This window comes from Acipenser ruthenus, chromosome 14 (assembly GCF_902713425.1).
Source record: "Acipenser ruthenus chromosome 14, fAciRut3.2 maternal haplotype, whole genome shotgun sequence".
Classification (NCBI taxonomy): Eukaryota; Metazoa; Chordata; class Actinopteri; order Acipenseriformes; family Acipenseridae; genus Acipenser; species Acipenser ruthenus.
This window is the reverse complement of record NC_081202.1, coordinates 9,561,963-9,829,113: the sequence shown is the minus strand read 5'-3', so window position 1 is coordinate 9,829,113 and position 267,151 is coordinate 9,561,963. Positions and strand designations below refer to the sequence as shown.

Here is a 267,151-nt window from a genome sequence, read left to right as displayed (position 1 = left end):
TGGATTGGGTGTGTTTTTCAATGTGTTTTATATAAAAAGGTATAAACGTGCATGTTAAAAGCTACTATGTATGTGTGTTAACAGATTCCCTGATACATTGGAATTGAACCCCTGGTGCGACAGACTATCTCTACTGATGAATAACTGTGATGCGTTCAGTGTATGCAGTAAGCATTCCTGTTGGGGATCGTGAGGTACCTGGTTTGAGTTTGACTATCACCTAAATTAATATCATCTAATTTGTGGAATAATATGTATCATCTGTAGTCCTTTTCCATTAACACTCTATCTAAATCCCAAGGAAATGCTGTTCTGGGTTTCCAGGATCTCAACTGAAGTTACAGTTAGTGCTTAATCAGTGGGCAGCATGAAATCCTTTTCTGCTGTTTTTCTGCCCTCATGAACCTCAACTGAGCAAAGCAGTAGCAAGACATGCCATTAACTTTGATCTTCTCTTATCAGTGTCTACAGGGATGTTCATTTTGTGTGGGTTCAGAGTCAAACACTGTAAAGGATCAAATTGATTATAAATATATAACAGAACTGAAATCAAGGGTTGTTTGCTTTACCAATATTACTGTGTGGAATGGAAAAAGCCTAATGTTTGATGCAATTTAAATTCATCATAGTTTTTTTTTTTTTCAGTCAAACAGATTCACAGTTTCCTAGGTCAACTGACAACAGTTTGCCAGTCTCTGAAATTAGATTTATGACAAAGTTTCAGATACGCATCATAACTGAAGGTATTGATATACTGCAAGGCAGAAGTATCTTCTTTAACACGTCATCCTCCAGGAGAATTTACGAGCTAGTCTTTAACACTGTTTCAACAGCTTTTAAATCACATTGGATTGCTGATGTTTTATACTCTCCAGTGCCTTCAATTAAAGTCAACCAATAATCTTATACTGCTTAGAAATTCAAAAAATCGGATCAGTTCTGAATGTGTTCAGGTTTTTATTGTCTTTCTTCAATGTTTTAGGAAAATAGGCCAGATCAATTCTTTGGGGAAATACAAACATTTTAGACCCTGATCAATCCAGGATACTAACCTTGAAATGTATGTTTCTGTTTTGAAGAGATTCTACACAGATGTATACAGTACCTGTGATATGATCTGTAATAAGATCATTCAGAGCATCTGTCCATTTATAAAATGCGTTTAATGGCAGCCAGTCAACTGTTCAATTTTCTTTTTTTTTATTAGATTTGTAATATAATAACACTTAGGAAACAAAAATCACTTGCACTTAGATAAATTATGCTAAGCCTATTTTCTAAGCCTTTCCATTGCCAGTCCCTTTACACAAAGCATAATTATTATAATACAACGATGAGGCTTATTTCTAAGTGGATTGTTGGGTAACAAATTAAAATGAAAAAAAATATATAACAGTGCTTGCATTCAGAGTATTTTTAATCTAAACAAATGATATATACCACAAGCACATTGTACCATTATATTAACTGCCACCTTGTACTGTTCAATATTTTATCTACAGTATGACAGTCTGTCATTTTTCCATCTTGTTGCAGTGGAACACAGGTAAAGACTGTGTTAAAATGATTTTACTGCACAAGATTTAGGGTCTATGAAAACAGTAAAGGCTTTTATACTAATACTTTTAAAATGTTGATCTTTCCCCAAAGAAATGATCTGGCCCATTAAGAAAAATCAAGATTTGTCCTAAAACATTGAATAGAAACCTGGACACATTCAGAACTGATCCGATTTTTTAAATTTCTAAGCAGTATAAGATTATTGGTTGACTTTAATTGAAGGCTCTGGGGAGTATAAAACAACAGCAATCCAATGTGATTTAAAAGCTGTTGAAACAGTATTAAAGACTAGCTCGTAAATTCTCCTGGAGGACGATGTGTTAAAGAATATACTTCTGTCTTGCAGTATATTCAAACCTTCAGTTATGATGCGTATTACAGCAGAAATCAGCTTCTAAGAAAAAAGCCCAAACTCACTTGAACGCAGTCATTCAACAGTCCAAAGCACCTTTGACCATTGTTCCATAGTCCCATTTCTGTGTTCTTGTGCATATTTTAGCCTTTTAGTCTTGTTCCCCTTTTTTAACAGAGGTATTCTTATTGCAACACATCCTTTAAAGTCCTGATTTCAAGAGTGACCTTCTGCCAGTTCTGTTGTCAATTCAACACTTGTCTTCTTTCTATTCCTTAAGGATATTATCTTCAAGTATTGCTCATCCTTGTTAGGCAGCTTTTTGGGTCTTCCAGTCCTGGGTTTGTCAATTATAGATGATGTTTCTCTGTACTTGTTGATTATGCTTCGGATACCACACCTTGAAAATCGAGTGATGAAAGCTATTTCACTCAATGTTTTTCCTTCTTTATGCAAGTCAAGGTTGTTCTAATAGTAGAAAACACTAGTATAGGCTTTGAGTAAATTGTTGATGCTCATAATGCATCAGAGTAGAAAATGCAACATGTCTAAGACTTTTGCACAGCAGTGTGTGTGTGTGTGTGTGTGTATATATATATATAATAAAGATAGATAAAAAGGTACAAAACAATATATATGTGTGCACATCCATAAATCCAAATCCTAACCTTAGAGAAATCTGAGTCAGGCCTAATAGATGGACATGCAGACTTGTACAAAGTGCAAGACTCTTTGATCTTTGAAAAATAAAACTGACGCTTTCTTACATCTTATCACGTACATATTAACAAGAGAAACTGCATGAGTCTGAATATTGATAGAAGCTTATTTCAAAGAACTTAGTTTGAAAAAGGCTGTTTACACAATGTATTGCCTTAAGCGATCATTCCTGGCAGCTTCAGTTAATCAAGAGATTAGCTTTTTCTCAATTACAGTAGGAGCAAAGGTTTTGATGCAGCCTGTACATTCCTCCCTCTGGAAAATATATGCCAGCTGCCCAGGTCTGACTCCAGTGGTGCTGGTTTGCTGAGTAACCAACAATGAGAAATTCCAGGGGATAAATAAGAGTGACCCTTAACAAGGACATTTTACCCTGCCAACTAGGTAGATATCTAGAGACCAGAAGTAAAGCAAGCAGGCTGTGCCAGTGATCAAAAGTCACAAGTTGTGCACGACAGGAGTAAATCATTTTATGTCCAGAGAACTGATAGCCCTCACTGGCTTAAAACCAAAACACCAGTTATGTTATCAAACTAGAGCTAGTAAAAAAAAAAAACCTGACCATCGGAAACTGATTCTCACAAATTAGATACAAAATAAAGAAAAAACTTGATAACAAGAACCAAAGAGCCCTATTTATTGACAAACGCCTATTTTGCTTTTTTATATGACATTTAGTTTATTTGTATTCAACAGCAAATAATAATTGCATGTTAATTATTTGACCGGCAGTTTAACAGTAAATCCAGCAAACTGTTCTTAAACTAATGTTGGAACCACAGCCTATGATGGATGTGAGTGCTCATAGGATACCATCAACAGTCCGTACCTTAATGATAAGCAGGAATGCATCATACTGTGGAAAGTGCTTAATACATGTCCAGGATTGTAATTATCCTGAGCCAATATTCTCAAAAACAAAGCAGCATTTATGTCCTAGCAAGACCGATGGTATCCCACTCTTATCTATACAGGTACTGCATTGGTTAAGAGCTTAAGAATGTGTCTGCAAAGCTTTGTTCATGATAATGCAGCTTCTCCCATCCTTTTCCACACTGATAAACATCATATGAGAATTAGTCGCATAGTTATTCTTATCTGGGAGTACACATAAATAAGAACTGCAGATAAGGTTCCAGAAATGTTTCCATAGTAATGTTTCTGATGAGGTCTAAAACAGCTCTGTGATAACATCACCAGCCCCAGCGGCAATACAACATGTTTGCACCATGGGTTTCTTTTCTCTCAAGGTTTGGCCCGAGCAAAGCAACTAAAAACAAGTTTATTTCAGCATACCGGTCTACCTGGTGTACCAGCTCGTATAATAAAACCAAGCTATTGCCACAATGGAAATGTAATGGCAGTGTACTACTGGTACTGTTATGGTACCAATGAGCTGCAATGGTTACCTGGTACAGTATGTATAGGCCCATAACATTTTGGTGCTGCTAGTGCCCCTTAGTAGGCCTACGGAACCCCAGTATTGTCAATGAAGATACTTGGTACTGTAAATGTAGTTTAACCCGAGACAAGACTATAAGTGGTCTTTTTTTCAAAATCAAAGTCCCCTGTTCCCCATAGATATGCAAGAGTGTTCTGAATACTGTGTCCTACTTTGTTTTCATTTATTTCAACATTATGATGTTTCAGAACACTGACTAATATACAATTGTATTGTATTTCCCAAAGAGAAAGACCTTTTCATTCTATTGCTATTATTCAGTAGACAGCATCCAGTGTGCTCTTTATAATATAGTTTTCTTATGCAACACTCTGCAGATATCTTTTTTTTTTTAGTCAAGATCAGCCCACAATAATGTTTCTCTACAAATATTTGTTATTGTGCCGATGCTGCGTGCTCTATTATAAAAGAACAGTGGGACCTAGCACTATGAAAAAGAGTAAATAACAGTTAAACCTCTAAATATGCAGATTACATCACAATTTGACCAAATAAGGTAAAAACTCTACTGGTTTCTGGAACCTTCCAGTACTGATAAATGGATAAATTACCAAGTGAATTATAACCTAACAATACAGAATAATAACAATGCAATGTGCGTACAGCATTATATTTCCAAAATGTTCTGGTATCAATGAATCACAATAGTAGAAAAATAAATAAATACATCAATAAAAATGTGCATTGCTTCATAAGTAAGAACCTCAAAAGGAAACAGAATACAGTAAATGTGAACGAGGTAAAGCACGCCTGTGCTGAAAGAATTGCAAGACCTGCTTCATAAAAAGTTACTAACATACACAAACTCATGCTTCACACTTAATCACATACAAACATACTGTTATTAAATGAATATGTGTTTACGTTTTAAATGCCTTCAGAAATAATTATACATTTAAAAGCTTTTCTTCAAACCAGGATGCACAGATTATCAAACGTCAAGAACAACTGAACAACTACAGAGAGTTCTGAGCTGTATCAAAGCAGAGATTAGCAAATTGATGTAATGTGACGCAGTATAAATATCTCCTGAAAGACACAAAGGCTGGGGAGTCCTTTTACCACCTACACTACACTGGCAAGATAGTTTGTAAACATAAAGAAAACAGATATTTATATAATCAAACTTTACCTGGGGGAATCACAGAATTTATTCTGTGAAGCAATATGTCAAAATAAATGGTTGTTTTTATTAGCTTGAAATGGAGGTCAGATAACAGCAAAAATGGCAATCCTCATACATTAGGTCAGATGTCAAGTTGAAGGTCACAGAGCTTACAACAAATATGGCCATACAATTGTAAATTATTAAGACAAGTGCCACTTTTTTTTTTCTGAGCTAAATCTAGTTTACAAGAGTTTACAACAAACAATTGCTGCAAAATGATAAATAACAATCTTTTGTTTCTCTACAGAACCTGTATTGAAAGTATATCATTCATATGGCCTGACTTTAAAAAAAATGTGATGGTGGAAAGATGAATTCTATCTAGAAAACCACTAGAAATAAACTTGACAGACTGAAAGGATAGTGCTGAAAAAGTCACATGACTTCAATTTGGCAGCTTTTTGTGATCAACTGAGAAGTACTGTCACGGTCACAGACACGTTTAGCTTGCAGTGTTATAGAATCCTGTAATAAGTCAGTTCTTCAAATCTTCAGATATAAGACAAGGCCTAGGTCAACATTTGTTCACAGCAACAAGAGGGAGACTTGCTGTCGACAAGCCGGCAACCTTTTGTCCAGTTTAGGACACTGTGCTATTTTGATGGTGATACAACGGTAACAAACTCAATACTAGCCAATCATATTTGATAGCAGTGTCACATGGTAAAAAAAACGCATATGCTTCTAACTGTAACTAAATAAATAAATAAATAAATACTGGAACATCAAAAAGCCAATGTGACAAATATTGTAGCCAATTGCATACTAATTTTCCAGAATTAAATCAAGATACTGGCTACGTGTTAAGACACTGCAAATTAGCTGAGACTATGGAATTAACATACAATTCCTTCATACCCTATTTGCTGTAAACTACTCAAGCTTGTTAACATCTGATTAATGCATATGAAGAATGGGACATGAAGGCCAAAGATAAAATATTAAATATGAAGATTAATTAAAAAACATTTCAGTAGCTAAATTATGAAATTTCCATGCATAATTTCAAAATGTATATGGGTTAACCAAGCTAAGACTTGATTATCTGCATAAAATTGAATCCATTAAACAGTGCAAATGTCACCCTGGCATATAACAGTACAATACAAATCCCTTTCTTAGATTATTTCTTTCAACTATAAATGTGCTTCTGAAATATATTTGAAAAATGTTCAGAATTATTATAGGTAAGGTTATTCAATTCAAGGTAACACTTTACATTAAGTACATCTTATTACAGTGTATTTACAAAGTAGTAACTTAGTAAATACATGTGTGCTTACACAAAATTACCATGTTATTACAGCATAGTTACAATGTGTAACTATGTATGTGTGTATATGTTGATGTGTAAACATTTTTTAATGATATGTAAGTACACACTCAGAAAAGGGTTAGGGTTATATCGTGCAAAAGGATTTACACATTAAGTACATTTTACATATGCATAATAACATTCTAATTGAATATTAGGGCTAGTTGGACAACAATGAACTACATTATTTTAGTTGAAAACTTAAAATGTTTGTACAGCATGGGGCTTTATTAGTTGATTAAATGTTGTGTTGACATCTTCATCAAAGCAGTAATTGACTGAAAAGGAAAATGCCTCACAACATACATATCTAATCATTGGCAGCAATAGGAAATTCAAGATCAGACCAGGCAAACCTCAGACACCTACAGAGACTGAGCAACACATACTTTCATATGTACCTTTATTATAAAAGGCTGATAACATCAGACGACAAGTCTTAATAACTGCTGTAATGCTGTATCAAAGGCAGTGTGTATGCAGTTTGTCACTTTTCATTTTTTCAGTGAGGTTGAGAAATCATAAAAAAAGCCAACAAAATTATAATGTCAACAAAAAATGCAAAATACAGGGTTGTCCTGCACCCTGGGTAGGTCAACCTGACTGGGATATAATTAGTTTGAACCTAGTCCAGTATTCTCTAATCACAAAGGCAGATTAATGGAAATAAATTGCTCCAATGCCATGTCTACATTCTGCACTTTTCAAGGCATTTTGAATTATATCAGTCTTGTTTGTTGTTGGCAAGACTTTTTAAAACAACATGACATTTATGTGGGCTGATAACATTAACAAAAAAAAATACCCAAAGGATCAGCAACAGCTTTGACAACACAGACAACTCTTTTTTTAATTCCCTGCTTATTTCTTCAATCTGTTATATATTATCTGAGGTAGTAAACACACTGTTTTGAATATTGTACTGTTGATCCTCTTCAATATTTCATACACAAAAATAAATAAATAAAAAATGTGGACATTAATTAGATTCTGCTTCACAATGGTGCCCGGGACAGCTTGGTTAATATTTCATCTTTTCATATAAAAAATAAAAAAAACATTTGAGAAATCAGATAAGCAGTCCCTCCAAGCAGAGAGCATTAAAGCTGACAGAACAAATATCTCACAGAGACCTCATCATACACAGATAACATGCAGCATTCATTCAATGGCCATTTACATTCTAAACACTTAAATGCGAAATTGGGCTTGAGTGACAACTTTATTCACCAAGTCATACGCCTCTGATATGATACACCTTGCATGCACAGTAGAGCAGCTCCTTATTAACACTGGTGATGAGACACTGCTACTTATGGACTATTCTCATTTAGGATATCATTCAATAAGGCATGAAGTGTACATTAGCAGTGTGAATGCAAAATGTCCTTTCTGTGTTAACAAAGTGGTCATATTTCTGGTGCTTTTAAAAACTTAAAATAAGCTAATTTAATTGATTTTGCACAAAAGCCTTGTGTCGATGTCATTGATATTTATATTTTTTGTGTGGTGGGGGAGTAATATATATATATATATATATATATATATATATATATATATATATATATATATATATTAGGTAGCTTAAGGTTGGGAAATCGTTCTACCCTTTTAATATTTACACTGAAGAAGGCTCCAGCCGAAACGTTTATCTACATAGGTTTTTAATTAACAGTAGTAAACTGTTAAATTAAAAATCAAATTGTAGGTGTGTTTTGGGGTTCAATTTAATTTCTACATTAAAGCACATTACATTCCGTTTGTTATCTCTGGGCTCCAATAGGTCTGGATTCCAAATAGTGGTGCTGCATACTAACTACAACAAAATACAATTGACAAAATACACCACATCATTAAGCTGCTGTCAATTTCAATATTAGTAGTAGAAAGGGCTTTTGTTATAACTTCATTTGGCCACAAAAAAAATAGATTTTAGCTTTTTTGAATATTTAATAAACAGCAATAGTATTATGGTATACTACCAATGATTAATGCACTAGTCACATAAATATGATGCGTGACCACTTTTTATGGAAAAATAACCTTAATTTACAGGTAGGCCATGATTTACATACTGTTATGCATTATTTTTTTATAATACTAATGCAAAACAAGTGGCATCTAAGGGATAACATTTACATCAAATTATATGTTTGATAATCACACTACATATGCTTTTGCACCTTGCAGTATATCCTGCCCGCGTCTAAAGAATCACTACATTAACGTCTGCCTCCCCAGGGATACTTCTGACAACACACAGACACATACTGTAAATATTCGTATCTTCAATAAGGTTGTTCCATTACCCTGCTATATACAGTACTTTAGGTGGTTGTTAACAGAAGGGCACATGCAGCTGAAGACCAGACTTGCCTGTTGCCTTTCTTTCAAAAGGATGTGCTTCTGCCATCTTCTGTAGGGGTTTGGTTCAACCAGTCATACGACCAGAATGGCCAATGCAGTGCAAGCACAACACTGAAGACAATGGACTGCCTTGGCCAGATAACTATGAACCCAGACAACTATGACCCAGGAGACCATGGCAATCTTCAGGAATTTGAGGATATTGAACAACTGGCTAAAACCTAGTCATGTACAGTAGTCATTTAATAGAATCTAACAAACCTACACACAGTAAAAATACATCTTCAAACTTGAGTACTTAACAGTATTTCTTCTCTTTTAAACTATCTGCTTTACATTTCTCCATCCCCTAACTTTCTAAGTGCGACAGTCCTAAGAGAGAGCAATGCATTGGCAGTTATTTATTTTCTCATTAAATATTGCATTTTTCAGCTTGACCTTCAGACTTTCTCAATAGATCAAAGAGTTTTCTTTTCATTTAATCTGCAGAACAGGACGTACCTGTTCTAAGACTTCTGCCTAAAATCTGTGTTATACAACCTTATAAAAACAGAAAGTGGGGTTAGTATGTGCACAGAAGCTTTGATTGAATGAGTGCCTCACCCTCAAGCAACAACACATTCTAAACATAGCACATCTGGCACACATTATGTATACAGGGTTGGGGAAACCATTACAAACACCTGACATAATAAGGCACTGATTCCATGTTATGAGCCTGCAAGGTATTTAAATCATTCTGGAGGGATCAAGACCATTCCTAAATGATTATCACCTCTAATTCTGGGAGGTTGGGGGAGGAAGTCTGCAGGGAAGACAGACATTTGTACTTTCCCTTATAAAAGTGTACTTATTTCAGATCAGCTGTTTGTAATCGGGCAAATAGTGTTGGCCATTTCCACTGATTTCAATGACGAAGGCGTTGTTTAAACCGTGCACAGCATATATTTCGGGCAAACTCAGCTGTTTGGATCTCATTATGTGCCGTTCACATAGATTTAAATAATAAATGCACATCTTATACTGTAGTAATTGCTCTTACTAATCCACCAATTAGGTGTTTTCACCTCATTACCTTGCCATTTACATAGATTTCAATAGAAAAGGCAGCACCTTACTGTGGTAAAAGCTTGACAGATCAATCAATCAGCTGTTTGCACCTCATTAATGAGCAAATACCTCTTTACTGTACCTTGGCTATTTAATCCCTGTACGCAGTGTCAGTTACAGTAAAACAGCACTGACTGCAACAGCAAGCATGGCTGAAAAGAGAAAAGCGATGCGCATCAGTACAAAAATTCAGTGTAAATAAAATGGATCTGTTTGATGCTGTGTGCTTCCTAAAGCATGCTTGGAACTCTGTCAGTCAGCAAACAATCCAACGTTGCTTCAAAAAGCTGGGTTTTCTGTAGTTAAGGAGGAGAGTGCTGACAAAAATACAACTGAAACTGAAACTCTTGCAACACCAGAGGGATGTCAGAGGAAGAATTCTCAGCTGTGTCACCTTAGCGACCAGGATGCTCTGCCTGAAACAGACACCGATTACGTAAGTGTGCGTGCTGCGCTTGTAACACTGTGGTGTGCTATGGAGCAGCATCCGGATAGAGAGCCGAATTGGGATTTTTTTTAAAAAACACTGAAAGTTTGCCGTCTATACTTGCAAAAGACGATCGTCCAGATACGTATCACAGAGTTCTTCGCTGGAAACAATCTGCAGTAATGTAGCCTACCTGTACTGTACATTTCTGCACTAGCATTACTTTTTTGCACTTACGTTTTTTTTATTACATTCATAGGTTTTAATACATCTTTTTTTATTAGTGTAATGAGTGTCTTAATAAAGATATAACCTCATACACGCTTGTTTGTTTTGATTACTGTACTGGTGATTGGGGGACATTGTGAATGTCAGGTTATTGTGTGGGTGTTTATACCGTCCATCGCTTACTGCGGGTGAATCACGTTAACACAAACACGCCTGTTCTAAGCGGTGACAACTGTATATACAGTGCTCCCCCTTTATAAGGAGGCCTTTTATACTGCGGAACAGGTTATAAGGCGGTACGGTCTTGGCTCCCATTTGCCCTATAATGCCATTACACTAACATTAGTATTGTCATTATAAGGCGGAACACAAACAGCACAGTCTCTTAACAAAGGCTTCTGATTATGGCATCAGGTGCAAGGTGAAGCAGTGTGTTCAACCATCCAAGAGGTGGCGATATCCCACAACACACACCCTGGAGTGCCAAATTGCAATTATGCAATGGCGATGAGGTCAAATAGAAGGACGATCCTTGCCGTTGTATATTTGTTAATATTGGTGGTCTCTATTTCTTCCAGGTGTGAAATGTCTTAAAGCAAAGATAAGTTGTTGCAGATAGTCAAGAAGGCGTGGCCGTCCGGTTTAACGTCGGCATACTGATATTACCTGTGATGTCTGACTTCTGGGAGACCATATATTGGTACCCTAATGTAAGCCCCAACCATGAAGAAATAGGAGGTAGGGAAGGTCCAGCTATTGTTAAGAATTACTCTTACAGTAATAACCCCTGGTGAAATGTCATATTAGGGGTATGATGAGGTTATTTCTTACTGATAAAATGAACTGAGAACCTTTCCAGTAAGTGAGAGCTGAAAGAATGGCATGAGTTTACAGGAATATTGAAAATGACTTTGAATACTTTCATATATGTTACCCTCCAAGGACATCCAGACGTAGGCCTACACATACTAAAGTGAATATATAGATATATAATATGGTGGCAAGAGAAAGAATGAGAGCAAACAAAATGTCATTTGGTCATAAATCTCTTCTAGATCTTTTTGCGACAGCCAACTACAGATTGATTTATACGAATAATCACTTGTGTTATAGCCATATTTTATTTTAGATTGCTTTTCAAAACACAATATCTTGTGTATATATATGTATATATGTATGTGTGTGTATATATATATATATATATATATATATATATATATATATATATATATATATATATATATATATATATATATATATTCCATTCAACTTGCTAATAAATAATATATTGGAAGATTATTTTGGAGGAATCCCTTTTCAGATATGCCATGCTTTAATTATACTATTTCTATGCCTTTATTTCTATTATTTTTGCAAGGTTATTTATACATTTAAGAAGAAAAACATCCATTAAAATCCAAAATAAACACAGACTTTAATGGCAAGACACATTCATTGATATTATTGTACAACTGTATTATCAATTTGACTGCTGTATTCTTCGTGAAGAATCAGTATGTTCAAAACATATAAATATGTAGATACTTATATTTTAAACAACGTCTTTAAAACCATGATAAAAATCCACATAGATAAATGTTACCAGACATTGGAAATGGCATACTTGAAATAAGAAAGCCCAGCAAACTAGTAAAAGGCTAGTTAATGTTTGACAAGGCTTAATATTGAATATCAATATAAAAAAAGGTTAGCTGCTGTGCAGGCTTCATAAGATTCAATACTTAATGTAGTACAAATGTGTTCTCATGCAAGCCAAAAACTGCTCCCATCTGCAGAGTTTGCCTGTAAAAAAGTTTTTCCTCATGCTAGAGTGTGCATAAGCGTTCTTTATTTTGTTAAGCACTTATTTCCCTTTCCTCACCAGCAGCTGCATCTGACTTTTTCAAGGCAAGAATAGAAGCTTTGTTTTTTCCCTCTGTGAATGATGGGCAAAATGTATTGCCAACCATCTTCTACCCTGACTCCCTCCGGTAGATTAATCTGTGCTCTGCAAAGAAGAAAGCATGTGCATCTGGGTCTCGCTTCTGTAGTGGGTGAACACATCAGTCTTTTCAACAGTTACAACAATGGGAACACATATAACACAGAACAGTCAGTAACGCATTGAGTGTCACATTCACAGCTGGGCTGAAAATATGATGCTGGAAGATAGATACCCAGTAATGCTTATTTATTAAAAATCTTTTGGGATTTTTTTTTTTTTTTTTTTTTTTTACAAGAACCAAGTACAAGCAACATATATATATATATATATATATATATATATATATATATATATATATATATATATATATATATATATTTAAATGAATACATATACATCTATATCTACTTAAATGTTTTTCTTTCTTTTGCATAAACAGGTCTTATTGACCTGTAAGGCTTAAGTTAGCAATGTATTTTAACAATTTGGTCTTTATCTGGAAGACAAAATAATGACTATAAAAATCTATCCAGACTAACTCCCTGTACACTGCTCTGGTAAATACAGCCTGCTCAATACCTTCCTTCAATGTTAGGGTTATTGTGCTATTGACTTAACCATTTCACTTGCCACAATTCACTGTAGCCCTGTCAGTCACCAGTCATTTCTGACCACATGTAGACCAATCAGTAGCTCTCTCCTGGGAAGTTTGCCATTTCTTAAAGACATGTAGTCCTTGCTTTCCCAGGCAGTCTCTACCACAGATGCTCCGACTAGTCAGGCACCCGTTACTATTCTCCTTTCAAACTCAGATCATTTTGTTCATCTCATTTCACACACAAATAAAAATAAATAACTCTATACCTTACAATAGTAGTAAACTATTGTCTATCAAGCAGTCTGAAGATTTTTTATATATAATATCCAAGACTCAACTCAGTTTTCTACAGAACTTGAAACATAAAAAAAATTGCAAAAGCATTAAATAAATAAGTCATCAAAGGCTACCTCGTATTTTTTATTTGTCTTATTTATTGTGGTATTTTTTCATTTTAAATCATATTTTGGCAAATAATGTCTCAAAAGCACCATATTGTCCCTTTGACCTGTTTTGACAACAGTGAAATTTCTCAGTGTATCATGGGGTGTGGGGAAATATTTGCATCAAGACCTGAATGCTAGCAACGATGGCAGGGCCTCCTAAACATGTCACATTTCAACCAGCTGTCACAGAAAATTGCTGAAACTGAGACACAATTGTATAACAGCTCCTGTGCTGGTGATATGACATTTTAACCTAACCTGCAATCCCCCCCCAAGGAACAAAGAAACAGATACTATAAAGCTGTTGGCAATGACATGGCTTCAAGATTTGAAACATGAATATGAGTTTGAAAGGTTTAGATATGTTAATAATATGTCAGAGAAGAAAAGTGCAGTGTGTCAAATACTTTATAGCTTTACAGAAATTAGTTTTGAGGTCTCCTTATTGGATTTGTTGGAGTTTACTGGAGTGGAGATTTATATATTACTGTCGAAAAAAGCAAGGACCCAAAAAGAAGAAAAAAAAACTTATTTTACTGTAAATAGGAGAGTGAACCCACTTTTCAAACTGCAGACATGAGGAAAACTGGTGTTATTACCAGTCTACGAAGCCTGGCACATTGGCAAATTAAAACATTTGACATCGAGCCACAGTTTACATTTGGTTCCTTCAATGCCACTGTCTTAAAAAAAAAAGTTCAAAAAATAATTTGATATTCCCTTTCTATTTGTGCTGACAGAGAGACACAAAGCATCTTCAGATTAAGGTCAATCAGAATATTGCAATTTGTGTTTGTTTACAAGATCCATTGACTGTATGCAAGTATGCAAAATATCTTTTTTTAAACCTTTCCAGCTGTCCTTTATTTTTTAGACATGAAATATTCTTTCCCTAACAGCTGCTTATCTGACTTCCATTCCTTTCTTTTTATTAATGTCTTCTTGTGTCTTGTTTGACGTTTACTCAGGGAGTCTTTTATCTTCTTGATTATTAAACTCAAAAGGCTACGTCTCTCCTTTACCCACTTTAATTTATTTCTTGTTTACTACACTTCCCTTTGCAGTTCTAGAAACCCACATTCCCAGAGGAATTAGCTCATAACCCAGTTGTCATAGGTATTACATTTGCATATAGTACTTGAATATTTTGCAGCCAGTTGTAGTTTCATTGATTTTTCTTATGGATCAAACCTATCATTGCTCTGCCATATATAACAACTTTTTTTTTTTAAGGCAAGAAGGCATCAAGCTTCTGATGTTACCATCTCTGTTCGCCAACATCTTTCTCAATTCTTCTGTGGGTTAGTTTCTCGATTTCTAATAAATTTGATTGAATATGCCTCTTTTCCTCTCGCTGAACTAATATTTCCCTCTGTTATTATAGTTTCTTATTAAATTACTATGCAATGCTTTTTTTTTTGGTAGACCTTAAATGTGGTTACAACCTGCCGTAATCTTCAATGAAAATCACTTGGGAGTTGTGATGTTTAAAGTCCATATATGCAAGAATATCCTTCTTACCGCAAACACCCACTAGACACTTTCAATTTAAATAAACTTCTCATCTGTCTTGCAATAAGTGCCTGTAGGAGCTTGTGGACTCCAATCTGCTTGAGTTTTGCGAATGTCCAGTACGCAAATTTCTGGGCTAAAATTGGTTAATTTGCCCTTGTTGGAACAGCAGTGTCTGTGTCTTCAGGGATATGTCTCTGGTGTGTTCCTTTTCTTGTTACTGCAGTCTGGCTAGCATGACTGCAGTAACAAAAAGTCTCACCAGAAATGTACTCAGCCATGGCATACACCTTCACTGGTGTCTCCATCCAGACAGGCATTTTTGTACTTCATATTGAGAATGTTTAAGCACACAGTGATATATAGTTTATACTTTTCATCTTGCTGTTTTGCTTGTTTCTTGTTTTGTTTGTATTTTAGCAACCTCATAAAATATTTATCACAAACAACAAAAAACATGTTGTCTTCAAACAGAATGCTGATTGACTTTTGAATGTAAATGAAGCACTGACAGTGAGCTTCAAAATAATTAATTTCTACAAACCTAAAAGGTAAACAACACACACCAGTAAGTTCCTTATTATAAAAGTTGACAAAATACATAGATTCAACATGAAACATTAATGCATTTTTATTAATATAATCTGTTTATGTATTTATATATTTTTATCAAGCCTTGTGATATGTCACATAGCATAAATATGCTAATTTTGGATTCGCTGTCCTCTGTCCAAAGCATTATCATCTGTAATTTGTGAAATAATAATGAAAATGTATAGCAGTATGATCTCTTTACAAAAGAACATAAGAAACAACAAAAAGAATAGTTAAGAACTATTAAATGTCAGTAATGGCTCAGGACAGCAACAGTATTGGATTCACTCGACTTGCATATCTTTGATCAATTGTACAATTTATTACAAAAAGTTAAACACTAGTTTACAACTTTACAAAAATACAAATAGATTGTACATGCAGAAAATGTAGGTATTGACTGCAGTACCATGATGTAATGTCACTGTTTCAAAACAATACAATGGAAATGAACAGTCAAGTTGTCGTCGGGCAGCGACAGTAACACAGGTTGAACTTCAACTCCTTTACCTCCCTAGGGAGTTTCTTCCCCTGGCGTGTTCTGCATCTACACCGCATTTCAAATGCAGTGTTGTTTGTTCTTCTGAGTGCCAGACCTTGTACTGTAGCTGCAAGATCTAATTATTAAAACAGCTCAGAGTGGCACTTCTTAATTGGATTCTTCTTCAAAAACAGCTAACAAGAAGTGTGTACCAAAAAAAAATAAGAATAATTCTGTATTTATATGGATGAACTGATATTGAACTCAGATAAAAATAAATAAATAACATACAAAACACATTTGAAACCTAATTTAAGTATTCAAATGAAAAAGGGAAGAAATAAATGAGTTCAGGAAAGCTAAATAAGGAAAGTGGACATGTTCATTTATTTTATTTTCAGTAATTATGAGTTCGACTATTGCTCCGATAATCCCCTTTGTTGGAAGTTAATGATACAATCTTCCATTATTGAAAAGCTCAATAAACAAACTGCAAAAAGTCACATTGTGGGGCCACAAATTTCATAACAGTCAATATCACCCCTCCATCCCCAACTATGTCCTTTACAAACACAGTACTTTATAGATACTTAATAGATTATGTTCAAGGAATGAGAACCATCTTTTGCCCACGTTTTGTGTGTACTATGAAGAAAAGAAAACGTGTGTTACCTCACCACATGACCCAGTTCAAAATGGCAGACAGGCCTTGATGGAATGGTATGACAAGCACATCCGACAAGTGGATTGCATAACCATTTTGATCTTGCTGGTTATCTGAATTCCACCCGGCATCACCGCCAGAATCAACAACTCCTTCTATGGGATAATACAGCTGTATAATACTGTTGTAGCCCAGTAACCTAGATAATGACATGCAACATCCTCTCTACTATAAACAGGAAACGTCTTTGAGATTCCCACACCAATACAAGTGGGAAATGTGAGCGAACATTATTCAGCCCCTTTATTAACACACCCTTCAGCTCCTGGGTGCATGTTTGTAGTTTTTAGTTGTTCTTGTTTTTTTTTTAGGTGTGTTCACAATAAGGCTCCAACTAATTTCTTTACCCTTTCCTGTCCTTATGTGTGTTTGCTCTTGAGGCACACTTTCACAGTGGAACCCCTTTGATAACACTACGAATGTGCAGCATCATCTTTGTGACAATCATTAGGTTGACGTACAGATTATTTGTTGCATGTAATGCATTTTTTAACGATAGATCCAATACTTATTACAAGCTGTCCTTTATTAAAAAGGAATTACAGGGAAAGTTAAAAACTGTAGTAAGAACATTTACAAATGTTCTATATAAACCTGAAAGGATTCAAGGAAAAATAATTAAGGTTACATATTATGCAGTTTTCTAAAATGTGTAAAAGTGTTTATTTCACTTGCATAACGGTCTGATCAACACATTCCAATATTATATTCACCAAAAACATGTTCCAGTCTCAAAACCGAGTTTATTTCATTTTGATAAGACCATGGGGTTACTTCAAATCCTTATACAGAACAGTAACATTCCTGTACATATTTTTCAAATAGTAGAAAACATGTGTTCAGGATTATATTTGTATGCTTTTCCTAGCTTTCTCATGATTTCACTGGTTCTGTTAACAAAACGATAGCTAATAATTTTAATTTGTAGTATGCTTCATTCACATTTCTTCCAATTAAAGATACATTGCAGGTACAGTAACACTTGCATACCCTGTCCCAATACAATATATTTCTTCATATCAGTGATTTAATCTTGACATTTTCTTCTAATCATTGACCATGTAAATTAGTACTGTTCCTTATGGTAGCAGAATGGTAGCTGTCAATATTTTTATGAAGTGTAAAACACCTTGCCTATACTGTGTATGAACTTCTGTGTTGTATTTAAATATATGTTCATGGGAAAGTTAAACTAGCCACTGTTCACATCAGAAGCTTCTGAAGGTGCTTGTATAGAAGGGTACTGCTTTACAGGATAATCAGCAGACACAGGCCTAGGAGTCCTTTGACAGGCTTAAGATAAACCAAAATAAAGCTAATTGGTAAGAATTGACTAATTAGGAGATTAACGGTCTGCACATTGACCATATGGCTGATCAAAAAGAGTGATTAACAGGGAAATATATCAAGCTTCTCTGACAGTCTTGGGTGAGTCATTCACATTGGCACTTTTAAATCAGCAAAGATCAAAAGCTGGATAGTGTCATATGTTATTTTAAAGAGCTGATCATGAAATGTCAATGCAGTACTGCATTTGTACAATGTTTTATGTGAATATTTCTTACAGTTCTATTGAAGAATGTCCTGAATTGCACTATATTTACCTTTCTACAAAGCCAATCACCACATCAGATGTGCTCAGCAGCCAAACCCCAAGCTGCTGTGTAAGCAGTAAGTTTAGAGAAATGTCCTGAGACATCCCAAACTAACTGTTGATTGTATGTGAGACTATAACAGCAAGTTAAAAAATTTGGTCTCAACAGTCTCTGGTTAAATAAAGGATTAATTCATCATGCTTTCACTGTGATTTTACTAGGCTTTACTACACTTCCTTATACTTTGACCATGATATACCAGTTAATTTTTACAGGGGTTATTTTGTATTTTGTTCTGTTTCCACTGTAATATTTATTAATATGGTGCACCGACACTATCTAATCTTCCTGAATATGTGGCTGTGCGTTTGCAGGATAATTACTGTTCCTATATGTCGAAAAGTAATACCACTTAACAAAAACTGAAGGCAGGTCATGGGGTTTTAACATTATTTGAAAGTCAGCAGGTGTTTGACATGGCAATTCGTTATCAAGCCACTCATACACAGGGCAATGATTAAACTGCACTTTAATAAGGTCTTAGCTATTTAGGTGATATAGAAAGGAAGGGCCATTCATTATTTTGGAAAACTAGATAGGCCTACATGATGTAATTGCTGGGGGGAGGAGTGCACATAGTTTACTGTGAACTGTATATCTCACATACATACAGTACACAAGCATGTGCAGACCTTAGATAACATTATGTTGCCACATTATTGTAATAAAAATGATAAAAATCTGAAACTGCACACAGGCATGCATACTGCAAAGGAAATGTAATGTTCACTAAATGCACTGAAATAAGTTGTTGCAAGAATGGCTGCATATTTCACGGCAAAAATATTGTGAACGACTAATATTCCCTGAATTATGTAAAGCCCCCCACCCCCCACTATTATTTTGTTTGTCCTTAATTGGCAAATAGTAAGGTTTGTCATTCAGTGGCAATGTGTGCTTATTTTCTGTACAGCAACAAGTAGAACTAGAAAAAGCAAGCAGGGTGTAAGTTTATTATACATCGAATTTAAGTTTCAGAACTTTCCTTGTTTCAGTTTTTTCTATCAATTTGATTCTGGTTGTAATTTTTTTTTTTTAAATAAACTTGAAAAATGTAATTCCCAGGAAATGTATTCAAAAGATAAAACTAATAATAATAATAATAATAATAATAATAATAATAATAATAAAAGTTTGTAGTTCTAAATATACAGAATAATGAACTGGAATGTATTCCAGTTTGTCCCTTTTATAAACTGAGGAATAATACTCTATTTGCATTTTTCATTGAGCTTATTAAATCCCTAATCATGGAATAATCTTCCCCTATGCCAATTAATCATCCCATACTTCTGGCTACCCAATCCATTAAACAGATACTGCCTTGCTAGTCATAATAACACGTACTGCTGCTGAGCCCTAGGGCCCTGGGGCATCAGAACAGAAACTGCAGACATTATTTCCCACACAATCTTCAATCTTTTCCATCTTTCTGGTATTATCTGTCTTTCTCTGATTTGTAATTTGTACAACATATAAAAATGACAACATATAAAAGTGAATCATCACCATTAATCTGAGCAGTTTCTGTTTGCTTGAACCCCAAAACAGAACATTTAGATTGCATCCAAGGTAAAATGTATACATGTAATCTAAATGCAAATATTACATTGTACTTCAGCCTCATCATAAAACGGTCCTGTGGGGCCACAAATTTACCATATTAAAACACAGTACATGTTTAGAGGGGAACTATGAACGGGATAATGAGGTCCTTAAGTTCAATTTGGCCTCTGTGTCACCCACTGTGTAAATATGCACTGAAAATGTTTTCACTGTTAAAAACATCTTAATGTTAAAATTAGGTTAAAGATAATTTTAAGGATCAGCCCTATGATTACATTTTAATGTTGGCTATCCTTAGTGTGTTTATAAAGTAAAAACAAACAAAAACATGCAGCCTTAGAATTATTGTTAATTGGTACTTTTTAAACTGCTATTGCCATAATTAAAATTGAATCCTGGAGATAGAGCTAAATAAATAATTCCAGTAAATCCAACCTCTGTAATATATGCAGTGTATAACCATCACAGCACATGTCTCACATTGTACTATGTTATAGACAGACACATTATAGCAAATGTGTATTAGACCTCGAACTCCCAGAACACACTGCAACATCCCTCCACGCAAAGTAATAGCAATACATATTAAGTAAGATTTACCTGAATCATTTCATGACAGAATATCTACAGTGCAGAGAAAACGTTTGTGAACCCCAATTATGGAAATTCCATAGTTTTACCATGATAGCCTTCTTGAATCAAAACCAGTCTTTTCTTAAATATCCAATAAGGTTTATATTAACCAATTCCATGTCTTTTGAAACAAAACGATGTATGAATTAGACAAACAATGAGTAATTAAGATTCAGGGTATGTGAAAAAGTAAGTGAACCCCTGGTTTTATCAGCTCAATTAAGGGGATAATTAGAATCAGGTGTTTAAATAATTAGGTAGATCTTCAGGGGTGAGTTTGGGAGGCCCCACCCTATATAAAGATCAGAAACTTTGTGAGTGGTCTTCACCATACAGGTGCGTGGAAACACGTCATGTTTGGCGAAAACCAAACACTGCGTTTGAACAGACCTCATCCTAACCGTCAAGCATGGTGGTGGGAGTGTGATGGTTTGGGGCTGCTTTGCTGCCTCAGGACCTGGACGGCTTGCCATCATTGACACAACCATGAATTCTGCATTGTATCAGAAGATTCTAGAGGAGAATGTCAGGCCATCCGTCCATGAGCTGAAGCTGAACCGAAAGTGGGTCATGCAGCAAGACAATGATCCTAAACATACAAGCAGATCTACAAAAGGATGGCTGCAGAAGAAGAAATTCCACATTTTAGAATGGCCTCAAATGTCACCGAGTTGAAGCAGTTCTGTAAGGAGGAATGGGCCAAAATGCCTTAAAACCGATGTGAGAGACTGACCAACAGTTACAGGAAACGCTTAGTTGAAGTCATTGCTGCCCAAGGGGGTGCCACCAGTTACTGAATCTAAAGGTTCACATACTTTTTCTCACATGGATATTGAATGTTGAATCATTTGTGGATGAATAAATGTTGAAAAAGTATCATGTTTTTGTGTCATTTGTTGAATCAGGTTATCTTTATCTATTATTCGGACTTAGATTAAGATCTAATAACATTTTAGGTTTGAAATATGTGAAATATGTGAAAATCCTAAGGGGTTCACAAATTTAAGAAAATGGTGGCACTCCTGTACGGTATTAGTAATGAATGCGCAGCAGTGCTCTCTCTAAAACAACCACAGTGTGGAAATGTTGCAACCATTTATTTACTTCCATCAGAAATGTACATTGTATTGCAGAGCTATTTATTATATTATTTCCAAAGTACTGTAATGGAAATGCTTATTAAGGCGGTTAACTGGTACTGTGATACCTTTATTGGTTCCAAATGGAGATTTCCTTGTTAGATTTAACCTTTGATTATGATTTTTGATCTCCCGTTATCAGCAACCAAAATGACAGTGTGATGAGACTATATGCTGAGTACCTGTCTGAGGATATTTGGTTTCCTCGTCAACAATTCTTACAAAACAAACTGGGTAGACATATCCTGCATCCTGCACTAAATACCTAATTTGTTCCCCTTGAATGCATCCTATAAGACAAGAAATGAGGGAAAACATCTTTTCATAAGCATATTCATATTTTATATCCCGCAGGAATGTGGTACAAAGTATGAGTTATCATGCACATTGGTTGATACTGAAAGGAGTATTAATTAGTGTTGTGTTAATAGCCTGAAGTCCTATCGCTGCACAAGCACTCTGACGATAGACTCTCGCTTATAATTTTCTTTTTAAAAAAAATGACTGACTGAAATTGAATCTCTAAAAATTAAACTATGGATACTAATTAATGCAATGAGCCTTCACAGAGGGATGTACAGTAAAACATTTGAATTTATATTTCACAGTATTTTACAGTATTTTATTGACACCTGGAAATAACTTTGCATTTATGAAATATTACATTTAGCACATTACTGTCATAGTATCAGACTGAGCAAACTGTACAGTAATGGAAATAGAGCAGATGACTGGAAATGTGACAGACAAATGACTTTCTCCAAAAATAAGCAAGAAAAAAAGTACCATTGCAGGTTATGTGTGTTTTAATGCACACACTCTTCAGTTTGGTGTTGAAGCCAACTTCCACGTGTGTTGAAATATTTGAAAATGGGGTGTAACCTATGTACAAGCACAGCTAATATATTGACTCCACTTATATTATTACAGTGGCTAGATGATATCAAATCAAATGAATAGCCACATTTAAACTAAGATATGGTTTACTTCATAACTTTCATAATATATCTCTTCCAACCCAACCCCAGCTCAAACAGTGTATTCAATTTAGCAACTCCAAATACAGGCCTCTGTGGATAGATAGTAACTAGTGCCAGAATACAGAAACACCTACTCTTCATCATAATACCCTATTTTGACTGTCAAGTACAAGTAAATATTGATCCACAATTAAAGGGGGGGGGGGGACCAACTTAAGGATATAGCTGAAAAAAGAATTCACTACAGGTTCCAGGGGTGAAACAGTCTTGCATTATTAGCAGGATGGTTTTCATTGTCAGAGAAGAAAATGGTATTCAGCATGTTATTCTATGGTTTAAAAAGGACAACCATGTTTTTATTTTTGTTTTGTTTAATAAATTTGGAATCGCCAATTGTATTTTACCCCATTTTCTCCCCAATTTGAAATGCCCAATTTGTAAGCCTGGCTCACCGCTGCAACCATTGTGCTGACTCAGGAGAGATGAAGACAAACACACAGGTCCTCTGAAAACTGTGCCGTCAACTGTCTACTTCTTTTCACTCTGCAGCCCCGCCATGCAGCCACCTCAGAGCTACAGCGTCGGAGGACCACGCAGCTCTGGCCTGCTTGCATTCAGGCCTGCAGGTGCCAGGCCAATCTACAGGGGTTGCTGGTACGCGCCGAGTCGAAGACACCCTGGCCAACCTAAGCCCTCACCCCTCCAGGCGGCACTCGGCCAATTGTGCGCCGCCCCCTGGGAACTCCTGTCCACGGCCGGCAGTGGAATAGCCTGGACTCAAACGGGCTACATCCAGGCTATAGGGCACATCCTGCACTCCACACAGAGCACCTTTACAGGATGCGCCACTTGGGTGCCCTACAACCATGTTTTATTGCCTCACTTTTAAACCTTGTCTCACACTTTCAAGTTGTCTGCTCATTAAATCACGCTGTTATATTGGTAAATAGGCATTTAGGAAATGAATGATCTGCACAACAAGCAATGTCACAGTGTAGGAGGAATTCTATTGTCTGAGAATACAGAAGATAGGCAGTAGCCCATACAGTAAATAGCTTTTTTGCCTGCCTAACAAACAAACAAACAAACAAACAATCTCACTGTGCGAGATGGAGATTGTACGAAGTTCAAATAGAAGACATAAGGGAAATTTGGATTGAATTTAGATTTATATAGTTATGAGTGCCTTCAGACAACTTTATGTTTCTTACTATGACCTGTGATAAAACATTGGTTTGGTTTTATATCAACTCTTTGAGCTGTTTTGACATCCAATGTTTTTTTTTGTAAAACCGAAATTAAAGTTTAAAACCAAAAAAACTGACTGAATTTGGGCAGCCAAGGGAATGAGACACACCATTATTACACACATGTCATTTTTTAACTGTAACAAGTAAGCACAATACAGTGTTATTGCATCACTCATACCAATGTATTATACAATTCATAATATATACTCAAAATAAAAACAGATGGTAAAAGTTTCGTAAATGAGTTTAATCACAAGTTAAAAATTATGCTAAATGTTCTCAAAAGAACAAAGATTAAAAGAAGTTGGCTGTATAAATTATTCTTACTTTTTTCACTTTGAGGCAACTTCTAAAAAATAGTAACTCTTTGTGGTAGAAACCTTGAGGGCTAATTATCAGTGATCCTAATTAGTCCAAAGCAGATGCATTAATTAATTCAGCTTCTAGTGAGACACATGCATCAAAATACTTGGTCAGCATGACCCAAATTACTTTACAGAAATACAAAGCTTGATGTATGATTGCGCCAGACTTCTGAAATTACACAGCATCAGTATGAAACCTTAAATTCCTATTGCACCACAAGAGCCAGACTACAACATCTCCAAGTGTGGAGCAAGTCAGGTGATCAAATATGGGGATGGTAGAAATATCAAAGAAAGCCTTACTTCAGCCAGGCTACACAAGACACAATATACTTAAATGCTTCTTTCATTTTTGTAAATAACAAACAAAGTCATGATTTACTGGGTCCTTTCTCAAAGTAGGAGTAGAACCTATGCCTCTGTATGTTCTTATTAAATTTTCCAAGCAATGTATCTTTCAGAAGCCACAGTGCAGATGCTATGATGATATTGTCTGTGTATGGTCATGGCTGCAGATACTGCAAGCTGAAGGGAATATATCTATTAGACCTGGTGGGGCTCAGAATCTCTGAATAAAAGCTGAATAAAAGATGCATGGTTGAAATGTTTTTAAACAGAAAGCCTGTGTGTCGCGCTATTTATTATTATGGTTTATAAGTTGCAGCATTCTGTATAAGAAAATAAAGAGTTTGTTATTTGACAGATCTATTTGCTTTAGATGCGCAGGTTTTCATAAATGATTTGTAACCCAAAGAAATACACACGAAACAAATCAGGCCTGTCTTTTCAATTGTATAGATGCCCACGGCAGTGATTTGACTTTGTGATATTAACTTTATCAGCAGAGAAAGACACACTTTATCAACTGAGAAAGACACTTTTTCAACAGAAATCTATAAATCACTTTTTTATATATCATACCAGCATTCTCCACATGACATTCACAATGAGCTGAGACAGCTTTCAAATGCAACAAGCTTCTAAAGATCTTACATAGCTTTGTAAGACAACCAAACTGAGCTGCTGTTAACTAATATGCATATGAGGGCATTTTCTCAGCCTCCTTATCACGGTCTAAAACCTTAGGAGCCACTTATAAAGTGGACAGGCCTCAGTCATGCTCCCCACAGGAAATGCAGTCTAGCTAAGAACATTCAAAATGTAATTGTGTCCCTATTCCAACCTTTTAAGTTTGTTTTGCTACTGAAGATCTACAGTGCATTTCTTTTCACAGTATAACTCAAAATGCGCAACAACCATGGAAGATTTTATACTGGAGTCTTATTCATTTTGTGCATTTTATATATTTTTTTTCAGTCTGATTTTGTTATCATTCTATCAACATTCCACTAAAAAACTACAAATATAACCATTTGAGCGAATGTCCAGAGCAAAAGAGTTTCTTGGCTCTAAAGTTTTAACGCAAATACGATTCAACTGGTAAGTGGCAACAGTGTAAAATAAATGGATGCTCGAAAACTTACTGTCTGACCATGGACAATATGGTATGTTCCTGTAGCCTCGGTGCCACACAGCTTAAACATTAGAAGTTTATGCACACTGAGAATAAAATTCCATAAAAATAAATAAATAAATAAAAATTCAGTGCTTATATTATATAGCTGTTCAATGTGGTATACTATATATTGTCCTGAATTAAGGTTAATGCAGTTTAGGGAGTGTCCTCCAACAATGTGTATGAATAGCCCAGACAACGGCACAGAATGCACAGAGATGGAAATGAAAATGCAGGCAGGGACTCAGCAGTGAAGGTCAAAAGGAGATGGTTATTTTTTTCCTGCACTAGGAAGAACATCACATGGCAGCGTACAGCAATCGACAAGGGATTCCTGCTTCTGCGCCAAACAAATGATGCTCATCCATGGCCTCTCATTCTCCCTGTTGGTCTAGTGGACCTCCCCCAATCTCAGTGAAATCTTTAGCCCTTAGCCCAGTTACAGAAACAAGGCAAAGCTAAGAACTATCCTCTCGCCAAGAGGAACCCATTATAAACCATGTCTCATCTGCATGTATAACTAATGAGCTGTTACTGAGCTTTAACCTGCTCACCTGCAGATTTTCTGTCATCAACCAATGGAAGCGTGACAGCCACCATTGACTTCAGTGGGCAATTCATATACAGCCATGTCTCCAGGGGGCTTGTCCTTACAGCTGTGGCCCCACTTTCCTGCTTACCTAACAGCTCTCAGCTCCCCAGGGAAGTAATTTCCCTTGATTTCTGGGTACCACTACATCTGGAACTGCTGGCATTATTACAATGTACTCCCTGCCAGTGTTTATGGTAATGTCACTTTGAAACGAGACACAGAGAGACTACCGGTATTTGAAAACAGGTTAAATAACAGTATTGCAACAACAGAAATATAAGATAGACAGAAAGGGAGGTAGGGAGTTGTTTTTTTTAACTCTAGGTTATACTTTAAAATGTCCCTTTTAAGCTTGTGGATTGCCTCAAGATATATCTAGGCACCATGGGATGGGTCTGGCAAAGAAAAGCCTGCAGAAATATATTTTTAAATCTTTCCTATTTATCAGTTAGAATGTCTAGTAACACATAATAATTCCCCATGGATTGAACTGTTAAGCAAAACATCATGATACATTTGGTGATTTAGAAACCTACCATGCTTGGGTAAGTTCAATTCTATTTTTTCTTCTTTTAATTGAACAGTTCAGTCAAGTATAGGTAATGTGAACCCTCATAGAAATAAGAAATACAAATTCAATCTTTTGCTCGAACCACACATATAATAGCTCCATAAAAGAACAGCCGCATAGAAGACCAATTCATCTACATATGTCAAAAGCAGTCCGTGGGCATTGATTACAACTGCTTTAGCACTGCAGTCTGCATTCTGTAGAGTCAAATAATTCCTTGAAGCACTTTGGCAAAATCATAAATTGTAACAGCGGAGCAGAAGTTCTTTTGAATCAAAGTTAAACCAATTCAGCTTAAGGGCTTGGAACATTATTGAAACCAGAAGCTTGAACGTTGGCCAGTGAAGTGGCACCACAGACAGTATACAACTCATCTCCAGACAAAACTGAGATCCTGGCTAGATTTGTCCATGATATCTGGGAAAGGAATAGGTAGTGTAACTAAAAATAAAGACTTGTGAAGCAGATCTAAGGAAAAAAAGAAAGGGGTTGATGTTAAAGGATGTGAAAAAATGCACAGAAGCCTTAGGTGTTTGAAAGGAAAGCTTTATGCCAGTCTAAAGACTCAAGGACAAATGAATTGACTAGAGGCAGCTGGTTTTGAAGGACAGCCTTTACTGTCTCAAATGAGCAGTAAGGGGCAACATATTGGGCATTAAAAAAAAAAAAAAAAGAATTGTCATGAGGAATGAATGAATTAAACCTTTCACATTTGGTCATTTCAGAGTGGCACACACAAGATTTGAAGTTTTCTGCTGTAGCTACCAGTCAAAAATATTCATATTATTTATGTTGAACATTAAAACGACATACATTTGTTTTCCTATTACTGTATCCCAGTTATACATAGCTATTAAAGTGTTCATTTTGACAGCTTAAACCTGTTGTATAATTAATCATGGCATCAACTATTTAGTCAATTAGACAATCCTACAGAGCTTGATTAGGTAATGAAACGGACTACTAAATAGATGCAATCACTTCCTTACTGAATACCAATCAATTCATGTTAACACATATTTCCACCATTGACTGTGTCATACAAACATGATTGGATAACAATACGCTGCCTTGACTGTTAAATAAATGAAAAATACATCTATTAAAATACTGACTTAATTTTGTAGTCTACCAACCAAGAGCCATGAATTGAAATATGTGTGACTCCAAAATGTATCATCCTGGGACTTTTTTTTTTTTTTAGTTGGCCACCAGCAGGCTTTAGACTGAAGAACTGGAATGCTATTTGCTTTTTCCCAGATGCAATCATTTCTGGCTATGTTACAAATGATGCCATCTCCTTAAATACTGGCCTCTGGTGAGGACAGCCATCTCGTTATTGAAGATAAGCTTGACACACCAATGTTTTCCAAGAAGTTGCCTATAGTCCAAACAGGAATCCAATAGAACGTGCCTGGGAGCACCTTAATTGTTGTTTAGGAATGAAAAGAGAAACAATATCAATTGAGGTAGAGAAACAATATTGAGGTAGAGAAACAATATTGAACACAGTATCTGGCTCCCATCCTTTTCTTGCATTTATAGATTTAACCATTGACCTCTACTAGCGTGACCCCAAAAATATAATTATATTTGTACTGCACAGGACACAACAAGCAGTAATTTAAATAGGGTTATTTAGACTACAATGTCCCTACAAAATGTAAAACTGCAACTAGCTTTTCTCTTAGGCAATATATATATATATATATATATATATATATATATATATATATATATATATATATATATATATATATATTGTAATCCAACAACAGACGACCATGTCTTTTACCAGCTGAGCAACTCAGGGCCCTTCATGGCCCTTCAAAACCAGTAGTCAAAAGCAGTTTGGTTAAGAATCAGGCAATTTTAAATGATGTGAAGAAAGGCACACATGCAGTAATGTACTACAGGCACATTAGCTGTTCTACCCAGCTTTCAATGATTTGCCACCATCTTAGACATTTTCCAAAAATGCCATAAATACCACCGAAAATGTCAGAGGTCAATGAGTAAAAAAAAAATAAAAAAAAACTCCCTTTCATAACAGAAAGAAAGAAAATGAATGGTAACATAATTCAATAGCTTTTGACCTTGTAGCTTAGACAGATAGGCCTTTTCTTGCTGTGGTGCCTTTTTGTATAAATAAATGTGTCAATATGGATGTTTAAGGTATTCTGTTGGCAGGTGCTCTTTGAAGCCTATGTATTAGGTTTCAAATGTGATACATGCTGGTACTAAATTGAATACCATTCCTTTTGAATGCTATTAAAAGAATATGAATGATGTGCGCTTACAATTTTAATTCTTCAAAAGCAGTTTCGCCCATCTAAAAACATTTAATGCAGAATCTCACCATCCCAATAAAAACAGTCTGTGTTGTAATAGCTGACTAAATGACAATGGGCCACTCGTGCCCTTATCAAATGTATCTTCTTTTTTTTTCAGTGGCAATTACAAATTATCATAACAGTCTCCACCTCTTATTAAAAGGATAATAAATCAAAGTCACTAATTTGGGGATTCACTGTTATTTTACTGATTTGATAACAACATTAATAGAATTAGCTGCTTATCTTTCTCACCAGGAGAATCTTGTAAACAAAAAAAGGCAAAAAAAAAGCTGTGTTATGCAGCCAATAACAGCCGGATTGTTATATGTGCCTGTATATCAGTTATTGTAATTTCTGTTGGCTTACTGAGAGGCTGATAAAAGCAGCATCTGAAAACAATGCAAAGAACCGCTATCAATTATAGTCTCATTGTTTCAGTTTCATGCATAATTAAAGCTGGATAAAGAAGACAGCTTTCACTAACACGGAGGAGCACAAAGGATCTAGCATTCAGACTCGCTAAACAGAAATATTAAATAATCACAAGTAAAACCCTTGTCAGCACTATAGCCTGTCCTTTCATTGCTCACCGAACAATAATCATAAATGGTGGAGAAAGGGTATTGATAGAAAATGTGATACACAATTTCCCCTTAAATATTCAATCTTTTTAAAAGTAGCTTTATCAAAGAAACAGAAACGAGAGTATGAGGACGTAACAGTATTTAAAGTGGATGAAAATGTGAGGCAAAGCTGAAACTACTATACGACTACACTGCATATGTGTAGCTATTATATGACAAATGTTTTGGTAGTTTCTTGTTTTAGGGTAATGGATTTTATTTCTAAAAAGTAAGCAAAGTGCTGCTTCTGCCCCATATCTGACATCAACCAAATCATGCACTTATGGGACGGACATCTAAAAAACAGCTACAATAGAAACTTTTAGTCAACAGGAACTTCAACAACAAGTACTGGTGGTCTTGTTTATCCATTCAAATATCACCAGTGTTATGAACAGCAGCCCTCACTCCCGCAAAGAAATAATATTAAATATGAATATTTTTCTATAATATTAGACATGAATATTTTTTTATCTCATTCTAATGTCTGCATCTACTTACTCATACCCTTTAATAATATATATATCAATGGTACTATTCTCGTGATGCTAAAAATGCGTTTTCACTCAAATGGTAATTAAATTACAGATTAAATTGATGAAAACCTTAAAAATCAGTGGCAAATTATTGCATACTGTAGCTTCACTAAAATGTATTGATATCACTAGGAGAATTTAATTAAACCTAATTTTCGAAAGGAATTATGTAAATAACTTCACTGTAATATTGTATTCCTCTACCCATTTTTCACAGTACCCCTACAGTTCCAACTATAAAATTAACTAAATTAGCTTTTTATATCAAATTTTCAGTGAGGTTTTTAAACTTGGTCTCACCATAAAGCCCTAAATGATCTCTCCTTTTTTATTACCGTTCTTTATTTCACTGCTGGAAATCTCTTAAATACTTTCTCACAGATACAGCACATGAGGTTAGTAGTCCATTGGGGGGGAAAGGGGAGATATATCTAAATAAACACAAGTATGCTTAAGCCATTCTGACCTTCATTACAACCTTTTGAGTAAGTCACTTCAAAGTACATGTTCTTATATATTTATTTACAGTCCCCATACATTTTTTATGATATTTACAATAATTCTGAGGGGGTTTTATTGCAAAATACTCAGATTTATAATGTAAAAAAGATGTACCTACTCTTTAAGATAACGCTATATCCTGAGTTTACTTTATTTAATTATGTTTTTCATTCTCTACTTGTTTTGCACTTTTTCTATTCCATTTACTCTATTTGTTTAGTAATTAAAGAAATATTCGATTGAATTACAGCATTCAACGATTGGTTGATAATCACTTTGCTAGCTAATGGGGTGGGAGGATAAAGGTAGTGGCAGTTACTGGCTAAAGAGCTGGCAGCATTTAAAACTGCCAACTACACGACAGGATTCAAAAGTCACAGCTGTTTTTTCAAAATGAACAGGTCACCTGAAGGATAACATGGAACAGCTGAAGGACAACATGGCATTAAAATGATACAACACAATAAATCAATACGATACAAAGAATTCTTTGTTTGGGTCAATGTAAATGGTGTTATTGCAGGATGCCAGAAATGACTTTTCAATACTGAAGTTCCCAATGCTTGAAATGTAAAATGTGCTCCACACAGACTACTTCCAAAGTGCTTAAACGTGCACTGTATTCACCCCTGCGTCATTACGATAACACAAAGCGTGATTTTCTTTGATGTTTTGAGAGAACTTTCACATCTAGAACAGTATCTACTTGTGTTCTGCAGTACGGAAGCAAGCACTGCTATTTCATGGCTCGGCACAAATTACATTTTCAATTTCTTTAACACCTTTGAACATGTAATGAAACATCAGGATCCTATCTTCACACAGTAAAGGCAGTCTTTTAAATAATACATTTCATTATGACACCAGCTATGAAAACATTCCCCACAGAGAAGACACAAGATAGGGGGGCATGTATTTGATTTTGCGTTTGAATTAAGTCTTTAAATTAGTGAGAAAAAATGTCTGAAACGTTAGGTTACCTCAGGCATTTTTGACAACATTTTTTTTTTTTTTTTTTAATGAATATCTTAATGTGGGTAGATATGTTAGGCTTTCAGCATTTTGTTATTGGGGTCGAATTCAATTTAGGTCACAAGTGAAATTAATTAATGGTCTTGCCTCATAAACCATTACACAGTTTGGGTTTGGGTCTTGGTTCTTGTGATGGCCCTCTTTAAAGGGTAGGCCAAGGATTGGACGTCGTGCATGAACTGCCACTTCTGAGTGGATGGTCCTACCATGGAAGGCTTGTGCATTGTGGGGCTAAGCGAGTATGTTGGGAGGCTTGCATTTTCACTGCTTGTACTATCCCACTCTGTGGATACATTAGGATGATTTCATTCTCATGTGTTGTCTATCTAACTCTTTTAATGAGCTCCAAAAACCATCCCAATTAAAATAAAGTTCAGACCTTACGTACACTAGGCTTCATACAATTTCAATATAAAGATCATATGCAGAGTACAATTAAACTTGTCTCTTTTTCACTCTGTATGAAAAAGTTTTTGTATCTATGCTCTGTTACAAATCTACAGAAAATCTGAATATTGCAAATATTATCACAATTTAAAAATGCTAGTAAAAGACCAATAGCCAGGTGTACTGTCAGCAACAACAAGTGTACAATATTGTAATTCACTTTTTTGTTATCCCTTGGGGACAAAACCCTAACTGAGATACCAAGAGAAATGTTTGTTGTATTAGTTCACAAACTGGAAACAAGTAAACAGACATGGCCAACATTCAATTCAGTGACATTTTGATACAACGAGACAACATATTGATCGATACTGAAAGAGAAGACTGTAAGAACACCTACTGTCCTGCTCTTATGGGATTTTTTGTATTCATATCCATATCCTTTTCGCAGGTATGTTTACTACATGACTGGATAAAAAGTGTATTCATAGACAATGCATTCATTTTGAAAGACACATCAAAAGCCAGACTTATTTTTTTCTTTTCAAAGGTGTGCATTAAAGAGCAGAGTATATCCTACCTACAAAGCCTGCCAAAAGTGTGGATCCAGTGTCATCAAAGATCAAAGTTCAGTGTATCTGAAGACATAGCTTCAGAAGAGCAGAGGTGTCCTTAATCTCACCCAGCTGTCAGCCCATCCACATGCAGAGTTTTTATTATCACTGTGAATGACAAAAACGGGAGAGATTTATACATTCTTTTTCCCCCAAAAATGTTCTGCTCCTAGTAGGGAATCATTTTGAACTGCTACTGCGTGGCAGTATGTCAATTGTGGGTGGTGTGCTTGATTAAAGAAAAAATGGCTTATATTTAATGTCACACTTTACCCCTACTTTGCATCAATTTTTATTTAGAAATACTAAAGGAAAATTAATGACAAACATTTTGGCTACATTTTGAAACATTGAAAAATACTTCTAATCGAAACACGTGTCATTGAATTAAAGTTTCTTTTAGTATTTCTAAATTGAATGACATCTTTAAACAACTTCATTTCGCAGAATGTTGTTTAGCAGTATGTGGTGTGATAAATATGAAATGTGGCAATAGACAGGTTAATTTCTGCAAAGCCTATGGAAGTTTCAATAAAGGTGAAGCAACATTATTTTGTCTGTACCAGTAGACAAAACTCCATTGAGTTGGAACTCGAAAACGTGGAGTGTCTACATACGTTATTTTATTTATTTTGTTTTTTGGGTTGACAGAGGTTCTGAACCCTGAACTCCTGAGTACCCTAGATAAAACAATTTGAACTCGTTTTTCAACACACCCAGCTTTATCTATGCATTGACAGTGCTTTACCACTTTATTCTCTGCTTCAGATTGCTTGTCTCTGCTTTACTACACTTGGCCCTCCATCTGCAATGAGGGGACTCTGATGATCTCCTTTTTATGAAACAAATACATTCATACAAGAACTTTGTGTCCCTAAGTTCTACACTGTTTATGATACACATCGTGATTTGAGTTCTTTTGAATTTGGGAAAAAATATATATGAAAGGTCAAAAACAAAACAAGGAACAAGCACTGAAGAGCCTTCAGTGAATGGAACCTTCACAAATAGGCTTCGGAATCCCAAATAGTCCCCTTTAAACCATTGATAATACATGGATTGTGGAGTGTTCCTTTAAGCAATCTGAATTTGAATCGAATCTTGATAATACATGGATTGTGGAGTGTTCCTTTAAGCAATCTGAATTGAATCGAATCTTGATAATACATGGATTGTGGAGTGTTCCTTTAAGCAATCTGAATTGAATCGAATCTTGATAATACATGGATTGTGGAGTGTTCCTTTAAGCAATCTGAATTGAATCAAATCTTATCCTCTTGTTTGTTGCACGTAATTCCAGAAAATCTATACTGTGCAATAAAATAGATTCAGATTTGTATCAACACATTGGAGAGTGAATTGTTTGCAAATACTGCTATAATTTATTTTAAGGGATTGCCTGCATGAGGCTAATACAAGTTAAATTACTGAATCCATTGTGCCTGTGGCTTTTAGATGTGGGAAGCTCTCGGAATATTCAGAGATATTAAACTGATCCAACAGGAAATCCGGTAATGGCCCTTTATATTTGGTTGTACCCTTTCAGATCTGTAATGTGTATATATGTGTAGTGTGAAAACCCTTTCTGTTTGGTAACACAGTAAAACTTGTATTTACAGCCACCTGTGATCACGAGTTTCCAGACAGAAAAAGAAGAGAGAGACATCTTAAACAAGGAGACACCGACCATAAAGGAGTGCTTTTTTTAAATCAGTTTTCTTAAATCTTATTAACACTACTAATAGTGCAGTATCTCTGGTCTCCTCTACTCTGAAGATTTATAATTGTTGGTTTAGGCAGTCAGAAATTGTGCATTCCTTTTGGTGACCAGATAATTCAGGTTTCATTTTACACGTTTCTGTGTTTGCTGTAGCTCTTTGAATTTCAGTCAAGCAATTTCTAAGGTAGCTAATATTAATAAAATATCCATGTCACAAAATGCAATAAATAAGCAGCATAAAATGTCTGTTTGCTCCTTTTCATCTCTTCCATTGTTTGTGCCTTTTGTAAATGTGAATTCTACAGATAGACAAATTGAGGTTCCAAAAATGTCTAGAAGTAATAATAATAATGAAAAGACATAGAGTACAATATATTTTTAAATAGTTTTATTGTGTAGTATTTAATCTTATTTGATTATCTTTTCTGTGCGGTAAAAAAAAAAAAAAGGTTTGTGTATTTTACTGATTGTGGTCTATTTCTGTGACTTACACAGTGGTGGATAGAAGCCTCAACACATTATTATGTAGTGCTTGTGTGTTTCCTGAGGTTTCTCTCAACATGAGGGAAAAACACCTACAGGATTAATATAGAGTTTAAGCATGGTGGTCTTTCGATCCGGTGCTGTTCAGATTATAACATTAGTCCCCAGTTTCTTATACATTTTAAGTAAATCACTAGATAGAACATTAAACATAGTTTTCCTTTTAAGGGTAAGTTAGCTGCACATGTAATTTTATTTTTATTGGTTCACCTTTTCTTTACCTTATGTTATTTACACAGATGAGTCGTTCGCCTGCTACAGTACTTTCCAATTTCAAGAAAGACAGAGTGAAGTTTCCACTCTGCTTCCACCAAAATAACTAGCAAAATAGTGGGGCCAGCATAACTAAAAGGTCACTCCAACATACAGAATCAAGAATTACTCAAAAAGAGCTGCCAACTATGATTCTTCTGACTCAGAGAATACCAGGTGGATTCTGATACAAAGAAAAATAATTATGGACAAAGCTTTGAATGTAACATCATAACAACAAATAAAAAAAATTAAATAAAAATAAATTTATATATATATATATATATATATATATATATATATATATATATATATATATATATATATATATATATATATATATAAATGAAGCTACAGGCATTTATTCTTTTGATAAGGCATTTGAATTGGATGCACAAATTATTAATCTACTGAAAGATTATCCCTGTCCACACCTCACAGCCAGATAACATGCAAATAAGGGACGCCAGGCTTTGAAATGAAAACCATTGACCAACATGAGTGACAGAACATAACTAATTGAAAAGGAAATTAAGAAGCATAGTGGAAATCCTCCTTTTCACATAAAAAATGATTTTTTTCATCCTGTCCCTTCTGGTATTCACAAATTACCATCATACTAAGGAGATAAATAGGAGGTCTGCGAAAGCCTCTAGTTAATGTTCAGTTAAAATGAGGTCTGCTCCAGAGAGAAGGGTCATTTGAGATATATGGCTCTGGCAATATCATTTCCATAAAGGATAAAGCTTGGATAAAGGATCTCAGCAAGGATAAGAGTTCATAAATATGACTTTTTTCAGCAAGACCAAATAATTAAATTTCAACTTCAAGTGTGACGCTAAATTATCAAGTGCTCTCAGATGCTGTAGCAGGGGGTTTCAAATGAAATGCCTCACTGCTTTAAAAAAGGATTTTTGCTTAATTTCATAATTACAGCAATTAGTGTACCTTCCCTCTTTAATTAACATTTAGTAAAACAGTATGTTTGACACATTTCCTGCGAACAACCTGAATCTGCAAAACATTTTTACATTTAAAAATAAGAGCAATATGTTCAAATCTTGCATGTCTAACATTATAGAAGATATTGCTATAAACATCAGGTTTCTTTGTGGCTTCCCACATTCTTGGAGCAAATGTACTAAACCAACGGCAGGCAAAAATAAATCCTATGTACCTAAATGCATTAGTTACTAATTAGTTACATTTACTGGAACACTGCTCTTTTGTGATTTGCCAACCCCCTACCAAAGACATTTCATTCTGAAGCAGCAAGCATTGACAAAACAGGCCAGAAAGGAATAGTGCTATATATGCAACAATAACTGTACTGACAACAAAAAAGTGAATATTGGTAGCTCTAAGTAACGCAATTATTCAGACACTTCCAATGAACTTTACTCTCTTTTTCTCTGGGGACTGTTCTTAGCTGTACAAATCTTTGTCCATTATTAGGCTTTACATTGACAATTCTGTACAGTCCAGTGAAGTCAATACACTTGTAAATCTAATCTAAAACAATATGATTCACTTGCTCAACGCTGGTTATCTTAAAAGAGTAAATAGGGCTGTCTATGAGATCAATGACAAATGGGACAGATCTGCCCTCTGACCTCATGGTCACCATGAGAACAGGGTAAAGCAGGAAGTCAAAAGTAGAAGGAACTATCATACTTCAGCTTTGTTATGTATGCCACATTGAGTGAAAAAAAAGGATTAAAAAAAGATTACAAAATAAACTCTAAAAAAGTGATTGTGGTGGAGAAGCGTATCAGTGTTGCATAGGATTCGTATACTTGGAGTTTCAGCAGAAAATGTTGATGGAATAGTCTGCAAGCATGGCAATTCATTGATCTAAACACAAATATAATAGGACATTAATCCGGTAGAAATTCAATATTAGGAAAATGTAGATAAAACATTAATTTAACACAACTGGAAAAAAAATGTAAAGTTACTATGCAGTGCCTTTTAAACATAGTGTTCAGGGTCCTTCCAGTAACAGCCATTATCATTATCAGCGGTCAACATGACACTGTTTTAGCAGTCTACTGCACATATTGTAATGACTCTACAGGACATACTTGTATTATCCTTTATTTCTTGTTAGACAGTATGTCCTTAGAACTTTAAAAGCTTCTTTTTTTTCCTCGGAAAAAAGACAAAGTGTTGATATTTTTGCCTGGAGGGTGTCAGTTGAAAAAGGATGTTTATGTGGGGGAGCCTCTTTTTACTTTAATAGTCTTGAGGGAGGAGATGTTATGCTGTAAACACATTAGATTTAGTCAGACGAACAGTGTCTGCAGTGATAATGAGAAACAATGAACCCAAGCAGTGCATGTTCTGTTTCCATTATTCTGTAAATCAGGCAAGGAAAACTTTACATATGTTTCTGGATAGATCCCTGTTTTGTGCCTACTCAGCCAAATCAGTCCCAGCGGTCTTCATACTTGGGTTTGCTATGCGAAGCAAGAACTATGAAGCGTATGTAGGATGATAGGGTTTTATCTGCAATGCAAAAGCAAACGTTGAAGAATTAATTATAGTGTGTACCAAAACCCACAAAACGTGTGACCCATGGGAGTCCTTATGGAATCCCCAGTGAAGGTCTGCAAGTTTGCACAGCCATGATTCGAACTTGCATACCCCTGACTGGATGACTCAACCCGTACACCACGTGGCTGTTTCTTTACCGGGTGAGCCACTCCTTGGATATTTCATATGGAAAGTCCCATAGGTGATTACATCTAAGGGCATTTATTGAATTGAGTTTTGAGAGCAAGTTGGATTTGTATGTAATGCTGCATATGTCTAGAAGTTCAAACATGCATGCTCAAACAGAGGTATCCAAGCCTTAAATATACAAAATTGTTCACACAGTATATTTTACTTTTGTTATCCTATATAACAAAACAAGTACCAGTAAACCTTAAGATGACAAAGAGGACTAAAGCACCATCTAGTGACTGCATTTGACATACAAAAAACAACACTGCTTTAAAAAGTCTTTCTACGCCTGCAGAGAAGACCAGTGTTTTGACAGTTTATGTTATAAGCACCTTTCATCAGGTTAAGAGTGTTGATTTTTCTGTTTCACCTAGAATCTTGTGCAATGCACACATGATCATCTGAATGTATTTAGATGGTGAATGTAATCCTGTTTTTTTGTGTGTTTGTTTGTTTGTTTGTTTTTACCACAGCAATTGTTTTAAATATAAAACTGAATATCTGATAAATTAACGCAATTCTAGATAACATATTGTTGTTAACCAAGACAAATGTGCCTAAATGGAGACACTGTATACATTATTAATTAATTTTGGTAAATTGTGAATTACAAAGAACTTTTGTGTAAATGTACTATATCACTAATTAATGTCTTATGCAGAAGTAATTTTTGTAAGCATATAAATGGACATTAGATCGGACAGGCTCTACTCATATACACTGTCAGACACACATGTACTTTGGTGTATACAGTATAGTAAACAGTAGGTAGCTTCAAATGACCACATATATTATCACAGATACTTTCCCCATTGCAGAATGTTTGTAATGATTCTGCGGGGCTCATACTCCTAGTACTCAAATACTGTGTTTTATTATTGAGATGTCTGTGTTAAAGGGCTTTGCTATCAGTTCAGGAGCTGCTTGCCAGTTCTAATTGCCTGCCATAGACATATGTAATGTAGGCTAGATCAGCCAAAGTCTTAATAATAGTAAGCGCCAGCGCCACCTAGTGCCGAGCAATGCCAGCTCAACAAAAGTAAACTTCATCCCACTGGATCCCACTTTTATGAAGATTTTGACCTAATCTATGTTATATACAGTATGTCTATGCAGGCAACTAGAAATGAGGAGCAGCTCTTGAAGGTAAATGCACCTTAACACAGACTTAAAAAAAAAAGTCAGAGTATTTGAGTAATTGAAAGAATCACTGTAAACATCAGAAAAAAGGTAAATGTGCAGTTAAAAAAAGTAAACACTCAGTTTTTAATGATATCCTTCTGTAGACTAAAAGGTTTGTTTTGATAACAGTCATTTTGGTACATAAGGTACAATAGTTTTTTCCAGTCATTCCTAATTTACTTGCATTACATTGTGGACTCAAACAGCTGCCATGAATCCTGACTCACACTATTTCTAATCTATTGTAATCAATGCTTCACAAGGCTCTACAGTTGTTGATGTTATTGCTGTGAAGGTGAATACATCTGTTGACTATACAAACTAGCAAGAATCAACTCATGCACAAAAAAAACTTCAACAACAGAATAATGCCATTTATGACTGCGTCTTCTCCAAGTGCGAGAGAGCTTCAAAAAGTTAAAGATTTCAAATAAAATAAAGAGAAGCTGGCAACACTCAACAAGAAGACCTTCTGGCCTTCTCTGTGCAGGGAAAGCAATACATTATTATGTATTTGTTCATAGCTTCTATACATTTGACAAGAAACATCAGGCCTTATTCAGAAACCGTTTTTTAAAGTATATTTGGAAAGTGTTTTGAAACACCTGGATTAAGAGATTATTTTAGAAACAGCGAAGAAAGGGTTTTGTGAATACCTAACATTATTTATCTAATCAAAATAGACTTCAAAAAAGTAAAATCACTACTGTTTGGAATGCCACGTGAATCTTGCAAGCGGGGTTCGAATCCATGTTGCGCCATGCTGATGATCTGGTCTCTAGACCCACATGGAGAGCGGCATTGGCCTTTTCTCTCCCCCTGGGGTTTTATCAGACTTCAGCGACCACTACTGGTCAGGTGGAGAGGTACACCAGGCTTGTGTTATTACTGTGAATATTTACTATGGTACATTTTATAATGGCAACATCCTGATAGATGAATATAATATGCCATGCTTTAATGAATATAAGCCTTTACCACTTCCTATCATTGTAAAATGTAATTTTGCTCTTTGAACATGCAATAAAAACACTGCTAACCGCAGCGCCAGTGTGAAGGAGTTAAGAATCTATTCACATTGTGAACTCGGTTTTGTTTAATCTGTTCTCTTCAGCACAGATGAAAATAGCTGCTAAATTATCCCCAATCTATACTATTCTATGTGAATGGTTGTTTACCAATCTTTATCTCCACATATTACTGAAATTTGTATGGATCAAGCTGAAAGCAAACTATGTTAGATAGACTAGTTCTGGAATAAAGCTACCTGCTGAGGCCTACAGGAAATAAGCTCATGACTGATATTTCTGTAGATAATACAGCAGTGTTTTGTGTTCATCTGCAGTCAAATAAGTTGTATTGCACTGCATCACGTTTTAGAGAGGGAGCAAGAGAGAATGAATAACAGATGGCATAGCTAAAGAGCTGATTCCTATCAGAACCTTGAGATGGAGAAATGCAGTTAAATACCTATTTTGTTATTATTTTATAATATATACAGCTTACCATTTAAACTTTTGATTCTGTGTATTTCATAAACATTGTTACGTATTAAAGAACAACCGGACTGCAGTCTTACTGTTTAAATCAGCCATTCTCTTATTAATCAATAACAGAACAGGAAATCAGGCATGGCTGAGATGACACTAATTAACGCCACACTACTGCTTACTGATGAAATGATTCACAGACACTTGATTCAAATCCTGTATTACCTCGTAACATGATGCAGCAATGCCATTACAGGTATCCCTTAAGTCAAGAGTGCAATAAAGGTATGTCTATATATAATACAGCCACCTGATTCGTTTTGTAAAACATAGTTTGGCTTGTATCAGATAGAAGTGATGTTAAGATTTACAACGTTCAAGTATTAGAGTATAAAACAAAGCATAAAAAACGAATTAAAGAGAACAAGAAAAAACAAACCTTCACAGCTGTACAATCTGTAAAAAAAAAAAAAAAAAAAAAAAAAAACCTGTAAAAATGTCCCCAGTGGAGCTCAACCTAATACTGGCCAATTTGATATAGTGTGTTTACAAGAAAAATGATGAGGAATAAGAACTTGATTTCTTGAAGGTGTGGTAGGCAGGAAAGACATATGCTGCACTTTGATGGAATCTTGCATTTTCCATGGAAATGGGGCAGAATTTTTCAATACACAGGACACACAGTAATAAACATGTACCTGTAGCTAAACTGTTTCATTATTGTACAAATATTGTATAAGTTGCTGTGATACAAGCTGTTTTCCATCCAACTCAATTTCCACCAACACACACAAGCAAAATATATACTGTGCATCAAAAGAAACTTATCACTTACATTTGGATAAAATTCACTAGATGTGATTGAAAAATGACAAACTCTCTTGACAGACGTGGCATATTGTTTTTTTTCTGTCATTTTCTTCATTGCTTTTATTCAAGCTTGCAATTCAGCTGAAATCACTCCATATCCAGAGTCTAATCAACTGTCTCACTAATTAGGTGATTAAGTGTATATGCTTCAGTCATAGTCACTCAAGCGTATCATGGACAAGGATGAATGATTGAGTGATTAAAAAGAAACCAAAAACATTTTGTCAATGTCATTTATATACCTTATTTTTTTTCGAAAATAAATGTTATAATAGTGATTAGTTTCTTTTGATGCTCTGTATATTTCTATGTACTTTATATGGAAATTCTTACAATTTGAAATTAAAGTGAAAAAAAATATGTATAAAAATTACTTTTGTATAAATTATTTTCTTTAGATTTTTATCAGAATTTATTGTTAAGTATAAAATCTATTTGTATAAAAAAAAATGATTTGCTTTAAAAAGTCTGTAGAAATTCCTACTGCTAAATGTTTGTATTCTGCATAAATGTTTTAGAATTGGACATTTACCACAAAGAAGTTGCACTCTAAACCCAAATACAATTTAATATTACATATAAAAATATATCAATAGTGGTATGGCAGGTATGGTCAAGTTTGCAAAATAAAGAAGCACACATGGGCAAGCAAAGTAAATCCATAGGAAAAAAATACAGTAAATGTTGTCATGGTTTAGTGTGCAAGTTGCTTGTAGATGTAAAGGCCACTGCACTGAAAAACACAAAAAGGAAGCAGTAACCAACCCTTCTGGTTTTTAAGAATATGTTTTGTTTTTTAAAAAGGTGTTTCCTGTAAAATCAGCATTATTTTAGGGCAGGGGTCTCCAACCCTGGACCTGGAGAGCTACAGGGTCTTCTGGTTTTTGTTTCAACCGAGCTCTCAGTTACTTAATTGCAACAATCATTGGCTTAATTAGTCAAGAGTAACAGGTGCTCCAGATCTTTAGCCACTGATAGAAAGACACCTAGAAAACATGCAGGAGTGGGGCTCTCCAGGACCAGGGTTAGAGATCCCTACTTTAGGGGGATGCATGGGAAATAAACAAATTTGGCTGTCAATAAGGTACTTCCTTTCTGATAAAGGTGAGTATACATCAGCTAAACGATGGAAGAATTGAGTCATTTTATTGGACAACTGAACATGTGTAGGACATCTAATTAATGCATTTGTCCCTTTTATTAGGATAGTAATCTAAGTGCAGCTATGGTAGTAACTTTGACACTGAATTTCCAGGCAGTATGTTTTCCTAATAATCTGTAAAAACTTTGCAAAATGGCATCTAAACTGAACTAAAACAATCGACTAACCATTAAATTGAGTTCACTGTTGTCACCAATCTGTCTGTCAGAGGAGATTGTTTAGACATCACATGACTGCCAAAAACTAAATTTATAAACCCAGTAACTTACCTTTTTCTTTGTTTGGTGTATAGTTCCCTTCAATCTCTCCTTTTAGAACACCTGTCCAGCTGGCTGTACCTAGACTCCTGTTGTGTGAAGCCTCCAAATGAACTAATTGGTTAATTAATTTAACCTCCAGTCAATCTAGAATGCTGCAATTTTTTCTCAGCAGCTGTTTGGTTTATAGATTCTCCATTGTAACAATACAGTGGGATTTTGAGATCCACATATTGTTTATTTTTATAGGCATAGCATTTTTTTAGCCCTCTAAAGCATGGGTTTTAATTGCACCCTGGCTATATGCTTATTTAACATTCATTGGAAGTACAGGTTTTAATTGCACCCTGGCTATATGCTTATTTAATATTCATTAGAAGTATATGTTACACCTGTTGTTCATTACAAGTATTTTTTTTCTGTCACCTCACCAGTTGAATAATTAAGGATCAGGCTGTTGGGCTGTAAAAAGCAATATTACATTTTTTAAGAGCATTTATACTCCCATGAGTGGCAAATGTGTCTATTTATACTAAAGTATGTAGTTCCAATTTTAAGAGAAATTTAAAATCTGAATATCGTGATTCCTGTGCATCGCCCAACACTGTGTGGTTAGTTATTCTACACTTTGACAGTGTTTAGTCATGATTTACAGTGCCACCTGCTGGCAATTTGTTGTAATTGTGGTAAGACTCTTAAAGGAAAAGTCTAATTCAAATGTGGTTTTCCTATTCCATTTATACATATTTTCCATTGAAACTGCAACTCCAGGTACCAAACTGACACATGCTTTATATATTGTATTTTGTTTTAGGAACAGTGTATGTCCCACTATTGTTATTAAACTTTTTCATTATAGTAACTATTCTTACAACACCTGTTGGCATTCACTTTTATTATCATAATCTCTGCAGTTTCTGTATAGTGTGTGTATTTGCACTGCATTATTAATAATGTAAACCATAGATTTAGTGATAAGGGAGTAGTGTGGTATACAGTACAACATTTCATTTTGCGATAGATATAAAGAAATATGATCAAATGAACATCAGGCTGATAAAACGGGGTTTAGAGTATTTATTTTCATTTAAATTTAGATTTGTATCATTTTATAGCCTTTGTTTTTAATTAAATTCCCCACACTACAGCAGTGATTTTGTAATAGGCCGATATGGTCAGACCTACAGGATTTCCCTGTGGTATAATTTGCCACTAACATTTACAGTCCTAATTATCACTATACACTTTACCCAGGTGCCCAAGCTCCCACTATTGAAATAAAATTGTACTTGTGAGATTTAGTCCTAATTCAATACTGCACAAGCTGGAAACTTTATCTCCTCTTCATAATTACCATAATAACTGTTATTTGCTTATTACAAGCTGTAGATGTCATCCCTAGCAACACACAGTATGTCCACTGTCATTTACCAGTCTATGGACACAGAAAGCATCACCCTGCAGCCTTTAACCCGCAACAACTGAGTGTGCCATGTTTTCCAAAACCTTCCAAAAAAACCCTTTGTTGTTACGATGCTCAGATGGTCTTTTAGTATCCGATTATATCGCCATGGATATCACTACTGGCCCAGACCAACAGCCCGTTGTTCAGCTTGTCGGGCACAGCCATCGTTCTCTAATCTCACACTGGTGAGAATACACAAGACCTTACTGACAAAAGGATGCATACCAAACACAGATATCCCTGTTAAGCAAGATTTTTTTTTATTTTGTAAACCCAAGCAGAAAATGTTTCCTCAATCCCACCAGCATTGCACCTACATCTTTTTAGACAGCATTTGATGCAATTTGTTTTAAAGGCAAACCTGAATGAAGCCCTGCTGGCATCCTCAGCCACTGTACCGTATATATCAGTGAGCAACACATTATATATCTCTGCTACTGCCCCAATCTTACACAATGTGGTAGTTACTTACAGTACAGTACAGATGAACCCTATTTATCCAAATTGTTCTGGATTGACCTGCAATAAAAATGTATAAACCAGCATATTGGTGGAAAATGTTGTGGGACACAATTAAGAGGGCAGTTAGACTAGGGGGATACAATTTGGCCATGACCTGCATGCAAAAAACACCCTTTTGGATACTTCACCTTAAAACAGTGGCCCCAGAGCAAGGTAGCAGTGAAAAATATTGCCTGATCTGCCACCACTTCGTTCTTTGCTTATCGGTTCATTAAAATGAATACTTATGAGAAAAGTGAAATGGATTAAAAAAAGTTTTTTTTTTTAGTAGATTCATAAGGCACTTCAGCACATCTGTTTTTTTGATTTTTGTTATTGAAAGTAGCAATAAAAAAGCACTAAATATTTTAATTGTAAACACTTCCCACCACTGTATAGAACATATTAAATTACTTCAAGAAAACAGAATGCTTCCAACATATACAATTTATTATAAAAATAACATATAATTGAATACATCTTCAAATGTAAAAGACTGTAAACTTTAAAAATGACATACTTCTGAGACACTTCAATAAATCAAACATTGTAACAGGCTTTCAAAGTGTAAACTGCTCTTTACTCCAGTTAATATTGTGTTAGAATCTTACAAATAGAAAATGATTTTATTAATTATTTTTTAAACTACCTAGGACACCACATATCCTGGTGACAAAATAAACCTACATACTGTACAGGTACAACTGTGCAAAATGTCATTTGGCATTACAGTAGCTGTTATTCACATGGATTGAAATGTAAGCAGTAACATTAAAGAAACTTGGACATTGTTAAATACATATGAAAACTTTCATAACTATCGGTTAGTATGAGAGGAGCATAAACAAGGCCGCCATTTAAAATTACACATTTTCTGCAGAGTTAATTAAAACACACAAAATGACCTTGATTAGCACTAATCCTGGATTACAAAACCTAAAAAGTAACACAAGGTAGTCCAAGATTAGTGCCAGTCAGGTTCTGTGGAATCAGATGAATGTAAGGTTAACATTAGCAGATCCAAAATGTATTCAAAGTGTATGTTTAAGAAGAAAACTAAAAAATTGGCTGGTTTTACGGACTCTGATTAGCTTACCTAAAGTAATGCTAGGTAGTCCAAGACTTAATCTTGCTAATTGGGGTCTGTGAAACCAGCCCTAAATCTCAAGTATATACAGAATTCCTGTTCTAAAGTACATTTTACTGAGAAACCCAGTAGCCCATTCTGAAGTATATAGTTGTTAAAGGTTCTCATTTAAGGATTCAACCCAAAAATGGCGAGCTATTAACCTGACATATCCCTTCATGTAGCCATTATTAAATTTCTGCACATACCCTTGTGGGTATGTGCAGACTAGAGTCACAGACATGGCATCTTTCAACAGCAACAAAGCGAGACGCCACAGTTCAGTAATACTGCTCCATTCATATATATATATATACACATTCAGGAGAGAAAGGCTTTGGCTGATGGTAGAAACATGGTGAGTTAGGAGGCATTTTAGAGTTGTATTTAATGAGAGATAGTATGGGTAGTTCAGACTCCATCGTCCACGAACTGTTCAGTAATTGCTTCGTTCATTCAGGCAATGTCCAAATTATAAATAGGAGTTTAAAACAAGTTAATAAAAAATAAAAACAGATTTACTAAATAAAAATTCAGTGTTTTTCTCTTTGTATGCCATCCTTGTTTTTTTCCTTAAAAAATGTTTGGGACTATTTTCTTAGAACGCCTTTACTCAGCGGAAAGGTAGCTGACAAATTAGTACAAGTTTTAAAGAAAACAGTAAAAATAGTTTTTCTATCAGCGATAGTGACCTCTCGTGTGATAAATTAACCTTGACTTTCGTTAGCGCCTTCGGCTAGGGACGCATAATTCCCGTCGCAGTCAATTATCACACGGTACAGCCCTCATCGGCAGGCACTATCGCTTAAATATATGTATGACCCAAAAATTAGAATTCCAAATTTCACACTTCTGGGCAACAATCTATCCAAAAACATGTTCTATTTTTATACTACATTTAGTGCAACTTGATTATTTAAAACATATATTCGTATTCAGTAAACAAAATTCTATGAAAATTTGAACATTTTAAAAGTAATCTTTTTCAGGCATAAACAACAATAAGCAGAGCATAACTGATCTCATACAAGACACTTCGAGGTGTTTATTGGTTTTATTCAGAACACAGATGTGCATCAGTCTTCATTTCTGAGATTAGTAAAAACCAATAACTGTAAGTAGAATACAAAACTCCTTTAATTTTGAGATAAGAATCCTTTGAGTAGCTGCCACAAGGTCACTACACATTTTCTGAAACTGGAACTGTAAAGATAAATGTTCTGAATGTTCACAAGAAACTAAACAAAAGTTAATTAGACAAACACTCGGATACAATGGCACTGCATCTTGCCGACTAAGAAGTAATAAGAGTGTTTTAAAAAGTAAAACGGAAAATGTTGAAAAATTAGTGATAGATTATACTGTATATATAAATGTCTCCTTGGGTTTATCGCATGACAATTTTACTGGCTGTTAAATAAAAATAATAATTAATACTTATTGGCTTACCAGATAACGTGTTTGAACAGTATGCATTTGGACAGTGCCTATTTGGAAAATCCAAATGTTTGGCTTTCTATTCATAGATTAGTTTTTTAAATAAATGTATTTTAATGTATTACCAGACAGTTTAACTGTAACGATTTTGTTTAAAAATCTTCAGCCGTGTTTAACACATTACTGTGAACAGTCTTCTTCTAAATTATTTACTGTTAACACATGATTGTCAAAAAAGGTTCCCAGTCACAGATACATTTAAAACACATGAAACATTAAGACGCAGATTGTCAACTGTTTCAACCTAACACCCTTGACTGTTACAAAATGAAACCTCAATTAAGTAACAGTTGGGTTCACACACAGCAAAGTGAGATTAGTGCTTTTACAAACTGATACATTGCCTTCACAGCTTGGAAGTAACAATACAAAAAATGAGACGGGAAGAATAAATTCTACCTTAAGTCTGAACATACAGGACTTGGATTAGAACCGATTGATAATCCTCTTCCAGAGATTCCACAGAGGAGCCCCTCCATGATGACAAAACGCAGTTTGGAGTTCCTGAAGTTCAAAGTGAATGTTTGTATCAACATATCTGAAAACACAATTACCTTCCTCTTGAGACTTTGTCTTGAATCATTGCTATACTCTTTTGTAATTGCTTTGTAAATAAGTGTTGTACTTTTCCACAGTAAGTATGTGTTGTCTTTTGCAGATCTTGCTCAAGTGGGTATAGGAGAGAATGGACTGGGTCATCTCCAAATGTGTACTGTAAAACAAAAACACAAAAATTAAAAATGGTAAAATGGTCTGGGAAAAGGCCAAATTGAATTAAACTCAAAGTTTCCCATTTGTAAAGGGATCTCAGAAAAATGCAGTGCTTTCCATAAAAGGCTGTAGTTTTGATCAACTTTGTAACTCCTACAGAATTACTTTACTGAGACAAGTTGTTATGCAATACAAAACATTTCTCGGTTATCAACAAGGGCATAAACTCTTTCCTGAATAACCAGTTTTAGTTTTGTGATTTTAAAACACTTTAAAACCATTTAGACTCCTAAATGTAGTTTTTATCAACAACATTTACTATACCCCAAACTGGTCCTTTCCAGTAGTATCATGAATAAAGCATCAATGTAATTTCTCTTTCCAATAATGAAACTACTTTTACAATGCTCACAGGAAAGAAGGAGAAATTACATTTTTATGGGAGCTCATTTGCCTCGGATTGGTCTAGCATTAGGTCACCAAAAGAACATTAATTTATGACTATATACACATCAACCAGCAATAATAGCTGCCTTCTATTGATTTTATGTGGATAATTGTGCATATTCCAGATAAGCATCCTGGATCCTAAAAGCACCGTCGGCACTACATCTTTACAACTCTTCAGTGTGTTCAGTGATATAATGCTGGAGCACTTTATTAGCAATGAAAATCTAGTTTGGAGATTAGCTGTTGTCATCTAGGAATGAAAAGAAAAGCTGTCTCTGCTCATTTCAAACCATCCTGTCCCACAGGACTTACTCTCTCCAGAGGATTCAACTTTGTCACAATCTTTCCAGTAAGGAGAAACTATGAATATACATTTACAGACTAAGAATGGTGCTGTTGAATGATAACACTGACTGTATTGTTTCCTAAAAACTGGTAGGTACTGTACTCCTAGCATGACTTAAGTCAGATATCCTAACAGACCTAAATACCAAATAAGTGGAAATAACTATTAAACACCCATATAAAAGACAGCGATATGCAGTTTATGATCACCCCACTGGGGATCCCTACAGTATGTATGTTGGTCACACTGTAGATAGAACAGCTTATTCAGGTAAAAGGTTACAATATTTTTTAGCCCATACAAGAAGGTGCCTCTTAGTATGTCCTTGCATACACATGTATATCACTTGCAATAAAATTTATCAGAATCAGAATCTGTATCAGAATCTGGGGATATATGGAGGAACTTGACCCCATGTTCATATGCAAGAACATACATCTGTAGTTTACAAATAACTCAAAACAAGTGCATCACCAGCAAATTGAACTAATGATAGGCTAACTGATAGCAAATTATGTTACTGGTGGTGTAGTATCTAGAATGAGGAAATAAAATAATAAAAAAACAATAAAGAAAAGATTAAATGACATTGGCTCGGTTTACATGCAAAAATAAAAATGTCTCACCTTTGTCACTCTTTTAGGGAGAAATTTTCCTTAAATTCAAATAACCTAACAAGTTGAATTACGTTTATGAGATTTTACTTCAACACTATACACCATAGCCCAAGCCTAGAGCTGAGGTTGGTAGCCTGCAGCAGTAATATAGGAGTCCACTGGCACAAATACCCAGCTACACTAATTTAATACATTGTGGGGTACAAACATGAGTTTATTTTCTTCTTGGTAGGTACAAATCATAGATGCTACTTAGAGACAGTGACAAGAATTGCATCTTATCTTATTGCTAAAGGACATAAAAGTCTGAGCTTAAAGCAATCCGCTATATGATTACACACATGAAAACAACAAAAGTGTAAAGGACAAAAAGAAATCTCTTCCTCTGCTTTGCAAAGGGCTCTGTTACTTGTTTATTTATTCATTTATTTTGCCAAGGGTTTCTTTTTTACTTTGTAGTAGCTTCAGCTGTTCTTTATAACCTTGCGTATAAAACTACTAAACTATAAAGCACTATCATTTTAGGAGTCACCTGAAAATGAAAATAATTGTATAACGTTGAACAAATGCTGTCACATGAAAAAAAAACTCAATGAAGAGGTGTCTAAACCCCTCGTACTGTATGATTATTTTTTTATTTGATCAAAGAAGCTTGCCAGGGCTACTTTCAGCAGATCTCAGTTGTTAATAAACAATTGCTTGATACAGCCTATATATCGTAGAAAGTTGCGCAAGGTTATGTCACAAACGGGATCTTTGCTTTTGAACTTCTTGTTCTGCAAAAAACCCGTAGTTTTTAGTCAATTTGAGCTGTTTTTTAGTGTGAGAAGGCAATTTACCCACCCTTTTTAGCCAGACCATGTTCTGACCATGCACTGGCCACAGCATGAGCAATGTGCATGATATGCGCGTGCTACGTCACATTCTCAAGACAATGGAGAAAGAAGTTGGAGTTTCTAAACTGCATGTAAACCAAGCCATTGTTGATAAGGGGCTATTCAATGGCAGGTCACAGCGGGAAAGCTGGACAGCAAATGATGCATGACAGTTGCACAGGTGCCTGATGGTGTATCTGTGCAAATTTGGGCAAGTGATTGGGTGAAAATTGATGGCATCCTTAACATCTGCCAAGTTAAAAGAAATATTGATCTCTGTGTACTGAAGCCTCTGCAACACTGACATGCTTCACACCCCATGTAGGGAAATGTAGAGGATATACATCTGGTTTCATAGACACAGATTAACACAAATTTCAAGATATGTGCTAAATACGGGTCTGTGGAACCAGCCAATAAAGCATTCCCTTCGTATGACCAATTTGTCTCAAGAAAGGGTTCCATCCTCAGAAGAGAACTTTATATATTAAAAAAAAAAAATGTGGCACTTTTACAAAGACATGCAGCACATCTTAAAATCAGTAATACACACATTTGGTAAAGTTACTTTAATATACATCACTGGTATAATGTGGTGGAGTTACTGTGAAGATGGTCTGTTATGCATCAGTGTTGCACTTGTTTGCCAGTTTTCCCACTCCCACAAAAAATTATTAAACAAATAACTCCTTACTTGTTGTATTGCTTGGTAGATCGCTTTAAAAGCAGGCTGCTTATGATCATGATAAACTCCCCGGTTTCCATGAAGAATGAAGATGCCGCCTTCTTCAGCAGATTTGCAGTTACTGCCATAAATACAGTGATCAGGGCGATAATTCCAATGGCAGGGGAATACAAAAAGGCTTTCTGGATGGATAGGGAAAACATATTTCTTTCATATTAGTGCAAGCTTCCAAATACAGACAGGTAAGATTCACAGCAGGTCATCATCAGTGGCAGCATCTACATATAAATATACTGCCTAATAAATTCAGGCGATTCAGTCTAATTTATTGTGTTTATTTTCATTTTTGGAACATGGTTTAAATGCCTTGCAAAGTAGATGCCGTCACAAATTACACTTAACCTCATGTTACAGCTTTCATACAGAATTTTTTTTTTGGGGGGGGGGGAGGGGTGCTTTCTTCATGACTATTTTACAAAGCTTCATCTTTAACATTCCTGCATTCTGATTTAACAGCTAGATCAGTTATGGTCTCATACAATCGGTAGCTAAATCAGATGAAAAGGTTCAGCAGGGTTCAAAAAGATTTGAGATTTAGTATAGCTATTAATCAAGCATTCTTAAATATAGATGAAATTGATAAAAGGAGTGCGTGTGTGTGTTTGAAGAGAGTCATCTCTGAATGCTTATCATGTTTAAATATTGCTACCTCTCAGTGGTTTGTATCAGATGGATATTTAAGCATGTATTTAATCATACCCTAAAACTATTAGCTTACAATTTGCTTACACTGTCTGAAGCATCGTGGAACATGTTTTTGTTCTTTTTCGGTTATAGCAGAAAGTTTTTTCTTTTAAGGCAACATAGTCATCTTCAACAAAGGATTGCATTGTTAAGTCAACCAAGAAAGTACCATATGAAATTATTATTTGCCCCAAATTATACAAGCATGGTCCATGTTATATTATATGATCATTTTTTTCTTTTGAGAAATAAGTTTTTCCCTCAAATGCAGTTTAATAAATTGTTCATCAAGCTTACCTGGGTTGTAATGAAAGATGATATTTAATAAGTCTTGATCTCCCCAGGTTATGTTCAGTTTATATTTTTTAAGTGAGGACATGAGCAACTCCTCCCACTGTAGCTGTGCTGTAGTCATATCATTCTGTTAAAAAAAAAAAGAAAAAAGAAAAAAGGGAGATGACAACGCAATGTCAGGGATGAGAATTAAGGCTAATATTTTGGTGGCTCACAGGTTACCAACATTAAGGGAGATGCACAATGTGTACTCCAATTAGATGGTCACACACCAATAGCTTTTAGCCTAACCTTTTAGTTTTCTGATATGAAACACTTGAAGCATAACATGCACTTATCTAAAAATCGTGATGACAAAATAAGAGCTCTAATAAATATCAAATTATTTCTACACCATTAGCACATCACTCTATGCAGCTGCATGACATAACTCTGCCACCTGCTGTTTGCTTACAGTGATTAACTAGAAATCTACTTGAATTCCTCAACAAACAGTGTACGATGTTATGCAATAGATAAGTCTAAATATTAATACCTCCAATTGTAGTCCCTCTAAATTATGCCTTTTTATGCTTTTTTTTTTTAAACATTGACTTTATTATTCAAAGCATATATATATATATATATATATATATATATATATATATATATATATATATACATACACACACACATTTTGTTGGCACCTGAGCATACTCCACGACGCTTTCAAATTAGATTTTACATGTAGAATCTACACAAACTACTCCACATTGATAAAGTTAAAAAATGCATATAGAATATAAGTAAATACGATTTACAGAGAAAAACAGATTAATCTCAGTTGCATAAGTATTCAACCCCTTTGCTACTGCAGCCCTAAATCAGCTCAGGTGCAAATGATTTGTTTGAAAGGCCACAAAATTAGTGAAATGGTTTCAGCCTGTGTGTACTCAAAGTGGTTTAACTTGTAGATAATTTCACGCGGTATATAAAGACTTTCAAGATGCAACTCACATAGTGATCCAACAAAGCAATCGTGAAGACCAAGGAGCTTTTGCAACAAGTCAGGGACAAAGTGGTAGAGAGACAGAGCAGGAGAAGGGTACAAGAAAATTTCAAAGGTGCTGATTATCCCTCTCAGAACAGTGAAGTCAAGCAGCTGGGCAAACAGGAAACTGGTATGGCATGTCACTCTGAAGCCAAGAATGACCTTGAGAGATCTGCAAAGTTCTGTGTCTAAGATGGGAGTCAGCGTTCACACAACAACAAGCCGGTCGCTACACAAAGCTGGCCTGTATGGACGGGTGGCAAGAAAGAAGCCATTACTCAAAAAGCCTCATCTTGAAGCACGTATGGAGTTTACGAAAAAGCATGTAGATGATACTGCAGACATGTGGCGTTACGTCTGGCGCAAGCCCAACACTGCACATCACCCAGTCAACACCATCCCAACTGTCAAGCATGGTGGTGGCAGCATCATGTTATGGGGATGCTTCTCTTCAGCAGGGACTGGGAAGCTTGTCAGGATAGAGGGGAGAATGGATGGTGCAAAGTACAGGCGAATCCTTGAGGAAAACCTGCGAGTCAGCCAAGACTCTGAAACTGGGGAGGAAATTCACATTTCAACAGGACAATGACCCGAAGCACAAAGCCACAGTGGCCACAGTGGTTGAACAAGAAGAGAATTAATGTTCTTGAGTGGCCCAGTCAAAGTCCTGACTTGAATCAAATAGAAAATTTATGGCAAGACTTGAAAATTAAAGTCCATCAACAATCCCCAACAAAAACTTATCAGAACCGGAGCAATTTCCCTGTGAAGAATGGGCAACAATTTCACCATCCTACTGTGCAAAGCTAGTAGAGACCTATCCAAAAAGACTCATAGCAGTAATTGCAATTTGACTCACAAACATTGGACCCGGACAACCGCATTATAATGGGGTAGCATTATATTAAGCAGCTGCTTAATAACTATGCCCTCTTCTGAGTATGAATATTTAAAGAGCAAGTAGCTTCAAAACTGAGCAATACACAGCTGTGTCTTTATAGAAGCAAGCCCAATATTTTCACTTTTGCACTACTAAAAAAAAAAATAATAATTTGGCTGATCTGGCCCAGAACACATGTGTCAATGAAGTCACAAGTTACATACTTAACAGTAGAAGCATACATCAAATCAATGGGGGGAAAAAAAACAAAAACAAATGGCTACCTTAAAATACTTTTTTCGAATCCGAGTCATATTCATCAGCATGACTCCAGAGTTGATTCCAGTCTTGCCATAAAAAGGATGCCTGGCAAAGCGATTATACCATCCAATGCTAGGCTCTTCGTGCTCTGGTGCCACTGCAGCGATCTGAGTCGAATTAAATTCTCTAAAAAAAGACCACATCTCATCCACTGGCTGCAGAAACAAAATGTCTGTATCTACATACAGCAAAGAATCCACATCCTTAAGAATGATCTGAAAAACATCAACAAAAGTGTTAAGCAGGATCGTATCAGGTAAGACATGATATAAACAATGAACTGAATACATTATTTGGTAGCTGTACTTTCCATGTCATTTGTTGTGAGACTATTACAGACAGTAGCTCACTTGATCTGTAATAATTACTTCTATTTACAGCCAGAAATAACATTTCCCCATGCCTCCTCTCCAGAAAAACAGTTTAAACCTTTAGAGGGGAGGGGAGGGGAGGGGAGGGGAAGGGGTGGTTATTAAACTGCAGAGATGATCAGAAGATAAGAGTTGTACTTACAGGAAGAAAGAGCCTCTGGGATGCACAAGGTTTGAACAGTTTCTTCCATTCTGCAGCATTCTCGCTGGGGAATGTTATGGAGTACACAGTGTAGCTGAACTTTAAACGATAAGACTCTGACCAAGAATCCAGCTGCATAAACAAAGAAAATAATGGCGTATTGATTTTTACTGATTTGTATCAGCACCTGTTTTTATAACTTAAAACAAATACAGCAAATTTATAACCAAAATGTTTCTTCAAGCTCTACAGAGGCTATGTAACAAACAGTGTGGGATCCAGAGAGAGTATTGTTTTTGACAGAAGTGGATTTATGCAAAATAATCACTCTTCTACAGTTTATAAAATTGTTAGCAAATATTATAAGCAAACCACTTCAATGGCTGAAAAGTTCCAGAACACCATCATGTTATTTAAAAACTGAACTGTATGGCAGAATAAAATCGCTGTTACTTACCATGTCTTTAAATTTGACGTGTAGATTATCTTCAGCAAAGATGTGAAACTGAATGGGCTTGATATTAAATAAAACTACAGATTTCAACATTGTAACAGTCTCTTCAAGCCTCTCGCCACAGGCCACTACAGCAAGGTGCATCGTTTCCACAGGAGTGTTTGAGGGATCTGAGGCATCTGGTTTTCTCATAATGTATCTGTGTAAAAAGAAAAAAAAAAAAAAAGTTTAAGCATTTCTAAAAACTATGAAAGTCAAGTGTACTGAAGTCACTTGCCCGGATGAGAAACTCAAGATAAGTTTTGTTGTGTGAACAACCTAATAATGCAGGTTTTAGAATCCTGCATACATTGAGAACAGACTTAACTACAAATTATTTCCCATTTACCAGAAGGATCAAGATGCAGTGAACACCAAGCACTGGTCACAAAGTGTATGTATACAGAAAAGTTTTAAAACACCTCATAAACTTGTCACTTTCCATCTTCCCATTAAAAGTGAACTGCTAGATATTTTTATTGCATTGTCCAACCCATAAAAAGGCACAGTTTGCTCAAGTAGTAATAGTGTTCGTCATTCTTGCTTTCTATATTCTACTCAATAGTACAAGATTAGTATTGGGATGTGTATGCCTTTGCCTTTTTTTTTTTATTATTTCCTACTCTGAAGTGCTAAGATTTTGATTTTGTACCACAGTTACCATCTGTGGCTTTATTTATAAATGAAGAAGCTAGCATAAAGCTTCCTGACAGCATGGGTTATACTGTGTGCCTGAAAACAACTCTCCCACAAGTCCTCTCCCACAAAGCAGTCATCTGTTTTAACACCGAGGGCCAACTTCTGTTCACACAAGCTGTTCTTTATTGCCAAAAAAAATATGAAATGTACATCCAGTTTAAAATGGCATCATGGTGTTCATACATCCCTCAGATTAATATTAACAAAGTTACAATTATGTGGGAATTTAGTCAAATGATCTAAAGACTGGCAGATCTAAATAGCACCACTGTTCAAAAAGGGCCCTTTGTGTACCAAAGTCAGATGGCAAAGCAGCTGTTTGGATCAATTGAAAAGACTAAACCTTTTTTTTTTTAAATTCAATTGAGACATTTTATATAACAGTTAATCTAATAAAGTCTCAACACTTCTAATAAATCAATCAACAAAAAAATGAAATCTTAGAAAATGGTTTCAAAAGCTAAAAAAATATAAAAATAGGTATATTAGTATTGTGTATTAGGTTAATAATCTGCTGTTTTGAGCAGTCTGTAACCTTCCTAGACTAGAGGTCTGCAGTGTTGAAAGAGTTATATGTAGTTCTTATGAGTCATCATAGAATCTATCAGGAATAAACATTTCTAGACAAACTTTTATAACTAAATATGTATACATTTCTGACTTAACGCACAGCAGCTATAGCAGACAAATTACAGAAAATGAACTGTATAGCAATTGTCTGAATAATTCTTAATCAGAGCACACACATTTCAGATTATGCTTAAAAACATTCACCGTTATGCAAACACAAGTATTTTATCAAGGACCAGCAATCTATGGCATATAAAGGTCTTATATTTTCTGTAAAAAAACCTAAACTTTGGTATGCACTGTGCATATTCTTGAAATACTCACTTTTTATTTTATGCACGTTTAGGATTATTATTATTATTATTATTATTATTATTTTCTTAGCAGACGCCCTTATCCAGGGCGATTTACAGTCGTAAACAAAAATACATTTCAAGATCAAACGACTAAGCACTAAGGACAAACCGATCCATCCATACACATGTACAACAATTGGGCGCTATTGCAAGTCGGATTCTGAAATTGGTTACTGGGAGACAATTTTTTCTTCCTTCTACTTAACAATCTAAGCTGGAATGAAGATAATGTTGTCTGATTTATTTTCCAGGTTTATCAATTGAACTCCATACATGGTGGATTAAATGATCTCTACAGAGCTTTTTTTTTGTTTATTTCTTTTTCTTCAAATGATGCGCTCTCTTTTTAGCATCTTTTCAAAATTGTTTTTTTTACTGCTTAAAATATTCTTAAACCAGGGTTATTAATGGTTGGCAATATGGTTTCTTTCAGCTTTATACAATTTGTTCAGTAAGTAAAAATAACATAAATCCACAAATTCATTAATAAATTGATAGGACTGGATAATGTATAAAGAACATACTGATTGGTTATATGGATTTAACCAATTATAAGTATATTAAGACCCCAAAGAATTTATGCATTTTGATGACCAATTTAGCATTTGATTCAGGACAGTAAAAGGGCTACTGGGGTAGGTTATTTTCAACAGGCCAAGCTGTCTAATTTCCCCTTTTAGGACACTGAGTAGCAACTACCACTGGCCCAATTTTATTAGAAAAGTGGTGATTAACCACGGTAACCAAAGATTCCCATATCTGATTAAATACAAATTGGTGGTCCTGCAAGTTTTACCTTTTAGAGAATTAAATACTTGGGAGTTTACAGTGTTTTAAATTAATGTTTATTTGATTTACTTATTAACTGCATCCATGCAAATTAACAGAAGTTAATTTCAATTTATTTGATTACTGTATACTATTACAGTCCTGTAAAGTCAAGCCTACCTAAAAGCAGCTTCCCAAAAGCAGTTCTTTCCACAAACACCAGAGGGCAGTCTCCAATAGGGATTCCAGAAAGACACTGAAAATCTCTTACACCTGACAGGACTAGATCAAACATGCTATGTATAAAATAGCACTTATCTGAATATAAATAACCAGTCAGAAGGTGAAAAAAAGAATGGGCCTTGTTTATAGAAGGTGGCATATTTCAGCAGCAGTCATGCTTACCTTCAGGGGTTGGAAAAAAGTTTGAAACACTACTATCCATAGTACAGTACACACTTTTGTATGGACAATCTTGAAAGCACATACTCTTCCAACATGCATGAATGAATTAGCGACAGTATCTCTGCAGATCAATTTAAAAACCTCACCATGTGGAATTAGTGCCATCCTGATTGCCCTACACACCAGTGACAGTGTTGTAGCAGGTTTTTCTTTGTTTTTTTTGGCCCAAACTCTGCATTTTATTGTCTGTCTTATGACTTTCTAATTTCATCCATTCTTCTTCCAACTATAGTTGAAAACTTGCTTTGCACATTCGATTTCATATACTCTTGAACACTTGAACAGTAAATCAAATAACAATTAGAAGTTTAAAAATGGTTCAGTTTCTGAATTTACTTTATTTAATTTTTGTTCTTTCAAAAGGTCTGCCAAACAAAACAAAAAAAAACACAATTTCTGTTTTTTCAACCTATTAATAAAAAATAAAACTATATTATTATTGTTTATTTGGCTGACACCTTTATATTGAAATTATTGTTTGAAAAAAAACTAGTGCCCTATTCAAAAAGGCCAAATAATACTTTATTAAATGTTATGTGATCGACATGTTAAGAAGCCAAAATCTAATGATACTTAAGTGTTTTATTAATTAAAAATAACTTTGAAAAAAACTTTTTTTTTTTATATAAAAGGACTACAAGAACTAAAAAGAAATGTCACGGATATACAGGAATCAATACAAAGAGTTACAGTATTTAAACAACTTAATAATTTGTCATTTTATGGCTGCATTAAATGTAATAAATAAAAATGTGTTCTACAGTTAAATATATAGTTGGATGTTATTCTTCTGGTTCCATGTTATTACACAGAGAAATATTAAGATTGCATCGGAAGATATTTTGATTATTGTTCGTAAATATACTAGCAGTCCTATTTCTTTGTCATGCAAGTCAACAAAACAAAACAAAAAACTGGCTCCCCAAGATCACCCTGAATTTCAAGCTTTGGTATTGTCAGCAGGCCAAGGGCTGAAAGACGGGTAAATGAAATGAAAGAGCCGAAACCAAGAGCAACAAGAAACTCAAAAAGAAGATGACGACGTGCTGATCCATCGGGTTTCAGGTTTGATGGCTGGCACTGCACTTACAGAAATTGGAAAAGTGAGTTGGGAGTATTTTTTTTAGCTAAAAAAATAAATAAAAATCTCAAACTACACCAAAAAAACAGAATTACATTCATATGACATATTTTTAAAAAGCCAGGCCATTGATCATATCTCTAATTAACACGGCTCAGCACATCAGTATGGCTTCTGTATGCTGTTCATACTGTATAGGAAGTTGTATGACTGTAGTTGTAGCATATCATTTCAATAGAATTCCCTAAAAATCTACAGAAAACAGTGCAATACTGATGAAGTCCTACACATTTACACTCCTCAGTAGTTATTTCCTATGTTATACTGTTTCAATAAACAAACAAGATGTGTTCTAAAATGCATGGTCTGATGTCACTCTCCTGGTTTCTTCTTACCTACACCTAGAATTGCACACAGATTACACGGTTGATTACAGTAACTGTAACAGTCACATTGCTTTTTCTCAACAAATCAAAACAAAGACAAAACTGAATTTCAAGCTTTGATACTGTCAGCAAGACAAGGACCAGATAACAAAAGCAAATAAGAGGAAAAAAACAAATAGCAATAAAAAGATTTTTAAAACGTGGAGCTATAACAATCCTTTTCTGGATTCAAAGAAGTAGAGATGGGAGTACAGTATTTTTTTAATCAGCTTGGCTCTCTAAATTTTAATTTAATATAAGGTTTGTGACAATGACAGTACTTTAAAAAGGGCCAGCACAGTACTGTAGTCTATGTTGGCAGCCTCTGATAGAAGGTGTTGTGTTTGGTTATGTACTGTCTATTCACCAAATCTACACCATGCTGGTACAATTCCAAAACGTTTCCCTGGTGAAAACCATCTGCTTTAGTCATATATATTCTTGTTTGTAAATATGAGTAACTATTTATTGTGAACACATTTAATTTCTACAGCAGTTGTTAGATTGAGCTCCAATGATGGCATTTTTGAAGATAAGCACATCCCCAGACTAGGGATGGAAATTTTTAACAATTAAAACGTATAAACTCTAAAGAAGTGGTTAAACGTTGAATAATATGCTGGACGTACAACTGGGCACGTGACAAATTTCACCAAATGCATATTTTTTTTATGTATTCATTTTAGTAATATATCATTATATACAGTAGTCCATCGCGTATCCGACATCTGAGGTGCCAGAGTAAGGGCAGATATAAAAAGGAAGGGGTTTGGCAATTAACTCCAAGTAGTTTTTCTAATTGGTGCAACAGAAAGATTGAAACTGAGGCAGGTTTTACTCTCGGTCGATCTGGCGCTTCATTGGTGCGCTCTGTGTTCACGCTGTAGTAGGCTTGGTATGGTATCCAGTCCACGAAGTAATAAAGTTAAATGACAAGCATTTTTTCTGACTTGAAATGAAAACACTCAGAAATTACTGTGAATGTAGTTACTGATGGCAGTAAAGACCAAACATCCATAATAATCAGAACGTTCTAGATGGCGACTTATTTAGGCGACATCCCTTTGAATATATATAACACGATTGTAAAGTGTTTTTTTTTCAATATTAATTCAGAGAACGCAGAAGTGTAAATAAATTATGCATAGGCTTTAGTTTACCAGTACACTTTTACATAAATGTCCTTGATATCTATGTAATTTGTCAACAGAAGGGGGTACTTAAAAAAAAAAAAAAAAAAAAAAGATTTTCCTGTTTGTGGCACTGATCCCTGAACAGTAGAGTTAATAAGACAATATATTGGGATCTGTGCATACTAATTCTGTAACATATGTAAGCTGTGTTTGTTTTTCTATTCTTATTATTGGTTTTGTTCTTTGAATATAATAACATTTAAAAAAAAAATGAGCTTATTCACAGGGCCAGCACAGGTACATCTCAATAGTGCAGTGCAAATACAAAGAGAGACATTTACTAAGATACAAATAATAGTACTAATGCTTTAAAAAGACCAAATTCCCATTGGGCTTATTTATTAATTTTCTTTTATATTATATTGATTTTTTTAGAATTACATGCAGGACAGCCGCTATAAGGGCGTTACCTTTATTAAAAATGTGCACGGATGAATCCACCGGTCAATCAACTAATGCCTATAAATTAACCGATCAAAAATTTAAATCGCGCGACAGCCCTAATGTCAATATATACTTTGGTGTGTACATGTTTTTCTTTTTCTTTTTTACAAAGTCTTTCCAATGTCAAAACCTTATTTGCTTATTTAGGGTTTCTTTGCTTAGAAAATACTAACCAGGACTGTCAGTATACATCAGAATGTAATATAAAGAGTGTGTGTGTATGGTTTAAACGCTGTCAATTTTGTTTCAGTTCAAACTTAAAAACCTGAAAATATTACATTTTTGTGTTTTTACTATACTGAAACTGCCTTTCATGCTGAACTTGCATAAGAGCAGTCAACTATTTGTTAATCTGTGGTATACAGTAACAACTGAGCTATACATTTCTTGACAAACTAGATTATGCACACAGGACTCAAAGGCAACAGACAAGACAACAACGAGAAATTGACAAAGCACTTCATCTCGAGGCCCATGTTACCCTCATTAACAAAAGAAAAGGAATGTCTATATTCTGAAATGGTTTTGTCATGACAAAGGCTGTAAATTACTCACAGTCTTGCTGTGTTGACGACAGAAACACAGTTCTATATCTTGTGCTGATTTCTGTTAAGTTTGATTTTGGGGGGGCATTTGAGAAGATGTTAGCCTATATTTATGCACATCAGGACATACAGTACTGTATTCCCCTTCTGATTAAATTGACCACACTAATGTGCTTTTTGCCAGCCTAAGCCAACATGTGTTGGGGTTATTGCAATTGATTTGCTGTAGCCGCCACTGTTTGAACAATTAAAATGTGAGCAAAGCTGCTTAACTAAGATGTACAATTCGAATTAAAAGACTTGCAGTATCTTTTACAGATGTTAGTTTTCACAAATGGTTATTTTTAATGTTGATACCAGCAACAGCAGTACTTACCAGCAGCTGTTTAGCTCAACTGAATAAACACCTTTAATTTCATTTACATACTGAAAATATTCAGAATATGTAACTGATATGAAAAAGCCATTTACTGTCTGACCTGGGATCAATCACAATTGTAACTGTGCAATTATTAATTAATTGCAATTGTAGTTGAACCTTGGCACAACTGCGTAATTGTAATTATACCATATAGCTGATCAATTATGCATGTATTTGTCACTTATTTTTTCAGAATTTGATAAAGACTTGATCCACTGCATATTAGGATCATTCTGCTGAATGACACTTCCAATTACAGCAGCATTGTTAGCTGCTGTAATGTTCTGGTAATGCTGGGTGTCAGAAGATGTTCAACCGACTTCCACCAAGCTGCTCAATATGCTAACGGTCAGCAAATGTTTTAAAAATGCAGGAAAACACATACAAAAGCAGAACAATTACCTACAATCAGAAAGGATCAGCACAACAATTATATGCTGTAAAGCCTAATCAGGCAACACCTGGATGGTTGTTATAGGAGTATTTGGAAAACTGCTGCAGGCATCCTGCAGCCAGACAAGCAGTAAGTAGCAGGATTCCGAAAAATATAGCGTTCTACTCCCCATGTGTTGCTACAACTGCGTACGTGTATTTTTTTCATTGTTAACATCATGACAACTTTTTACACTTGTAACTTTAGAGTCCGTTTCAAAGCTCTTTCAAATTGCCCGCTCTAGTGCACTGTGGTTTGAGATCTGTCCTGCCTAAATCACTGCAGGAAGAGTGATTAAAAGAATAATAATAATAATAATAATAATAATAATAAATAATAATAATAATAATAAAACATAAGTGCTCTGGCTTTTTTGTTGCGTACCACATCGTTATTGCGGTGTTACCTGTTTGACAATGTGGGCAATAATCCTTACACCATCAGTGCACTAGAGTGGACAGTAGAGCTTTGAAACAGACTAATAAAGTCTTAAGTGTAAAAAGTTGTCAGGATGTTAACAATGAAAAATACATTTTTACACGTTATTTAAACAGTTGTAGCAACGCGTGGGGCCGGGTAACGCTATATTTTGCACCCGGCTACTTCCTTAACGCTATCCTTACTTCAACCTTTATAAGTGGAGTACATTTATTTTGCCATGCAGTTACACACTTATTTTGAACGTCCTCCTCTGCGGTCCAGAATCGAACCGCCGAACCTCGACTCTAAAGGCAGCCACGCTAGTTTCGCAAACAACTTCCTTTTTGGTTGGGATATTGTATTTACCAAATTCTATAGAATTGACTGTAATATCCCTGTGTTGTACTAATGTCCAGCTGTATCTCTACAAGTTAACTACACGCAGAAAGTAGTTACATTTTCTAAAATGCTTATCTGGCGAGATGCACATCTACATTTGATTTTTTTGTACTGTTCAAAAATGGAATATTATTAATAAACTTCATTTGCCTGTTCTACTTTTACGATTAGGTTTGTTTGTTTGTTTTTCTGATTTTTGAAGCAGCCTTTACATGGAGACCTAGTGGTTGGTACTGATTACAAAGTCGTTTTAAGTAGTCGTAGCAATAACGTGTAATCGTAGTAGTCGTGGCTGTAGTCGTTGTCATAATAGTAATCATACCAATTTCCGTTTGACGTTGAATTGAAGATGACTTGAGTCACCGCTTATCTGGTAATGTAATGAAAAGTGGTATCATCTGCTGCACGCAATCAAAGTTTTGGCAACATGACTAAGTTGCTGCTAGAATGATTCACAACAGCATTATGAATAAATAAAACCTCCAGTTTCATTTAACTAAGTGATACAGACCTACACAAATAGCTATTGCGGTTGACAGTACATTTATGATGTTACTTATAGAAATGGACTACAGTGATCACGTTTACATATGGGTGCATATAAAGTTCGTACTTACCTGTTGTACCAGTGCTGATCCTCCAGGCCTGTTTTTCCCGCCCCTTTCCCGGCTCCGTGTCCGCTCTCCCCCGGCAGAAAAGCGGTTCTCTGCTGTGGTTTCCTCCCCATCCATCCGTCATGCGGCTCCAGAGACGCAGCGAGCTGGCTAAACACATACAGTATTGAACATAAACCAAACAAAATACAGCCGAGGAGCACGCGGAGGTACCGCCGCATTGTTAGTAAGATATTTTAAACCTGAATTTCCTACATTAGTAAAAAGTCAGAACCCCAAAAAGGGCCGTCTAAAGGTGTTATAGGCACAGCAACGTCCACCACATTGGCACCTCCTCCGCTGTCAAAGCAAACAAGCTGCATTGACTTCTGGGAGGAAGAAACCAGAGCGGTGACATTCACAAACACACACCAGCCTTTCGAGCTGGCGGTTTACGTAGTAACCGGATAGCAAGGTTATTGGTATGGATTCATACATGTACGGTACTGTTTGGTTTCAAACTTAACAGAGTTCCCCAGACACCAAAATGTATAACTTTACACTTTTTTTTTTTTTTTTTTTTTAAACTAACAGTATGCATTTACTGTAGTTTTTGGGGTTATGTTCATAACAAACCATTTCTCTTATATAGAAAATATTTTACTTTAAGTTTACAATGTTAACACTAGAACTACATTTCTTGTCATTTTAAATGGAGTGGAATATCAGCTAATTAGTTCAGTGGTGTATATTAAAATTGTGGGATTTTCTTTGCATAGGCTACTATTTTCATTGTGTTATGCTGCTTACCCAAAATCTTTTCTGTGCACACACTATACATATTGATGCTGTCTATATTATAGTTGATAAATTACATCTTCCTCTCCAGCCCTGTGTATGAAAAGCATTTACTACACTATTGATTAAAACATTGTGATGTCATAATCAACATTCCTCCTGAACTATTGATTATAGTCTATAATCTTTATGTTTCTTTTTCATATGTTGTATACAAATACTGATAAATCTTTAGCACACCCATAGGAATGCCTTTTGCACATGGCACCCTCAATCTAGTGAAGATCAAAATATTGAAACAAATCAGCTGGGAACAACTCTATCAAGAACACTTTTGCCATCTCAACAAAGTTTATCAGACAATGATTAAAAACACGACTCCAGTATCTCTGCTGAGTGTAGTTAGAAAGAGGAGAAAACAGTGGAGTGGACAGGAAATACATTTCACTTTATTTTGGGGGGCAATATCTGAGCTGTCTTAACCTTTTAAGGTATTTTGTACTATGCTTTAGTTGATTACTGTGCACAGCCCTGGGAGGAAAGAACAGGTTGGATTATATCAATTATACATTTTCTACAGTACTAGTTGTCTTCAGTTGCTCCCTCGGAATGAAGTGGACAGGACTGTAAAACCATTATTTGGTGTGTGGACCAGCCCAGACACAGCATCCCCAGTTAAAATATGTGAATTGAAGATCTTAAGCAACCGACTGAATATACAGCTTAGTGCATCACATTCAATGCCTTACCAATGTGCTTATAGAAAGCTTAGTTATTTCTGCTTAAAGAACTTTGAACACCTTGACATGTCATAATATCTAATGAGGTATCAGTGATCAAGTATCTTGCAAAGCATTAGTGTGTCCTGGCAATGTCCTCTGTAATCTGAGACTGCCTTTTACACATATCTATTCAGCCAACTTATTTGTCATTGTAAAGCAATGACATAGGAATTAAACAAACAAAACAAAAATAGTGTACTGTTAGGATAGCTTTGTTATGTCCTTAATATTAAGACAGGACAAGGGTCTATAAGATGGGACACAAATAACGTGTTTAGTACAGGACTTGTTTCACCTGTAATGGAATTACCATAGGGTGTATTTGCAGAAATTAACTTGTCTAATGGCACATTTTTATTTTCATGCATCTTAAATCCTTTTGCAGTTCATCTAATTTTAAGGTAATTTGTTACTACTTTGCATTTAGTGTGGTTACCATCTTTAATTCAGTATTCAGTATGTGGTTCATCCTTAGGAGATGTGATTAATATTAAAAGATAACATTTTTCAAAAGCAATGGGCCCTGATTATAGTATTGTTTAGTTGCGATTCCAGTGCCACGTACCATGTTCTGGACACACACACCATTTTCCAACTCTCAGCCTCTCTTTCTAATTAATTACAGGTCTATGCCTTGAGGTGGAAAGGATCACTGTTCATTACAAGCTCACAAACACCATGCTCGGCAAGAACGCATCTGTGCACACCACCTGAGAACTGCGACATTTGGCAGAGGAAATGCAGCTTAGGTTTTGAATGTGTCCACAGAGGAAAAAGGTGCTGTTTTTTTTCTGAGTTCTGTTAGTGTTGTGTAGGGATATTGCTGTACGATTGAGTCATTTACAGAAAAATGTCTCCAATGTGAAACAAAGATACATGCAATTTGATTTAATGATTTAATTTGTAGCCTACTATAGAGCATGTCTTAGGATTCCATATTTACCCTTGACACCGCTTTAAAAATTGTGCCATTGAATTTTGAGGCAGAAAACAGACGTGCTTGTACAACATCAGTGCAGTAAAACACCGGAACTTATTGCACATTTTCAGAATATTTAGTTTTTCTCTATTGGGATTTCTTGTTAAATCATTATTTAAAATCAGGCTTACATAAATCCCTTTTCAACCAGAAATCACAGCTGCATACCCCTAGTGGTCATTTCTAAAACTCACCTCACTTTTTCGCGGTTTGCGGTGCAGGTCACAAAATGTAATTTTCAGGTCGGAATTGGAATTGCCAAAAATGTGTTCTGTCCTTTCCCAAATAACGCATTAGAAGGTAAATGTACTGCTATTTCCTGCACTAAAGCAGGAGGGGATGGTAGGAATCAGCTGACTAAGCAGTGTTCTTCTTTTGTATTGCTGCTTGTTTGATACGTCAAGATCCTTTTATCACGTCTGATTGGTGATATTAAAAATGTCCGTGGATGAGCTGAAACAAAAGCGCAGGGTTTATATCATGTAGTGGATAATAGTTTGAAAGGTAAATCATAAGTGTGGAATTCTTTGGAATCATAGCAAATTAAAATAATGAACATGTGACTGGACTCATTGCTTGCAAAAGCACAGGTATAGCTTCCTTTCAACTGGTGGCACGAAAGGAATGTATTTTACAGTAAAGTAAGTAGAGACAATTAATATGTTACTATGTTAAAATATATCCAGACCACCAAAAAAAGCTACCGCTGTACAGCCTATTGTATAAACTCAATCTGTGCAGAATGGTAGAGATATCTGTGTGTGTGAATGTGTGAGCATGAGAGAGCCAGTCGACGCAGGCAGTAGGTAAAGGACAAACACTTGCGGGTTCAGGTCGGGTTGCAGGTCTTATTAAAGTGGGTCAGGTAAGAAGGCGGTGCTGCAGCGGGTTGCGGGTTCGGGTCGGGTCCTGTCATAGCGGTTTGTAAAAATCAGACCCGTGCGCAGGATTCTGGCTTGAAGTCTTTTCAGAAGGTTGAAAAAGGACACAGTAAAACTTGGTAAATAATTATCTAAGCAGTAACAGAAGTAGAGAATTATACAAAAAGCGATAATAAATTACGCTTTCCAAAAATGGAGACAGTATAAAGTATATCTTTAATTCCTACTCTTTAACGATGTAAACGTCTCATCTTATATTTTTGAAAATATAATAGGACACATGATTCTCTGGGTTCCAAATTGATAAAGTAGTGTAATAATCCCATATTGGAGCATAACAAAACAAAAATGTAGACACTGTAATGACTTGTATATAGGATGCATTTTACTAAGGTCTGTAATTTTTTTATTTTATTTCGTGATCATGTCTATATTATAAACCACTGTAATGACAAACTAGCATCTAGAATATAAAATGAATGGGAAGCAGATCCAGATAGATCATTTCTAAACAATGGATTTATCAGTTCATTCTTTTACTTACAAACTTTTGTTCTGACAGTAAAACCATGTTATTATTACGCAAGATGTTCATATACATATAAACAGCACTGTTTGGTAAAACCAGCAAATTAACTGAGTGAGGTGTTCTGTTAAAATAACATGTGCTGCAAAACATTGGCAAAAACGTATACAAATATTTTTTTTCTTAATTAAAGAACATTTTCCCCCATTCAGCCACACCAAGTACCAGCAGGTGCATTTAACCATTGAGAAAAGGCTCTGTTGTTACAACAGTTAATCAGGTCTATCAACGTCACTGTATACTTACAGCAAGCTGCTTCACATTTTTCTCTTGTAATGCATATTAGGCAGTCTGACTTGTTTTCTTCAAACTTGTACCTATTTCATGCCATAACAGTCCAGGTTGGAAACTGATAGAAAGCAAGAGACTGAAAGTTTATATTGACATTATAACACTGAAATTGATGTAAAATACTACATTTACATGACACTGACAGTTGTACCTTTGGGTACATAGGACAGACTTTTTTTTTTAGTTTGAATGTATGTATAGCAAGGGTGGAATAGATTATTTATTAACTTTTCAAGTGCACTCAAAATTGGCAGTTTATTTGAGAATTGTAAAAGTCATCGGTGTGTGAAACATTCCGGAAGACTTCTTCAATGTGCACCAACATTGCCTGCATGTCATGAATGTGTGGTGTATTCTGGGCTGAAATTTTGACTTGTGGTATATCTTGGCTTAAGATATTTGCCCGTTCCAAACTGACTAAAGAAACGGGGTGGTATGAGGTTTAGTGAGACTCTCCATTGACTAATGATCCTTCTCCCCGAGGTGAAGATGACCTTGACATTCCTCTTTCCGTGTTGTCAGAACTGGAGCCACTTTGACTGTGCTGATCAGCAGATGTCGCACTGGAAGTAGGTGTGGACTTTGTTTTCTCCTTAAAGTCTGTGATAATAACAGTCAGGTCTCCTACTGTGACTTCCAAATGTTGTGCACTGCTTCTATCCACATTTTTTAATCTTGGCCTAAATCAGCAAAAAGGCAACAGGCAGATTTGTTAGACACAGCAAACACCAACAGAAATTACAACGTCAGCTTTTCAACTGTGTTGCTGCGAGCAGAAAAGTGAGAGTTTAGGGCCAGATACAGTATATAGGGAAGTTACGTGTACCAGGCCACTTCCCAACCTACTTCAAATGAGGTTGTGGGTAATCAAATGAAGCCTGTTACTGGCTATAAGAGGGAACATTTACTTAAAAACAAAAGCTATCACAATTTGCTGTCGGAAACTGACCTAAACCAGAAACACATTTTATTAAGACCCAAACAGTTTTTAGTGTCATCAGTGTTTAATTTTTTTTTCTAATGTTATTACAGTTAGAATTACCTTGTTTTCTTGTGACTGTTCTTTTTGACTGTAGATTCCTTTTCATTTTTTTCCTTTTCTGTTTTGTCTTTTTTCTCTTTCTTTGGTTGTGTGGGAGAAGCAAACTGCTGGGTTACTTGCTGTGCAACCAACTGGGAAACTGGACGAGGTTTCCTGAAAAAAACAAAACAAAAAAAAAAAACCTGTTGGTTAAAACCGGGAGATCTACAACAGACTCCTGACACACTATTGATATCAACAAAAGAATGCGGATATCAGTAATACTATCCTTGATATCACTGGTTGTGTAGCATTTAATTTAAACAGCTGGCCACAGGATATCTTCTTTTTGCCTTCCTGAATAAAAAAGTTTGAAATTAATCACTTCCATATGATTTGTTAAACACCAGCCAATATCTGGCACCAGTAACAGTGGTACACGAATGATTCATATGCTTCAGGATGACACATGTATGATAGATCAAGACTGGACAAATCTATGAATATACAAATGTTATTTTGTTTCCATTTTGTCTGGAAGAAGCACTATGAAAGACACGACTCACCAGAAAAATCAAGTATTTAGAACATAACCATGTGATTCAGTTTCTATAATTGAGCACAATGTTCACATTTATACATTATTATTCTGATGTTTAAAAAAAAACAAAAAAAAAAACACACAACATAGTTGCAAAATACTTGGCAAACCGCTATATCATACCATTTTTGCAGATGAGATGTTTTCCGATTGGTGCAAGGATTAGTGTCCAATTACAGAATGTTTTTCTCTGCAGTGGAGACTCCAGAACGGAGCAGCCACTTATTTGAAGCCTGGCAGGTTTTTTTGTACGTTATTAATGTAATGTGGACTTCATTAATCTGGGAGCTCATTCAAGAACGTTTGTTTAAAAGAAATAAACTTGCAACAGTTACTTTTTTTTATATAAATATTCATTCTTTATACAAATGAAACAGAAATCATTAGGATATATTACTTGCTATTATTTTTACTTCAGCGATTCAAAATGACACAATTTATTTCTTAAGTTTAACTAAACCTCTTATCTTTCCTGATCATACAAATGTTATTACCAAACCTTGTACGTCACAGTTAGGGACCCCAAAAACTGGAGGTTCCCACATTGCCAAGTAATGGTCAACTTACACACATGGTCTTTATATGTACACACAATTTATATATAGAGTGTGTACATATAAATATATATATATAAAATATATATATAAAAAAAGGACTAGGACTAGCAGGACTAGGATGGTAAGAAACCCAACTATAAATTGACTTGCAAGGTTTGGTCAGAACAACATAATGTTTCTTCAATGATTTGCCTAATCATTAAAGAAAGTTTATTGAAATAACATTTTGAAATAGCGAAATTGAAAAAAACACAGCCGATACACTCCTGCTGCGACGTTCTATTGGCATTTAAGTTTTTTTTTAGCCATGGTCCCACCTTTCCAGCAATGTTGTTCATGTTACTCCAATGACAGGGCCTAAATTTGCGTTTCCCAATGTAAACAAACCCACCTACCCCCCTCGTAGTGATGGGACGCCTCGCCTTCTTGAATCTTCAATTTTCTCTATACGGAGTGCTGGCCGCCTAGAATGATTTGTTATGGGAGAAAGTTTTTTTGTGATTGAATACAAAGAAAACAATTCAGGCACCCCCCCACCCCCCCACAAAAAAAATACTAAATACTAAAAAATATATAAAAAAAGAAATTGTGCATTAATGCTAGACAGTTCCTAAAACTACAGTGCCTAACAAAAGTGTATGAAGATTATTATATATATATAAAAAAGTGTGTTAAAATATTTAACCATACATCAAATCAGAAAAAACTAAAGCAAAGACTGACATATGGCTAATTTGAGATCAGAGAGGAGGATTGTAGCAAGTGCACAAAAAGAATTATATTAAAAAAGAGGTTTCTTGAACTGCCCAAATCACCCAACAATAATGCTCCCCACGTACAGGGATGGGACAAAACAATTCTACAGCCATTTTTACATCAGGTAGGAATAAAATAAAAAGGACACCTCAAAATTCCATGTGGGTACAAACATACTTAAATTCTGGTTTTGCATTCTAAGATGACTTACCCTAATGATTATGTTGGTGTGCATCAAAATGTAATTTATACAAACCCATTAGTGTATACTGCACTACTAAAAAATCCATCTGTTTTTTTTCTGCCATGGTATGAACATACAGTATTTATACCCCCTCAGGATGGACTCTTAATCAAATCATTCCCTTAATGCACACAGTCCCATTTCGCATTAAACAGGTGAGCCCTACAGGCCTCCTACAGAGCTACCACCAAAACTCTCTTCTATGCCATTTCAAAATTACAGACTAAAAACACATGCAGAAAAAAAAAAAAAAAGGTTCAAGGAGTTACTCGCATATTAGAATGTAGAGTATTACTGTGACACTGCCCTGAATACATTACCTCTGTATGTTCTGGAAAACCTCAGATCTTTCTAATGAATGATTGGCATGTTAATGGTTAAAGGGATTGCACTAAATGTCTTACTAGATTGTTGTTTCTGCTTTGATAATTAAAAACACCAACTCATTTTCCGTCACTTGAACCTCTTAAATATATATCAGGCGTTCTCAAATATATTTCTGACGTCACAATCAAAAATAACATTGCTTATGTAGTAAAGTGTACTAGCACGTATTGTATAAACAAACATATAAGCTAATAGAGTGTTTGAGGTTTTTCAAGATCATTTAACTTATCCCTCACATTTGAAGTAGAAAAATTAGACATTTAGAAAGGCTGATATTAAAACGGTCAGTGTTCTACAATGCAGATTATTTTTTTCAGCGTCAAATATTTTCCTGCTGTTGAGAAACTATGCATTCTATATTAAGGTCAGTAAGACACCAAGGTCCAACAGATATGCCTCAAGTGTTCAACAGTATAACCATCAACCAGTGCAAATGGTTTGCCATGTTAAATACAATGTTCATGGACATATGAAGATTATTTAAAGCCACTAATCTTTATTAATAATAAACAGCATAAATGTCCTTTGGTTACTGTACTGCGCCAAACCGCTGTTCAGAATTTATTTTCTGTTTTCTTATTTATGTATTATATATTAATTTTGCTTTAAAACTTTGCATTATGTAACAGCCAACATGTGCATTAATAAAAGACAAGTGGTTCAGAGTTTGGAGACCAACTCTTAATATGGTGTTGCATACAGTACATCAATAAAAGAGAGAAGCCAATTTAGATACGACAAATTGGATAGAAAAGGGTGTCTTAAGCTAAATCAGTTTACAGATCAGCCTAGATTAATCAGGTTACTGTTAATGTGTTTATTTTATTTTATTTTATTTTATTTTTACATTTTGTCACTTAAATTAGATGCAAAATCACAAATTCAACACTGACATAGAAATAACCTACAGTACATATAACTCATGATGCCACAGCTGGCAATTTGATTGTAAATGAAGTACAAATAGTGTAGAAAAGCCTAGAATTTAATGTAAAAACCACAGCATAATTTTCACCACCATCTAACGTTTGTTCTTGCTAAACAAAAGCTTCTCCAACCCCCTGCCAAGGCTTAATATCAGAACACCTGTGCATGATATTCCTGTGTATTTCTGTTGTCATCTCATCTTCATACATTTCTCAACCTCTCGGTGTAGCATTTAATGCACCCCGAAGAGAAAAGGCTTGCTTTTACATGAAACGGAGCACTGTGTTATGTAGCATCATTCATGAAGTTAATTCACTTTAAAGCCATGTTGACAGTAAAATTACATTGGTTCTTCACTCGTTCGTTTGTGTTAGTCAGATAGGGAAATAACAGAATACTGTATTTTTAAAATACAACATGACTATTTAATATATCGCTTCCTTTCTAATTTAGTCATGTTATATTTTGCAGCCAATTCATATTAAAATACATATCAATTTCTTGTAATATATATTTTTTTATGTCTTGTACAAAAAGAAACAAGTACAGTATTTTTTCAGTGTAAACTTTAAGAATAATCTCATGACAGTGTCTGCAGCCCCAGTACCCCATTTTCTGCTCCATCCTTCTGGTTAATGCTAAAGTGTCAGAAACACAGGTCACTGCTTAGAGGAAGTATTTATATAAGCATTTTTGTCAAATGAGTGGCAACTGAATATACTTTTAAATAACATTATTATTAAGTTTCTTAGCACTACTAAATTTGACATTACAAAATGCATTTTAAATGGCAAAATATCCACATGACCAGTATTAGTTTACAGATATTTCAGTTTTTTATTTTTCTTAAAAATATTTCCCAACATAAAACCAATGTCACCTTACAATAATTGATTTTGAGTTTCAGTGTTTTAAAATAAAATATCAAACAGAACGAAATTTCAATGTACCATTTGTAATTCAGTAATATGAGAGAATTGGTCAGGGGTCTGAATACTTTTGCAAGGCACTGTATGTACCAAAAGTAAATAAGATCGTGTCGTCAATATTGGCTATAGGAATATTAGCAGGCCACTGGTCATCCAATCCCAGTCGTTCCAAGAACTGCAACGCAAAATCAAAATGTCTGATGAAATCCATCTCCTCCAATGCTTGAACATGATGCAATTTGTATGGAAAAATCTGCAGAGTTGAACGAAGAGCCTTACGAACAGTTGAACTGGGCAAATCCAGGTGGCGGGCGACAGCATGTGCGCTTGTGCTCGGTTGTTCTGCTATGGCATGGCTGATCTTTGTCAACACTTGTCTCTGACATATTTTTATATATCAGATGGCCAGATCAAATCTCTAACCAGAGCTGTGGCGAAGAACGCAACAAAAGCCCATCTTTGACAAATGGAGATGGATTGGACACACCCTACGGAAAGACCAGCCCAACATCACTCGCCATGCCCTCAACTGAAACCCTCAAGATAAACGAAAGAGAGGAAGACCAGCCATAACATGGCGAAGAACACTGGAAACCGAGCTCAAGTCCATCGGCATGTCCTGGGGGGAGACAAAGCATACAGCTCAAGACAGAGAAAAATGGAGAAATGCAGTAAACACCCTATGTTCCAACAAGAAGGAAGAGGACTAAGTAAGTAAGTATGGCTGGTCTCAGACAACTTCGGTTGGTATCTGTGGTCTACCACTAAGAGGCTTATCACAAGTGCAACCTGTTTCCTCAATTTTTTTGATGAACTTGTGAACAGCAGCTTTTAAGCACGGCCCATTGTGAATGTTATGCACTCTATGGTATTCCCTGAAAGCTGGCTCAGCATTGCTTCATTTGCTGTAAAAAAAAAAAACCTTGACCAGTTCATCTCTCTGCACGCTTAGCAACTTCATGTTGCTTGACTGAGCTACCTTGCGAGTGACAGGACTATTTATACCCACAGTACTGTAGTATGGAAATACATGGTCAGTAACCACAGTGACGCCCCCCTCGTGACAAATAACTGTGGCATTTGCATCCCCATGGTTCCCTTAACAACCGTATGCAATTTCAGTGTCTGCTCCAGGACTTATAGACTGAGTGTCAATGTGATCCCCTCTCAATTTTAGGGGAACATTTTCTTCAGTGAGGGGGTCAATATGTTTAATTCAGAACCAACCACCATTTCTTATTTTTGTTTGTTTTGAATATGCCAACAGAGTTTACTGACCTTTTGTTTCTGAAGAACAAAAAATAAAACTGTAAAGCTATAGATACAACCAAGGTGTCTCTACAATACTCACTGTCACTTTTGGGGAAAATATTGATTAATGTGTCACAGTGATGCTGGTGTATCACTGAGTAGAGGATATTCATTATACTGAATCACATTAGAGCAGGAGTTTTCAATCTTTTTAAACTGCATACCCCGTTCCAAAAAATGTAGTCCACCGCATACCCCCATCTGAGAGTCATACTAAAATGAAAACAAAAAAAATGGTCTGTACAATAACATGATAGAACAAAATGCACACGCCTTGGAGTGTGTGATGGATACAATTACAAAAGTAACAGTACTATAACGGAAATATTTATATTATATATATATATATATATATATATATATATATATATATATATATATATATATATATATATATATATTGGATAAAAACAGTCCCTCAAAACAGGTTTCTAGTTGTTGGATACATCAACATAATCAACAAAGCCTCTGTGCTAGCCTCAATCACTCAGAAATGACATAGGACTATTCCGTGATAGCAAATGGCAATCATGTATTTTTATTGATAATAAAATTATAGAAAAGACGGCAAAGAAAAGGTCACCATCCATGCATATCTACAGCTGACCTCATTACGAAAACATATTATTGGCATTTTTAAATTCTTGGTGACTAAAACGTACAGTACTGATGCTAATTAAAAAAGAATAAAACACTTACCCAGTGTTTGCTCCAGGACTTACAGACTGAGGGTCAATGTGGCCCCCTCTCAATTTTAGGGGAACATTTTCTTCAGTGAGGGGGTCAATATGTTTTGATAATTCAGAACCAACCACCATTTCTTATTTTTGTTTGCTTTAAATATGCTAACAGAGTTTACTGAAAAAAAGGTCTGTACAATAACATGATAGAACAAAACGTACAAGCCTTGGAGTGTGATCGTCTTGATTGCCCTTTGCTAGTAATGTACTAGTATTGAGCCAACAATCCATATTTTTTCACTGGATTAAAAGCTAAAAAAGACGTGACGGCATGTCAAACTTGACCACATGACAATACTGCGGTTTCTGACTGGCCATACATTCTGTATTTTGAAATGAACCAATAAACCTTAAGTTACAATAAACTTTAATCGGGTCATTGAAAAAAATGAATATCGATTTGCAGGCATGAACGCACACAGGAAATAAAATGAGTTAAAGACTCAGCTTTTAGTCTTTTTTTGTATCCCAAAGACAGGCTGCAGTAACCGCCCAACTGTTTATATGACATTTAAACAACAGGGCTTATTTAAAACGTGCATATTTAATATGTAAATGAGTCGTGTGTGCACTTAACGCTCTGTCACAGCACATCAGTCTGGTGTTAGCGATTAAACGTTGATTACATGACAAAAGTTTGCAATAGAAGTGGTACTAAATAAAATGTGTTGTCCGCCATTTTAGAATTTCTCGCGTACCCCCAGGGATACATGTACCCCAGTTTGAAAAGCGCTAGAAGAAGCCACATTACCAACAGATACAGTTTAATAGTAGTAGTATTTAAATGCCGTTGTCCTGACTGGTAAATTCTTCCAGTTTCCCCTTTATTTTGACAATTTCCATATAACAAATGGCATTTTTATCTTGACATTTTTCATTCTTAACCCCCAAGTAAATATTTTGGACAGTTTTCAAAACAATTGTTGCTTTATTTTTACAACACACGTTGGTGTTGTTGATAATATGATAAACGCGTATATCTGCTTCAGCTTAAACGATGGCCTGTGTTACACAGAACACTAAAAATAAAATGTCAAATATACACACTATGTATTTCATTGGTTTTGTGGATTTGCTATGTTTTTAACTTATTTTAATACTGCACATAATGATATGGTTTAGAAAATGCTACTTACCAAAACCATGCTGCACGTGAACTGTATTACATAATAATTTCCTTTATTCCGATGCCAGTGGTGTTTTCTCAATGCAAGATGTATTGTAGGCATATATACAGTGCTGTATAAAACCACATACACTGTATATATATAATTTTATCATGCTCGTTATAGGCCTAATGGCAAAATGGCCAAGAGACAATTGGTGCTGAACACATACGGAATTATTTTGGCCCTGAATTAGCATTTTTGGTCATAGAAAAGACACATTTCACATATTTTATAACGTTACCGTAGACTACTTTTTTTTTTTTTTTTTTTTTTTTTTTTTTAGTTAGTTAGTTAATGATGCGTTTTCGTTTCACAAATCTTCAGCACACAGTATTTTTAAGCACAACTATAATAGCCTATATTTCAACAGTCACTGCTGAAGCTGATTACTTATTCTTCCAAAAGTAATGGTCGGTGTAACAGGGATACAAGGTTATATTTGCGCTGGGCCATGTTAACAAGCCTGATGATGTCATCCAGGCTTTACTGTGAAACTGACTGTAACCAGGGAGGGTGTGAGCGCATTCTACTGGACTGGAGAATAATGGCACAGGAGTTTAATTATGAAAACGCAAGTGTAAACAAACAAGTAAAAAAGATTAGCCTGTCGTCAGACATGTCATGGTAATACAAAATGCATTAATTTACTGCGTATTGGTATTGCGTCTGGTCTGGGAAGGGGGACACACGGGCGCATTAAGAGAATTTCAGCTGGACATTTTTTATTTCAGCGGGGCATTGGCACGGTTTAGCGTGAACACTGCAATTTCACCTTTCTATGCCCCAACATTTGTGAGATAATAATAATAATAATAATAATAATAATAATAATAATTTTACAAAGCGCCTTTCATGACAAGTCATCACAAAGCGCTGTACATAAGAAAAAGTATTAAAACACTAAATCTAAAAATTAAAGCCAGTTTTTAAGGCAAGATTTCAAAACACTCAAGGATTCAGAGTCCCTAATTTCTTTGGGAAGGGCATTCCACAACCTAGGGCCGTAGGAACAGAAGGCCCGATCACTCACAGTTTGTAATCTGGTCGTGGGGACACATAAGAGTCCAACATCAGTGGGTAATATGATCACCAGATGAAGACCTAGTCAAAACCCTGGCTGCTGAGTTTTGAACATACTGCAATTTGTTTAGTGTGTTCTTGGTAACCCCAGCAAGCAGGGCATTACAGTAGTCAAGTCTGGACGAGACAATGGCATGGACCAGTTTCTCTGCAGCAGGCAGAGAGAACAGGGCGTAGCCGGGCGATATTCCTAAAATGAAAAAAAGAACATCTTGGCGATATTCCATACAGAAGGCTCAAAAGTTAAGCTATGGTCAAAAATGACCCCAACATTTTTCATTTTAGAGCACCATCGATAGCCATGTCACTGTTAGATTTACACAGTTGGTGTGGAGAACCTGGTAACATGACCTCAGTCTTATCACAGTTCAATTGCAAAAAATATGTTTGTTGAATCCAAAGTTTAATATCAGTTACACAATTAATAAGCATGGAAACAGCCACTTCAATGTCAGGTTTAGTTTGCAAGTAAATCTGAGTGTCATCAGCATAGAGATGGAAATTCACACCATGATGTCTAAGAATTTTACCAAGTAGGAACATTTTATTTATATATATATTATATATATTATATATATATATATATATATATATATATATTATACACACACATACAGTGCCCTCCATAAGTATTGGGACAATGAAATCAAAATTGCTATTTTTGCTGTACATTCAAGCAATATGAAAATACGAGCAAAAGAATAATATGAGGCAAAGGTACAGAATGTCAGCTTTTATTTCTGGTGGTTTCAAGACACACATGTTTTACCAACTAAGAATAATAGCACTTTTAGAGTTCCATCCCCCCCCCATTTTATGTGAGCACAAGTATTGGGACAATTAAACTTAAAGCAAATATAAGTATAAAAGCTTGTATTTAGTCGCAAATCCCTTGCATGCAATAACAGCAGTGAGTCTGTGACCCATTGACATCAAACTCTTGGTATCGTCCTTTGAGATGCTTTGCCAAGCCTTTACTGCAGCCATTTTCAGCTGTTGCTTGTTTTGGGGAGTTTCTGACTTCAGTCTCCTCTTCAGCAAGTGAAATGCATGTTGCGTTAGCAGTGTGTTTTGGGTCATTGTCTTGTTGCATTGTGAAGCGCTGCCCAATGAGTCTGGCGGCATTTTCTTGTACATTGGTAGCCAAGATGCTTCTGTACACTTCTGAAGTCATTCTGCTGCTGCGATCATTTGTTACATCAATAAAGATGAGTGCGCCCGTTCCAGAGGCAGCCATGCATGCCCATGCCATGACACTACCTCCACCATGCTTCACAGATGAGGTGGTATGCTTTTGATCATCTACAGTTCCTTTTTTTCTCCACACTTTTGCCTTCCCATCACTTTGATAAAGGTTAATCTTCGTCTCATCTGTCCATAAAACTCTGTTCCAAAACTCTACTGGCTCATCTCCATACTTTTTAGCAAATTCTAACCTGGCCTTTCTGTTTTTGGTGCTGATCAGAGGTTTGCATCTTGCAGTGTAGCCTTTGTAATTCTGCTGCCGAAGTCTTCTGCGAACAGTAGATTGTGACACTTTCACCCCAGCATTCTGGATGATGTTGGTGATTTCACTGACACTTATTTTAGGGTTGTTTTTCACAGCTCATTTTTCTGTCATCAACTGCTGTTGTTTTCCTTGGCCGACCTGGTCGTTGCCGATTGCTGAAGACACCAGTGGTTTCTTTCTTTTTCAGGGCATTCCAAACTGTTGATTTGGCTATGCCCAGCTTTTGTGCTATGGTTCTTTTCCCTAGTCTTCATGTTGGATTATGCCTACTGACACCAAACGCAGACTCCAAAGGCAAAAGCAAAGGATAGAACTGAGACTACACATTCACAGATCTTTCATGTGTGAACAATCAATGCAACAGAAAACACCTGATCAATTAGAAACACCTGTGAGCCAAATGTCACAATACACATAAAATGGGGGGATGGGACTCTGAAAGTGCTGTTATTCTTAGTTGGTAAAACATTTATGTGTTGAAACAGCCAGAAATAAAAGGTGACATTCTGTACTTTTGCCTCATATTCATCTTTTAATCGTATTTTCATATTGCTTGAGTGTACAGCAAAAATAGCAATTTTGACTGTCCCAATACTTATGAAGGGCACTGTATATACACATATGTACACACCCACACACACACACCCACACTAAATAGAAGAGGCCCCAATATGGAGCCCTGGGGAACCCCTGAGGAAACTCTCCCAGTAACAGACCTAAACCCACCCAGAGAGACAAAATGCTTTGTTTCAGAGAAATAAGAGCTAAACCAAATATGGACAGTGCCAAATAGGCTCTCTAACTGAGCAAGTAGAATGTTATGGTTTACGGTACCATTATTCAATTGTTGTACCACAGAACGTTCCAAAATTTTAGACAAAAAAGGCAAATTTGACATAGGCCTATAATTACCCAAATTATCAGCGACTTGGTTTGTTTTTTCGGCACTGGTATGACTGCAGCGATTTTAAATGCTGAAGGCACAACTCCAGAGTTCAAAGACTCATTGATGATATTAGTCACCAACAGGCCAAAAAGTAGGAACGAACTAGAAAAGTAGGAATGGGGTCTAACAAGCAAGTAATGGGTTGAATTTTTGGAATCAATTCAGTCAGGCTTAGGGAGGTAATCTGGGCAAAACAAATAAAGTGAATACCAATAAACTCAGGCAGGGTAAAACGAAATAATAATTTATTTCTTAGCAGACGCCCTTATCCAGGGCGACTTACAAGATATCACATTATTTTTTACATACAATTGCCCATTTATACAGTTGGGTTTTTACTGGAGCAATCTAGGTAAAGTACCTTGCTCAAGGGTACAGCAGCAGTGTCCCCACCGGGGATTGAACCCATGACCCTCCGGTCAAGAGTCCAGAGCCCTAACCACTACTCCACACTGCTGCCCATAGTAATTGGTGTGTCAAACTGGAAGTGTAAGTGTAATGTTTTCAATCTTGTCGACGAATTATTACATAGACTTTGAGAAGCTGATAATGTAGACAAGCGGTTTGGCTCTAACAAGCGACTTACAGTGGAAAACAAAAGCCTTGGGTTACCATGGGCATTCCCAATAAGTCTAGAAAAATAAGTGGAGCTGGCTGAGGCAATAGCATCCCTATATTCATACAGGTGTTGTTTCCAGACCTGAAAGCACACAGTTAACCCGGAGTCCCTCCACTTACGCTCAAGCCCATGGCAAGTTGCTGTCATAGAGCACAGGTGGTCCGTATACTACTATAAAGTAGTAGTAATTCCACCCCCCCCAAACTAATTCTTCTCCCAGAAAAACAGGAGAAATGCTTCTTTTTTTCTTATTAACAATATAATCTGCTGTGCTTTTCATGCAAGGTTTACCTTTAATTGAAATAGTCCATATTAAATTAGGTGTTATTTACTGAAACCCCCAATTCTGGATTCCGATTGGGTAATGGAGCAGTCCCTACAGACTTCTTTAATTATAAAACTCAAAAATTAAAAATCATGGTCAATAAAATAATAAAGTAACAAGAGTATATATATTTTTTTTAATTCAGGTTGTGGTTGTCAGTAGTTTGGATAGCATATATAATACATCCTCCATCCATGTATTAAGAAGAGCAGATGTAGATTTACTTTAACTTTTTTTATATATAAAATAGACAATATTAATCACACTAATGCTATGACTTCAAGTACTTTATTGCAAACTAAAGCATGACATATGTACAGTAGTTTGGCCAGTGTGGTGTTGAACTGTGGTTTAGACGTATGACTCATCCACTGCTCAGTGAAATAAATTAAATGGTCTTGGAAAATCAGGGGAAGTTTCTACTTATTCCCCAATGAAATATGAAATGAAATACAAGCATATTACAGTAATTAGAAATGTCTGAATCCTACAGGGATCCGACATTTTTTCTAAAAGCACCAACCTATTGTCTAGGGATTTCCATCAACCATAATGTGAGATCCAAATATGCAGGGGGTCATGGACCAGAAAATTTGCTTTTAAGAAAACGTAATATACAATTTGCAGCTAAAATGATTATTGTATTATAACTGTACCGTGGACAACACTGTTTGTCTATTTTTAATCACAAAATATAGCCAATGCTTTTAACATTGCTCTGTATAATTGGCAAATATATAACTCTGAATATGGAAAATTGCTTGTATCCTAAATCTTTTAATGAATATATGTGTGTGTGTGTGTGTCTGTTGGCTAATGTATTAATGAAATGTATAGATCTGATCATAAAAGTAAAAAAATGGAAGTGCAACTTTTTTTTTTACCTGACTTAATACACCAGCATTAGACAACAGTCCAGTTAACCCAAATATAACTATTACTTAAAGTAATATAAATAGTATATGTAGAAATACCCATGACCAGGACTAACTGGTCTGCTAATGACTGTGGGAATCACAGACTACAGCTGTGTACCAAACATGAATACCATGGAGTCTACTTAATTTACCCAAACAGTGGCAGATCAAAGTCATTTATTAAATTCAAGTCAATTATTAAAATAGGACCTTTCAAGGCAGAAAGACAGTAAAGAGACTTGCAGGGACAGTTGGATGTTTAAAAATTGTAGTACTTAAATCCACCATAGTTTAGATGCACAGACTAGACCCCAATATCTCAAAACCTGCCATCTCATTGGCCCTCCATGTTTCAGGGCTGAATGTTTTCTCTTTTACAGTGTATTGTGCACTTCTGTAAAGAGGTTCCAGCTTGCTTTCCTGGATAAATAACTTAAGGTTGTCTCTAGTTCCCATTTAGGAAAGGCCCCTAGTGGCTAATCTGAATTGAAGTACTTGATGGTTGTTAACTCATGGGCATCATGTTAAATAAATAAAGAAACAACCAAATCAGTAAGTGGATTCTTAAGTGAACTAGGAATTAAAAGATAAATAAAAAAGGGACATGATGGAAAGAATACTTGTGTATTACCTCTTCTAAAACAATACATTTTTCAATTAAATCTTTTTTCACCAAGGACAAAAAAAAAGTACCCCTGAAACCAAGCAGTTCTTTTGACCCAGCGGATAAAGAACACACACATTTTTTAAGCAGGCCTGGGAACTACATTTTAAACATGGAGCAAATATTCTTCTAAATCTCAAAAACTGCTGAAAAGATCATTGTTAAAATTGGCAAGTCATTAGCTGGCTTTACTGTTACTTGTGGTGCTGGAATTAAAATGTAGTCCCAGTCAGAGTGGTGTTTGGGTAGAATGCTAGACTAAAAGCCAATAGAAGACGTGCTAATCCACACACACGTTTCTTTCGGGCGATACCTTTTAATAGGATGAATATGTACAGTTGAATATGTACATAAAATACACTAGTTTTGGAGATCACACAGGTCTCTTCTTCAAGCTGTAAGGGCTAGAAATAAGATATTGCATCACAGTTGGGCTACAGCATTGCCTGGGCTTCATTTTCTAAATGAAATTAAAAATCCTTTGATATTTACCACACTGATTAAGCCAGTGCATACAAATGAACCAGGAGCACATACTGCCAAACAGCTGTCTCTTTCAGCTACAGTATCTCTACTAGGCAGATCTGCTAAAGTGGTGTGGTGTAAGGACGGAGATAACAGAATCTGTACATAAATACTTCATCTTTAAAATCATGCCAACCCCAGATCTATAATAAGAGAAATCTGTCAGATGTTGGTTCTGTAGAAGGGATTTAAAGCTTAGTTTGATCCAAGATTCTTACTCTACTATTGGGGGCTAGGAGTCCTAGTTTTCAATTATTCAGGCAACACACAAAGTCTAGCTTACATTTTTAGTTAAAATATTCAAACTTAACTTACATTGCATTTTAATAAAACACTCTACTTTTTAAAATGTTTTTCATAATATATACCCTACTTATCCAGCAAACAGCTGATTAAGATCATAAGAACATAACAAAGGTTACAAACGAGAGGAGGCCATTCGGCCCATCTTGCTTGTTTGGTTGTTAGTAGCTTATTAATCCCAGAATCTCATCAAGCAGCTTCAACGTTACTGGGGAGTTGGTTCCAGACTCCCACAATTCTCTGTGTAAAAGTGCCTCCTATTTTCTGTTATGAATGCCCCCTTTATCTAATCTCCATTTGTGACCCCTGATCCTTGTTTCTTTTTTCAGGTCGAAAAAGTCTCCTGGGTTGACATTGTCAATACTTTTTAGAATTCTGAATGCTTGAATCAGATTGCCGTCAAGACTGCTTTGTTCAAGACTGAATAGATTCAATTATTTTAGCCTGTCAGCACATGACATGCCTTTTAAACTAGGAATAAAATCGGGTTGCTCTTCTTTGCACTCTTTCTAGAGCAGCAATATCCTTTTTGTAGCGAGGTGACCAGAACTGAACACAGTATTAGATGAGGTATTACTAATGCATTGTAAAGTTTTAGCATTACTTCCCTTGATTTAAATTCAACACTTTTCACTATATATCCACACATTTTGTTGGCCTTTTTTATAGCTTCCCCACATTGCCTAGATGAATCTATTTCTAATCCATCACATTTAATTTAAAAACGTGACATGACGTTCTGTAGATGGCGTAGGTTGATTATATGGTATTATTATTATAATTATTATTTATTTCTTAGCAGACACTCTTATCCAATTGTTACAAGATATCACATTATTTTTACATACAATTACCCATTTATACAGTTGGGTTTTTACTGAAGCAATCTAGGTAAAGTACCTTGCTCAAGGGTACAGCAGCAGTGTCCCCCACCTGGGATTGAACCCACGACCCTCCGATCAAGAGTCCAGAGCCCTAACCACTACTAGTATTAAAGCAAGTTGATTCTATGGTAGTATAACACACACACACACACACACACACACACACACACACACACACACACACACACACACACACAAAATGTGCAAAATGTCTAAGACTTTTGCACAGCAGTGTAGGTCATTTTCCATTTTGGATCTTATTATAGTTTCCATATAATTGAAGTCAGGCTTATTGGTCTGTAGTTACCTGGTTCGGTTTTGTCTCCCTTTTTGTCGATCAGTATTACGTTGCAATTCTCCAGTCTGTCGGTACAACCCCTGTCTCAAGAGACTGTTGCATGATCTTAGTTAGCGGTTTGTAAATAACTTCATTCATTTCTTTGAGTAGTATTGGGAGGATCTCATCAGGCCCAGAGGATTTGTTTATTTTAAGAGCTCCTAGTCCCTTTAACACTTCTGCCTCTGTTATGCTAAACTTATTTAAAACTGGAAGGGAACAGGTCAACATGTGGGGCATGTTGCCCATATCCTCCTTTGTAAAAACTTGTGAAAAGTAATAATTTAATATATTTGCTATTTTTTTTCTCTTCATCTATGATGTTATATCTCTTAGACATTTTACTTCCTCGTTGAATGTTCTTTTGCTGTTATAATATTGGGGAAAAAAACTTTTGGGAATTGGTTTTAGCCCCCTTGGCAATGTTCATTTCTATCTCTCTCTTGGCTTTTCTAACTTCCTTTTTGACTTGAGCTTACAGTTTCAAGTACTCTTTCTGTGCACTTTGTTCTTGGTCCCTTTTAAATGCTCTGTAAAGTGCCTTTTTTCTCTGAATATTGTTTTAATTGATCTATTAAACCATTTTGGCCATTTTGTTTTAGATTTTGATTTGTCTACTTTTGGGATGTATTTGTTTTGCGCCTCTAGTACTACATTTTTACTAATCTACTTCCGTTAGTCTCTGTTTCATTCCTTCATAGTTTGCCATCATCCTTTAACACCTCGTCAGCAGCAAAAATTGAGCTCACAGGGAAGGCAAATGAGGGAGAAAATGCACCCACACACAAACGTAGTTAACTTGTAAATTCAAGTTTTTTCTTTTTTTTGACCAAACACCATTTTGGACTTCTGAAGTGATTTTTAAATGAACATTTAGTTAATAAACACTTTATATCCTGCATATTTTGTGTCGCTTGCTCCTTACTGTATATAAAAAAAAAACCACTACAAAAAAAATATATTTTCTACATTTCAAACAAATAAACAATAAATAAATATAAATAATGAAGAATCAAACGTCTCAATATGAAGGTGCATTACCTGGGCTCAGTACAAAATACAGACACTGTGAACTAAAAGTTGATTTGGAGCGAATAAAACCAACATGTTTAAAAACTATACGTCTATGTCCACCCCCACCCCTTTTACCAGACCAATAGTCGTGACTCATCCCCCTATATAGTTATTTATTTGTTTGTTTATTTAGCAGACACCTTTATCCAAGGCGACTTACAGAGACTAGGGTGTGTGAACCATGCTTCAGAGTCACTTACAATTACGTCTCACCCAAAAGACGGAGCACAAGGAGGTTAAGTGACTTGCTCAGGGTCACACAAACGAGTCAGTGGCTGAGGTGGGATTTGAACCGGGGACCTCCTGGTTACAAGCCCTTTTTCTTTAACCACTGGACCACACAGCCTCCTATGTCTTTTGAAATGGAAAAAAATCTGTTTGTCACTATCCCCCTACTTTAAATGTGCAAAAAAACTAAAACAGCCCTCCTATCTAATCAGGATTGTCACCATACTTTTAATCACCACACACTTTGAAGAAGGATTTCTCCAGTTTCCCAAGTCGGACATGGATGTTCTTGGTTTAATCACATGTCAGCAGTGCTCCAGATAAGCTGTGTACTGGGTGTTTTACACATTGAAAAAATGTTAAATTACGCATGACATTTAAATTTAATGCATAAAGAATACGCAAAGCAATTTTGCTTCACAGCTTGAGTTTGCATGTTATCAAGCTTCTTGAACTTCATTGGTTCCAGGCATCTCAATGGTCAATTGTTAATATATAGCAAGCGGTAGCTAGAGAATGGGTCATACAAATACCAGGACAGCTAATTGTAGGCAGTCTGGGAATTTCCAGAAACACATGACCAATAAGTCTGGGGTTTCAATAAAAAAATAAAAATAATAATAATAATAATAATAATAATAATAATAATAATAATGTATGGTTGAATGCACTCTCTTGTTTGTGTCTGGTGAATAAGCGACTGGATTCTTGATCTTCACAATTTCTTGGAGATGTTTTAGTCCCCCTCAACCTAACCTACCAGTTTACTTATCTGTCAATTGAATTTTTGGAAGGTAAATATAATATTTTGTGTTTGGAGGAGACACTCAGGATGCTTTATGTTGCTATAGCAAGACTATCAATTAAGGAATACAATAGTATTGTTTATTAATTTGCATTAGTGCAATATCGGTACAGTTTTAAAAAGAAAATTGACTTTTTTTTTTTACATTTTTAGGGAGTGTGTCTGTCAACTTGGAAAGGGAGAGCACAAGAGTCTGAGAAAGGAAACAAAACTGTAACAGCCTAGTACTAGTGGGAGGAGACTCTGAATGCAGTTGCTAACTACACCAAGAGTAGCAACTTCTCCAACTGTAATATGATTAAGGCAGGACTAAATAAGACCACTTTTTTGTACCAAGTTAGCATTAAAGTATGTACTCTATTTATTGGATGTACTTGTGACTTCAAGGAAATGTTGCATTGTAAATCACCAACAAATTGTGTACGCACAGTGTTTAAATTGGAGAGTAAATTACGCAACGACCCAAAGCCTTATCTGGAGCGCTGCATGCAAAGACATCACACGATCTTCTAAAAGTCACGAGAACCATTTTAAACTCGCTGGGGTGCATTTGCTGCTGATAAAGGGTTTAAGGGTTTAAATCAGGCTCCTTACAAATACACGGGCACAGCATCAAATTTGTCTACAAGAAATATTACAAAAATCTTTATGTATAAAAGTTCTTGTTTTATATTCTATAAATGTAGTAAGCTTTACACTTGTTTCTTCCTTTAGATCACAAGGGCAAATAATATTTCTAAATATAGATGCAACAGTTATAATAGCTGGCCTCAATGCCCCTATTGAATGACCTGTGGCTGCCAAGGCCTTCTGTTAATCAAAATGGTGCTTAAGACTGATGGTGAAGGAGCAGCTATAATTTACTCTTGTCTTCTCCTTTCCCTGGAGGTCATACACTCACTAAATAAAGTTGTTCCCCTGCTCTGTGTGATAAAGATCAGGAAACCTGATTAATAACTTAGCTGAATTCACAGTCCATCTTCAGTAACTGAATTAAGACTCATGACCTTTTGAGGCTTAAGATCAATACACCAGTAGACTTGCACACCACTTTTGAAACCAACCCTGTTAAGTGGGCTAGTGGTTTGCTCCTACACCTCTGTGCACGTCTTGTCATACAGTGAAAGCAGTACACTTCAGCTGCCGTGCAGATCCTTGTTTATATCAAACCTGTTCCTCTTTCTGAACCGCTGAGCTGCATGAACGATAACAAGGTTCACTTAACAGATAGCTTACAAAGGTGGTAACTACAAATGCACATTCTCCAAGGTCAAGCGCAGCAATTTATGTATCAAGTTAGAGTATGTGGTTTCAATGGAAACTCCAATGCCCCATAAATGTCTCACAATCACATATATCAACCCTTTCTTTTCTAGCACATACAACAGAGCTTGAATGCTCAGCTATGATGAGAACCCTTTGAGATCAACATCTCATTTCCAAGGGGGCGGGGGTTAGTCCCTGAAGACAGCAGCACACAATCTCACTTTACTAGAAAGTATATGTGCATATTCCAGCGAACGTAACTTCATGTTTTAGAAAAGATAAAATAAAAAAAATACTAATTTCAACAATATGTTATTGCTCCTGAGACTATCGGCACTATAGCCACAATTGTATGTTTTGGTATTGCTAAGCTTTCTTGATTACTGTTGTTTTTATAATAAATGTATATTAATCATGACAAGCATTATAAGATATGGATACTGGATTATAATGCACTGTATTAACACCCTTTGGCTTTCAAAATATATGGGTTATCAACGTAATCTGTTTAAAACAACATTTCAAATACATTTAGCTGCGCTAAAATAAATAGTATTTCAAAAAGACCAAACTGGTTAAATGTTTATCTAAACCTCCTTTTCTCCCTCCCAATACTGGAGGCCAAATCGAATTGATTTGGTCATCGCTTGTCCAAATCCTAAAATCAACAGGAAATTCTACAAATGCATATTTATTTTAGAGATTTATCAAGCATAACAATTTACTCGCCCCTATGGTCTCACCCTTGTGGCATTTTTGGCAGGATGTTGTGGGGAAGCCCTGGGTTTCAGCATCTAGTGATATCCCCCCTTGTACTGGTATCACTAATTTCAAAACCAAAAATCGTAACATCAAGAAACAAAACAATATAAACACACAATGAAAAACTGCAGCTTATTTTTTCGCTGGGCGACTGCAATTCATCATGTATGAAATTGGTTTTGACATAACTAACCATTTTTGATTGATTGCTTTTAGAACTTACACTTAAACGGTTAGCAACATAAGACCTATTTTAGCCCCCTCATAAATGAGATATTTTTCCTCGACGGTATCAAGCGCCAGATAAAAACACAAGCACTAAACAACGCACGTAAAATTTCCTAGTATCGTTATAGAAAAGCCCTCAGTTGGAGTTCATCAATATTTAATTATAGTGCAAACATTATCTTTGCAATGATCAATTGCTGTCATAATGCTTCCAAGCCCTTTCGCGTTTGAGATAATCGGGTGTAAAGCATCAGCTTTAGTGCACGCCGTCTATGTTGCTAAAATACATAAGAAAGAAAGCATTGATGTTTCCACTTACCGTGTTGATGTGCCCTTCCTGACATCACACATCATGCACTTAAAAGCCTCTGCGCTGTTCCTGAATGTACAAACGCTACAGTCCCAGTATCCTTCGTCGGAGGAAGGCTTGGGCTGCCTTTTCGGCCTTCAAACAAAACAGCAAACACAGAACACGGTTTACTGTTGCGGTTATACACTTATATACACAGCTCTCAACAACTGTTTATAAACAAAAACCGCGGACCCCGTTTTGACATGAAACCTACTAGGTGTACGATGTCTATGCATTGACACTGTAATGAAACAGCCCGTCCGCCATGGTTGCTACACTGTAGCGGCTACCTCATTCACACACACTGCACTCAAACTGCTTAAATTATTCACAGTGAATGCATTTTGAGAACATTCCTCAGTCTGCGCATTCGTGGCGTGCTTTACCTTGTCGGACTCTTCTTGTCTCCCATGTTCCTGAAATCTACTAGTTTGTACTGAGATATGAACAGAAAAATAGGCAACAAAAATGACGAGCGCCCGGATCACACAGCTTCCAGCTGTCGTGGAAACTCCAGTCGAGTAGGTCACGTGGTGTCGGTCTGGCCAATCAAGTCGGCAGGCAGTTTCCTGAACGAGAAACATTAAGGTGAAGGCGGCAGGTTTGCATTATGATAGAGGAGGCAGACGCATGTTTTTGTTCTTGTTTTATTTATTAACTACTCTTATACGAAACACCATTGCTCAACACTGTTACCAGGCGACATGCGCCATATTTGAGAAGAGCTGCCCTTACTGTAAATTATTATCAACAGATATTAAGCCTTTTTTTTTTTGTCACTTGGACATACCTGTGCAGTACCTAGAAAACTATTTAGCTATGGACAAGACAAACAAATACGAATACTGTGCAAAAAACTTCCAAAGCAGAATAGTTAAAGCTATATATAATGACTATGGCATTATAGGAATGATGATGTATTTAGTGAACAGAAATATAGCTATAGTTATGTAAACTTGCTGCCCTTCTCTAATCACACCAGATCACAAGTCTTGTCACTGCTCTTCACAACATACTATACTGGTTTTCAGGACTTACAGTACAGGTCATTCCCTTTAATTATCATAATGTGTGTACAAGAGCGACTTACATTATTCCTTTATCGATTACACTCAAATCATAATATTTGGATTCTGTAACCTCTAGTCTCAAAAGCAAATATGAGAGAGAAGATGGCTGTGGTCTCATTATACTTTAAAATCCAGCTCCCAAGTTTATATAAGCAGTAAACACATCCAAGTGAAAGTCAACTTGCAAACTGCCTTGGTTTGGCCAATTTTGTTAATTAAAACAGCTAATTCAAGCTTACTTTAGGGGACTGGCCTGAATCATGGTGTTTGAATGAACCTTGGCTTCTGTGAGCCATTCATGAGAGACCAGGTTGGCAAAGGCTGGCATGGACTACTCCAGACTAATTCCTGGACTGTCATCTCCTGAAATCTTTCATCTACTTGTAAAGTGTCAGTATAATTACAACAGATGCTTAACTTTTACTCTTACTGCAAATCTCAATGAGAATGGAAAGTTTGTATGTACCAACAGCCCTAGTTGGATCAACAGCACCAGTACTAGTAAGGTTATTATTTAATTTTGCATAAAAGTATGCATTAAAGGCAGCTCTGTCCATTCCAAAAAATGTTAAAAAGCAAAACATTTCAGGAAATTAAAGAAAAAATCAACTGCAGAATAATAATGGGGACTGTAAAATATTCCAACGCTGCAGCTAACAAAGGAAACCTTAAGGGCTAAACCTCTGAGGTCCAAACCAATTATCCTATAACCTGAAACCTATACAGTGAAAATGCAAGCCAAGTTAACAGTAACTAAATACAAAGATTAAAAAAGGGTGCGGGGATGAGTTATTTAAGACATCATTTTAACCTCATAATCAACTGTGTGGCTCCCATTGATATAATTCAATCAAGTATGACATAATTCAGCGTTGTGTGTTGAATGTGTACTGATATGAAAGCTTTGAAATTGAATTTCCTCACTAGTTTTTATTTTTGCATTATATTTGCCTTGTTGTCCCGTTGGAGATGCATTTAGAGTTTTTCAAACAGTACTTCTTGAGAACTGCCTATCCACTTGTAATGAATCTTTGTTACAAGATTCTTTAATTTATTGAAGTTTATAGAATGGGTTTCAGTAAAAAAGCATAATTACACAAGTGGGCCTGCACTGGATTCGATACGCATGGAAAAATAAGAATGTGGCAATCAAGTTAATGTCTGCAAATATATCCTTTGGTAGTTACTTTGTAAAATAACTTCCACAGTAAATATTTCATTTTTGGCTTTTACTTGTAGGAAAAATTCCCATCTTCCCATATGTAATAAACTATATATATATTATATATATATATATATATATATATATATATATATATATATATATATATATATAATAGATGGACTTCAGTGAGTTACAGGAAAATAATTTCATCTAGGGTTTCTGTGACGTCATAAATTACTAGACTGAAGGCCGAGTAATTTATAAACTGTCACAGAAACCCGAGATGGAATTGTTTTCCTGTAACTCACTGAAGAGGCCCATCTATTATTTTTTATAATACATGGATACCCTTGTGATGCTAATATTAAAGAAGACGAGGTTCAGCAATACAGTTCGGTTTTTTTAAACTGAGTGATTCAGTGCTGTACAGACATTCTATGTCGTTATCCGTTTCTCTGAGATAGAAATGTACCAGCTTTACATCTTTTTTTTTTTTTTTAACATATTCTCATTTTGTTGATCATTAATGAACATTTCTGTACTGTGGTTGTTGTCGAGTGATTGAAAACGAGACATTTTGTATTTGAATTGAAAGTGATGGTCTCAAGGAGTCGAGTGGTTCAAAGTTCAAGTATATTTTCCTCTAGAGGAATTATCACTTTTTGATGTCACTACTGTGGTATTATCACTTTTTTTTAGAATGGCTCAGGATGCAAATATAGCCTTCGTCCACGTGTGTATATATATATATATATATATATATATATATATATATATAAAATCAATTGTTTTATTGTACTTAATATATCTTTATTTGGGTAACAATACATTTAGTATGGTTTTAATTAGCCATAATAGTAAAATTAACACCAAAACTTTCCTTAAAACCACATACATCTATATAGTATCAATAATACTGCTTCTTGATGTTCTCAAACACTAAAAAGCAACAACGTTGAAAACTGTGTACAAGGAATGTAAAAAAAATAAACTGCATTATAATACCAAAGCCATTTTAAAAAGTTTTAATACAATAAAAAAAAAACAGACCATCAGAGAAGTATCTTTGTGTAATACTCCCCTATATTAAGAAATATGACATAATTTGAATTTGGGTGGGAAACATGCATGTTCTCCTTGTTTAAAGCTACAGTCAACCTGTGCTTACTGTTCTTAATAGTAATACCTGGCATATATTAAGGCACGTTGAATAAACAGCCACATGTCTTAAGCAGTCACAAATGTTTAATGGTGACCTGTTAATTCAGGTCTTGGTATACCTTGTGTATGGAATCAGAGCAGAAATGGCCCCTTGCTGCAATTGCACATCCAGCTACTGAATAGAAGTATATATGGCAACACAAAGCTACATACTGAAGCCTGAAAAAGCAATTACAGGTTGCTTTGGAGACAAAAGAGGATACATTACAGCTGAGGGTTTTATGTGGATGAGAACTAAACAGACAGACATTCTCAATTTCAAACTACCCTGGTCAGAAATGTGAAAGGAAATAAAGGATTAAGGAGTTTATTAAAATGTGAAAATATATTTTTTACATCCGGATTGGTAAAATGACAAATCTCATCTGAACACAAATTTATTTTGAAAAAATAAATAAGAAGAGTAATAAAAAACAAAGAGAGTCCAAGGTACCTAACTGAACCAATCTGGGTAAAGGGAAACTTACAAAATCGCTAAAATGTAAATACACTTTCAAAATTTGCATGGGTGAAATACCAGCTTTTAGTCACTCAGTTCTTCTTCATCACTAAAATAAGCACTCTTTTTAATTCTTGGTCGTCTGGAGTCCTCGGAAGTAGAAGCCCCATTTGCATCCTCTCTCTGTTTGCGCCGTTGTTCATCCTCTTCAATTCTTGCTTGCTGGAAATAATAACAAAAAACATGACACACACAGACACAGTATATACCACAAGAGTGGGTATATCTAGCATGGGATATATTTTTGCTATCCCACAGGAGTGGGATAACATGCTTACCGGGACTAGTTTTGAATGTGTCTGAAATTTGAATGCAGCTGAAATTCAGGACGGAGCTGTGCTTCAGCAGTTCAAACAATAGTGCCACCTATACGTGTTTTCTAACAACTTTAAAATGGGCATAGGTGCTGAAAGACGGGCCAATGTAAAACTACAACATTCTTTTGAACACATGAAATGTTCTCGTTGAGCCGTTGCTTGTTTTCGAGACCATGGCACTGTACCACAGCACTTACAATTTATCCTCCTGTGTGCTCTGTTTTCTAATCACCACTGATACAGTGAAAGTTTTGATGGTGAGTGAGATTGCTGCTGACACTCTAAAAGGTAATATGCACTATATTGAGTGTTGAAAAATGAAATGAATTGCCATAAATGCAATTCATCTATGGTCCTAACCCTAACCCTAATGCTAAGGTAGATGTGGGTGTATGTTAGAATTAAGAACATATTTAAATCATAAACTCAGTATTTAAATTCTCTCAGCTGGCCCATCTCTGAAAAGCCTGGCCAGTCTTTCTACACCTATGCCTTAAAATGTCTGAAATAATTTCAGATTTCTACTGTTTTCATTTGGACTGATTTCCTTGAGAACTAGTTTAGTCAAGAAATGCCAGTTACCAAGCTACTGCGTCTGACTTATCCGAACAGTCTGTAGCTCTTTCATTAATACTGGTAACAGTAGCAAACAGAGTTTAGTCAAGAAATGCCAGTTACCGATCTGACTGATCTGAGCAGCATGTAGCCCCTTCATTAAAACCGGTAAAGGTAGGAAACAACAGAGAGGATGTAAATTGACAGACTGAGCTCAAGGTTCTATGTAAAGATGGTTGCGAAGAGGCCATAAACAGGGTTTGAAATTAATCTGCATTGAAACATAGTCTGTTGACAATGAAAGTAAAGATCCGCCAGGTAAAATAATTCCTGAATTAATTGATTTAATATTAAAAAAAAAAAAATCACGTTATATTGCTATTTATTTTAAATATATACGCAGAATACTGAATGATCATTCATGGTATACAGTTTTTCGGAGTATATCCTTACATAAACATAATCCTGCGGGAAATAAAAACCTTGACTTAAGTATTTGTTATTTAAAAATGTGTTACATGTTGCTGTAAGATACACGTTGTTTTCCACCTCACTCAAGGACAGTGTGGCTGCCCACAAGTGGGTGGATATAGGCTTGCATTGTACAGCATCCTAGAAGACAATCAGACATCATTTTGAAACACTGTAGTTGTGGCTTCCAAACCTGTATATAAAGCATGCATATACCATGACTGCTGCTCACCTGGAACGCAATAGCTTGGCTGAGACTATCAAGAGCAGGGTCTTCTCCTTCCTCTTCACTTTCTTCATCCTCACTGAAGATTTAATAATTACAAACAGGCTTGAAAACACATCTTGACAAACAATATCTGCAATTAGACACAGAACCAAATTACAGTACTATAGCTACACTCACACTTCTTCTGTCTCTTCTACTTTCTTCTTCTTTTTCTTTTCTTTCTTCTTGGGTGGTTCTCTTTCACCAAGCATGTTTTTAGGGCATGCATAGCTTAAGTGACCAGATTCCTAAAATTCAGAGAGAGTGTTTGGCCTAAAAATAAAAACTAACAAACCTATAATGTTAAAAAAGCCCTCTCTAAACACTCCAAAATAGACACAAAAAAAAGACCTGAATTACGCTGCTCAAAAGAAATATAATGTGCAACATTTCACACTTACATTTTCCTGAATCACAGCTAACAAAAATAATAAAATTAAAGTATTTCAAGGGAGCACTTATTGCATAACATCAGTGGCAGGCATCTGAACATAAGACCCATGGAACTCAGAAGTGGAGGGGACGTTTTGTGATAATCTAGTCTAAAGTGTGGTCTCGCTCCGTTTCACAGACCACAATCGGCACTAATATTGGATTTACTCTACCTAGTAATCCAAGATTATTGCTAATTGGGTTCTGTGTTTCCAGTCATTAAATGGACATGATCACAACGTAGATTTAAAAATTACTCAATAATCCTACAATCCTGCGCGACAACATGCATGAACCCTATATTTAACTTGTTAACATATAACTCTTAAAACAGAGTTATAGAATGATGTTGAAACTTACTCCACATTCATAACATTTGGACTTGTCGGTATAATTGCGCCTTCTAATAAATTCAGCTGCTCTCCCGTTGTCAACCGCAATACTTGCTCTTACTGTTCTGCCAAACAACTAAATAAAAAAGAAAATGTGGTTTAGTGAATTATTCTTCATAAACTGAGGCTGTAGTAGTTATTTATTTATTTTGAAATGCTTTTAAATATAACCCACTTGTTTGTTGTTAAGAGCTCTTGCACAATTGTGGGCTGATTCCCTGTCCAGGAAAAGAACAAAGGCCACTCCTTTACTTCTTCTGGTGTCTTTATCCTTCACAATAGTAACCCTGCAAACCACAAAACAACAGAATGTACAAAGAAAAAATACGGTTTGAATTTGTATGAGAAGTCATGTAGTATGCACACAGTGTGGGTGTGATTTTAATGAGGTACAGCTTCTGTAAATGCAATGACCTTTTTAAAGGAGTACCTTCAACTCGTGTGGCCTGGGTTTAAATCCAGCCTCAAGTAAAATCAGTTTGGTAATCCTGTCCTGGCTCCTGACCATTACACACTGGTGCACATCACACACACATCACAAAACCACTGCACAATTAAGCACACTCGGAAGTGTTGAGAAAGGGCCACAGTGTATCACATTTCACAAGCATTGAACTAACAATTAATCCAAAAATCACACACCATACGAATTAAGCAAGTTCTAGATACAACCATAAAAACAGACATAAAAGGATTTTTTATAAAGTATGTTTTCACTTACTTAACAACTTTTCCATACTTGATAAAAATCTGACAAAGAAAAGAAACCAATGATAAGAAGATATGGCCACTATATTTCAAGTTCTAATGCTGACAGATTTTACAAAAAATAATTGGCATGTACATATTGAGTCTTAAGTGTTAGGAGGACCCCAATAAATTCAGGGTAACCAGCATCCAGTTACCATAAATAATAGCACAGAAACCTGTATTACTCAAAATACATTTAATACTATCCACCTGATTCATTTAACTTGACTAAAAATAGGCATTCTGCATTTGTAAAACATATATAACTTATAGTATTTAAGAATATGTTCCTTTGCAAATCATATTAAATATGTGTTTGTAAAATGGCTTATTCATATTCATATGTTGGTCACCTCTTTACTGGTTAACAATAGTGAAATGTTCACCTTGTGCAGATCATTATTAGTTAGTGAAAATGGTAGGTTGGAGACGTAAATTGTACTTTTACTTGGTGCCAAACCACCACTCATCTTGCTTCCTCTGTCAATACTTTCACATACTGCAACTCTGCAAAATAAAAGACAATGTTTTAATTAGGGTTACCATGTGGCTCCAGATTAACCGGACGCTGTGAGACAGAACGGGATTTCAAACTTGCCCCTAAATTGAAATAAATGAAGGTGTAAATGAACCATCCTTAGCTACAATTAATAATGGTGCTTAAATACCCGCATGCGCGTCAAATAATTGTATTATACCAAGAATGAATTGCAGCCAGACGCTATTTTTTTCTGTTTGTTAAAATTCAATCGCCCATATTATTCTGCAAATACAATCGCATCATCATCTCGTTGCTCTGTATCGATAAATTAGCTATTCGTTCATTAAGATCTGATCAGAAGCAGCTGATCAGTGTGACTTGTTTGTTGCGCCCAAGCAATTCCACCACAGCAGGATTAATCTCAGCAAAGGTGGAGCTCATTTATACGTGAATTACTTTCAATTTAGGGGGAATTTTGAAATCCCGGTCTGTCTCAAAGCGTCCGGTTAATCTGGAGCCATATGGTAACTCTATTTTAATTAATAAATGAGAAATGAGACACACTGTAGACATGTCCACATACAGTACAGGAGCACAGGGTGATTAGTGTAGAAACCAATACAGCAGCTGATGATTTCTACGGTATACAAACGTTTCAGTGTTTGATGTTTGGAGACCTTGCTAATCTTTTTGTTTTTCTTTGCTAAATGGCAATATTTTACAGATCCTTCAAATCACCTGTTAACAACAATAATGATGTCTTGTCTCTTCTTGTTTAGCTGTATCTTGCCCCTGGGACCTCAGTCGATGAGATACATTATTCTAGTAAATTATATGATCCCGCTTCACTTTTAAAATAAAATTAATAAAATAATATAAATCTGGGGGAAAAAAAATGCATTTTAACGTGTTATCGATACAAGAGTGCAGTGTCAGATTGCAAAAGGGGAATGCAATGTGCAGCCAGGTAATCCCAATATTTAAACACTTTCCCAGTTATTCCAAACCCAAATATTCCAAACAAATTACGTGATGGGTCATCAAAGCACATTCCCCACCCTGCTACCATAAACAGACAAATTATGCACTTACCGTACAATCTACAGTACTTATTTTGTCTAAATTGTCGCTTTAGAATGACGTTTACTTACAAAGCTCCGTGAGTGCCATTGTCGTCAGCCAATAAAAGATTTAATATGATGTTAGACCCAATCAACTAAGCAGATACGGACTGGGTGACTCGCCTTGTGATGTTACAGTTTCCTGTGTAGGGGACGCGCGGTACGACCAAAGCAAGTAACTAACGTGATAAATCTGGTCGTCGGGAGTGTACTTTAAATAAGAGGACAGGGAGTACATGTTCTCTAGTTCTTCCAAAGAAGCCACAACAGTACGAAGAAGAAGTGGTATGTTTGTGTTTCGTTTTACTGTAGTAGCAGGATGGTAGCTGTTTAGTTAGTTTTCAGAGTCAGAGTAGCCAGAAGCGTCAGAGCTGTGTGTCAGCCCCTAAACTGCCTAAAGTAATATTGAATGTAAAAGCAGCTGTAAGTACGGCATTTAACGATGAGGAAAACTAAGTGAGAATGTAACAAAAATTCACACAGAATCATATATTAGTGTAAAATTGATTGTTGTACGTTTTTTTTTTTTTTTTTTTTTTATGTATGTCAGTATTCTGCCATAACTGCATCGGTGTGGCTCCTAAAACATATGCCTTGACCAGTATTCCTACCTACTATGACCGGTGTCCACGGACACTTCTCATGTACTTGTCCTGCATTTTATTTTTATTTTAAATGATTGTATTTGTTGCTTGTGATCGATGATTTCCCTTTTTATTTTCTATTTTTAATTGTATTCCCATACAAGATGGCAAATTAATATATAATGATACTTTTAAGATTAATTTCCAGGCATTTCCTTTGTTGTCTCTGATTTTCCCAGTTTAGAATATGTGTTCTTGTGTGCCTGAGTCAGATTATTAGTACTTGTGTCAAGTTTGCTTACTAGTGACTGCTCTATCATGACAGGAAATCTGAATAAACTGTAACACATGTAAGTTACTGTGTGTGTGTGTTTTGCTTGTGGCCAGTGTGGTATCCACATGAACCAGCCCTCTAATGGATTAAAATGGTTCAGTTTAAAGAGTGCTGGGAAACTATTGCAAATTATTGTGGAAGAGGCCATTTGCAAATTAACCCCTTGCCTTCTCCCCTGGTACATCCGACCTGTGAGGGCTTGGTACGGTATGGGTACGTGTGGTTCTCCACTGGCTTGTCGAGCCGAGCAAGAACCAACCAGTGAAATTCTGGCCTCGCAAGACATCTGAATCCGTATGCGAGCCGAGCCAAGCCGAGCCACGTTCATCAGTCAGTACGCTCCAGAAAGAAAAACAGTAAACATGTGGGCAGCGAATGTGATGAGAGAAAAGTACAGCCTTGGGATGCTGAGGAAGTGCAGGCTCTAATTTCTGGGCAGATAGAAGTGTTCCGGAAGATCTGGAGTCATGCATCACAAATGTTAAAGTTTATGCCTGAATCTCTGACGATATGAAGCAAATGGATATTATTTGGCAAATAATATTTTTATAACCTTCTTTTTCTCCCTTTAACAGCACTAATTGAACTATAGTAAGTTGGTATAATCAGTCAAATTTAATTATAAAGACATTCCTAAATATATTTACAAAATATAGCGAGATAAGATACAGTTGTAACCAGAGCTGACATTCAACTGAGGTCAAACTTAGGTTTCAAGCTAAGCTGGCAGTATTTATATGACTGCTTGGTATTTACTATTCAGCCTCCAAATCTATATTACACGGCAAACCGAGTCTTGTATTTTACCAGAATTTTTACATGAGCATCAGCATTGATGATGCAAATTTTTTTTAAAAAAGTACACGACCTCTGTGACCTTGTAGCTAGTTATGGCCATGAGTAGGACTCCAATAAATCCATGCTAACCAGCATCCAGTTGGTCTATTAATTTTTGAACACCATTTGTTTGCGCATCTTTTGGCAAACTGAGTTAATAACAATAATTTATGACAACCGTCTTTCGTTGCGTGTGACGTCAGTAGCACGGCTTGGCTCTGCAGTGGAAAAACAACCCAGACTCTCCTTAACCGCACCGTTAGGGCTCCTCAGCGCAGTTCGGTTGTACAGTTGAAAAGTTAGAGACACTTTAGAAAAGTTTGGAGGAACACACACAAGCCCTAGTGGAGAAAGATCAAAACATCTTTCTAGACCGAGGAATCCGAGACTAAACAGAATACAACACATACAGGGCCTTACATTTATGCAAAGATACAATTAATTTGGTTAATACTTTTAGGGAAGCATGCTTTTTATTTCCTTGGGTTTTTGTATTTCTAACAGTAGTAGAACAGGCATTAAACACAATCAGATAGAGTAGCCTAATTTATCTTTTATTTGATAGGCCTATTATTCTTTGGTCCACCTGTTTTTTGTCACATGAGCTAAGAAACCAAACCTGTTGCTAGGTGCAATATATTATCTCCTCTAAACATTATATTGCCAAACTTTGCTTTCAAGCAGCATTCTATTGTGTGTGTGTGTGTTTTTTGTTTTATTATTTTACTGTACGATGCCCCATAAGTAATAAAATCGATGTTTTCATCTGTTATGCTATTCCATGATTTTCAAGGTTAATTTTAGCCAATTGAGAGATCGGTTTTAAATACAGGTATACGTTGTTTATGTAGGTTTCTCAGTTTTATAACTTTTTTCAGAATATTAATAAGCTGTATTTGTTCTCATTTTTGTTTTCTTTTACAGCAGACACATTTTTCATGGAAAAGAGTTTTATTGAAGACCGTTGTTTCTAGATATCTTTAAAAGTAAGTGGAATTTAAGTTTCGTGTACTGCTACTTATGATTTTCATTTAACTTGTTCACTTCAGTTCATTTATTGACTCAAGTGGTTAGGATGCATGCATTAATATTGTTGAGCCAGTTTTTAAGAAATATTGAAACCCACCCGGATGTTGAATTACTTGCACACGGCACTCACAGGAATGGTTTTAATCCACTGAGATTGATCACATCTGATGTTTTCAGCTGGGCTGATCCTTAATAGCATTTCTTAAGCTTACATAAACTACCCTTCAGCAAGTATTGGGACAGTATGGGAGACATGGTTGTGTAAGAGATCATATTTTCAATGTATTGAAACCCTCCAGACAAACTTTAACTAACATTATCCTTCATGTTGATCTGTAAAGTAATGGATCTGCCATAGTATGGTTATGTGCCTTTTTCCATATGATAGACAGAAACACATTGAATTATTGCAGTGATGGAAAGAAGACTCCTATTGCCATTCCACTTATATTATTGCAACATGGGATACTTTGTATTTGTTTTCACAAAAAATAAAATGTCCATTTCTAGTTAAAATACTTGTGCTTTGGAAAACTGCACTTGCTGTACCTAATCACAATTTTAAAATGCACCTCAAATGTACTGACATGCACAGTGGCAGTATTTTATCTATTGCAGACTGTCTGTTACAAATATTTACAAAATGAGTTGTGTAATGTAATGCATGGCTTTAATGAAATGCAATACAAGAATTTTGCAATGTAACATATAGTGCCTGTAGCACTAAAACTGTGTGTAATATAGGTATTTGTGTCCTTGAAAGCGCTGACAGTACCACAGTATACAGTGAAATGGGAGGAGGAGTGAAATCTGAGGAACAATTAATAAGATGCGCAGCTGTCTCCAGAAATACTGAGACATAATAAACATGTGTAAACTTTGAGACATTATGAATAAGTTAAATGTTACAGTATATTCAAATGAAAAACAGACTTGGACAGCGTTTATTATTATTTTTATATGATATTCTACATCAATTTGTGTAGAATATCTTTAAGTAAAATATATTTGGAGCTTACTTTATCAGTCATATAGAGTAGCTCTGGGGACAATTTACTAAATGCTCAAGTGTTACAACACTAGAATTACATAAACTCTTTAGATGAAACCCAGAACCATTCTGTACACGGGCATCTTTTTAGTGGTTTTCCAGTTCCCTTCCTAGTGCTTCGTCTTAATTAGCAGGCTCTTTGAAACAGATAGTGAAACAACCATCACATTTATTATGTGTTCTTACAAAACATTCTGTAAAATCTGTTACATTACCAGCTCTGGGACCCTTTGATAAGGTTGTCCTAGCCCACCTAATTCTCACTGAGAAGCTGATTTAATAATGTATGTCGATTCAGGTCATCTGGTAAAAATGAAGCAGTTTTATCTGTCAAACCAAGCTCAAAACAGAGACAGTTCTCCTTCATAGTGCTTTCTGAAGAACAGTTTTGTGGTTTAATGAAACAAAACAAAATCTCAGGTATTTTTTCATTACACACATAACTAAAATGTGCATAAATCCTAGACAGTGTGAAACTCAAAAGACATAATTTAATGCTGAGATGCACATTTTGAAATGGAGGTCTACTTAATAATATGAAAATCCTGTTGACAGATGGAAGAAATGGAAAGTTGAAAAGCAGAAACTACAAAATAAAATGTGTCAAAATGCAGCCGTTGGTTTGGGGGGAAAAAGATAGATTTGGCTATTTTGTCATCCACTTTACCATTGTATATTCTAACAGATTGCGGTGACTCCCTTATGACACAGGAGAGAGTAATTACAGTCGCAGGTGTAACCCCCTAGGACTTCAGTAGTGTAAATACAATACTGTTACAGTACTGAAAAGGAGCCTGCTTTATGTAAACATACGTCTGCAGTCCTGTCATTAAATTCCACTGCGACATGTGTAATATTGTTGAATCATTTTGTTACAGAACTGTTTCTTTGAGTTTTTCTTCCATAATAATGCTTTGTAGACATGCTGAAAAACAAAAAAGAGTTCTCTGGAGCTGTGATTAACAGTTGGTCCCCAGGATTAAATTATTTGTTGGTTTTAAACCATTACAACAAAAAAGGTTACGTGGTTGACAGATGAAGTATGCTATACAGAATACATATTAATGGCTATACAGAATACATATTAATGTAATGAAACTAAGATTATATTAAGAGATTTTAAATCGAGCTTATATGTACAGTAGGAACAAAGTGGAGGGAAGTGATATGCAATATGCAAAAGGAACATGCTGGAAATCTGGAAAATAGGTCAACTGGGTGTAGCATAGCTGGAAGGTACAGGAATATATTCCTTTTCATGATCCTGACATCACAGGTTATTTCACACCAATTGAATGCTGATGATGCCATGCTTTATGAAATCAAATTGGATATTTGGTAGCTGGCTTGGAATCCTCTTCAATGCAGGGATAGAATAGGCAAAAAACAGTGTCCGTTTGATTTGGATCACAATTTAAATGTAGAAGTTTTGAAAGTCATAAAGCAAACAAAAAAAATACCAGTAACCTTATCTAATGTATATTACCATCATTTTGTAGGTCTCAAATGAAAGAAATTCCCTGATTATTCCTTGCAGATATTTCAATGCAGCACTCCTGCTGAATGGTCAAATTAAGGAATCTAGAAATACTTGTGTCATTGGAAAAGCAGCTATTCATTACATTCTGTTACCAAGTAACCAATCGCAGCTTTTCCAATAACTCGCATGTGTTCAGTGATCGTTTTTGTTCCCCTGGGCAAGCTGCCCCAGCTGTCTTCGGGTACAGTCTGCTTGACGTCACCTGCAGCAGGGAGGAGAACGACTAGCTTGCTACACCCCTTATAGTGGTACAATCTGTTTTTATTTTATTGTTTATTTTTCACCAGTAGGTACTTTGAACCACCAAGTTATTGATTATTATAAGAAATAGCGAACAAGACTGTCGTTCTTCTCCACTGTCAAGGTGGCGGTGTTTGGGTTGCAGGTTACTTTTTTACTAAGATCAGAAGGTAAATCTTGATCCCTGGATCATCTCTTTAGTTTGTAGCAGCAGCTCAGATCTTGCAGCTGCTTTTAAAAGCTGTGGTCCTGACTGAGAGAAACAGTCAGCTGCACAGAACTGCATCTGCGTGACTAAAATGACACCAATGTCTTCTGTCGTGTGACCTTTTGAAGTAGAATGGAAGGAATGCAGTATAGTTAATCAGTATATTTAGGTCACCAAGTAGCTTAAAAAAAATCCAACAAAAAAGTCAAACGCACCTTTACCATAATATATGCAATTTTATATAGGAAAATATGAGACCTCGGAAATGGTAATATAAAATCGGTAAAGGAAAATAGGTGAGCTGTATAGCCTGCAGTGTTTTCTATAGTGAAGCCTCAACCAAACTTGTTTTTCCTGTGTGGGCTGAAGTAGGCTGGACTGGATAATATTTCAGTAAATAAGTTTCTGTTGTAACTGGAAAGCAATTACCCACAGGCTGAAAATACTGAAGGTTGAATCTGCTGTACCTTGTCCGCTGCTGCAACAAAACAGATAAGAACTGGTGCTACATCACAAAAGGCAACTGTGGTGCATCGGGTTAAAACAATATTGGTATAAGTTAAAGGAAACCTTGCAACTCGCACTTAAAAAAAAAAACAAAAAAAAAAACTTTTATTGTTTACAAAAAAATATTAAATGTTTAAAAAAAAAACAAAAAAAAAAAAACACGCGTTTTGGCTTTGCATTGCCTTCGTCCGTACAAAGCAAACGACTATAGCTAACTTGTATCCATTCCCAAATTAGCAATCCATTTGTTGATAAAGATAAACTGTTAATTACAGAGATTCAGTCAATTGTTACATGATTAAGGATTATTACACACAAACAAACACAAAATCTTCAGTTAAAACTCTTGGTTTTAAACTTTTACAAAAAGTATCTGAAAGTGGGGATATGGATTCCTTACTCTAAGAAATGTCTAGTCTCTGGACTATTTTGGTCTTGCTTACAAATTGCAATTCGTTCTTTTAAGCTAAGGTAATACATTTAGACAACAGTCTTTAACCCTTTTTCAGCAGCAATAATAGGCCTTGCACCGGAGGTGAAGGTGTTAATGTTTAATCACATGTAAGGATATCCTGGGAAATTCAAAGAGTTATGATAGATTCCTGCTGACAAAGTGTTGAGAGAAATTCCAGGCAACCGAAAGGACGTTCTAAAATGCACAATAAAACAAGCTCTCGGAATGGATGAATCTCCACACAAAGTGCCCCTTTACATGAAATGCAGGGCAGGAGAAGGTCAAACCAGGGTAACGCAAGTACCACGTAAACTACCATATTCGGTTAGAAAGGTCACTGTTGAGACATTGGGTAAAGATTTATAGAGTGTCACTTGACATGAAAATGTCTCATGTCAAGGAACTCTTTAGTCAACAGCTTATTTGAAAATCTCCTTTGTACGTAAGGACTGTGTAGGCCTCAGTTGTACCCAAAGAGAGCTCAATGCTCTCTACCTACGGAAAGCCACAGCAACACTCTTTGACTTACTGTAAATTGTCCATAAGCAAAGCTCTGTCACAGACTCCAATACTTGGTGAGAGGCGGGTACAGCCTGTGAGACAAACAGCTGTGTGTTAATCAGAGAGAGAGTGCTCACTGTGCACTGGTAATAAACCTGTACTGTTGTGAGTTACTGAGGACTGTTCGGATGAGCCTTTCTCACAAAATCAATTTCAATATTGTTAGTCATCATAATTTGAAAAGCCTTTGAAGGAACACAAGAGACTGAGTTTAACCCCATTGATGGTTCAAGAATCAACAAGAGGAGGACATTGCATTGCATGCCAACAGTCAACTTCCACAAGTTCTGTTTCAACTTCTACAATACTCAAAGGCATTGAATATCATTGAGTAAAGAGTAGAAAGTAATGGTGACCCAGTGGTCACTACTTGCTTGATAACTGAGTGTGGTAACAAGGCCTGTCATCTAAACTGAAGAAGTTGTTTTGTGTATGAAGATGTTTTTAAAATGTGGTGTTTAGGTTATTTTTTGGTCTGGATCGCTTAGGCTGCTTGAAATTGATGTTTCAAGATTCTAAACTCTTGTTGGCTTTAGAGGACATCTATTGTAGGATATTGAAAGCACAACTAAAAACCTGCTTATATTAATCTTTAAGCATATCGCTCCGTTTGGAAAGTTGTCTCTGCATGTACATAAGTCATAAGTAAGACAAAAAGTGACAAGCCATAAGTCTGATGTTATCACGTTTTCAACCACAAAAACTAGTATTAATATAGCAACCTTTCTTTGAATAAGATTGAAGAATGAAACAGAACTTTGCATAAAGACTATGTTGATCCTGTTGGGGATTGAAGAATCATCGCAAAGAGGATTTCACAGTACAATCCAACGATCCTCGTTCCGCAGCCGAACGGCGAACGAGTCTGTGTTGCCTGGGACTATTGTGTATAATCTGTGTTACATTCTTCACATGAAACGTTATGAAAGTTCTAACTTGTGGAACAAACTTTAACAAACTTGATAAGTAACTTGTGTTAGAATCACCTCATTTACATGAAGAACTTTCAAGTAAGCTTGCTATTGGTATGTTTAGATCAGTAAGATTGAAACTTTGTGACTAATTATCTTTTGATATAAAATACATGTTTAAGATTTACTTCTGACTTTAAGATTGATTTTTTTGCCAATACTCTTATTCAATAAATTGCTGCTGTCAATTGAACCCTCCTTGTGTCTAATGTTAGTGTTTTATAAGTAAATCCTCAATCTCTTCAAGCTTAAATAATGTTTGAAGCTGGAAACTACTTCATTTTTTCTATAGGACTGTTAATAACCTCTGCTCAAACCTTTAAACAGTGACGTGTTTCTAAACTGACACTTGGTTTGTATTGCTTCACTAAACATGATTGATTTCATATTATGTTTAACTTGTATTCGTAGTGGCTTACAGAAGAGACCAGCGTGAAACGTGGAACGATCCCCAGTATTTCAATGAGAGAAACCAACAGCGCTTCCCACAAGCAAGAGAGGTGAGCGTCAAATACATGAATACTTGCCAACATTTTGACAAATGCTTTTTTAACACTGGTAATTGGGATTGTGTTCCAGAATCTGATGGATTTCAAGCAGACAGGAGTTCCAATTGCTGTTGTTATACAGCTAAAGTTATTTTTAAAGTTAAATGATCACAAGGAATTATGTGTACATTGGATTCTAATATTCCTTGTGTGTAGGAGGTGAAGAAATCAATTGTGTTACATGACCTAGAGGGGGGGAGAGGAAATATGGTTTGTTTCCAAAACTATTTTTGTTATTTCTGCAGTCTGAAGTACACTATTCACAAATATATGCAAAGATGCAGGCAGGAAACTACAAGTACACCTGCAAATATATGATTGTCAGGTAAATCTTTGCAAACTTCTCAAAGTCAAGCAGAGATTGGGCTAGGAAGTTAACTTTTAGTGCCGGCTGAGAGATTTCAGTGAAAATTGAGGCAGCGCTGAGATTCTCGAAATGCGAGGCAGCACACCTATTTTTTTTATTTTTTGGAATGGACTGTTCTGGAGTACATGCAGAGAACTGCATCATGAATGGGGCTAAGTGAACATAACATAAGCAATAGCCTCTGGTATCCTTTCTGTGTTTATAAGATTTTTTGTTTTAATTAGATACACCTTTTACTGTCTCCTTTCCTTTATATAAAAAAGGTGTTCTAGAATTTGAAAGGGAAATATATGATCAAACATGATTAAAGATTTCATACTGCACAAAGTTTTACCATATTCAATGTCTGACCATGAAGTTTGTCAGCAGTTCTGCATCACAAATTAAAATATTCATGTATGACAGCCTTTTCTCTGCTCTGTGGCTCCTGGGATGTCAAATTTGTACAGCTTTAAAAGCAAACTAAAGACTTTCCCTTTTTAATCATGTCAATTGGCTAAAATGATGTGCTTCTTACTATGATGGTGTGTGTTTTTAGGCTGCTGTGTTTGACATGAAAGGCTACTGAATACAACTGTATTGTAATGCATTGTTAGTTTCTTAAACTTGCTGCATCTGTGATCGTTTGGGAACTGACCGTCATTAATGCTGTTCCCAGGAGCCCTTGTTTATCCAAACACGTTCTGCTGCAGATCCAGTAAAATATGCAGAACTGCCAATTAAGCTTGCCTTTCCAGCAGCAGAGCTATCAGTTTCACAGCAGAGGAGGGAGATAATGATGCTCTCTTCATTAGGGCCCTTATTGTGGTGGCTTATGTTATTCAGTCATTCATGTTATTCCTAAGGTTAATGGATCTGAATCTGTAAGATGAGCAAAATCGAAGGTCAACGATATGCGTTCCAGCTGGTGATCATGTAAAGCAAGACCCTGAGGGAGTTATCTATGCTGCAGTTGTGAGCGAATGCAATGAAAGACTTAATACAAAGCAGTAACAAGCCATTGTTTAGTTGGCAAAAAACATATCCGAGAAGAGGTTTTTAGCAAACTGCATTCCTACCGAAACTTTTTACACTAGACGGAAATGGTCTCTCTATCTCTCCTAAATAAAGTATATAAATGATGGACATTGACTAAATGTTTGTTTTCTTTTTAATCACTCGATCATTCATCCTTGACCATAATACTCTCTTGAGTGACTATGACTGAAGCATATGCACTTAATCACCTAATTAGTGAGACAGTTGATTGGACACTGGATATGGAGTGATTTCAGCTGTTGAATTGCAAGCAATAAAGAAAATCACAGAAAAAAACAATATGCCACACCTGTCAAGAAAGCAGCACCTTCATGCAATCGGCATGTTGGAGGCTGAACTAGGGCAGTGTACTGTGGCTCGCCATCTTGGCCAGCAATTTCAAACCTGGCGAGACGGTATAACTAGACACACTCTGTCAATGACAGGCCACGAACTGGGAGACCAAGTGTCACAACACCTGCCCAAGACTGACAGATCATTTTGCAGCATCTTCGTGATGTCAATTGTTAATCTGCACAATAAAAAGTCACTGCACCTGCTCTAAAACAGAATTTGTCATTTTTTGATCACATCTAGTGAATTCTATCCAAATATAAGTGATAAGTTTCTTCTGATGCTCAAATATAAGTGATAAGTTTATTTTGATGCTCAGTGTATATATATATATATTCCCTTCCCAGAACCAACCAGGGGTCATAATTATTATTATTATTTATTTCTTAGCAGATGCCCTTATCCAGGGTGACTTACAATTGTTACAAGATATCACATTATTTTTACATACAATTACATTATTTTTTACATACAATTACCCATTTATACAGTTGGGTTTTTACTGGCGCAGTCTAGGTAAAGTACCTTGCTCAAGGGTACAGCAGCAGTGTCCCCCACCTGGGATTGAACCCACGACCCTCCCTCCGGTCAAGAGTCCAGAGCCCTAACCACTAGTTTTGCATATACTGTATTGTTCAGTTTGATGAAACTTTCTTTACTACAAATTGAGTGGGTCATAATCTGGGGAGTAGGAAGGCTATCTGTCTGCCCCCACTGTCTTTGTCACACTTTCATTTTGTAATTTAATTTATAGAACACATTTTGATGAAGAGGAGGTAGATGGGTAGTGAGGAGAAAATGTGATTAATTCTGGAAAAACCCTGCGGTCTGTAACGGATCTAAAGTAAATGACAGTCTCCACTGACGCCGCTTTTGCTTTTCCACGTGTTTTGAAACAGTTATTTATTTATTTATTTATTTATTTATTTATTTATTTATTTATTATAATCAGTAAGCTTATAACTTCGTTTTGAAACCCAAGAAAATAAAGCATTCTAACTGCAGACAAACGAGTCCACTGCCAGTGCCTGATTGTTAATGTAGCTGTCTATTTAAACAGTGCCAGTCTTGGGTATGCCCCAATGTATTAATTATTTTCATATAAGACACTGAATCTGATGTATATGTTTTATATTAGGGCTGTCTTTTTGAAAAGTAGCTTTCTGCTGAACGAGTAAACTAAATTTAATTCAAGTGTAACTGATACCCCAGTTAAGTTTATTTTCAATGTGATGGCGTGCTTTGGTCAGTGCTTATCACAAGTTCTTGAGGGCATTTATATCTAGGCCATGGTGACCTACTTATGTATAAGTTTAACTTTTTCTGCACAGTGGGTTGGTGATGAGAATTTCCTCAGTGAGTCAATCAATGGAAATGTTAGTAAAGCAACACAGATGTTTATTTTTTAAAACTGGAATACCTTTCTGCCAAAGAGGGGAAGATTGATAACCAAACAGGACATTGAGTCTTTGTTTTTTTTTTAAAAAAAAGGAAGGGAGCCTATTTTTCAATAACTTGTATTATTTTTACTTGTTTTTGAAGGGGTCCTATCAACGGATAGTAAACGTCGTCCCACGGAATCCTATGTTTGATAGACCAGAAGAAAATTACAGAGAATTCATGTATGAGGGGAATTCCAGAAACTTTCCTGGTGATAACTATGGAAGTGATCAGAGGAATTGCCCCCCACAGAGATGGGTATGTGTTTCATTTATTAATAGTACCAAATACCTAGGACTACAATTATTAAACAATATCAACGACGAAAAGGTTAGCTGAAACTTCAAGCTAAATGATAGTGTATGTCAGAGACCCTGCTTCTGAAATTGATAGAAATGTTCGTACGAAGGGTACTTGTATTTTGTATTGTAATGGCTTGTATACAAGCACAACATGTATTAAATAAATACAAACATTTACATCTGGGTTTGATTGTAACATGTGGACCTTGATGTTTTAAAGATCAGTTACAGTGCTGTGAAAAAGTATTTGCCCCCTGTCTGATTTTCTGCATTTTTCCATATTTTTGATATCGAATGTTATCAGATCTTCAACCAAAACCTAATATTTGATAGAAGGGACCCTGAGTGGACAAATAACACACAAATTTGATACATATTTCATTTATTTATTAAAGAAAGTTAAGCAACATCCAATGCCCCCGTGTGAAAAAGTAATCGCCCCCTTAGACTCAATAACTGGTTACGCCTCCTTTAGCAGCAATAACTGCAACCATTTGCTTCCTGTAGTTACTGATTAGTCTCTCACAGCGCCGTGGAGGAATTTTGGTCCATTCCTCCATGCAGAACTGCTTCAACTCAGTGACATTTGTCGGTTTTTGAGCATGAACTGCTCGTTTCAGGTCCTGCCACAACATCTCAGTGGGGTTTAGGTCTGGACTAGGCCATTCCAAAACTTTAAATTTCTTTAATGTAGACTGGCTTGTGTGTTTCGGATCATTGTCTTGCTGCATGACCCAGCTGCGCTTCAGCTTCAGCTCACAGACGGATGGCCTGACATTATCCTGTAGAATTCTCTGATACAGAGCAGAATTCATGGTTCCTTCAATGATGGCAAGGCGTCCAGGTCCTAATGCAGCAAAGCATCCCCAAACCATGACACAACCACCACCATGCTTGACCGTTGGTATGAGGTTCTTACTGTGTAATGCAGTGTTTGGTTTTCGCCAGACATAACGGGGCCCATGTCGGCCAAAAAGTTCCACTTTTGATTCATCTGTCCATAGAACATTGTTCCAGAACTCTTGAGCATCAACCAGGTGCTTTTTGGCAAACTTGAGACAAGCATTCATGTTCTTCTTAGTGAGCAATGGTTTCCTCCTTTCTACTCTGCCATGAATCCCATTTTTGTCCAGTGTCTTTCTGATGGTGGAGTCATGAACGCTAACCTTAGCCGAGGCGAGAGAGGCCTGCAGATCCCTGGATGATGTTCTAGGGTTCTTTGTGACTTCCTGGACGATTTTACGCCTTGCTCTTGGAGAGATTTTGGCAGGACGGCCACTCCTGGGAAGATTCACTACTGTCCCAAACTTTCTCCATTTGGACAATATGGCTCTGACTGTGGAGCCCCAGAGCCTTAGAAATGGCTTTGTAACCCTTTCCAGACTGATGGGCATCAACAACTTTTTTCCGGAGGTCTTCAGGAATTTATTTTGTTCGTGGCATGATGTGCCTCTAGAACCTGTGTGCTGACAACTTCACTCTGATGGTAAGGGCCAAAGTTAGTCAGTTATATTTGGCAGGGCTGGCCCTGGTTGTTAACCAAAGCACTCAAACAGCTGACCCTAATTATCCCTTTAATTGGGTTGAGTTAACTAGGGGGGGGGGGGGGCAATAACTTTTTCACACCTGAAGATTGCATGTTTGATTACCTTGCACACCAAACAAATGAAAGAAGCACCAAACTTTGGTGTCATTTTTTTCTCTCAGTCTCCCTCTATATACTGCTACAACCCACAAAAAAATCTGACCAAATACAAAGTGAAAAATGTGCAAAAATGCAGAAAATCATATATAAAGCTTTAATACATTCTTTCTTAGCTTTATGTGGCTTCACCTTTCTCAGAAAATATACCTTTCCTTTTTTGAATGCCCAGATATTTATTTTAACTGTGGGGCACCAGCTTTTTTTTTTTTTTTTTAGTAACAAATGTGTTAAGAAAAATTCAAAAACAAACAAACAAACATACAAAAAAACATTTCTATGTTCTTTGACAGTCTGTCCAGTGAAAATAACTAGAATTTGCATTAAATAAGGTATTTTAGACCAGGTAGACAACACTAGCATGGAACCATCTTATAAAGATCTGTCTTACCCAAATCTTAATTATGAACCAGATACAACCAAAAAAACACATGGGTCAAATGCCATTAAGAACAAGTATGAAATATCAGTGATCTGTGGATTCTGGTTACTGTATTTTCCAGCTCATTGAGCTATGCAATGCTTGATTATCAGCACAGGAAACTGCAAGGAGGAAGTCAAGGCTTCCTCAGATACATTACCATTTGTATTTCCTGTATTAATTGCCAGTTAGTTGAGCAGAAGAAATGCTGCTGCTTAATCAAGATAATTTGAACCATTTTACAGTATGATTACCAAAGAGGTCTTGCCTAATATTTGGATATCATGATATTGCAGCATTGCAGGAAAGTACCACAGTGTTGAAATTATATTTCACTGTAGAATCGCAGACTAGGTTTAAAAAAAAATATCAGTTTTCTTGAAAATAATGTAGATTTAGCTGTTTTATATCTAAATAACAGTTATTAACTTTTCACAATTATACCTTCAGAGTCCACTAGGTGTCAGACATGCTTCAAATATGCCTCTTCTGTGCTGGAATGTTAATGTTGCAGTTTAAGCATGGGTTTAAAGAAGTGCTAAACATGATTTTAAATTCTGTTCTTTTAATTCTTGTTAGCATTGGCAGCATTATTACTGACCCCCCCCCCCCCCCACACACACTTTTTTTCTTGTGTTGGTCTTTTAGTTCTTTGCTTTTTAAAAAAAATATATACAAATTATCAAGTACAAGTTTGTCAGTCCAACCAAATAAAAAAAAAAACAAATCTTTTCCTTGTATCCTGTACAGTTTTATAAAATGAAATTGAGCTTCATTTTGTTGTTTGTTTTTAGCTAGTTAAGTTACACATTACTCTTGTAATCTGGCTATAGCACAGAAAACTATATTAATAATCCTAATTCTGACATCTTTTAATGTAACCGTGATATTGTGCATTAATCACCCAATACCTCTAGAAGTAATCGTTTCAGATGTTGAAATATATGTTTGATAGTTGAATGATAATGTTTTGATTATAATGTTTAAATGGAAGGGGGTAAGAATATACAGCCTTATTGTGATGCATATTTTAATACTTGATACTTTTAGGAAGAACAGGATCGATGGCAGAAAGAGCAGTGTCGTGGAGGAAGACAAGCAGAGTTCAGGTAACCTGTAGTTTTATTCTGATGCATTTACTGTGCAATATGAAGTTTTAAAACTTGGGTTTGGGACGAGGGACAGCATCCCCAATACACAACATGACACAACCCATCTGTCCCTTGGTTTAACTTGGGAGGCAATAGAGGGCTAATTGGGCTTGAAGCAAAGTATTCTTGTTACATGAACAATCCATTCATTATTCATTTATCTTTCACTAAAGTAGCAGAGGTGGTCCAGAAACGACCACAGAATCTAAATTCATCTTGGAGCTCCCATTACAAACCTACTGTATTAAAGTATAAAATGCAGACATTGTGTTCACACTAATATACTGATCTGCAAACCAGTGCATTGGGACATGTCTGGCACTCTTAACAAGCATTTTGCCAACAGTGCATTCAATTTAAAAGAAAAGAAATACTGCTGCTTTCTTGTTAGTGACAGTCGCAAATTGAATAGTTCAGCAGTATTGTAGGCCAGAAAGTACTTAAAACCTCTTTCAAACCACTTGGTTTATGAGAGTTTTTATTATTTAAGTGTTTTCTTTTGACACTTACTGGATAGTGTTTTAAAATGTTCTTTCTTAACACTTCCTGCAATTTAAAAACCAAAAACAAGGCTTTCCAGTTCACGAAGCTGAGCTACAGATGGTTTTCTTTATAGAAAGGTATTACAAGCGTGCATAGGTCTACTGTGTTCTGGCTGTAGTACTTGGCAGATTTTAAGGAATACTGGATAAAACTCTTTTCAAGATTATGAAGGCAGTTTCCCAATAAAAACAACGTAGCAGCTGGCAAACTGATAGTTTTGAAATGGGTTCTGCTCTGGTCTCTACTTTTATTTCTTTAACAAACTAAGTTTCGAGAAGTGCTGTATGGTGTATTTATTTAATTACAAAAAAAGAGGTAGGAAAATAAACTGTTTTTTAAAATGGAATACTCTGTTCAGTGATATCAACTTAAAATATATATATATATATATATATATATATATATATATATATATATATATATATATATATATATATATAATTTGGAGTTTCAGAAAAGACTAAAGGACTTTTATAATTTAAGTAAAATAGAGATGTATTTTTACTATAATTCCAAAAGCTACAGAGAATGCTGCCTCATATTAAAACAAACACATTCTTATTTGTTCCATATGTATTGAATCCTTGCAGGCCCACTTGTGCAAGTTTGCATATTTTTAAGGCCAATGTCTTCTTTTACTATTTCACATCTCATAGTTGTTTAAAGATGGCACAGTATGGAAATTACCATAAAATGCTAGGTGTATGAATAGTAATACATGCCTGCCAACACACCATGGAGATTAACATAACTGCAAATAAAGTTGGTGTAAACTCCAACAGGCGCTTGCTTACCTTGATTTGCATACATCGAAGACCTAATGTTTTTTGTACAGTAGCAAAACAATAGTCAATATTACTGACTTGAACGATAGTACACATGTGATGTATTTGTTTGCTACCACAGCTGAATATGTGGGCAAGGCATAAAGGCTGTTTGGAGATTGCATACCAGTTGATCTCAGAAGCATTCAAGTGTTAACATCTGCAAGGAACGTCATGATTGCTGCACTGGTCAAGGTGACTCTTTTCTGAGACTGAAGAAAGAACATAGATTTATTTCTCTCAACCATAATTGAAGTACAGAGCATGTAATATCGACATCATAGATCTCTGACAAAAAAAAAAGTGGTCTGAAACAAAGCCATAAATCTATGGGTAAAGTAATGGACACATTGTTTGGGGATAGTGAAAGTGTCAGCTACTTTTTCAGCACACCTGGCAGGTGATGGATGACCTTGAATGTTCAGGATAGCAATAAAACATGCAAGATTTACACCTACTTTCTGGTGTACAGGCTAGGGAATATTTGGCCACTTTTTAACAAGTAAACATCTGTTTAGATAGGACTAATATTGATTGCTTGTGCATATCACATACTGACTCAATGATACCCAGCCCTGCTGTGAACGTACTGTTATATTTGTGTGTACAAATCTCTGCCATGGCACTACAGCCTCCGTAGTTCACCAAGCTCCACAATTAGTTTTGTTCCCAGAGTAATGTTAATGTTGTTGTTCTTATTTTCCTTGTTTTGTTATCTCTTCATTCCCATAACGTCAGAAATGTCGGCATATTTTATTCACAATTTACTGCAAAGCATGCCTTCCATAAGCATACACGTTTCCATGTTATACTGTCTGTTTGCAAGAGTAATCCAATTAGATATTTATAATTGTATAACTAAGTTTCTTATTAGTACTGCTCATACATTGGTGTATATAGTTAGGAATGAATGGATATCTGTATTTACCTGTAAATAAAACCGAACAGGAAACGGTCCAGCTAATTAATTAGTCTGGGCTCGGTAGGGACGTGCATGTTGACAGATTAGTTCTGTTTTTGACATTATTTGCCCGCAAGGAGGCTTATCTGAATGCGAGTGTTGCAGCTAGCTATCAATCATGCTGTGAATGTGCCACCAGAAGCAGGTGGTTTTATAGAATGGAAATGCTGAACAGTTGTCAAGGTTAATACTTAACAGTGGTGAGTCATCAGTGTCATACATTTGTGGTAGCATCAGTTATACAGACAAGAAAAGGACTGCAAAAAGAATTGTGGGGCTGTATCTTGGGATTTCTGTTTTTTATGTCTGTATATGTGATATTATGAATCCAGCTGTGTTTCCAAGGTAACTTCTGTTCCTTAAAAGTCAGTTCTGTGTTTTAATTCTACAAGTGAATTTAAAGGTTAAAATGTAGGTTTGCTTGGGTTTTACATATATTAATGTGGAACCTTTCTGGTATACATTTGAATGGGTGAGGTACAAATGGTAATAGTAATCGTAAAGATTACAATATTGGGGTGATGTGTTATTGTTAACATACTAATTAACAATAAAATATTGAAAATCTCACAAACACAAACTGACCTTTCCAGGGATATAGCAAACACCCAATTTAAATTAAACTGCCCATACAATGACATTTTCTTGATTGTGCCAGCAGGGGGCAGCACTGCTATTCGTTTAAGTTAAACTACACAAATAGCAAAGTGGAAAAAGTTGTCTTCTGTCAAAGGCCTTGGGTAAATGCAGGAATTTGATGTAATTAAATAATGTATTGTATGGTTGTATAATGAGGTCTTTGCACATTGGATAAGGATATGATTTAATCTTAATTCTAAAATAATTTGTTTTATTCAGTGCTTTATTTTAAACAGACCAGTGAGGGTAATAAAGATTTATACCTAACACACTTAAATATATATTTTAAAAGGATAACGAGGCCCAACTGTGGTGGTGTGTTGTGTTCTCTTCGATTTCAAATAAATGTTCTCTGCACATAATATTTAGTCTTTACATAATCACATCACACCTAATGCACACAACAGAAAGAATAAGGTAATCTAAAGTTTCTATGGCCACCTCCCTGCACAACTGGATACCCTAAAAAAAATGTGACAGCTGTGTAAATCGAGTATTATTAGAATATGTATGTATTATTTAAGCAGGAGAGCACTGAGACCAGTGTGTCTATTGCAAGGGTGCAGAGTGGGAGATGAAATAAAAAAGAAAACATTCTGTTTTTGTTACTGTGGTATTTGCGTAGATATCCAATCACCTATATGTGTTATTTCTGCAGCCAAAATCTTTTGGTTACGTTTATAACTATTTTGGTTCACTAGACTTTTTGAAAGTAAATACAGGTCTCGGGAGAGCCTTGAATGCTTGCTCATTTTTCTGATGTATTAGTGATGAGCGGGAGAAAACAAGCTGATAACCAGCATCAAGAGGATTTAGAAAAGCCCATCTGGGCCCAGTTTTTAGCTATTAGTGTGGTCAGGAGGTGGAAAGCCTGACCCCAGTGGGTTGGCGTTCTGCAGGAAGTACTGGCAGGAAGTCTTAAAAGAGGAACTCCCAGGAGCGGAGCCTGATTATATTGGGAGGACTTCACTGTGACCCTGTGGGAAGATGGCTAGACACAAGACAAGCAGCAAAAGTCCCTTTATGAGGCCTAGTCTTGGAGCCCAGCTGAGTTTGGCAGATAACTTTAAACTGTTTCAACACCCAGTCAAAAGGAACCAGTGAAGTGCAGTAATGGTGTGCGCAGTAAGGGGTGACGATGACAGAAGTGGTGGGAAGTCTGGGCAATCTGTTGCTTTGTCTTGCTGTTGACCTCATAAGATGGATTCAGATAGCAAGCACAATAAAGCCTTTCTGTGGAGTGAGTGGTGCACCTTGTTTTCAGTCTTTCCCTATGAACCCCTCAGTCTTCTGTGCCGACCTTTTGTAGCTTGAATAGTAAAACGCTCTTTGGTGAGAAAGTTAGAAACGCATTTGATGTGACACTTCAACAGCATATGCATTATATGTGATGCTGGTGTAGCAAATTATACTGGGGGTGAGGGGAATAATGTATTAATATTACAAAAAAATGAAGTAATTGCTTTCATTTACAGTATGCTGTTTTGTCTTTTTATTTTGGCCAGTGATGTGAACATGCCTCTACAGATCCACCAATATACTGTAGAGCTTCTCTGGTTATGTTTATGACTCATTTATCCTCCCTGGATCCTAACAAGATGAGCAGCCTTAAGAGCTCTCTGAGCAGCAGCTGTGCTAGATAAACATCAACTGTTCGCAAGCTGTAGTATAGTTTAAGAAAAAAGGGTAGCACTGAGGATATGTGCACAGATTGAGTACTATGAGAATACATTAAACAGTGATGTTTTTAAGGACCAGAACCTGTATTTTAAATGTAAGTGTACTTTACACAATTAAAGTATATTGCAGTAAAAAAAAACAACAAAATAAAACCTATTTTTTATTGTGCAAGAGGTATTGCTTTTTTAAAATCAGTTCTCTCACAAAACCCTGATGATGCTGGTTAAGAATCAAGATTATGTGGTGGTCTAGTAGGTGGGCCTTGAAGATTGCAGGAAGCTGGAATAGGCTAGCAGATAAACTCATGCTATTTAATAGCTTTCAGACTTAGGGCACAGATCCTGAGCACAGCTATAAAAATAACAATGCTGAAATTCACAGCACCACCAAGCACCCTAAATCTGCTTTTGAGAAGCTAATGGATTACCCAGGCCTTTAATGATAAAAAGAAAAACCTTTCTTGTGATTGTTAAGAAACTGGAACAGTAATTTCCTGTAAGGATATATTCTTTACTATCAAGCAAGAAATCGGTATCGCGTCAAAGTTTGCTGTTGAACCCTCTGCAGCGTAACTGAAGAAGCTTATGGTCAAATGTATATTTCACATGGTAGCCTGCGAGTCAACCCATATCTGTGTCTGATACCTTTCCTTTCAATTTTATGTTTATTTTATTAACATGGGTTTTAATCAAAATTGCTAATATTGATATAGTGCATAAGGTTACAGTTTCAGATTGAAAATATTGTGTAACACATTGATTTAAACTTATAAAGCCATTTCATAGATCCTATCTCTCCTGTCGACTGTTAAACAACTCAAGATCGTGATAAAGAAAAGGGAGAATTGTTAAGTGGGAATCCATACGTTATTTACAGTGGCTTCAAATTTGATCTAATGTTACCTGCTTGACAATGTGGGCAATAATCCTCACGCTATCGGTGCACTAGAGCAGATATTTTGAAAAAAAGGTTTGAAACAGACTTTAAAAGTTATAAGTGTAAAAAGTTGTCAGGGTGTTTACAATGAAAAGAATAAATACAGGTAAAGGATTTAAACAGTTGTAGCAACACACGGGGGGGATGTGTAACGCTGTTTTTTGAAACCCTGCTACTTACTCTTTAACCCAGACTTTAAAAATTTTAAAAATATAGCAGTTGAGAAATTTTATAAGAAGAACCTCTTGGATTGATTGCAAACACCAGAAAACTATAAGGGAACAACAACCAAAAAAATAAAGAAATGTAATTTAAAGCTACTGGCTCTTTTTAAAGAATGCTTTAGTTTTTCTATGGCCTATTTGCCTGCATACAGCTTTTCTAGACTTAACTTAAACACACTTTTTTAAACTGGTAGGGGCACAAGCTTGAGCACCCATGTAGTTTGGATTATTATTATTATTATTATTTATTTCTTAGCAGACACCCTTATCCAGGGCGACTTACAATTGTTACAAGATATCACAAATTATTTTTACATACAATTACATTATTTTTTACACATTATTTTTACATACAATTATCCATTTATACAGTTGGGTTTTTACTGGAGCAATCTAGGTAAAGTACCTTCCTCAAGGGTACAGCAGCATTGTCCCCCACCTGGGATTGAACCCACGACCCTCGTCAAGAGTCCAGAGCCCTAACCACTAGTTTTGCATATACTGTATTATTTAGTTTGATGAAACTTTCTTTACTACAAATTGAGTGGGTCATAATCTGGGGTGTAGGAAGGCTATCTGTCTGCCCCCACTGTCTTTGTCATCCCATAGGATTAGAATTGCGTTTGTTTTTTTATTGTAGTTGGTGGATATGTGTGCTACATAGTAGCAACACACATTTGTCAAAAACCTCAGCAGCAGGTGATTATGATTGCCATCAGCATTTCCATTGTGGCTCACAAAGCAAAAAGCAACAAAGTATACTGATACCATTTTACAGGAAACCTATTCTATTGTAGCCTTTGAGTTTTTGATGATTTTTGTAGTTAAAGGTAGAGCTCTGTGGAATTGAAACTCAGCAATCTACTGTACTTGGGCCATACCTAAGAATGCCAAAGTGGATGAAGCAATTTTTTTCACTTCTTTCTTTCAAGGCAAGTATGCAAAGACCTTCAAGAGCAGCGATTCTCAAACAGGCTCAATTTGATTTAAAATGAATATTTAGCATGTTTTACACTGTGGTATCTGTTTTCATCCAGGTCACTTTACCATCCAGTTATTTTCATTTCAATGTACTGATTTGCAATACCTACAGGATCACTTGATTAAAATTTGGCTGTTTTGTTTTGCAACGTGCTCTCTTACAGAATGCTACTCTTTCTGCTATGGTACAAAACACAGTTCCATAAAAGCAATGTGCGAAATGAGCAGAAATGAAAGTTGAATATCCATTAAACTGTGTGGTGTTTAAATGCTATGGAAATAGATCCTCAGTTGTTTCTGTTTCTTACAGATGAAAGATTCAGGAAAAAAAACATGGGAATTCATATAAATCAAGTGTACAGAGAAGTAATATGTTCCAGTAAATATTGGTATACAGTTTAATACAGTTTAATCTATTTAGAGCTATCTTTAATTTATGTAAACAATGGCAGATCTGAATACTTTATTTGAAACGGGGCCTTTTTGTGTATTGAGTTTGTATACAGTATGGAGAGACCTGTTTCATTGCTGACCTATAGCAGGGTAACTCGTTCAAGGCGTTATTTCAAGTCACAATGCTATTGATTTTGCATTACCAGAAGGCTGTAGTGTTTGTTTTTGAGCTGTGCATTAGTTACTGTATTGACCTATGCTTGTAGGAAAGATTAGGATTGTTTCCAAGCTTATTCTATTCATATGCATGTTTGCAGACAAGCCATCATTTATGTCCTTACGGTGTTTAGTAAATGGATCACAGTACCCTGCAAGTATGAGGAGCTGCAGTAAAACAGTTTATAGGTCACCCGTAAAAATAAATAACAAAGCTGTCAGATATATTGTTCACTCAACAGGTTGGTCAATATGTCCTTCCCTGAACAGATTAAACCGGTACCATTTTGCATCAGGTTTCCCTCCTTTTTTCACCTTTCACCTATATCCTAACCCAAAATGTAAAGATTTGGCCACAAAACAATTTTTCTCTGTGTGCGTGCGTTTGTGTGTGTGTGTTTTCTTTCCTTTCAAGAGTAACGTGATTTGTGATTATTTTCAATTCTCAGTAGATTTTGTAAGCCAGTATTTCAGGGAAACATTTAAACCCTCTATACAAATACCTATTTTAGAAAAAGCCACTTACTTCAATGTTTACAGTGGTTTGTGTGTAGATACATTCAGAACAGTTAGTTTACTCTACAAAATCCCTCAATATTCCACCTGCACTGTACACATTACGGCATGAATTTATATAACCACTTTAGGAAACAAATGTAAAACAAAATTGCATTGGGAGAAGAAAAAAATAAAATAAAAACTGGGACATTCAAAAAACCCATCATAGTAATTTATTTTTGTTACCAATGGCAGCCACAGTTTCAAATACTTAAAACAGACCTTAACCCATAAAACTTTGCGAGGCCACATTAAGCCAGCTCTTTGTTTGGGACATGACCCGAGTTCAAGCAAAGGTCATGAAAACCAGGTGCATTTAATTTATTTATACCTCCATCTGCGTACTATTGCACGTCATTTAGTGCGAGATAATCAGTTTGGAAGATTGTGGGGATTGTAGTCAAAACAATAGGAATGAGCAAGCAAGTTAGTGATTTTGCTGCTGTTGAGACAGATGCCTTCAAATAAATACCTAAAAAATACAATATAGTATCCCTACTGTAAAACCCATGTGTAATTTAGCTTCATGAATAGCCATAATACCCCTTTTTTTTTTTTTTTTTTTTGGGCTGCTACTATTGTGAAGTTAAACAGTGATGTAAATGGACTAACCCCACTATTTAGTTATCTTATGAAATTGTGAAAGCAACTTGCTTCTATAAGGATTCTAAGCACATTTCCCTAGAGGTTTCTTATTGAAGTTAATGATTTGTTTGTGTTTTTAAAACAACTTCTGGAAAGCTAAAGAAACCTTCTGTACATCAGACAATCTTATTTATTTATAAATGTTTTATTTCTCGTGTGATCTTACTGAATATAAGCAATTTCGAAAACTGACCCTGTCTAACATCATCTTCAGTATGACTCAAAGATGTGGGGTGTGCGAAGTACAATTAAAAATTACTGGTGTGAGTTGACTTTTTCATGGCAAATTTGAGCTTGTCTGAGTGGTCTACGATTTGCTAGATTTATTCCGATGAAGTTTCGGGTTTTATGTGCCAATGGATGTTACACTTGCCGATACCGAAGTTACTGTAAACAGATGGATTATCAAGTCCTGTTTCGGTTTAACGGTTTTTAGATGGTTTTGTAAGTATACATGTTCAGTAAAGGAACTCCTTGGATTGTTGTTCAAGGTAGAGTTTATCTGTGAAATGCGAGCAGGTTTTCATGTACATACCGGCCCCTATGTTACTGCATTTTTCAGTCTTATCTGTCATCATGTCTGCATTTTAATAGTAAATAAAACTGTGAACCTTGTGTTTTCTTATTGTCTTAGCTGAGGCTAGCAGCGCTTTAAAGAATGTATTTACAAGTGAATGCTGAAAAGTACTCTGTAAAAGTGAAAAAAAACAAATCTTCCCCAAGGTTTAAAAGTATTTCTTAAAATTACCTCTATATACTGTGTGTGTATATATATATATATATATATATATATATATATATATATATATATATATATATATATATATACACTGTAGTTAAACATTTAAATTGTGTCACTTTTTTTCTTTCTGAATAATATATTTTTTTAATTCATTTATAGTTATTTTCTGTTGTCTGTTTTAATGGCAACCATTCCTTTCTAACCGAATTAGTGTATGAGGTTTCTGCCTATCTATAAATACCTATCTAAACATAATCTACTGTGGTACTGACTGGCTAAAACATTTAAGTGATCTACTACCAAAGCACAAAAATGTATATCCTCTGGCAATTTGTTCCAGAGGAAACAGGTGTGTCCAGTGCTGAAGGTTTGGGTGCGTTGTTAAATTCACCGCAGCATGCACTGATGTAAAGCGGATTCACCAAACTGTTGTTAAATTCACCAGGAGTTACTCAATGAACTGTTGTTAAATTCACCGATGCGCCACCGCTGAAGCAACGGATTCACTGGGGTTGAGAGTCGGTGAGCTGCAGCAAAATGGCCACTCCCACTGTGGAAGTTTGTCTTGTACGGAGATACTATTATCAGTGTAATTGTAGATTCAGAGACATCGGATCTTTTGAAAATGAGTATGGAGTTGTGTATTTTTAATAAATATATAATAGCGCTAATGAACATATTGATAAACTATCACACTTGCCAATTTATCCAGAGTAGCCAACTAAGCTGGTGACGTACAAGAATTCGATATACGAGAACAGATTTTTTTTTTTATCGTGTGTTATTTGTCCTTTTATACTTCAAACAAATATGTTACAAAGTTACGAAAAGTGGGCGAACTGTATTTTAAAGTATATCCATTAATCATATTTATAAATATTTACAGTTGCAGGCTAGCTGCTTTCTACATTTTAATGTAACAACAAGCTAGCTCCTAATTAGTCAGTTAAAGAGAATTGTGAGGGTCTGGAACCAACTCCCCAGCAATGTTGTTGAAGCTGACACCCTGGGATCCTTCAAGAAGCTGCTTGATGAGATTCTGGGATCAATAAACTACTAACAACCAAACGAGCAAGATGGGCCGAATGGCCTCCACTTGTTTGTAAACTTTCTTATGTTCTAAACCTTCGTCCCAATAAGCTTTCAGCTCACACAGGACAACCAAATTTTACTTACATTTTATTGGCTATTTTTTGTACAGTATCTATCAGCCTTGAGTGACCCTGATAGTAATACGTAAGTGATAATACTTTAGCACCATGCATTAATGGCAGATTTAGAATGCAAAGTTTTAATACAGGTCCATATAAGCACTGTTGCTTCTGAAGAGCAAGCTGAAATATACTATGTATTTAATGATCACCTGGGAATGTTTTATAGCCCTTCGAAGTTCCAGGTGGCAGGTAGGTCCTGCATACATGTCTTAACAATTACCTTTTTGGAATTTTTTTCCTAGACTGCCATTTTGATTTAGTCTTCTTTCCTTTTTTTAGTTTTTATTATCAATCCAGCCAAAAGTCTTCTGGCTGTTTCCACAACTGAATGCAGTTGATTTGTCGTCTTTAACAAATGGATTACTGGCTAGATCTTTAGAATCTTACCCATGAAGATTACCCAGCATGCAGTGTCACATTTTTACAAAAAAGAAAGAAAACAGATGTTCTACATTTAAGTGCTTTAGGCTACACAATCTGTGACCTAATTTTTTTTTTCTTTTTTCTTTTTAGTTTTGGGTAATGCATTTGTTTCTGCAAGCAGTGTGTTAGCACTAGAATATGAAAAATAAACTGGATGAAAAACCCAAATAATTTCAGTACAGTGCAGTTTGTTCTAAGTTAATTTAAACAATGTATATTTTATGACAAAACAAGGTAAATAATCAAAACTTTAATAGGTCAAGTTTATATTCATATAACACTAGTTACTGATTTTAATACCATATGGTGGTGTCTCTGCTTTAAATTGAATAGTTATCCTTTCATTTAAGTTATCTGCATTTTTCTAGTTATTTAAACCAAGTTAGTTAGACTAGGAGTGGGCTTTGATTGATAATTAACTACAAACTTTGATTAAAATGTAAAGATTTAATTAGACTAATTAGTGTTAAAAAGCTTTGCTGCATTTCAAAGTTCCTACCATTTTGTGTGTTTCCTGGCACAAACCTGACCTTACTGATACACATGAATAGAATCTCTCTTGCTCTGATGTGGAAAGATTGTATAATATAATGAATAGTTTGGTTGGAAATTCGCCAATTTAATTAGTGGCTATGGTTGGTTACTAAAAAATAATCATTTTGTCCGAAGGTAGTTTTCTAAAGAATTTGTTTTGGGTATGCTCTGTTTTTGTAATTCTATACAAGTAAAAATCTAATTATACTTGAACAATGCTAGGCAGACAAGTGGTATGTGGTCTAAAATAAATAGCCTTTCTTTTAAGTAATATTATGAATGTTGTTATAATGTATGTCCCAACACGTACAAAAGCCATATAAAAATGCTTCTAATGATGCTGATTGAAGACTCGACGAGTGTTTCAGAAAGCTTGAATAGGCTTACATGACTATGAATAGACTTCAGACACGTGCTCTTCATTTGCACAAAGCTTTTGCTGCACTATAACCGCTAAAAATCGGATGATAATTGGATGACAATACTTGGGACATCAGCTAATTGCATGTATGTTAGTATTTTGCAAGAAGGTAGAACATCTGTACTCCATAAGGTACTGCTTGTGTTGTCCTGAAGCATCATGTGCTCTCTTGCAGTCCTCCCGGGACCAAAGTGTTGTGCATAAGGAATCAAAGGGTCGTTTAGGGCATTCCCGGGCAACTTTTGGTATCATTGTCAACTGTTTCAGCAGGCAGGGCTACTGATGTAAGGGATTGGAGTGAAATACAATAAGAGAGACATTTATTAACTTTATTAACCATATGACAGTGATCCCAGCTCTTAAGTGGCAAAAAGAGGCCTTGCTTTTGGAGGCTATTGAATAAGGTCACGTGATTCCTCTCTATTTAAAAGGTGTCCTGTATTTCAAATTTAGTTGAACACAGGCAACTATGTTCAATTTTTTTTTTTTTTTTACCTGAAGCAGTCTACAGGGGCTGCTTTGTAGAGCCAGCAGAAGGCCGACAGATTTATAACTGGTATGCGTTTCTAGCTGGTGCTAAATTGGGAAGGGGTTAACCAAGAAAACAAAATTATTATTTTTATCCTGTTGAGCAGCTGTACACTGAAAAAAATATGTTCTAATTTAATGTGTTTTTTTTTTTTTGTTTGGTTTTTTTTTTTAAAGGGAAGACCGAGAACAGTTTAGAAGGAAAAGCTTTTTTCCACCTCACGTAAGAGACCGTTCACCTAATAGAAAAGGTCCTGCTTACTACAGAAATTCCCCTGGAGGACGGCGGGGTTCTCCACATAGTCGCTCTGGATCTAGTATTAGCAACAAGAGCTTCTCTCCAGACAAGAACAAGCCCAGTTCCTATCAGGCTCAGCACAACAAGAGTAAGTGTTCCATTTCTAATTGAAAACAAAAACAGATTACTTTTTTTTTACTGTTTCAAGGAGTGTGACAGCAGAAGAAACTGACCAAAAAGGTCATCCAGTCATCAAATAGGACCAAATATGTCCCTGTTTTCCGTTAATGAATTCCAGCAATGGGGGGGGATTACGTTGTACTGCTAAATACAGGTGTGCCTTTGTGTTAGAAATACGTAGCATTACATTCAAATGAGAAAATGAAGTGTCATATATACAGATGTCACAAAAGATCCCACTGAAAGCGGAGCACACCTGTCGCCGAATGACTGATTGATTCAGATGAACTCGGACTCGGCATATTATTATTATTATATTATTTTTTTTGTAATTAAAATCCATAAAAAGAAGTGCATACACTGCACTTGGCATGCCAAATGTTTTTGTCAATAGTTGGTACTTTTTTATTTATTTATTTATTTTTTTATAAATTTAGTCATTGCCAATTATTTTTTATTATTTTCTCCCAATTTGGAACGGCCAATTATATTATTATGCTCAGCTCACTGCTACTACCACTGCGCTGACTCGGGAGGGCGAAGACGAACACACACTGTCCTCCGAAGTGTGTGCTGTCAGCCGACCGCTTTTTTTCACACTGCAGACTCACCATGCAGCCACCCAAGAGCTACAGCGTCGGAGGACAACGCAGCTCCTGGGCAGCTTACAGGCAAGCCCGCAAGCGTCCGGCCAGACTACAGGGGTCGCTGGTGCGTGGTGAGCCGTGGACACCCTGGCCGACCTAGCCCTCCCTCCCCCCGGGCGGCGCTCTGCGAATTGAGTGCCACGCCCTGGGAGCTCCCGTCCTCGGTCGTCAAAGGAATAGCCTGGACTCGAACTCGCAACGTCCAGACTATAGAGCGCATCCTGCACTCTACGCGAGTGCTTTTACTGGATGCGCCACTCAGGAGCCCAATAGTTGGTACTTTAATGAGCTGTGTTCAAAACATTTAATTTTTTGTATATTTTTTTTAATTGCCTGTAGTTAATAAATAAATAAATAAATAAACAAACAGGTGAATATGAAACGCTGTAAAGCTTATCGGAAGGATGAAATGCAGTTGTTGCCTTGTAAACGGAGCAGGCTGTCCTGTGACGCTGTTGTCTCCATCCCTGCTGAATTCAGTTAGCTACAAATGCTGCAGTCATTGCTCTTTTAAACCTGGCTAATAGAGTAGAGTGTACCTAACAAGACAGAAGGAAAGTATTCTATCACAGCAAACATTCTTGTAAAGAAGCTGGAATACAAAAGCACTTATTAAAGGTCAATCTGGGAGGTCTGTTGCTTTAAAAATAAAAATAAAATACAGGACCACTGATACCGTTATGTCTTGAAAAGTGATTTTTTAGTAATTGTTTGTAATTTGCATTGTGTTTTCTCCTGCACTGGAGCACACAGAACCAGGTTTCTCATTTTACACGATTCATGTAAAACAATCCTTGATAGCAGTGTTATTTAATATGCATGTGTCAAATTCATTATATATGAAAGAACCTTTATTGATATGAGGAACTCACTTCAACTTGTCCTATGCTTTGCTTGCATACTTTCCCAATTGTGTGGATTCTCCATTGATTTTTTTGCAATCATGTACCTCATATGAGATGCAGCAATTAGAAAGGAGTTCCAAAGTCTTCTGGGAGATGTAATTACTATTTGTTTGCCATCTCCAATTCAGTTTTTTGCCATCGGGTGTTGCTGTTATGCATTGGCTTAGGAGAATCAATACAAAACTTGAGAAACCCAGATAGTTTGGGAACTATCCCCAGTAATCTTTGTAAGCGGCTAATGCTTGTATGAAGTAATAAGCATTTTGTAGTATTTTCCCAATGTCATATTGAATAGTTTTGTTTGCCTTCATATTCACACAAAAAAAGTGTAATTTTATAGTAATACTGCATTTTTATAGCAACTGTACAACAATTTCCAATTCTACAACATTTGAGAACTAATGTATTGGTATACAAAGGATGTAAAAACAAACATTACCTTTTTTAATAAACCATGAATTCGGAGGCACTGAAATTGCAGATGACATGTTGAATGTTATGTCTTTCAGTTATTTATTAAACAATGACACTATTTCAAAAGATTTTAAAATATATATATATTTAAATGAAACCTGGACGAAACGAACTGGAACAAAAACCTGTTTACCAATTCTATAATACAATACATCTCTCTCTCTCCTTGTTAAATTCACGTTTAAAAAAAAAAAAAAAAAAAAAACTGGCACATTTAGTGGAAAGCATCTGGTTCTGTGGACAAGGCACATATTTACTGAGGAAGTTGGGTTTGTTGGAACTTGTTAATTACACCCAGTCCGACTGGGAAAAGGATACCCTTGATTTATATAGGTGATTTTGATACAAGCCCTGACCTTCCTTTCTGTGAAAGCAGCATGGCATCAGAACTTGCAGATGTCTTCAAGAGCAAACTCTTTATTACTAGGCCTGAAGGTTCTTCAGATCATTCATGACTGGCAGCGCTTGTTAGTAACAAACTCCAGGAGTGTGAAATATTTCACATTGATTGATTTTAATGTCATTTTATTGGCAAATTGACAGATGTGCTCACAATATTATTCCTAAGCTGATGCGATAACTTGCTTTTGGGTTTTCATTTTATTATAGAATATGATTTTATTGCAAGAACATCCGATGCATTTCATCTCTTTTTGGAGTTCAGACTTGGGCAGATGTTTCTATAGAAATAGGAGTACAATGGGAAATCCAGTACAGAAGAAGCCGGTCTGGACAGAGTTTTGAAATATATATATAGATAGGTGGACATCTTAGAGATGCAGCAGTTAAACGCTTAATGCATTTATTTATTGTGACTTTTATTTTATTTTTGCTAGCCTCAATTAAACATCTTTGTGTCCAGTTTGAAGCCTCAGTTATATTTTATAATGTTTCTTGCTGCTTGCTTTTTAATAGTAAAATGTTTTCAATACATGTATTATCGTATATGTAATGATATGCATGTTTTGTACTTGTATTTGAAGGCCTTTCTGAATAGTCTACCTTTTTCTGCTTCATGCTTTTGAATAATCGTGTTCTCAATGTATTGATTAATAGGAAATCGCTGACTGCACCTCTTTTATATATAATAGTTTTTTTTTAATACTCCACTGACCTGTTAAAAGTAATTCAGAGTAGAGTCTCAGGAGTTAGGTGTTTTATGGTTTTATTTTGTATTCCATCATCAACATTAAAGGAGGGAATACATCTGGTTTACTAATCAAAGGAATTGCCTACCACTTCAAACATTAGCGGTGTACAGCGGTCACCATCAAGTCTATTTGAAAAAGAATGCAACTAAGATCAAACAGGGTTTAAAGTAATTCCAGCTTCATACAGAAGCCCAGTAGTTTCCCAAGCTCTGTTCTGAATACAACTTTTAAGAAACACATGCTGTTTTTATAATGTGTATTACTAAAGGCCTTAACCCTCACTGCCTTTTAAAGTCTACCAGAACCAAACCCCTGAAAAATGGTTTAAAGTGTCAACTTTTAGCCGAAACCATTTTCTAAGTGTTACGTTTTTAGAATGGTTTCTGGTGTGTATATATAATTACTGTAGGATGTGTGCAGTTTTAAGGTTGTTTATTCATTACATTTTTTTCCATGAACAAGTCTTATCCACATTAATTGTGCTGTGATGTTTGGCCTTAGCATTGGAAGACCAGCGTAACATAACCAATAAGTTGACACTAGTTCCTTCAAAGCATTACACACAAAAGACAATATTCCTCTGTCCAGAACAGCAACCACCAAGAAAAGGTGTTAAAACCAAGCCTCACCCAGGACAACTGGAAGCTGCTAGAGATGTTGGTCAACGGCTTATTTTTCCACCTGAGATTACCACCACTATCCTTCGACCAGACATTGTCTTGTGGTCTGGATCAGCATGCCTTGTTCATCTGGTAGAGTTAACCGTGCCATGGGAGGATGCTGTGGATGAGGCGTATGAGAGGAAGAAACTTCGGTATGCTCAACTAGCTGTTGAAGCGGAACAGCGAGGATGGAGAGTCTGGGTTTACCCAGTGGAGGTGGGTTGTGGCACACGCCACAACCTGGTTTCCCAGAGATGTCTTGTTCAGTGGTCAAGAGTTGCGTCGCACAGTGAAGAACTTATTTGAAGCAGCAGAAAGGAGCAGCAACTGGCTGTGGTTGAGACAGAAAGATTCTGGCTGGGGATCTCAAGCACAATCGAAAGAAAGCAACACTGATGTACAGGTAAGTAAGCTGGGCTGAGTTGAGTGGGGGACAGAGAGGGGTGATGCTGGGACGCCAGAATCACTGTCGAGCCCTCTTGAGGTGTCGTGGGCTAGTCAACGAAACACCAAGGACAGAAGGTGCCCACTTGAAGACCCCAGAGATGTACCCTACCTAGCTCAATCCAGACGGTTGTCATCCTGAGGCACTGGGGAGACCGCACTGTGGTTGATCCCCAGAGCCAGCATCGCAGCCGTTTATGTGTGCTGATACGCTGGGGAGGCAAAATAAGCTGATCCCTGGAGCCAGCATTACACTTCAGCCATCAACACCAGGCAGAAGGAGATCTACATCATCAGATGGAAAGAAATGCAAATGGATGGAGATGCAGATGGATCACATTACTTTACTGTAAAGCTACGTCTTAGTTGGTGCTTATCTTGGCGAGCCTGAAGTTTTAACATCTACTCTCATGTAATGGAAATCATAACCATACCTCATTAAATAAGTTTTTGAAATGTCACGAGTTTAATTCTGTAGTGTAAACATTTAAGAAATAAAATGTAATCTAACATCCTGTCAAGAACAAATAAGCATTATTTTGAGAATATTCCATGGATATGGATGCTTCGTTCAAGACAGTCAGAAGTTGGGACGCAAAATATAATTTGTCAACAAAAAATTTAAATTAATTATTTCATTCGTGTTTTAAATGAATAAACAGTCACTTATTTAAAACAGTATATCAATGTCTCCACAAGACTATGCACCATGGTGAATATGCAGTAGGTAATATAGAGACTTACTTGTATTACACATTGGTCCAGGAGTTGCAATGGAATTCCCAATCTAGTGATCCGACAGACTGAATGAAATTGGCAAGATAAAATCCATGCAACAAAAGACTAGATTTTTGTGCCAGTTGAGTTTTAGCTTATGAGGTTATAAATGACATGTTCAAGCTTGGTTATAGCTTTTAAAATACAGATGTTTTTATTTGTTCTGATATTTTTCAGGTTGATATTTTCAACAATGGCTTATGTTGGTTATTTATATATTTTAAACTATTTAAAATTACTTCCAGTATAAGCACCTTTTCCTAATAGTTTATGATCTCTGGTATCTGGAATATGTACAGTATAATTTACACATATACATTGTAACTGGTTTTGTTTTGCTTGTATATAAATACCCATGTACCCTTCCTTATTCATTGTTACTGGTTGGAAGCTTAACCTCACAATGACCATAGTTCTTAAAGATAATAAATCACATGCTATTTTTTACTAGGTGAAAAAATGAATCCATGGTTATAAATGTCTCCGATCCTTTCAGTGAACTTTGGAGTCAATTAAAAGGTCTCTGGACATCTAAATGGTTGAAGTGGCTACTGGTCTGAATTCTGATCTGGGAAGAAGAAAATCACTGGGAAGGGTTCAATGATTGCACTTACCAGACTACAGCCTATGTTTTGCTTAGAAGATTGCTTCTGAAGCGGTTCAGCTCAAGTCTTTATTCACAGTCTTGTAACATGACCTGTGCAATCACAATTATTGCTACAGTTCTGTAACAAATAGTTTCTTCCAAAACTAGTACAAAATTGTCTTGGGGAATGTTTTTGTATGTATTTTTAAGTTATTATCTTTTTAATCAATCTGCCATGACCCCAGGATCTTACCACTTGATTTTGTTACCAGGCCTTTGAACAGGTGTCATCATCAGTCATGAAACAGCACATTAAAATGATGATTACCCAAGCCATTAAAAGAAGGTTAAAATATCTGGTCCCTTGGAGTCCTCCATTAACCAGCTGTCTGTTTCTGCCATACCTACTGTAACACAGCAACGCAACAAGATTCACAAAAGTCAATGGCAAGTGAATGATTTACTGTAGGTGTGTTTCCAAATGGACCGCATCTTTTATTGTTTAGTTTGGAATATGAATGAACTTCAGTAATAAATTCCTTCATATCCCTGAACTTTGCCAAATCATTAGGACTTAAGTGTGGTGAAAGCTGATGTCCTAAAGACCATTTTCTAGGACCCAGTGGCTGCAGAACAGCATTTTTTCCCCCCTTTTGCACTGCTTACCATTTTCTGGTGAACTGAAATTTAAAAAAGAATGTATCTTGCAACACTGTTTAGTTCATACTGATTGTTAGTGTTTTGAAAACCACTGCTAGGTGTCTCTGTGTTTTACATGCTAAAGCTTAAACTTGTGCTGCATGCTAAACTTGTGACCGATTTCTCGTGGGAAAGCTGCAGTATTGGTAGTTCATCTTGAGTTTGCTTCTGAATTTTACAACAAAAAAGTACCTAATTTTAGATCATGGTGATTTCAAAGAGGTTGGATGGAGTCCCCTTTTAAATGGATTTGGTTTAGATACAATTTTGCTCCACAATCTTGTCTTTCATTTTTTTTTCCTTGTAAGAACGCACTTATCTTTTTAAATAGAATTTTGCCATCCCAGCTTGTTGCTCATCTGGTTTCTGACCTGATGATTGCTCTTTCCTTTCATTTATGGGGTTCAAATACTGACCTGAATTAAATAAATTACAGTCATCTGTCTAAGTCCCCACGGGACTACCCATTGTTAAATGCTTACCACGATTTGCCAAACAACAAATTCCCAATAAGATGAAAAGACATTTAAAATAAATAAATAAATTACAGTACACTAACTTTTGTGTACTTGAATTATTTTCTTGTATGCTTTACCTCATAAGTTCATTCATGTTAATTCTATGAAATGCTAAGCGTTTAAATGTATTTAATGTTAAGCATTTCAACTTTTACAGAAGTTATACAGAAACTTTGTTTTCTCTCATTGGATATGAAGTCCAATTTTTGATATTTTGATTTGAAGCTGCCATGACATATCATTTGAACAGTTAGATTTTGCCATAATTGAAATACACAATACAAAATGCATGGTATGACAGCAGGCAAGGAGTTTCGGTCCTATGTTAGCAGCACAGTTGTTGTTGTTGTTGTTGTTGTTGGATGCTCCTGGCTTTTCCCTCTTACTTTCCTTATCCAGGTGAACCTGACTGACACAATGTTTCCTTTTGTTGCACTTCCTATAGTGAGTTTGTGCTTTTTCACCTGTTTTCTCTGTAACATCTCCTAAAGGTTATCCAGTCCTGTCTTGCAGTTAATTTATCGTGCCTGTTATTCAGGTCTCTCTTTGAATTCCCTGCAGATAAAATATAAATCTTACTGCAAGTTGCTTTCATGTACAGCTCTTAAATGCCATGCCCATTCTATAAATAACTCCTGTACAGGCAGCAAATTACATGGAATAATTAGTAGAACAAATGCTGGTCTAGGGCTACCTTTCAGGACAAAGACTACCATGTTATTTGTCATATAACCCATACATATAATTGACTAGTACTAAATTGCTAAAATTATACTATCCTATGTAGCTTTAAAAACATCGGTCCATGCAAACTAGTTGAAAGAAAAGGATAGTGAATACCGTTGGCTGGATATTTTAAATTAATTCTCTCTAAGATATCCACACAATGACAAGTGACATAGAAAGCAACTGGTACATGATGTATAATCTGAAATTTGTGTCACACTAGTAAATGTAATATAAACGTAAATAGCTTTGCAGAAAATGCTGTTCCTTTCTACGTTGAAGGTTTAATCTGTATTATTTAAATAGTACACATCATTTTTAAGTAACACATTCATATTATGCCCTTCTTGCCACAACTAGTATTATGGATTAATCTGTAATAAAAATGTGTGTTTTGTATGTCACCTCCAGTCCAGTTATTGAGTTATGGATGATTCTGAAATATGAGCACAGGCATATATATATATATATATTTATATTTATATATTTATATTTATATATATTCTTGATATTTAGGAACTTTACATTTCTAGATAGCAAACTCTTACTGTCACTTTTACTAATACACTGGAAGTAGAAAATAAGCTTAAAGGTCCTTGCTCTGGGATAGCATTGGTCTGAATCCCATCAGCGCCTGTCTGACAGGATTCCCTGTTCACTCACTCAAGAGATATTCTGCATGCAGTTCAGTTCCAGGAATTCTCTACATCAGGGGTGAATCATCACTGTTTGAGATAAGGAGTAATCCTCGGGTAAGACAAAGGAAAATGATTTGCAGATCAGTTGCTGATGGCTGTCTATTCAAATTAATTAGCACAGCAAATCTAATTTTGTATTTCTTTTTTTTTAAGCATCTTATTGAGTTTCTCCTTGAAGAGTGTTTTCTTCTTTTCATTATGGGTTGCATACATTTTAAGAAATGGTTACGTTTTCCAGACATTCATTAAATGGCAACCCAAGTGCTCCTTGTTTTGGATTACTAGCCCACTTCCAGCTTAGAAAACCTTTTTAAGGCTTTATCCATTTCCTAATTAAATCAGCCAATTTCCTGACTGTGCAGTTCCTGATCTTATTTTATCATCCATGGTAATTGGCTTTCGGGCATATGTATTAAAACCATCGGTATTGAAGGTACTGGGGCATGAACAATTAGGTACTGCTAGATTGGCTGCTATCTGCTCTTTATCTTGGACTAAAATGTAAAAAGCAGTGAAATTTGGTTAAGTTTTAACTATTCCTAAAAACTATTGTATATGTTTAAAAACCATGGGATCTGGGAGAGTGGCTACTCCGCAGCCACACTGATTTTATGTAACAAAATGTTGGCTCACAAAAAAAGCGGAAAATCATAAACGCTCTGTATTGAGTACACCCACCTTTCCTTAACATTCACATCTGTGCCTCATGGAACCAATATTCCTTTAGAAAGCAGAGTGTGAAATGTTCCATTTGGTTTTAGTGTCGCCTTTGTCACAGTGAAGCCATGCAGTGGGTTTTAAATTGGGTGAACACACAGGCAAACCCCTCACTGCTTGCACGCTGTATTTGGACAATTAAATGTATTCCAGGAAATCTGAGTTAATACAGGAATATAATCAGAGTAACAAGACCACATTGGGGCTCCCGAGTGGCGCATCCAGTAAAGGCGCTCTGCGTGGAGTTCAGGATGCGCCCTATAGCCTGGAGATCACTGGTTCGTATCCAGGCTGTGTCATTTGCCGACCGTGACCGGGAGTTCCCAGGGGGTGGTGCACAATTGGCCGAGCGCTGCCGTGGTAGGGAGTGCTCAGGTCGGCAGGGTAATCCTCGGTTCACCGCGCACCAGTGACGCCTGTGGCCGGCAGGGTGCATGCGGGTCTGTTGTGTAGCCATTCTGATCTGTTTTGTCCTCTGGCACTATAGGTCTGATGGCTTCACTGTGAACCTGCAGCGTGAAAAAAGACGGCTTGGCAGGACACGTTTCGGAGGACGCGTGTGCCTGCCGCCGTTTCGTGAAGTCAGCACGGAGGTTGCAGCGGTGGACCGAGATCAATACATCCAATTGCCGATTCCAAATTGGGGGGAAAAATAAAAAAAGACCACATTGGTTTTTAGTAGATGTGCACAATATTGTTTTGTCATATTTAATTATGTGCATTCCAGTTTTCGTTGCTACATCACACATTTGCTCTGCTTCTCTGGTTTTCTCATAACCACACATCATCTTTTCAACGAATGCTTGATGTGATTAGAATTCATGGAATCCTGACATTTTAATGCATCATATGATTGGTTTTGAGCATCAGTTTAAAAACAAAAAATCCACATATTTAAAGCAACCACAATGCTCATGTTTAGGAATAGCAAGTCATGTGCAAATGCAAAAACTGTTAAATTGTCTCTGTTCAACTCATCTGTCTCATAATGCTGAAAAGAGGTAGGATAAGTGGGCCTGTTAATTCGAGATTGTGAAAACCAAAATCCCTTATTTTGGTAGTTTTAACTTGATCTCTTTTGGTTGTCTTTTCTCAAGCATTGACTTAATCACCTGTTCTTAAAATATTTTGAGGGACATTTCATATCTTTAACTGTGAATCTAAATCCTCAGGGATTTATTTGTCAAAACTTACATTAGTTTTATACTGAATGCTATCTTGTCTGTATTTTATTTTTCCCAGCTGCTCCAATTCATCTCCATGAATCTTTTAGAAAATAGTGTCGTCCCCTTCCCCCCCGCCTCCCCTTATACTTTGCTATTAATGCTGTTCTGTTTTGTCTCCTACGTGTCTGTTGGCTAAACTGGACAGATAATAAATTTGTGACTTGGTTTGTGTTCAGAAGAACCAAACACATAAAATCCCCCAAAATACATACATTATGCATTCTAACCTTAAGTTATTGCAGATGTTTGGTTTTTTTAAGTAAAATTATATATATATATATTATTTATTTCTTAGCAGACGCCCTTATCCAGGGCGACTTACAATCGTAAGTAAAAACATTTCAAGCGTTACAATACAAGTAATACAATAAGAGCAAGAAATACAATAACTTTTGTTCAAGTAAAGTACAAGTTTGACAAACCCCAATTCAATAATACAGCAGGTAATAGTGATAGTTACATCAGGATATTATAATCACAGATGAAGCAACTTGGTTGTCATGGTTATAATATTATTCTGTTTTTATACAAAACTCTTTCCATACATAACATCAGTGCTTGGAGCCAGAGGAAATATCAGATATACACTATTGCACCAGTGTGTGCTGCCAGTTTATTATTTTATAATAATTTCTATCAAATGCTGCTGAGGAAAAAATAAATAATAAATTCTGCAGTGTTTTTTAATACTTTTCTTTCCCCCTCCGTAGTCAAAGAAAGGCCATCAACCCATTCCTTAAACACTTCAAGAGATGCTTCTCCACCGAGTTCTACATCTCTGCCAACTTCAAAGGTACATTTTATTAGCAGTGATTGCAAACCGCTGCTAATGCAGTTCAGCACAGCAGGTCACAGCTATAGAGACCATCAATAACCTGATGCCTATAAAAATAAATTCTCAGTTTTGTATCAACCTTTAAAGAAACAGCTTTATACTTTTGGTGTTTAAAAGCTCTTTTATAGTGTCACACCTGTTGCCTTAACCTATGGGATTATTGAACACAATAAGTACTACCCATAATGACTACCCTTGAGTAGTCATTATGGGTATGGGTGGGGGGAGGAAAAATTGTTAATTATATATAGAGAAATCAAGCGTATGAGTCTTCTGATGCATGCTGTGTTATGATTTTTGGCAGAATGTTATTGGCCATGTGTTTTAAAGTTTGTAGGATTTATTATTATTATTATTATTATTATTATTATTATTATTATTATTGGTCAATACATCTACTTCTCTCTACATGCCTGAAAAGATAGAAAGAATGTAAGTGATATGAGATGTTTGAGATGCTGGTTGTACCACCCACATTGAATGCTTAAAATGCTATGCATTACAATAGTTACATTGGTTCTTTGTTATATTGCAACTTCATTTTAACTGCATCCATATGTAGTCTGTTGGGACGTGCTATGTACACAGAATGGCGCTCAAAGGAATAGTGGTTATTGCCTAGTTCTATTCACTTTGTAAGGCTGTTGACCATATTGATTCTACTTTTGTTGTTTTTATTCTTTTTTTATTCTCCGTTTTCTCTGCTAAATTTTTATTTTGCAATTCGACAGTCTTGTGTAGTGACTGCAAACGCTGAAAGAAAATGCAATTAAAGCAGATAAATAAAATAAAAATATGTATTGCTGGTGTTATGGATAAATAAATAAAATAGTGTCTGGGACCATGATCAAATTAAACTGCAGTTATTTTATAATGTAATTAAGTTATTTCAATAAAAGCCATTCCCTTTTCTTCTTTGGTGCTATGTATTAACTCACTTAATTCGACAGACATGGTTTAAGGTTTTTAGAAAGAAAGCTACATGACGGTCAAGTTTAGAATACAATTTGTTGGACTTTGCAAAGCTTCTCTTGGCTGTAAGAAGTGGTATTCTTGGCATATGAAAAGCATTATATTAAGTGGTTCTCTTTCCTTAGTGGCATATATTGCATCAGTATCACTACCAACAAAGATACTGCCATCACTGTAATTATCATATTAATCACACGCGTATGGTCAAATGCATTTTTTTAAAAGAAAAAATGTACTTCATTTTATTTATTTGATTTGTGTTTTATTTATTCAGATAAGCTTGGATAAAAGCAGCAGACCACCAGAGTGTCAGACTACAGAAGCATTAAGTGAGCGGCCTGATGACATATTGGAGAAATCTAATGAACAAGATTTATCTGACAATCGGAAGGAATGTGTAAGACCGTTATGAAATACAAGCTGCTAAAATTCATATTATTCAGCATTTTACTTGCATGCACAAAAAAAGAATTACATAAGCCACTAACCTTGTAGCTGCATGGAAACATGGTGCTGTTCACAGGCTGTTGCTCATTTTCACTTTCAGCTCTCTCAATCTTGGCTACTCCTATGAACTTGCACTTATTTATGCCAGTACTGTGTGTGTTTTTCAGTGCATGATCAGAACGAATCACTAAAGTTTTTACACCGATGACAGATTCCCCACTTGGTTTTAATTTCATGGAAGGTTTTTGAAGTATCTGTATGCCAACGACCTTTAGTTAGTGTATAAGAATTATTTTGTTATTAACTAACAACGTATGCATATTTATAAAACTAAGAGCATTTCCATGTTCCAGCCACCTACAGACTGTTTGCTACTTAAGACAGCAGGGTTCCTATTGCGATTCGAAGTGAGAAGCATTTTATACCTACGATATCACTGTATACATATTTACCTTTACAATATATCTTTATTTCTAAAGGCTTTATAAAAGGGTGTTGAAGTAACTCATTGGATCAGGTCACTTGAAAAGGCTGGTTTCATGGGGCATTGCAGATTTCTTTTGTGTGTTGCCGATGAAAGCTCTGTTTATTTGGTTAATGGAAGACAAAATGTTTGATGTTGATGAGTCCTGACCACTGTATCTGGGAAGCCGGTATTTGTGATGAATCTTGTAGTGTTCTTGCAGCAGTTTTATATTTTTTCATATTAATCAATGTTGAAAGGTAAAAAATGGCTCTTCTGCTTTCTGGTATGCATTATGTTATTAGATGTTGCTCTGTCTAGACATGCATGCATACATACATGCATACATACATACATACATACATACATAATATATAAAAAATACTTTCACAAAAAGTAGTAATTATTTCCACAGACTGTGTGTGTATAGTGAAACTTTATTAAGGCCAATCGAGGGACCAACAAAATGTGGTATTCACAGGTAGTAGCCTTACTACTGAAGAGACATAGTAGAAACATTTAACAAATCCATTATTTAATTTAGTTTTCTTTTATGCAAACTGTTTTGATTTATTGTCTAGTTTCTAAATCAAATGTGCACATGGGTTAAATCCGGTTGCATTTCAGAGGGGTTTGCAACATGTCAGTCTTATTAGAGATAATTTCAAGAGAGGTTTGATATGTTTAGGACTGCAGATCCAGTGCGTTGAAATATTGCTGTCAATAGGAGCCAAAAAGTTACATTTTACAACTTGGAGGTGTTTTCATATAAATCCATAGTTTTTAAGCTAAGCCATAAAAGACACATTTACATTTTCTGTCAGCACCTGTTGGAAACCCGGTATCATTCTGGTGATCTGGTGATAGGTCCTGTTGCAGACACATGATCAAGCACCATTGCTTTTTGCAACTTTCTGAGCATCCTAAGTGTAGATCAGTGCCAAGAGTCAAGGATTAGCCACGCCATTGTCTGTCAAGAAATGAGGTGCACCATGGGAAAATTAAATCTTGCTTCCAGATTTCCTGTCATTGTAAAACAGATTCAATTGATCTTTCATTTTATTGTTCAGCAGTAAAATATTACAGTGATATGCATCTTGGCGTTAATGTTACACATCAATTACATGTAGGGTAGGTTTGGCAAAGATTAAAACAAGTAGAGCTAAGGGAATTGATTGCCACGTAAGTAAGTAGTATAAAAAGCTCTTATTAATGTAAACTATATTCTCAACATAAAGAGTATTGCCAAATACAGTAAATGACAGCATTTTGAACCTTAACATTTTGTATTGTTGTTGTTTTTTTTTTGTTTAAGGATGAAAAAATCATTTTTGAAGATGAACCAGAGGAGCCACATACAAGTAAAGACAGCAGAGTTCTTGATGATGACTTTCTGGATCGACGATCTCAAGCAATTGCAGAAAAAGCAAAAGAAATTGAAGAGGTTGGTAACATTAGTTTGATGTTATTGTAGTACATGATCATAAGGCTGGGCTTTTCCCTGATGCTGTTTACAGGTAATAAACTGTAAGCAAGGATTCTAAAACCCAGGCCTTATTGACACCAATTCTTTATCCATAATATTTTGAGAGATGCAATTCTTCAGGTAGAAAACCATACATTTGAATAATAAAATGTATAATGCAAACAGTACTACGAACCGGTAAATGTCCAAGACTGATTTTAGTCCCAAAGTCAGGTAGAAGCTGATTTTAAAGAAAATTTGTAATAGCTCAGTATTGGAGAAAAATAATCACTTGCAAACACCTGATATCGGAACATCTTAAACATTCGTTAAATCTAAAAAAAAAAAAAGCATTTAAAATGTAAAAGCTACTTACTCCTTTTAAAATAGACCCATTGGCCTGGTTTTGATTTAAATAATGTTTTTCTACATGATTTGGATTGAGGTAATTTTGGCCAACTAATTATATTGTGTTATCCTTGGTGGGTTAATGCATCTAAGTGATATAAAGTGCCTTGTTTAAAGTCCCTTAAATGCTGGTTTTCCTTTACTCTAGCCTGCTGTTTCATTGTGGTTGACAAGAAAGTAAAGATTTTCTCTCTCCTTATAAAAAGTAGGGTTTAGAACAGTGGACAAACACCTAGTTGACCTGGTTTTACCAAAATATGTTTGGCTTTCATTTAAAAAAAAAAAAAAAATCCTTAAGTGTCAACTGTAAAAACAAAAAAAAATGTTCACCAAGGGCTCCCGAGTGGCGCATCCAGTAAAGGCGCTCCGCGTGGAGTGCAGGATGCGCCCTATAGCCTGGAGATCGCTGACTCGTATCCAGACTATGTAATTTGCCGACTGTGACCGGGAGTTCCCAGGGGGTGGTGCACAATTGGCCAAGCGCCACCTGGGTAGGGAGCGCTGAGGTTGGCAGGGTAATCCTTGCTTCACTGCACACCAGCGATTCCTGTGGCTGTCAGGGCGCCTGCAGGTCTGCTGTGGAGCCATTCAGATCTGTGTTGTCCTCCAGCACTATAGGTCTGATGGCTTCACTGTGTACCTGCAGTGTGAAAAAAGACGCATGTGTCTGCCGCCGTGTTTTGCGAAGACGGCAAGGGGGTTGCAGCGGAGGACCGAGATCAATACATACAATTGACGACTAAATTAAAAAGTTCACCATACTTTATTGATTAGAAAATAAAGATACCACCGGTATAAAAATCCATAGGTGCAGGAATTCTCTGCACAGTGGACATTTTGTTTTAAACTCGGACCCAAGATCCTATAATCTTTTTAAAAACTAGTAATAGCAACACTCAGATTTTATTGAGTTTTGGTAAGATACACCGAGATGTTATCATGCTGTTCAGGGCACTAATGCTGAAGTTCATATTTCACATGGCATGTACATCATCAAAAAAAAAAAAAAAATAGTGGTGGTCGAGTGTCCATGGCAGCTACTCTACCAGTGATTTTCTTTAAATTTAGTAGATTAGGCTAATTTAACCTAATGTTACATTAGACATGATGTTGATTTGTTTAAAAGGATTTGAGTACGTAGAGAAATGTGTAAAATAAAATCCTTTGATAGCTTTGAAGAAATAAAGAAACATGTCTAACTGCTGAGAGCAGCTCTAATGAAACAACAGTCAGTAGGAAACCACCAGAAGCTGCCCTCTTGCTGCTTTTTTTTTTTTTTTTAAAGCTCTTAACTTCATGTCTGTGTAAATATTTGTGACAAAGCTGTGGAAATTTCATTTTTAATGTGAGTGCAAGGCGAGATTTAGGTGTTTGCATTGGATGCAGTCCACATTGTAAACTCCACTTCCCCAATTTTACTGTAAGGCTGAAGGCATATCTTTGTTTTGCCAGTTCATATTGAATATGCATCTCGGTATTCAATCAAAATCAGACACCTGGGTTCATTAAATGAAATTGGTTTAGCTTTCTAAAGTCTATGCTGGATCTGGATATATAATTATTGCAGTAGATGAGGCTATTTATAGTAGCCCCTGAGAGAGATACAGATGTATGTAAATGTAAAATACAAAATTGTGTATTTAGATACAGTATACAATGTTGGGTTAAAGACAAAAGTACAAAAAACAAACTTGGACCTTATTACAAACTGTAGTGCAAATGCCATTTAACAACGTGTTCATGTTTAGGTATATTCACTACAGAGGATGTTCTATAAAGTTCCTGGTATGCCTTATGTTAGTGACACAGTCACTTGCTCTGCTATATCTTGTCTAGACATCAAGTTGGCACTGCTACACAATTTGTATAGAAGCAGTTGCTCAAATGTTATGTTTGCTAGTTTTTAATAAAGTACATACCGTAAAACTTCAAATAATTGCCAGGTCTCAAATAATCGCCTGTCTCAAATACGTGCCGGGTCTCTGTTAAACGCCGGGTCTCTCTCATTGCCATTGAAACTAAGGATTAGCTTGAGCGTGATGAACTGCTAATAAGTGACAACGATGAAAGTGACTCTCAGGGTTAATTAATAATAATAATAATAATAATAATAATAATAATAATAATAATAGTAATTTAAGGTAGGCCTACATGTAATGCATATTTGTTTAAAGCAGTTATTACATTATTAAAAGTTTTGATAATTTTAAGCGTGCTGAAAGTAGGCCAGATACAAACCTCCTGGTGTATTTTAACGTGTTTTGTTGTATTAACAAAGTTTGAGATTAAATGATAAATTATTTTTGATAATGATACAATAACTTGCTGCTTTTCTTGTTCATTTTTAAAAACATTTTGGAAATTATTATTATTATTATTATTATTATTATTATTATTGTTATTGTGCTGTAAGCATAGCCTACACGCCTGTGTTCTGATATCTACAGGGCTGTCTTTTAGTGGATTTAACTCAAGTTGTTGTTAACAATGGTAGATCTAATTCTGTTTTTAAATACAAATTCGTACGTCTGCTCGTTTTATTTTCCAACGTTTTAAATACCATTTCCTTGTTAACCTATAAAAAGACTGTAATAATACTTTCGCTTATACTTGACGGTGTACAATATAATGTAATCTTATTATAAAACAAAACTGTTACTTAGTTCCCACTGACACACAACCTTTTAACAAAGTTGCTGGAGTGTATAAATTGAGTTACGATGTTACTGCAAGGCTGTGTGTTAGCGGCTTCTCAATGACCGCATGAAGCATGTGACGCTAGAGATCCAGTATAAACGCCGATCTCAAATACACACCGGGTCTGCTGGCAAATATTGTAAAGAAACGCTGGAGGTGTTTAATTGAAGTTTTATGGTAAGCAGAAACTTCTATCCTGCAAATGTATCCAAAGTTAAGTCCGCCAAATGCTTTCATTTACCTAGGCAAGTTTTCAAAACCATAAACCCTGAAGAAAACCCATCAATCACAGCCAAATTCTTGGATTCCCGTTACCGCAGAAATCTGTTTTTCAAAAGGCAAGCATCTGGAGAGGTGGTATAGAAGTGTTCTAGTTATTTTTTAATGCCATTTGTACTTCAGGTCTCTTAAAACTTAATGGGGCTGACAGTGCAGTTCCTAAACCTGGGTCTTTAGTTTGCAGATATCATGTTTGCCAGAACGCTCTTATAAAAGAGACCTCAGTCTCACTGGGTTTGTTTCTGGTTAAAGAATGAATGAATGAATGAATGAATGAATGAATGAATGAATAAAAATAAACTCCAAAAACAGTAGTGTTTTGATTTGATGATAAAAACAGGAAAAGTAAAATAAAAAATGTGTTCTAAAAATATTAGTAACAGTTTGTCTGTCTACAAGTTACACTGGTAGCTCTTAATGCGGCCAATAAAAGCCCCACCATCACTTAACCGAGTTGCTATCCCCTATAGCTTCTAATCTGATAAATATGTTATTTGGGAAGTGTTAACAAAAATGTTTAACAGTGTCAAGGGAACCCTGTTTAAACACTTTGGTAGTTACTGTTTGCTTAAGGATGTGCCATGTGACCGTGGGGAATAATTTCAATTGTCAGTCATAACACAGTAGTTATATATTTAGATAACCTCAAACACATCGAGATGTGTTTTGAAAATCAGTAAGGTTCACAAATTATTAGAAAAATACTACTTTTATTGCAACAGGGGACTAGTACAACTAATGGGGATATCATTTTTATGATCTGCCCCTATCCTGTGTCGTAATTGGGCATGCAGAGATTTTTAACACTGGCTGTTAAATCCATAGCCATTCATTACTTCGGAATATCAAAATCATTGTCAATTGATAATTTAGGGAACAATATAGACCTTTTAACACAAGTATACCTTGGTCAGTACAATTTTATTGAATGCTACTGAAACTTTTAAAAAAGATATTCCGAATTCTGCTGTTTCAACACCCTGGTTTGAACGGTCGCCTTCCACCCCAGCTTTAGCTGAAAGTCACATTTTCACAGTTCATTTCCAGTTTTTAATAACCACGTGCAAATAATACCTCCGGGGAAATATCGTGGCTCATGTGAATTAGAAAAAACTGCCTATAAGTAGCTGCTCTGTGCATTGAATGATTCAGGGTAGGGTTAAGGTTATCTTTGGCTCAGATAACGAAGACGTGGAGTCGCTTTCCTGTCATGTTAAAATTATTGTTTTTGACAATGCAAGAGCTTGTGATTCAGGCACCATTTTTTGTATTGAACATTTTAATGCTGTGGTGCTACTTTGGATGTTCATTTTTATTTCGTGTTGTGTTTTCACACGGGACACTGCAATTTTTTACTTGCAGAGAATATGTAAGCCCTTTATTAAAGTGGATCAAATGTCACATGTTTTATATATTTTTTTTAAATGTAGTGACTACAAATGTAGTTTTTCATGATATGATTTTGCACTGGACACTGGAGCTTTAAAGTTAAAAGATTTGACATGACAAAACAGGACATACTGTAGCATCTTTCAATTGTATTTTGCCAGTCATTAAATATGTTAACTGCACTTCTTGATTCTTTACCATGACTGTGTGCTGTGCTCAACATTTGAATTTTAAACATTCCAAATTGTAAACGTAATCTGTCTACCTAATGTTAAATACTCCTTCTGCAATAATGCCTGTAATTTCACTCCTGTCTGAGTCAATGCCCCCCCCCCCCCCAACATTGGCCTTCATGACAATTTTACGCCCTCTGGGCGTTGACTCGGCAGAATTCGGTATATATATATTTATATATTTTTGCACCTTTTCCTTGCCTTTATGATTCTTTGCAGTTTATGTTGTTGATCCAATATTGAGTTATCATTTTTCTCCATCTGTCTTTTCCTGTTTAGTGAGCTTGTCTGGAGAATTCCAACTGCCTATACTGGGATAGAACAGACTTCCTCGTTCCTTTCAAATTTGTTAGTAAATCACCTTTCAATTTAGATGATCCTCTCTACTTACTCTGTCTTTGTATGTAGAGTAGGTTAGGCAGCCGAGTTGAAAGATAGCTTTGGTTTGATTGGGGGGGAAAAAGCAAGTCTGTTCAGTGCAAGCAAGTTTCAAATCCAGGTAAAGACCGATTTGGAGAAAACCATTCTCAATGATTTCAAACACCATACAACAACCAGGAAAGGAGAACCAATAAATAAAACGACACTTGAAGATATTGCTTTTTTAAGTGAAGACTTTTCATTCCCCAATGTCAGATTAGAACACCACTAATCCTTTATTTCAGAGTGCAAGGAAGGGTTGAAAGCCTCCCTTTTTCTATTTGCTTTCCATTGCGTTCAGGAAATACTGGTATATTTTTACATACATCAGCCTTTGTCTATTCCGATTTGCCTTAAATCACAACAGGATGTCTGAGTTTTTAATTTATCAGAAGGTCCTGATGTCCTACAATAAAAGCAGAGGTAGTGGTGTGAAATTTCTCAAGGAGAAACAGACATGCCCTGTTTACATTGGATTACATTTCTTAGAGGGTTGTTTGTGATATATAAAGAGTGTTATATAATTGCTGATCTTTTAATATATACAGAGGCAGGCAACCGCATACAAATATTTATTTGGTTTACTTGAAAAGATTAAATGAATAACCGTGGGTTTCAAGTATCAAGTAATTGTCTTTGTTTCTTTATAGACAATTACAGACTTTCTTTTGCATGTTAATAGCCAGGTGGTCCCTTTTATAATCACTAAAGTCATGAATCAAAACCAACTCCAGACACTATCTGGGAACTGCTGCTATTTAAAGGTAAACCACAGGAGTCACTTTTTTCCATTCCTGCACTGGGTTATTTCATGTGAGCTCTGTTTATGTTGATCTCTCTTGTTCTTTAGTCTGCCAATGACCAGGCAACTGCACCTGTGGTCTACAATGTATTCTCTTTATTAAGTGGAAACAGTTAGGGTGAGCGCTGAGGTTTTAAGTTTTTACTGGTTTAATTGTTCGTCTGTGTTGATGTCTAGGTGTTAATAGTGTGGTTTGAATTTGTATGTGAAGAGGTGGTGAATAATTAATGTGTCTGGGTGTGTATTGAAACCTATTATTAAAATGAATATGTAGTTTTGATAACACTTGAAAGAAAAAAAAAAAAAGTTAATTAAGTATATTTTATTGACCCCACATCCAATTGTAAGGTAAAGAAATGCTGGAATGACCCCCATATTTCTTTTGAAAATGAGTATTATTTTATGGAAGTGTATTGAGCTTTACAGACCCTGATTAGCACTAATCCTGGACTACCTTACCTGCAGTAAAGCAACATTAGGTAGTCCAAGATTAGTGCTAATCAGGGTCTGTGAAAGCAGCCATATAGGCAACAAAAGATTTTCATCATAATGGTCTTAATAAAGATCTGATCTAAACAGAAGCAGTTCTTCAAATTAGCTGGTCACAAGGATGGAGCTGGGAGCTTTGTTTGTAACACATTTTCAATAAAGTGGAAGGAAAAAAAGTATACATTTTCAATAAATGCTGTATCTCTATATGTTGAACAAGAAATTTAAAAACATTACACATCTTGTATGTATGTAAGGGTTGTAAATACTTTTAATGTGTAGAAAACACATTTGCTTATTGCTTATTTCTGTGGGTCATGACAGGTCAATAGTTTTTTTTTTTTTAGTGACTTTTTGAAAGGCCCCGTTACACAGATTGAACACATTACCCTGATGTAGAAGTAAATTACCAGTGGTTCTGTTGTTTTTTTTAAAGGGCATTCTTATACACCCTTGTGAAGGGAGCTTGTATATCTTTGTAACTTTGCTGCTGCAGCTTCTGTTATCTAGTAAACCAATTTCAATGTTATGAAAACTCCCTTCACTTTGAAACTCTGACCCAATATGGCTGCTATAATGTGATGATGACTTTACGCTTTGAGATTTTTTTTTTTTCTTCATCTTTTATTCTATAACTTTCTAGATCAAGTTTGACCGTGGGTTTCGTACAAGAAAAATAAAATAAACCCTTTTGGGCAAGAATTTTACAAAGCTGCCCCAGCAATCTTGGGTACAAATACCATTTAAGGTTGTGGCCTTATATTTGCAGGGTTATAAAAACACTTCATGTTAAATGTGTTGGTGACCTTACAGATGTGTTGCTTTAGTAGCCAGTTCTATCCATACGAATTCTGGGCCTGGAAACATATCATTGTATGCTCATTGGCCTGCACTGGACTTTTATAATTTAGCAGGTTACACAGCACTCTTTTGCAGATTTCCTTTTTTTTATCTGCAATGTATAAGGAATATTTTAGAGAATATTTTAGAGTTCCACCTTGTTGGGGGTTATTTTAGTGATCTAAGCATTAGCAGATCTTAAAGTTATAATGTCATAAAAATTCTTACCTATTTTGGACTTCTATTAGCTAGATAAGTTTAAAATGTGCAGTTTTTAAAAGAAACTCTTGTGATCGCTAACATGTATTTTCATTTTAAAACAAATCTCATGAACATGGTCTATTACAGACCTGTTTTTGTATTGCATTTAATGATGTTATAAAGTGGGTCAATATGTTGTAACCATCTAAAGATCTAATTCCGGTTTCCCCCTATCAGCGTCTGTGTTTTTCTATAACATCACATCACTGTTTGCTTTTCAGCCTATCCTGAATGCATGTGGATTATCCCTGGGCTATCTTGATCAGTATTATAATCCTTTAGTAGTTCATGTGTCACTCAGAATTAAGGCCTGTGCTGTGATCTTGCACAGTTTGTACATGTGGAGAATGCCCAAAGGTAAAAATATTAAAAGAAAATCTTTAATGGCGTTAAAGAAAGAACTTGCATTGTACATTTGCTTGACAAGTTTGAGTCTTGTATCGTTTTTCTGCCATGCTTCATATTGTATATCTGGAATGTTCACCCAACGTTTGAGTCAAATTGCATTATGGGGGAAATGGGAGCCACAACCTTATCGTGCTATAAACAATTCCACACTGTAACAGGTCGCGTTGTAACGGGGTAGCACTGTAACAAGTTCTGATAGTTCTTTTTATTTGGGAATTTTCAATCTGATATTAATGATATTCTTATTTAAAACCGTGTAAATGGACCATGTCACTTGATATTTAACTTCAAAAGGGTTTTTTGAACTACAGAATCATATGTAGTTTGTTTGCTAACCTTTTTTTTCAGGCAATAAGGTTACCATCCAGGTGGGAATCTGTAGTTCAAAAACCAATATGATGATCATTATTTTTTGTTTTGGACTTCTGAAGTTACAAATATATAATGACCCTCAAATTGCAAGCTGGTAGTTTTTTCAATTAAATTTATGTCTGTGTCATAGCAATCCTATCTGATCAGTCTGAGAGGAAAGGCCTGGGCTGTTCATGAAGATACGGTGGTAGTTCTATCGCAGTATAGAGCACATTTCTGTTTAATTGCACAGTCCTGTCAAGTCTAATAAACTCACTTAACATTTTTACCAGAGCTTTCTCTAAATCTTGATACATAAAAAGATTTTAGCTGATATTGACTGCTGAATAATGTTCATTTTCATTAAAAACTCACATCTCCATATCTTGACCTGTACCAACATGTACGGAGAAGGAAAAAATAGAACAGTAAAAGTTTTTTAAAGTTAAACAGATGCTCTTTACTATATTCCCTTTTGTGTAACAGCCCACAGCAACAATTATTTCCAGGTCCTTTATTACTAGAACCCCTGCTGACAGCTGAGCAAATTTAAACACCAGACTGTGTGGAATTACTGTCTCGGTCTTAAATATCACTTTACAGACCTTTAGTCACCCCCGACCCCTTATGGGCCCTATTTTTGTACATAAATTGACTAAAGCTATGGTTTTTTTTAGGCAGGTGTAGTCAGTGCTGGTATAGCCCCGATTTTCGTAAATGACGAAGTGTTTAATTAGGGGGTTAACCATCTAAATCACTTATGCTTGTCTTGATGACTAAATTCTCTCCTATAGGAACATTGGATTTTGACGTGTCAATGTAGGTGTGATTTTCTAAACCTGTTGTCACTAACGTGCTCATTGACTAGGTAGAATATCAATTAGGATGGTAATGAGCAGACGGGGCTCAGAATCGCCTACATTTAGTTTTTTAGGCGTTTGTAAAGGTCATTTGTGTTTCTGAAACACGTCTCTGGTTTTGGAGAAAATAAAAAACAGAAAACCTCATTTTTTGTCTGAGGAAGTAGAAATACTTGTTGATGCAGTTCATTTTCTTTTTATATAAAATCTTCCCGCAAGTCAAATGATCAACAGATCCCGTGACCATACAAAAAAGAGGATAGGATAACGTTTTGAATCCCCACAATTGTATACAATTTTTCTTTTGCTTTTTGTGACAACAGTGTAGTTTTTGGAAAGCATGTATATTTATGCATGCGCAGTCACTTCAGTCACTATTTTGGACATGGTAGACTGGCTTCTACCAGAGTTGCCTCTGATGGATCTTTGATAAGGAGGATATTTTAAGCCAAAATGAAAAATAAATCAGAAAGTCCTAAAAGCCTGATTCAAGACATGTAAATGCTTTGAGAATCGCATGTAGGGATATGTTGGCTAATGTAACTAGCTGTGAAAAACTTAAATGGACAACTTTAACCAGCAAAATCCCTGGAAGCACCTCTTACACAAGTCACTGTCCTAAACTACTAAAAACATGCTTAAATCCCTTAGTCTATAAGTTTAATTTCTAAGTTTCCATGCTATTGAGATGGCCTCCACCCACAACTTTAACCCTTGTACAGTTTGAATGAGACATTGGTGCAAGCACCTTCCTGTGTGGCCCATGTATCCACAATTTTGAAGATTTTTGTATGCTCTCCCATAAGGAGAATTAACCTAATCCTTCATAGGTCAGCTGCACCCTTCCTGTTCTGAATATAACAAGGACTGTGTTGTGCAGTACCAACAGATCAAGGAAATGGCTTCCCAACGCATTCTATTTTTTTTTTATATATATAAATAAAACTGCCCTGGGTGAGGCTCTTCCTTTCACACAAAACAAATGATTTCCTGTTTAGACCTCAATATGCTACTTGGGTCTTAAGAAAGGTCACTATTCCAGGAATGCCATGGGGAATCATGTGACTTAAGTTTCACCTTGTTTTTTTTTAAAGGGTGCTTGTCAGTGCATTGTGTAAGCAACATTTCACATGCTATTTCAAGTACATTGCTGAATCCAATAAAGAAAATGTAATAAGTTGAAAATCTAATTTGTTGGTTAACCAGAGTGCATCAAATGAAGTCCTTTTTAAATGTTGTATTTATCCAGCACAAAAGCAGTATGTGGCACTTATTTATGAATTTGTTTACTGTATAAGAGATATAAAAAAAGAATGCTAATTTGCTAATATTCTGAAATGCTTAAAAAAAAACTAACAAATGAGAGTATTTAACAATTATACTTAGTTCTGGCATTTAAAGGATCAGTAGTTTTAACCTACCCTAAAGGAACTATGCCACCCACATTGTTACTTTAACTCACAGATGTTGATAACTTTAATACTTATGTTTAATTAAGCCTTTACCTAAAATTGAGGGTGTTCCTCCATATATAAGTGGACAGGGTCCGGAAAAGATATATTTTTTTATTATCCCACGCCACTGTGGGCATATTGGAAAGGGACAGATAGGGTTAAACAGTATGGCTTTATTAACCCTGAGGTTAGTAGATGCAGTAATATTACCCTTGCGCACATCTGTTTGTATAGAAGCCAGTAAGATTAAGGCCACACACAAACCAGTCTCCAAGGGCCTGTATGTTGGTGTTAGAATACTGTTATTATGTTGGTTGATTGGTTTGGTTGAATTTTTCTCTAGTTAAGCCATAAAACAGGATATCTTTGACTTTTCTCACATAGGTTACTTATGCCTGGCCTCTTAAGTCAGTTGCTCGCCAGTCATTGTAAAATTTGTGATATGATCTGGAGTCTGTAATAGGTAAAGATTTGGATTGACTGGACCATTTGTCAAAGATATACTTCAGATTAAACCACTGTTATTTTAGTATTATGCAGTAGGTGGTCATAAGCACATCCATTGCATGTGATGACTTTATTTGATTTGTGGTCTGTGAATGCAAATTCTTTGCACTGTACGTCCCCTGATGAATACAATAGCAAACTTGCATATCGTAATGCCATTTGTACATTATACCAAACTAATTATTTGTTAGATTAATATTTCCCCTACATCTCAAGTCTTTTTAATGAGTACATTTAAAGTACACTTATGTAACAACATGTCCCGGTAATGTACAGTGTTGTTTACAAGACCTTTTTTTTTTTTTTTTTTTAATTAAATTAAGAAACTGGAATAAAGTTTTGTCTACGTAGTTTTACACTCAATTCCATAATGTTATTAGTGGATTCATGTTATGTTTTAATGGGAAGCATAACAGTTTTCTTCATTTGCTGTTTAAAAAAATTGTGAATGCATTGTTGCTTTTCAGTTGGAGCACATTTGTTCTATTTTTTATATTGCAATATTCTGGATGCCAGTTTGCAATAATTATTTGAAATGTATTTCCTGTGAATTCAAAAGTAAACTGAGCCAAGTTATATCTTTGTTGCCAGAAAACCACTTTTAACAACAAATACAATGACAGGAACCATAAAAAAGAAATAGAAGGCCCTGTGTACTGTGGAGCCTGGACATATTTGTCTTTTTTTGAAGTGTTGATCTTTTGGATTTACATTTTTCATTTCTTTTTTTTTTTTTTAGAAACAGATTTGTTTATTTTATTTACTAAAAAAAACAATATATAAAGTGTATCAGATGCAGACTCCCTTTTTCCTCTGACACCAGCTCAGATTTCAAATGTTAGACTGCCAGTGGTGGTTTAATGCAGTTCTATAAAGTAGTAAACCTAGTAAGCATTTTGTTTTGTGGAAACCCATGTGTTTTTATTTAATTCTTAACATTCATTATTTCACATCTTTAAAACACAAAGCCAGAACTCAGTTTATTTCAGCTACTGCAGTCACTCTGTTTTTATCACACTGATTTTAAAACTGAGTGGCATCCAAAAATATAACACATCTGTTTATTTATATGACTTTTTAAAACAAGGAGGCCTTGACTTTGTAAATGAGTTGGTAGTTTCTGCCCTAAGAAACCTGAACATCATTGTAATATTGAAGTCAAGATACAACTAGCATCCCTGTTTTCTGGTTGACCTGTTATAACTAAAAGATCTAACAAGCAGTACATGTTAGGGAAATGTACACCACACTGCTATGTGTTCATGAAATCAATCCTTTGAGTGCATGGTTCATTCTCAGCAAATAACAGTTCCTAATTATGAAAACATTGCAGCCTCAACATGGTCTTCAGGAAGTTGTATAACCAAACCAAATTGATGCCATAGTGAAGCAGACCTCAAATATTTGTTTTTGGTTATTACACAATGTTGTTCCATAGAATGTTAACATTTTTATGTAAATTTTTACAACTAGTCTGTTACCCAAGCACTTTCTCGGACAGTATTGTCCCTTTTCAGTTAAACAGATGCAAAACAAAAACGCATTGCTTTCAATACAGAACAAAAAACACAACTTGTGTCAAGGATTGATTATGCAGACACATGGGAAAAGCCAGTGCCTGTAGGATTAGCAAAAGCACTAGAAGTTCAGAGGTTATGAGAATCACTTGGACACAAAAGTAGGTACATTTATCTTTTCCTTGTTTCTGCAGAAAAAACACTGAATTGTTTAAAGAGCAAAGACCTTTGGGTTGGCGTGATGATATAATGTGGAAATCATCTGGCATTCTTGACGTTTAGGAGCCAAAATCAACACTTTCCATCAGTTATTGAAGGAAAGTTTAATTTCAATCTGACAAAAGGACATTGTGATATCTATTACATGACACATTTGGGACAGTTTACCTCTGGTCAAGACCTTAAAGTTCTGTTGGGGCAATGATTATGGAAGCCCTGTGCTGTAGGTTTATATAACATACACCAGTGCTGTTTGAGGTTTTTATAACGGCAATGTGAAAGCAGCCTTAAACCTGCTCTACATGACTGATCAAACAGAATGCGTTTTAGTCGTTGTGTTACCTTTGGGTGACAAAGGGGCATTGAGCCAACACCTGCGATGCTCATTGGCTTTATTAAAGTGTTTTAACAGCCATTCTGCTGGGCAGTGAAGCTGCTATTGTATCAGGAAAGTTGTAAAAGGTCTGGTGTGACTGTCTTTCAGCAGGTTGCTAACATGTTTAACACCTATTTTATTGTCCTGTGTCTAAACACACCTGTTTAAAATCACGCACCCCTTAAATCCCACTCTTAAGTAAACTAGTGTTTTGTTAAAGTTCATCTTCACAGACAGGCTCTTTCATTTTAAAGGTCTTGGTTACATTGGTCAAGCAAGCAAAGCTGAGGGATACTTTCTTCTGTAAATCTCTTTAAATCAATTCTTTGAAACAAGTACTTGCTCTGGAAGATTTCCCCATACCTAACATTTATTGCCTTCCTTCAAGTACTTCACAAGGACACAGCTGGAGCACCTTTGTGCATCTGATATAAAGTGTTGTTCTTTCTACCTTTTATAAACGAATATGTTCCCTTTACCAGCCCATAACTAATTTATCTATTTTTTATTATTATTCTTTGAAAAACCATTGCAAAGCAATTTTATTAAATTACTGTTACATAAACACTGAAATATTCTGATGTACAAGCATTTGGGCTGCATTAACCTTTCTCACTTTTATCTCTCCTTTTATGATTTGAGTGTTTTGAAGTAATCAATCAAACCAAAACCAAGCAGTCATTCATAAATTCAATTCAACTGTCATCTCCCTGGCTCAAACAAGATTGGCCCAGTTACATTATCTTTTCAACCTATCCAGTGTTATAGTGCTGTAGTTACTTGGTGGCTTTTCTGACAAGTTTAAAAATGTTATACTTCACTGAACCTACTGTTCAGGACTAGGTAAACCTAGGAATTAATTGTTCAAGCTAAATATTCAGAGACATGCGACAGAGAAGGCTTGGTGTTCTGGAAGACCCTATAGGTCCTCACTGGAGTAATGTGTTACTGACCATGTGATTTTTTTTAGCAGCCATTTTCTGGCCATAAAATCTTTAGCCAAGGAAGCTGCAGAGTAGGAGCAATTTTAGGCAGTCTGTGGTTTAATGATGGACTCCAGACAGAAGATGTACCCTTCCAGTGAGAAGCAGGGGTTTTGAATCCAGCAGTTCTTTGTCAGTACCAGGATCTCATTGTGAGCATTTAACACTGCTTCACAGCCTGAATTCATGCCAATGGAGGACTCTGCTGTCTTCATCTCTTTGTTGCAAGTTTTGAGTGATTTGTAGCCAAGTGAACGTGTTCATCTCTTACAGTAACCAGGAAATTGATATTTGAACATTTTTACTTTATCATCAGCATTAACCAGTTATGTACATCTAGGCTACAAATTAGAAATATTTTTGGATTGCAACATGTATACAGCTGAAAAATAGTCATTTTCAAATCTTGACCCTGTAGACATTTTAATGTTGGTTGAGTTTTTAATCTATACATCATTATTAATAAAAAAAATAGAATGTAATATCTGTTTAATAATAGTAAGACATATGATTTTTTTAAATAATTTGTTTGTTATAGAGCCTAGCAGAAAGTTGTTGCCTTTTCACCTTATGTTTGTCAATTTTTATGCATGTTTCAATTAAGTCCATAATGAGACTGGGTGCTAAATGGCACAGAGGGTCCCAGGATCTCCCTTCACATTTCATTATCACTTTAACACAAGTGTATTGTTTACTTTGTGTCTGTGTTGTATTTATTTATTTTTTTATATAATGTTATAAACAAGTTCAGGCATGCTAATGAATAGAATTTGCTTAAATTGAAAACTTAATTCCATCTCAGTGTCTGTTGGGTTTTCCAAACTTGACCTGCTAAAATATTAAGATATGTGACAAATGTTAGCAGCCCCATAATACGGGGGAATAAATTCTTGAATGAAAGTGTTGTACTCAGGATGTAAGTAATTTACTTATCTAATGGCTGTGGTAGATAAATTTTGCTTCGGGAGCTTTTTGCAGCTTCCACATCCATCCCAAGAGTTATTCAAATAAAGCCTGGTCTTTCGTTGTACTTTTTACCTGCAAGTGTAAACTCCCCTATTTAATTGAAAGCTTTGTGCTTTGACTGGTATAACTGTTCTATTAGTGGCTTCAACCAATCAAATAGCTGTTTAAGTCTATTAGAGGTAATACTACAAACCTCTTCAGTACTAAACCTGTTACAAACAGTGGTCCACATACTGTAAGTGCATAATCCCATATCAGATTTACCAAAACTTCTAAATGTTTATTCTTTACCATTTCCTAGAGTGACACACTGTTTGCATCAAGCTTCTAGTTAGCAAGATTTACACAGGATTACCTTTTAAAACAGGGTACATCCAGTATGGTGCTGATAGTTGAGTATTTATTTTTCAATGAATTGTGTTAAGGAATGTAAAACTGCAAACACTGGTACTGTCAGGATTGAAACTGTATATTGGCCACATAAAGGGTTTAAATAAATAAATACACGTACCCCCTTTTAATGCATGAGATGTAATGAGAACAAAGGAATCTGTTTACTCACAGCTTCTGTCAAGTGTTGGGACAGTAGGGCATGCCCACACCCAATTGGAAACACACTTCAAAGTGAAGGAGATACAAGTCTAATTACATTAAGGGGTTAAATCAGATTTAATCTGAGGGAAAATCTAATTCCTGTGGTATTATCTGACAATGACATGTTATCTGTTATCTTAAAGTAACCAAGGATATAATTGTTAGGTTTTGGAACTTTTGTGGTATTTTAACTCTTGTGTGGTATTTTAAAGCTGAGGAGTATTCTATTATTTTATATAGGATGTTTTAGCTTTAAAATAATGTAATACAAAAGAGTTTGGCATTCATCTATTTATTATGTTTTTTTTTTTATGTATTCTGATATTCTTAAATATCAAAATACAAAAAAAAAAACCACTAACAGATGATAAAATATTTCTAGGTTAAACTGAATAAACCAATAACGTCATACATGCTAGTCTGTCTGGGTGACAGTATATCAACTATTCATTTCTGTTAAGTTCAATACTATTTATGCTAACACAGTGTTAAATGCTGTACCTTATTAATACAGAGTTAAAAGTGCTGCTTTTTTTTATTTAGTGTAATATACAATGTACATCTACAACTTTATAAATAGTACATTGCATGTGTACATTGTATTTACTAGGGGTGTGCCAGTACCCTTATTTGCCTTAAAAAAAAAAAAAAATGGAAGTAATTAGGTATTAAGTAAATGGAATAAAACGTGTTAATTGCGCAACACAAAACAACGTGGTTCCTCGGGTTCCCTTGTTTACACAATTATTGAGTATCAAGCAATACTAATCTGACAGTTATTATTTAATATAGAACCTGTCACGATCAAACTAACAAACTCATTTATATTTCATAACCGATTCATTTGTCTGACCTTTCTGAAATCTTTTTTTTTTTATTATTGTTTTTACTTTCCTTAATTTTCTCTGCAGTGAATTGTGTTATTCTAGTTCTGGGCAAGGTGTATCTGATTAAAATCGACGAAGAAATACATATTCAGTTTTCACAGCGGTAGCTCACGTTTACTTGCTAGTTTTGCAACATATTTTCATTGTCAGTTTATGGTCTCAGTATGACAGTAAAAACATGAGGTTTTTTTGTTTTGAAATCAACACATTAATAAATAGGTGTGTTTTGATTTATTTTATACCTGCTGGTAATAGAGTATCATCACACCCCTCGTATTTAAGGAGGCAGTGTGGTCCAGTGCTTAGAGTCCAGGGCTTGTAACCGGAAGGTCACCTGTTGAAATCCCACCTCTGCCACTGACTGACTCACTGTGTGACCCTGAGCAAGTCTCTTAACCTGCTTGTGCTCCATCCTGCAGATGAGATGTTAAATCAATGTCCTATTGTAAGTGACTCTGCATACAGTGCACAGTTCACAGCCTATCTACGTAAAGCGCTTTGTGATGGTGGTCCACTATGAAAGGCGCTATATAAAAATAAAGATATTATTATTATTATTATTATTATTATTATTATTATTATTAACAACTATACTTTTATACATATGAGCCCAGTTAGAAATTCAGTGTTGGTTGTGCACTGGTTTTGATCCTGGTTCCGGAGACTTAATGCTGTTTTGAAGAGCTGGTTAAACTAATTCAAGAAAACAAAAAAACAGTCCATTTACTGTACATTTCAATACATTGTTGACTAATTTAAGTGCTACAAACAAGTCCATCTCTTTTTATACAGAACCCATAAGTATTTGTAACAATTCCCAACTCCTGCTGCTTTAAAACTAGTAAGCTGTGTCTGGATTTTCAAGCAGGGAGTAAAAATAAAATCCATCATTTTCTATTGTGTTTGCTTGCAGGTTTATAGACAAGACTGTGAGACGTTTGGGATGGTTGTGAAGATGCTGGTTAATAAAGATCCAACTCTGGAGAAACAAGTGCAGTTATCTTTGAGAGAGAACCTGCGTGAGATCGGAGAACGATGCATTGAAGAAATTAAGAATTTTATTTCAGAATATGATAATGCTCCTGCCCAACCAGAATGAATAGACAAAAATATCGGGTATGTTTTTACATAATTGACTGTTACATTACTATTGGAACTAATGTGTTATTCAAAGGAGATAGATTAACACAATACTATCAGGTAACATACAGACTTAATTTACTCATCTGACATTAATTGTTTGAGGGGGGAAATGGCTCTACATTGTTTAAGTTTGAAACCAGAAATGTTATTCAGAAACTGACTGCAGCAAGTTTGGCAATAACATTTTAAAACACAGTGAATTCCTTGGCAAGCTGCTTCTATGTTTATTAAAGCAATTTACCATAAGAGCCTGGATATAGTTTTATTTCTAAAATTGAAAACCACAGAGGGAAAGAGGAAGAAAAGTTTCATTATAGTCTGATTTTAAACCCCTCGCATTACATTCCTTACCCTTTTTAATCTTTATTTATTTTGCTAAAGTTTAGATTGTTACATTTCTACAGTGTTAAGTATAAAATACTTGTTTTAATCCTAGTTCTGCCAAAGAAAATTAACTCCAGAGACCCATTCAATAGTTTGATTGTTCTGTTGTAAAATCTTGCTGAATGCATAACAGTATTGGGATGTATGGTTGTTGTAAAGAACATTGGTCAGCATACAGTGTCTATTTTGAAACCACTCATGTATTATGGATTTATTATTGTGGGTTTAAAGAGAAGTATTTACCTGCTGTTCTAGATTTTTTTGTGACTGAGGTTTGCTTATTTCATATTTTCATTTTTAGTATTACTTTTTTTTTTTTTTTAAACAAGAAAAATGGAAAGCAAGTTTTAAACTGACAATGGTAATAAACATTGTATAAAGTTATTTGGATGTGTGTAATTTGTGACTCACGGTTGTACTAGTACAGTACATGAACCTGGAATATTTACCTAAAGCAGCAGTAAGCATCAAACAGGTTGTTCAGATTGATAAACCTGCTTGTATTTCATGTCTAAAGCAAGCAAGCACTTTGTTTTTCTGAACATTTATTTACTTGATTGTATTTAGTATCTACTGATGTTTTTGTCTTCCACTACACTATTAAATGATACATTTAAAAAAAAAAAAAAAAAAGAAAAAATAATTATACCCCTTTCACACATATGCTGATACTGAGCCGTCTCGGATGTTTCAGTTTTTGTTCTAAAATACCCATTCACACAGCATGAAATTGTGTAATCTATGCCGGTATAATGCCGTCATAACCCTTACGCAGCCAAAGGGATCATGCGACTACAACTTCCAAGCCTCTCAGTCAACAGATCGTTTTCATGGCAACAGAATGAATAACAAATTAATGAACATCTAACTTCAAACCAACTTTACCACGGTAAATTTCCCTGCATTTTGTTTCCTTTTAATTTTCAGTTATATTGTACAATGCAAAAAACCTGTTGTGTCAAATTGCAGGAGCTTCAGGCACAATATAGGTCACATGGTATTGCAAAGAAGGCAATCCAATATATATTTAAGAGTCCAGCTCTTCAGGCAGAGAGCGAAAATACAGTGGGTGCTGGTATTCTTTGCTATAAATAAAGGATGCTCGACTTGGGTAATGGAACTCCAACATGGTAATGTATTTTGCAACCAAATACTCCCAAGATTTTCAGATAGTGAGTGGAAAAAAAAACATTTCTGCATAGGAAGATAAACATTGGAGTACCTGGCTGAATAACTGCATCCGTTATAGTCACGTGGGATGTTGACTTTTAATCCACGCCCACTATAGCGCTTCAGTGCCAGCATAGCATTTCACACAGGTAGAGTTAAGATGGTTGTTCAGAGACGGCTCTGTGACGGTAGAAAGCAATTCACACAGACCAGAATGACGCATCAGTGCCGGTTCTGCACCGTCATAACTCATTTGTGTGAAGGGTATTAGCATCTCCTTGCAAAAAAATCTTCAGTGGTACCTACTACTGCTATTCGGTGGTACTAGAGTAAGAACATAAGAACGTTTACAAACGAGAGGAGGCCATTCAGCCCATCTTGCTCGTTTGGTTGTTAGTAGCTTATTGATCCCAGAATCTCATCAAGCAGCTTCTTGAAGGATCCCAGGGTGTCAGCTTCAACAACATTACTGGGGAGTTGGTTCCAGACCCTCAATTCTCTGTGTAAAAAAGTGCCTCCTATTTTCTGTTCTGAATGCCCCTTTATCTAATCTCCATTTGTGACCCCTGCTCTTTGTGTCTTTTTTCAGGTCAAAAAAGTCCCCTGGTCAACATTGTCTATACCTTTTAAGGTTTTGAATGCTTGAATCAGATCACTGCGTATTCTTTGTTCAAGACTGAATAGATTCAGTTCTTTTAGCCTGTCTGCATACAACATGCCTTTTAAACCTGGGATAATTCTGGTTGCTCTTCTTTGCACTCTTTCTAGAGCAGCAATATCCTTTTTGTAACGAGGTGACCAGAACTGAACACAATGTTCTAGGTGAAGTCTTACTAATGCATTGTAAAGTTTTAACATTACTTCCCTTGATTTAAATTCAACACTTCTCACAATATATCCGAGCATCTTGTTAGCCTTTTTTATAGCTTCCCCACATTGTCTAGATGAAGACATTTCTGAGTCAACATAAACTCCTAGGTCTTTTTCATAAATTCCTTCTTCAATTTCAGTATCTCCCATATTATATTTATAATGCACATTTTTATTTCCTGCGTGCAGTACTTTACACTTTTCTCTATTAAATGTCATTTGCCATGTGTCTGCCCAGTTCTGAATGCTGTCTAGATCGTTTTGAATGACCTTTGCTGCTGCGTTTGCCACGCCTCCTATTTTTGTGTTGTCTGCAAATTTAACAAGTTTGCTTACTATACCAGAATCTAAATCATTAATGTAGATTAGGAATAGCAGAGGACCTAATACTGATCCCTGTGGTACACCACTGGACGTCACTCCATTTTGAGGTTTCTCCTCTAATCAGTACTTTCTGTTTTCTACATGTTAACCACTCCCTAATCCATGTGCATGCATTTCCTTGAATCCCTACTGTGTTCAGTTTGAGCATTAATGTTTTATGCAGGACTTTGTCAAAAGCTTTCTGGAAATCTAAATAAACCATGTCGTATGCTTTGCAATTATCCATTGTCGATGTTGCATCCTCAAAAAAATCAGGCAGGTTAGTTAGATACGATCTCCCTTTTCTAGTGCAGTGTGAAGCAACTTACTATGTTTGCCGTACAACCTAAAAAGTACAATTCTAAAAGGGTTTGGATAAATTAAATGCTGTGATTGGTATAAGATTACATGACTGTAGTAAGAAATTCTTACACACAACTACAGGCAAATCACCTCTGAAGATCAATCAATTCCCTTGGATTTGTTTTCTGTAAAATATCAATCTCATCAGTAAGGGCAATAGTTTCTGTAAAAACCCTGTATCAAATTGCTGTAGACTGCAGGACCTAAAATCAGGGTGGAGATTAGTTGAATTGGCTCATAAGAAAGGGGCAGTGTGTGAAAAAAATAAACCTTTAAGTTCATATTTAAGAATATGGTATAAAAAAAAGTTAACTACATTACGGTAATTGCAAACATCCATGTGTTACAACCTTTGGCACGACTGCCTCACTGACTGGGAGATTCTGGAGAAGTTGAACTAATGTTGAGAAGAGATGTAGGCAGTGTGTTTGGAGGAATAAACCTTACCAAAGTCTATAAAACATGTAAACAAGCAATTATATTTGTAGTTTTTCAAACAGCACAAAAAAAAAAAAAAATCCTTGAATATTTAGCCATTTTAAAAGCACACTGACCCACTACATGCATACTTAAGATAAGGCCCATGTCTTAGGGCAAACCTGGTAGTGGGCTATTTCTTATCTAACTGTGACTTTTTAAAAATGTATTAATACTTGTATACAATATATTTAAATAAAGTCATTGCTGCAAAATTGGACAAGTTCTTTTCGGAAAATAAATGTTTCTCTGCAGATTTTCAGCAATTTTACTGCAGATGTCCATGGAGACTACTTGTAGTTTTTTGTTCTTTCAAGGTTAGTTTCTGGAAATACACAGCCTTACTTTTGTACTGCAAGGAAAGTTGATGAACACATATGTTTTTTTTTTAGTTGTGACCTCCAGCTATGGAATTCTGTAGCTGTAGGATAGTAGGCATTCACGGTTTACAAAAATTAAAAACGCATGTGGTTGGTTTGGCTGAAAGTTATAATTTAAGTATTCTATCTTACTCTTATCCTGTCATTTGAAAATGAACAATTCTAAACACATTTTCCGTTAGCATTCAGGAAACGGAAACGCAATGAAGGGGGACGTCTAATGATGACATTCGATCGTACGATGAGCCACACTCTACCTGTTCCTCAGTGGCTTGGAAATGCAATGTATTAAAATGAAAGGGCATGATGACATGTAGACATTCCAGGCATCAAACTCGACAATAAATTATCCATTAGAGTCTAATTAACACATTTGCAATGGAAATGAAATGCCATGAAGAGGACACAAGACTTGTCAATCTCCAACACAGTGCATTAGCTCTGGTTTTTACAATCATTTGGAATCATTAAATGAGAGTAACAAAATGCAAAGCACATATGCATTTAAATGTTAGTTTATTACTGTTCTGAAATAAGTCAAGCCAAGCACTGATGCTTTTGATAAGAAGCACTGTACAGCAGGGTTAGGCAATGTCAGCACTTCAAGTCCAGGTCTTTGTTCCAATCGTGTCCTTAGTTGTTAAATTTTACCAATTAAACCTCTGACCAGGTCCTAAAGCATAATAATCGTACGTATTAAACAAGCAATGGAACCGGACTCCAGGACTGGAGTGGACACAGTGGAGGGGTAAATTCTTGGTAAGGACACATATTTTGGTAGATTTTATAGACTATTTTGGCTCACAATCTGTGGACTATTATATCAGTAGCTTACTGCTTTTATATTACTACTGTTTTGAAATAAGTCTAGCCAAGTGTTTGTGTCAAAAGTGCTAAAAGAAACAGATTACTGACAAACGTTTAGACTACAAATCTACCTCAATGTCTCCATTGTCACACAATATTCCAAGTTTCTTTTTGTATTACTACATACAGTATACCACCATGTCATGTTCAAAATCTTTTGGTTTCTGCATGGTCATCAAGGAGTTAAAAACTTTCTTCTGTTGGGGAAATAGAAATCCTTTATTAAAAAAACACCACACACAACACACACGCCACAACAACTTCCACTATTAAATCAAAGTCCAATTCATTTGGGTAATTTTCAATAATAAAATCCGTAAGTAATGTATGAATGCACATGCTCCGCTTCTAAGTCATTAAATCTACAACAGCTATACTGAAATTTGCCATGAGCATGTTATTACTACAAAACAATTGAGTAAAGGACTAATTTTAAAAGTGGAATTTCCATTCCAAAGCGTTGCAGTATTAAAAGATTTTCAAAAAAAATTAACAGGTCTCCAACATCACAATATCAACTTTTATTATCCTTAGCCATATGTTCCAGTTTTTACATGTATACAAAATTACATTTATCTGTTTACAATGCTTAACCCGTAAAGTCAAGTCCTGTAACCTAACAAGGCCTTGGTTATTTACTGGGGTATTTACATTGCCCTGTCACACACAGGGTTCTCTATAGAAATATAATACCAAAAAAAGCTCTAAATGTAAATAGCAACAGAACACCAAAACACCTTTGCTGGCAACATACTACATTATACATTTTTAAAACCCTGACTAACAAAAGGGCAATCATTTCAAAACTAAAAGGCAGCTGTCTGACTGCACTATTAATTCTATTTCTTACAACAAAACAGAAGTCTTTTGTAATTCAGGGATATAAAAATATCAGTTTTAAAATCTTAACTTTACAATATGTACATTAATATTTGCACCATTAAATTATGATTACAGGTAGTCACTAATAGCTACATTATAAATACAAATACAAAGTATAGGAAATTACTAAATGCTGCTGTGTTTAATGCTTGCTCTATGTAGCCTAATTTTTAACCAGAAAACCCTTAGGAGTTTTCATCCATTTGCTTGCAAGACCATATGCATTAAAACATATTACATGGTCAACTGTGGTAATTCTATATCATTTAAATACTCGCAGACTGTAAACCTGCTTAAAAAAAAAAAAAGTGTAACAGCTGCTCCAAAAAAAAAAAAAAATTCAATTTGAGTGCAACAAATACTAGTCCACAGGGGTAGAAAGGGGTAAAATAGGGTCCTTAATACACTGGTCTATGAAATGATGCAATTTTTGCCCTTGCGTCCCTTTTTCTTTTTTGATTTAGTTGTCCTTTTACCACACTGGGATGCTGGCAACGCCGACATTGGACCGGTAAGGTCATCTGTATAATAATTGTATCGTGGTGGCCTGGGCTGTGGAATGGGCTGACCAAGAAAATACCCTTCTTCTTCAGAGTCAGAAGATGAAGAAGAAGAACAGGTAGAGCACCAGGATTCCTCGTCTCCATAAAGCCCGAGAAACGTATCCACCAGCTGGTTCTGCAACGCACGGTCAGACGTGGCATGGGAACACTGTCCATACAGCTCTGGATTGTGCATGTAGGCCCGAGCGTCCTGTGGACACTTGGTCTGCATCATTTTATCGTAATCCTCTGGGTTGTAAATATGGGATCTCTCCTTGGGATGGGACTTCCTTTCAACTGCCAGGTGAAGTGCATTGTCAGAACGAGATTTCCGGCTCCTCCTGTGCCTATGGTGATGATGGCGTGGTCGCTGGCCCTGCTCGTCAAAGTGGTAGGCCCGCCGACGAGTCCTTTCACTCATTGGAGGCTGGCGGACCTCAGCCGTCTCATAGTGTCCATTGTCAATGACATCATCTGAAAACTTAACTTGCTGGGGCCTCGACTGAGACTTTGATCTGCGAAGCATCGGCATGTGAATTGGCTTTGGTTTTTCTTCTGGCAGCGACACTTCTTCCTGCTCCAGCTCGGAAGTCAGGCTCTTTAAGGAACTGGCACTCCTGTGAAGCATTGAGGAATTCAATGTCCCCATGTTGCTCATTTTTTCACAGTCCTCATTTTCAAGTTCATCGAAGTTCTGTAAAGAATACAAGGAAGGCCTCTGCTTGCTATCTCCATCCACTGAAGCTCCTGTAGAACAAGAATAGTTTTTAAATTAGGAATGCTTTCCAGCTTAAATTAGGAATGCTTTACATATGCAGACACTTTGTGCACACTTTATAATGCCCGTGTTATACAATCATCACATACTGGAAGCAAAGTGTCTCTCCATATCAGCTTCAAAAAATTGAAGCTACAGTATCCCTCTGATAAGAGCAATACACCGATTGGGGTACATTTTCAAATCATGCCTGGATTGAATCCAATTTATGCCAATATTTTAAACAATATAAAAACATTTACTTCAGGGATATGCATGTCATAACTTCACATCTTCTTTAATTTGCACTAGATTTCAAACCATTGTAACTGTCCTAAAATTCATATACTTTAAATCTCTTCTAAAACAATGTAGTACTTACCAGTAATATTAGATAGAGCTAAAGAATCCATGGAGTCTCTGACACTGTGTTCAGGCTGTTTGAGTTCATCTGTAATACATTCTAAGGAGTCGTCATACCACTGCTTTTGGTCCTGTTTATAGCTAGTTGCACCATGGTCCATCTCTAGCTCTTGGATCTTTCTACTGCTGGCAGGTCCTGGGTGACTACCATAAGCAGAATCCCCCAAGCCATCTTGTGACTGAGCCCAGTACATATCAGACTGGTATTTCTTGCTTGCCAGGCTTTGATTTTGGCTATTGGTTTTGGATTCAGATTTCAGTTTCATCCCATTGTCAGACACCCATAGGTCTGTCTGTCTAGTGTTCTCAGACTGCTGGAAAATGCCCCGGTCTCCAAACTTCAGAAGCAACTGTGTCATGTAGTCCTCATGCTCAGCCCATTCTTCGTGGTCCTCAGGGGCCTCCTGTTCCTCACGATTCTTCCAAAAATGATCGACCATTAGGTTGGTTTCTTGCCGAGAGAGACTTAGGCCGTCCAATTTACAGGACAAGGTGTCTTCCGCGTTGCCAGAAAAGCCAGGGAATTTGTAGTTCACAGCCGGAGAGAACAGCAAGGACTGTCTGCACTGATCGGCGGATCTGCTGCTTTTGCCCATACGCACGCTCCGCCTGGACTCCCTCGACCTCGCAGACTGAAAAGCAGAGTCGGAGGAATCAGAAGCATGAATGTCTTCCCCCACACTGCAGGCTTTGGAGCAGTAAATCCTTCCTTGTTTGGGCAGAAATGGGCATCCCAACAAGGAGGTCTTGCACTGGGAGCAACAGAAGCACGTTTCGGTAGCATGCCAGTGTAGTCCATCATAAGTCATCTGGGCATGATCGACACCTGAATGAAATGGACAATGGGAAAAGTTTATCTTACAGTCAAGCTTTTTACATGTAGGTCAATTTGCATAATACTGGGTGCAAGTAAACTTACCAATATGTTCTCCGCAGACCTCACAATACTCTGCATAAAGGGATTCAAAGCAGCCACAGCAGTATGGACGTCCATCCTTCATGATGTACCTCTGCCCACCCAGAACAGTTTCACACTCAAAGCAGCAGAAGTGCTTCATGTGCCAGTGGCGACCTTCAGCCTCTGTGCACTCATCAGCAAAGATTATCTAAAAAAAAAAAAAAAAAAAAAACAAAAAACAGAATATCCCATTAATCTTGCACTTTCATGTAACATATGCTATATAAAAACTCTATTGGTCAAATACAAGTTGCATTTGTAGGCTAAAAAGATTCTCTTTTGGTATTCAAAGTGCATTCTGTAAAATGCTTGCTTAAGGCCACAACTCTACACAGTATTGTCGAACTATACAGAATGCAAGTAGACAAAAAAAGGAGAATTTATCTGCTACCAAATGGAATAAAAATTGTTGGTTCCCTCAAATCCCACCCCACCCAACATTCCTGTCTAATATGAAACAGATTTTTAAAAGAACATGGGTTCTATTCATTATTTATCAACACAAAACTGAAAATGGATTTAAAAAATTAAAATCCCAGTTTAATAAACAAACAAACCATCTAGTGTTAACTAGACCAGGTAAAATATAGGGGAATAAAATAGTGTGTTATGGTTTACAAAAAAAAAAAAAAAAGAAGAAATCTTAAGCCACCTATAGCTTAAAACATTCTTATGGAATATCCCTATTTCAGTAGGGCTAAGACAACAGAAATGTGAAAGTGCCAAAATATTAATTTGATTTTCTGCTACATTAATTTGTTATAATAGGCACATTTTGACCCAATTTACCTCATCACATGCCGAGCAGCGGGGTTTCAGAAGTTCAGCGTGGTGCCTGCCGCAGTGAATTTTTCCATCTTGGTAAAAATAGATGAGATCAACGAGGTGCTCATTGCAGGTTGCGCAAACAAAACATGCTGGGTGCCAACAGAGCTGAGGACCTGCTCTTGATGCAAAGACAGCAATTTCACCTCCATTGATGTCCTCTCCACACTATGAAAACAAACCAAATGCAATGGGTCAGCATTAAATTACAACCATCTTTTGAATGTACAGTAATATTAAGTACCTATTTAATAGGGTCACCAGTAAAGCAACACTGAGTTTTCTCAAGGATCAGTATTCGTATTACAGTGTATACAGATTTAGCAGAACACAGTTTGCAGTGCCATTTTAAACGTTTCCCTGTAAAGTTCATAAATACATTTCAACAACTTCACTTTTTGGGCCGTAAAAAAAATTAAAATAAAATAAAGTGTGGTTTTAACCAAACCCGACAGAACCACTAGAGAGAAAAATATATCCTTTATTCTGCCCTGTCCATGTGGATCTGCATCAATTCTTGACATCTGTTGACTAGAGGACCCAGAACCACAAACACTGGGCTTCGTCTGTGGTTTGAAAGAAAGATATCCATAGAGTATAGACAGGTGATAGACAGGTTTTAGCGGTTTTCACAAGACAACCACTGAACTTTACAGGTTACTGAGGCACTAATATATATTATTTATATATATATATATATATATATATATATATATATTTTTTTTTTTTTTTTACTTAAAATGACTTGATTTAAACCATCTGAGAATCAGATTGAATACTGCAGCTGCCTTATGGAAATGCATTCAACACATATTACAAGTGACCTCTTAATTTGTACACCATGCTTTTTTTACTGTAAACTCTCCTTCCAATTAAAAAGTAACAAACCTGTTCACAGATTGGGTGCATCAGTGCTCTTGGTAGCAGTTTAATCGTGCCCCTCCCAAGTGCCTCTTTTTTGCGCTGTGTACTGAACATCTGTAACTCTTTCTTTTCCTCCTCACCAAGGGACTGGCAATATCTTACCTGAAAAAAGAAAAGCAAACCGATTATTCAGTTAATTATTAAAAAATAAAAAACTTCAACTAGGAGTATTTATATATAATAATAATAAAATAAAAAAAACACACACCACACTGCATTTTTTTCATTTCAAACCTTAACAAACACTGAATATTTTACTTTCTGCACTTAAGTAATGCTAGGAAGTTTTAGGCTCATTATAGGCGGTGGGTGGCTGCCAACAGCATGAAAGCCCCTTGTGTAAAGTTTTATTGTACTGACCCACTTTGAACAATATTCTCTGTGATTGCTAGGGCTACCATTTGACTCCATGTTCACTAGGACAAACTGGGACAGTTCAGGCTTTTCAACTCGGATCGCAATGCATTTTGGTACACTTGACCCATCTCGGGTACCATTCACTTTCTTTTCTTTAAGAGTAGTAGGACTACACTTACCAGAATCCATTGGGGTGCAAGTTAAAATGCCTGAACTGTCCCAGTGAACATGGAGTCATATGGTAACCCCAGTGATAGCACTGCATATTTGAGTTGCCTCTTAAAATACAAACTGCCAAACAATGTGAGCTAAGCAGTGCATGCTAATTGCAGGCTTTAAATCATTTGATTTGAAACTTTAAAAAAAAAAAAAAAAGAGAAAAAAGTGGTGCGTTTCCATGGCAAGCTTTACTTAAAGGAACAGTTTAACAAGGACGCCTGCTGTTTTTTTGCATGCCTGACTTTGTATTTTTTTTTTTTTCCTACCTCATTATCATGAGGAGGCAGTTGGTACAAGAGCTGTTTGATTCGGTATTTCTCTCCAGGACTGTTCACATAAGGAACCTTTTCATCAGGCAGACAGGAAAAGTACAGCTGTACCTGTGGTTGAACAAGAAAAATGAAAACCTTAATTAAGAAAAAGAAAATAGGACATTTGGAGCTCTTAATTGGCAAGGATTAACGATGGATACCCTCAAAGGACATCAAATAATGAGGAATGAGGAGTCCCACAGTTATCACAAGAAATTACCTCCGACAAGTAGCAGACGGTTGTCATTTTAACCAGGATACTGCAGTTTAATAGGAACTGTGTGATGCTACATTAACCAGAGGTCCAGGGCAGGATTTATGATCTTCAGCCATTACAAGGACCAGATGAGCCAAGTCAGTAGAATTAGATCGTCTCTGCTATAACTAGCACCCGACTGCTGAACTCATCTTGTGGAATGCAATTTACACTGACAATTAAGGCGAGGGGGTATCATAAATTATGCACATTTAATGCTGCTATTAACTCCGCCTCCCTCTCCCAAGCTGGTCAACAAGCCCACCTAACATTCCACATTGAGCTACAATTACTACACATAATGTGTGAAGCAATCCTGATAAAACAGCCGCTATAAACAAATTACACTGGCTCCACGCACTTCACACATTGAAAAGACAAAAGCTTGTGCGTTGGAGTTTTAGTGCTCTCCTGCATATCTGGCCTATCCCTTACATCAATCTTCATTGCTTCCATGTGTGCTTCCAAGGAGGAATAGATTTGTGCTCATTCCTCACCCCCCTCTGTTCCATTTCTTTGGGAAAATGCCACACCTCCTCCAGACACAAGTTCAATCTTTTTGCTGACTGTAAAAAGTCCAAATTGTTGCATTACCCGCCATTGTAGCCCATTTTTTTTATAATTATGTACAGGCTAGAAAGACTTGCCAAAGTTCCTGTGGCTAAACACCTTTCAGTTGGGGATTCTGTGGAAAATGAGTAAATTACATATCCCTTGGCCTGGTTTAACCCAACATCCTCAAATAAAAATGCAGTAATTAAAAGCCTAGGCAGCATTATGTTTCGTTTTTTTACTAAAAGCGGGTTCCTCTCTAAATAAACGAAAGGTCGGTTTTACAACTTATGCAGGCCCAGCTCGTAATGTGCAAACTGAAGAATGCAGCAAATCAGTGCCAGACCTCTAGAAAAAAACAGGGAAAAAAGAAAAAATGCACTGAAATTCAAGTACTGACTGAAGGCAAGCAATACAGAAACAAAAAGGTGCAGACAACCTAATGTTTAAGCCTTCTTTTCAAATAATGTACTCTCAAACGTGCAAGTAAACATCACAAATGTGAGCATTTTTGGGTAGTTTTTTGTTGTGAATTCTAAAAATGAAGGTCAAAAACTGGATTCCAATTCTGACAACTGCATAGTATGAAATAGAACCAGGAGCCGCATGGGAACCAACTGAACACCACAACCCTCAGTTCATTTTCTCCAGGGTAACAGAGAAGGGAGTATGCATTACCACTATTTTGTGTAACCTTGATCCTGGATGTTCACCATTTAAAATGTATGTTTACAAAAGATCTCACTGCACCAGCCAATGAAGCTTCTGATTTGTGTTAAACCAGACAAGGGACTTGCATCATGTCCCATATACATCTTTAAAGCCAGGTGTACAGTCAATGTTCTACAATGAACTCAGCATTGCCCTTGGTGTATGGGGTCAATATTAGGGTTGGGGGGGATTGTGAAAATCCACACGTCTTTCATTGCACACCAACACCCATTTTCGTCCCTTGATGCGAGACAAGCCTATGAAATAACCTTCTCAAATCATTAGGCTTTTGCAAAAATCATGAGATCTTATTAATGGACTCCAACAGAACCAAAAACCAAAACAAACAAAAAACACATAAACACACACATTGTCTTTCAAACTCTGATGACAGATTGAATACAGAGAAGCTGCAGTGAAGCAAGGGTCTCAATTATAGTGTCCAGCACCCAACACCGAATAAAATACCGCTTTCAACAACAGCTGGCCCTGTTTAACTGAAGGCAGGATTTTACCTGCCCCAAGAACCAGGCAGACGGCAGGGATCATTTCCACAAACACAGTAAATTCTAGCCATTGACTGCTTTGGAAGCTCAAAAAAGAGTTGCTATGCTACTGTTTTAACCCTTCTCAATAAGAAGTTAACCTTTAGCTGTGTCTATGCTTGGAGGTAAAACTTTGCCAAGAGGTGTGTGAAGAACTTCCATATCGCAGTTATTTTATGGAACTACTGGTCGAGCACCTAAACATACATCAATGACTTTAGAACACAGGCAAATCATGTAAATGCGTACCTGTTCTGGCCTAAGACCAGGTGGAACCCAGGCATATTCTTCCAAAGCACAGCCAGAATCATCGTCTGAAGTAGAACTGCGTTGAAAACCAAAGCCGAGTTTGCTTACTTTTTGCTCCATCTCTAGCGACAAGACTCCTTGCTGATACCCGCTTGAACAGTCAAAATGCATCAAACAGTGATTCTGTGCAGAGGGAAAAAAAACAAACAAAAAAAAAAACAGACTTGTTACAAAAGAGAACTAAAAGGGATATAACATAGTCTAGCAGATTAAGACAGCGTTCTACCTGGGTCACAACAACACATGTTTGCTGAGTTTCAAGATCATTTTGATTATCTTCGACGAAGTCATGGTCAATGTCACTATGTATGTCTTAAATCAGATAGGCTTAAAGTTTCTAGACAACCTTATTCCGATGTGTCTATAGAAAAGGCACGGCAAGTTGTTGACGATTGCAAAAAAATTACTGTTTCATTGCTCGCCTACTGCCAAGACTCACAAAAGAAATGCCAACTTTTAAGGGCCATGCCAATATTTTTACTGGTTAAGAAGGGATTGTGGTCCATGAAGCAAGACCAATATACCCTCCATATTCATATTGATGTATTGCAAATAAAGTTTGAAAAAGACGCTTGTGGAAATGTTGGTCTTCCGGACTTTTACGATTGAGGTGGTGTATTACTGAAGCAAACAGAAATCACACAGGTCTCAAAATAAGCTAGACGTTTAGAGACTTCGTTGAAACGTGTTAACAGCATAAGCCTTATCTTTCTGCATTAAGAGTGCCAGTGGTTGACATCAGAGAGGCACTGCTTAATGCTGACTGGCTGTCCAACTCATAAATATATAAGCCTAGTCAAAAAGCTCTGGCAAACTTCAATTAAATACAATTTGCTCTTTGAATTGCATTTAGGCTTGAACACACTCTTGAAAAGGAAAATGCTTGATACAAGTCTAAAAAAAGAAAGAAAGAAAACAAATACCTTAGATCAAAATACAAAAACATTACAGATCATTCTGCTGGTACATGGCGATACATACATGCATCTCAAATTTAGTTTAAGCTACAGTAATGATGAAAATAAATCTTACAGTAATTACACGCAGCACAGCAGCAGTCAAGTATTATCTGATTTTCATGAAGGTTGGTTTTTCAATTTATATGTTCAAAGTCTAAAAATCTGCTGCCAGATTAAAACAGTAATCAAAACATTCATAAACGTTCACACCAGCAAGACCAAACAAAGTTTTCCCCATTGTGTTTTTACTGACAACCCCATAAACTTCAATAAATACAATACATTCAAAGTGTTTCAACCAAGAAGAAAGGCTTTGATTCTTCTGTAGCAATTGTGTTATCTTTTAAAAAGGAAGAAACAGTTTTGAGTACATGAAACAGATAGGACTTGTGTTGAGAGGGGGCGAAACGCAGCACAAAACATTAAAGCATGCATCGAAAGTATAATATTTTTGGGCATGAAAGGAAAAGATAATCTTTTAAAAATGGCAGCCAGAGCAGCTCATGGCAAATTTACATCACTAAGCCAGGGCATATATGTTTCATAGTATTTGTTAAAAGGTCCTCTATGCCTCTCTGATGTCAACCACTGGCACTCTTAATGTATATTTCCTACATTATAAATCAACAGCACAGTACATAAGTATTTTGACAATAGCCCCTAGCTAGAAGTCACACCTTGCTGTCTATCATCTTTGTATCGGTCATCCAAATGATCAACTTAAAACAAAACTGGAACTTAAAAAAAAGTAAATGGTCCAATATTCTTTCATTTCAGATCTTTCCTGCAATCACTTAGGTGTCACACAAGCATTTCTTCTGCTACTGAAGCTCATCTCATGACAGATAGCAGGCCCTGTGTGAACGGATGCTTTTGCAGTTGCGCCCATTCTTCAGACACAAGCTTTTAGTGAGCCTCTTCAGGAGGGAAAAAAAAGCTGCATCCATCACCCACACCTCAGCAGAAAGCACACAGGAGGTAGACCAAAACAGCTGAGAACTAATCAGATGATGTTTGCATTCACTTTGAAGACAAGATGGGTGCAAAGTAAAGTTTAAAAAAAAAAAAAAAAAAAAAAAAAAAAAGTTTCTTCAAAGTTAAACTTGGTTGACTGTTGCAGTGTCAGCAGGATTCAGAGACCCTTTCTCTGGTTTAATGATGCTTTTCTTTGTGTGATGGCTCTACATGGCTTCTCTGGCTCCCTGGCAATGGTTAGCTATTCCTCTGCAAGTGGCTACTGGCTATTCATAAAACAAGGCAGTTGAGGCCCTACAGAAAACAATTACCATCAAAGTTACAGGTACGTTACATGTCAACTGGTATGCCCCAGTGCCTTAAACTAGCAGACTATTCTGAAGATAATACTATAAAAAATAAATCCTATTTAGGTCAAACATTGTGTGTAAATAAGGTTTTAGAAAAAAGTATTGCTTTGTTTCATTTCCCAATTGCCATTTAAATAACACCGGTAGGAATGTGTACTCTTTTTTTTTAATGTTATTTATTAACATCCCTTTCCTGAATTACTACGGTCAATAGACTAAGAGATTAGCACAAGATTAGGGAAGTCCTATTGATAAACCTCAATGTCTTTCTTAAAGCACTGCATCTCCATTCAACTTTACATCCTGTATAGTCATCGGTGACCAGGTACAAGAGGTCATGGATTCTTAGACCAGTTACTCAAACACCCACCCCCCACTGTCCCCTGCTGTTCAGCAGTGTCCTGTGGGGAAAATTGTTTAACAACTTCTCTTTGTAAAACTGCTTGTTAACATGGCTTTGGGGAACACAAGATGCATATCACACAAATCCACCCACTATGGCAGAGGTAGCCTCAAGCTAGGGGTGCAGGGGTTGCTTGGAGAGCAGGTGAGTCACACTGGCTGCTCCAGCGAGTCGTATGGTAAATTTGGTATTAAACAATTCAGAAAATTACAATAGCAATAAGAATGGTGTGAGAAACTGTAAGGCAGAGGCATCTAACACCTTCCCCAACATAATCGCTGTGCATATGAAGTCTTTCCTGTGCAGGCCTTGTTCCTGAAAAGACAAGTTGAATGAAGCAATGTTGGGTTGCTTGGAGAGACTACTTCCTTCAAGGCTGCCAGAATTTATGAAAAACAGTCTTAGCTACTGTCATACAAGTCACTCCAATGTATTTGCATCATACAAAAAAAAGAATTACATTTATATAATACCTACACTCAAAGGATTCCTACAGGGCAATCATGTACAATATTATACCCTAACTAATCCTACCTTTCTTAAATCTCTGCAGTTTCCATTTCTAAAGTTATATGGGCTTCACATATGAAGAAATATAGGCTTGCTGAAAAAGGAGAAAAGGCCATGGCAAAGGTCAAAGATATGGTCTGTGCCTAATTAAAATTAATAGCTGGTCCACTTAAAGAAAACAGAACTCCTACAATTACACAAAGAGAGAGAGAGCCTTTTGCCTGTAGTAGCTTGGACCTGTTAGGGGATCGATTTCATCCGAATAATATACATGCTGATTTAGTGAAGTGCTAAAACATGACCTCTGGGTATGAAAAAGGTCATCCGTTCAAATTCTGCACCATATCTAACCATTTGACTCCCATTAGAGCATCACAATAAAACTCCTTCCAGCAACTTAACTTTATGGTACACACACACCAAGTGACACATCAAATGTACCTGGAAACGACACACATTGTGGTCATTAAACAGACAAAAGGCAATCTCAACGTGCCACAACGGTCTCATTCTTTCACTGCATTCTTCCACTTTTATTACTGCCTCAGTGACAGACCCCTAAACAAAAGGAAGAAATGCAATGTCAATAAAATAAAAGAAAATTAGGGTTCTTTCACATCTTGTAAAGTCTTATTTTCTGTGAAGGGCCTTTTTGCATTACATTCCGATTTTTCTAATCCTTCCACTGGATTTTCATCGTTCTACTCAAAACACACCACATAATAGGACAGATACAGAACTGTGGTCCAATATACACATGCACTCGGGTTTCAACTTGTCACCTGTTGGCACTCAAACAACGTGTTTCTTTGTTAAAAAAATGCACATGCCTTTAAAACAAATCTAGAGTAAACACTTAGTCTCAAGACTAAAACAGAACAAATTTCATATAATACAGCCCATAAGCTGGCAAAATAACATAGCACCACCCCCACCCAACACATATAAAAGTTCTAATACAACCACAATGTGTAAGTGTACAATGTTGGCAACATTACCAAATGATAAATGAAAATAAGAGAATACTTGGCTGAAACTCCATGGACATTGCAGTGCCAGCAAAAATCCTTCATTAAAAGCTATTAATTCAAAAGGCCAAATAACTGCTGAGACTACCTCTGGAGATCAGTCTAACCTTACATGGACCACCTGCATATGGTGGATCCATGTGCCTGGAGACCGAGTACTCTCCCAGTGACAGATTTGCATTGCAGACTGGATACAAATCTAATGCCAGCTCTCATGTCAGTCATCTAATCTGCTATTGAGAAGAGCGTTAGCCGACCCCAAATGTAGCATCAACATTCAACATCAAAATTAAAACAACTTACAGCCAAGCTTTGACGTGGTTACCAATTCGGCTTTATGCAAATGATGAAGCAGCAACTTATGAAGTAGAAAAAAAAATAGACTAGTCTAAATTCCAGAAATTAAATTACTCTAAACCATATTGCTTAAGTAATATAAAATGGTAAACATTTCCAACTATAAACCCAATCGCAATGGTCTCTGCTCGATTGAGATTTAGTAGTTTACAAACAAGCTGTTTATACAGTAATGGTTTAGACGCACTTCTATGCTATGCTACCTAATTAATTGACAACACATTTAAATATATTTCTAAATAATAATAATAATAATAATAATAATAATAATAATAATAATATCTAGCCTGTATTGTTCATGCTCTTACTCACCTATACAGCATTTTTACACCTTTGAACCAACAATCTCAACAAAATTATAAAATGTTTAATTCGAACATTAGCCCCTTCTAAATGTGGTCCTCTCAGAAGGCAATGCCCTTTCTGTCACTAGTCTGACTTGTGTCATTAAATGGACAGACCAGGAATTATCTATCTAGAAGACAAAACAATTAAAAATAAAAGTATTACATTCAAGAAAAAAAAAAGTTCCCCCAAATCTCCCTGAGTAGGCAAAACCAAAAATATAAATCAATTCCTACCTTCAAAGCCGAGTCCAGCCACAGCAGACGTGTACAAACTGTTTTACAGCTGAAAGTTAATGCATGACTGTAGAGTAGACTATCCTCAGGTTAACCCTTTACTTCTGCTGATTTATCACAGGGCTACACATCCACACTGAAAGCAGTAGCTGGCTAGTCTGGAGTGAATCTTACACTGCTTGATCCAGGACTGAGGCTGTTCCCACTTCAGATGGAAGTTTTAGCATCCATATTCAAGCTGTCACTATACCCACAGCCTGTACAAACACTGCACCGTGGTGAACAGCAAACCCAGATGGCTACCAGCACTGCCGACTTCCTTCACCTCCAGCCCATGCAGTGAACCCTGCCCACTCACCACCCCTCCCTACCCACCCAAGCAGGAATAACAGAGGAAGATCCTCCCAGCACACTTCAAACACATCAGGAGACTCCAAAAACACCAGGGAATCTTAACACTTGTCAGCCTGGACATAGCTGCAGCTTCCGGAGAACTTTACACTAATCATGAACATGCAACCATTACAATGGTACATTCTTAACTTGACCCCTTTACCTGATGTTGCACAACATTTATAAAACACATTTAAAAAAAAAAAAAAAAAAAACAGAATAGAGTTAAGGGATAGAAATATAGTACTGATTAGATTCAATAATTTGCTAATTAGATTCAATAGAAACTGATAGACAACGATATGGTCCCATTCAAGCAGCTGACGTTTTAAGTATAGTCTGTTGTCTTTTACAAAGCAAATCTCACTTGGTGCTTGAATCCCTTTGGTTAAAGTTTCCGCTGCAAGACAGCAAAAACACAGACTGGATTAAAGTTAAAAAGTTATAAAACCCTTGGTATCTTACCTCATTTCTCCAGGAATGTGCTCATCTCCCCATATGCTTCAGCTAGCCAGTGCCAGTAAGTAGCCAGTGTTACAAAGAAATGTTCCAAAAGATCAGACTTCTTTCAGAGACAAACATGCACACACACACACTTGTTTTCCTCAGGTCTGAATACATGTGTGAGGAGGTTCCCTCAAAGTCATCTCCTACTTGACCAATTAACAACGATGTCAGCATTGTGCCAGAATCATTTAACAAGTAGCCCCTGAATTTGAAGAGGTCATTAACATATGAATCCTAGCGTTCTCTGCTCCAACCAACCCAGATAAGGATTTGCACTTAGCTATAGACCCACTTAGGGAGCCAAAACACTAAATCAAAACTTTTTTTTTTTTGCTAGACAGAACACTATCACACACCACACAAGTCAGCCACCCCAAGTGTAAAAGCAAATGTTTAAAGTTCTTTGAGTTTATAAAACACCACAATGGTCTCAACTTTAAAACAATGTGGTTAAAGAATAGGGGCGCTGGTAAAGAGAAATATTATTCTCATTTGATTTATGTATAAAAGGATACACTACAGACTTAAATCCCCTGACAGACAATGGATTCATATTAATAATTCAGATTTGCTTGGCCAGTAGCCAGAGACATCTTGCACAAAAAACTCCAAAATGGGAGGGACAGTTGACCTTGTGTTGTCTCCTTTATTTCCCTGAGGAATTTGAAAAGGTGTAGCCTTTCCTGCTGCCTTGAACAACAAGCCTGCTCTGCCCATGAGCACGTTTGTGCTGGGCTTGAAAGGAGAGCAAGCAGCTTCCTTTGTGGAATTAGAAAGTTAGCATTAGGCAACAAAGGTCTATTTCCTTTTTTTTTATTCTTCACCGATTTTGCTTCCCCTGGGAAGTCATTGTCAGAGATAATTTATAAATTTACTGGACTGCTGGGTCAAAAGCTAGAGTGGCCTCTCATAACGAACGCAACTGTGTTGCCTTTTTCAGTCACATGTCCAATGTTATGCAGGTCATATAATTAATGAGAGATTTGTTCAGTAGCCCCTGCCACTAGGAGACAAACATTCACAATACTGACTTCAAAAAGCCCCAAAAGGACCAGAACTGAACTATTTAAAAATCGCCCTTAGCGTATACCTAGAGTAAAAACGAGGGTCATTTTACACCTGTAGAACCAGTACAGTCCAATATCTTCCCCCCACCCCTTTACAATTTAGAGAACTGTCACTGTTTATAATAAACCGGTTTTCAGTACCTCAAGCATTTATTTGTAAAAAAAAACAAAACAAAAAAAGTAGGAGACAAGGGATTTTCAGATCAGTGTGATGATGTACTTAGTCAGTAAACACTTTCTAAAGGACTGAATGCTTGAGAGTTGGAGTTTATTTGCGGGGTGCTAAGAAAAGTCATTATCATGTGAAAGCCATTGTTACAGCCAAGGTCACAGACCCATTCACAAGAGGCCCAGGCGTGAGCCAAGCTTGGGGTTCTACAGGGTTCCCTTTTGTTTCAGTTAGGAGGGAGGTGGCTGCAGTTTGCACTCATCTGATCTGCTGAATTATAATACAAAGGAAGATGGGTTGTATCCAGCAGAGACCTTACTCTTTTATACATTTAAATAATAAAAACAGAATCTCAATCTGTCTTGTATATTCTAAAAAGAGAAAACATCCTGAAACTAACAACAACCAAAACCATATGGGAAAAACAGCAGGCTAAGGCATTGCGATTACGGTATCATTTCAAAAACAGAAATATATATATATATATATATATATATATATATATATATATATATATATATATAAGGACTGTGTCAGGCATTGTAAAATTCATTTAAACCTGGCACAACATGCCCAATTACCAAACAAAAGTGCAATAAACTAATGAAAATGGCACTCAATACCTGGAATTTAACATCAGGTCGAGTCTATACAAACATTTTACCAAGAGAGATGATATTAAAAAGAAATAAAAAAAAGTTAACCTGCACGTTTGGCACATTGTCTGCCTTGGGATGAACATGAACACAGAATAAGAGGATTTCCCATAAAATAGTCAAACAGGTTATCAATTATTTGAACACTTAAATTGAAAAAAAAAAACCACAAATAATAAAATGCATCTAACAATTAATAAAATCCCTTTAAATCTTCAAAAGAAAAAAAAAAAAAAAGTGCTGTCCACTGCTGGTACTGCAGAAAGTCCAAAGTTCACATGGATCATTTTGGGGGTTGTATATTTGATATGGCATCACAACTGCAGTAAGTAAGTAAGTATGAGAGGGAGACTGGGTTTATTTGTTCCCATAGCCATAAAATGCCTTGTGCCCAATTCTAATGCAGCTCACATATTGCCCTGAAGCTGAAAAATGAGGTAATGCAGACATTAATAAAGTTGTCAGAAAGCATTCTTCTTGGCCATGGGGATAAGCAAAACACTTTATACAATACTATTCTTGCTTCCCCCCCCCCCCCCCCCCCCCCATATAAGATGGAAAATACTATTAGGATTTATGAGCTGTCAAGATTGAAGTCCTATTTACCAGAATGCATCACAAAAACTGTTGCTTTAGTCCTTTGCATACAAGAAGATCAATTGCCTGGCATCTATTATTCTCCCATATATTACACACAAGGCTGTGAAAGTCCACTTCCTGTTGAATAACAAGACATACAACTCAAAGCTGGGCCTCATTTCCACCTCAATAGACACGGACTACTCTTCAGCCTTTAACTGAACCGGTTTACATCTGCGATGCAGCACTGTAGTTTCCTTTCCACATGGGTCAAAATACCTTAAGCGATTTCCTACAGTACAGCACCACTAGAGGAAGGTTTATAAACACTTGTCTCATTGCTCAATGATAAACTTTGCTTGTAGCTTGTCTGATTGACTTCATAATACTTGATAAAATATTATTGCTTTCAGGTTTTCACTGCTTTGACTTGCTATTCTCTGAATTTATTCTGCCTTGAAATACTTTGACTAGTTTTTTTTCCTTTTTTTGGTAGTCCATTAACACCAACATGTTCCGGTCATAAAGGGTGTAAAGTAATATAACAGGATTTAGTCATGGCTATTCTTCAGAGACACTGCTCGAATGGATTGAACACATTTATTAATGACAGACATTTTGAACATTGCCTGACAAGTCTGAGCTGCATCTGTAACTTGCGTTCATCCATTAATAAACATGTTCATCCCAATTGTCCACTTCTCTATATAAAATTGGTGTTTACTGGGTGATCTAGAACATTTCTAAAAGATTAACACTTCTGGAAATGGATAGAGGTACATCACCTTTCTCTGATTTGAAAGCTTAATCCCAAATATATTGCTGTCAGAGCAATAACTCCCATTTACCCTGTACCACAAATAAATAAAATAAATAAATAAATAAATAAAATAAAGACACATGCACACACCAACTACATGACCTTCCTAACCACCCGAATAATAAATCTTTTCCAAGAGTTTACAACCACTTCTGACATCCCTAGCTGAACAATTTGAACAGCACTTCACACCTGGTAATCCCCTCATTGTAAAGCTCCTGGGGTTGGGACCTGCTCACGAGCCAAACATGTCCCAACAACCTGTGAACCAACACCCCCTCACTGAACCAAATTCTTTTGCAAACATAATTGAAACTCCTTTTCCAACGCTTGTAATCAAATATTTTTTACACACCAAAAAAATAAAAAATAAAATAAAATACAAAATCTAGACATCCGGTTGTGTTGTAGCACAGTCCACATGTAAAACTTGCACAGGACGTTTGCCTAGTTGAGAAATATGAATGGAAACTAGGCCCTTAACTAAAATATGATCTGTCAGCACTCACATTTGAAAAGGTATAATTGTGCCCTGTTAAAAATCGGATACTTGTTAACTTTTCTATTTAGTCTTTTCTATTTTGACCTGCATGCCTGCAGCAGATTCAAAGCCATCTCTGACAAAGGTCTTTAGCAAAGACATCACTGTGGGTGAAAAGTCTTTGATGAGGATGCTTTTTGATGCTCGATGCCCATCGAGGCAAAAAACATTACCAGCTACAGAGCTATCCTATTAATGTGTGTTTAAATATTTTTACAAAGAAATTAAAATGTCATGATGTCCTCATTTAAAAGACGGCTAATTGTTTTCACCTTTTTGTTTGTCTCATCCTTTCACATTCTGCCCGTCTCTTAATAATGATTGAACACCAAAACACCAAATACTGTACATGAACAGGATGGCTAAATATGCTGAATTACATAACAGCAGATTCATTTCTAACAGATGTGACAGTGGTCGTCATGGAAACGAGTTCAGAACACTGCCGATTTAAACATACATGAATGTGGACAGGTATATTGCAACTGTATCGGTACTGTACCGGTATTGAAAAGAGAATCAGGACAGAAAGTGGTTTTGTACCGGCATATTCTATACCGAAACAAACTGTATGACTAAAAGGTCTTCTGTGTACATAACTTTCAGGTTTCATCACCAACAAGATTTGTGACGACAGGGTCAAGCGGAACCAAGTTTGCAAACTGACACCTGTGGCCACTCTTACTATTAACATTCCACTAGAATGTCTCAGATTGGTCTTCTCCAATGACCCAATTACATCCATGTCCAATGGAGAGAGAGGAGAAGAGAGAGGAGTCTAAACCATTCAACTTAATTGGTGTAAATTTAGTTTACAAAAGACAGTGGACAATGTTGAATATTATTACCTATAATATATATCTGCATAAACATGGAACTCACAAAAAGACTGCGCTGGACTAGACCTCCCAATAACAATCAGTAATAACTTGCCATGATTGATCCGATTTGAAGGATCAATTGAAATTTAGCAACACTGATTCTATTCCTTAATTGGTGGAGTAGGTTGAATGACCTCTCATGCTTTCATCCTCCAGGATTCCAACTGTGACCACCATAGACTAAAGGGCTGGTTTTATTATAGCTTACTGGAGTTATAGTGCTTTAACCTCCCTCTATTGTGATATTGTAACCGATACATTCTACTTTAATGGAACGAAAAGGTCAGGTTTGCCATGCCCTTGTAAAAGGTAAACTTTCGAAGCATAAAATCACTTCATTTTTATAAGGGCATAACACGTCCTTACCATTTCACAGTAATCCTCCAAAACTATTGAACCTTGAACCTGTCATGTTACATTACATTCAGGGTTCACAATCCGCCCCTCCTCTGCCCTAAAACAACGGATGCAATTTACATTGGTCACAGATGAAGCAATGTCCAGCAGAGCTAGTCACCTGCTGTGATGTATATGACTGGTTTTAATCAAATAAGTCAAGCTGCATCTTAGGTCACAGCAAGGAGGGGGAAAGGTTTGGCCCAGGCAATCGGCTCCCTCTGTTGAACTTCTTGAGACATTACTGTCTCGACAAAATACAGACCACAGCCATTAGCACTATTGGAATCAGATACATAGAGGGGATAGAGTCGTGCATACAGTATGTCTGCTATGGGGAGAAAAAAATAAATTAAAAAAACACGCTTGCTTATCAGACTGCAGACTGCAGAATGCAGCTGGTGTGCTTCCTGCATTTCTCACTAAAAATACCGCACCTATAATTATTGTACTGAGGTTATGTTCCATTTAAACCAAATATCAAAACAGACGACCAAAAACATTTCAAAATAACCCACTTTTCCCACTTTCTACCCTTAAACAAAATGGGACACAAAACACCTTAGAAGCAGTCTATAATGATTTCTCATCCACATAGGTTTTTAAAAGGCAATTACGTGACACTTGTTTTAGCGTCAGCCTACTTTAACAAAATTGTTCACTCGCTTCCATCATTCTTGCTTTCTTCACTCACTTAATTTATAGAAATAGCCTCAAACTGATGGGCTCATTTCCATTTGTCTTGGGAGGGAATTCAGTAGATGACCATGCCCAAAACCCATTTAAAAAGGATTACCACCAATTTCATACAATTTATTTATTTTTATTTTTTTAAATACCACACAAATTACTATAGATAATTTAATTTGTAAACTACCAAATTAAATCTATATTAAATTAGTACACTAAATCCATAAATGAACCAGTTAACACAAATCAGTCTTCACTGATACCCACGTTACTAGAGGGAGACGGACACCAAACCCAAACCTCATTTTGGTTTTTTAAAATTTAGTTGTTGCCAATTATTTTCTCCCCAATTTGGAATGGCCAAATTATTTTTAGGCACAGCTCACCGCTACCACCCCTGCGCTGACTCGGGAGGGCGAAGACGAACACACGCTGTCTTCCGAAGCGTGTGTCGTCAGCCGACCGCTTTTTTTTCACACTGCGGGCTCACCATGCAGCCACCCAAGAGCTACAGCATCAGAGGACAACGCAGCTCTCGGGCAGCTTACAGGCAAGCCCGCAGGCGCTCTGCCAGACTACAGGGGTCGCTGGTGCGCAGTGAGCCGAGGACACCCTGGCCGACCTAACTCTCCTTCCTCCTGGGCGGTGCTCGGCCAATTGAACACCGCCCCCTGGAAGCTCCTGTCCTCGGTCGGCAAAGGAATAGCCTGGACTTGAACTCGTGACATCTAGACTACAGGGCACATCCTGCACTCCACACGGTGTGCCTTTACTGGATGCGCCACTCGGGAACCCCTAAAACCCAAACCTCATTTTGCCAAAGTTCACACACACTTCAGCAATCTGCCTTTCTCTCAAACAGAAATCAAGATAAAATTGTCATTTCCTAGAACATGGAGTGCAGCATTTCCTAGAACATGGAACCCCAAAAAAGAGAGAGCTCTGTGGTCAATAAAGGACTCTTAAGGACATAAGCCTGGATCGAGTTCACATATTGGGAGGTCATGTATAGGATACCAGGACATACTGTTAGCAATGATAAGATGCCGTTATCTGTCCAGGAATGTATGAAACCCAGAGTATATGCCAATAAAAGATTAGCAAGAACCATGTGAGTGTGTGTGTGAGGGGGGTCACCCACAGTCTGGTTTACAAACATCTACCTGAACAAAAAACAAAGCTACTTTATTCTTTGTGTAATAAAATCTGTAATGTATTTTATTCTCAGAATACTGATTCTTCACTGTATGGCTTAGACAGTGTGTGTTTCTGTATATGGGGTGGATATAACTGGCAAAGTCTCAACTTTGTCTAATCTGTAGATCCAGTCTAAAGATTGTTCTATTAGTTTACCATAATCAAGTCGTCTGCCCTATGTTGGAATATTCCCTACATAGAATAATACTCATTGTTTGTCATGCTGACATTTTCATTGTGCTTTAAATTGTGCCAAAACCATAATGCAACCGGGGGGGGGGCTCAAACAGAACATGTATAGAGAAACAAAACATCTCTTTCTATTCCACAGAAATTCAAAAAGGGGCAGCCATCAAAGAATCTTGCCCTGCACTTTACAACCCCATCTTTTCTACAGACACCAGGATCCAACAACAAAGCAGAAGCTGACAATGGTTCAATATTTAGTGTTTTATTTTATTTTATTTTATTTTTTTAAACAGAAAACTCAGAAATCATTTGGGGCAAGAATTTAGTCTCAATGATGCAGGGGTTTTAGGAACAGCAGAGGTCTATCTGAGAATATTCCCAGGCTATTGTCAGTTATAGACCAAAACATTTACAGAATCCTTAAAAGCCCCTCCAAAAAATAATAATAAATCTTGACTACAGAAGAGATCAGATTCTGCAGTGATGTGGATGAATGCTACAGCCTGACTTAAACATCTAGTTAATTGCGATCATTTACTTTCACTCAGAATTAATAGAAAACATCTGCTTAATGACGAGGCCTGGGTCTGTAATTAGATAGTCCGCACTAAAGACAAAAAGTACTTTAGGAAACACACTAAGCATTTTTTTTTTTAATAGCTCCCAATAACTGCTATACTGTACATTATTCTTAACATTCTGTTTTGATCAGCTGTCCGTTTATTATTCCATAACTGATTTATGAATGTATCCCGTCACGGGCACTTCAAAACATACTTTGTTTAATGGCTCCAACTACTTATTATTATTAACTTGATGAAACTGAAATAGGAAGTTTGCTGCCCCGTTTCATACCTCCGTATCAAAGCCCAAGCTTAAAAGAGCTGGATAACAAAATATGCTGACTTCCTTTCCCCTGCAACAATTATTAGCAGTTTGAAAAAGGTCAAGCAGAGGGTTTTGAGGGAGGTACACCGAGTTTCCTGTTGCAAGTGGCCAGATGGGATTAATACAACATACTCTGTGTTACTAAGCTTTAAAAACTGAATAATGAATATGCACGCATCCAATTCGAACATCAAAGCTACTCTCATTCTGGGCAATTGTTTTTGCTTATTTAAACTATTTACCTTGAAGGATAACTGATCAGAGATATTTAAAGTTATACAGAATTGGGGTTCAACAAGGTTGACAAAGCAATCTTGTAACTACAGTTGGCTTTGCATATTTTACTGCAGGCACCTTAAAAACTCTGTACACCTTGTGTGCAGCTGGCTCACAATATTACCCCCCACCACCCCACCACCCCACCACCCCACAAGAAGACTTTGTGAGCATTCCAAACAAGTTTCCCTCTTTGAACTTTAAAACGCCAAGGGAGGGCAAACAAGCCTTCTTTTGTCAATCTACAGAGCCATTGTAGGTAGGACCTTGTAATTGAAGGACTGTCCCAGGTTGGCAACTGTCAATATTGACCCACCTGTAAGCAGGCCCCTAACCAATCCAAAGCATGAGCTTGGAAATTTCCCTGTGAAACACATTATATAAAATAGAAACATTTACAACCCAATTTAGGTTCAACTGTGCTCCTTTTAAATGACCCAATTACATTTGATAAGCCCAGACAACAAGCATGATTGTTCATAACCCCCCGTCCTTTCCAGTTTTTACTGGTAGATTAATTAGCCATAGTGTTTGTAATAAACTCAGGCTAATTAAGCTCATAATACCATGTTAGAGTCTTTTCCCATCAAGAGTTCAGAATTTCTTTAGACCAGACGTACAGTAAGTTTGGAGAAAAAAAAAAATATTTGTGGAGTGTTCTAGAAGATACTTAAGCATTTCACTTGACTTCAGTCTAAAGGTGGATCCATTCTACACCTAAAATTTGGCATCTGGATTTCACCCGAACTGGAAACAAGTGTCCATTAAATTGATCCAAACAGTGTTGGATCTACATACAACAATTTAAATATTAAATTAGGACCAAACCTTTAATATTTTACTTACTACAAGTGTTTTTAAAATAACTGGAACACAGGAAGCAGCCATGAAAAACAGTTTAGGAGGAGACTGCTTACAAGAACTCTGGTTGCAAACCCAACAATTTCATAAGGAATAGTTGAGAGAAAAAAAACCCCCAAAAAAAAACACACACACCACATTCATATACCAAAACACACATTTTAGACTAACAACCACATCTTTACAAATCCAGATGTTGAAGTGCCTAAGAGAAATTCCAGCAGGACTTTCTCTAGTGGAAAATATACTGACTGCTCAAACACAGGCATTCACTTGTTTCATCATACAGTTGATTTATTTTAGATAATTAAGTTTGCCCAAGTAGGATTTAAAAAAAAAAAATAAAAAAAAAAAAGTGGGTCAGTGACACACACACCACTTATTTCTTAAGCAAAACTTAATGTCTTTGACCACAGTAATGCATGCGCACAGTAGTTACTAAAAACAATGGTTTCTTACAATGCAATTTGTGTGGGTCAGCAACAGAAGTGCATTTGTTGTTTCTTACACAGAAACAGTTTCACAGGCAAGATTCATCCTCCAGCATCTGCTGGAGATATCCCTGAGCACCTGACTGTTGACAGGAGATCTTCCATTGAGCTCTCCAATTGCTACCAGCTCCGGAGCATATTTCACGATCTGTAGAATATCCGGCAGACAGTGAATCAAGTGCACTCTTTGTAATCAAGCCCAAGGCTCCTGTATGCTCTGCAATCAGGGAAAAAAAGATGGATGGTGGTTTGCGGTTACATATCTGTCAACAGCAGTTTTATTTCTAGTACGCCTTTATAAGGGTATACAGTAAGCAGGCAGGATACTTGTAAGGTGATCTAGAATCCTTTATGGTTGAAAACGGTAGGATTCTTAGATTTGGTGCTTCTGTCAAACATGGGACATCCTTAAACATGAAGCATATATTATATATAAGACTATAAAAATACTTGTGGGAACATATGACAGCTAATAGACACTTTACTAGATGGTGTACTTGCCCCAACATGCTTTATAAAAGACAATAATCATATTTCCAGATGAAGAGAACAAAGGGGATGATCAAGATACTCTAAACTTTCTGACCTTGCTCCGGGACATGAAATTCTAATTCCATAACGAGTTCCATAACCAGACCCTGTTGGTCTGCCCCACTACAGAATCAAGCTGTTTATGGTGGGTTGGTTCTGCATGACCCTAGGGATTATCAGATGGGTGTCTACCACCTCCTAGAGGACAGGACTGGAACACAAAAAAATAAGAAAAAAAAAAAATGGACAAGCATGATGCCCAAACCTTACTCTTGAAATGAACGGTGTATGCAAACATTTGTTTCCTAATCTGCTGCTGAACAGATAAACTCTGTCCCGCCATCTGGTTAGGAAATTTTAGAATAATTGGTTTAAGACTATGTAATTGAATTTTTCAGAGTAGGGACCATAAACAATAACACATGGAATGCATTTATATTTAAAGCAGTTAAATGAAATTGGCCCAAATAAAAATAAATAAATAAATAAATGGGGGCACACTACAGTATGCTTACCGGAGTGGTCTTGTAATTAGATTGGAACAAAAATAAAAAGCTGCCTTTGAAACCAATAGCATCCACAACTGGTGCCTTTTATTAGTGCTGCCTGTTTAATGATGCCCACATGCATGTCATCTGAAAAGCAGACAGTTTGTCCTTTCATCTAAAAACACTAGTTACTCTCAGTGTCCTTGTGTAGACTGACCTTTCCAAACCTCTCAAGTGACTGCAGTTCCTTTGCAATTATGTACCTTGGAATTTCTGATAAAACAGCCCGCCAATGTCTAAAAACACAAATGTTCTGTACTCAAACCAATTAAGGACATGATGCATTTTAAAAAATCAAACCTGGCTGGCGTATATAGAACCAGTATCTAATTATCTTGGAGACAGACCTGCCCTTCTCCACTTTAGGAATATCAGGTGGCAGTAATGCGTGCCGATGCAAGTCATAGACGTTAAAGCACTAGCTGAATTTGGAATTTATATTTTTTGGATAAAGTTGAAATTGTGAAAGTTTGTTGAAAGCACCACCTAGTCACTAATTTTGTAGTGAACTCAGGTTGGCAAGAACACACTTCCATCTTGCTCTGCAGGAGGTACAAAAAAAAAAAAGAAGTGTGGTAAATCTATTGACCGTAGGGGTTGATTTGTGTCTCTTATTGACCACCTCCACTTCATAAATTATACTTGAATCTACCCCCTCTGACAATAAAGACAAGCCCAGTGAAGCAGCCTTGTTTGGGAGGGGAAGGGGAGTAGGCACATACACCAAGCCAAGGCTCTGGAAAGCTATAAATGATTATCTCAGACTGGAGCTGTGCAACAATGTGGCCTCCACTAGCTAACTCATTCTAAAAAAAGAAATCTCTCTAGGAGACGGAGATATTCCAAAGCAATGTCCAGACAGCATTGCCATGGCAATGTTGTTCTGTGTGCAGACAAACTTACTGTAAAGGGGTAGGGGAGCCTATAGGCTGATAACACAAAACAAGAAGTCTATTTAAAATACTGTATTATGTATGGTTTCCATTGCCAGGGTGGTCTGATCAATTTATCCACAAATAAGCAGAACTTTGACAAGCAATATATGGTTATTGAACTATGACTGGCTTGCCAGATTTGGTCCCCCATCCCCATCCCCATCCCCCGTCCCCACTCTGTCCCCCCTCGTCCCCCCCTGTCCCCCCCCTGTCCCCCGTCCCCATCCCTTAATAAGCCTAGTGGTCATGGTTACCAAGTATGTCCGCTATTATTAAGCCATCAGCTCACTTTCATTGGACATAAATAATGTTAAGCATATGTAGCTAAACAGCAACCATGAACCTAGCTAACATTTTTTTGCAAAAACCCTCATTAGAGTTATGATTCTGCTTGAGCAAAATGTGCTTACAGTGCAGAACAGAGGGGATTAAAGAGGAGATACTGTGTATAAAAACCTTTTCAAGTCCTACTACAACTCCTAAATAATGCATGCTGATGGGGAATGAGCACAGACATCTACATTTAGTCTGTGTCCATTTACTTACAGAAAGTCATCATTTAAACAAGCCGCATATCATTTCTTTCCCCACTAAGCTACCAAAAACAGTTCTCCACAGCACACACTCTGTGCTTTGCTGCATGTCTATGGGAATTCTCTCTCACCACTGCTTCATGTCTTACATGAATGACAATGTTATTTCTACAGTCCCAAAATGCAGAGGCTGTCTGGTCTATTTTCTGCATTTTTGGCAGTATCCAAGGACATTTCTGGATAGGTGCATGCCAAAGTGTTTAGATTATTGCTGAATTACAAAGAAATCTATACGATTAATTCAGCTAAACACAAACATTGCTTTGTGTACATTTTCAAACTGCTATGCACTAAATCAGCACTGTGTGAAGATGTATGCACAGCAGTATTTATTGCTCAGGATATTCCAGCTCTCAGCGTATAAAGAACCTCAGTATGAACACTCTTGCTACCTTGCTGCTAATACTTCATATGGCACCAGAAAGCCATTCTGTAAACATGCCATAATAAAAAAAAAGATATATATTTCATGGCATGGGGCAATTTGTCTGCTATCCTTTCTAAATATGGAAGGTTATTTATGCTGTCCACTCAACCACTAACCTGTGGTCTAAATAATTTGTAAACTTATAAATCTGATCCCAGCTATTTTATAGAAGCAACACTTGTTTAAACTAGTGCTTTATGGTAACATTACAAGCAATAGAAAAGCTTACGGGAAAGCATTGCCCATTGATAATGCGGAGTCTAGTGGTTGGTATTTCTCTGAAAAAATATTTGAGCCACAATGTGTTAAATAAAACAGAATAAAATAAATAAAATAAAAAGGTCTTTGAGAACCACGATTCCTAATTTGTTTGCTGTAACATGTGTTGGCTGTACCTCTGTAATTGACACATAACACCCGAGCCAAGAAACAGCTGATTTGTTATCTTTACAAGTGTAATCCTCACTGGCTTCTTCTAGTGTAAAAATGATTATGCCTGTCACATGGATATTAGATCATTTTACATGCATTTTCTACCTTTTACCAGCACATTTTCATTTCAAAATTATTTCCCCTCAGACACAAACCAACACAGTTGTTCAAGTCAGAGTAGAATCCATTCTAAAACACTTTTTGGCACACAGCCATTTTTAACCCTGCCAACAGTTTGTGTAACTGGAAACATTTCAAACACAATCACTACCAGAGTCAGAACATAATTATTAGCTTCCAGGATCTGCACCTCAGATAATAAGCAATTGAGCTAAATAGAAAAATGTGGGTGCTGAAAAAGACTCTACCTGGTTAATCAAGCTTTAAAAAACTGTTTTGTGGGAGGGATAGCAAAGAACTTAAGGAGAGCAGACCAGTCTTCTGGTAGCTGAGAATCAGAAAGCAAAATAAAATGTGACAATACTTAAGCAACTGAAATAGCAGCTGCAGTGATACTACAAACAGGTTTGCATGTCAGCAGAAATACCAGGCATTTCTGCAAGAAGGTCTAGTGATGACCAAGCAACTAACTTCATTAAATGAACAGTTTCAACATATCTATAGATTTTTCTTACTTTGAATGTGAAGGCTCTGCTCAAAACATTTAGGTACAGCGAGCAACAGAGCAATAATTTGGTTGTGCATTTGCTTCCAAACTCAGCACCCTACTCTTGAATACAGATATTGAATCCAGCTGAAGTGCAGGCAAAACAAAACATTAGGAAAGCCATTTAAAAGCTCAAGAGTCTGCCAAAGAGCGTAGCACACATGTGCCAACATCATGCAGATAAACACTGAAAGTTACAACCAAGATAGACGATTAGACAATTTGCGTAATCAATGCGATCTAGACAAACTACACAACATAAGATCAGAGTTCATTCAAGGCTCCTTTAAGCTTTTACTGTAATGTTCCAAACAATGCACAAGTGATGATATTGCTACACCCCTACATTGTGGTAACTGGCAAAAGTGGCGTGAACGCTACAAGCAGCCTAAAATAAAACCAAACACCAAACCAAAGTAGAAAGCCCCCTGTAAACCTCCCCTCCAAAAAAACCTTATTCTGACAAAAAAAAAAAAAAAAAAGGAATACAAATAATTTTGTCAGTTAATCAAGCACTGGGCATGCAAACATTCAAGGCAAACATGCAGGCGTGTCTATTCTGATGTCTGAAATGACTGCTCTGCCCCTGCCCACCTCCCCATATGTATGATTTAAACACCATGTGAGATACTGCTATGATGGAATTCCTCTGTTGTTTATACCCGCAGCAGAGTCTAATCTTAATGACTTACCTATTAACTCAGAGCAGCCTTGTTACTTGACATTAAAATGTACACATCTGACCAAAGCTAGATGATTATCATTGGCTTCATTTGGGTAAACAGCAGCCACACTGCTATCGGTAACATTTCACAAACTGCAGTGGCCAATGTGTTCGGCAACCATTATTTAGTTAGAAAAAGCAAATATATTGTGTACTTTTTTTTGTTTGTTTAAGCAATTTGTAAGTCATGATAAAGACTAACAATAGTTTGTGTTTATTTGTGTGTTAGAACCACTTCAAAAGGAACTGAAGACAAAAAAAAATTGATTTGTATCCTTTTTATCATCAGAGCTGAATGATAAAGTAAATGCTTTTAAAATAACCTTTTTAAAAAAGCAATCTTGTATGAGAAGTCACAATTGTTCTGGGGTCATAAAAGGCATGCACACAATCTTGGAATGTATTATAACAGTCCTGTAGGTAGTCGTGTAGGAGCCGAGATTTCTCCAGGCTCTAAACTGTAGCTCTCACCACTAGGGGTCACTGCCACCTTAATTAGAGCTTTTCAAAGGCAAGCATTCCGACCTTCCTTTCAAAGTTCTTCATCATCATCATCATTTTTATTGTACTTGAAAGGAAATTTTATAAATTAGGCAGATGGTTTTATTTTAAAAATACTTTTCATCAATATACACTTTGGCTGGAGTTCAGAAGGGCCCCAGTTGTGATAAGGACATAAACAAACTAACCAACCAAACTACAGCCCTAAAAACTATTTTTTTTTAAATGTATTAAAAGATTCATAGAATGTGTATACATCTTCTCTGTGGAAGGTTCACCATGTCCTAAAACAATTACTACGGTATGGTGTCAAAGTATTTATAAAAATAACAAACAATTTGTCTGCAGAGCTATGATGAGGTGCTATCCCCACCCCCAATGTCACGTTGACCCCGAAATTCTCTGTATAAACATTGCACTTGGAGCCTGAGAACTCTGCCAGTCTTTCCCAGCTCCCTAGCCAATGGAGTCTAAAGGTTGATGCTGGTCCCAGCAGAGTGCTATATTTTGTTTTCCTTTGCCCCCAGCTGTGGCCATAATGACAGATTCCTGTCCAAGGTCAGCCCCAGCCACCAGACTGCAGGCATGCTGAATTAAAAACCTAAGCAGACAGCCAAGATAAATGGCTGCTGTTTACGTTTACAGTCCCCTACTGGGAGTAAATATTGTTTGAAAGAAAGAGTTTGGCAAATATTGCATCACCACTTCTTTCCTATTCACTAGCATCCTTTAGCATTTGTCAGTGCCTGACTCCAAATATATCCATCAGGTTGTCATAAAAATAATAAGAAAAGGGCATGAGAGATATGGACTGTGGAGAAGAAGGAAACAATACTGCCACCTCCCTTGGAACTAGTAAAGGAGTGGACACAAGATAATACAAGGGAGTTGCGACTAGACACTTATTAGCTGAGGAATAATGGAAAGGGAAAAGCTTAAAGGGAACCAACCAGTTGTTGTCACCTAAGTGACAGGCAACAGCTGAGTTCATACATCTGGAGTCTGCTGGAGTCAGATGCACACCAAAACTTCAAGTAGTCTACAAAAGTACTTTAAACTAGCTTTATTCAAAGGTATCCCACTTTATGTTATCTTCTTTTGATGCATTTGGAAATTAGGTCTAAGTAGCAAATAACTGGGGATCAAAGAGAGTCCTAGTTAATACTACTGAAATTGGATTGATTTTTAAAAATATGATTTGTAGTCAACACCTATTAACTATACATAAGTAGTGTAAGGGTTATTGCTCACAGGCTGAAAATAATTGTTCACATTCTATACAATAAATTATATATATATATATATATATATATATATATATATATATATATAGATACACACACACACATATATATATTATATATATATATATATACACATATATATATATAGATACACACATAGATATATATGTGTGTGTATCTATATATATATATGTGTATATATATATATATACACACACACACACACATACATATATACACACATACACCACCGTTCATATGCTACAAATTTCTTGCTGAAAATTAGTTTTCTAAAAGTCCAAGTAATAACAGTTTAAGTGGGGCAATAATTATTCAATGTTTGTTTTTCTTAACTGCATCAGACTAAATTACTTTTGAACAACCTTTGGTCTGTGCAAAAATCCGAATTTACCCTTGTTTAAAAGGAGCCATGCTTTTAAATTTCTGAAACGAAACTGAGTGAAATTCATAAATTCCGAAAGGGTTATGAAGAAGAACTAGCAACACGTCCGTTTTATAGACCACAAATATCCACAGGCTATTTCGATTTACTGACTCCCGGTGCCCTAAAACCCCATTAAAGCTTATGTTGTGAAGACACGGTGACAGCAGACACCGGGAGACCATTCCAAAAGCGTTCACCATACTCAAACATTTTAACTTATAGAACACTTAACTTTATAAACGGTAGCGACTATATTATGTTTATTTTTTTTTATTTAAAAAAAAATAAATAAATAAAAAAAAATTATATATATATATATATATATATATATATATATATATATATATATATATATATATATATATATATATATATATATATAACACTCAAACTTACCTCAATAGTGATTGATACAAATACGCAAAATGTCCAGCCAAATATTCCTTTTTTCTTTTTCTAGAACAGAATCACATTTGGTCTAATTAGCTTCAATTCAGATGTCCGTAAAATTGTTGCTCCGCAACGTTTCCACTCGTGGCTGCCCAGTCAAAGTCAGTGCAATGTAAAGTAATGCATTTTGAGGAGTGATTGAAGAATGGGGATCTTGTTAGGCTTCAGCTGCAGAAGCTCTGGCATTTAAGTAAATAGCTTTCTATAGCAGTGACTCGCTCGCTAATGGGCTCAGTGCTTCATGCTCACTGAAATGACATTAACATTACTCCCAGCCTATAGGCTTAAACAATCAACCCACCAATCCTCACGAGACTGAAATTCTTGGTAGTTAGGAAAACCTGGAGGGTTTCATCCAGCCAAAAGTTGGATTTGCTGCACAAAACCTAAAGTTCTTTCTAGACCGTTATGACAGGGTGAATCGTTTAAATGTGTTCTTCTTTTACCTCCATAAAAGGGCATTCCATATAACCAGATTACATATGTGATTACCTGAACACGAAGAATGATGTTTGCTGTATGTTCAGTGATGCAGAGCAAGGGTGAAAAAATGTTCTCCCATTCACTGCCTTGCAAAATGTATGCTGGCAGCAAATAAGCTAAAAGGAAAAAATCTCACACTCCCATTTCACCTGAGTTGATCATATATATATATATATATATATATATATATATATATATATATATATATATATATATATATATAGATATAGACACACACACACACACACACACACACACACACACACACACACACACACACATGTTCAATTGTATTCAATGTGGTTTTTAAAGGGAAATCAGTGATGCACAATCCGATAATATTGTGTATATTTAATTCAATTAAATATAATTGAATTAAATCTGTTAATATTATGCAGCATATAATCAGCCTGCAGTTATTCTAGCTAAATTGACAGGCACTGACCCTAGTGGTTGTCTGGTGGTTTAGAAGTACCCACACACTGGTAGCTTGGATCCCAGCTCAGTTTTGACATGTTGTGTGCGTAAGTGTTGTACTGAACAAAAACAGTTTAGAGACACATGGGTTTATTTGCTTTAGAATAGCATCAGGTCTGTCTGAGCAGATTTTTTCAACAAAAAAATAAACCATTGTATTAGTTGGTACCCTCTCGTTAACCATATCCCGATTTAAATGAAATCTCCTTTATTTTTATTGTCAGGTGGAATCATTCATCTGCACAACTATTAGATAAAAACAAAGCTAAAAACTAAAAAAGAAACACTTTCTCTGTAAATATTACAGTGCATGGAATAACATAAAAATAATCAAATTAAATAGTGATTTAAGGTTTTTAAAATCTCCTTATTTAAAAAATAAAAACTTATTTTGGAAACTTTTAAGTACCAGTATGAATAAACATCCTGTCAGTGCAAGTGGCTCAGTTTACTTTTCTTTGGGCCACACAGCAGTAGCATGTTCTAAATCTGCCACCAAAGTGTGTGGCAAAGGTGCATTCCCTCAGAAGGAATTTAAAACTGAAACCCTGTCTGATCTTTAAGTTCCCGCTTCCTTAAGAAAACCAGGGGCAATGCCTTCAAGCAACCTGCTGAAAATCCACCCTACAATCCACTTCCTCATCCCCAGCACGGGGACATGACCTCTATGGAAATTAGTGTTCCTACTCAATGAACAACCCTGTAAAGATACCTCCAAATTAAATCCTATTTGCAACTAGTGAACCTTCTTTTCACTCCACCTTGTTAAGATGTTAGTTAATCTGCCCTAGCTGTGCCCCACTGTGACTCTCACAGTTGTTTTCTTTCGCCATATAGAAATGCAAAGGCAGAAACCTGATCTACTTAATACAAAGTTTACTTTTTCAATTCTTCTTGGTCCTTGAATTACCTTTTTTTGTATCTGTAGCCAGTTACGGTTGGCCTAATCTCATTGCATCAAAAGAGATATTGCAACAATAATCTCATTTACAGTAGAACATAAAAGGTAAACCTATATGTAAACCCACAGAGGAGAACCATTGATCCTGCTGCTACAGTCAAACAATGGCCATTTATTATTATTATTATTATTATTATTATTATTATTATTATTATTATTATTATTATTATTATTATTATTATTATTATGTGAAATGTGAAAGAGTACCAGGTCAACAACGCTGGAAGACAAACGTTCTCTATTTACCCAGACAGAAAGTACTACAGTTAATAGAAACACACACTTCTATTCACATCCCCACCAATGTACTTCTTCTCTGCCATGGAGGGACTACCTGCTACGGTGGTATAACGATAGTTTAGTCAACCTGTCCACTTGCTACCTGCAGAGGTGCAAATTAGTAGCCAATTGTGATGTTTTTTTGTGACATAGACACATGTTCATTAGTAACTGGACAGAGGCCACCAGAACTTGGTTCACATAGTCCTCCAAACAATCTTTATATAAATGGAACCTACTACCATGCAGTGGCTATCATAAGAACAGAAGAACAGAAGAATGTTTACAAATGAGAGGAGGCCATTCGGCCTATCTTGCTTGTTTGGTTGTTAGTAGCTTATTGATCCCAGAATCTCATCAAGCAGCTTCTTAAAGGATCCCAGCGTTTCAGCTTCAACAGCATTACTGGGGAGTTGGTTCCAGATTCCCACAATTCTCTGTGTAAAAAAAGTGTCTCCTATTTTCTGTTTTGAATGCCCCTTTATCTAATCTCTATTTGTGGTTGACATTGTCAATACTTTTTAGAATTTTGAATGCTTGAATCAGATCGCCGCGTAGTCTTCTTTGTTCAAGACTGAATAGATTCAATTCTTTTAGTCTGTCTGCATATGACATGCCTTTTAAAATAAAACATTTTTAAAATACAGTAACTTGAAAACAAATGTTAAATTAAACAATTATTCTGCAACCAACTTTTAACCAATTTGTCTTTCTTAATATTTATCTTCCTCTAAAATAACCTATTTTTAATACATCTCAGTGTTTCTTTTAAATTAATGTTTAATAATATGTTAAATGCACACAAATACATTAGTGTTACCAAATACCATCTAGAATTGAAAGTGTATACGGTAGAAATTGCAAGTTTTAAAATCCTAATAATTAGTGTTGAGGTAAATTCACTTTTTAAAGGGACATTTAAGTGCATGTGTAACTTTCTAGTGTCTTCTTTGTGTTCTACTGCTTAATTAATTAATCTAGCCAAGATTATATCATTCTAAACTTTTCTTAAAAAAATTAGCAGTAAATAAAGTACCATACAATTATAATATTTAAAGTATACTGTAATATGAATAAACATTTTCATTACAAACCAGGTTTACCAAGAAGTAGGTGTTTTAAACTAAGCTTACAATGCTTTATTATTTTATTGACAATCATTTATTACACATACTGAATGTACATATTATGAGAAATGTTAGTACTTTGTTTAATGTTTTGCATTGTGTATAGAAGAGTAATGAGTAAATCAACTGTAAATCCTTACAATCACACCATTGAAGCAGTAGGATAATGCTCAATGTAATCTTCTCCAGTAATCTTAATAGTGATCTAAATTAAGTACACAACTAATCTTACAGTAGATCAGTAGAATTAAATTATAAAGATTTCCATTACATGAGAGTAGATGTTAAAACTTCAGGCTGATTTGAATTCGGCTCTCGCCAAGATAAGCGCCAACAAAGACGTAGCTTTACAGTAAACTAATGTGATCCATCTGCGTTTCCATCCATTTGCGTTTCTTTCCATCTGATGATGTAGATCTCCTTCTGCCTGGTGTTGATGGCTGAAGTGTAATGCTGGCTCCAGAGATCAGCTTATTTTGCCTCCCCAGCGCATCAGCACACACAACGGCTGCGATGCTGGCTCCAGGGATCAACCACAGTGCGGTCTCCCCAGCGCATCTGCATGACAACAGTCTGGATTGAGCTAAGTAGGGTACATCTTTGGGGTCTTCAAGTGGGCACCTTCCGTCCTCGGTGTTTCATTGACTTGCCCAGGACACCTCAAGAGGGCTCAACAGTGATTCTTGCATCCCAAATACGTTCAAAAACCTCTAAAGAACTGTTGTTGTCTACTGTAGAGGACGTAAAGAACTCACACACTTTAAACACAAAAGTTAACAAAGTATCTTTTATATGTATAAATCATATGATTGTTTTCACCATTTACAGGAAAAGAAGCAACAGGTCTAAACAAATGGTCGACTAAATTAAACTATAATACTTAGGCTCATTATACCATAATAATTTAGTTTTATTTTAGTTTGGGTTATTTATTTTTTTCATTTACAATACATTTTCTGAATGACTTTAAACTTCCAAAAAGTGGAACTTCCATACTTTTAATACCATACTCACCTTATTCCTGAAACTATAATATTACTGGTAGGTACAAAAACACTGAAAAGAATAATAGGGCAGTTAAAATACAACGGTTAATGCTGGTTATAAACAACTCAGAATGACCATTTTAGTGCTCCTAAATGTACCAGTTATGCTTTTATCAATTATTCCATAATGTTAATAAAACAGTTGTATGTTTTATTTTTTTTATTTTTTTTTAATATATGCAAACGTGTGTATAATTGGAGACCTATAAAATTGGGAACACATCTACTGTTTAAATAAAAAAGTGCTATTTAATACATTGTAAGTGAAAATAATGTAATTGACGCCACCCTTTACAATGATAATGTGTTTTTTTTATTTTTTATGTGAATACTACTAAAAAGTATACGGTATGGTAGTGCGTCCAGTGGTTTGAAATTCCATGATTGTGTGTCTTGCACATGTTTGAGATTTTGTATTTAGCCATTATACTGACTTGTGTCTTTACTCCTTAAAGGAGAGATGCTCTCTTAGTAGGGGTTCCCCAGGAAATCCTTTAAATAAACAACTCATCAGAAAACAAACACACAAACAGACTTGATGACTGAAACCAGGTGGTGAAATGGACAATGCATGACTGAATCACCAATGAAGTATCAGCTTAGACCTTAATGAACACTAGTGAACCATAGTTTATCAAACAAGTTTACCCAATTCGCATTCTTTGCTTAAAAGAAGCCTGAATAAAATATGGTTTCACACAAATTAATTGGCCCTGATATTCAGGCTTATAATGTTGTCTAGCATAAACAGAGGGGATTTTAAAGGGGTCAAGCCATCTGTGTTTTCAGTTTTAGGATTATGATAATCTGCTGTAACTGACAATACCAGACAGATTTGCTGGGACAACAGAAACACAACTGATATATACAGCACATTTTGACCAAAATCACCACTCAAACAATGCCTTTATGATGGAGTTCCTTTCACATGTAACCAGTTATGTAGGGTCGATTTTTAAAGTAGACTGATTTACTCTGAGACTGCCAATATTTTTTAATAGTTGAGTCTTATAGAGATGTTTCTTGGCAAGGGCGTACATGTGCATTGGCTTGGAGAGCCAGGTCATGTGACCAGATCGAAGCCAAGCACTGCAAAACACTGCCAAAGAAAACAATCACATACCTGTCTGAGTTGTCGGTTACTCACTGTGATTAGTACTACTACAACGACTGGTTCTGGTCCCATCTCCTTGGCTGTTCAGGTTTAGAAATCCACTCTGGACGTGTGTTGATCGCCCGACTCTGAACTTAATGATCCCTATCAGATGAGTTTTCAAATGCAGCGTGGAGTTCCAAGGTATTTTTTTATTCGCTTGGAGAACTATAAGCAAATAAACATAAACACTCTCAGTAGTCAAGCTGAAATTCTGACCAAAAGGGTCCCTTGCTTCCAAAGCAGCCTCCCTGAACATGAAGATGTTATGACTTCTATTGTATGAAAAAGTTATGGATATCCTTGACAAATATCCCTGTCATTAGTTTTTAATATCTAGGACATCTGGGTTTGAATTCAGATCATAACACATATTTAAAAAAAGCAAAGAAACTTAAGATGTGACAGCTGCAAAAGACTGCTGCAAGGATTTTTAAAGGTGACCCCTATCTTGCTCATAACACTGATGGCTATCACAGTGTAGCAGTCTCAGCAGCTCCCAAAATAAGCGACTAAGGAAACGAAGGAAATTGAAACAATCTCATTGGTAGCTGAATGATTTAATTGTTTATGTATTTTGTAAAATTGGTTGAGCAGGATAGCCTTATTAAGATGAATCATCTATTTTTGAGTGAGGGTGGGAGGCAGTCAGGTCAAGGCTCAAAGAAGTGTTACAAAGTTCAGCACATTCATACAGGCACCAATCAAAGGACAGTAGTATATCTATGATGCCATTACAACATAGGAACTAAATGTTCACTGGAGTATGTAACCTAACCAATAATGCCACCCTATTTTGCTTCATAAACCATTGTTTACTTTCCTCTTTTAAAATGAAATGACTGTAAAGATTTATGGAGATATTTTTGCTATTTACTGTGGTAAATCTGTAGTACATGCTTCACCTAAAAGAAAAATTAGAAAAATGTAATTGTGACACTATTAGAATGCCAGTATATTATCCTGAAGAAACCTGAGCATAAGCAATGACATGCCACAGCACTACAGTGCAAGCAAAAGCAACACATTAAATGTGCAACACATTTTGCACAGAGGTCCTGATATGCATTGCAGATCACTTGGGAAGGGTAACTGCTGTATTATTTGTACACTTTACTGTACATCATAAGTATTGTTTTTAATTTCGGTTTATCCTCAACATTTATATACCTAGCATTTACTGTTCTCTGCCACCAGCCACGCTTGGCTTCACCATATGTTCCTCAAACTTTCCTACAGTTTCCTGTGCATTTAACATACATATATAGTATATATTATTTAATGGCAAACTACATAAAATGACTGAGGATGAAATCAAAATCTATACTGCTTTTGTCTAAAAGACTACAGAGAGTGGTGTTTTTAATCAACATTTAGCAGGTACTACGTATCATCTACCATTGTCTTCAATTCCCACACTTACCATCTCTCCAGGTTTACGCTAGAGGCCATGGTTTTTATTAATCGGTTGAATCATTTGGGACTCCTTGCTAAACAGTCTCCAAGTCAGCCTCCTGCAGCATGTAAGATAGCTGAGTAGAAAGCCAGATAAGCGCTGTTAAATAATGCATGTTCACTCTGGTGACTTCACAAACGATGCAGTACTAAGTCAGGAAAACCTTCTAATGATTTTTATTTCTTTAGATAAAGCTGTCCCCAGCCTTCATGAACAACGCATTACAGTAAGGAGCAAGGTGATTTCTGTGTATAGCTATGGCCAAAAGTTCATCCTATAGAATGAACTAATTGTGCTTATTATTATTTTTTATTTTTTAGCAGACACCCTTATCCAGGGTGACTTACAATTGTTACAAGATATCACATTATTTTTCCATACAATTACCCATTTATACAGTTAGGTTTTTACTGGAGCAATCTAGGAAAAGTACCTTGCTCAAGGGTACAGCAGCATGTATCCCCCACCTGGGATTGAACCCACAACCCTCCGGTCAAGAGTCCAGAGCCCTAACCACTACTCCACTTCTTCATAAAGTCAAATGAAACCTGCTTAATAATGTTACGCTAACATATTGAATTACATACCGCTTTGTAGTTTTCCATATCATTCACAAAAAACTGACAAAAAATTGAAAATGTGACATTTCAAAATCTAACATGAAATACTGCACTACTGTTATTATTTATTTCTTAGCAGACACCATTATCCAGGGCGAATTACAATTGTTATGGCTACCGGTAGACTTTTGCAATATCATTTTGTAGTTGCTTTGATTACACAATGCTAAATAAAATATCTAAATTATGTTCATATATATAAAATATATATTTTATTATTATGTCTCAATCCTAAAATTCTAGGTGATGCAAAAAGTTTGGCCATATCTGTAGAATCAGGGGTACCAAAATATCAACAAGAGCCTTTCTCACACTTGGTCTAAGATATTAAGACCTTTAAATTAGTTTGAAGGTGACATCTCTGCATTCAAGTTGTTAATAGGATCAGAGAGAGCTTACAACAGCTGTGTGAAAGCTGTGTTACTGATAAGCAGTTCCCCAGATCCAAAAGCACTGTCTGTCTTTGAAATCCACTGCATCACAAGCTGCGAGTATATATATATATATATATATATATATATATATATATATATATATATATATATACACACACACACAGTCACCTCCAAAATTATTGGCACCCTTGATAAAGATGAGCAAAAAAGGCTGTATAAAATAAACAACACAGGTAATGAGCTATATTTATATGAGAAAACCATATTCTTTTATTCTAATACAATTGCTCAGAGTAAAAGTTTTTTTATTAACAAGTAATGAAAAATGTTCTCAAAAAGATAGGTGTCAGAATTATTGGCACCCCTAAAGATTCTTATGAATAAAATCAAACAAAATTAAATCTGCATTAACATTCTACTTCTTTAAGTTCATCTCAGTCTTAAGGTACTGTATTGTGGCCTTCCATGGCTTCCTGTTGTCATCCATCACCATGGGGAAAGGCAAAGAACTCACAAATGAAGAGAGACAAATGGTTGTTGACCTTCATAAATCAGGCAATGGGTACAAAACAATAGCTAAAAAACTAAATATACCACTTACCACTATTAGGGCAATAAATAAGAAGTTCAAAACCACTGGAACGGTGGTAAACTTGCCTGGTAGAGGACCCAAGTGTATTTTGCCGCCATGCACAGTGAGGCAGATGGTTCGGGAGGCAAAGGGAAATCCAAGGACCTCAGTTAGATGCCACCTCCATGCCAATAGGCTATTTGGAAGGGTTGCCAGAAAAAAAGCCTTTATTGAGAGCAACCAACAAATGTAATCGCTGGAGTTTGCTAAAAGGCATTGGCACTTCGATTGGAACCGGGTGCTATGGTCAGATGAGACGAAAATAGAGCTCTTTGGCCACGCACACCAGTGGTGGGTTTGGCGTCGAAAGAAGGATGCGTGTGCAGAAAAGAACGTCATACCTACTGTAAGATATGGTGGTGGATCTTTGATGTTATGGGGCTGTTTTGCTTCCACTGGTCCTGGGGCCCTTATTAATGTCAACGGCATCATGAACTCTACCCAGTACCAGGACATTTTAGCAAAAAACCTGGTTGCCTCTGCCAGGAGGCTGAAACTTGGCCACAAGTGGATCTTCCAGCAAGACAATGACCCCAAGCACACATCAAAATCCACAAAGAAATGGTTAATTGACTGCAAAATCAACATTTTGCAATGGCCATCTCAGTCTCTGGACTTGAACCCCATTGAAAACCTGTGGTTTCAATTGAAGAGGGCAGTCCATAAGCGCAGACCAAAGGATATCAAGGATTTGGAAAGATTCTGTATGGAGGAAAGGTCTAAGTTCCCTCCCAATGTGTTCTCCAATCTCATTAAACATTATAGAAAAATACTCAGTGCCATTATCCTTGCAAGGGGAGGGTGCACAAAGTACTGAAAACAAGGGTGCCAATAATTGTGACACTTCATTTTTTTTGGAAATAAATTTATAATTTGAGAAATGTGTATACAGTGGTGCACATTAGTTCTGAACCCTCATGACACAGTAAACAAATTCAGCTTGTTCAAACATGAACATTGATGACTGTGTGTGTTTTTTACAGAGTTTTTCATATATTTGCAATAACAAAACTCAATATATTTCAATTAGGAAACCGGTAAGTAATATTTGGCTTTCCCAGGGTTTTAAAAAAAAAAAAAAAAATAGTACTTTCCACAGAACTCAGACACAGAGATGTGCTCATCCTGTTTGTTTATAATTTGCTGTCAGGTATCTTATTTATTTATTTTAAAATAATATTTAATAAAGAAAGTTCAAATCACATCCCTTCTTTGAGAAGGAATGAGAGGGAATGGTTATTTTTTTTATTGTATTTATTTATTTATTTATTTAATTTAGGCCCAGAGAGGTGATGTGACTTGTCCCCTTGTCCTCATAGTTGTTTGCTTAGCTGGTATCTGAAACCAGAATCTCGTGGTTGTCACTCCTCAGCTCTAGCTGCTAGGCAAATGGGACTGCTTTACTAACTGTAAAATTGTAATTTACACACTTGGAAATTGTTAAGATGTTAAAGGAACACTTTCTCACATCAGATTAGCTAGTTTTTAAAATGAGTGCAGATTTCAGAACTTGTACTGGAACATTTCTGGGGCAATGAAACATTTTTCAACAATTGTATTACCACTGCGACCACTTTGACCAAAACTGCTGTTGCTTGCCATGGAAAATAGTGTATATTTTCTTTGTTTTAAAGATTTTGACTTGCATTTAGGGATCAATGAATGGCATTAAAATGCAGTGATGATAGCTTCATTTCCACCACTCCTGGAGTTGACACTAGAATGTTTTGCTTTGAGTCTGTAATTTAAAGATCCGGCCTGTGCTTCCCATTGTAACTGTGACTGCAGTTTAAAAAAAATGGAGCCACTTGACCATCTCTCGACATTCCAGTTGCCTGGTGTTTTGTGACAGACGGGTTGTATGTAGTCAAACAAAACTTGGATAGTGAACTTTGTGTGCCACAGACTACTGGCCTTAACATTTAGAAGTTGATTCAGTGAATCTAAACAATTCATCGAAATGGTGGCCACCCTTAACATTGTGTGTTTTAAGGCTCTATTTGAACAGTAACCACTGCTGTACACATGTGTTGTCTTGTGCATAAGCAACATAATACAATTCTAAACATACAATTCCTTGCCTTACTGGCAGTGGTGTAGTTGAGGCTATACGCAGGTAAACAGGGTTTACCTACTTCTAATTTGGGCGATATAGCGTTAACACACTTCTCATATAAGGGGGCAGGCATAGGACCTATACTTCTGCTGTGACCAGCGACGAGTCTTATGTTGCTGAGCGCTCACTTCATAAAATCACACACACAGCACTCATCTAGCTTTGGACCCTGAGAATATATATATATATATATTCTGGATATTAATGCTGCACTGCCGCAGAGATGTCAATCACGTGCTTTGCGTATATCAGTTTGGACGGCAGGGAAATCCAATTGGTTAAGACAAGCAAAGAGCTAACTAGCAATAGCCAATCGAGTGCGTTTTAAGACATGCAGTGCCCGTCTACTAATGAGAAGACGGCGCTTGCAAATCTTTTGTTATTATTATTATGATTATTATTATTAATTCTGACTGCATATTAACAGCAATAAACACAAAGGAAAGAAGAAAAGGTAGGCGGATACCTTTGCAAAGTTAAGCGGGATCTAGGGTACTTTTTAATAAAAAATAAATAAACTTTTTAGTACATAAAACATAAATCCCTACAACACAATTGACCATGCTGTCTTAAAACTTGTAGAGACGGCATCATCTTTTCAACACCATTTAAATAAATAAATAAATTCAAATTCCTATAGTCTCTTAGACAAGTTAGAGTATATAGTAGTACATGGACTTTTTGATAAACTGCAAAGATGTGTGCTTACTGCGTTTCTCAATATTTTAAAATAGATAATACTGTGTGTGACTCAGTGCGATGTTACTTCTTTGGTTTGGTAGAAGGCGTTGAAAGGATGACAAGTGTAGTCGGACGATGTTAAAAAAATAAAAAATAAAAATAAAAAAAACCTAAACAATGGTCAACCCAAGTTCCTGCCATGCCACTGTATGCCCTGGAGCACCAAACGGGAGTTTACCCACTTTATTATTTACCACTACACCACTGCTTACTGACTGGTAACATAAATCCCAATGGGAAATAAAACAGCATAGCTGACTTAATTAAATGGATGTTGCTACTACAAGAACAGCTATGTTGGCCTGTATCTGAGTTAGTTTTTTGCATTTACATTAAAAAAAAACTTTTTGTTTAACGATTTATTTACATACAACGTTATTTTGTTTAAACATGCGTTCTAATATTATATATATATATTTTCAATATTTTTGAATATGCTGTTATAAGTAAATTATCCTAATTGGAATCATTATGCCTATCTTTGCTTTTATGTGTGCGCTAGTATGGTACACTGAGCTTTACATAGTATTCTTTTTACATAGTGTGTACAATATATATTTTGTGAATTAGCACATATGTATATATAGTACATCTATATGGAAATAGAATGCGTCCCAGTAGTTCGACCTGAGTAGTTCATTCTGGGGAAGTTCTTTCGGTGCTCTGTGTAAATGCTGGACAAAGTGGTGCTCCAGAGAAACTGTTCCTAAGAGGGATCAGTCCACTCCAATTGCTGCTGGCTGTGTACCAGACGTGAGCACATGCTTGGCAAACTATTTTCATTTCATCAGTATGGCTCTGCTTTCCAGAAGCATGCAGAGCAGCACTGCTAGTTCTCCTCTCCTATAAATGAGTGGACAGGATGTCCAAAGAAGTATATAGACAGTAAGGGTATAGACTAGGGTATAGACTAGGGTATAGAGCTATCCTGTATATAAAAACAACAGTGTAGCTGAACTTTTCTTTTAAACTAGGATTTAGATGGAAAACAACATACACTTCACAATCCAAGTAACTGTGATTTAAAATAACATTGTAACTGTGCATTAATGTTGCTATAACTAGACAACACCAGTTGTAATTAGATTGTAATCTGTCTAAACTTCAAAAGGTCAAATGTCACAATGTAATGCACTTTCACTGATTGTAACTTGCTGTTGAATTTCAATCACAGGCAGCAACCTGTAATTAATACAAGAGTAAGAGGTTTTCGTTCTGTAATAGATGACCTCTTGTCATTCAGGGTTGCTGCACAAGGCTGCAGGGCAGAGGGAGGGGGTTTTCATTCTTGCTTTGCCTTTGATATATAACAGAACATTGGCTTCATTTGACCCAGCTTTGAACAGCACTTGGTGTAAATGCTGAAAGTTGAAGATGGTCAAGACTGGAGTATCACAGGCCATGTCACCACCTTGTTTGAAAAGATCACATAGACTGCCAGGCTCTCTGAAACTATAGTGGCTGAGGAAGGACTTCTTATCGCTTGGTAGCCCCTACCAAAGTAGAATACCATTTTTTTTTCTTTTTAATTATCCACGTCTACCATAACTCATAGTTGATATAGTCCAGTCTATATGAATAGTAAATGACCTCCCACTTGCCTGAAGTCTTCAATTACTAAACTGTTGAAATGGCTGAAGAATACTGGAATACTACTTCTGAAGACTGCTTTAAGATAACGTGAGTATCTGCCATTTTGGTTTGGGGTTGGGGGTGCAGGAGGGGTGAATAGTTAAAGGATGCAGTCACTTTTCCTCACCCTCCATCTCAAAGCACACTAATTGGAAAATACACTAGTCTCCCAGAAGTTCAGGCCACTAAATCCTTTCAATCTGTTTAGTCTAAGACACATCAAAGTAAACAAGACAGGTATTTCTATCCTTCACAGGGCAGCATGCCACCTCTTTGTTTCCCATCACCCAATCACATCAGGACACTTCTTTAACAGCTTCAATCATTCATTTTTAAAGGAATACATCCTCAACCTATCAAACATGCATTTACCTGCTGTCAGGAGATACCGTGCCTCGAATAATGGATGGTAGCAGAAAGGGTAAATCCTTCTTCAGCCTCTGGCTTTGAGTAGTTGAACCATTCAGCTGTGCATAAGAAGCAGGCCACTTTCTCAAATAACAATTAAAACCCTAGCCAACTGATCATATAAGCTGTCATGATTTTACCAGATTCATTTTTTGTATACTGTGCTTTAATTCGAAAGTTTGTCTGGGAAAGAAAGTCTATTGTAACAAAATACAGTTAAAATATTCCTTAGAGTGTTTTTTATAACTATGTTGGGGGGTGGGGTGGGGGTGGGGGTAGGGTTAGGGTTAAGGTTAGGCGGTGTGGGGGGCAATGGTGACTGAAGATGACAAAAAGGCCTGGTTTAACATGATTCAGAAACAGACTGGGATGTGCTTTTTAGTGACAAGCTTATTACACAGATTTTTTTTTTTAGAAGTTGTTCTTGTAAAATGAAAGGGGCAGCCTGTTGGTCATTATATCATAAATATTATTCCTAGGATTTGTCCTTTCCAGGGCAGCAGTGTGGAGTAGCGGTTAGGGCTCTGGACTCTTGACTGGAGGGTCGTGGGTTCAATCCGAGGTGGAGGACACTGCTGCTGTACCCTTGAGCAAGGTACTTTACCTGGATTGCTCCAGTAAAAACCCAGCTGTATAAATGGGTAATTGTATGTCAAAAAATAAATAAATAATGTGATAGCTATATAATGTGATATCTTGTAACAATTGTAAGTCGCCCTGGATAAGGGCATCTGCTAAGAAATAAATAATAATCTTTCAATGAGAACTGAGTCATGTGACCAATATAAAAAAGTAGATTTATATCAACTCTTCAGAGTAGGTTTTGCCCTCATACCCCAACCTAAGTAATAAAACAGTAAAACATTGCAAAGCTAGTTATTCCACATTTAAATATAGATTTTCTTCCCCCCATTAACTTATTTCTCTTATTCACTGTTTGTGGCCTGTACACACCACTGATAATTTAGTGCTCCCCTCCCCCTTCATCTATTGGCACTATGTCAGAAAAAAACAAAAAAAAAAACAGTTTGTCAGCCAAAACACTGCTGGGGTCTGCAGGAAGAAAACTATGACTGTTAGTGAATTATTCACCACTTTGCGGTGGTCTACATGCCAGGTCACCAGTATTCACAGTAGGGTGCATAGCATTCTTTATTACAAGGCCTTTTGGTTTTTCAAGCTCAGGGAGTCTCCTTTTACATTCATTGCTCAATCAGGTATTAACAAGACACTGCATTCTTTGGAAATACCCCTGGGCAGCAGGCCTTTTTTGCGCTCTCACAGACAGCATAACGACAATGTTGTAAATTGCAGTTGTGAATACTGAATGGCTAGGACGTGTGATCAAATGCGGTCCACAGCCACAGAGAACTACCTAGGGGTGGAATGCTTTTTAATCATAGGGTATAAAATGGAAGGCGTTTTCACTCTGGCATGAAAATAAAGATGTTGATAGGGTTGACTAAAGGTATTAACAAGTTTGAGGTTAGGGTTATGTGTTGTGTGCGGATGCACATCCCCAAGACTCGCCTCTTCAGACAGCACCTGTAGAACTCCTCTTTTCCCTCTGGACACTTACCACTCTTTCTTAAATGCGCTTTACTTGCTCTTATCTGCTCCCTATTTTACTGCATTTAATCCTGTACTTTAGAGTACTGTAATCTGTCAAGTGTCATTTAATCTGTATTTTCCAATGTCTTTCTGTTCACTTTGTATATAATTTTTCAATAAAAACTTAATTACACAAAAAAAGTGTCATTTAATCTGTAGTATTTTGTATTTAATTATATCCTGATGACACTGTTATCTGCTCCGTTATTGAATTGTATTTTGTCATATACTTGTACTTGCTAGAACCAAAGTCATTGTATTTTATCTTGCTCTTAATTGTATTAATACTTGTACTGTGATTATTGAAATATATTTTTGTTTATGACTGTAAGTCGCCCTGGATAAGGGCGTCTGCTAAGAAATAAATAAATAAATAATAATGTGGTTTTGGCATTTTTGAGTTGTCAGTGTCCTTTTGTGCATCACAGGCTGCTCTGTGACTATATGCCAATCTTGGTTTGGCCATTTACCCCACTGGTAGTGGATGTTTGTCTCTGGGGGTAGCTGATGATAGCATAGAGGCACCCTTTGAGAGATTCAGAGTACAAGTATTCTAAGCATCTGTTACATGTTTGACAGTAATAGAATGAAATGGAACACCTACGACAGGCACAAAAATACGGGAAATATGTTGGTGTGTGCAGTATATTATAAAACCGGTCTGCTTTTGGAAATACAAGTGATTAGATTTTTGTTTTGCAACATTATTTAAAATAAAAAAAGATATAAAAAAAATAAATAAAAAAATAAAAATACAAAATACTTGTCCTGGGTAATTGAACACAGGGAACTGACTATACTGTAAGCTTACTGTTTCCTGAGCTGTGAAAGCTGGGTTCTACAAAGTATCAGCAATAATGTAAATATTTAAAAATCATGCAGGATTTAGGCGAAAGAGTTTCTTGAGTGAGAAATGCAATTTAATGCAGAGAAGTTAATATTGCATTGTGTTTTTTACATACTACTTGAAATATCATGATTTCCCTTTTTTTGATTTTTGTTAGAACTTCTCCAAAAGAAAAATAAAACAACTCAGAATAATTAATAATTATAAGTTATACAAATGGAAGATGTGTTAAAAAGGAGCTTCTTACAATAATATTTCCATTTCTGTACAGTAACCTACCTGAACCAAAAGTATCAGTAAAAAGCTTATAGAGTAAAACTGAATGAAGGCCCATAAAGAGTAAAATAAAAAAACAGGGTAACATGAATAGTGCTTGACTTAACGACCTTGAAGTTTGGAACTATAAAGTTTGAAATGTACGATAACACCAAGAACAGGATTAGCCCAATATCAAACCCCAAGATGAATGAGACAAAGTATCTACTCTGCATGTGTACTCATGTTTCCTTTTCCCTTGCTGCACTGTAGTGTTTTAAGGTTGCAGAGCTGTTGTCAAGATGTTTGCCGCACATAGGTAGAAAACCCCTGTTGTAGATTGATGACTGATACTTGAACCGTTGAAAATAACTAGTCAGAAACACCCACCTAGTAAACATGTCTGAATGCATCCCGACAAACAAGACAACATACTGAAAAAGATCAACGATGATGCAGCTAAAAATGACATTTGCGCTTTTTCAAGGACTCCTGTAGCTGACTTTATCAAGGTGAAATTTGAGGTGAGATTAGGCTTCGGCTCATGTTACTGTATGGTAGAATATCTGAAATACAGTCAACACCTTTAAATGTCACTCACTTCAGCATATCACGTGGGCAAAAATGGTTGACTAAAGAGTTCATAAATATCCTAGCAAAATAAGAAATGTGAATAGAATGATGCTTGTTTTACTGTGGAAAACACTGAGCTAGGTATTACACTAGTACTGTTAGTTAACAAAAGAGGGTGAAATAGTGGAAGTCAGTAGTTGTACTGCTAATTGTGTGATAATAGCCTAACTATATTATCAGAATATTATCACAAGCTGCCACTGAATCTGATTGTATTCTGGCTGAGACACTTCAATGTGTTGATTATGAGTGGAGGGTGACATTTACAGGAGTGATATTAAGGGTATTTGACTGTAGTACTAGATATCTGATTTATTTGGGGAATTGCACGGGAGACTGTCTTAATGTGTGTTGCTGTAAAATAAAATTGTAATAATGTACTGTGATTTAATACATATATTGTAATCACCTGTGTAGAATAAAGAAGTTGTAAAAGATAATGCTATGCATATGCAGCACATCCTTATCAAAAATCATTAGAATGTCTTGCAAGCCTTAAACCTGTCAGGCACACTGTTACTGCCTTTACATGGGGGCTTCGGATTTCAACATCCTTTGACATCTTTCAACAGGAGAAACTCCAAGATTATCAACAAATGATAAAGTCTGTTCCCACCACATAGCGTGAGGATATATCACTTTTAAATAGCAGTGCATTGTAAAGGTTTGTTCTTAATACCCATCGGGATACCATCAAAGTGAGAAATATAGGGACTGCAGCATACATTGGAAATATAGACAATTCCAATTTCTTGATTGGTACAACCAGGATCCAAAATGAACAAAACACTAGTTACTTATTCACTAGTATTATGCCATTCCATCAAAAAGTATATCATTTATTGAGTAACATGCATGACAACAAAATCCCTGTACCAACCAGTGTTCAATACATTATAAAATGTTCAATAACATTAGACAAGCTTTTTTATAAAATGAGTTATAACAAGCACATACGACATTGACACAAACAAATAACTGAATTTGTCTAAATATATAACTAAGTTTCCTTTCAGTAATACTGAATGCTCATCTGATATCACAAATAATTATAATAGTACTAATTGTGTGCTGCTAGTACAGTACACTAACAATAGTAAAATCTTCCTACAAAAAGGAGGTAGTTGTAAATGGGATGTAGCTTCTGAAGACCACCCTTGTATAAATACATTTAAATAACTAAATACATTCAATGGTTTCAACAAACTGTTTTTTGGTCTACTAACAGCAGACTGGCAGTATGTTTATTTACTAAGGGCTATGAGACTGATAGACTCCTGTAAGAAGGAGCTAAGGGGTTTTAGCATTACATGAGTGACCCACTAACTATACAGTTCTGGCAAGCATTTCAAAATCCTTATCTGCAACTTTTCTAATGGGAGACTGGGCTATGCAGTTTGGATTGTGGGATTCAGACTGCTGTCTCCCCCACATCATAAATGTCTTATGGCAGGAATAGAGATTACACAGTTTAAAACAGAATGTTCTTGTTGAGTCATGATAACTCTAGTGGTAGTATGACATTATGAGCAAGTGCCAAAACTAAATTGCAGAACTGAATCTCAAAACGTGATAGGCAATATGAACTAAAAGCATTTGTATTCTTTAAATTTACAATAACAACCTCTCACTAGACACAACTGCCTAAACAAACTCCCCATGGGGGAGGCCAGCTTGTGGCTAGTCACTTAGTGCTAGGCCATGCCCAGACTCGTGGACCAGTGGATCAACAGCCAGTAGCTCTAGTCTGTGTAATGATGCTGAGACAGCTGGTTCTTTTCACCTATGAAAGCAAAATATCTTGTGCTCAAGAAGCTGTAATGCTGAACTCTGTCACTATAACTCTCAGCCTTAAACAAATGCTTTTAAATGTGACCTGAAGGTTGTAAAAGGGTAAGAGGGGTGTATTTCTGTAGGTTTACTGTACCTTCTAGGCTATTTATTTATTATTCATATAAGACAAAAGATATGTACACTCATCCCACTCTCTCAAATTTTAAACAAAACAAAAAAAACAGCACACACTATTTCCTTACAGCAATAGTCCTTATCATAACAGTGTATGTGACAATTAGAAAGTGAATGCACCGCAAGTATGATTTCACATGATAGACAGGACTGCCAAAGGGGGACTCACACTCCCAACTTTGTGCTACCATGGGTCAATACATAAATGAACAAGTGTACTGGGCCACCAAGCCAGCAACTGGCAGGATATTCAAGATCAGCAGGCTTGCCCATCTAATCAGCTGTCACCTTGATTGCATGCACAGAAGGTTTTTGGAGATTGCTGGGACAACATCAGCAAAACGCAGGAGTGAAAATGGCATTGGCTTTAGCCACACAAGGCCCAGTCAAGAATTTGTTTTGTATCAATAAATAAAAGATAACATTGCGACGAGTTTGGTTTGTACAGCAAGCAGTAGTCATTACTTGTCAGAGTTTAAATAGCCAGAGAACAACTGTGTGTGTGTTCCAAACACAGAATTGTGCTTTTTCACTGTGCAACAAAGTTTGGGGGTTTAGTCTTATCACATCAACTAAGGGCTCTGGCTTGAAGATTAAAAAAAAACAACTGCAACAGTGGACAAACTTGCTCTTTGAACCTTCTGAAATCAATGGACAGGCTGCTGAATCTGAAGCTTTACTTAAGAACATGGCTTTTATCACAGCTATGGCTTCCTCCTTAGAGATAAAGACATCCAAAAGTTTGTTCCTCCTTTAAAACATGTCTAACTGTAATCAAAAAGTCAATACGATGGAACACAAAATGCAAAAGACGGGTACCCAAGCCTCTAAACGCCTCCTTTTCCCAACTTCCCCAATCTCAGTTGTGATCTGAGTAATGTTTTGAGGTTGTCTTACATTGTGGCTCTGCTAGTGGAGAATAACATGTTTTGATTAGGTTCATCCCTCCAGTGTGCCTGTTGTGGATCAGGAATTAGTCTCTGGCAGATGGTATGTTAAATATTGCTGTTTCCTATTACACAAATGTTTTTCATGGAATATACCCATAAGTAAAAAATACATAATATGTCCCGGAATACACATGGGACAGGACCTCTTGAGCAGTTTATATGTATTTGTGCACAGTTGTTTAAACACTAAAACCAACACTTTTGAAATCAGCCAACAATATCATGTGGATTAAATGGACAGCCAAGTACATTATCCACAGCCTGTTATCTTTCCGTCAAATAAATCAAAGCACATGCTTTTGTTATTCAATATCTTACTTTATCATCTATCAAGTTAAATGTCAGTGATTACCTATTTTAATAATGTACTGTAAATATGAATACAGAACATTAAAGAGTAAATAACGGGGTTCCAAAAAAAATAGCACTTAAATAATGTACCTGTCATTTTTCTTTTCATTGTTAACATCCTGAAAACATTTTACACATATAACTTTAGTCTGTTTCGAAGCTCTTTTCAAAATGTCCGCTTTAGTCCACTGATAATGTAAAGATTATTGCCCACATTGTCAAACAGATGACACAGCAATAACAATCCATGATGTGATACGGAATAGAAAAGACAGCACTTGTTGCTAAGTTTTTTTTTTTTTTTTTTAAATCTCTCTTCCTGCAGTGATTTAGAGTGATTTGTGGACGTATAACACTATATTTTTCGGAACCCCGCTACTTACTCTTCAATACTATCAGGGTAATTTTTTTAGTTAATACATTGTGTGTATGGTGTTTCTAAGCGCATAAGAGATGTTATCTCATGCAGTTTGAGCGACAGACCCAAATAGCGAAAATACTTTTTTTTATTGTAATCTCAGTCAATGACTACTTTGTGCCCAAGAAAAGGTTTACTTGTTGTCCTTTTTTTGCTAAGAATGGTCCTTACTAGATTTCCAGTCTTATAAACAGCCAGCAGATATAATTTTCTTCAGAGGCCTCTTGTCTTTCTGCTATCTGTTGCTAGGTTGAGGAAAGTATCCATGGAAACTCCAGAATTAGGCTAACAGAAGGCTTGAAAATGACATTTACTTTTTGCAACATAGTATGGAACCAGAAAGTACTGAACCAGAAGTAAGAACCTAAAAAGGATGTAAAACAAAAAGTTTAGTACAGTAAGTCAGAAAGCTTTTAGTAAGTTATATTTCATTTCATTTAACCTTTATTTTACCAGATAAGAAGATTGAGAACAAATTCTCATTTACAACGATAATCTGGTCAAGCGGCAAACATCACAGCAGCACACAGCAAACAAATACAACATGGAAAAAATAAATAAATAAAAAAGCACATTAACAAGTACAAACACATGCATCAGACAATAGTGAATTCAGATTCCGATCAAAAACATCCTCCGAAACAAAACTCTGTAGTTTTAATTTGAAATTCATTTCAGCCGCAAACTGAAATGAATTATACCCAAAAACAGTGGACACTCTGGGAAGAACCAATCTAATCAATGAATCTGATCTTAAATTGTAAACTGAAGCAGATAACTGTAATAGGTTGTGCAGATTGTCCCAATCATGGTTCTATAAACTAACCTAAGCCAATGATCCAATCGCCTAGTGTGCAATGAAGGCCATTCAACCATAATATAAAGATCGCAGTGATGAGTAAGATAAGAAGCAGCAGTCATAAATCTTATAGCAGAATGGTATAAAGCATCAAGCTTTCATTAAGCAGCTTTCGAGGTCATTGTGTAGACAACATCACCATAATCCAGTATTGTAAGAACAGACACCTGGACTAGAGTATACCTAGCGGAACGTGTAAAACGTGATTTATTGCGAAATAGAAAGTTATAAGGCCTGGTTCTGGTTTATTTATATTTACCAAATTGAATGTAATACTCTCTTATTTACAGAGTCCTATTTGACCTGACTGTGCTTCTGTTCCCTTATCTTACATCTGCTCTCCAGAGGTCGGCACACTGTATCTCTTTCCTCTGGTGACTTTCAGATACAGGCCTTCCTGAAGATTGCTCTAGCCTTCTGTTATCAACACAAGCTTGCCATTCAATAGATTGTATTCATGCAGTTTTATTTGCTCCCCTCTTTGTATCTCTTTGCAAAACATATTATTTATATAATCAAAATGGTTTATTGAAAAGGAGCCTTAACTGAAATATATCGGTATTTGACAACTATTAATTCCATTTGCAGGGGTATATATATATATATATATATATATATATATATATATTAACTTGGGATATATATATATATATATATATATATATATATATATATATATATATATATATCCCAAGTTAATTGAAAACCTGTACAATGTCATTGCTTTATTTTTTATTATTTTTTCCATAACCTGAAGCCTAGAAGAAATTCATAACATTCAGTCCCCCTTTAGTTTAATTGAGATAAATGGATTAATGAAATAGACAGCACACTTCTATTTCTGAACAGTCAGACACCTAACTAAACATTTAACTCCAGATGAGCCCAACAGTACATAAGCTGTTGCTTTGTGAATAAGTTTCAGTCTACAGTAAGCCAATAGTTAATTTAATTAATCAGTTTGGACACTACTGCCAGAGTTAGTGCTTAGACAAGTGTACTATGGTAAAAGCATAGCAGTGTAGTACAAAACAGTTCAACTGAAGTGAAAACCTGGTAAAGCACAGATAAAACAGACAAAAAGTGTTGGACTACCATTGCTGGGCTGTGGTACAGCACTATCCAGTTTATGTTTAGCCATGGGGTAAAAATGTGGCAGACATCACCCAATATGGTCAGAAATTACAAAGGTGTTGGGGAAGACCACTCAGCCGAGGACCTACTGTAGGTAACGAAGGTGATGTCTGGCCACATGAATATTCAAAATACATTCTACTCTCCTCAACATTCTACAATCCACACTAGGACTTAAAATGGATGGAAAGGGAGAAAACAAACAACCAAAAAAAGAGTGAAATCTTTGTGAATAGGGTGAAATGTCACAAACGCATTACAATGTAAAGCAAAACCCTCCCATTTCATCACTCAGTGCTGCAATAGCAAGCCGTGGTAACTTGTTACCACACTTTACCCCAGTGGCTTCCACAGTTGCTCTTTTCCCTGGGGAAGTGTAGTAGGAAAGAGCACCCTTAAATTATACAAATTAGTGGTTTCTAGGTACAGTTTTTATCAGGTTTTACTGACTTTCCCACAATTAAACCAATACACAGCTTAAGCAATGGCATTCATCTTATCTGGATTGAAATCAAGGTTTAAACCCCTACTCAAGTTAACACAAAACAATTAACTGAGATACAATTACAATGACACGAATGGAAGATAAGACACAGAAAACAGACAAGCTAAAGAATCAGGGAAGACAGGTTTAACATTTTTGACAAAGAAATGCTGTGTAGGGTTTAAGGAGAGTTGCTTAAAATATGCTTTTTTTTTAGGACTGATCCTTTTTTATAATTAGTAAAGCTCAAACAAATAAGGGACAATACAACATTAAGACTCTTCAAAGTGTTTCAAATTTCAGGTAATGAGGTTGAATCACCAGGCCCCCCAGCAGGCATTCGCAAACACACAGCCTATGTAGACCTACCCTAAGAGATGTTTCCAAGAAATAAGGAGTGCAATGAAAGTTTGCTTTAGTTGGAATCTAGAATACGCTCACCCATTCAGAAGCATGAATGAGTAGTTTAGTATTAGGTTATCAAAAATAAAATAACCTTTATCATAGCAGTTAGTTTCCTACTGTAGAAGCAGAACCTCAAACTGTGCTTAACCTGAAAAGTGCCTTTCTGAAAAAAAAGGTGGCTGCACAATTACACAAGTCACAACTAGTTATTAAGCCAATATGATTTATTTTGTTGAATATTTCTGCCAACTTTTCCTGGCAGCATCTGTGGAGGTGCTGGCATGAGAGAATGCAGGCACCAAACTATGATGTTTGCTTGATCACCATTTAATCTCTCTACATAGGTTGTCAAACCTATAGTGGTACTGGTAATTAGCCAGCTGTGCCATCATATTACATTATAAAATGATAGAGGTCACTGGTCATGTTTTTATACAAGCGAGGGACATTACATGCTCTGGCGTTTAATAAACATTTGGTTCTGTATCACTTCAACAGGATTTGGAATCCCAATGAATGTGAATGGCAGAAAAATCCAATTTTTCATACAGTAATTCTAAGGTGTGTAAGCACTTTCTTTATACTTGTATTGCTCTGAGAATAGTAATGGAGTATGGTTTAAGAAACGCTTTAGTTTTATTTCAGTTCTTGGGAAGTACTGTACATATTCAAAAGAACTACTTTAGTCTGTTCATATAGCTGTTAGTGTATGACACACTTTAGTGACAGCAGCTAAATTATGGGTGTCAAGCAGCATTTTGACCTTCAGTCTTTACAAGTTTGTGCAGGTTACATTCTTATCCTTAAAACACGTAGTTCAGATCATCATGTCATCAAAGTGATAAGGAGGCACAAATGTAAAATGGGCCTTTTGCACAGTTACCTTATTGAAGAACAGCTTGGATTCAACCATGCAAAAAGGGATTTATTACTCCAATGTAACTGACACAGCAACAAGCTCAGATCATATCTCAACAAAGTTTACTGACCCTATGCTGTCAAGTCAGCTCCCACGTTCTACAGAAGCACTGTAATACTGTGAATGTATTTATTTCACAGCTCTAAATGAGTCATGCCTTAACATGCATTTATTTTTATTCAGGCTATTTTTATTTGTTCATTTCTTTTATCACTTCAAGTTCAGATTGTGTTTTGTTCTCAATTGCGTGATAAAATATGTTTCCAGATACAAACCTATTTTATGTGTTTTGTATATTTTCATACACTCATATGTTTGGAAATTCAAGAATGTTGGAGTTCTAGGGCTGTGCGAGGGGGTGGTGGTTTGGTTACTTGGGTAATTTGGGGCTGAACTGGTAATTGAGGAGAATATTAAGAGCAAGCAGCTGAGTGAGGAGAGACAGAAGCTAGGGTCCCGGCTGGAAACGTATTGTTTTGGAAGGGTGAACCGATAATAAGGCTGTTAGAGGATTCTTATTTTTTAATCCCTACCACTCAGTATGGAGTCATTTTCTACAATAACAACAGCCAGCTTATAGTTACCTTTTTTTCAATGTTCATTTTGAAGTGGTGTGCAAGATACCATAATACATTCACCTTTAACATATTGTTTTTTTCTAAGCCCCCTCAGGTTTTTCATTGAAACAATATGAAACTGCATAAAGCCAGGTTCAGGGGTTTTGCTGCTTAATGTGTTAACTTTCAATTTATATTTCATTCCCAGTCAAATATGAAAAGGAGAGTGATGTATTATGGCCAGGGATTCAAATAAATGCACCGCAGGTCCGCATGAGGCCCAGAATTTAAAAATGCAGACTTCATAACACAGAATGTGAGCACAAATGGAGACGATGAATTGTTGAAAACAATTTACAATCCTCATTCCGCAGATTTGAATCATATTCAAATAGTTTGTTTTTCTATCAATAAATGTACCTTTTTTAATGTTGTTACAGCAACTATCCCATAATGAGCAGACACTACTGGTATACAGTACATTTCATGATCGCCTGGCAACTACAACTCAGCGAAAAGCTATCACACCGGCACAAGGCAGATAAAGTTTAGAGATGTGCAGGAGCAGAGGTTGAAACTTTAAATACATCACCAGGCCCACCACCAGGCCTTTGCAAACATGCAGCCTGCGTACGCCTATCCTAAAAAAATGCATAGTGTGAGAAGCAAAAGGCAAAAGCTGAAGCTGTGTTTAAGTAAAAAAAAAAAAAAAATGCTGGGTATGTTTTACCTGTTTGTTACTGTGTGTTACCTCATTTGAATATGTATTTACAGATAAAAAAAATAAACTAATGCTGCTAAACTGACTAAAAGTATCAAATGAAAATACAAATATTAGTTGAGGTCCCGAATAAGAGTAAACCTGGAATAAGCAGTAAACCAGGTGAAGCTGCAAAACAAAAAAACTGTGCCTAAGTGAAAGGGATGCAGCTGGCATGGGCCCCCTCATCCCAAAACAATTTGGTAGTAATTTGAGGAAGGCCATGCCTACTACCCAGTTCAATGAGCAGCTGGATTCCATAAGACTTTTTACTGCCGTGAGTCTTAATATCTGGAAGCTGTTTTGCTTCTGTGAGCAGGTCAGTCAGTATTTTTACTGTGCAAGTTTTTTTCCTGTATCAGTGACATTTTATGAGTTACCATATTACTTTTAATTACCGCCGCCCTTGTATAAGCACCGCACTGAGATATCAGATTTGTAACAGACACTGCCCATGAATAAACGCCACTCTCAGTAATGAAACATGTGCATTTTATTCCCTACCCCAGCTCAAATACACGAAGCACTTAATAAAAAAGCACATACAAAATACAGTAGCATACCGGTATTTTACTGTGAAGTTTATGAAACTCAAACAATTATCGCCGCCCTTGAATAAGCGCCACAGTTGTTTTTAGCAATTTAGCTGTGGCCAGTGTCAAGTGTGTTATTCTCTCAGTGAAAACAAAGACCATGGTTGACTAATTCAAACATAATGCTAAGATGACCTATTGTAGTACAAATCATGCATGACGACTGCAATTGTTGCCTGTCCGTCATCTTCACACAAACTGCAACCAGGCAACGGGCGTAAGGGGTAATCTACGCAGAATAGTTTTTTCAAGAGAAAGGACATGTAATTACTGTATTCAGCGTGTAAGTGTACATTCTTTCCTTTTTCATTTCTTTACTGTTTTCTTTTAAACATACCTGTAGCAGGGCGATTGCTCTACACAGGGGGAAATTAGTGTTGGTGTATTTTATATGTGGAAACAGGTTTGTTTTGTGTGCTTTTTGGAGTTGTTATGTTTGATCAAATTATTGTTTACAGGCGGGCGCTCGATTGAGACTTGCTGCCTGATAGGTTTGGTTGAGAGGAAGGGCAGCGAGTGATTGGCTGTGCCGGTCCTCAATCAGGTGTAGCAGGTTCCTGGAGCAGGACGCCTCGTTCAGTAAGGCGTAGCGCTCGCCCTCTGTGGCACCTTTTATTTGTAGTTTTTGTACTGTGTTTTATTTTGCCTTTTGTACAATCTTCTGTATGTGTCCTCTGTGTGTTACCATCGCTGGTAGCATCACATGAGCCGTTGGTTTACTTTCTGTTTTGTGTATAATAAATCCTGCGTGCCTGTGCTGACGTTTCAACTCCAACTCCCATGTCTCTCTGTCTTGCAATGTGGTTACCCACACATGTGACACGAATACCTTGTCACATTACCATTTAAATGTTGATCAATGTAAAGGAATCTTCATAAAAGTACTATATATTGATGTTCAATGCAAATTTGCCGTTTTGTCATTATTCTGATACAGAAAAATGCCAAACCTTATTATAGTGATCACCTTGATATAGCAAACATTTCTCCAGGTCCCAGGGGGGTTCGTTATAGTGAGGTTAGCCTGTATATACATAGGCTAACGTCACTATAATGAACCCTATAGTGAAGTTAGTCTGTATATATAATGAATTCGATTTTTCTGAATATCTGATGGCCAGGCAGCCTAAGATTTCTTAATTCATACCCAGGATTGAACACGCAACCTTTCAGTCCAGAGATGTCAAAGCTTACCGTTTGGACAAGTAAGTTGAAAGAGAAAGAAACAAAATATCTTGTTAAGCACTAAAATATCTTGTTTGCAGTTGTGAACAGAAACAAATGTCATGGCAACTTAAATTTTAGTGACAGTTGTGTCCCCCACTTCATGTTTCCTGCTGAGACTCACAGAGGCTGCACAGAGAGCACAGAGGCTGGGAATGCCATGTGCTTTAGTGTGGTTTATGGCTCCAGCCCAAGAAATGCTTCTTCAAGTAATGAAGTACAGCTTTAGTAAGATTTCAGAGATCCAGACTTGTTTTCCGTAATTCCAGATTTTCCCTTTTAAAGTTTTAACTAAACGTTTTTATCTGCCACATTTGGGACCCACATCTGTCTTTGTGGAAAGAACCACATGCAATCATATCTGATCTTTTACCTACAAAGTTGAACCATCATTGTTTAAAGATTTTGAGCTTATTGTTTACAGACACACTGACTCAGAAGGATCCAATCAAGCATTTTGTAGATTCAAACAGAACAGCAGTAAACTGGTACTTGCATAGACAGTGCAAAACATTGGGTAAAATATTCTAAGATTTGACAACTTTTATGCAACTCTGCATACATTGCAAATAACTTGAATATATTCACTTGTCTGGAAAATTCAAAAGCGCTGCAGGGCAATTACTAATATCAGGGCTGCGAAATTCATACAGTTAAATGAATCTGAACAGGAAAGTAATCATAACTTTGACTACACCCAACTGATGCAGGTGAGGCACTAGCTCAAAGTGTTCATAAGCACAGAAAGAGCAACTTTACTGAAAAGATTATAATTACAGTAGAGAGTCAATTATCCAATCTTTCATCAACCGCACTGTATAATCAACTGAACGCACCTGTAATGACGTGATGAATTATGTGTGGTGTATTACACACACAGCCTCTGCTGCTAAAACGGCTACGAGATTTAGCTGCCAAAAAAAGGACCAGCAGACTGAGGCAAATGAAAGTTCAGATCACAAAAACCTTAGCATTGTGTGCTTTAAATTGTTGCAGTTAAGCAAATTAAAACAGTCACCTCATTCTTGATTTTTCTTCTATTTAGTCAGTAAGGGCTGGAGATCCTATCTATGTTATTGAGCAGCTAAGAACCTTTATTTTTTATTTCATTTCAATTGCACGTTATTGCATAGAAACATTTTACTGAATTTTTGAAGTTTAATGATTCCTAAAGTTCTGTAATTTGTCAAAGCTGTACTGAATTGTATTCTTTGATGATTTTAAAAGTTTGGTATGTGGTATATTTAATTACAGTATTTCATTACCTTAACTGTATGTGTTAAAGTTTTACTGAATTGCATTAATTTAATGATTTGTAAGCTTTGTAATTTTGTATGCTTAATGTGATAGAATAGGTTACTAGCTATATATTGTCAGTAGGTACTTGTGTACTAAGTGAATGTGTATGTTAACTTTATTATATATATTATTAAAGATACAGTAACAGTTATTAATACCTGTTCGATTATCCATACAAATCAATTATGCAAACTAGTATTGGTCCCAATTAGTTAGGATAATTGACTCTTTACTGTATAGTTGACAAAAAGTGAAGAAAAAAACCCAACAACAAAGATTTGGCACAAACCAATGAGAAACAAATATAAATGTTTCTCATTCGATCACTCTGTCATGGACAGGGAATTAAATCAATGAGAAACCTCTATTATACTGCAAGATTAAAGAAGTATGAGCTCGTATCATTCTTCTTCTTCTTAATAATCATGTGGTATAGTTTTCAAGATGTTTCACACCATTTTAATGCCCCGTCCAGGCTATTTTGTCTTTGTCCCGCTTTCATCCACACCCCAAATAATATAAATGCTGTTTCAACTGATATTTTTTTCAAAAAAGAGATATTATGATTTGAAATTTGAGTTGAAGAAAAACTTATCAGATTCGAAAGTCTGCCAAATCCACTGGTGGAGGACCTGCCTCATAGCCGATCACTTTAACAGAGAAAAGGAGTCCCAGACAATTCCCATAGAGGTGGGGAGCATTCTGGGGACAGCTACACCATCACTTCCACCAACATCTGTTTTTACTGTACCAGTATCTGAAATTGAGATGCTAAACACCTGGGACATCAGCATCCTCTATTGGCACTGTTGGGGGTATTTATTTTTTGATACATATTTAATAATAAATATTATTGTATATTTAGTGACGGTATCTATTCATGTTTTTTTTCTAATTCTTACACTGCTCTGAACAACTAGAACTAAAGTTAATTTAAATAAAGCTTAGTGAGCCTCTAAGCTCCCTCTTGATAGGAGTAAATAGTATTTTAGCTTGTTTGAGAATTAGTTAAGTGAAGTGAAGCACATGCAAAAAAATGTTCTCCACTTGTAGGTGGACTTGCATTATTATTCACAACCCCTCTTCCAGAGTTGAGCACATTACAGAGAAAGTGAAGATACATCATTTTAAGTATGGCAGCCATTTTCTACTCAACATTAAATATAAAATCTAAATCTAACATTCTGTGCACCTTTTATTTCACCTTCATGGAGATGTTTTTGCATGTAAGAGTTCACTAATAGTGCATCTAGCCAGACCACCAAAACTCAATTTTTAGATCCTTGACTGTTCAAACAAGATCTCAGAGGTTGAACTTTCGGACCCTACTTTGCTATAAGTAAGACACAACATTGCCTTTCTCTTCCAGTCTTTCTCTGACACTATAGTGTAAGAAAAAACTACTGGTTAAAGCTACTTCGGATGCAAAATATTATTATTATTATTATTATTATTATTATTATTTTTTTTTTTTTTTTTTAATTACACATTATGGTAACGTCCAATATGTCTTCATGTCCAAATATGTTGTATTTAACTTGCATAATACTGCATAAAACCAAAGTAATAATAATACAGTTTTGGAATTAATAATACAACCAATTCCTTTTTTTTAAAGAGAATGTTTCTTGGCTTAGATACTTTTTTCTTTTTGGGTACATTCAGGCTCATTTCAGTCTGTGGTTGTGCTTTCCCAGCCTTTATATCCAAACTATTAAAAGGAAGTCAGGGGCCTTGAGGAGGGGATATGAGGTATCGCATTGGCAGAACACAAATAGATGAATTACAGTTCTATTACTAGCCTGATAAAGCCCATCCCATAAAATCACATTTTTATTTACAATGAAGGGATGCACATAGCCACTGACACCTTAATCATAACATGTAACGTTAAAGTTCAAAAGCCAAGGAAACATTTATTCTTGTGCTTCACTTATAGGCTGATGGAAAGTTGCAATTCTTTATAAAAGTTTTTCCTCAACAACAACAAAAACAAATTATCAAGAGACCTGTAAACGGAGAAGGCTAACATAAATTCTCCACAAATGTGTGGATGTGAAAAAAATATGCTTCAGTTTTAAATGCGTCCCACAATCCTTTTTTCATTTTACATTACCATACATCCAAAATTCAAACACTCAATTTTACATTCGGTTTGTATTCGAACTTCGAAGAAACGACACTGATGAAGACTTTATCCAAAACATTTGTGTATTTGACCATTTCCTTGTTAAATTATCATTCCATGGTGGCTGCTACTCTACTCTGAAAGAAATATAAGAACTGAGAGGTTAAAAATGTCACTCAATCTCTTCTCAGGAGGCATACTACACATTTTAAAATGTCCCCTTTTGTGTCAAATGTTGTTTTTGTTATACTCTTAAATAAATATGGAGTTATACATTTTAACATGCAGCTTAGAGTATAGGGCAGCATGTATACCTACTTAAAGATGTAAAAATAAATTGTTGGTGACAGAATCTTTATGAGACTTCCGCATTTGTACAGGACACAAATAACTCATAAGACTGTCTAAACTGGCTGCACCCCGTAGTCAACTTATGGTAGGATTTTAGCTGTTCCAGGATGCAGTTTGTAGTGAGCACAAGGTCACAATCCCCTGTAGAACTTACTTCCCCAGGGCCTCAGTTTTCAATTTTGTGTTGTTTTGCAGTAACATTACAGGGAGTTCATTTGTAGGTTGTCACAAGACATTATTTTATGGGTTTGTTATGTGGTTTCATCATAAAAGTAGAGAAGCATGCTTTTGCTTATGTTTTTTTTTTTAGGTTGGTGTGATTTATTTCTTAATAAACAGTTAGATTCTTTATTACTTGAATATGTCCTTGGGTCACTTTCATAAATGTTAATGCATGTTTCACTGTGTGCTGTTCCATTTAAACAACAGACTTGATTCTTATAGCTGCATATCAATACAAATACAGTCGCTATGAAAATTAATCTTATCCATAACAATAACTCTATCGTAAATCTTAGGTAAAGCTATAAGTACCAGTATACAAATGTTTAAGCTAATGCCTTCTTAAGTGTAGGTATTGCAGGTATGCTGAAATATATGCATAGTTTACTTAAGTTTCTTTATAGTTTTACTGAAAACAAATATTCTAAAGTTGTCAAATTGTTAACAAGTACATTTAGTACATTAGTATTTTTGTTTCCCACAATTTGATGTTCAACCAATGTGCTCCCAGGCCTGTTCAATCAGATTCAAATCAGGCCTCTTAGCAACCATGTCTTATCAGGATTTTTCACACAAGTCAACCTCATCTACATGGACTTCAAAACAGTCCACAAAAAACTGGGGCTTCCATACATAAACATATAACAAGGGAATTGACTGTACAAATTAAGAAACCATATTCAATAAAACAAAGGGAAGTGGAAATTTAAGGGTTGCTAATTACATTTGTGTGGAAATTGGGGCAGAAAATACAACATTAAACCGGTGGCAAATTAAATAATGGCGCCTCAAAATCAATAAAGCACTTCTGCATTTTTTATTCAACATTCTCCAATTTCACCTTGTCCTTCGGTGTCATCCAATCAGATTACAGGATTTTTAAGTGTTGTGTCAGGAACTAAATGGATAGGTTGTTAGCCTAATGGATGGATGTTTCCTGAAAACCAGCGCTCATTTAAACACAAAACCATACATCATTTTTAATTGACTAGACTGGCTAGACTGTGACCCAGGATAATTAAAACCTAAAACCAAATGAAGTTGTATTAAAACACCACTGTACCACAGTGTTATGGGTTTGTTGCGTTTATGTTTGCATAAGGTTGCATTAGGATACCTTACATATTCCATTTAATTATATAATCAAGCTGTCTTTTTTTCTCTGGAAGTTTTATAACTATTTTATTTTTGCTTAGGACTTAGTTGGCCTCTATTAATTCCCAATTATGGACCATGAGTAAGATTTATGCACCAACATTTTTTCAACATCAAGCAAAAAATACCCTTTTCTCAGCTGGCTTCTCAGGAGACTGGAGGTAATATATCTGATGGAAACAGGAGACTTAGAAACACTGCCAGTATAAAAAAAGTCTGGGCTGACTGAAAAACAAGATGAAACAAACCATTTGCAAAAGCTCCATTGCTGTCTGTACAAGTCTGAATGAGGGTACTGTTAACACTTTGCCACAAGCGCGGCACAAAATAAATGTTGACCCAAGAGTTTTTGACAAAAAAATAAGGTTTTGAAACCTATTACTTTTTTGCACAGCTTGGCGATAGTCAAAATATAATTTTATTAAAATTTTTCTGCTCAAAGTACAGGGTTAGCTTAGGAAACCTTAGACAGAAAGTAAGAGACTTACCAGGGCCACACATGTAGACATCAAGCTCTGCATTTGGATTTGTCCAAAAGTCTAAATGTGAGAGTGAAATTATACATGTGCATACTGTAGTTGCAATTTCGATAAGGTAAAAGTTTGAAGAAGAATGTTTAAAGTTTTCTTGAATGAGTTACTGTGTGCATATACAGATGTGCTTTCATATAATTTTGTACCAAGAAAGTGCCACATGGTCTTTTTAAAGCACTTTCATAGGAGACTGTTACTATATTAAACATATTTTTAAAAGATCTCTCCCCTCTCCCCACCCAGAGTACCGTATTTCTTTATAAATAGTGACAGGATGAGACGAGGGTTACTCACAGACACACATATTTCCGTATAAGGTTCCTCAATGAACACACATTCAGTGAGATTTGCTGTGCAATGATAAAATATAGACTTGCAGGACACTAATTTTAAGAACATTTTATCTCAGTTTTAGCAGCCTGTCTTGTAAAAGAAAAGACATTCCAATGCATTTTAATAAAATATTCACACATCTCTCTGTAATATGGGTGATCTGACCTGGGCTTCTCTGGACAAGGTATACTAAAACTGGAGGGAGTATTTCTTAAAACACTGCAGCATGTTTGCATTTTAAACTGCAGATATGACGCTATTTAATGCATTGTCCCATGTAAAAGTATACCATGGCATGTTTGTACTGTCATTTTTATTTTCCCATGCTCATGCTATGCATTTACCATAACTCACACTATTAACTATATGCTATTTAACATGCTTTACCATACCTCTGCTTTACTGTGTTTGCCTATGCTTCTTCACTACACTTTGTTGTGCTGGTACCATGGTTAACTTTTATATGACATGATAAACAGTTTAAAATAATGAATGTTATGCTTTAAGGATAGTTGCGTGCTCTGTTCATGTACTAAACTTTACATTTTCAGAATGCTGGGTCTGATTCTAAAATAACTCCTGAAAAATGCATTTCTGAAGTGCACCTGTAATTTCTGTCTCCTCTGAAACTGTGATTTTGTATAGAGATTTGTCCATTTTCTAAAACACAATTGCCACAGTTGCAGAGGTGCCAGAAATGACAGTTGTACACTCCAAGTGGTCATTTAATTTCTAAAACCAAACCCACTTCAGAACTTGAGTCCAGAAGTTGATATCAGCCTTCAAGTAGGCCTGATAAATAATGATCTAAGCTGTAACAACAAAAGAAAATTGTAGCAAAAATACAACAAATAGGATATTGATCTACTACAAATGAAATAATCTGAAATGTCGATGGTATCTTTTTAAATTGTACAAGTGAGTGGGCACCAGCATAAAACACTTAAAATTCAAATCCATAATCATCAACCATCTTTTTCAATAGGTTAGACCATAGAACAGAAATAGAGCTAGGCTTGCTGTGTGATCTTTAGATCACAAGAGCAAGTTGAAAGACTGGAATTTTCTCACTTATTGCAGCTGATGACAGCGGAACTCATTCCAGGTCATGAATGGCATGAACAGTCAAGAGACCTAGACCCAGCAGCAATGAGCTACCAAACAGGTGGCTCCTTCACCCATGTGCTCAGTGCAACTAGACCAACATTTGCTTGTCTGGACCTGGGGCTATTAATGGATAACTGGATCTGTCAAACACATACAATCTCTCTTTAAGGACATGCCCTAGATTACTTGGTTCAGTGTGTAGTAAAACAGATTTGTATATAGTACAGTATACATGCAGAGGCAACCTTGGCACTTCCAGTCCAGATTATTATTAAATGGTCATCTACCTTTAACACTGTAAAACTGTAATGAAGAACAACAAACCTACTGAGTGCTGTCTGAAGAATACAGTTTTGTGAATTACACATCTTATTTTATGTTGGTTAACCAAACCTAGTGTTAGTATTAACCAAAGTGAGAGTTATAAAGACAGTTGGTTTTATTGCTTCAGCTGATAATATTATTCATAATTTAAATGATTTAAATCACTTTGATGTAATGATATTGCTGCTGTTGCAATATTTTCTTTGTTTATGTCACCAATGTTAATCGATACAGCCATTTCTTGCATGTTCCAAAGGTATTTTAAAAAGCAGTGAAGCTCTCATTATTAACAAGCTATTGATTAACAATAAAGCCTAATGCACTGTGCAAGCACCCTAAGAGGAGCACTTTACACTCAACTAGGGAAGGCAGCAATTAGAAACGTAATCATGACGTCCAACATGTCACATGCCAGGGTCCCAGGTGGTTCAGAAGCAGCACTCCAAAGGGAAGATAACATGACGTGACGAGGACAGCTGCATGATTATCTGGACAGAGCTTGATTGATTAAAACAGTGATACAATTAACCACTTGCATTTGTTGATTCACAAAATTACACATCAAGACACTTTGCTATTAGGGTATTATAAGCTGAGCTTACAGACACTCTGTCAGCTGCATGCTGGCATGGTATTTAACATTGTTTCAGTATTTGGGGAGGGTTTTTGTTTTTGTAGGCTATGGACTATCTCTGTTTTCCTGTTCCATCCTCAAACTTCTATCTACATCTTCCTAAGAGTAAGTAGTTTGCAATTACTCAGTTTTTGTGTGTTTTTGTTTTTCGGTAAGTGTGTGTTGTTTTCATCTAAGTTCAGGAGCTGCTCTTCAGTTCTGGTTGCCTACCACAGATAGATGCAACATACAAGCCGGTAATTACTAATGTAAAGATACCCGGGCTGAACTAGCCTATATATAAACCTATGGCAAGCAACTAGAACTGATGAGCAAACAAACAAATACAAATAAAACATGTTAGTAATTGAAATAAGATTGACTCAGAATGATTACAAATATTACCACTATATAAATGTAAGGGACAGTTTAAAAAAAAAAGTATGATATATTTTTGGTTGCAAATGTGTACAATAAAAAATGCATATATGTTTAACATATCTTTAATATATTTTAGATATTAGTTTACCATATTCATTGCATCAGAAATTTCTTTCCATAGGATTTGCCCTTACTTACACACAAGAACACACCTTGATACTGTCTACTTCAGTAATATGGCATTATGTAGAACACATTATAATAATAGATTCCATAACTTGCTTACTGTGCAATCTTAAGCAAGCACAAAAGGCAGGGTTGTAAAAATGTCATTTCCACCTCAACTTCCCTAAAGGAATTGGAGCTGGTAATTGAGGGACTGAAACATCTGAATATGCCCTAATAACAGCAAAGGCAAATTTTCAGAGAGGAATAACAAAATAGGCTAATACTGCTAGTGGCTGCTCTGACCTTTTCAAACAAGATCTATCACAACAAGTGGCAGATTCGGGTCCCCTACGGCAATTATTTTAAACTAAACATCATTTACCATTTACACAGGCGGCAGTTCAACCACAGTAACCATTACAGAGTTGCGCCAAGTCTGACACAACGGGAAATGACCCTGTGAACTCCAATTCATAAACTAAACCACAATACCATATGGTTGCTGTTCAGGTGTTGTATCAGTACATGGAACACAGTAGAAAACAGCAAAATTCACGGGAAAACAAGGAGGTTATAAAAATGAGGTTACTCTGAAGGGTTTGAACTTTAGCATTTGATCAGCCATCAAAACACCAGGAATCTTGTGTTCCCTCTCAGCAACATAAACATTCTTTAACCAATTATTGGGCCTGAAAGTACTGTAGATAATACAGTCAAAATGAATAAAACAGAATATAAAGGCCAATGAAGCACAACAACCCATCTTTTTAGAATTAGCATGAAATGCCCATCAAATAAAATGCAGCTGTACAGAAACTGCGTTTCTAAGAGCATCAGTATTTCCATATGTAATTCAATAGGGTTGTGACATCACAATTAAAAGTGCATGACAAACTGTTGAATCACGGGTGGACCTCAGGAGGACCTATCGGAGTGAATGACGTAGCTTCCTAAATGCCTCTCTGTTCAAAATAAAGCTGTCATAATGGTTATTGTGCCAAAACTCTGTGACTTTGTTTGGATTCTGAAATGAACTGTTCATCCCCAAATGACTATTGACGGGGCTGTTTTGACAAAACCCAGACAGCACAATCCACACAACTGTCTTTTACTCTGGTATTTTGAAAACGTGTCAGCAACAACACCCTGACTCCTAATATCAGACATGCAATGCAGCTGCGTCTGCCCCAGCTTTGGAAACAGGTGCTGGACCACCTACCTTCAATAAGCACTTTCTGCTTGCATGGAGATCATGCAGGTTTGCTCCGCAGTCTCCAGAAAATCATGGCAGGTGCAAGGCCCAAATGATAAAGCCTTGGCACTTTGCCTGCTTTTTGATCTTTGGGTACATGCCATGCATACATGATTTATTAGCCTATCTGTTTGTCATAATTAATAGAACATCCTTGCTGTCTCACCAAATAATTACAGACTGAAATCTTTATTTGATCTAGGTTTTCCTCACTTATTATATATTGACAACTAGCTTCTTTGTAGAGATCAGTGATATCAACACACAATGCTTAAGAATAACATATGTTTAGGCTATTTAAACAATAAAAAAGATTAAAGAAACGACAGGATAAAAACTATTGAGTCTTAAAAAAATCCTTCAGATCTAGTATCAGTTTATCTGGATTTGTCCATTTTTTGGGGGGTTAAATACCATTAAAAGGGTTTCTAACTTCAAGAAAAGCAAACAATTATTCAGGAATGCTGTCTTCTATTACTGAAGGTACATTGCTGAAAAAAGACATAAAGTTCTTTGTGACATGTGATATCAAAAATGTTGTATAAGACTAAAAAAGCATGACTAATGATTTTAAATACTATAACAGGTATACAACATGTTGAAAGCTAAATTATTATTATTATTTTTTTCAGCTTGCAGATCCAACCAATCCAAGGGAAATGTGGTCTGGTGCTGCTGACAGAAAAAGTAAACAAGATATATTTTCCTTACTTGCTGTAGATTTGCATTTAACATGTTTGCTTTCTTTTAACATATACAATATTTTAAAATTGATTATATGTGTTGTTAATAGTACTATTGAAAGGATTTTTTGAGTCTTTTTCATTATAAATGTAGAAATTCAATGGAGTCTCACACCACAGTATATGAATACATTATATAAAGTGGCCTCAGCAAAGCTGCACCCCACTGCTGAGCCCCTATAACATGGAGTGATTGATGCTTTGGGCCTTTTGGGACCCAGTTACAGAAGCTTTCCTTCGACCTTTAAGCCTGTGGATTAGTTCCCTATTAGCAGCAAGGTGAAGACCCTGAATGAAGTGATCCACTGCATTGGTCTCAGTACAGACTACAGAGAGTAGTTCACAGACCACAGAGAATGATAGTCGTCCTATCAAAAATGTGATTTGTTTTTTAAATTGGCTAAACTTAAGGGAAGCGGTCTCATTTCCACGTCAACTTGAGAGACTCTAAAGAAATGAAAGGTGATTGCATTTCAAAGTGACTGGATTAAGAACAAGAAGAGAGAGCATTAAGATCAGGTAAGAGGACAGGCAACAAGACCCCTGCCAAGCTTTGGAAAAAGGCTTACAGCACACCCTCAATTCAAGAGGATGTTACTGCGCCCTCATGTGCCCTCCTGCTGCCCTGAACCAATCACATGCACCTTTTTTTCTACCCATACAGGTTATTTTACATCCACCAGAGATCCTGTCTATATTATATTAGCCTTTCTACAGGACCTGCAAACAGACCACCAGAAATGAAATTAGCATTCCTCGAGCCTATCATTAAAGTGTAATATAATAAGGATATTATTTATTATTATTATTATTATTATTATTTTTTATTTCTTGGCAGATGCCCTTATCCAGGGCGACTTACAATAGTTACAAGATATCACATTATTGTTACATACAATTACCCATTTATACAGTTGGGTTTTTACTGGAGCAATCTAGGTAAAGTACCTTGCTCAAGGGTACAGCAGCAGTGTCCCCCACCTGGAATTGAACCCACAACCCTCCGGTCAAGAGTCCAGAGCCCTAATCACTACTCCACACTGCTGACAAAATAATACATACAAAAATGGACTACACCATAATACAGCATAATCCGCCATTATAGGAAGACATGTTTAAACACTTGTTATTTGCTTATCCATACGTGTTGCATACATGATATTCATTTATTCATTTTTCTTTTTTTTTTTTTTTTTACATTAACGGAAAGTACCAATGTGAACTTAAAAGTCACTTCATCATACATTTATTGTGTAGGCAATGAAAGAAGAATGATGTCACATCATCGCTTGTCAGCTTAGATCCTAGCTATTACCCACCTGGTAAAACAACAAAAAGATGAACTACATTTAGGGCCATTAGCTGTCTGTTGTGGACTAGCTCACAGGTTTGCTGGGTGAATTCATTATAAGCTGTATAGGCAATCTATGAGTGATGCTTTAAGAGGATTATAATGTATTTTTCAATTGCACTTTTCCAGCAAGATTGCTCAAATGTGCCGTTCATTTAAAATCTATTTTTACATCATGTAGATCATATAACACAAGTCATTTTGCCATATCCCTGCTGAAAACACCTGCAGCTACTGGTGACCAGATGACCAGCTAAACTGATTTGGAATAGGAACAAATATTTATTGGCCCATTACAGAACACCCAGCAGGTATATGAATCAACATAAGGTTCACAGCAAATAGATTAGAAGAATAGGATATCAGGACTGCTCAGTCCCTGACCACCTTCCAGTGATCCTCAATACACAGCTGTTCAGACAGCATCTGTAACTCTCGACTATGCTGGACTATATGGCACCCAATTGTACCAGTACTTGCATCAGCTTTTACTTGCACTGAACTGCTCCATACCTTGCCGTATTCTGTTTTTAATTATAACTACTTCCTGTATCTTGTACCTGACTTTACTCTTATAGGTATCCGTATTCATGTTTTTTGTAATTGCTCTTATTTGACATCGTTCTCACCCATTTATCGTACTTACTACATGCTCTTACTGGACTTTACTCGTAATTACATATAAGTCAAACTCGCTCTTATATGTAATTATTTACTGTATTCTTTATTTTACTCTTATTTGAATTTGATCTTATTTTCTTCTGATTTTACTGTACTTTATAACTGCTCTTATCTGCAATGTGATATTCTGTAATGTGATACTCCGTACTGTGATATTTTGTAACAATTGTAAGTGGCCCTGGATAAAAGTGTCTGCTAAGAAATAAATAATAATAAAAATAAAATAATAATAGACAAACAGTTGACCAGCTCCAAGACTTCTGTACCAGCACAACCAGCTGGAAAACCAGCAAATCACCGCTAGAATTTACATCAGGGGCTGTGTGGCAGAAGCCCTGCCGATGTAAATAGTTTGTGTTTGGGAAAGTAAGGTTGGCAGAGATGGGGTTAAATCTGTCCCTGCCAGCAATCACAGATGTGACCATTCCCCAGTTAGGTAATTGGTGCTAACTGAGGAGTGGCCAGAAATCCTTTGTGTGTTGGATGGAGTTTGGTGACTTGTGACTGTATGTGTAGTGAAGGTGAATGGCCACCTTACCTTACCTTACCTTACCTTACCTTACCTTACCATACCGTACCTTACCGTACCTTACCTTACCTTGTATTGTTTTGTTTGAATCTTTATTTTGGCCCTTGTGCCTGTTTATTTGTTCCAGTATTTTTATTTGTTGTTTTGAGAATTAAATGTGTGCAGCAGCGCTTCACTGCAGCTTCTGTCTCTGAGTCTCTCTTCCTATCGGTAACATCTTGGGCCATGACGCTATGCTGTTACAGGCTGTAACACGATTACAAAATGTATGTTAATAAGACCAATGTAAATTAAATGGCACATTTATAGTTTTAACCCTGATTCTGCAGTACTCTTTGTGCATTGGGAGGCTCCACCTTTAACCATTTCAGTATGACTGCTCTTTACATAACAGCAAACGCCCATCTTTGCAGAATGCTTTGTAGAGCTGCCAGAAGCTTTAACAGCAGGCTGATCCATAGGCTATCAAAAGCTGTTATTATAAATTGCTACCTGGCAGTTTCAGAAGTCCTTGATAAAAGGGGTTGGGTGGATATCTGGTTCACTTCCTGCCAAGGTCTGTAACGATTGAAAACCATATTTCTTTCATTGATGATGCTGTGTAGTGATCATTGGTGATCTCAGACAGTACTGTTTCTGGGACACTGGTGATCACATCATAGTTGGCATCAATTGCAACTTTTGTTGGCATCTAATTGGTAGACAGAGAGACTCTGCTCTAAACCACTGCAGGACGGGTGCCTCCAGGGTGTGTTTAGGTCACGCTGGCACAGTGGTGTGTGAGAAAACTTGCCTGAACTGCAGATGCACATGCTGCCCCAGCTCTTTGGATCAGTAAAGGATCGTTGTCCATCTGGCACATTTGACAAATGATACATTTATCACAGTTCCTCTTTTTAAAAACGGAATGAATGAATACATGAATAGGTCTTCAAAAGCATGTGCTCCTTCAGAAAATATTTAGACTGTGGTATCTTACCCTTCTGAGATATTAATGAACAATGATGCCCAGTTCAGGGTAATTCAAGTGGACATCAAACATATTTTACATATATACAGTCTACTCATTTTTCAGCAAACAACATGCACCATTTTGAACAAAATAAAAGCCTTATAATGCTGTGTCATGCTATACGCAATTATTTTTGCAGATGAGTAACTTTTCGATAGAGGTGTGTTTGTTCTGGCTACATAAGCTGTGGTAATTCCCTGTATTGTGTGTTATTGCAATACAATTACGGTAAGTGTTTTCTGTACTCAACAAAGAGCAAACGCATACTCACTGATATAATAAAACTGCTGTGACAAGGGAACTGGAAGGCTGATGAGTAGCTTTCATGTGCCAGTTGTCAGGTAGCTTCAGTGTGTGACGTCCAACCCTTATACAATGTAACATGCTTTACTTTACTACACTTTGCTACATCTTAACATGTTTTATAGAAGTAGACTTTTACAAGGGAAATACATTGATGCCTTATGTTCACATACTATAATTCACCTCTGACAGCACAATTAAAAGAAACAGACTTTTTTTTCATAACCCAAAACCTTCCAAAGCCGACACATGCTGCCTGAATTCGAACTGCGAGAATGGTTGGGGGAACTGATCACATTTTCATACCCTGACACTTGCACACAGACACACCCACACACACACACACACACACAAAGGTTGCAATGTGACATGTGACAAAAATACATTTTGGGTCATTAAGCATTGTATTAGACATTCAGTCTGTAGCATTATTTTGTTTCTGCTCGTAAAAAAATCTACCGTATGTGAATGCCTGAGGCAGTGCGTGATTGCTATTCCCTCTGCGCCACATCAAAGTAATTAGCAGCCTTTAAGAAAACACACAAAATCCCCAAAACTCAGAGGCCTTACCATGCTGAACCCTTCAGCTCATTTTCTGCCTCCAGTCAGACTTTTAAATAAAGGGGTGCCAACTTGGCCAACATTTCTTGACAATATTTATTTATTCAGAACAGCCATGGTGACAGTTTCGAAAGGAGGCACCATTCACCCAGTTTCCCCCAGAAGTAGGACAGAAACAAACACATTCAGTATAAGATCACAGCATCATGTGGAGAGATTGTCCCAGTTAGCCAGTACATGTCCCTTGTCAAGGCCTTCATTGCTAGCAGTTTGCTGCCATTTGCTATGATAATATATTAATCACGCAAGTCAAAGGTCTTATACTTTGGCATCACTTAGATTTGGTAAATAAGAAACTGGTTTTAATTAACGCTGGATATTATATACAAAAACTATAAATGCAGAGCCAAACAAAAGCTACTTTGTTCAGGATACTGAAATGAACATGTATACAAATAAACACTTAAGGCATTTTTAGCTTGCTAAAATCAATCCTATTTACTGTTTATTTGTGTTATTTTGTGTAGTTGGCAGCATATTTCTTGCTGAAAATGTACATACATCATATGGACCTTTTTCCACTCGTAGACAGACAGACTACATCTGCAGACAGCTTAGCAAAGTAACCACCATGTATAAGTAGTAATCAACTCTCAATTCAATGTGTGTACATAACACTCAATTAGGTAGCATTACCTTTAGATATTCAGGGCAAATAATGCGATCAAAGTATCTGTATATTTTGCAAACACAATCACAGTAAACGGAAACTTTTTTCTGTTCAGGTTTATTAATTTGCTGATCTGATTTCTACTGAACCATGCTTTGTTGCTACTGAATTCTATTCTTTAGTAAATTCACTATTTAGGATCTTGGTTTGGAAGGAATGCACATGTTTATTATTATGATCATCTGCTGTTACAGTTTACAGTCAGAAGCAACACAATACCTATATTTAACAGCAACACATTTGTGTGGCTCAAGTCATATATTTGCAGCCAGGAATATTGTGCTGTATCCTGGTCTAACCAAAGACATATAGACATTTAAACGTTGTTATTGACAATGCATGTTTATGCTATTTAAAACTACTACAATTTTAACAATGAGAAAATGATCCTGTGGTATATTTCCTCATTCAGTACTTTCTCCACTATTTTAGCTTTCATAAAAATGTGCCATATTTTCTCTGAAGGTGTAACCCATAACTATCTAGTTTAAACCTCAGTTAAAGACCCAGAGCCCTGGTGTCTTCTCAGTAAGGATAATCTTGGCCTTCAAATGGCCCTGTCATTAGCACAAAATGGCTTTGCATCTGGAGGTCTTTGTGTTCGATCCTTAGCCACGGGTGGCTACCCCTTAATTGATGTATAAGTATAATTTGACTGCTCTACGGTAGACTATCCACCCAAGCTGGTTTAGAAAGGGAATTTCCAGTGGGGTCCAGGGTCAAACTCTTAATCACATAGACCTCCCAATGGAGAGGGGATTAGCAATGCCAGCAGTGGAGGCTTATACAGGGCTGCAATACAGCTGAGACCCTGCAGAGCTGCATGGCACAGGATAAGGAAAATATAATTATTTTCTGTCCCTTTTTAAGTGATTACCTCTGAAAAATAGTCTTGGTACAGACTGTAATTTTGTATCCAACAAATGATAGGTGTATCTCAGATTTCTTGAGGATATTTGTCTTTGATATCTTTGATTAAAGAGCAGGGGAACCAAATACAGTGTTATTACCTGTAGACCCAACCTTCGTAGCAAAGTGTTTTTTTTTTTTTTTTTACCAGATAAAAAATGTATATTGTATGCAATGTAAATGTGGATTCAGGAACTGCAGTGCCAGCATGTTAGTGAAAATAATGAATAATGTAGGGGATGTGTAATGAGGTGCTTCTCTGGATTTCTTATGCATTTCAAAACCTACACAAACAAAAAATATTCTGTGAAAACAATACATTCTTTATCTCACATTTCCTAAAATAACACTGAAGCTACTGAGATATAGTCAAGTACCAGCAATCCACAGTGGAGCTGTGTCTTTACATTTAAAAAATAAATAAACTGATTTACTAAACAAAAGGGAGGATGGGGGACTAAAGCCCTTTCCAGGAAGTATGGCTCCAAAATGAGATTGGATATTGTGCTTTTTAATAAAAGACTTCCCATCATGCATCAGCATTTGTGTCTTTCTGTGCATGCTATCCATTTATCTACTGAAAAAGGCTCAGAGAACATCTGAAAGTCCAGGAGTACCTACAAAAAAACTGAACACATCTACAGCGGTAGTAACTAATGACCAGGTGGTAGCATCAAAAAGTCTCCCAAGAGTCAAAATAAACCAACATTTTATACTGTCTTGGACCTTTATATCCATAGAGTTGTAAACTATTAAATCCTGATTCAAAGCATCTAAAGGACGAGTGATTTCAGCCACAATGAAGCACATCTCTTGTGTGTACTCATTTTAAGACAACAGATTACAGTTATGTACCTGGTTAACAATGGATTTGATCTGATGCTTTCTTTGCCCCTGTGGCAAAGTGCCCCCCCTGTGTGTGTTATATGTTACGTGTTGTGTGTAAATGTTGGTGTATAGGCATTGGTACACGGGATATAAGCGGTCTGTGTTTCACGTGTGTGTAAATTGTATATTTGTATTTAGGCACGGGGATGGCACATCACATCACGTGCAAGTAAAAAGTAATATGTGAGCACGGGGAATTGCACTTTAATTAATTCACGTGCAGTTGTACCGAGATTCCAATTGAATGATTGACTAGCAATCGAATCTCGGTACAACTGCATAAAAGCTGCATGTTTTCACTCACTGGGGGTTGGTGTTCGGTGAGTGGAGAACGGGTTAGGAGACGGAGGGTATTATAAAGTAAAAGTAAAGTAAAATCGTAAAGATAAGTGTTTTCACTCACCGTGTTTGTTCGTCTGTCCTGCACCGTCTGTTTAGTGGTTAGTCGTTTTGTATGTCTGTTTATTTTGGCGCAAGTGCCGTGTCCTGTTTTTTGTGTTTTGTTACAAACGTTTATTTTCTGTCTGTTTATTCATTAAATGCTGAGCGAAAGCATTCGCTCAGCTCCACCAAACTCCACATCTCTCTGTCGTTTGTGTTCCTGTCTTCTGGTCTGACGTCACCCACTCAGCCATTCTTGTCACACGTGGTGTCAGAAGTGGGATGGACCCCGCTGCTTTATCAGCGATTTTGGAGGCGTTGGACAGCCGGAGGGAGGCTGAGGAACGGAGGAGGATGACCCCGAAGCCTACCTCGTAGCCTTCGAACGGCTGGCTACCACCGCAGCATGGCCCCGGGAGTACTGGGCAAGCCAACTTGGCCCCTGCTTGATGGGAGAAGCGCAAGCAGCATACCGGGCCATGACTGATGAAGACGCCAGCCAGTACGAGTTGGTGAAGCAGGCTATCCTCCGCCGCCTTAATATCACGGGGGAGACCCACCGAGTCCGCTTCCGGGAGTTCCAGCGACCAGCAAACACCCGGCCCAGGGTGGTGGCCCAACGATTGTGCGACCACATGGCGCAATGGCTGAACCCCAGCCAGAAAACTGGGATCCAGATGGGGGAAGCCATTGTAATGGAACAATTTTGCCATGTGGTCGGGGCGGAGACGCAAGCGTGGATACGCCGGCACAATCCCACCACTCTGGAACAGGCCGTGGCCCTGGCGGAGAATTTTGAGGACTCCCTCGTGTCCGCCCGCACCACGTTGCTGGACTGCACCCCTCCCTCCTCTACTAAAGGACCACCACCGAACCTCGCTCCCGGACCACGACCCAGCAAATCACCAGCCCCGTCGGGTCATCCAGCCCCCTTACCGTGGAGGCAGAGGTTGGCCCCCAGCTGGGGTAGAATGGCTCCCCCTGCCCCGCTGACATACCAACAGCGGGACAGATACGTACCACCCTCACCCTCTGCCCCTCCAATCTGTTTCAGGTGCCAGCAGTCGGGACACATCGCGAGATACTGCCCGGCCGCTATGGAATGCGATGTGGCTGCGTGTCACCTGGCGTCTGAGACGGGTAAGAAATGGGGAAAGGGTCGGGAGGGCCCGTGTATTGTTGATGTGGCGCTGGGGAATGTGAGTACCCACGCATTAGTGGACACAGGGTGTGAGCAAACTCTGATTCGAACAGCTCTCCTTGGCGGTATGTCGTGGCAGCCACAAGGCCAGGTGGCGATCTCCTGTATCCATGGGGATACGGCGACATACCCCACTCTAAAAGTATACTTATCGGTAGGTCCGATAAAGCGCCACCTAGTAGTGGGGGTGGCCGAGAAGTTACCACACCCAGTTATTCTGGGTCGAGACTGGCCGCAATATAAAGATTTACTAAAAGTATCGGCAGCCTCGACCACACGTGTAAACACGGCAGATTCCCGAGGAAAGGAAGTCATTGGTACCGTTTTTCCTTTCCACGCCGAACTGTTTTCTCCCCTTTTCCGTCCTAGGAAAACACGTAAGGAGAGACGGAAGGAAAAGTGGGAGGGCGCATCGATGAGACACGGCTGGGGACTGGCGGGGGAAGGTTCTGATGGTCCCAAACGCCAATCGAAGGGGGTGGGGACACAGTGTGACCGGGCGGGCGAGGTTACTGGACCCTCGAGGGCAGAGACTGCTCCAGCCCCCGTCGATATCCCGGACGTGTGGGCCTCAAGCGCGGACCTAGTGTGGGAGCAAAACAACGACCCCACACTGGTGCACGCTTGGGAACAGGTCCGGTCTATTGAGGGTAAGGATGTTGATGGCATTGGGGCGCTGGTATATCCTCATTTCGTTGTAGAGGGGCACTTGCTATATAGAGTAAACCCCGCCCCGGGCACAGGACAGCCTGTCAAACAGTTGATGGTTCCCCCGTCCTGTCGACCAGAGGTCATGAGGCTGGCGCATGACGTCCCCTTTGCAGGACATCTTGGTGTTGACAAGACGAGGGACAGGATACTGGCTCGATTTTATTGGGCAGGGCTCTACACCGAGGTGGCGAAATATGTAGCTACCTGCCCGGACTGTCAGAGAGTAGCGCCGGGTCGAGTGCGCCCCGCCCCTTTGGTCCCACTGCCCATTGTCTCCATTCCCTTTGAACGCGTTGCAATGGACATAGTTGGGCCAGTGCTGCCTTCTGATTCCGGGTACACACACATATTAGTAATGGTGGATTATGCGACGCGGTACCCGGAAGCAGTTCCGCTGCGGTCCACTAGTGCCACTGCAATTGCGAAAGAGTTAAGTCAGATTATGGCTAGAGTAGGGATCCCAAAAGAAATATTAACTGATCATGGAACGAACTTTTTATCGAAAACGCTACAGCAAGTGTATAAAATTCTAAAAATACGTCCCATCAGGACATCGGTTTATCATCCCCAAACGGATGGACTGGTGGAACATTTTAACCAAACTTTGAAGCAAATGTTGAGACGGTGCAGGACAGACGAACAAACACGGTGAGTGAAAACACTTATCTTTACGATTTTACTTTACTTTTACTTTATAATACCCTCCGTCTCCTAACCCGTTCTCCACTCACCGAACACCAACCCCCAGTGAGTGAAAACATGCAGCTTTTATGCAGTTGTACCGAGATTCGATTGCTAGTCAATCATTCAATTGGAATCTCGGTACAACTGCACGTGAATTAATTAAAGTGCAATTCCCCGTGCTCACATATTACTTTTTACTTGCACGTGATGTGATGTGCCATCCCCGTGCCTAAATACAAATATACAATTTACACACACGTGAAACACAGACCGCTTATATCCCGTGTACCAATGCCTATACACCAACATTTACACACAACACGTAACATATAACACACACAGGGGGGGCACTTTGCCACAGCCCCCTAGTTGGTAGTTAGAAGCCAAGCAAGTATTTTCTGAACACTGCAGGACATGCCATGACATTGAGTTAGAGTGACACTTTGACAGCAATGCCACCTATAACTTTGCTGCATGTGTAAAGATTTCATGGTACATCATGCAGACCATAATCTGTTTGGATTTGAGCCATTCTGTGACAAAATAAAAATGGACAATAAGATTTGTCATTCAAGAAGCAGTTATGCAGAAAATCTGTATTTTTGTCTTAACAATTAGGAGGCTGGTATTTTAATTATGGCACTACTGTGCTTAATATAGATATAATAATTCATTTATAAATAATTGTAAATATGTTTTACTAGAAACATAAAAAATCATAATTCATATTGATCTCAGTTCTTGTTTCTTTTTTTGTATATTCTACTTTTTTAAAGCCCAGCCTGTAAACGATTTGTATTCTGAAAATAATGTTTGTAGTTTTAAAAAAAGTATATATAAACAAGTTAAATTTGTTTTATACTAGTGCCGGCAAGTTTTGACTACATTTACTGGAAATGGTTGTGATGAACTATGTTTATCAACATTATTTACAGTCATCCCAGTTTCCCAGGACAACTCTTCTTATTACTTTCTGTCCTAATTCTAGATCCTCACAGTCTCCTTACATAAAATATGTGCTTTAAAATATAACAAAACAAATGTCAATGAAATAAACATTATAATCAAACATTGCATTCTTTTATGATGAAGAGATTAATCTTGACAGATTTTTACAGCGACCATTATGTCAGCTGTGCTAAATATGTTTTCCGTTCCGCCATTGTGTTATTGGCAGTTTACCCTGCTCGAAAAAACAGTTGCCCTTGGGGAGATTTGGATTATGATCATACTCGTCTTATATTGAAGCCTCCCATATTATAAAAATGTCTGCTGAGTGTGTTTTTAATGTTTGTTTTTTAAGTGAAAGCATATGCTGCCTTACGTATCATATTATCATATGACAGTTGATTGCTCAGCGTTCTCCTCCTCTTTCAAATCGTAAATCAAAAACTGGACGTACTTTAACATTTCTTAGACAAAGAGAACTGTGTAAGAAGAAATATGGTATTATCCATAGAACAATATACCATGGTAGATTAATATGGTAACCTTGCTTTTACCATGCTAATTCTATGCAGTTACTACAGTTTGAAATGCTTTCTTATGCTAAAATGTTTCTTTTTGTATGTTTTGCTTCATTCTATCCTCATGTAGCCCTTTGATTGCCATTCAAAGTAGAACATATGTTTTTCTGCTCTGCCATGTGTGAAAGGGTGCAGGCTGCCCATATGGAAAGAACACATATTTTCAATATATTATAAATATATGCAATGTATACCGTTTTATATGTTACATACAGTATATGCATCACATAACCATATGTTGATGTACATATGTTCTTTAATGTGTTCCTGTTCTTAACAGGAACATCAAAATTAATATCATGCAACTTGATTTGTATGCCATAAAAAGATGAATGTGTGTATAGACAGATAGATTAAATAAGGAATACATTAAAAATGTTCACAAAAATGTTGTACATGTTTATATACAAAAATGTGAGTTAATGCCCTGATTCCAAATATGAAAATAATGAGAATAAGAATTACAAGATTTTTTTTCTTTATTAAAAATAATAATAATAATAATAAAAATTTCAATTTATATTTTTATCACACACCATAAACATTTTTGTAAATAGCATAAAATCACTTTCTGCTTAAAGCTGCTTTTTACCTGCAAAGAGTATATCAAACAGGCAGGTCATATAAGATACAAGATAGCTTAGTTATACAAGACACAATTAAAGCTGCCTTAGCACCCATATCATCTCATTGTAACATTTTACCAAGGAACAACCCTTGAATAAATATTAGATTGTCTATCAGTTACTACAATACACAGGGACATATTTTCAAAACGTGTACTCCAGTCTTTATTAACTCCTATCTATGTTGTCTTTTCTGTATTATTATTATTATTTTCTTAGCAGACACCCTTATCCAGGGCAGCTTACAATTGTTACAAGATATCACATTATTTTTACATACAATTACTCATTTATACAGGGGTTTTTACTGGAGCAATCTAGGTAAAGTACCTTGCTCAAGGGTACAGCAGCAGTGTCCCCCACCTGGGATTGAACCCACGACCCTCCGGGCAAGAGTCCAGAGCCCTAACCACTACTCCACTTTATATTCTGGTTACAGTGTGTAAGTATATACATGTGTTATATAAATTGTGTGTATATTCTAATATCAATTTTTCTAATTGGACAATGGAAAATATATGAACATATGTAGTCATTTGTATAAAACATTCACCAAATGAAGGGGTATATTTTCATTATATAGATACAAAAAAACATATTTAGAGTATAAAAAACACATGTAAATGATAAAATAACAATATATTTAAAGTATAAAAAACACACATTTAGATTATACAAAATATATGTGTACACATAAAAAACAAATGAAGAGAAATAACAGCATATAAGCGTAACATATATTGCTTTTTATATATGTGAAATGTAAGTTCTTTCCGAATGCGTGGGCGCAAACAGCAACCGAGCATTTTTAACCACAATGCTCTGCATTATTGTTGTTTTTAGAGCTTTTAACCTCATCTCATCTCACCGACAGGCATTGGCTCCCGCAGCCGTACGCACTGTGCCTACCATTGGCTTCATAAGTGTGGATTCGCATATAAACTCAAGCGATCGGATGAAGCGAAACAGACATTTTAAGTTTATAGGATTGTACTGTTTATTTAGTGGTAGTAATGAGCAAACAGAAGCAGATAAATTTGGTTGAAGCGTCAAAAAGAGTGAAAATCTTTCTTCTGATGACCCAGAATGTCAGAGGGCACAAATCAGTAAAATCGCAGTGCTGTCTGTTTCTGACACTAACGGTGGTGGAGTTTTAAGCACCGAAAATACATTGGCGGCATTGAATGTTAGTACTGCATAATCTGAATTCTGCTGCTCTTCCAGGATTGAGCATTTTCATTTTATCAGTGCCTTATATTAAAATGAATAATACATTTCCTAATCATTAACACATATTGCCAAGTTGTGTTATTATTATTATTATTATTATTATTATTATTATTATTATTATTATTATTATTATTATTATTATTATTTTAACTGCCTGTGTTGTTACAACGTGAAAGATAACAAAAAAGCATATGTTTATATGCCATGCTTAGGGGGTGAGTAATGATTACACTAGTTGTAGTGATTGTGAGAGTAATTAACATGTAGAAATGGGAGTGGTTAACATGTAGAAAACAGAAAGTACTGATTAGAGGAGAAACCTCAAAATGGAGCAAGGTAATCAGTGATGTACCACAGGGATCAGTATTAGGTCCTCTGCTATTCCTAATCTACATTAATGATTTAGATTCTTGTATAGTAAGCAAACTTGTTAAATTTGCAGACCACACAAAAATAGGAGGCATGGCAAACACTGTTGCAGCAGCAAAGGTCATTCAAAATGATCTAGACAGCATTCAGAACTGGGCAGACACATGGCAAATGACATTTAATAGAGAAAAGTGTAAGGTACTGCACGCAGGCAATAAAAATGTGCATTATAAATATCATATGGGAGATACTGAAATTGAAGAAGGAATCTATGAAAAAGACCTAGGAGTTTATGTTGACTCAGAAATGTCTTCATCTAGACAATGTGGGGAAGCTATAAAAAAGGCCAACAAGATGCTCGGATACATTGTGAAAAGTGTTGAATTTGAATCAAGGGAAGTAATGTTAAAAGTTTACAATGCATTAATAAGACCTCATCTAGAATATTGTGTTCAGTTCTGGTCACCTTGTTACAAAAAGGATATTGCTGCTCTAGAATGAGTGCAAAGAAGAGCAACCAGAATTATCCCGGGTTTCAAATGCATGTCGTATCGAGACAGGCTAAAATAATTGAATCTGTTCAGTCTTGAATAAAGAAGACTACGCAGTGACCTGATTCAAGCATTCCAAATTCTAAAAGGTATTGACAATGTAAACCCAGGGGACTTTTTCGACCTGAAAAAAGAAACAAGGACCAGGGGTAAAAAATGTACTGTCTCTTCTTTCATGCCAATGGCAATTAGATAAAGGGGCATTCAGAACAGAAAATAGGAGGCACTTTTTTACACAGAGAATTGTGAGGGTCTGGAACCAACTCCCCAGTAATGCTGTTGAAGCTGACACCCTGGGATCCTTCAAGAATCTGCTTGATGAGATTCTGGGATCAATAAGCTACTAACAACCAAACGAGCAAAATGGGCCGAATGGCCTCCTCTCGTTTGTAAACTTTCTTATGTTCTTATGTTCTATGTTCTTAATGATTAGAAATGGAACCAGCATAACATAGTTGTGAGCTATTGTTTCCGCTAGTTTAAGTCTCTATTTCAAATAGGTTGATTGTATCTTTTATTGTTGTTGTGTACAATTTGGCTGTCAGTGTAGTTGCTGTTCTGTCTCGATGGCAGCGCGCTGTGTTTATTCATTTTCAGAAAGGGAAACAGTGATGCAATTTGATTGCAGTTTTCTAATGTGACAGTGTAGGTGCTGTGAAACTCAGGAAAGAACAGAAATGCAGCACTCTGATAGGCTGAAACACTTTACAGCATGTGGATGCAGAGTCGTTATCGGCATGAGATGGGATGTTGCTTGGTTCAGTTTTGTGTACCATGTGAAAGATTTCTGGGGGCGCTCCTGCCGACGGGACAGAATCCGTAATGGCAGTGTCGCACAACACCGCCCTCTACACATGTTAAAACTGGCACTTTGACAATGTTCTTTTATTATCTTTGTTAAAACGTTTTACACACAACTCACACACATCTTGTTAATGCAGTCTAAGATAAACCACTCAGTTACAGCATGTAGATTTAGATGGGAAATCCCCATAAATGGGGGGTTTACAACTGTGTTTTCAGTTTCATAAACAGCACTGTCAAATCCTGGTCTCTTAAACATACGCATTACACTGTTAGAAAGTTGACTTCTAATATGTGAATTATACTTATTGTTATAACCTTTACGTTTAACATTATTTTTATGACAAGATCCCTCGCCATTGGCATCAAAGGTACTGAAAAGGAGAGTTTTGTCATTTTGAACTTTTGTGGCTTGCCCTAAGATTTGTGATAGAAAATCTTAAATTGCAACAGTTATTTGGACAGGGATATTTCTGACAGCCAGTTACAGAAATGGTACTGTCAGAGAGAACTGAATAAAAACTCCCATTACCTGAGTAGACCAGTCACAAGACCTTCTGACAGACAGGGATGGCAATTGCTATAGACAGGACCTCCATAACACATCAAATTGAAAGATAAATGAGCCTGGAATGTCTGGAAAAATCAGACGCTTTTAGGACCAAGGCTGTTGAGTTAAAAGGTTTTTTGGGAGAAATTCTGGCACATAGACCTTTTTTTTTTTTTTTTTTTTTTAAAGGATCAAAAGTTAATCTGTGGGGTAAGAGACGCTTTGAAAAATCCTGGAGCCTTTGAGAAGAAAACAAGAGGCTGGCTGTATTCCAGGGATGTGTTTCTCTGAGGCAGCCACTCAGATTAGGATTAGCTTCTAACACATGATGTAAATCAGAACCCATTATGCACAATGTCAGAACCATTTCCAGTTACTCCTCTTTTAGGGCAAAAACAATGTTTTCTCACCAGCTGATTTGGCTGCATTTTTAAAACCCAAGAGGAAGAGGATTATGCTTTAACTTCAGGCTTTGGGGCAAACTGCTATCAATGTTAAGAATTTAAAACTGATTTAAAGCTAATATAAATAATTACAAGTTCACACAAACTAGTAAGAAAACATATTTAACGCCAGACTTGTTTTATAGTACACAATAAAAACCATCAATATTTATCACTTACAATTCATTTGTAAGGTTAAAGAGACCTGCAAAATCCCATGCACGGTCAGATACTAAGACAAATATTATATAAGGAAACTATAGGCTTTTATAAAAAAATATATTTTAAAAACAGACATTCTCATTTCCAGGAGAATCTACACATAAACCCAATCCTAAATCATAATCCACAATTCACCCCACACCTTTATTTAATCATAACTCACTATCAGAGGACAAAAGTGCTCATCCCCAAGTTTGATTATGTTATATTTTCCTGAAGCATTTAGTACTGGACAAATTAACAAAATTAACATATACTGTACTTTGTTTGTGTATAATATAGTATTTTGTCATTGAAATTGAAAGAATTACAAAAGGCAAAAGGCTGAAGGACATTAGATGAATTGTTGTAGGTTGATGAACAGATCACAAAATATTCCATTTATAATCCAAGATGGTGGTTTTATGTAATGGGCTGAATATGGTTGCTTTAATATTAAAATGTATTTGTTCCCTGGCCTCTCACTGTGACTTAAACTCCTGCTGCAGTTATTTACATTTGTTGCGCAATTGTCTATTAAACTATTGTAAAGCGTGTTGGATTTTCATGCACACATGCATTTAATAATCAATTGTGTCTGCCTGTAAATTCCAGGCAGTGTTTTGGGGTCCCAAGTGGGAGAGAGAGGGATTAGCCTTGAGTCTGAGGAAGTTCTGGGATAAAGCTCACAAGCTTTTTTTTCTATCCCCGCTGCATGAATTGGTTCAAACACAGTAAGGGGATGTTTCATAAACCATCCTCATGGTTTTACCAGAGGAGGAGAAAATGCAACAACTTACAAATGTGGACCTCACATGAATTATCACAGTTGACTGGAGCGAGCTGAGGTATAGAATCTGTAATTAAGTGCCTGTATGTAAAGACAATTTAAAAATAAAGCACTTTTCGTAATCAATAAAGACGATAGCAACTACCTGCATTTTTTTTTAATTAAAACATTTAGCTACATTATAACTATCTACACAAACATCAATGTATTTCATGTGATAACAAAATGCTAACAAGTGTAAATAAGAGACACTTTGTAAATGCTACTGGAATAAGATGGAAGCTAGGCAACTATGTTCACCACTAGCGAGCCTCAAACAACACAACACAAAAGAGCCACACTCAAAGGCTTAAAGCAATATTTACTTCATATGATTTCAGTACGAAAGCATATTGTATGTTTGTTACTAGTAATTACATTTGAATTACTGATACTTATGTATTGCATGAACAATGCTGTCTTATTATGTTTGTGTCTTTTTAGTAAATTATACTTTTGTGAACAACATGCTACACTGCAACAATGGATATAAAAGGGCTATATAGCTATTTTTTATCCAAGCAACACTTTTTTACATATGTTACTAATTCAACTTTGTCAGTGTAGGATTTGTAAAACAATAAGAGATTGTAAACATTAATATTTAGAGACCATTAAGATGAATCTTAAAACAATCTCTGGTACACTCTTAACAGAGAGAACAAAATTTGAAATTATTGACAACTTAAAATGCAAACAACAAAGGCAGATTCTGACAGCAATTTCTGTGTTTTTTTAGAGTCCTCTTTGAAACTATGATTGGGGTTGTGAGTGGTTAGGCAGTTTTGTACAATCCAGTGAAAAGCAATCATCTCAAGTAGTAATTGGTTGCCCTGAGGGTCTGCAGTATAAGGCTAAAGATTAAGAGAATTACAGTGTGAAACACTAAGTGCAAACCATGTCCTGGCCAGGGGTGGGGTCTTTGATCTAGGATGGGTGGTAGAATTCTCTTGAGTGGATAAACGCATCAGCATGGAAATGTATGGGAAAATGTTTGATAATTCATGTGCTTGTGTTTTAGATGGTACCAGCTAGAGGACACTTTTTAAGCCCCAGGAACGATGTTCAGTGCTCAGTGATGTTCAGTGCTCAAAATGTTTAAATTTTGAGAAATGTGAGGCCTTGTCTTAAAACTTAAGCACAGTTCTAGATTGTTTTAATATCACATATCATTGCTACAGTTGTTCTTCAGTTGTCATGCTAAACTAGGTTGAATTGGGTTTACAATAAAGCCATGTGGTACAAAGTTCCAAATAAAACCACCAAATACGTGGTGGGAGGTCAGCATTTATAGGACACTGGCTTTAAACTGCTGACTGTACAGTTACAATGAAAGCAGGCAGACAGAACATCCTCTGAGTCATTCAACATTGTTGGACATTGTATCATTGAAGGTTTCCTTTGAAAGCAACATATTACCAGATAGTATAGTGTATGATGTCAGAAAGCGACCCAAGAGTTTCCTATATAAAAGGAAAATGTACAAAGATATGTCTAATTAGGGTCAATCAGGGTGAAAGAGTTCAGTGCAAGTGATTGACAACAGCAACAACAGCAAGATATATGATAACTGGGTGAATCCAACAGCCAGGCCTAAACAAAGTAGTTCTGTAGTGGCTTACACAGTACAGATCCTTAGGGCCTACTCGTCAACCTACCAGTAAACCCACTTATCCCCGGACCACAGTAAATTAAAACCTAAATCACCTTGGACCAACACTCAACTAGTTAGCCCTCAATCAGCTTTGACCCAGAGTGAAGTCAGTCCCTGTGAAACCAACCCACAATTTGCCGTTTGTAAAATGTTCGTACGTATGTGGGATAATGGTTGTATACCATTCCAATGACTGTAAAAGATAAAGGTAAGTCACAATATTAAATAAAATAGCAAAAAAAAAAATCTTTAACCAGAAATGTTTCCAAGGAGAAGGTATTTTAATTTATGTATTAGTAAATTAGATAGAATACAGTACAGTATACTTTAACCCTCACAAGGGCATGTTGGAAATCCGACTTTCCTGGTAACCTGGGGTCCAACCGGACCCCAGCGATAAAACAACATATAACTAACAACTGGAGTAAATGAATGAATGAAAATGTGTATATGAACACTTTATTTTGATTTTCCTTTACTTCTAGCCACTGTTTGGTATAATGTGTTGTTTGTAAAATGGATAAGACATCCAATGCGCACAGCTGTCTCCTAGCAAGCGATGGCACCACTGTATTCTGGACAATGTAGAGTATTCTAGGAACATGTCATCCGGACCCAAGCCTCCTCTTTCATTTGGTATATTCACTGTGTTTCTAGCTCCGTTCCTGAGTTACAAGCTGCATATACTATATAATTTCTATTTACATTTGATAGAAGTTTAAGTACATCCCTAAGCATCAAGGCAAAACCAGCTCTTTGATCAATTAGAAACAAAGGGTGAAAGATAAGAGAAAGTCAAGAGAGGATTCTTGACTAGCTATTTAGCTTGTCTGACATTTCTTGTTTGGAGAAAGTGGCTAAAGTCTATAGAAATGCACAACTACACTTTATAAACATTTATATATGAATATGAGATTATTGTGACTAAACACCAAAAAATAATTTAGAACAAAATAATTAATAAATACACCCATGCTACACCGCTGCTCTGCTCTCTGTACTGGCTCCCTATCACTGCTCGCATCCAATTCAAAATTCTTGTACTCACCTATCGCTGTCTTGACCATTCTGCTCCCTCCAATCTCCAGACTATCATTTCTCCCTACACCCCCTCTCACCCTCTCTACTTCTCCACCTCCTGCAGACTAGCTGTAGCCCCCCCCCTCTGCTCCCCTGCCTCCAGAGCTCGCTCCTTCTCCACCCTTGCCTCTCAGTGGTGGAACAACCTACCCACGGATATCAGGACTGCTCAATCCCTGACCACCTTCCGGTGCCTCCTCAAGACACACCTGTTCAGACAGCATCTGTAAAAACTACAACTCTGGGCTATATGGCACCCACTTGTACCAGTACTTGGATCAGCTTGTACTTGCACTAAACTGCTCCATACCTTGCTGCATTCAACTACTACTACTACCTATAACTACTTACTATATCTTGTATTTGATTTTACTCTTATTGGTATCTGTACTCACATTTTCTGTAATTGCTCTTATCTGAAATCATTCTCATCCATTTGTCGTACTTACAATGTGTTCTTACTGGACTTTACTCATATAAGCAAATAGTTACTATAAAGTTTAACTGCACTTAGTCGAATTCGCTCTTACTTATATTGGAGGTTGTCGGTGGCTTGTACTCTTCTGTTGTAATCTCTAAATATTGCTCTTACTTTAATTGATTTTATTGTACTTTCATATCTGCTCTTATCTGTATGATATTCTGTAATGTGATATTTTATAATGTGATAACCTGTAATATGATATTTTATAATGCAATACTTTGTACTGTGATAACTTGTAACAATTGTAAGTAGCCCTGGATATGGGTGTCTGCCAATATATATAAAAATAAATAAATAAATAAATAAATAAATAATAATAATTGAAATAGGGGTAGGTCTCGTGATCATATCATGTCCTTCAAGAAAAGTTTGCTTCTTGTTTTCTCTCACTTTAATAGTGACTTGACAACACAATATTTTAAGTTGATGTTCTTACTTCCTGTGCTGTAGGTCAAATATCATAAAAATTGACATCCATGTGACCGAAGCAGCCATTTCAACTTTAAATCAGTAGTGTATTTGAAAAGCTTTATTTCTTGAAAAAAGCTAGAACAGAACCTAAAACATTGGTTTAAAGCTGTGGTTTTCAACTCTTTTAATTTATACCTGTGATAAAAGCACCGCTGTTATGAACATTTTACTGTTGTAATAGTTCTGCATTATTTAAAGGCCTTGGGTAGTATTTTATTGCTCCACAAAGCAGTAATGGATAATGTCAGGCAACGAGGCATGAGAACGCTCTTTTACCTAGATCAGGTTTGCACAACATGTTTGAGCTCAGGTGTCAGACAGATACATTTTTTAACTGTGAAGGGCTAAGTGAGCACCACATAATGGAAAACAAATCACAAGCTCCACAAGTTTAGATGTCTGTCACCATAGCCTGGATTACTCTTACAGCTCCTTTAGAGCTATATTCATGTTACAATACTAGGAAGGATTGTGACGTAAATACATTTTATTTCTCATCAGTCAAGACTTTCAACAAACTCAGGTTTTTGGCCCAATAAAGTTAATTAAGTTCACAGTTAACTCCTTATAGAAAAATATACAATGCTTTGTTTTTTGTAAACTCCATTAGGTTACCACTGTACTCACTATGTCAAATTTGTATAACTTTTATATTCATATACAGCAAGGGTGGCCATATACAGACCAGACTCTTTAATCAAGTCCCCTGATGCAATTTCAAATGTCTAAAGACACTGCCATATTGTGTTAAGCGATTGAAATTGTGAGGTCTTGTCATTAATTCCCAAAAGTGGCTTTACCATTTAAAATTCAACATGGTCGTGGATGATTACACCCATAAAGGCAGGAGCTTTGAACTAAATACAGTACTTCTGCATTAAACATGATTGAAACACTAAGCCACTGGCACAATGTTGGAAAAGCTTGGCCACTTCTGATATACAATACACAATACCATAAATTAGTAACATGTATTCAAAAAACAACTTTATTTTACTTTTTAGTACAGACTGTTGTTGTAGTCACAACTCCAGCAATTAGACCCAACTGCAATAAAGGAGAGGGTCTTAAAATGAATAAACATACAAACAAATTAAAGTTGAAACAGCCAAATGTAATGGTTCTCTCTATTAGGGAGGCACACAGGGCCGCAGATTCCCTATATGCTCCTTGGAGCCAGAAATAATGAGACAGCGAGTTGGCCAGACTAGTGAGTTGTTGTGTCCAGTTTGTCTCTTTTTATTCTTATAACTTTTTTCTCATACAGTTTCACTGTATTAATTCACTGGAATTGGTAACCCTGCTGCTTCAACAGAAAAGGAGCCAGTGAAAATAAAGGCAATGGGGGCTGAAATAAAGTGAAGCTTTGTTACTTGTTAAGAAAGCCTCAAAAAAACGTTTTAGGCACCAGTATTAAGGAAATATCAACCAAGTTTTTGTGGCCAAAATTCTTCTTCTTCTTCTTCTTCTTCTTCTTCTTCTTCTTCTTCTTCTTCTTCTTCTTCTTCTTCTTCTTCATTAGAAGGCATTATTTTTCCAATGTTTTTCTATTTTATATGTTGCTATGCTTTCTCTGTGTATTTTCTTTTTCATCTATTAAAATCTTGTACATTCTCAATGAAAAGGCAAGCTTGTGGAAAGTTACTGATAAGGACTGTTCTTATTTGGGTATGATTAGACGAAAGTCATTGTATTTATTTAGCAGGGGTAATAAATGGGTAATTGAATGTAAAAAAAAAATGTGTAAAAATAATGTGATATCTTGTAACAATTGTAAGTCGCCCTGAAAAAGGGCGTCTGCGAAGAAATAAAATAATAATGAATTGTGAGTATGTTATTAGAAGGACCAAAAAACTAAGAGAGTATACCAAGCTATACTGGAAAACAGTTACAAAAATAAAGAATTGCTGAAGAATTATGTGCAAAATATTTAGCAAAAGGGCATAATTTAAGGACATTGTCAATAATTATACATCCTAGATGCATGCTGACCTATGGATATCTTGGTTTCTTTTCTGAAAATGTCAACAAATGTCAACCATGAAACTGGCATGAATAGATAAAGCTTGGCGAAACTCAACTCCATACCTGAAAAAAGAATCAACAGCTGGTATCAATGCAGGGTGTAACCTCCCCTCAGAGTCCTGTAACATCTGGAATGCCACAGGGGTCAGTGTAAGAGCTGTTCCTGCTTGCAATGTGTACTATTAACCTTCCGTTAAGAAAGATTGTGTAGGAAAGTATGCATGTTGTATGTGATGTTGTGTTCTTTAGTGAAGCAGCAATCAAATGATGGTAAAACCTTTTGCAATGGTCTTCATAAATAATTAAGAGAAGGAAACTGCACACAACACTAGGATTCAGTACAAGATATCAATAGTCCCACACCTTTCATGCCCAGTTAACATTATCAGGTTTCCCCAGATTGTGTTTAACAACATTATAATGAATATGTTCCTGCACAGTGGAATAATGTACCTGTTCAGTAATGGCTAGGTGTGCACAGTGGAATAATGTACCCGTTCAGTAATGGCTAGGTGTGCACAGTGGAATAATGTACCTGTTCAGTAATGGCTAGGTGTGCACAGTGGAATAATGTATCTGTTTAGATCACTTAGTGTGGTCTAGAAACACTGCATCACTCCCCTAAATACATCAGTAAGAAATACCACAGTGACCAAATGTGCTATTTCTGTCATCAACTGGGAGCAGTGTGGCAGGGGGCCACATTAATGGTGTACCAGCTGTACTTAGAGAGAATATATGTTTGAGAGCTCTATAGAAGTCAAGGGTGCTTTTACCTTTAACACGTTTTAGATTAAACAAGTAAATAGTGTTTTGTTTTTTTTAACGATTTCATATCTGTAATTTAGAGGTTTGTTTGCCTTTTTAATGTTTGCTTGCCTTCTGTCTCATTCCCTTTCTTTATGGCATTCAACTACCGTGGGGATGTGCCCTACAATGCAAGCTTCTTGATTGGTGAATGAAACATAATATTTTGTAAGCAAATTAAAACAAAACAAATAAAAAACATTTGTAAATTGAAGGCTTTTAAATAAAACTTTTAATATTTGTGGGTTTTTTTTTTCATTTCTGGGGTTTCATTTGATTCCTCTGAAAATAAAAACATTATTTACAAGAGTAATATTTCATATATTGCATGTATTCAACATCAGAGAAGCCAGACTTAAGAAATGCTTGTTAATTGTCTTAAATATCTATGTTAACAACATAATAACAAGGCTACAAGTAACACCTCAGGACATTCTTGGAAAAGAGACACTCAACCTCTCAATGTCTCTACCCCAGAGTTAAATGGTTTCACACTTTCTCTTCACACCATCTTGATATTTTTGACAATTTTTCTTATTTTTTTATTTTTTTAAACCCAGATATTTATAAGCTAGCCTAGCAGGAGCTGAATAAATGAAAAATATGTTACTGTAGTTAGTATGTGCATGGTCACTTTGGTATTGCATACTGAGGTCCATACTAATTTAATAATCTTTACCAGAAGAAGGAATTAACATATTATCTTAACGACCTAGCTTATAAGAGATTTTATGATTCAGTTATAGCACTTTACGTTCAGCAGAAGATACGTGCCATTACACAGGAACATAAGTTTTAATTAACTATGCTGTCAAATAATTTAAAGAAGAGTGACACACATAGCCCAAGAGGCAGAACTGTAATTATTAAATGTATTGCTCTCCTTTTCCATCTTAATTTAATTCAATTCAAATGTAAAATGCTTCATTAGCATGGGCAGGAAACGTGTACTGTATTACCAAATCTATTTGATAAAATACAACTTTGAAACAAAATATAAATAAGTAGATACACAAATACATTTGTTTAAAGTAAAAGATGCTCTCTCTCTCTCCAAGTTCAAATATTGCAGGGGCACCATAATTATTTCCAGTTGTAGATTTGCTGTCGTAACTCCTGTGTTGTGCTCTATCCCCTTCTGTGTGTTTTATTTCCCAGAAAGGCATACCACAAGGGACCCAACAGCAGTGCTGCTAATGCTTACCCTTGTGTCTGTCAGTGGCCTCAATGACCTGTCTCATGACTCTACTCTCCAGGTATCCTTGCAGCCTGGTATGTGAGGAATGTTGGCTAGGGCGGCAGCATAGTTTATGGGCTATGAACATCAGGATTAGCAGTTCCACAAACCTTGTTTTTGGTTCTGCATTACTGCACTGATTATAGATAGCTCTTTTTTTCTGTCAAAAGTGTTGGGATTGAGAGTCCGATCAATTTTTTTTTTCTTCATTTTTCACCACCGTGTAACTGGCTTGAAAGTGCTGAGTGGTGAAAGAAACTAAAAGCAGCAAGTGACCCCAGCCAGACAGGTTCAACTTCCAGTCTCTCGCTTACGATGTGTGACCCAAAGACAGCTCAAATTAAGATTCTGGCTCGGTATCTGAGCTACCAAGGGTTTTTTTTGAGCTGGTTAGAATACTTGCCAGGCCTTTATCTTCCTATTTTCCATATGTTGCCTTTTTTTTCTGTGGCCTTATGCCAGCCACTCTCCCAATTTGGCTAGATTTAGCCTACCCTGAATTGGCTTGTCTATCTGTTATAATAACACTTTCTTTGGAAGCCAGGGCTTATAATGAGGTGTGTGTTTATACTAAAGGTGATTTGAAGGGAGTAAATATAGATGGGGTGGGGGTGGGGGGTGGGGGTGGGGAGGCAAGGCATGGCTGCCTTCAAACAGAAGCTATACTATGACTTCAAACCTCATAATGAGGGTGTAGTATAGCTCGGTTACATCCACTAAATACTGTTTTACCTCTCAAAACCAATTTTTTTTAGATATATAAAATATTAAGAAACTTTTGTTCATTATTATCTCCTTATTATTTGGTACAAAGCCATAATACTTTTATTCGTTCTCAGGATTTTCAAGTATTTGGTGCTAAATTTCAATCAAACCCTTAATATTCAAGTTAGATACTAAAAAAACCCAAATGACTTGCAGAAAAAAAGATTTGACTATCAATGTAGTATTTTATGTCTTGTGTTTCATGTTTGTTCAGATGTTTAAATTGAGATCAAAAAGGTCAAACTACAATTTAGTTTGATTTTATATTTTTCACTTATGAATTTCTTGTGTTAAATAACCACCTTTATTATAATACAAAATCTTACAGACTTCCAAAAACACTGAACCCAAACAATGGTTGAAGAAAAATAAGTAGAGTACAAATAGTTGGAGCACAGCCTCATCCTTCGGAGCATCCCGGTGCCGCCTGCTAAAAAACAAACAATACAATTATAAATCAATGCAATGTGTTCATCCCGGTGAACAAAAAATATTAGGCAGAGGAGCATTGTATGCTCCCCACCTCCGGACAAGGCTGGGAGTAAGGTGGTGGTGGTTGGGAGGGAGGTGGTAATTTGAAAGCATGGTTGGACTAAGTTTGCGAAGTAGGTTTATATACCTTATAGGTTGATGGAAACTTTAAATACATTATAATACAAAACAGCCAAAGTAATATTTGGTGTATTCCTTGGCATTACAAGTTTCTAATAGCCAAGCTTGCAACTCTTGTATCATGTACTGAAGTTCTTTAATATTAGCTTTAAACCAATAGCTTTAAATCAATATTGTTTTTTTTTTGTATTTTTTTAAAAATAAACTACTGTTATTCATTCACTGTAACGTTGCTTGGTTTATATGATAATGTTCAAGTTGACAAATATTTGTGATTAGGTCATGTGAAAACAAGAAAAAAAATGTCTTGATTGCAGCAACAAAAATAATACCACAACAAATGGCCATGAGATATAGATGAACTGTAACTGATTCCTCAGCTGTACATTATTATTATTATTATTATTATTAGGGTTTTGTTTAACACAACTTAGTAGGAGAAACTGGATAATCAATCCTAATTTGTCTACACTAGCCCTTAATTGTGTCTACAAGATGGTGAAAGTGCACTTAAATTGCTGTCCAACTTCATTCTGCAGTTAGTTTTTCCAAAGTTCTCTGTGACCCCAGTGTTTTCATATGGGTAAAGCCAGTTGAATCCTGAAAAGTGGCAGCTCTAGGAAATCAGATCCCCCTCACAAGCACTGTTGATAGAGACAGGTTTTTAAGACAGATTTTAACCTGTGACCCTCTGGCTAGATAAGGGATGTATGGGGGTAGGGGTCTACTTACCAAACCAGCAACCTGTTTGCAATTCTGGCAAAAAAACAAAAAAACAACAAGCAAACAAATAAATGTTGTCCCATGGAACAACGTTGACTAGGTAATCTTTAATGCTTCCAGCTGAAATAGTATTAATTGTATTAATACTTGTACTGTGATTCTTGAAATGTATTTTTTGTTTACGACTGTAAGTCGCCCTGGATAAGGGCGTCTGCTAAGAAAGAAATAATAATAATAATAATAATAATAATAATAATAATAATAATAATAATAATAATAATAATAGGCACTTAACAGTGTAAATAAGGTTAGCACTGGGTGGCATTTTCTGATACTGGATTCAGTGGACAGGAGTTGCGACATATAGTGAAGGCTCCAGCCGGCGATGTGTGTGCTGATGTGCCAGGTAGGCCACAAATAGGCTGATCCCTGGAGCAAGAATTATACTTCAGCCATCAGCACTGGGCCAAGAGGAAATCCACATTTCCTGGCAGAGGAAAAGCGCTGAAGACTCATATATTACAGCAAAACTGTGTCTTGGTTGGTCCCCACTACTACTATTTCATTTTATCTTGGTGAAAGCTGAGTCCAATATTAGCATGAAGTAAACAGCTACTCTCAAGTAATAAAAATACATATTGCAGACCACAAATCTTGGACATGGTGCACCACATGTTATAATTGGGATGAATTAAAATATAACTTGACATGCCTTCTGCCTTCAAACATTTTTGCCAGTTATCTTGCTAATAACAGAGCGCACCAGGAAACGCTCACACATGATATTAATACACCACGATATTAACTAAAACCAGCACAGGCATTAGGTAAAGACTCAAGTGGTCCGGTTGTGGTCAGGTTGTCAAAAGGAACGAGCTTTCGCCAATGCTGCGGCAGCAAATTGGCACAAATCTTAAATCAGTTGGAACAAACCTCTGTCCTTGGGATGAAATTTGAAATTTGCAGCATGCAAAAGCAGTTAATGTGTTTGTAGGCAAAAAGTGTCAGGGAGGAATTAAGTATGATTTATGTTGCAGGGAAGGAAAAATATATGATTTAACTCATCACTGTGAATTCAGACAGTGAAAGACCATCGACATGCCTTGAACACATGTATGTCACAACAACGCTCTGTTATGCTCATCAGGGGAATATGTACTTATGATTTACAAGGTTAGCAAAGAATTCTCCAACAGCTATATCAGGAGTTGTTGAAAAAGCATGAAAGACTATTCTTGGCATAGGAATGACAAGATCATTTTTCAGAATGTACCCTGCCTCCAAATATGACTGCTGCTCATAAGAAACTGGAAAGCTACGCTGGGAACTCCCTGAAGAAAGTGGATAGCAGGGTATAGATACCATTCTGAACTGCAATATTATCATTTAAGGATGACAGACACCAAATGGGCAGTGAAGAAAGAATTGCATTTTTTTCCAGGCATTAGGGGTAACGACAGAAACGTTTTTTTTTTTTTAAAACCTCCAGTTCGCAAAAATGGTAACATGTGCTTTCAGACCTTTAACAAGAGACAGTACTGACTTTATTCAGTCAGACAGTTCTGTTTTTTGGCAGCTAAACAGAATAAAGTATGGATATGTACAGGTCAGGCAGAAGTGATTACTTCACAGAGCAGCACTGGTGGGACAATGGAGAATTCAATTTGTATTCAAACATCTTTACTGTATATTAGTGAAACATTAAATCAGTGATAGATATTAGAAATACCGTAGAATTGTTACCTTGTGACTTTAAAAAAAAATAGGAACAAGGTCATTTTAATTTGGAACAAGGTCATTAAAAAAAGGAACAAGGTCATTTAAATTAGGATCAAGCTCATTTTAATCAGGAACAAGCTCATTTTAATCCTCTTCATTTTCTTCTCCCTGCTTATTCAAAGTGTCCCTCTTAGGACTTGTGACCGGAGTTAGTCTTGGTGCAGCCATATCCAGGGGTTTAAGTCAATTAATCCACAGGAAGAACTACTGTAAAATAGTCACTTCCCTTTCTTTCCAAATCCTTATTTTTGCTACATTATTGTGGGGCGTTATTTTGTCTAAACACTTGTTCTAAAGATTAAATTAATGAATGCTGAACCACTGTACACAATGTACATCAAATATAATTTGTAGAAAATGTGAGTTCTGCTTGAATGAATATTGGTCAATATAAGCTTTCTCAGCTGTGATAGAGTAACATTTTAATTGAAGGTAAATAACAGGTGTCAGTATATTTGACATGAGAACCTCTGGGAACAAGAGAAACAACTCTGTAAAGGCCATTAAATACATCAGGCCTAATCCTAACTCTCTCCAGAGACTTTTATGATGGTCTCATTTCCAATTAGACGGTTTTCATTTTAACGCCTATACAGACTTGTAAAGTTGATATTTTTGTTGAGCAGAAAGTTGGCAAAGGATTTATAGTACACCTTGAGCTGGGAAATTTGCTTGTAAATGAAAACTGCCAATAAAGTCTGGAAACAGGACATTTCAGTACTGTATGCATGGCAGGTGCATGACTGTAAAAAATCTGGTTAACAACCTAATTTCCAGTAATTGTTCCAGAACAGAATGTAAAGGTGTTTTATTTTATTATTTTATAAATCATAAAGTATAATATTCAATTCTGCAAGTGTGTTCCAGTGTGCCTTAAGGTGATGTTCGTGATATATTGCTCTATATTATTTTATTCACCTTTTCATAGAACAAAACAATTATATCAATAAGATTTATGTCATCTGTCATAAGCCAACTTTTTATTCTCATAAATAACAACCACATAACTTGCATTTAAGTTTCGATGAAGAGAGAGAGTAATGGTGTTTGGAAAGTGTTCCAGGACTATTCAAATGAAATATTTGGGGCATAGAAATATCTCTCTATATAAGAGAGTTAGGTGTGTAATTGTAAGCCTGGGGTTGCAGCAGAGGGTGTCATGGTTAAAACATCTTCAGAAAAACAAACAAACACAAAGCTAATAGAGTGGATCTGAATGAAATCACAGCTGTAACTACCCTGGATGGTTTTACATTAAGCTGGTTCGATAACAGGGTAGTTTCAGCACAGGAGCAGGAGGTAAAAACAACTGGATTAGTGTAATGGATTTACACTCATAAACTAGGCCTGTACAACCTCTTAAATGTTGTAAAAACAGATCAGGGTAATCAGGGTAATTTGATATTTGGGTGTAGTAGTAGTCAGCCATCTTTCCATCTTTAGCTCAGCAACAGTCCCCTTATAAAAACGTACACACTGTAAATTTGCCTTGTACATTTGTAGTTTTCCAATGCTTTTCCCATGGTTATGCTATGGTTTTTTTTTTTTTGGTGTAGTTTTTTTAAAATTTTTTATATGCTTTACCATAACTTTCTGGGCTTTACAATGCATACCCCTGCATTACCATGCTTTCACTGTGCTTTATTACACTTTGCTAGTTAAAACTACAGAATCTCAATTGCAATTTTAAACAAACAGCACCTGTACCAAATCAGTTTGTATTTTGGTACCAATGAATAGCTGAGGAAATGCTACAATCTCTTCTCTTTAGGACACACTTTGTTAACTCCTGTGAATCATAAGGTAAATCATTTCTAGCTACTTTAAAATGCTCATCATATACTTGTACAATTTTGTTATTATTTTGGTTAGTTTCCACTTCAACAGAGGTATTAGAGTGATGGCATCCACATATATATATATACAGTATATTGGGTAATTTTCAAAGCTCTTTACTTCAAAGTGTAAATTACAGTACTAAAAATTAGAAACTCACCTGTTAGAGTTACACAACTAGAAATTAAATGCAATAGGTAATTCATTTAAGACATTTAAAGTACAGGGAGGTTGTTTATTTTTATTTCTTAACTTTTTTACCTTTTGAAAAGTAATTTAGATGCTGTAAAATGCCTTTGAAAATGACCCCTTTAGTAACAAATCTAGAATATCAGTGTCTTTAGATTTTCATCAAAACACTTATTACTAAGTTTCTGTTTTAGTACTTCTATATGTCTCTGTTCTTTACAGAGCCCCTTTTCCTGTATTGTTGCGCATGTTGAGGAAATAATAGGACTGATTTTAAGTGTTCCAGTACTTGTTAGTTTCTCATTGTGTAACATCAACAGTGATTTTTCTTCTTTCTAAAAGCAGGAGTAAATTACACACACTGGTTGTTTACATGGGCATCTCAGAACCCTAGATGCTGGCAAGAGCTACGAAGCTGGTGTACCAGAGTATGCTTCTCCAGAACATTACTCAGAAAGAAAACTGAAGGTGATGGATTGTTCTGCTACATGGCTGGATTCAAACCTCATTAAGCTGATCAGGCAGGAACTGAAATTGAACAGAAAGAGTGAAGACCAGACATTAAACATTAGGCAGCACAAGGAGTCTACTGCTGAAGCGTGCCAGACCGGATGTGGATTTATGCCAGAAATAGAGTATGTATGGCCCATGTGTTCCAGGCTGCAGGAAGTGATCTAGGCCTAGGAAAAGCAGAGCAGCATTATTTGGAGTACATACATTGGTTGACTGTCTGCATATTTTTTAACACATGCACGTTTACTGTTTAAATGCTCTCTGGAGACAAATGAGAACAATTATATACGTGTCATGTGATAGGTTTTCATATTTAGATTGATTTTATTGCCACGTTTGAGTTTAAGCAGTTAAGGATAAAATGTGAATGCGTCTGTCTGTATACTTCTGCATGTCACTGTGTACCGGTATATGTGTTTAATCTTTTAAAAGAGAAAATATGTCACAAAAAATAGAATGTTATATGTATTCAGTGTTCCTGATTTGTAGTTATTGCTCGATTAGAGCTAGGTGTTCATTTTGTTTTTGTTTGTTTGTGTTTTGTTTATTAAAAAAAAACGTAAATGCTTTAAAACCTCCAGTCTGTGTGTTCTGGGTCTGTTTGAAAGGAGCAACAAACCAGAGTGAGTTGCAGCTCGGTTACATATGGTGGCAGCGGTTGTGAGCGCCCCAACTGACCCAGAAAGAAAAATTAAAATGGACATTGCAGGA

At 36.3% G+C, this 267,151-nt stretch overlaps 5 protein-coding genes across 10 annotated transcripts; 1 reads left to right on the top strand and 4 right to left on the bottom strand.

Annotated features, from left to right (window-relative positions):
* Positions 1-47,055: 47,055 nt before the first annotated feature.
* LOC117420120 (glucoside xylosyltransferase 1-like) lies at positions 47,056-65,327 on the bottom strand. Its single transcript, XM_034033662.3, has 7 exons — positions 64,893-65,327; positions 56,021-56,216; positions 55,564-55,695; positions 55,014-55,265; positions 52,823-52,946; positions 51,791-51,963; positions 47,056-48,809 (listed from the first exon to the last, which is right to left on the bottom strand). The coding sequence occupies exons 1-7, from the start codon at positions 65,108-65,110 to the stop codon at positions 48,648-48,650; spliced, it is 1,257 nt and encodes a 418-aa protein (XP_033889553.2). The 5' UTR covers positions 65,111-65,327; the 3' UTR covers positions 47,056-48,647.
* A 3,482-nt stretch (positions 65,328-68,809) lies between these two features.
* On the bottom strand, positions 68,810-91,243 carry yaf2 (YY1 associated factor 2). 2 transcript variants are annotated; one of them, XM_034033158.2, is made up of 5 exons: positions 91,039-91,243; positions 90,620-90,745; positions 71,760-71,828; positions 70,228-70,380; positions 68,810-69,865 (listed from the first exon to the last, which is right to left on the bottom strand). In XM_034033158.2, exons 1-5 carry the CDS (start codon positions 91,062-91,064, stop codon positions 69,628-69,630), a joined length of 612 nt encoding a protein of 203 aa, XP_033889049.1. In that variant the 5' UTR covers positions 91,065-91,243; the 3' UTR covers positions 68,810-69,627. The 2 variants fall into 2 exon arrangements, with proteins under 2 accessions (XP_033889049.1, XP_033889050.1); XM_034033159.2 differs by lacking the exon at positions 71,760-71,828.
* Positions 91,244-93,896: 2,653 nt separating this feature from the next.
* On the bottom strand, positions 93,897-99,443 carry LOC117419594 (zinc finger CCHC-type and RNA-binding motif-containing protein 1). Of its 4 annotated transcripts, none has more exons than XM_058985754.1 (8): positions 99,425-99,443; positions 98,179-98,299; positions 97,764-97,792; positions 97,218-97,329; positions 97,011-97,118; positions 96,357-96,466; positions 96,183-96,255; positions 93,897-94,769 (listed from the first exon to the last, which is right to left on the bottom strand). In XM_058985754.1, the coding sequence occupies exons 2-8, from the start codon at positions 98,260-98,262 to the stop codon at positions 94,632-94,634; spliced, it is 654 nt and encodes a 217-aa protein (XP_058841737.1). In that variant the 5' UTR covers positions 98,263-98,299; positions 99,425-99,443; the 3' UTR covers positions 93,897-94,631. The 4 variants fall into 4 exon arrangements, with proteins under 4 accessions (XP_058841737.1, XP_033888375.2, XP_033888376.2 ...); XM_034032484.3 differs by having other exon boundaries at positions 99,366-99,439; XM_034032485.3 differs by lacking the exon at positions 99,425-99,443 and adding an exon at positions 99,012-99,335.
* Positions 99,444-99,510: 67 nt separating this feature from the next.
* Positions 99,511-161,155, top strand: LOC117419601 (periphilin-1-like). Its single transcript, XM_034032499.3, has 10 exons — positions 99,511-99,679; positions 102,074-102,135; positions 108,122-108,210; positions 111,539-111,694; positions 114,912-114,970; positions 127,652-127,860; positions 138,833-138,915; positions 140,204-140,326; positions 142,155-142,283; positions 160,158-161,155. Coding segments are annotated over exons 2-10 (1,035 nt in total). The 5' UTR covers positions 99,511-99,679; positions 102,074-102,134; the 3' UTR covers positions 160,344-161,155.
* A 4,612-nt stretch (positions 161,156-165,767) lies between these two features.
* LOC117419390 (prickle-like protein 1) lies at positions 165,768-197,356 on the bottom strand. Of its 2 annotated transcripts, none has more exons than XM_034032102.3 (8): positions 197,040-197,356; positions 173,773-173,955; positions 171,415-171,528; positions 170,537-170,674; positions 169,613-169,816; positions 168,785-168,971; positions 167,825-168,691; positions 165,768-167,432 (listed from the first exon to the last, which is right to left on the bottom strand). In XM_034032102.3, the coding sequence occupies exons 2-8, from the start codon at positions 173,941-173,943 to the stop codon at positions 166,555-166,557; spliced, it is 2,559 nt and encodes an 852-aa protein (XP_033887993.2). In that variant the 5' UTR covers positions 173,944-173,955; positions 197,040-197,356; the 3' UTR covers positions 165,768-166,554. The 2 variants fall into 2 exon arrangements, with proteins under 2 accessions (XP_033887993.2, XP_033887994.2); XM_034032103.3 differs by lacking the exon at positions 197,040-197,356 and adding an exon at positions 178,996-179,243.
* Between the last annotated feature and the right edge of the window lie 69,795 nt (positions 197,357-267,151).

Bases quoted from the DNA above. Each gene is read 5' to 3' on its own strand.
- LOC117419390 (XM_034032102.3), bottom strand. From the start codon at position 173,943: ATGCATTTTGACTGTTCAAGCGGGTATCAGCAAGGAGTCTTGTCGCTA. The intron at 171,529-173,772 runs GTACGCATTTAC...GTTCAACCACAG, and splicing joins CTGGTCTTAGGCCAGAACAG to GTACAGCTGTACTTTTCCTG. The intron at 167,433-167,824 runs GTAAGTACTACA...CTTGTTCTACAG, and splicing joins AGCTCTATCTAATATTACTG to GAGCTTCAGTGGATGGAGAT.
- LOC117420120 (XM_034033662.3), bottom strand. From the start codon at position 65,110: ATGCGGCGGTACCTCCGCGTGCTCCTCGGCTGTATTTTGTTTGGTTTA. The intron at 51,964-52,822 runs GTAAGCTTGATG...CTATCCATCCAG, and splicing joins CATCTTTCATTACAACCCAG to AAAGCCTTTTTGTATTCCCC. The intron at 48,810-51,790 runs GTAAGGAGTTAT...TTTGTTTTACAG, and splicing joins TCTACCAAGCAATACAACAA to TACACATTTGGAGATGACCC.
- yaf2 (XM_034033158.2), bottom strand. From the start codon at position 91,064: ATGGGAGACAAGAAGAGTCCGACAAG. The intron at 90,746-91,038 runs GTAAAGCACGCC...TTTTGTTTGAAG, and splicing joins GACAAGAAGAGTCCGACAAG to GCCGAAAAGGCAGCCCAAGC. The intron at 69,866-70,227 runs GTAATTCTAACT...TTGCTGATTTAG, and splicing joins AACAGTCACAAGAAAACAAG to GCCAAGATTAAAAAATGTGG.
- LOC117419594 (XM_058985754.1), bottom strand. From the start codon at position 98,262: ATGAGTGGTGGTTTGGCACCAAGTAAAAGTACAATTTACGTCTCCAAC. The intron at 97,119-97,217 runs GTGGGTTATATT...TTTTTTATTTAG, and splicing joins GAGCTCTTAACAACAAACAA to TTGTTTGGCAGAACAGTAAG. The intron at 96,256-96,356 runs GTGAGTGTAGCT...TTAAATCTTCAG, and splicing joins GTAGAAGAGACAGAAGAAGT to TGAGGATGAAGAAAGTGAAG.
- LOC117419601 (XM_034032499.3), top strand. The intron at 127,861-138,832 runs GTAAGTGTTCCA...CCCCCTCCGTAG, and splicing joins TCAGGCTCAGCACAACAAGA to TCAAAGAAAGGCCATCAACC. The intron at 138,916-140,203 runs GTACATTTTATT...TTATTTATTCAG, and splicing joins CATCTCTGCCAACTTCAAAG to ATAAGCTTGGATAAAAGCAG.